Below are 215,000 nucleotides of genomic sequence, written 5' to 3'. Positions count from 1 at the left end.
TTTATGTACTTAAAGGTGAAGTGTGAAATTATTTTTAAGTTCAAATAAGTTTTCCTATTCCAGCTTATTATGCAAATAAAAGTACAAGTAAGCCATTCAAAAGTTGACAAAAGGTAATTCTGACTTTATATCTCACAATTCTGACTTTATTTAATGCAATTGTGAGATAAAAAAGAAACAATTGCATGATATAAACTCAATTGTGAGAAATAAAGTTGCGAGTGTCAGTTAAAATCTCGCAGTTGAGACTTTTTCATGCATCTGAGGATTAATATCTTGCAGTTGCAACTTTATTTCTTTACTTTTCGGAATTGCGAGATATAATCTCTCCAATTTAGTCTCTATCTCGCAACTGTGACTTTATTGCGAGTTATAAAGTCACAATTGCATGAGGTAAAGTCACAATGGTGAGATTTAAATTCAGAGTTACCTCTTTTATTTTTTTATATCATATATTATTATTTTTTTGCATAGCATTACCACCAGCCTGACATAAAACATTGGTTCAACCAATGGCGTGAGTTTGGGGCAGAACTATCTGTTCCATCGACCAATGGTAGCTAGTGGGAGTGTAAAGGAAACCTGTTTGAAAACAATCATTATAAAGTATTTTCTAATTCTGTTAGGTGACACAAGTGATCCAGAAATTGCACACTTCACTTTTAAGTTAAAACTAAAGTGATTTTTCACCAGGATAACATTTTGGTAGAACATCCATCATAGTGAAGGATGAAGACTATGCAGGTATCACACATATCATTGAAGAAGAACAAGTTGTTTTTATACACTGCAGGCAATAAGACTCAAAGAGGTATTTTATTTATTTTTTTTTATCGAGAAAAGATTGATTGTACATCAGCTTACTGGTGATGTAGTCTTTGAAATGAAGACGCTTTCCACGAGGGTGAACAATAGCACCTATTCTTCTTATGATGACTTTTGGAGTCAAAGAAAACCCATGAACGGTTGCGAATGAAGGAACACTCATACAAGCACAGTTTAGCATCTGTCATACACAACTGAACAGCAGGTGCCAGATAATCAGAACTTTTGAAAACTCACTCGCTCTTGGAAACGGAGGCGCGTTTTGCAGCAGCCAGAGATCTCACGTTGAATGGAATGAATCTTTTAGAACAAGTGTGTCACATCAAACCCGCATGAATTTTCTCTTTACTTTGTTTATTGCTTCAAGCGCAAAGTAGCTGAATAGCCACAGATACATAATATAACGTAACACTATTTTCCACTTCAGTCACAATATAATTAATTCCAAAATAAGGAGCTAAAGTAGCACCTGCTCAATTTGCCATGATCATGATTTCAAATCTTCAAAAGATATTCAGTTTTGTTTCAGGTGCATAGTAGAAAATATACTGAATAGGGGAGACCGAGGCTAGTTGTCACACGATAATGTCTCCGGTTACACATGTATCCTTGTTTGCCTGAGATGAAGGGAATAAGACAAGGGCTTCAACTAGGTCGTTGGGAAGGAATCCCCAAAGCAATGTCGAAGTGAATTGAATCGAAAGGGAACTATAAGATTTTGAGTCAAAAGTCCAATTACACAAACGTGCTGAACTAATAATTTTATTTGTAGTTAACCAGATTGCAAAATCGTAAGAAACTGTACAAGTTGGCTTGTGCAAAAACATATGACTTTAATTACCATAGAGAAAAATCAACCAACCAAAGATCATTGTCCAGAAATGTACCGTTTATGTAATCAATATGATTCGTGCACCATATTTCAAGCCCTCTAAAGTTCAATGGATGTGTTTGTGTTCCATGCGTAATGCTCCTGTTCTACCCGCTCTGTATGGGACTTGAACCGGCGTCTCCGGCATGGGAGGCGTGTGCGCTAAAAAGGAGGCTAAAGGCTGCAGCCTCTACCGTCAGTCGCTAGTGCACCTCTTGAGGTCAGGAGAGTGAGGTTTATACGCATTGCACAGCTATCTATCAGCTGGCCAGCATTACACTCACCCTCCTAAACCTCACTCCCATCTGGGTCACGGCACCATTGTAACACTCCTGTTCTACCCGTTCCATTCGGGACTTGAACTGGTGTCTCCAGCATGGCAGGCGGGTGTGCTAACAAGGAGGCTAAAGGCTCTAGCGTCAGTCACTAGTGCACCTCTTGAGGTCAGGAGAGTGAGATTTATACGCATTGCACAGCTATCTATCAGCTGGCCACCATTACACTCACCCCCCTAAACCTCACTCCCATCTGGGTCACGGCACCATTGTAACGCTCCTGTTCTACCCGTTCCATTCGGGACTTGAACTGGCGTCTCCAACATGGGAGGCGGGTGCGCTAACAAGGAGGCTAAAGGCTCTAGCGTCAGTCACTAGTGCACCTCTTGAGGTCAGGAGAGTGAGATTTATATGCATTGCATAGCTATCTATCAGCTGGCCACCGTTACACTCACCCCCCTAAACCTCACTTCCATCTGGGTCACGGCACCATTGTAACACTCCTGTTCTACCCATTCCATACGGGACTCGAACTGGCGTCTCCGGCATGGGAGGCGGGTGTGCTAACAAGGAGGCTAAAGGCTCTAGCGTCAGTCGCTAGTGCACCTCTTGAGGTCAGGAGAGTGAGGTTTTTACACATTGCACAGCTATCTATCAGCTGGCCACCATTACACTCACCCCCCTAAACCTCACTTCCGTCTGGGTCACGGCACCATTGTAACGCTCCTGTTCTACCCACTCCATACAGGACTCAAACTGGCGTCTCCAACATGGGAGGCGGGTGCACTAACAAGGAGGCTAAAGGCTCTAGCGTCAGTCGCTAGTGCACCTCTTGAGGTCAGGAGAGTGAGGTTTATACACATTGCACAGCTATCTATCAGCTGGCCACCATTACTCATGGAAGAAAGAAAAACTTTTGGAATGACACAAGGGAACCGTATTACTTATAGAATATTGACTTACTGTCATTTGCATTGAATAAATAAATATGTAACGATTAACCAAATTTGTTCACTGATGTTACCTTTCTTAAAATACAGTCTTGGAAAGGAAGCTACAGTACCTAAAATCTGAGGCCTGTATTGTATGAATTTGAAATTCAGATTTTTAATAAGTTTGTCTGAATGGGAATAAAAGTCGTATGTTTTCTCACATTTTTGTTTTTTTGGGATTTTGATCAAGTTAACTTATCCGAATTATAACGAGTTTGTCATGAGATTGTCTTGGTGTTTTCTCTAGCAGTGGTATTGTATATTGGTTTCAAACATCTTGTTCAATGGTGCGTTTACATCATGTCGGAATTTACATTAAGTATGAAATTCTGACATGTAAAAAACATTAATGTCGTCATAGAAATCAAAATTAATTGTGTAACTCGTGGCTGCTATAATTTGGATCTCGCTCTCGGTGGGGCACGTGGTGAGTTGTCCGTGGATGCCGCGGAGAATAGAGTGAAGCCTCTACATACGCTATGTCTCCGCAGTAACATGCTCAATAAGCCACGTAATAAGATGTGTGGATTGACGGTCTCAGATGCGGAGGCAACTGAGATTTGTCCTCCGCCACCCGGATTGAGATGAGTAACAATGCCACCACGAGGACTTAGAGCACATTGGGAATTGGGCATTCCAAACTGTGGAGAAAAGGGGAGAAAATCAACAACAAAAAACAAAAAAAGAAAAGAAATCGCACACGTTTGTCATTTGTAAACTGGATTTCAGTAGCACACAGTTTGAATCCGAGATGCTGTAGCCTGCTCTGAGACTTGTTATGGTGTTGGTTGAGACGTGCGTTCTGCTCACTGTAGATACTCTCTTGTAGAGCCTCATGGCTTAATTTTTCAGTGTGGCAAATCGATGTGGCTTTATAGCATGTGACATGACAAAGCCACAAGAAAACCCACACATGTAACACCACGACCTGTCATTTTACTGTTAAAATCATGACTTCCTGTGAAACAGCCGAGAGCGCAGTCAAGAAAATAACAGCTTTATCTAACGGAGTGATAGATAAGAATTGCTCTTTTGATGCCTGATGATTGAAACATCACTAGCAGGGTTTTAGATGCTTTGACTACCAAAAACTACTAAAAGTACCATGTTTTTTTTTGTTTGTTTTTTTTCTAACATGCACTATGGTAATAGCATTTCGCTTTGTATAAAACATTTCATAGCAGAGAAAAGTTCATCCAAATTATCAAAATTTCGTAGTGAAATGAGTTCACAAACCAAAGAGTAGCATAGTGTTACCATGTTTTCTTTACATGTTTCAATGAAAGTACCATGGTTTTACCTTTGTGTGTGTGTGTGTGTGTGTGTGTGTCTGAGAGAGAGAGAGAGAGAGAGAGAGAGAGAGAGAGAGAGCATCCCTATATTTCTGTAAGGTAAGCTGACTATCATCATGGCCGTAATCACCATAGACATTGAGGGGGACATAGCAACACCCCCCCCCCCCCCCCCCCACACACACACACACACACTATTCATAATATTGGTCTACTGTATCTACTGTAATGGATTTTTTCCATGGTTAATTATTACATTATTAAATTTGGTCCCCATCAATCCTGATTATGTGGTTACATCCTTGATTATGATACTCTACCAGACACTGTAGCCTTGATTTAGCGACCTGTTACATTCATAAATTAATTCCCACAAAGAACCCATGCATGATCTTGTTCACAATAAAAAACATAATCATTCACATTTTAGACACATGTTAATGTTTTGATTAGTAGTTAATTAGTAGTTATTTTAAATTAGCCCTAGTTTGTTAATAGTTCTCAATGAGGCAGATCAAATTCAGTAATTACTGATTACCTAACAGTGAACTACCTCAGTCATCAGTTCACTATTACTTACTGATTGGTTAATCATGTTTCCATATTAGTTAATAGTAGTAACTAAAGTGTTAATGTAGTACTACTCATTTGTCCTGCATTAATTCCTGCATAATTACCTGTTAACGATGGACCATTATTATAAAGTGTTACCGATATGTCTAATAAATTAAAGGCAAGATTTTTAAACAGCTGTGCATAACATTCATAGAAATCAATCATAATCCCTAATCTATGTCTATGTGGGATTAAATATTAAATTACAATTGCTCTGTTGTTAAATGAATATTTCATAATGCTCTTCTGAAGCTGGCATTATTTCCTAGAAATGTCTTCCCTAGAAATATTACTGATGCTCAGCAGACGGTCTGCTGTACCCTCGGCACGTCTGTTCAAACATGAGTTAAAGAAAATATCACTTTTCCCCTCCAACCTTGTTTCTTCTTGTGGAAGTCGGTCATGTCGTTGCTCAAGGTCTGTTTCCATCTCTGCCCATTACACTTCCTCTTCATTGCAGTAGTTTCCTGTCACAAATATTAGAACAGCTCACTGAACATTCTACTGCTGATCAAGTGAACTTGGAAAACCACACCGTCTCTGTGGCAATACATTTGACATTTGTGAAATGTATTCTATAAAAGCTGTTAAAAAGAGTTTGTTAATCAGATTACAACAAACTGAGCTGAAGTATTAACAAGGATATTAGCTATATGTGTTAGTAATGGGCTTTTTAAGCTCAAAGATAATGCATGAATAATGTTAAAAGATGTTGAAATCCTGAGACTCTTGCTGGAGGGGAAAAACATAATTGTGCAAATGACTCATTTAAGACAGTTATGAAACCTTTAGACTGCAAGAAGAACTCTCTCTCTTTTAAGAAAATTTCACAATTAAGAAATATCAAATATGCATGGACGACCTACTACATTTGCCAAAATGTGCAGTATACATCAAGGAATACTGTTTGCCACAACTCAGCTTGGCCTTCTATAATTGTCCTTTTAATACAAAATTGCATTTTAAAAAATGCAAAATAACCTATTTTTTTCTGATATGATCACTGGACACAGCTCCCTAAATTAAACAGTGTCCGCCCACTTTTTCAGCTGTCTCAGTTCCGGAAGTATTTTTCCCATAATTTTTTTTTTTTTTTTTTTTTCACTAGAGATTTTATAAAAACCCTTTATAAAAGAGTTCTTGTAACATCCGAGGTTGTAACTCCTCCTACCAACCACCAGAGGGAGCCCTTTCCCAAACTCTGTACCGTTTCTTCTTTGGTGACTTCCTGTTTTGAACTATATAAATGCTGTTCCATTGTTCATTGTGAAGTATTGCCAGTTTACCCTGCCTTACCAAACGTTTTTCCATGGCCATTGCTGATTGTTCTCTTGTTATGACCATTGCCCATTTTCCTGGATTTACTGCCTTTTGGATACCCTTTTGTTTTGTTTGCCTTGTTGGATTGTCTTTTTGGTTTATTGGATTATACCGCCTGCTTAACAACTACCTCTATTTGCTTGCCGATTTGGATTGTTTGCTTGTGTACTTTAATAAACTTCCTGCACATGGATCCTAACACCGACTTCATGGCCAGTTTGTTAACAGTTCTAAGTGACAAACCAAACCAACCAACTCCGATGTGAATCACAACATCGCACACTTTGAGTTGAAGCAAAAAAAAAAAAAAAGCTTTTGAAAATCACACAGAAAGACAAAGATTTAAGACTGTGTACTTCCATTCTTTAATGAGGGAATGAACTAGAATCTGATGAAGTATTGCGAATGACAAAATCCAATTAAAAAATGAGAAAAATCTAAAACTGTTGCATTTCTAGTCGCTGCAGAGCTCTTTCGGTGTGCTTTGTTTCCACAATTCTCTGATTGGTGGATCTTTCTCTGCAGGATTATGGGTAGTGTAGTTCTTCACCAGGAAACTTTCATTTTTTTAGGTTTGCAGAGTCCTCCCTTGTTCATATTACTCAACAATGCATGTAACCAAGTGAACTTAATTTAGTTGTTTCAATTAAAAAAGTTTGTGTTGGGACAACATTAAACAAAAAAGTAACTGAAACTGGGCATCATTTCTAGTTCCCGGCATGCTTTACATGGTACTCGATATGGATAGTAAATGTTCAAATTAAATGTTATTTTGTGTGTTTTTGTGCAAGATGATGATAAAGGGGGATACTCTTAGTGTTTAAGGTTGTGTTATGTTGAGACTTAGAAGAGTTTCTGTTCTGTTGGTGTTTTGGGAGTTACCATAAAGAGTGGAGCTTGAGCTTATGTTGAGGACATGTACAATAGGTACATGATAGTCATTGCTTTCTTCGTTGATTGCTTGCTATACTAACCACAGGGTTCCTGTAGCTCAACTGGTAGAGCATGGGTTTGAATCTCAGGGAACACACAAACTGATAATAAGTACACTGAATGCAATGTTGGTCAGGTTGGATAAAAGCATCTGCCAAATGCATAAATGTAAAAATGTAAACCATAGCATAGTCATCAATCTGAACTCTGCTTTACACCAGCATGGATTTAGCATGCAAACAGTCACTGTCACTAGCCAGAACATAAAGAAATAAATGAGATTTATTTGATGTACTTTAAAATGTCTAATTTTGTTGGGTTTACACAAAATATTTGAGCAAAGACAGCGTAGTAATTTTAAGTTAAGAAAACGTCCTGGTTACTTTCGTAACCTCCGTTCCCTGATGGAGGGAACGAGATGTTGTGTCGATGTAGTGACACTAGGGGTCACTCTTGGGAGCCCCAAACACCTCTGCTTTTTGAAAAAAGGCCAATGGGAATTGAATTTGAATTTGCATGCCACTCCCCCAGAGATATGGGTATAAAAGGAGCTGGTATGCAACCACTCATTCAGGTTTTGTGCTGAGGAGCCGAGACAAGGTCCCGGCCATTTCAGCGGGTAGTTCAGTGTTGTGGCAAGAGGGACACAACGTCTCGTTCCCTCCATCAGGGAACGGAGGTTACGAAAGTAACCAGGATGTTCCCTTTCTGTCACTCACTCGATGTTGTGTCGATGTAGTGACACTAGGGGTCCCTGTACAAAATGCCACAATTAGCTGAACTACGTTACGTGGACTGGCAGTGCGAGATGGGCAGACCGCTGTGTGCCTCGTAGCCAGCACACCATGCCATCCCGTAACCTCACCCAATGCTTTTATGAGCGTCAAACGGTCCTTCGGGAAAAAGTCAACTGCCTAAAAATCAGGGACAGGCTAGCCCAGCCATGGCCTCTTTTCCTAATTTTTCTCCCCAAAAAGAGTGAAATTTGTTAACCAACTGGGGGCCATAAATGTCTACGTCGGGGGGGTGTCACTCCCAAGGGGAAGACACCACGGAGACCACACCCCACCCAGAGAAGGGGGGGCATTTTCAGTGGAAATACGTCACATGGTCTTACCGAGTCTTGTCGGAAGTATGTCATGTGGAGAAGTCGCATGGTAGGTCCTACCCGAGGGGGGAGGAGTTTCTACAAACATGGTGACCGGGGGCAGAGGGAATGACCTGCTCCTCGTCCTCCCTGACCTTACACAGGGTCTGTGCAAGTAGGCTCACTGGGGGAAATGCGTATTTGCATAGTCCAGGGGGTCAGCTGTGTGCCAGCGTGTCTATACCGAGGGGTGCCTCGGTCAGGGCGTACCAAAGCGGGCAGTGGGAGGATTACCAGGAAGCAAACAGGTCTACCTGTGCTCGACCGAATCAACTCCAAATCAACTGGACCACCTGGGGGTGGAGTCTCCACTCTGCCCTGAGCATAACCTGTCGTGACAGCGCGTCCGCTGCGGTTTTGAAGTCGCCCGGGATGTGAGTGGCTTGTAGCGACTTGAGGCGCTGCTGACTCCAGAGGAGGAGGCAGCGGACGAGTTGTGACATGCAACGGGAGCGTAGACCGCCTTGACGGTTGATGTATGCTACCATCGCTGTGTTTTCCATCCGAACCAACATGTGCTTGCCCTGGATCAACGGCCGGAACCTCCGCAGGGCAAGCAGTACTGCCAACAACTCGAGGCAGTTGATGTGCCAACGCAGCCGCGGGCCAGTCCAGGAGCCGGCGGCTGTGTGCCCATTGCATACGGCGCCCCAGCCTGTCTTGGAGGCGTCTGTCATAACCGTGACGCGCCTGGAGACCTGCTCTAGGGGAACCCCTGCCCGTAGAAATGCTAGTTTGTTCCAAGGGCTGAAGAGGTGGCGACAGATCGGCGCGATGACCACGCGATGTGTCCCGTGGTGCCATGCCCATCTCGGGACTCGAGTCTGAAGCCAGTGCTGAAGCGGTCTCATATGCATCATCCCGAGCGGTGTGGCAACCGCAGAGGATGCCATATGCCCCAGGAGCCTCTGAAAAAGTTTCAGTGGAACCACTGTCTTCTGTCTGAACGCCTTCAGACAGTTCAGCACTGACTGTGCGCGCTCGTTTGTGAGGCGCGCCATCATCGAGACTGAGTCCAACTCCAAACCGAGAAAAGAGATGCTCTGAACCGGGGAGAGCTTTCTCTTTTCCCAGTTGACCCGAAGCCCTAGACGGCTGAGGTGCCTGAGCACCAGGTCCCTGTGTGCGCACAGTAACTCTCGAGAGTGAGCTAGGATCAGCCAGTCATCGAGGTAGTTGAGTATGTGGATGCCCACTTCCCTTAGTGGGGCAAGGGCTGCCTCTGCAACCTTCGTGAAGACGCGAGGGGACAAGGACCAGCCGAAGGGGAGGACCTTGTACTGGTATGCCCGGCCCTACCGCTACCGCTGCGAACCAATCTTGATGCCGAACACTCGCTAAAATGTGTTTTTGCATCAGCATCTTGAACAGGAGTCTGTGCAAGGCCCGGTTCAGAACTCAGAGAACTGGAACTCTAGGGGAACCCCTGCCCATAGAAATGTTAGGTCGTTCCAAGGGCTGAAGAGGCGGTGACAGAACTGGAGCGCCAAACCTGCCAAAATGGGACGGTGGACGGCTGTCGTGACGACGGCCGTTCGCACCTGACATGTATCTCAGGGAACAAGGAAACTACTCTTTTGTTGAAGTCATGTAAATGAATTGCAAATGGTGAACCTAATTTGCATAAATAACACATTGAAGTGTTTTTGTTTATTACATTTCAATTCTTGTAAATTGTGAGTAAAGTGCACAGATGATGTAATGAGTGTCACCGGAGATCAGGGTTAGATTGTTTTGATGCTGTGTTGTTTCTTGTTGAGTACATAGTATTTGAAATGTATGCACATTCATAGAACACCAGCAAGCATCCTTCATGAGATAAAGAATAATGCTTTTGCTTGATACTGCATTCTAAAACTCTTCTTAGTCATGCATTAATGTTGATTCTCTGACAAAATCAATAAATTACAGTCCAGTAGGTAATGAGCTGTACAGTGCACCTCTTAATAATGTGGAAATAGAATCTTGAAGGGCCTAATCATTCTAGAGAGAATGATTACAACACAGGCAAATAACCAGTGATTGAATATTGCTCGCCAGCTGCATCTCTAACATACTAAATTGGTAAAATTTGACACTACACTGGATTTTTTAAAAGTAATCCTATTGTGTTTAAGTGAATACATTTGATCTTGATTCAAAGCTAAACTACATAAAAGCAGCCTTTCTGTGATATTTTTTAAAATAAATGTATTAAACATTTTCAGGCACTTAGAAGCTTCATACTGTATGTACAGTAGAAAAAATCTCATAGCAAACACATTGAGCACCACTCAGAACACATTGGAAATCGCATAGCAACATCTTAGCATCACGGCGGCAAGTTTTGCATGGCCAAAACTCTTCTCACATTTGCTTTAGAAAATGTGAAAATCTATAATCTAAATGTATCTACTGTAGTTTGATATAAATAATGAATCATGACATTAGTCAACTCTTTGTCTTTCAGCTTCCTGTAATGAGCGGAGCTTTCATGGATGCGTCACCTGTGGATGACTACAGTACAGAACGTTCTCTCTTTAATTCATTGGCCAGTGTGAATGCAGCGCCCCCCGCATCAGCACCTGCGCAACAGGATGAGCAGCGCCGCGTGTCCAGCGATGCCGTCTGGCTGTGGATTGCCATCATCGCCACCATCGGCAACATCGTGGTGGTTGGAGTAGTTTACGCTTTTACTTTCTGACCCCTCGTTTCTTAAGAATCTCAATGAGGCTCAACAATCGCCTCTGTGGACTGTGGATGTGGTGTCCTAAATGACAAATGTCCCATACTGGTGGAGATACACTTTCAGTTTTTAACCAAGGAGCTATACTATATATATATATATATGTGGAGAGCGTTATAAGCTAGTATTCACATTCATCTCAATGGCAGTTGCTTGGCATGGTGCATGCATCCCTGGAAGTTCGTGATTAGGATTATAATCACAGAACTACACAGAGATAATCACCTGCGTCGTAAATGGCATTTTGATTCATCTCTTTGGAGCCTCAGGAAAAGGATGACAACATTAATTGGCTGATGGCACCGCAAGAACGCACACAGTCCCAAACCTTATCGATTATCCTAAGCTGTGACGTCAAAGGCAGCAGAAAGCGAAACGAAGAAGTCCATTTGACACTTTTAAGAACCCTCTATCAGTCACTGGTAAAACATCTACGAATAATATAAGTAATATATATATGTTGCGTGTATAAAGGTAGCCAGCTTGTAGGTAGCTGTGTGGTATGTGTAAACCTCACTCTTGTGGCCTCAAGAGGCGCACTAGCGACTGACACTATGGCCTTTAGCCTCCTTGTTAGCACACCCACCTCACATGCTGGAGACCCTGGTTCAAATCCCAGTTGGAGCATATCAAGCAGGACTGGTTACAGTAGTGCCATGACCTGGATGGGAGTGAGGTTTAGGGGGTTGAGTGTAAAGGTAGCCAGCTGGTAAGTAGCTGTGCATTGTGTAAACCTCACACCCCTGGCCTCAAGAAGCATGCTAGGGGCTGTAGCCTTTAGCCTCCTCTTTAGCGCGCCCGCCTCCCATGCTGGAAACCCCGGTTCAAATCCCGCTCGTAGCGTGTCGAGCAGAACCGGTTATAATTGCAAAAAAACTAATAAAAAAGATTGGTTCTTTCTGAATGACCATTGATGGAGAAAGTTTATTTTTGCCTCAACACCAGCAGGGGCTATCCAGGCCAAGCTAACCAGACAAAACCTTGTCTCCATGCTTAAATCCTTTTTTCCCCCTTATTACCATTTAGAGACCTCATGCAGGGGAAGTACAAATGGATTCATTAGTGATAAACATTCACTGAAAGAATTGGACCACCCTAAAAATCCCCTAGAGACTCCAAAAGCAGTTCTGGGAAGTGGAACTCAATTATTTGGATGCAGTGAGCGTGAATTCTGAAACATTTTTTTATTATTATTTAATCTTTGATACAAAGTGAGTATTCTACTTGTTTTAATGGATTTGTAAATGTATTGCTTGTTTTGTGATTTGTTATTAGAGAATGATAGCCTACTTTTGGATACTTTTATCACTAAGTTCTCAGTAGCACAGGTTGCCATGGCAAAGTTTTGTGAGTTACAACTTTAATTAAATATAAGGCTGAATCATAATTATCATTCTGTGAATTATTGTTCCGGAAATTGTGATGGTTGACAGTGCAACATGATCACATGGGAAGGCAGCATGTTGTTTCAGAGAGTTCAGTAAGGATCATTCATATTATGCTGACTCACCGGTAAGCTGAGACCGATTTAAGCTAAAGAAAAGTCAACATACTGTTTTTGATTTCACTGTGAGATCAGTCTGTACAGTGACAACATCTGGCAGACCTATTTAGACCTATTTTTGACAAAAGAAATATTTGGGACAACTGTTTTTGTGTCAGTGTGAACAAGGTCTTTATGATGAAAACAGATGTTTCATTATAATTCTTTATTGTTTTTTTCACAGCAGACATATTAACATCATCTTGATTATCAAGAAAAAGATCATTTAAATGTCTGATTCAGTTGCCATGGCGTTTCTCTCCTCCAGAATTGTATCAGCCACTGCAAGAGTCTCTTCCTAAACTTTTGAAACTATAAATTGGCTTTGATCCGCTGTGGTCCAGTGGCAGCTGTTGCCATGGTGATAAATCCTCTCTAATTAAGAACATTAATGAACTCTTCATTAGATGGACATACTGAAGGAGTATTGAGTCAGGCTTTCTCATTATTTAGTGCCATTTTCCTTTGTTTTAACAATGACAATATGGACTCAAGTAATTGCGAGCCGTTTTAGCATTTAATCACTTGCATCTATAATTTCATTTTCAAAAATTTCAAAATATAATTATATATATCTGTAATGGTTTATATAAAGAATCACAAGAAATTATTTAAGTTTATGACATACCTGCCAACACTCCCGATTTTACCTGGTTTCTCCTGTTTTTCTACCCCTCCTCCCTCTGTAATCCTGATTTAAGTTTTCTCCCAATAAACTCATGATTTTTATCCAACCACACTTTTCTCATGAGTGTTTATTAGACCTACAGGTGTGGGGTTGCCACCCATCCCGTAAAATTCGGGATTGTCAGGTATTTACTTTAGATATGAAATGATGCGTCCCGTAACGAATCAGTATAGGACGTGATTTGTCTGGACTGTCTGAAAAGTCCACACATTGTGCTAAAATTGTGGATTTTTTTATTGAAAAACAGAAGGTTCGATATAAATGTTCAATAATTATTATTATTTTTATTTTATTTTTATACTATAAAAAAAAAAAATATATAGATCCAACAATGTATGAATACTATCACTGAGTCATAAAGACAAGAATACAAAAGAAACAAAATACAAATAAACCAACACAGGTGTATACATAAAGAAGATAAGTAATCGAAGAAATAAAAATAATTATATTTTTTTAAAAGTCATGGGTCACAAAAGTTCTCAGCATATAAGATATACACTTTTTATTATTAATAACTCAAAAAGCATTTATTGCTAAAACTGTGAAGGATGTGGTAAGGGACCATCTGAATACATTTCTTGGTATTATGCATCATCAGTGTAGTATTACTGACCGACTGCCACTCCCTGTATGCATATTACGCAGTCTGCGTAGTGCACCTACGTCCTACAGGGCACCATCTTACCTTAGGGGGGCACCAGAAACTCCACTGCCGTTCCTCGCACATTCGAGGATGTATGTAACATCTCCCTATTTTTCACAATCTGATGTTGGCAGGTATGGTTTATGATATAAATTCCGATTACGAAAATGTGGTTGAAGTACGAGTGATTTATTCCAGATATATAGTATCAGAATAGAATGTGCATATTTACTGTACATTTGAAAGGACTTCAGTATGCAGCACAACAGTAGATGATGTCAAACATCTTATGGCATCTTATGTATTTCTTCATCTTAGAACCAATGGACTATTAACCCAAATGCTCCTGTTTTTTATACATATGAAAAAATAGCTGTATTGGTGATATGAAATGACTGAAGCTGTCAACATATATAATCTGATGATATAAAAATGTTTAAAAGAATTGTCTTTATTTTTCAAAAGTCATTTTTTTGGGAGAAAAATGTTATTTACTATTAAAATGTAAATAACCAATATCATTCGTTTCCCTGTCTTCAACTTTTCAATTAAGAAATGATGAAAAGATGATAACTTCACAGCAGACTGTTGAATTATCTGCATAAACTGATTGACCCAAAGCATGAGTCAGTGATGACATCATAATGGAGCTCAGCTGATATTGTTTTAATGAGCTAATATGAATATAACACATATATCAAACCAGTGTACTATGGAGGTTAAGCTTTAATTATACACAGATTAAAGGCAGCTCAATTAATGTCATTAACATGCTCGCTGGTGATACAGGGAATTACTCAGCTATCACTCATTGTTTGTCTATATTGTCCACTTGTATTATGGATTGTGTAGGTCAACGTCATCTACTAACTGGGAAGTCTCCCAGGATTATGATGTTAAATGTGTTGAAATGTGCCAGGACTTTCAGAACAGTTTTCTCATAATATGTAATAATCTTTTTGTCATAAACGTTTCTTTTGGAATACCTGAAGAAACAGATGAAAATGTTTACATTAGAAAGTAAAACAGCCAAGGGGGGAACTTCAAGATGGACATGTCAAATAGCATCTACATCAACAATGAAAGGTGTATATTTTATGTGCTGTAACTGGCCTATTCTCTGCCATCTGTTCCATTTATATATATATATATATATATATATATAATTTATGCATTTAAATTTCATAACAAAATTCCATTAAAATGAATGGAGTATTCTTTAACAAAAAAAAATAAATAAATAAATAAATGTATTACTTTAATTTTGTTTAACATTGCACAATTACATTTTATAGAAGTGCGTAGATCTTATAAATAGGCTAAAATAAATATATATTTTGTTAGTGATTCTATGATGGAAACATATCATTTGATTAATCTAAAACTCATAATACAGGTATGATACAACGACAGACAAATCTTTTATCATTTTTAGTCTTTTTTTTTTTTTTTTTTTTTGGTCATCAGTTTGTGCTAATGGCATACCCTAGAAATTCTGCTTATACTTGGTATGTCATTGTTGAGACAGACCTGAAAAAATACCATAAATCAATGTGTTCATCAACATGTCTCACACATCACAGCTGCTGTCAGATGAGTGGATATACCAGCTCCTCATGGAGACATGTTTTTTTTTAAACTGTCCATCTAAAACCTCTACTAGATTGTATTGTGCTGATGGAAGGATTTAATTTGCTGATGCACACACATGAAAAGTGTACAAGTTCATTTTAGTCCTTTGGGTTTAATTATATTCAGAAACAGAGTGAAAAACAAACATGTTTCCAGTGAGTAACTTTTTAAGTTGTGCTCATAATATTTGTTCTAAGGTTACAAACGAAATGTTTATTATTTTAAATTTTATGTGATTATTATTAGTATGCTAGTAACAATTAAAAAAAGTAAATAAGTAAAAGTGATTTATTAAAATGTATACACCCTCTTGTTGTTCCAAACCCATATGACTTTCTTTCTTCCATGGAACACAAAAGGAGACGTTATAGACAGAATTTTAGGGACTGACTGTCAGCCTCAGTCACCATTCACTGTCACTGTCAAAAACATACAGTGTGACCAGAGTAGTATGATTTTTTAAAACAAATTAATCTTATGAACCGGTTCTTTTTAGTGAATCAACGACATACAACGCAATCAGAGTAGTGTGATTCTAGAACAAATGACTCTTATGAACCAGTTCATTTTAGTGAATCAACGACATACAGCGCGACCAGAGTAGTGCGATTCTAGAACAAATGACTCTTATGAACCAGTTCATTTTAGTGAATCAACGACATACAACGCAATCAGAGTAGTGTGATTCTAGAACAAATGACTCTTATGAACCAGTTCATTTTAGTGAATCAACGACATACAGCGCGACCAGAGTAGTGTGATTCTAGAACAAATGACTCTTATGAACCAGTTCATTTTAGTGAATCAACGACATACAGCGCAACCAGAGTAGTGTGATTCTAGAACAAATGACTCTTATGAACCAGTTCATTTTAGTGAATCAACGACATACAGCGCAACCAGAGCAGTGTGATTCTAGAACAAATGACTCTTATGAACCAGTTCATTTTAGTGAATCAACGACATATAATGCAACCAGAGTAGTGCGATTCTACAACAAATGACTCTTATGAACCAGTTCATTTTAGTGAATCAATGACATACAGCGCAATCAGAATAGTGCGATTCTAGAACAAATGACTCTTATGAACCGGTTCATTTTAGTGAATCAACGATATACAGCGCAACCAGAGTAGTGCGATTCTAGAACAAATAACTCTTATGAACCAGTTCATTTTAGTAAATCAACGACATATAGCACAATCAGAATAGTGCGATTCTAGAACAAATTATTCTTAAGAACCAGTTCTTTTTACTGAATCAACGACATATAATGCAACCAAAGTAGTGCGATTCTACAATAAATGACTCTTATGAACCAGTTCTTTTTAGTGAATCAACGACATACAGCGCGACCAGAGTAGTGCGATTCTAGAACAAATGACTCTTATGAACCAGTTCATTTTAGTGAATCAACGACATACAACGCAATCAGAGTAGTGTGATTCTAGAACAAATGACTCTTATGAACCAGTTCATTTTAGTGAATCAACGACATACAGCGCGACCAGAGTAGTGTGATTCTAGAACAAATGACTCTTATGAACCAGTTCATTTTAGTGAATCAATGACATACAGCGCAACCAGAGTAGTGTGATTCTAGAACAAATGACTCTTATGAACCAGTTCATTTTAGTGAATCAACGACATACAGCGCAACCAGAGCAGTGTGATTCTAGAACAAATGACTCTTATGAACCAGTTCATTTTAGTGAATCAACGACATATAATGCAACCAGAGTAGTGCGATTCTGCAACAAATGATTCTTATGAAGCAGTTCATTTTAGTGAATCAATGACATACAGCGCAATCAGAATAGTGCGATTCTAGAACAAATGACTCTTATGAACCGGTTCATTTTAGTGAATCAACGATATACAGCGCAACCAGAGTAGTGCGATTCTAGAACAAATAACTCTTATGAACCAGTTCATTTTAGTAAATCAACGACATATAGCACAATCAGAATAGTGCGATTCTAGAACAAATTATTCTTAAGAACCAGTTCTTTTTACTGAATCAACGACATATAATGCAACCAAAGTAGTGCGATTCTACAATAAATGACTCTTATGAACCAGTTCTTTTTAGTGAGTCAATGATATACAGCACGACCAGAGTAGTGCGATTCTTCAACAAATGATTCTTATGAACCTGTTCTTTTTACTGAATCAACGACATATAATGCAACCAAAGTAGTGCGATTCTACAATAAATGACTCTTATGAACCAGTTCATTTTAGTGAATCAATGTCATACAGCGCAATCAGAATTGTGCGATTCTAGAACAAATTATTCTTATAAACCGGTTAATTTTAGTGAATCAATGATATACAGCATGACCAGAGTAGTGCAATTCTAGAACAAATGACTCTCATGAACCAGTTAATTTTAGTGAATCAATGACATACAGTGCAATCAGACTAGTGCAATTCTAGAACAAATGACTCTTATGAACCAGTTCATTTTAGTGAATCAACGACATACAGCGCAATCAGAATAGTGCAATTCTAGAACAAATGATTCTTATGAACCGGTTCTTTTTACCGAATCAACGACATATAATGCAACCAGAGTAGTGCGATTCTACAAAAAATGATTCTTATGAACTGGTTCTTTTTACTGAATCAACGACATATAATGCAACCAGAGTAGTGCGATTCTACAAAAAATGATTCTTATGAACTGGTTCTTTTTACTGAATCAACGACTTATAATGCAACCAGAGTAGTGCGATTCTAGAACAAATGACTCTCATGAACCAGTTAATTTTAGTGAATCAATGACATACAGTGCAATCAGAATAGTGCAATTCTAGAACAAATGACTCTTATGAACCAGTTCATTTTAGTGAATCAACGACATACAGCGCAATCAGAATAGTGCAATTCTAGAACAAATGATTCTTATGAACCGGTTCTTTTTACTGAATCAACGACATATAATGCAACCAGAGTAGTGCGATTCTACAACAAATGATTCTTATGAACTGGTTCTTTTTACTGAATCAACGACATATAATGCAAGCAGAGTAGTGCGATTCTACAACAAATGACTCTTATGAACCAGTTCATTTTAGTGAATCAACGACATACAGCGCAATCAGAATAGTGTGATTCTAGAACAAATGACTCTTATAAACTGGTTAATTTCAGTGAATCAATGATATACAGCACGACCAGAGTAGTGTGATTCTCGAAACAAATTAATCTCATGAACCGGTTCTTTTTAGTGAATCAACGACATACAGTGCAACCAGAGTAATGCGATTCTAGAACAAATTAATCTCATGAACCAGTTCTTTTTAGTGAATCAACGACATACAGTGTATTTCCTTTTTGATAGAGCACTTTATATGCTTGCAAGACTCTAGCCAAATGCTATTTAACACTAAAGCGTTACAATTCCACTGCCAGAACCAAACCAGCAGTGCCAGATGTAAGCCAGATTTGGCCCAATCTCTGTTGCTATCTGGGTTGTGTATGAAAAAACACAGATGTGATCTATTCGGACGGGATTAGAATCACAAAATACATTTGTGAAACATGATTTTCCCTAACGCACTTGGGGAGAAGCAGTCCCGTCAACATAGGCAAGGGCGAAACACCACATGACAGTCAACAAAATATTTAGACAATATATCAGAAACAGCGATGAACTGCATGTAGCAGCTTATCTTTTAAAATAATAACTTTTGGTCAGTTTCCAAAAGAGGCAAAGAGAGTGTATGGTTTCTCACAAGGAGGTAGAGGTGATGCATTTATTTTATGTCATCAGTGGAAAACTGGTTAAAATATGTAATAAGTTTACTGAGATAGTAATAACTGTAATAGTTAACTGATTTCATCTCAAACATAGTAGATAAACCAGAACATTAAATGGATCTTGCTTCACAACACTTGGTCAAATATATGCACATACTGTTAGCCAGCAGATGGTGTTGATGTTTAAGGATTTATCCAATGTAATAAATCACCCAGTATAAACTGACATGTGTTTGACATTTACTAATAATTGATAATGATAGTAACCATTGCACACACATGCTATATAAAGGTATGATTCTACTAATACCAGTGATGATGCATTAATGAAGTAACATGAAGCAATTAAAGGAAACGTTCACCAAAAATGAAAATTCTGTCAGAATTCATTCACCCTCAAGTTGTTCTAAACTTGTTTGCTGTTATTTTATTATTCAAACACTATATTCCAAGTCTTCTGTAGTCATATGATAGCTTTGTGTGAGGAACAGACAGGAATTTAGGTGGTTATTCAATGATAATCTTTCCTTCTGCCTTAGCTCACACAATTCATTTACATCTGCTTTGATGGTTCTTATGTGTCTTCAAACAATTCTCCTTTTGTGTTGCACAGAAAACAGCATATACAGTAGGTTTGGAATGACTTGAAGGTGAGTAAATGATAACATAATTTTCATTTTGTGCTGTACTATTTCTTTGATGAAGCATTAGATCATTTGTTTATATCCTCTTACATAACTGTGTGCATGTCTTTGTAAACTATTATGACGTTACGACCGTAAACACTTCTGGTGATGACTAAACATAAAATCAGCTGTGGAAAACTTTGATCACAACGTTTCTGAACAGCTTTGATAGAGACCGTAAAGAGTCAATTGCAATATGACATGCTTGAAAGAGCCTGAATGAGTTTGTGTAGAATGGTCAACTAAAGGCCACTTCCTTTACAAACAATACTGATGGTAACTCTTTAACACACCCATTGGTACTGAATCAATATTACATTTCTGTACCATGATATTTACATTATACTCCAAGGTACTTCAAAGATGACCATGGAACTACCATAGTAAAAAAAAAAAAAAGAAAAGAAAAAAAGAAATCTGTGGTATTAACATGGTACCATGTCCAAAATCCCTGGTAACACCATGGCACATGTCTAAACAAATTATATTACCATGCTGCTTGTCCAAAATACCTTACCTTGGTAATACCTTAGTACCATGTCAAAAAAAAAAAAAAAAAAAAAAAAACATGGTTTTACCATGTCCAAAGAGCATGATGTTACAATGGTACATTTCCAAAAAAACATGGTTACACCATGTCACATGTCCAAAAAACAATGGCTTTACCATGGTACCTCATCCTACAAAAAAAACAACAAAAAAACATGCTGATACAATGTCATGTCAAAAATATGGTTTAACTATAATATTTATTATATGATAATATCATGTTACCATGTCCAAAAAACATGATTTTACCATGGTACATGCTAAAACAAAACATGGTAATAATATGGTACTGTAGAGCCGAGGAGGGCGGGGCCGGGCTGGAATGACGCACGCCCGGTCCCCAATCAGTCTGATGGGGTGCGCGAGGGATAAAGGGGGCCGGGGACGACAGTTCGAGAGAGAGAGAATTACTGGCAGCCGTACTGTCTGTCTGTCTGTCTGTCTGTCTGTCTGTCTGTCTGTCGTGTGTGTGTGTGTGTGTGTGTGTGTGTGTGTGTGTGTGTTTACGGTTGTGTGTTTTTGTTTAAGTTGTTTATTAAATTATTATTTAAGTTGTCAAGCCGGTTCTCGCCTCCTCGTTTCCACAGAACCCCCTTACAGGTACATATCCAAAAACATGCCATTATCATGGTACATATACAAATAAAAAATTTAAAAAAAATAATAAAACATGGTATTACAATGGCACATGTCCAAAAAGCATGATTTTACCATGTTACCTATACAAAAACAGAAAAATATAGAATTACTGTAAAAAAACAACATGGTAATACCATTGTACATATCCCAAAAACATGGTATTACCATAAGACATGCCAAAACAGATTATTATTGTGGTACATGTCCAAATTAACATGGTAATACTATGGAACATGTTTAAAAACATTGTAATGCCATATTACCATGGTACCATGTCCAAAAAACATGGTGATACAATGGTGCCATGCAAAAATATGGTTTTACTATGAAATTTATATATATATGCTAATAAGAACCATGTCAAAAAAACTTGATTTTGAAACTAAAATGAAAACTTGATTTCCAAAAACAAAAAAAAACTTTTACCATGGTACCACGTCCAAAAAGCATGATTTTCTGTGATACATGTCCAAAAAACATGGCAAAACCATGGTATATTTTCAAAAAACAGTAGTACAGCGGTACATGTCTAAATAATGGTATTGCCATGGTTCATGTGCAAAAACAGTGAAATATGTAATCACTGTTAAAAAAACAAAAAAAAAAACAGTAATACCATGGTACATATCCAAAATACATGGTTGGCTATTACCATGGGACATGCCAAAAACATGGTTTTACCATGCTGCTTGTCCAAAACATGGTAATACCAGAATACATGTCCATAAAAATATGTTAAAGCATTTACACTTTGTCTTCTTTGTTGGTTTTTGTTATTACTGGCAGAAGAATGCATGTAGTGAGTTTTTCCTTCAGTGAACACTGGAAAACTTCTTTCTGTGTTCAGACATTATGGTGGCATAGTGGGTAAGGCCGTACCAGCTACCAGAGTTTTACTGTGTTAAAGTCGGTTCAGACAGATACAGCAGGCATTATAAATCATTATGTTGAAGAAACAATGCTGTCCAGACATGAGCACTTTCAATGGGCACACCCAGAATAATGAATTTCAGTCATGACTCTGGGTTATGTTGGGTTTGGGTGCTTGTTGAAATGTGGTTCTTTTCAGAAACTGTAGGAAAATGTGAACAGTTTAAGCTCCTGTTTCTTTTGTCTAGAATTTACATGAAATTATGGAGGTATATTAGTTCAAATTTTCCTTCCCCTGCCTGGATGTTGAAAACAAGTGGCTGCTTTTAAGTTGTATTTTCACTGTTTGAGTATGCCACCTGTTTAAGTGTACTATACTTGCTTTCCAGGCAGTGTTTGTTTAAGTGGAGGTCTTGGGCCTAAAGTGTCAACATTAAAGAGTTTTAAAAGTCATGGTGCACCATAAAACGTTCCACAGCTCGAGACCATTAATGTTTTTTTTTTTTCAGGACCACACTTTAAAAATATATTCATGAAGAAACCCAGTCAGATGAAATGGAAGCACAGTGCCAAAGATAACTGTGTGCAATTTTTCACTTGTTTGCTCAGGGTAAGTCAAGTGTTTCTCAAATTGATCATGATAGTCCTTCAGCATGATAGTGTGCCAAAACTCTCATTGAAGTTTCCAGAGTCAAATCTCCCGAGTGATGCAGTAGGATGTTTACCTAAAAGGAAAACATCTTGGAATGTGAAATATGTAATATTTATGCTGCATGTTGATTGTGGTCAGTGATTTGTGTTTTTAAGCTAAGCGAGGCACTGACACTCATCGGCCAACGGCAATTGCCGTTTTGGTCATTTTTTTTGTCTTGGGCACAGTTTAGTTTTTTTTTACATTTGGAACCGTCTCTGCCAGTGGCGAGCTCAGCAGGGACAGGGGCAAAAGGATAAAAAAGGCACTGATTTTTTTTTTTTTTTTTTTTTAAAGAGTAGAACTTATATATATATATACATATATATATACTTTATACTTTACTAATTATTTTTTCTTGTATTATAAACATCATTTTTTCAGACATGGTCTTTTTTTAATTTTATTTTTTAGGATTTTCTCCCCTTTTTCTCCCAATTTAGAATGCCCATTACCCAATGTACTTTTAAGTCCTCGTGGTCATGTAGTGATTCACCTCAGTCTGGGTGACGGAGGATGAATCCCAGTTGCCTCCGCGTCTAAGACCGTCAACCTGTGCATCTTATCACGTGGCTTGTTGAGTGCGTTGCCACGGAGACATAGCACGTGTGGAGGCTTCATGCGGAGCGCGGAAACCACGCTCAACTCACCACGTGCCCCACCGAGAACGAACCACATTATAGCAATCACGAGGAGGTTTCCCCATGTGACTCTACCCTCCCTAGCAACCAGGCCAATTTGGTTGCTTAGGAGGGCTGGCTGGAGTCACTCAGCACGCCCTGGGATTTGAACTAGTGAACTAGTGAACTACAGGGGTGGTAGCCAGCGTCTTTTACCACTGAGCTACTCAGGCCCCCTCAGACATGGTCTTTGATAATCCCATGTTTTTGACGTGTCATAGTAAAACCATGGTATTTTTTTAAGTATCTTTGAGTACTATGACAGTATCATGAATATAATCATTTAGTCAATAATACCATGGTATTTTTCTGATAGTGATTAGTCTGTTGGTTTAAACAAAAATCAAACTGGGTTTGCCTGAATCAGACAGCTCCTTCAGTTAATGGCAGTATTCTATAAAAGACTAATTAAATTTCTATCACTGAAAACGATGTGACCATTCCCATTATAATGAATAAAGCTGATGAATAATGCCAGACTCGGCCATCGAACCCGTGGGGTTCTCCGTGCACCGAACGGACAGGGCAAAAGACCTCTCAGGTAAAAACAGATGAGGTGGTGTATGTTTTATTTCCAAGCAGAAACTTAAACATGAAGCACCCGCCCACAGAAAGATCCAGTGCTGGTCGGACCAATCAGACTCTACACTACAAGACTGTTTTGATCACACGGACTGGGAGAAGTTCCGGTCCGCCTCTGATGGCGACATACCATAATGTGTTTAATGAAGAAGTGCATAGATGATGTGGTACCGACCATACGGATCTACCCGAACCAGAAACCGTGGATCAATAGCGATGTTCGTGCGTCACTTAATGCACGGACCTCCGCTTTTAATTCAGGGAACGCGGAGGAGCATAAACAAGCCAGTTATGCCCTCCGCAAAACTATCAGAGCAGCCAAACACCATTACAGGGACAAGATTAAAGGACAGTTCAACACCACTGACTCTAGAAGCATGTGGCAGGGAATTAATATCATCACGGATTTCAAAGGGAATAAAAACTTCGCCGTGAACACCGCTGCCTCTCTCCTAGATGAGCTTAATATTTTTTATGCTTGTTTTGAGGGAAATAACACCACCCTCACGGAACTACACAAGTTAGTTTACTCTCCGTCTCTGTAGTGGATGTAACCCGATCCTTCCGACAGATGAATATCCGTACGGCATCAGAATGCATTCCGGGCTGCGTCATCAGACCGTGCGCGAACCAACTGGCTGGTGCTTTTACGGACATTTTCAACCTTTCTCTCTCCTTGTCTGTGGTCACCACATTCTTTAAAACGTCCACCATTGTGCCTGTACCAAAGCAATCCAAAATCACTTGCTTAAATGACTGCCGTCCTGTTGCTCCGACCCCCATCATCAGCAAATGCTTTGAGAGACTAATCAGAGATTACATCTGCTCTGTGCTGCCTGCCTCACTGGACCCATTGCAGTTTGCTTACCGCAACAACCGCTCTACTGATGATGCCATTGCATCTACAATACACACTGCTCTCTCCCACCTGGAAAAAAGGAACACTTATGTTAGAATGTTGTTTGTAGACTACAGCTCAGCATTCAACACCATAGTGCCCTCCAATCTTGATGAGAAACTCCGGGCTCTGGGCTTAAACAGCTCTCTGTGCAGCTGGATCATGGACTTCCTGTCAAGCAGACACCAGGTGGTTAGAATGGGCAGCAACATCTCCTCATCACTGACCCTCAACACTGGAGCCCCGCAGGGCTGTGTTCTCAGCCCACTCCTGTATTCCCTGTACACACATGACTGTGTGGCAACACACAGCTCCAATGCCATCATTAAGTTTGCTGATGATGGATCAGCAAACACACTGGTGTCAGGAGCACAACCTCACTCTCAACGTCAGTAAGACAAAGGAGCTTGTGGTGGACTTCAGGAGAAAAGACAGAGAACACAGTCCCATCACCATCAATGGAGCACCAGTGGAGAGAGTCAGCAGCTTCAAGTTCCTGGGTGTCCACATCACTGAGGATCTCACATGGTCCGTCCACACTGAGGCTGTTGTGAAGAAGGCTCATCAGCGCCTCTTCTTCCTGAGACGGCTGAGGAAGTTTAGAATGAACCATGAACACATCTTCACACGGTTCTACACCAGCACTGTAGAGATCATCCTGACTGGCTGCATCTCTGCCTGGTACGGCAATAGCACCGCCCACAACCGCAAAACCCTGCAAAGGGTGGTGAGAACAGCCAGACACATCATCGGAGGTGAGCTTCCCTCCCTCCAGGACATATATAGCAGGCGGTGTGTGAAAAAAGCTCGGAGGATCATCAGAGGCTCCAGCCACCCGAGCCATGGGCTGTTCTCACTGCTACCATCAGGTAGGCGGTATCGCAGCATCAAGACCCGCACCAGCCGACTTCATGACAGCTTCTTCCCTCAAGCAATCAGACTTTTGAACTCTTGATCTCTCACGATCAAAATACATCAGCACTGCACTTTATTAATCTTATATCTCACACTGGACTGTCATAAATTATATTCTCTCTTAACAACACACTGGCAACTGACTATCAACCAACAGCCTGAATGTCAATACAGTACAATACAACCTACTGTACATTTTATATATAATATATATACTATTTTTATTGTATAATGTGTATTCTATATTGTGTGTATTGTATACTGTACATTGTATATTATTATTTGTATATTGTGTTGTAATTATGTGTATATTAGATATGTAAATTGTGTTGTGTAAATTTAATGTTTATTGTAAATTGGTATATGTCTCATCACTGTCATGACTGCTATGTTGCTCGGAACTTCACCCAAGACTTTCACCCACTGTTGCACTTGTGTATATGGTTGAGTGACAATAAAGGGATTTCACTGCAGGTGTGCCATGTGATGTCGGCAATGCGGAAGCAATCGAGTATTAATCTGTTGATGAACTTACAACACAAAACATAGAGTGGACATTTAATCTGACCTGTGTTGGTTTGCATTTATAGTTCTGTGTTGGTGTGTCAGCGTCGTTCTGTGAGTGAGTGAGTTAGTGAGTAAGTGTGTGTAATTTCTGGATTCTAAAGTATTTATTCAATTATTGTAGCATCAAAAATGAGTTCAAAGTGCATGCTGAAATGTAGGCTACATATTATTTATTATTCATGTTGCCTTTGCAAGGAGAAAATAAATGAGGAAATTACTGCATGCATGCTCTTGAGTCGCTTAAATAATAATACATAAACATGTTTTGGCATACTTTTGACGTTCTGTGCTGATAAAGAAATCATCAAAATAATGAATAACTATTCGCCTCAATAACTCAAAATCGGTGTCGTTTTAAAGACTTTACAATGCATACAGGCAACATAACCAACTCTTACCAGGTGATTTTTAATTGCTGACAAATTAGAAGTATTCTGTTTCCATAACTTATGAAATATGATTATTTACTCTACACAAACTGTCAAACATATGGTCAAATCATCATGCCGATCAGAAAGTTTGCGAGTAGAAAACAACACAATATTTCACTCACATATTCAATTAATATCAAGTAATGGCCTGGAGAAAAGCTTTTAGAGTGTATCTGCTGTAAACATATCTTCTGTGGCGTTTCACTTGTAACTTTATGAAACACAAACAGAATAAAAAAACAGCTGATGCTCCGTGATGCCATTTCGATGCTCCGGGGCGAATTCAAAACACCATTTTTGCTCCCTCAAAAGGCACTGCGGGAGGGGACACCACTCGAAAGCTGGTTCCAAATGAAAGTGAGAAAATGAATGGGCTCTTCCACAAGACAAAGGGTACATTAATGATGTCGTGTTCCTTTCAGAGTACCCACTTCAAGTGCTCTGCACCTCAGAGTGAGTAGGGCATAGGGAGGATCACTTGCGATTAGTATCCGCCCCCTGATGTGCTGTAGTGCGTGCTGTTAAAGGCACCTCCACTTAATTTTCTTTAATACGCCCACAATTTAGAAAGAAATCTTATAATAACATCATTATTAATTTAATTATTAAAATTTCAACTTTTTTTCTGGACTACCAGAAGGGCACCTTTAGATTTGTGAATGAAAGAGGCTTGCGCCCCTGCTGCCCCCGTTCTGTGCATGTCACAGGTCTCTGTACAACCGCAATACACAGGAGACTTAACATGTGCGCACACCACTGTATCCACTCCCCTCTGTTTTTGTATCCACGCACCTCCACTTTCAAACGTAGTTTTCAAAGTAAAATATCAGTATATGTGTGTGTGTGTGTGTGTGTGTGTGTGTGTGTGTGTGTGTGTATGTGTTCGAGTAAAATGAACATTTTTGTTTTATTCTATAAAGTACTGACAACATTTCTCCCAAATGCCAAATAAAAATATTGTCATTTAGAGCATTTATTTGCAGAAAATGACAACTGGTCAAAATAACAAAAAAGACGCAGTGTTTTCAGACCTCGAATAATGCAAAGAAAACAAGTTCATATTCATTTATAAACAACACAATACTAATGTTTAACTTAGAGTTCAGAAATCAATATTTGCTGGAATAACCCTGATTTTCAATCACAGCTTTCATGCATCTTGGCATGCTCTCTACCAGTCTTTCACACTGCTGTTGGGTGACTTTATGCCAGTCCTGGAGCAAAAAGTCAGCTTTGTTTGATGGCTTATGTCCATCCATCTTCCTCTTGATCACATTCCAGAGGTTTTAATGGGGTTCAGGTCTGGAGATTGGGCTGGCCATGACAGGGTCTTGATCCGGTGCTCCTCCATCCACACCTTGATTGACCTGGCTGTGTGGCATGGAGCATTGTCCTGCTGGAAAAACCAATCCTCAGAGTTGGGGAACATTGTCAGAGCAGAAGGAAGCAAGTTTTCTTCCAGGATATCCTTGTACATGACTTGATTCATGCATCCTTCACAAAGACGAATCTGCCCGATTCCAGCCTTGCTGAAGCACCCCAAGATCATCACCGATCCTCCACCTGGTCGTCTAATAGTTAGACAGAGACCTGTAGAGGCCTTCAAGCCACATTGTCTCGCACCCACTGTGAAGGATCCTTTGGTGGAGGATCAGTGATGACCTGGGGGTGCTTCAGCAAGGCTGGAATCAGGCAGATTCGTCTTTGTGAAGGACGCATGAATCAAGCCACATACAAGGATATCCTGGAAGCAAACTGTGATCAAGAGGAAGATGGATGGCAACAAGCCATCAAACAAAGCCGAGCTGCTTGAATTTTTGCTCCAGGACTGGCATAAAGTCACCCAACAGCAATGTGAAAGACTGGTAGAGAGCATGCCAAGATGCATGAAAGCTGTGATTGAAAATCAGGGTTATTCCAGCAAATATTGATTTCTGAACTCTAAGTTAAACATTAGTATTGTGTTGTTTATAAATGAATATGAACTTGTTTTCTTTGCATTATTCGAGGTCTGAAAACACTGCATCTTTTTTGTTATTTTGACCAGTTGACATTTTCTGCAAATAAATGCTCTAAATGACAATATTTTTACTTGGCATTTGGGAGAAATGTTGTCAGTACTTTATAGAATAAAACAAAAATGTTCATTTTACTCGAACACATACCTATAAAACATACATCCAGAGAAACTGATAATTTTGCAGTGGTCTCTTAGTTTTTTCCAGAGCTGTATATAATTATTATAATTATTATTTATTTATTTATTTATTTACAAAAATCATGATTCTTTTAAGTCTATAATTTCAGGAAATCTTCTCTTAGTTAATTCAAATGATCTGAACAATTTTTAAACCTCTAAATGTGTCATCTCTGTTTTATTTTATAAATGTTTTTGTACCTGCATGTTGGTTAAGCCACATAACTTCTAATTGATGGACGAAAGTTTTTCAAATATTAATTATATTATTAAACAAAATTGCTTCACTGCTTATTTTTTTAAGAAATAATAATAAAAGATTACTCTGCACTACTCATTGCATGCCAACATTTTGTTTTTTTTTTTTTTTTTTTTTTTTCTGTCTCCAGAGGGTTCCACCACATGACATTTCTTACTTTAAGCCACAGAAAAAAAAATATATCAAAATGACTTTGAAGTCAGTAATTGAAAACATGTTCATCATAGTAGAGCTGCATTCAAGTAATTATTTTGTGTGAATTGCATTTTTAATGTATTTTTGAATGATTAAATAGAAATGTACAACAACAACAACAACAACAACAACAACAACAAAATCAGTGTCATACCATTGACCTTTATAGTGTGTAAAGTAGAATAATATGTAAGATATTTGTATACAGGTACTCAGAACTGTCTAAAGCATTTTGATCTGGTCAGAGTTGGCAGACATGAATGGAATTTCCTGGTGCCTCTGCAGTTATTGTTTTTGATAAAACCGTGTAAATGTCATTGATATTGACTCAATTCTGCTAAATTTCTCTTTTAATATTGCAAGGAAGAAAGAAAGACATGAATTATTAAATTAATCCTGAATTATTATTTTTGGGTGAACTTTCCCTTTCATTTGTCTTTACTTACAGTAATTAGAAAGGGGTGTCCACATTTTTTTTGCCGTGTACTTAAATTTATATTTGCTGATTTAAATCAGTGAGCACTTGACAGATGCATCCGTACAATACATATCCACAAACAAATCAATAAAGCCACTGATGTACAGTACTAAGTGCTAAAACCATCCTCTCGTTTTTGGCCTGTAAGACACTTGTGTTGCATTGTGGGGTCCCACAGCTCTCAACCTCAATAATGGCTTTTTTGGCGTCCACTTTTTTTTATTTCCGGTATTTAAAAGAAAATGTCTTGGAACTGATTCAAATAAACAGTGAATCTCATTGTACTCATCATACCTTCAGCCATTCTGCTCATACTTATGGTTAGGGATTTGAAGGACTTTAAAAGCAAATATTAAGTTGATCAGTTGAAACAAGCTTGTCTTTATAATTTTATCATTAACAAACCTATTGTTTTTGTTAGTATTCTTCTTCTTATTATTATTATTCCTGTAGCTCTAAATTGCCCAGTAACTCAAGATCTCCTTGGTAAAAAGTTTTGAAATTTGGCACATTGATACTACATGCCACGAGTAAGTACCACACCAAAAATGGCCCACGTGAGCCTATAGGTGGCGCTACAGGCCACGCCCCAATTTGTCCATTTTCAAAGTGATGCCATTTCCACCCCATAAGTCCAAAGTTTCTGGTATATACTGTATGCCTCATTTCTCATGATGAACAAAAAAGCCTCTAGAACCCATAATGTCCGCCATGATGGATTTTCCTGTACAATACAAATTCAATTTATACATTTTTTAAAGAAAATGTGAGTGGTGTTTGCCCAGTGCAGAACTTACTTTCATGATGCTGGAGAGGGTCGTAGTTGCCTTTGTGCTTATGCTATGTGGTTGCACCGGGGTTCTGAGTGGTTTATAGTGTGTTGGTATGCGGTTCCAAGGGTGTTCTGCGTGGTTGCTTACTGGCTCAAGTCAAAAGAGTCCAAGTCTCAAGTCTCTATGATATTCTGGTCTTTAGATATGGCTGTGTGAAAAGAGTGTAAAATAAAAAGGCAAACTGAAAAACAACACAAAATCAACAAAAAGTTCAGCTTTTACACACATAAACATTTCATTCACAGAATGATGTAAACAAAGCTGTGATGCTGGTGGAAATCTAAACATACTTTCAGGAGGTCATGACACAATTTCTATGATTCAGAGTTGTAAAACCACAGATAAACATTGCAGGAAATGTGTGACCACAGAGACCTGCTTAGACCCTCTTATCTGGCGTAGAGCAAGTATGGAGAAATATAGTAGTACAATGGCCCCAGAAACTATTTGGAGACTTCAGGCACACTTAAAATGTCTAAATGTCATTGAATTAGATATTAAATTATTAAAGCAAGGGTCTTCTGCGCTCAGTTGTAGCTGGAACTTTTCTCAGAAATAATTTTTACTCAAAGACTTGATTTTTAGTGGATGTATGAAGTCAGTTCCCCTCAAATTCCCACAAGTGTCCTAATAGAGGAACCACAGGTGGACTTCAGCACATTAACATACAGTATATGCACCACTTTATTTTGTGTCTGTCCGACACTATATCCATTGCTATATCATTTCAAACCTAAAAAAATAAAACCCACTTGCTTTGATATTTTGTCATCTAATACAATTATAATTTAGACATTTTTAAGTGTATTTAAGTGTCCAAATACATTTAATGGCCACTGATTAAAATCCAGACAACTATTTCTGAGAATCCCATTTAAAAAAAAAAAAAAAAAAAAAAAAAAACAGGAGAAAAGCAGGAGGGTGGAGATCAGGGGAGAGCATCTCTCTTTGGAGTGGCATAATGTTGAGCTCCCACTCGTTTAAGAGTCAGGCTGTACTGGGCATTCACTAAAGCACAGTTGCAGAACAGCACATCCAGAGGACAAATCACACATCTGGGTTTGCTTTTTGGGAGTCCACAATAAGAGAGGTATGTACTGCACTGCTGTTTCAAATAGAAAACCATGTGCTGCTCTGATTTTGCAAAAAGTAAGAAATACAAAACAAAAATAAAACAATTACTTGCAAACAAAACATCAAAAGGGGTGTCTACCACTGTACTCCATTGTATATCTTAAACTGTTTTGCTTTGACTAAGATTATATAAAGTAATCAAAAGTTAACATTTTTGTAAGAATTTATATTTGTGAAACATGATGCATGTTTGCTCAAAGGAATGTCACGAAGCAACACAGTTCAACAACAAAATGCCTTGGCACTGCAGATGGTGAGTTAATAAATTATAGCTCATAAAAGTGTCCACAGTAATCCAAGAATCATCCTGCAAAAAGGGAAAAGCAAGAGATGTTGTAGAATTTTCTACTGATATCCAATTCTACACTATCTTTGGCAGGTTTTGCAAACATCCTAAATCTAGTTATCATGTTAGAAAGAATAGCACATAAATGTGAGTAAATACTATCATTGAAAGCATGTTTAAAGCTTTTTCATATTGATTTATGTTCAATTTTGAAATCTTCTATTTTATGATGGTGTTTCAGTCGGGATAATTTTGTTGCCAAGATATTTATATATTTTTATCTGTTCATTTTGCACATCTAAATTGTCCAGAAAACCAATTTGAAAGCAGTGATTGTTTTGCAATGTTGCACTTAAGCTACACTATGTACGATTTTTTTCTTAAAATGAACAAAATTTCAATGATGAGCGAGTACACCATCAACCCATCTTTCACACCATGTTTTTGCCGTACCTTGATTCACTATGGTAAATCTACAATAGAGATTTGTATTTAGAGCTGTCGGGATGGACTTGGAGCGAAATCGCAGCCATACGTCATTCGTCCTTGCATGTTTACATCATGTCTGTAAGCTCAGAAAGAATGTCCGGCTGTGGCGTGACTTGCGCGAGTGTCGGGGAAGCGAGTGGAACAGCTGTTCACTCTCCTCCTGAAATCACTCTCCTCATGGATTTAACTGTTTTTAACTGTTTGGTGAAGTTGTTTACCTGCTTTAATCAGTGGCAGATTTAGGTATGGGTGACATGGGCAGCCACCCGGGGCAGCATCTTGCCGGGGGGGTTCGCCCAGGGCGCCATACAAGATAGAACCGCCACTGGCTGTAATGTGTGAGTATATTTTCTGGTAGGGTTGTTATGCTTTAATGAATCGAATGTGTACCAATCACGATGTGTTTATAAGTTTTGTTTTTTTCTGTGAAGTTTCTGATACATGTTTACTAATATTCATGAGTATTTTATAACATTGCTGCAGTCTGAGATTCCCAAAATGTGTGTTTCCAAGTATGTGTGTGCTGCTGTTTTCTTAGGCTTTTTTTCTTTTCTTCTTTTTTACCTCAGTTAGAGAAACACAAAAGTTGAAAGAATATTATTATTAGGATTCCTCCGGTAGGCGGACACCTATTATTTTTGTTAGTATTCTTCTTCTTATTATTATTATTCCTGTAGCTCTAAATTGCCCAATAACTCAAGATCTCCTTGGTAAAAAGTTTTAAAATTTGGCACATTGATATTACATGCCACGAGTAACTACCACACCAAAAATGGCCCACGTGAGCCTATAGGTGGCGCTACAGGCCACGCCCAAATTTGTCCATTTTCAAAGTGATGTCATTTCCACCCCATAAGTCCAAAGTTTCTGAAACCTGGTATATATGCCTCATTTCTCATGAGGAACAAAAAAGCCTCTATAACCCATAAAGTCTGCCATGATGGATTTTCCTGTACAATACAAATTTGTCCAAAACTACAAAAATCTACTCCTCCTGAACCATAGCTCCAATTGACTTGAAAGTCAGTATGTATGTGTAGGATACGTGTCTTTCAATTTGATATTTAGCAAAAATTAATACAATACAAAATGGCTGAAAGGTGCGCATTTATGTAAATGTCCACACTGTCTCAATATCCATATGTCCAAAAAAATATATAATGCCATTTTGACTAATGTTTTTTCCAACCTAATAGGCTTCAAGATGACATCACTCTGAAGTACTGTGCAAAATTTCACCTTGATATGTCAAAAGATGACAGAATTACAGTTTACTATTATTTATCGCTAACGCTAAAATAATGCTTTACAAATCCGCTCGTCATAAAACTGATACTTTGATTCATGAATCACCAGTTCATATGAAGACTCTTTGAATGTTTAATAACAAATTAATGAAATGTTGTGTACATGTGTGAAGTACATGTCTCTACCATGTCAATTTTTACATCATTTGCAGTTTTGAGGAGGAATCTGCATTGCTGCTTGCAGCTTTAATTATTATTATTATTATTATTATTATTATTATTATTATTTATTTATTTTTTTTGCCTGACAAAGATCTAATGGTCTAAACGTTGCAAGCAAGTGTAAGCCAATAAAGTATTAAAAACTTTTTATTGTGATTGCATATTTCTGCTAATTATTTTCATGTTCAATAACATATTTCATCATTATTAAATCCTCATTTTACGTTTTTAATATTACAGTGTTATTGTTTGCAGTGCATAGACCTGCTATTGTAGTATTACGGTTCACTTGCATTCTCCACTGAGGCTGTAGATTGTAATATAAAAATATAGTGTCTTCAGTTGAACTCATATCAGCCATTTCACCTCTTAAAATGTGTGACGCGGAGGAGGGCGGGGCTGGGCCGTGACTACGCACGCCCAGCCCCCAATGGGAGTGGGATAAGTGCAGCGGAATGTGGCAGTTCGAGAGAGAGAGAGAGAGAGCCACATGCAGCTGCCGTGTGTGTATTTGTGTTTGTGTCTTTTTGTTTAAATTAAATATTACTTTGATTGTTCAGCCGGTTCCTGCCTCCTCCTTTCCCATTTTAACCCTACATTGGTGCCAAAACCCGGGAAGGAGGAGGGATGCGCTGTTGTGGAGTCCTCACCACTGCAATCCACCCAAAGGAGCAGCCGCGGCCATCCACCAGGGGATGGAGGAGTTGCTGCCTGCCGCCTGGAGGAACGGCTGCAGTCTGCAAGGGGAGGAGGGGCTCGCTGCTGGTCGCGTGGAGCAGTGGAGCCGCTGCCAGGGGCGGAGGAGTTCTCTACCGGCCGCCAAAACGAAGAGGGGCGTTCCATCCAGCAGGGGTCGGAGGACTGGCTCTGGTCTACCGGGGGAGGAGCGGCTGTCATCTGCCAGAGGGTGGAGGAGTGATTGAGGACCAGGTGACAACGTGTCTGGGAACCGGCGAGCAAGTTTTTTTTTCTCTCTCTCCTCTCTCTCTCACTATCGCTCCGCCTTGCCCTTTCCCTCTTCTCTTTTTTTTGTTTTGTTTTTCCCTCCCCTCGTCCCCCTCCCCAGCCCTAGAGAGGCGGGAAAAAGCCTGCCGGCAGACAGTTCAACGCAATGTTTTAGGTTGCTTTATAATTTCTTTCCCCTGCTATTTTCCACCTAATCAGCAGCCAGACAGACAGTATCTGTCAAACACACTCAAAATGTTCTCATATTGTGCAACTGCAAGCAACTTACCAACCTCGTTTTAAATTACACTGAATGACTTCTCTGTCTTCACAGATATTCGTGGAAATATGGAGCAAGACATCCAAGTAACGACAGCTTCAGGATTTCCTACAATTTCTACAGTGGTCTCCAGGAACAACCTCACCAATAACACCCAATGTCCCCATTGGGAAATATGGGACTGGTTGTACATTATGCAGCCGGCTTATATGTTTATCATATGTGTTTTGGGAATCATCGGAAATGTCTTCGTCCTCCTGGTGTTCTGGCTCCATAAGAAAGCTTGCACGGTGGCTGAAATTTACTTGGGAAATCTGGCAGCCGCTGACCTCTTATTGGTCTCATGTCTTCCATTCTGGGCCATCAACATAGCAAGTGGTTTTAATTGGCAGTTTGGCTCGCTAATGTGTCGTCTGGTCAACACAGGCATTAGAATGAACATGTTTTGCAGTATTTATTTACTCGTTCTGGTTAGTGCCGACCGCTACGTAGCCCTGGTGCACGCCGTGTCGAGCGGTCGAATGAGAAGACCACGGTATGCCAAGCTCAGTTGCATCATGGTCTGGTGTTTCGGTTTAGTCCTCAGTATCCCAACGCTTCATTTCCGAGATACCCAATACATTGCAGAACTCAACGTTACGGCTTGCATCTTAAACTACCCGAGTACTGAGATTGGACTTGGTTGTGACATTCTACTAATCCTGCTTGGCTTTATCATTCCACTATTGGTCATTTCTTATTGCACGTATCAGATAATTCGAGCACTGCATGAGCAGGTTATGGATCGATTCAATGCAGAGAACACTGAACGGAAGGCAACGATTCTGGTGCTAGTTGTTTTATCAGCGTTTCTACTGTGTTGGGTCCCATTCCACCTGGTAACCCTACTGGATATTCTGATGCGGTTTGGAGCCATCGGTGGATGTGATGTACAATCAGGTCTTGATGTTTCCAACCAGATATTTACCTACTTGGCTTTGAGCAACAGTGTGTTGAACCCGATTTTCTATGTGATTGTTGGTAAGAACTTCAGGAAGAAAGTTAGAGAATTAATTAAACAAGTTAAACAAGGGAGAAAAGACACAAGTGGTTCTACAAGGTCGCAACTGTCAACGTTGAAGACCCTCACAACATATTAAGACATGACGAGACAAGATGGTTGAAATGTTCATTGGCACATATTGAAATTATAATTGCAACATAGAAATTATGTCTTTGGTTTATGCTGGATGTGGATCCAAACACAATGTTATGGAATAGTTGTGTAACATGTCTGTTTATAGATGTTTTGTATTTGTACTATATTTGCATTCTCATAAAGATGGCTTCACTGTAGCGATGTTTTGCCTGCATTGGAAAAAAAGTGTTTGTGCTATATAAGTGCATATTATCACATATTATATATTACAAATATAGACTATCTGTCATCTGATAATGTTGCAAAACATATCCAATGTTTTGTTTACTTTTATTAAGATTAAATGAATATTTCAAAATCTTTATACAATGAAGCTTTTAGTGTGAACAGATCTTGAAAAACTGTGCGCCACCAGACAGACGCTCAAGACATGATGTCTGCAGATTGTTTCTTTCCAGAGCAAGAAAATTACCAGTTGGTCAAATGAATGAATGTGTCACAGACTTTCCAAGAGTAACTCTGTAGCCCATTGCCTTTGTGTGGTTATGAATTACAAACTCCTAAAATGTGTATTCCCAGTGATACCTCTATGCTTAGACTTATTTTTCATGAAGACAGTAGTCGGTAACACACAGACGGATGGCCAATAATTGGCACTTCTATGATTGTGTGTGGGCAGGGCTGTAACTACAATATACTTTGAGGGGGAAAAGTCCCCCCCAATAATCAGATATGGCCAGATTGTCCCCCCCTAATAATTGATATCCTTGTTGCTGTTCTGCTGCAGTCTATTATGCACCGCTGTCTAATTGTCATTAAGTTGTTGCAGGAACAACATAAAGGTTTAAAAAAAGTTAAATTTTTACCGTGCTCTGTAGTCTAACACCGCTTGTCAATTTCATATGAGATAGCCAATCAAATCGATGAAGGCGGGGCTCAAGTTTAAGAAGCTAAGCGGGAACCTCGTGGATTATTCCAGCACCACGCATCAGTGTCAGCAGTTCATTTTAAGAGTGTTTGTGTCATGTAAGATGTAAGTATCTAACTAAATATGCAATATTTGACCACTGTTTTATGATTGAAATGTTAAACCGACCGACATTCATTTCCAAGGGAGCAAACTATTCATCATTTGACCGTTTTAATTTTTAATTAAAAATACGTCACGTATAGTATATGATTTGTATGTCATGTGTTACGCTCCTGTTCTACTCGCTCCGTATGGGACTCGAACCTCTAACATCAGTCGCTAGTGCACCTCTTGAGGTCAGGAGAGTGAGGTTTATACACATTGCACAGCTATCTATCAGTTGGCCACCGTTACACTCACCCCCCTAAAGCTCACTCCCATCCGGGTCACGGCACCATTGTTACGCTCATGTTCTACCCACTCCGCTCCGTATTTTGAGTATGTCCTTGTCAGGTCTGTGCTCAAAAAATGAGCCACCAGTTAAAGGAGTAGTTCACCTAAAAATGGAAAATGTACTTTTTACTCACTCATTTACTCACCCTTACGTTGTTCAAAACCAAGGGCGTAGCAGCCACGGGGGACGTGGGGGACATGTCCCCTGCTCTCTTTAAAAAGGTGATTTTTGTCCCAAGCATTTTTCCAAGCTAAACACATACCGAGTCCAAAAGTTGGATTTATATACAGTATTCTTTGTGTTTTGTTACTTTGGGCTGATTGAGCGACCATCCAGCCAATCACAGGTGAGTTTCATGAGCCGAAACAACCCCTACGTAATAGGCTGTCAGTCAGACAGTCTAATCAACGTGGCTCCATTCATTTCTACAAAATTGCTTTCAACAGTGCTCATGTATCCATGTTTTTTATTGACATTGACGTTGACCTAAACTAATAATTTAGAGATGATTTCAGATCGGATGGGCACGATCTCGAACTGTGCATGTAACTGTGCATGTCTGGAGCTTATCAAGTGTAACATTAAGATACAGCATCATATACACTTTCCACTCCTTGAAATGTATATGTTAATGTATCACACAATTCACACGTGATTCCCATGTATTCATGTATAGCCTAAACCTGAGCGCAATGTTAAAAACCTGACCTGAAGTGATGATTTCATGTCGGAGCTCATCTATCCGTCTCTTAAAGTTGACCACATTTATATTCACATCAGCGATTCAGGTAATTATCTGGTTAAGACTTTATTCTGAAAAAAGTTAAAATGCTCCATAAAGGTTTAAATGCTCCATAGAGTATTCATCTATTAGGAATATTCCTGCTTATGTAAAACAAAGAAACTGAAACATGCTCTGTCTTTTTTTGTTTTTTCATCACCAGAAACGGTCACTGAATCATTAAATGGATCTGAACGAATTTTGGTGAATGTAATCAAAACACAAGCTACTTGGATACATTTAAATTCCACAATGCACAAGCACAGAGTAAAAAATAAAATTGTGCACATGCACAATTGTCATTACTGTAATAGATTCAATAATTTATTCAGGACCAGCTCATGTGTGAAACAGAAGCAAGTGCTCCACAAAATGCCCTTTAATTTTGCAGCTAATTTTGCTAAATTATGCAGTTATTTTGGAATACTTGAATCTTTAAAATACTACAAATATTAAAAGTAAATAATACGTATATATTAATATAATACTTATATATTAATATATACTGTAATATATTAATACTGCACTGTAAGTGTTGGGTCTGTGTGAGCCACCTACTGACAGCTGTGTCCCCCCACTTTTAAAATGACTGCTACGCCCCTGCTCAAAACCCATATGCAGCTCTATTCCATAGAATAACAGTTTATAGTGAGCAGGAGCTGTCGAGCTACAAAAAGGACAGATACTATAAAGCACTATTAAAGGTTCAGTATAAAGACATCATAACAGTAGTCCATATGACAAGTGCACTATGTTCCAAGCTTTCTGGGGCCAAAAAACAGTTATGTGTTGTATGGACTACTTTTATGGTATTTATATATTTTTTTATTTTATTTTATTTCTCTTTGGACCTTGACAGTAGTGCTCAATATGAAGCGCTTTTGTATGGAAAAGAGCAGCGTTAGGATTCTCGAAGTAAATATTGTGTTAAGATTCTACTGGGGGGAAAATAAGGCACAACTTGAAGGCAGTAAATAATTTTGTCTATTTTCTTTTTGGTAGCCAGCTGACACAGTCATGTCATTTTACAGATACATCAGTGATGAAAAGAAATTCAAATTATATTCATCTTTTCTTTGATACAGCACAAAAAAGAAATAAAAGATGACTGAAAAAGGCAAATTGCTAGCAATGTTCAAGACATGGTTACGGCCTTGTGTGTGGGTGGCTAACTTTAATCTTTCACTGTTCCCTCAAATAAAGCATATATATTCCCAAATGAGAAGTTAATGAAATATAATGTCTCTTGGCAGTATTTTCTGTGCTTGTAAGTATTTGTACATGTACAGTACATCAGCTAGGGCTGGAGTCCTAGCTTCATTTGCACTGTTGCTGGAGAATCAGAGGTTCGTTCGCACTAATACATTTTCAGTTAAAAATGCATTGATTTAGCTACATTTATGCCTCAAATCCACACTGGAACAACGTATTACTCCACCAAAAATGACTTTCTAGTACCTTGGAAAATGATAATGTTTGAAATGGAAAATAGAGTTTTCAACCAAAAATATGTTAGTATAGATATGGCCAGAGGGAGTGGCAGCATGTGAAACATTTGTGATTTATATGTTGCTTGCAAAAAATAAAAATAAAAAATTTGTCAGAATGCATGGCTACTTTTGAATGGCTTCCAGAGGAGACATTTTTATGCCCCCATACTGGTGTAGTTACAGCATCTACCAGTAGGAGCAAACTGGACCGTGCCAACCAGCCAAAACAACAAAGGTCTGTACTGTATATCATCTTAGATTGGCCAAGAATTGCCCACTTTGACAGAAATGACATATGGTGATCAGTCACCGTTGGTTTTGTCATTACATGCCATGTAGGGGCGGGCTTGCTTGAGATATTTTATACCATGATATTATGCATAATATGACTGTGGGTATGCCGTCTGAGGCTGAGACAAGCCAAATCCTGTCCTCATTGAACCCATTTCTGTATGTGATAGTTGGCAGACACTTCTGACAAACAGCTAAATGTGTATTTGAGAAGATTCAAAAGGAGCAGTATCTCTCCTGTGATGAAGTTCTACTGAAGTGATCAACGCTCAGTCCATTTGCTCAGATCGCCCTCTGTTGGTAAATGAGTCTCTATACAAGTGAAATTGTGTGTCTAGAAGTATAAACCTTTCATTATAGAATGAAATGCTACATTTCTCCTTTGCCCCATCAAGCTATCCTTTGCTGGACTGTGTTTATCCCTTTGTTTAGAAACTGTCAAATAAGGGTGATTTAGTTGTTTTAGAACATAAAGTGACCAACATATCCAACCACAGCTTTTGCATTCTCCATATGTACACTTACAAACATTCATACAATTAAAAACAATATGTCTTCAGTTCAAGTGTAACTGTGCCTTCACTGTTTATCTGAAGCTTAATCTAAACAGTGAATTACTTGTTTTGATATCACAATCAAACACTAAATGTTTAAAGTGAGTTGGAGGAAAATGCACTCAAAAAATATTTTACCCTATTTTTAAGATTTATGCATTTTAATTGGATAAAAAAATTCCTTCAAAATGTCAAGAAAACTGAACTGATACAACTTAAATGTATTCAATTTGATTGTGTGTGTGTGTGTGTGTATATATATATTTGTCAAGGACACAATGGTGGTGGCTGTGGGGATTGAACCAGCAACCTTCTGATTACCAGTTATGTGCTTTAACCCACTACACCACCACCATTATAAAGTTCCATTACCTTGTTACGCAGGTCTTTTGACAGTTCTTTTCTGCTCCCCATGGCTCAGTATCTAGCCTGCTCAGTGCATCCATGTGAGAGCTAACAAACTCATTGACTATTTATACACAGACACTAATTGCAATTTAAAAAGCCACAGGTGTGGGAAATTAACCTTTAATTGCCATTTAAACCTGTGCGTGTCACCTTGTGTGTCTGTAACAAGGCCAAACATTCAAGGGTATGTAAACTTTTGATCAGGGCCATTTGGGTGATTTCTGTTATCATTATGATTTAAAAAGGAGCCAAACAACTATGTGATAATAAATGGCTTCATATGATCACTATCCTTAAATAAAAGACTATCCTTAAATATTTTCAAAATCAATGCCAAAATTTCACAATTTCTGCCAGGGTGTGCAAACTTTTGAGCACAACTGTAATTTATGCCAACACAATTGAAATTCCTTATATTAATAAAGTTTTTAATATCTAAATTATGAGGTTTATAACACTTGTTTATTATTGTATTATAATAAGCAAGGAAATCTATCAAGCACAATATCTAGATTTACATTTTTGGCTCACTGGTGTAATGTTTGCATTACTCATGAAGTCTTCATTTATCTCTCTCCAGCTGTATAATCATGTTTGTGCATTCAGCTAGCAGAGAAAACGTCTGAAATGTAAACAAAACATACCTCACCGGCGGCTGGGCATTTGTGGAAGAATGTGGACAGAGCTGTTCACTGGTCTTACTGAAGATTCCTTGAAGAAGTACAAGAACATTTTGATTGGAGGAATTTCAGTCTTTCAGGTAAGCAATTGTTTTACTCTCTTTAGAATCAGCAGTAGTCAATAAAGTATAGTTACACTTAAAATGTCTGTATGTCATTGTGTCAGATAAATCATTGCTCAAATGCTGCTGGAGCTTTTCTCAGAACTAACTTCACTTTGAAGTAATGGAGTAATTTTGGAGTAATTTTAGCTTAATGACTTTGAATCAACTGGTGTCTTGGTGATTTTTAGTGGATGTTTGAAGTCTGTTTCTCTCAAGTAACCTCGAGTAACCACAGTTGGACTTCAGCACATTAACACAAAGTGTTTTCATTTTCAACACTAGATCAAATGTTTTAGCATTTGCTTGAAAAGTGTGCTTGTGCTATCTTTCTTTGTAATTAATGACACTTGCTTTAATATTTTGTTATCTAATGTTTGTTATTGCCATCTTATACAAATTATTACAGCTGTCATGCTGCATGCATGCATGTTGCACATTCAGACCTTTTTAATTGTTACTTAAAGGAATAGTCTGGGTTCACTACAAGTTAAGCTCATTCGACAGCATTTGTGGCATAATGTAGATTACCACAAAAATTAATTTCGACTAGTCCCTACTTTTCATTTAAAAAAGCAAAAGTAGAGGTTACAGTGAGGCACTTACAATGGAAGTCAATGAGGCCAATTTTTGGAGAGTTTCAAGATGCACTCAGTAATTTTATCCTCCATTAAAAAAGTTTTACTTCTAAAGACATGAATTGTAATTTTGCAATATATATATATATATATAATGAGCACACACATGAGATGAAGACTCCTGTCATATCAGTAACCTTATAAAAGCTGTTTTATTCTACAAGGAGAGGGTCCGCTCATGGGGGCTGCCATATTAGAATCACATGACCGGCTGAATACTACTCACTTAATCTCAGTAACCGTCCTGTTATTTGACACTTTCACTCATTGATTTAAGTAATCATGGCTGATTGCGAATACTAAATTTCTACAATGGCATCTGAAACTGAAAACATTTTAAATTATGCTGCATCCACACAGACAAAGGTTAATTCATCTTAAAGGCATTAATGTGAATAATTTAATAAAAGCACTTAGATTAATTCTTCTGTTAAAACTTGTGTATTATTTGAGCCGTAAAGTTGTTTTTACGGTTGTTTAAGGGTTTACGGTGTTACATCATCATGGTAATAGTTTTAAAATTGGCTATAACTTTACACAGAAAATGTTAGTAAGCGATTTTATCGATTTAAACGATTATATTATATACATATTGTTTACAACTTGTGGCTATACTTTTAAAACAGCGAGTATTTTAACGTTTCCAGATTGGCCCCCATTGACTTCCATTGTAAGTGCCTCACTGTAACACAGATTTGAGCTGTTTTTAAAGAAAAGGAGGGACGAGCTGAAATTAATTTTTTATGGTTATCAATAATTTGGGCTCTATTTTCGGGAGTGTGCAAAGCGCAGCGCTACACGCAGGGATGGACTGGGAAGAGAAATCGGCCTGGGATTTTACATAGAAACTGGCCCAAAAGTTGTTGAGGGGGGGGGGGGGGTCGCTGTCCTTTTCTGCATATCGCTGCCCCCTTCGGCATATCGCGGTGCGGTTTTGTGGCCCATTCTGCATAACGCAGTGGCTCATTTCAGATTATCGCAGCCCATTCTGCCCATTTCGCGGCCGGCCCACCAGCCCACCCGGTTCTCCCGATGGCTAGTCCGCCCCTGATCGGCCCCAAAGTGCGTCGGCCCACCGGGAAAATGCCCAGTGTACTAGATTACCAATCCAGCCCTGGCTACATGCAACGACCGTGAGCTATGTCTTATCCAGTTTTCGTGAATGCGCTAATTCTAAGTGCAATTTTCGTGTCAGCACAAAGTGCAAGTGGGGGTGGGTGGGAGTGTTTGCGCAAACTGGAGTGTATTGTATGTTAATGAAGTGGCACAAAGCACAGCTTGTTATTTGCCTGAGAAATTGCGCTAAGACATTTCAAAAGCACAGCTGTTTTCAGCGCAAAGTCTAAATTCAGTTCCTGCATTTGCAGTTTGGAGATTCCACCAGCAGGTGGTGATAAAGTTCATGTCCAAACTCTGAAAATATAGTGGAACATCAAATTATATCCCTGACGATCAGAGTTATAGGTGTTTTATTAAACAAAAATGTATGAGATTTATGTTAAACTATCTATTGGTCATGGTTTATTTTTCAATTATTATAATTAGGTTTATATTTACTGCTGTATGTATGATCTAATTTGTATTGGTATTTCACCTGTTGTCGTAGTATCATTTTTAAGTCACTACAAAAGGGTCCAGTAAAGAAGTTGTGGAGGAAAAAATGTTTGGACTTGGTATGATTCTTTTGACCACTTCGTTATTTTGATTACATTTTTGTTTCGTTTGAGTTGTAATTTGAACTTTAAAAAATGTTTGGTTTAATTTTTGCGTGTTTTTAATAAATACATTATTCGAAATCAAAACTGACCGGTAGAAGTGACGTGTGTGTTGATTCAATCAGTGTTAATACCAGCCATGATTTGTGTGTCAGTAGATGAAAATTATTAATAATACTTACATTTTCTTTCATCCTACCACAAATCCTGACAAGAATAAAAAAATGTATGCGTATAAAAGGAGCGTGTCACTGTCATAGAAATATTTATATTCTTCTACTTTATTGAATAGAGTCCATTTACACTACCAACTTCTTAAGAATGTGCTGTCTTTGTTTATATCGCTGGTGCTTGAGATGAAATGGACTATATAATAGGACGCAGATGCTGCAATAACCGGAGAAGAACCTCCGAATTAAATTGCACTTGACAGCCCATTTGAGCTTAGCTTGTGTCTAGACTTAGAGGATGCTTGCAAGAAAATACCAAAAGTTCACGGCCATGCCCACTGACTTTGAGCTATTTAAAGCATAGCACTGCGCTTAATGCTAGCACTCTTAAAATTTGTCACAAATCCTGTCGATTGAGCTTAACTCATATTGAACCCGGATTATTCCTTTAAATTTACAAATGCTTTTTGAGGCCACTTTATTCTGGAATGGACTACAACACCAGAAATAACTTAAGAGGGTCCTGGGTAGCTCAGCGAGTATTGATGCTGACTACCACCCCTGGAGTCGCGGGTTTGAATCCAGGGCATGCTAAGTGACTCTAGCCAGGTCTCCTAAGCAACCAAATTGGCCCGGTTGCTAGGGAAGGTATAGTCACATGGAGTAACCTCCTCGTGGTCGTGATTAGTGGTTCTCGCTCTCAATGGGGCGTGTGGTAAGTTGTGCGTGGATCGCGGAGAGTAGCATGAGCCTCCACATGCGGAGTCTCCGCTGTGTCATGTACAATGAGCCACGTGATAAGATGCGCGGATTGACGGTCTCAGAAGTGGAGGCAACTAAGGCTTGTCCTCCGCCACCCGGATTGAGGTAGGTAACCACGCCACCACGATGACCTAGTAAGTAGTGGGAATTGGGCATTCCAAATTAGGAGAAAATGGGATAAAAATGTAAAAAACAAAAAAATAACTTAAGATGTAAGTAATACAGACATGACTCAGAAGTATCGGAAGTAAAAAAAAAATTAAAGGTGCCAATTTGCTAAAAAACAGGATAATAGAATGTGTTATGCAACAGGTTAATGATGTTCTGCATTAAGGCTATGTCCACACTAATCCATTTAAATTTGGATCCTCCGTTTTCAGTTTCCTAATGTCATTGTTTTCCAAAGTATGTGGTGGTGAAGGAATCACTCAGTTTTAGTGAAGGAAAACACTGTCCTAGTGTAGACGAGAGGAATAAATGTGTAGAAATCAATGTTTTTCAAACTAAAATGTGCGAGTGTGAACGTGGCCTTATTCGTTTTAGTTTGAAAATACATTGATTTTGCTATGAATACACTTCTCATCCATACTGAAACAGTGTTTTCCTTCCCCATAAATTTAGCGTTTTGACAATGCTTTTCATTATCGCATACTTTTTCAAACAAAAACGGATTGATGTGGATGTGGTCAAACACTACCTCTTTTCTCTTGTAGGATGCAACTAGAAGATCTTGTGTCTTTGGCAACACTTCAGTCTCCAAATACGACCGTTGCTTCATCATACATGGATCATTTCAACTCATCCGACTGGCAGCTTGTATATTCCATTATTCCACCATACATCTTTATAGTATGTTTGATGGGAATTGTAGGCAACTCTTTTGTACTGCTAGTATTCACATTACAGGCAAGCCGATGGTCTGTACCAGAGATCTACCTGGGTAACCTGGCACTGGCAGACCTCATCCTACTAGTCTGTCTTCCATTCTGGGCCATGAATTTTCTTAACTACTTCATGTGGCCTTATGGAGAATTCATGTGCAAGGTTGTCAGTCGAAGCCAGGTTGTCAGTCGAAGCCATCTCGCCTTAATGGTCAACACAAGTGCGAGGAAGCGGTCTGCATTCAACATCACCAGCATCTATAGTGGATATACACACCACTGTTAAAACAGCAGGTTTTTGTGATGTAAAAAATGAAACAAAAGTAAATCATATCAGACTTTTTGCATCTTTAATGTAAAAATTACAACCTATGCAATGGCACTGAAAAACAAAGTGACCCATTTCAGAGAAAATAAATAAAAAACTTAGAATAACCTAACTGCATAAATGTGCACATCCCTGAACTAATACTTAGTTGAAGCACCCTTTGATTTTATTACCGCACTCAGTCTGTTTGGATAAGAGTCTATTAGCTTGGCACATCTTGACTTGGGAATATTTTCCCACTCTTCTTAGCAAAAACGTACCAGATCTGTCAAATTGCGAGGGCATCTCCTGTGCACAGCCCTCTTCAGGTCCCCCCACAGATTTTCTATTGGATTCAGGTCTGGGACCTGACTGGGCCATTCCAAAACATTAAACTTTTTTGCTGAAGCAATTCTTTTGTTGATTGTGGATGTGTGCTTTGGATCATTGTCATGCTGAAAGGTGAAAGATCTCTTCATTTTCAGCTTTCTAGCAGACGCCAGAAAGTTCTGTGCCAAGATTGACTGGTACTTGGAGCTATTCGTGATTTCCTCCACCTTCGCTAAAGCCCCAGTTCCAGCTGAACAAAAGCAACCCCAAAGCATGATGCTGCCACCACCATGCTTCACTGTGGGTATGGTGTTATTTTGCTGATGTGCTGTATTGTTTTTGCGCCAAACATACCTTTTGCAATTTTGGACAAAAAGTTAAATCTTGGTCTCATCAGACCATAACACATTTTTCCACATGGTTTTGGGAGACTGGATATAGGTTTTTGCCAGGCTTGGATGTTTTTTGACCATGAAGGCGAGATGGCTTCGGCGGAAACGATACACCAAAGTCATTCGCGTTTCTCTGTGGCTCTTTGGTTTTGGAATGGGTGTTCCAATGGCGGCTTCCCAAATGGTGCAAGATATTCCAGGCCATCAAGCTGTCGAATGCATCATTGATTATCCCAACAATTCCTGTAAACTGGCCCATCATATCCAACTAAACATGTTGGGTTTTGCTCTATCGCTCCTGGTTATCACATTCTGATATCACATTCACATTCTCAAAATGTTTGTGCACTAAAGAAAAAGCGAGACAACAGTTACTGGGAAGATAGAAACGACAGGAAGGCTACAGTCCTTGTGATCACTGTTACACTGTTGTTTTTAATCTGTTGGGGGCCATTACACATCTTCACTTTGCTGGACATACTCTGTGATATCATTGTTTTGGATGGGCACAAGTGGTCCCATGTCCTGAATACTGGAGATCAGTTTTCCACATATATGGCCTTTTCAAACAGCTGCCTGAATCCAGTGTTGTATGTTTGCTCAGGACACTATTTCAGGAGGAAAGTGAGTAGCATTTATAAAAGAAGAAAATGCTCCTCGGATGTGACGGCTCTACAGCGGATGACTTTAACATCCACTACCACCACCAATCAAATCAAGCCTGTTGTGTTATATGAGAAAGAATAGTGCTGTATTTTTAAAACAGCAGTAAAATTTCAGCAACAATCATGCTGCAATTATGCAAATTATAGCTGGCTACAATGTAAATTCTAGTGAAGGGTTGCATAGAAGAAAAATAGTATTCAAATTCAAACATTTATTATGAGGCAAGATTACAGTATCACAATGTATATTTTAAGTAAATGCATAGACAATAAAATTTTTGTGAGAAAAAAAGAAAACATTGAAATAAAAAAATTAAGCTACCAAAAATTAAGCACTTTCTTCAGCTGTCGGACCCTCTAAATCTCTTTTACTTAATGTCATAAGCTGCCTTGTTGTCTATTGTCTACATAGGCAGCTATCTTCTAAGGCATGGGGTTTTCAAAATGGGATCCGGGGACACCCAGGGGGTCACAAGGGGGTGTTTTAGAGGGTCCATGAAAAAAAAGTGTAAAAACTTTTAGAAATTTAGAAAAAAGTTTGACATTAATTAATTGCTTCATTCTGCATTCTAAAGACCGGTTGAAAATCATGAGATTAATCCTGATTAATTTATTCTATTGACAGACAGATTTTTATAGGTTTTTAGATTGGTTTGAAAAAATATTTCTTGAAATATTTGCTTGCTCACTGGGGGTTGTAAGGCCGTTTTTTTTTCAGTAAAGCTGCTTTTGGAACAATATTTATTGTGAAAGCACTGTACAAATACATTTTAATTTAATCTAACATTTTTATTTTCAGGTTTACATACAAACAATAATGGTGAAAATAACGGTATCTAGCAAGTTGCGTAATATCACTGTTAACCTTTTGAAACAGACGTCCACGCCTGTGATGCCTTAAAAAGGGATTTTCAAACCCATTTTTGATTCCACAGACTCCCAATTTATGATGATCCCTTTGCTAGGGACCCCATTTCCTAAAATATAAAGGCAGCTTTGTGTTTTCATGTATAAAGACCCATTTTTACTATGTGAGAAAATTGGATTTATAGTGTCATTGTACTAAAACCAAATTAAATGATTAATACATTATCTATGAAATATTATATTCACTTTATATGCAGTTTAAAATGAATATTTTTTCTTATCATTTTCACTAATAATTCAATGTTAGATGTATAAACCTGAAGAGAAACTTTTTCAATTCAATTAAAATGTATTTTTATAGCGCTTTTCACAATAATAAAAGGAGCCCCTTTTATTCAGGGCGGGAATTTTTGTTTAAGTTTTGCGTTCCCTCGCAATAAATTTACCATGGTTTAACTACAGTTCAACCATATTTTAACCATGGTATTCATAGTGAACCATAGTAATAATACAGGAAAATTATTACTATGGTAATAAAAATCATAAATGTGTGGATACTATGATTTTACTACAAATACCATAGTTTAACCATGGTATTTGTATTAAAACCATAGTAACCACAAGATTAACTATGCTTAAACTATAGTAAAACTGTGGCTACTATATGGATCCAGTACACTGTTAGTTATTTTTCATTGTAACTACAATATTACTATAGTAAAACCATGTTTTGTTTTGTTTTTTAAATGGAACTATTATGATAACTACAATAGTAAAAATGGTAACACTTTATAATAACAGTACATGAATAATCATGAATGAATACCTGAATTAATAGTTACTTCTGCATAAATTAATGATGAGTTAAGGAATGGATTAATCAGGAACTAATGAAGAGCTAACATTAACTACAACATGAGTCATGTTAGTAATGGTCACCATAATTCCATGTTAGTACATGTTTGATAGTTAATGTATTAATTAACATTAGGAAATAAACTAAATCAAACAGGCTTTATAAGAAAGAATGTGAAGTACTTCAACTTGAATTAAATGTGCATAATTTAAAATGGTCATGATTACAATTTTTTATAACTCTTGATGTCTTCAGGTTCGACACAAACATCACTGAATGACGCAGGATTATTCTGCATAATTTACATGGATCATCCTTATCAAATGTTGAACACATTAAATGAATAGTTCTCCCATCTTTTACTCACCCTCATGCCATTCCAGATGTGTATGACTTTGTTTTGTCTGCAGAACACAAATTAAGATTTTTAGAAATGGTAAATGGCACTTATAAAGCGCCTTTTTATAACCTTAGTGGTTCCAAAGTGCTTTACACTGTGACTCATTCACCCATTCACACACACACACACACACACTCACACACACACCAGTGACGGCAGACCTGCCATGCAAGGTGCTAGCCTGCCATTGGGAGCAACTTGGGGTTCAGTGGCTTGCCCAAGGACACTTTGGCATGTGGAGTCATGTGGGCCAGGAATCAAACCACAATCCCTGTGATTAGTGGCTAACCCACTCTACCACCTGAGCCACAGCACATGACTCCAGTTGACAAATAAAGTTCTTCTGAATGCAAGCGATTGATTATTTTGAGAAACAAAACAATACTTATATACTTTTTAACTACAAATGCTCCCTTCCGTACATCTCTGTGACGTGCGCTTATGAGAGGGATGACGTAAGCTCATTGGTGAGATCACCCGTCACGTGGAGTCAGGAAGTGCATCATTGTTTACATTGTTTTTTTGTTTTTTTTTATTTATTATTATTATTTGGAAATTATTTTTTATTTTATTTTATATTGTATTGAAATTGTTTTGGACTGTTTTGGTTTGTGAATGGCGCTTGGTCTGTGCTCTGTGCAAGTTTCTATTGTAAACAATGATGCGCTTCCTTCCTCCTCCTCCATGTGATGCATGACCTTACCAACAAGCTTACGTCATCCCTCTCATGAGCGTGCATCACAGAATTGTACGGAAGTGAACATTTGTAGTTAGAAAGTATATAAGTTTTGTTTTGTTTCCCAAAATAATCAATCGTTTCAGTCCAAAAAAAAAAGAATTCAATCTTGATATGTTTCTCACCGACACCTATCATATCACTTCTGAAGACATGGATTCTTCTGGATTACTTCTGTTTCCTTTATGTGATTTTTGGAGCTTACAAAGCTCTGGTCATCATTCACTTGTATTTTATGGACCTACAGAGCTGAGATATTCTTCTAAAAATCTTCATTTGTGTTCAGCAGAATAAAGAAATACATAGACATCTGGGATGGCATGAGGGTGAGTAAATGATGAGAGAATTTTAATTTTTGGGTGAACTATTCCTTTAAAGCATTTCCAGATGTTTCCGTGTGGATGAGCAACTTTTGGAAAACGTTTATAAAAAACACAGTTTTCAAATTTATTCAGATTAATGTGGACGTAGTCTTATATGAAATAATGTCTTATCAATAAGTGCATCTTTAAATGTATTACAAAAAAAAATAATTAAATATTTTGAAATATACAATTGGCCATCTAAAATCAATTTATAACAATGATTATAACAAAATGTCACTCTCCTGCATGCACACACTTTATTTTACAGTACTGTTCTACATTTACTGACTATATAATTACAACAACTACAGTAATTACTAGGTACTAACCCTAAACATAACCCCGACCCTAACCTGTAAGCATACTGAAAGTACTCATTCTGTAAAATAAAGTGCAACCAAAAGTTTTGATCTTTAGTCTTATGGAAAAATTATCAGAACAAAATAAGTATTTATTATCCAGTTACCAGCATTTTAAATAACGTTTTCACTATGGAACAATTGAAAGAGACTTAATCCCCACGTTTTGGACAAATTAATTTTCGGTTTTCATTCCTTGAACAGTTTTCAAGCTGCGCTGTCACATATCAGGCAGCACGGTGATTGTATGTAAATCAGTCGGTCTCATGAATAATGTAGATGGCTCTATGACAAATAAACAGTATGTCTTCCCCACCAATCGCATTTGAGACTGGCCAGTAATATACATGGTCGGGTCAAAGAGGGGCCCACTTATCTAAATACTGGGAATGGCCAACGAAAAACCCTCAGTGTCTATAATGAATCATGTCGAGAACTGTGACTGTGTCAATAAAAGTCAGACTCCAAATATTTATTGTCTTTTTGTTGTGTGCGCGTATAATGTACAAAAGAGTTTGAACACTAACAGTATTTTTTGTGATACAATATTCCCTTTGTTGTTGTTTTTTCCTTGAGATCAACAACCACACTAAACAAACTCAGTTTTTTTCTGGAACACCATTTGCATGAATTGATTTTACATAAAGGCAACACCAACACATCACACTATAAACATCCACACAAATCCTGTACTTTCAGGTTCTTCAGAAAAATGAGAACTTGGCATCTACGATGGCCCTCAACATATCTTTAAACTGGACTAATTTGTGCACACATGACAGCATGGTGGAGCGGTACATGTACCCAAATGCTTAATCACTGTCAAACTTGTTTCCCTATAAGTCTGGTGGTGTATCTGATCAGTTTGTCCATTGGATATGTTCTATATATCCTCATCCTACCTCACCCTGGGCAAACAGTGAACAACAGCCTGTGCAGCATTATTGCAGTCATGATGTACAACAGCTTCTATGTTGGTTCTGGGTTTCTCTGTTGCATCTCTATGGACCGATACTTAGCCATCGCATTTCCATTACATTTCGGGTGGGTGAAAGAGGTGAGAACTGCACTTCTGGTAAGCGTCGCCCAACATATAAGAAATTTGTACATCGTGTTTGTTGCATCAACAACTATTAATAGTGTTTTGTACTGCCTGTGAAGTGAAAGTGCCAAGATGAAAATACAAAAACTATTTTGAAGTGTGAGAAACAAATCAGCAGGATGTATTCATCTGTGGTGAAACCATGAGGTTATAGTAACAGTTCCAAAAATACATTCATGTTTCAGTTTGTTGTTATTAAGAATGTACATACATAATAGTCAAAAGTTTAATAACACTGAATGTATAGGGATGGACGGATCGATCCTAAAGTGGCAATCCTTCCGGTCCCACTTAATGTTAGGTGTCTTGAACTACTAAATACCTACATTAAAATACATACAATGCAATGTATATGTGTTACTACATGTAGTTCTGCACAATTCTCACAAGATTCACATTTGCTGCTATAATAAGGTTGAGGTACGGGTAGATTTATGGTTAGTGTTAGGGTTTAGGGTAAGGATTGGGGTTAGGGTTAGGTTTAGGACCTTAATCATTTTGCCCCCATAATGATTTCCTCTTTGTAGACATACATGTTATTGTATAAAGTAAGTTGATACTGATTGAATTCATGGGTAAGAGGTAATACATTCTCATTCAGGTTATTCATATTGGGAATTGATGTTAATTGATTGATTGACTGCAAGTATTTGACATGAAAGAATGACATAAAATATTATTATTTATTTTATTTTATTTATTTTTTTGGTTAGGGAAAAAAATGCCCTTTAAAGGTTTAAAATGCCCCCCAAAAAATGAATATCAAAACCAAGGGGCAAATTAAAGGAAAAGTTAATTTCTCACCCTGAATGGTATTGGCATTAATAGTACTTGGCTATGTGTGTGTTTATCTAAAAACCTTTCGATCTTAAGGCTAATTATATACATTTATATTTTATTTCACTTAAAGACTAATACATTGTATGTCTTTACAAAACTAAAATTCTAATAAAAACGTCAATTAAATAGCCAGCATACAAAAAAAGAGTGTTTGCATTTTTGTCTGTACATTTTTCCCATTATTTCATAATTTTTTAAGACTTTGCTAGTATTCTTAAAATGTGATACGTCATTGTAAGGGGGTTCGAGGAAAGGAGGAGGCGAGAACTGGTTTGATAACTTAAATAATAATTTAATGAATAAAGTTAAACAAAAACACACAACCATAAACACACACAGCACAGCTGCCTGTAATTCTCTCTCTCTCGAACTGTCGTCCCCGGCCGCCTTTATCCCTCGCGCGCCCCATCAGGCTGATTGGGGACCAGGTGTGTGTCAATCCAGCCCGGCCCTGTCCTCCTCGGCTCTACAGTCATTATAAAGAATGAGTAGGTGTTTAAACATTTGACTGGCTGTGTGTATTTGCTTACACAGCTGTAATAAGAGTTCCCAAAGATGAATTAATGATCTTATCTGTTGTGCTGTAACAAGCATGCAAATATGTTATCTTAGCATCGACTGTGGTTTTTGAGTGATGCAAAACATGAGTCAAAAATGCTACTGTGAATCACTTTATATAAAGAGTAAATGAAAGGGATAGTTCACCAAAAATATATATATATATATATATATATATAATAATAATAATAATTTTATCATTATCTCACCCTTATGTTGTTGCAAACCTGTATGACTTACATTCTTCAGTGCAACACAAAAGGAGATTGTGATGGCTTCTACCAAAAGGTTCCTCAATACTTTGTTCTTTACTTTACGAAGCCATACTGACAGATGTTGATTTGGCTAATGCAAGGGTGTAGATTTGTTTTGAACACTGGAGGGGTTGCAGCATGAAGCATTTACATATTTCCATTGTTCATGGTATAAATATTACACCACTGATTATTGGGGGGTTACAAGTTTTGTGTGTCTCTAACATTAAAGTGCACTCTACACACACAGATATCCTTAGAGCGGCATTGTGCCACTATGTGTGGTCTGTTTCACAAGTTATTCTTAAAACAGTTCAAGACAAAGGAAGTGATGTTTCTCTCTGTTGTTTCCTCTCATGTGGAGGAGTTAACCGTAATGAGCAGTTCCTTTATTTGCAGTCTTAAATTATTAAATCATAGTTTGGCATTTTGCATATAAACAGATTATTGAATCGTCTGCACTTATGGTGAGTTCAGATTTCCTTACATCCTCTTCATCTAATCTTTAGCACGTGGGCTTTTATGCAGTCAAATGTCGGCCTACATGTTTTTTTTGTTTTTTTTTTTCTGGCTGATTTCTTACCAATTTCAGAGCATAGCTTTTGAACAACTTCTCAGGTGATTTGATGTTGTTCTCACCACAGAAATTAATAAAGTTAATAAATCTGCTGAAAGTTCAACCAAAAATTACAATTCTGTCATCATTTACTTGCCATCTTGTCTGTTGTGTAAAACACAATAACAGTCAGAATATTGATGCTTCTCCATACAATGTGACCAGGTGCTCATCAAGCTTCAGAAATCACAATAAAGCACAGTTAAGATTGTTGTCAATTTGACTTGTGCGCTGCATTGACAGTTTTCTTAAAGGTGCACTCAGTAATGTTTTCCTTATTAAAATGTTTTACTCCTAAAGAAATACATGAGATGAGGACTCTAGTCATATCAGTATCCTTATAAAATCTGTTTTATTCTACATGGGGCAGGGGCACCCTCATGGGGGCTTCCATGTTAGAATCACATGACCAGCTGAATACTACTCGCTTAATCTCACTAACCGTCTTGTTATTGGACACTTTCACTCTTGGATTAAATTAATCAAGGCTGATTGTGAATAGTACATTTCTACAATGGCATCTTTAACTGAAAACTATTTTGAACTATGCTGCATCCACACCACTAGGTGTCACTAGTCCAAGATGACACAAACAAAAAGTTACGGAGTGCAACTTTGGCTGTGTCTCATTTGCAAGGCTGTGTCCTCCGGAGGTCGCATTTGTCGGCCGCGTACGTCATCGAGGCTGTTTCGTTTCAGAAAAGCGAGTAGGACACTTCGAATGCAGCCTTCAAATGCGACCTTCTCTCACGGGTATTCGGAGGATGCATGAGGTGTATCCTTCGTGGGCACTCACAACCCACAATTCTTTGCTTCAACGGAAATGTCTAAAAAAATGTGCCCGTAAATATGATGTTCAAACGCAAGTAATGTTAATTCCCAAGTTGAAGTACCTCAGTAGATGGGTGCAGAGAATATAATATGTATTATTATATTAATACATAATTAAAATAATGTATTAGACTAAAAGTACACCTGTAAAATCTATTTTCTTTTCTGTTTACATCATTATAACGCTCCTAAAATTACCTCATATATTCCCTTCCAAAGGGACTTTGTTACCTTCTCACTCAAATCGCTCTCACTTTTAAAGAGTGGTGTGCTGTCATAGCAACCGTTACGTTACATTTCTGTTTGTCCTACGAAGGCCGTCTCGTTTAAACGAGGCTTGTTTAAAGGAGGACGCTCGGTATACTGTAGCCTTCAAAGGATGCATCCTACCTAGTATGCAGCCTTCGAAACGAGACACAGCCTTTAAGCCACATTATAGCTTTGTGTGAGGAAAATTACACGTAAATTTGACATAAATTTAACCGCACACCCTTGGTTTGCATAAAACAACTGCAAAGCACCAAGTTTGAATGAGTGGAAATGTAAATGAGGTTTACGTGCAAACGTGTAAAGTAACAGTTGCAGTGAGTACAACTTAAATTGCGGCCTTTTCATCAAACAAAGCTATCGAATAACTTCAAATAACATTGAATATAGTGCACAAGTCAAATGGACTACTTCAATGCTGGATATTTTTCCATTTTGGAATTTGACAGCAATTGTTTACTTAGTTGAATGGGGGGGGGGGGGGGAGCAGTGTTCAGCATGCTAAACATCTTTTTTTGTGTTTCACAGTAAATAGAAAGTCACAGATTTGGATAATGATAAGTCTACTATTCCTTGTTCTCCTGTTATCAAATTTGAAAGGTAAAATTGGGTGAAGAATAGCATAAACGCTCTATAAACACTGATATTTATCCCCTCTTGTACAAACTAGCTGCCTCAAGATGAACGTAACTGTGGAATGGACGACTAACTCCAACATGAATGATTCCGCTGATTGCTATCCATCTGAACATCCAGAGAAGAAGTTTTTTATAGCCCTACACCTGGCAGTGATTCTGATCGGCACCCCATCCAACATTTTCTTCCTGTATGTGTCGTGCCAGCACATCCGTCAGAAGAATGAACTGGGCGTCTATTTGTTTAATTTGGCCCTCTCGGATCTCCTATTCATCATGTGTTTGCCCATGTGGATTCAGTTTACGCTTTACGATAAATGGCTTTACAGCAAGAACGTGTGCATTGCCTGTGTCTTCCTGCTTTTCACAAACTTCTACTCGAGTGCCATACTGTTGAGCTGCATCGCCGTGGATCGCTATTTCGCAGTGGTTCACCCACTCAAGTTTTGCGCCTTCAGGAAACGCCGGACGGCAGTCGCTATTAGCATTGCCACTTGGATTTTTATCATCATATTCAATGCAACCACTGTTATGTCAAGCAGGATTTACGATGTAGAAAATTTTATTTGCTTGGAGATATTTCCATTGCCCGAAACGCAACGCTGGGTTAATATTGCTCGGTTTGTTGTGGGTTTCTTCGTCCCTGCGGTGGTGGTGGGCTTCTGTTCCTGGCGAATCTATCTTGACGTGAGGAGAAATCAAGCTATTGGGTTGATGGAACGTCGCCGTGTGTTCAAACTTTTGGGAAGTCTTCTACTGACGCTCTACCTCTGTTTTGGCCCTGTGCATATCATGATGGTACTGAGAGTTTTTCTGGAGCAGTGTCCGTATCCAAACTGGCTCTTTATCAGCTATAAGCTCTGCGTCATGCTCTCGACGCTCAATTGTTTGGCCGATCCGCTCCTCTACTGCTTCACGAGCAGAACGGGTCAAGCTAGCGCCTCAAATGCATTACTCGTTCTCAGGAGAATGTGGAAGAAAGAAAATCAGGCAAAAATGGTAATGCAAAATGACCAAATCCTTGGGACTGCTGAATGTTAGGAGTTACAGACTTATACCACACAAAAGTGCTGACTTGACAAACCGAATTAATGCCATTAACGCCATTCGTAAACTGTAGTTTTATTTTTTACACAAGATTACAAAATTTAGGGCTAGACTGAAACTATGAAATGAAGGCTTGCAAAGTGGTGTTTGCGTAGTGGTTAATGGGTCAGTTCACCCAAATATTTAAATTTCGTCATCGTTTACTTGCCCTCATATTGTTCCCCGCATATGGTTTTCTTTCTTTTGTGAAAAACAAAAGGAGATATTGCAAGAATGTTCACATGCTCATGTTCAAACCTGGCACATCATATTCAGTTACGAGCCAAATAAAATTAACCAAAGTAAAAAAATTAAAAATAAATAAAAGATCCTAATACAAAATTAAGTGCGGGATGGATTCATCGATATTTTAATTGTTCACATGCACATATTCAAACCTGCCACATTGTGTTCAGAAATTAGATACTGTAAATAAAAAATTAGCCAAGTTTAAAAGAAATAATGCAATTAAAATAAGTTGAAAACACAATTTTCTTTAACTGGATGGAATTATAGTTTTTTAATTAATTTTATGGCTATGAGTAGGGATGCACCAATATGAACAATTTTTGGCCAGCCAATTTTAACCAAAAACTACAGACCAATATTTTGTCATTAGATCACTGTTTTGCTTAGGAATGATGCTTTAAAAATGTACAAAGAGATACAAAATCTATTTTGTTATAACAGTAAATAATTTCTACTGAACATGGATTGGATCTGTTAAACACACGACAGGCCAATGTTTTTTTAAGAGAGCCACAATGAAAGATAAAGACTATATTAAAAAGATAAGATACTGATGTGGTAAAAAGTGGTTATTCTGAACTTTAATATTTTTTCATATTATGCATATTCAACATGCTTTACTTTTTCAGATTTAATTTAGTTTGTTTGGGGGTTTCTTTATATTACACAAATAACAAAATGTTTATGAATTTTACACAATGCAACACGTTTACATAATTAATTATAAATAAACCATCAGTTTTTCTTATTTGAGTTTTCATACTTATGACAGATACTGTTTTAATTTGGTCAATAACTGGCTGATATCTGTGCCTGATAAAACGGTGCCCAGATTTAGTGAATCCATAACTATGTAACTTACACTTGCAAAAAGCCTGAATATGTTGTTTTTAGAAATGGGAACATATGTCATCAAAGTTTCCTGTCTTTGTCAAAAAAGAGAAACTACCTTTAAAGTTTTATTTTCACCCTTGCTGTCTGAACATTTTACACAAAATATTATATCTTTTAAAAGAGCAAATCTGTATTATGTGTTGTACCTGTTATACAAAAAAAAAAAAAAAAAAAGAAATTGCCTATTTTTTTTATTTCATTTATTTTTTTATTTATGCATGCCAATTACATAACAAAATTCCGGCAAAATGAATTTTGTAATTTTTAACTAAATTAAATTCATAGAACTTACAGTATATAGTTTTTTATTTTATTTTATTTAGTGAAAGATTACTCAATTCAATTTTATTGAAGTTTTTATATTGAAATTATTATTATTATTATTATTATTATTATTATTATTATTATTATTATTATTATTATTATTATTATTTGTTTTGAGTGTATTTAGTTATGTACAACTTTACAACTTTGCCTTGACCCTGGTCAAATTTTCATGTATTTTTATTTTTATGTAAATATAACATGTTTGAAAAACAAAATACATCTATATAAAATATACATTTATATCTTTAATAGCTGAGAAGAGTTTGTGCTGTTCTAAGTGATCATAGTGACAAAAACAGAAGCATGTGTCTTTTGTGAATTCAGGAAGCACCAAACCACAGTCTTAAATTATGGGCCTATGAGATTAAAAGGAAATAAATCTAAAAATGTAATTTCTTTTGTAAAGATAAAGCTCAGTTCTGTAAAATAAACTGTATCTTGAATTACGTTAGTGGTAAACAGTTTTTATTGATTTAATTATAAATCTAACACAAATAAAAAATAAATAAATAAATAGAAAAATAGAAAAGTAGAAAGTAGTGGTGACTAATATCAGTTACTTCAGTTTCATTGTAGTAACAAGAAACTTTAATTTGTCATTTACATTTGAAATTAACAACTACAATTTAAATATGTTGAAGCATGTAACTGGTTTGACAGTTGTAAAGGTCACAATTTCAACATTTATACGCAATAATACACAACATTTGCTCACTTGTCCTGGAAACCCAAGATAGTGTGGAAACATCCAAACACATCCTCTACCATTCCCAACAGCAAAAACCTGCTGGGAAACATGATTTAGAGATGGATGATATGGCCTTCCAGCTGATGTGGGCTGTAAACACGTCTGTGTGCACGAGCAGGGCATTTGTTGATGGATTTCAATTAAATTTCTAGTTCGTCAAGGATCAAACACTTCATCTGCCTGCTTCATAACATACTGTATAACATATGTAAAAATCATGTTTAGTGTATCAGGATGAGAATGGTATAAACAAAGACTGGGCAAGACTACATCAACACTAGCATTAGAAAATGAAGGTGCAAGTTGAGATGCAAAAAAATAGAGCGAAGTGCAACTAGATGCTCACGCTAGAAAGCAAGTTTGTTTATAGTTTGTTTAGCCTTGAAAGTGTGAAATTGTGTGACTCGTGTTCTACAGGTCGAGAAAGTGTTGACATGGAAAAGAGCTTAAAATAAAATGATAGTGGAATCGTCCTGGTTACTTTCGTAACCTCCGTTCCCTGATGGCGGGAACGAGATGTTGTGTCGATGTAGTGACACTAGGGGTCACTCTTGGGAGCCCCAAACACCTCTGCTTTTTGAAAAAAGGCCAATGGGAATTGGCAAGAGGAATTTGCATGCCACTCCCCCGGGCCTACGGGTATAAAAGGAGCTGGTATGCAACCACTCATTCAGGTTTTGTGCTGAGGAGCCATTTCAGTGGGTAGTTCAGTGTCGTGGCAAGAGGGACACAACATCTCATTCCCTCCATCAGGGAATGGAGGTTACGAAAGTAACCAGGACATTCCCTATCTGTCACTTACTCGACATTGTGTCGATGTAGTGACACTAGGGGTCCCTGTACAAAACGCCACAATTAGCTGAACTGTGTTACGTGGACTGGCAGTGCGAGATGGGCAGACCACTGTGTGCCTCGTAGCCAGTGCACCATGCCATCACGTAACCTCACCCAACGCTTTTATGAGCGTCAAATGGTCCTTCGGGAACAAGTCGACTGCCCAAAAAACAGGGACAGGCTAGCCCAGCCATGGCCTCTTTTCCTATTTTTTCTCCCCAAAAAGAGTGGAATTTGTTAACTGACGGGGGGGTGTCACTCCCAAGGGGAAGACACCACGGAGACCACACCCCGCCCAGAGAAGGGGGGGGGGGCATTTTGAGTGGAAATACATCACATGGTCTTACCGAGTCTTATCGGAAGTATGTCATGTGGAGAAGTCACATGGTAGGTCCTACCCGAGGGGGGAGGAGTTTCTACAAACATGGTGACCGGGGGCAGAGGGGCCTCTGCCCAAGGAAGACGCAGTTTACCGACAGGGAAATGATTTAGCGGAAGATATCACATGGGGTCACCTACGGGGAACCACCACATGTGGAGCACCTACCTCAGTACAGGGCCTAATTAGCACACATACTGGGCCGGCAGCGAGTTTCTCCGCAAACTTGTCTGCCACAGGGCTAAGGAGTAAGGCTAACTTGTGTTCACAACGCTAACTTGTGAACACGACTGGGAGTCAAAAGCGCACGTCTTCACCTCATGGGAGGGGAAAGGCGCTATGCGCAAGCGGTACACCTGGCCAGCTGTCCCGGAACTTACCTGTTCGGACCTGACAACACACGGGACGAAACCGGCTCAACCCGGAGATTATAGAACCTCGCAAAGGTGTTGGGTGTTGCCCAACCCTGTGCTCTGCAGATGTCTGCCAAAGTGGCGCCACTGGTCATGGCCCAGGAGGCCATTACACTCCTAATAGAGTGGGCTCATAGCCACACAGGGGCGGCACGTCCTGGGCGTGATATGCCATCACGATGGTGTCAACGACCCAGTGGGTGATCCTCTGTTTGTAGACAGCATTTCTTTTCCGCTTTCCACCAAAGCAGATAAAGAGCTGCTCGGAGCTTCTAAAGCTCTGCGTGCGATCCAAATAGATGCGTAAAGCATGCTCCTCCTGGGGCAGTGCTTGCAGTTTCACCACCTGATCTTTAAATTGGGTCATGGGAACCTTGGGCACATAGCCCGGTCGGGGTCTCAGGATCATGTGAGAGTAACCTGGACTGAACTCCAGGCATGATTCGCTGACAGAGAATGCCTGCAGATCCCCTACTCTCTTGATGGAAGTGAGCACAGTCAGGAGGGCAGTCTTCAAAGAGAGTGCCTTAAGCTCAACTGACTCCAGAGGCTCAAAGGGAGCACCCTGTAGACCCCGAAGGACTACAGAGAGGTCCCACGAGGGCATGAGGTGCTGTCTGGAGGGATTCAACCTCCTAGCGTCTCTCAGGAACCTGATGATCAAGTCGTGCTTCCCCAAATACTTACCATACACTGCCTCGTGATGTGCCAAAATGGCGGCTACATACACCTTCAAGGTGGAGGGGGACAGCCGCCCCTCCAGCCTCTCCTGCAGGAAGGAAAGCACCGATCCGACACCGATCCGATCTCATACGAGAGCCCGACTGGGGCAAGCGAGCATGCTGAGGAATGGGAGGTCTGTGGGGGGTTACCCGGTGGAGGTGGTCACATTGAATCCCCAAATCGCCCCCATTGCTAACTGACACAGACTCATACCCGTAGATAGAAGGACCGAGGCGGGAGCTGCTGGCAAAGCAAGCCGTGACCGCAACGTTGCCATGGTCATGTTCTCGCAATGAGGACAAGACCCATCCACGAATGAAGTCTCCACGTGGGCAGCACCCAGACACGTAAGTCAGCGATTGCGGCCATCAGAAGAGGAGAGATAATGACTGCAACCAGGAATAACACACAAATGAAAGGCATCTTTAAAAAGATGTTCCGTGTGTGCCGCTCTTTTAGAATTTAAAATATACTCTTTTATTCGAATATACTCTTTTCTTTGTTCTGCCAAAGCGCCCAGGGGTGTTCTCTGCACTCCACAGATGCAGAGGGGGAGAAGCTGCTGAAATGCGCTGTAAATCCAGCAGTTTGAGGTGAACGGTAGAGAGATTTGAATTCAGTGCACTGAATGCAACTGCTCGGCTCCGAAGAGAAAAGCTGAATGAATAGTTACATACCAGCTCCTTTTATACCCGTTTGTCCGGGGGAGTGGCATGCAAATTCCACTCGCCAATTCCCATTGGCCTTTTTTCAAAAAGCAGAGGTGTTTGGGGCTCCCAAGAGTGACCCTTAGTGTCACTACATCGACAAAACTTCGAGTGAGTGACAGATAGGGAAATGCAATTATGTGTCAAGTTCAACTGCCCGGGTAGACTACAAGTGCATTCAAGCTTTCATTCCAATGTCAATTTCAACAACAGATTTCCATGCATTGAGTATTTATGTAACATTAAAATAGAATAGATCAAAACATCAAATGTACTGTAGCACAGCAGACTGAAATTTTTTGCAAAACCTGACTGGGTCAATCTTGCATAACCTGTCAAGAACATGTACTGGTCATATTTCAATACAAAATCTAGAAGAAAAAAAGAAATTGCTTCAAGAAAATTTAGCAAAATTGAGCAAATAAATTTGCATTATCCCACTTGTTGCTTTGCATAAAAGCCTCTTATAAATGAATAAATGTAAATGACACTTTTTACTGTATTTTATTCATTCATGGCCTTAAAACTGATAGTATTCATGTGAATTAATCACATTAATCATTTGAGAAGTCTTCTTTCATTCCACACAAGAGTAAACATTTTGTAATTTCAAACTTTTCATAGTAAAAATGTATTTTGCAAATACACCGTGTGTGTGTGTGTGCGTGCGTGCATGTGCACATGTCCGAGGACTTTGTGTGTGCATACACGCATCCACATACTATACAGTACGTGCTCATCTAAAGGATTGAGATGCTCCTGAACACTTAATATTTCTGTATTTTGTAGTCTAATCAATTCATTTCCAATGGCCGGTCATTTTTGACCAGGAACACAAAAGTGTAACAAAGTGTGTGTGTGTGTGTTTTCAGATACCATGTGTGAACAAAGTCAATGAATTGTATTCCAATTGGATTAAAGTAACACAACATTAGGTAGGAGTTACAGGACCTAAAATATATACTTTCCCTTATACATTCATATAAAAATAATAATAATTATCTTGGTTTTGAAAAAATGGACAAGTTATGAATCAACTATCCATTTATGTAGCCAAGAACATTCAATAGTGTTTAAGAATGACTTGGCCCAGAAGGCGACCACCTACCCTGTTTTCATATCCAATTTTCCCTCTAAAGGCAATAAATCCACAATGCTATAATCATGAGCACTACTAAAGATTCCCATGTGATGTCACGGTTCAATGGCACCATATTTACTATCTTGACCGCCTAACTGAGGACATACACTGTAAATGAGCCAATGAGAACTCAACCATGACATGATTAAAGGTGGAGCCATGACCAGTCCACCACCACCCATCAGCTACAAAGTGGAGGTTACTTCAACTTTGGACACATCCACCATTTTCTTTAATTGTGCAGTTGACAGCTGCTCCCCAGTTCTGCTGACATGATTCGTTTTTCCATGATAGAGCAGATTACAGTCTTCTTAAGCACTCTAGCAGTATGTGTGTAAGTGAGCAACTGAATGTTCAATCCATCTCTAATTTATTGCAACACAGCCGACAAGAACTGAGTGTAAGACTTCACAAGTTTAACCCGCACAGTGAGACATCTCACCTGAAGATAACAAAATAAAATCAACGCTCCTCAAAAAGAGGCTAATGTCCTGACTCTCACACTTATGTCTTCACAAATAAGAGTGTAGATTCACAGCTTTGCTTCCTCTTGTTTACAGCAGTGCATCAATTTGACCATTTCATGTCCTGAAAATGTTAGAAGAATGCAAATGATGTTAGTGGAAACTATAGTGGTAGATCTCAGTATTGTATATAACTTTATAACTAACAATGCTTTGAGTATTTTATTTTAGCCCTATCTCGAATTTGCCTTTTGTTTCCAAAATTATGGAAAAAGTGGTTTTAACTCAGCTGCAAACCTTCTTAAACACAAATTCTGTCCTTGAACCTTTTCAGTCTGGTTTCAAAGCTCTCCATAGTACAGAATCTGCTTTATTAAAAGTACAAAATTACATCTTAATGACAACTGATTCTGGGAACACCATGGCTCTGGTGCTTTTAGATCTTAGTTCAGCATTTAATTTGGTTGACCACAATATTCTAATCTCACACTTAAAGCTTTATGTTGGTATGCGAGGAACAGTTCTGAATTGGTTTCGGTCCTATCTTTCCAACAGAAGCTTCTCTGTCACTGTGGGCCAGCACACCTCTTCTGTGGCGCACCTTTCCCGTGGTGTGCCTCAAGACTCGATTCTTGCCCCAGTTTTATTCTCCTTATACATGCTACCTGTGGGTTCTATTTTTAACAAATACGGAGTGTTGTATCATTGCTATGCGGATGACACTCAGGTCTATTTGCCTCTGAAGCACCTTGACAAATCCACCCATGACCCTCTTTTAGCTTGTCTGCAGGAATTAAAAACCTGGTTGACGAATACTTTCCTGCACCTAAATGAGAATGAAACTCATTTTGTTTGGAGCTAATGAGACTAAAAATGTAAATAACTTTGAACTTGGTAATCTCGCTCCATATTTCAGAAATTAGGACTTTTTTTTTTGACAGTAGGCTTAAGTTCGATAAACAAGTTAACAACCTGGTTAGATCGAGTTTTTTCCACCTACGTCGCTTAGCAAAAACTAAACCTTTTCTTTCGGGCAAACAATTTGAAATCGTGATTCATGCTTTTATTTCTTCGCGCCTAGACTACTGTAACTCCCTATGTTCTGGTGTGCACCAATCATCACTTTCTCACCTACAAATGGTCCAAAATGCTGCGGCTCGACTCTTACAGGGTAGTCATAAACATGAACATATTACTCCCATCTTGATCTCTTTGCACTTGTCAGATTCCGAGTCGATTTTAAGATTTTATTATTTGTATATAAATCTCTGAACAACCAGGCACCTCAATATCTCTCTGATTTGCTGCACCCGCATAATCCAATTAGATCCCTTAGATCTGGGGAACGTGACTTTCTGTCTGTTTCTAGAACCAGGCTGAAGCACAGAGGTGATCAAGCATTTTTGATTACTGGCCCAAAGCTTTGGAACAGCCTGCCGGCACCTATCATAACTGCTCCTTCCCTGTCAGCTTTTAAATCCATGCTTAAAACATATTTATTTTCCTTGGCGTATAATTTACCATAATTCTATAGGCCATGATGTGACTATGCTTTTATGCTTTATTATTATCTTTTTAAGATGCTATTGTACAGCACTTTGGTCAACCATTGTTGTTTTTAAATGCACTTTAGAAATAAACATGACTTGACTTGAACTCCAAAGCCATATATATATATATATATATATATATATATATATATATATATATATATATATATATATATATATATATATATATATCGTCTACTGAACCCCAGAGTTATTTTTTTAACCTACATCCTGAGATTTCAAGTACTGTTTTAAGCTTTCAGTAAATATAAAATAATAATAATAATAATAATAATAATAATATTCTGGGCTCAGATATGGCTCGGGTCCCTCCTCCAATCTGAGTCTAGTTTTATTGTTGTAAAAAATGTAGTGCAACATTTGTGAATTATAAGTAAATATATTCTGGAAAAAGTGCTAAAAGCACAAATGAAACATCTGGGTCATTAAGGGCTACATGGTGAAACGAAACCACATTTCATGATTTATTTTCCAAAAGGCACTCATTACATTTGATGTACTGTTTGTACAACTATTCATGTGATCACCATGATGACAGAGAGCATGACATTATCATAATGTTGTTGAGATGTAACAGGAAATGTGTTCAGATCACTGTGACGTTTACATCATTTTATCAACATGCTTTCTTTACTGAAATTTACATTTGTGTGCTCACATGTTTGCCTTTAAAATTGTGGTTCCGTGAGAAATGTTCTGTATTGTTTCGTAAGCCTCTCTATTAATAATGAAGAGTTCTGATGGAAGACATTCTGTGAACATAAAAATGATGTCGTTATTTAGAACTGTTTTACAGGCTATGCAATAACTGAGTTATGCGCTTGGGACAGAAATGCTCAATTACCTCAATATCTGTTAATGAGATTCATTAACTGTTGGCCGTTCAACAAACAGTATGGCTGCACCGATGTATCTGTCACTGAAAATTATTGGCCAATTATTAACCAAATTAAAACCATCAGCATAGGAGGGCCTGGGTAGCTCAGTGAGTAAAGACGCTGACTATAACCCCTGGAGTCGCGAGTTTGAATTCAGGTCTCCTAAGCAACCAAATTGGCCCGGGTGCTATGGAGGGTAGAGTCACATGGGGTAACCTCCTCGTGGTCACTATAATGTGGTTCTCGCTCTCGGTGGGGCACGTGGTGAGATGTGCGTGGATGCCGCGGAGAATAGCGTGAAGCCTCCACACACGCTACGTCTCCGCGGTAACGCGCTCAACAAGCTGCGTGATAAGATGCACGGACTGACGGTCTCAGACGCGGAGGCAACTGAGATTCATCCTCCGCCACCCGGATTGAGGCGAGTCACTACACCACCACAAGGGCTTAGAGCGCATTGGGAATTGAGCATTCAAATTGGGGAGAAAAGGGGAAAACAAAAAAAACAGTATATATATATTGGCATATCAGTTGAGTGAAAACATAGATATAAAAAAAACAATCATTTATTTATAATTATGTAAAGTTATTGCATGGTATAAAGTTTATAATATTTCTTTTACTGTGTTTAATATAAAAAAACTAACCGAAATAAATTAAATCCAAAAAAGTAAAGCTTGTCGAATATGCATAATATACATTTGTAATGTTCTATGTTAGAACCGCAAAAACAGATGTATTAAAATGTTTTAGAAGTGCAAAATAACCTTTTTTCCCCATTTCAATTGTCATGATATCTCTTTTTTATTTAATAAAATTTTTCATCTTTTTATCTTTTTGTATTTATCTTTCATTGTGGCTCCATGAAAATTTTGTCCTGTCGTGTGTTCAACTGATCCAATCCACATTCAATGGAAATTATATATTGTTAGAACAAAACAAAAAAAAAAAAAAAAAAAAAAAAGGCTTTTTAAAAATATTTTAAAGCATAATTCCGAACCCAAAACACACAAAAAGTGATCTGAATACAAAATAAAATGAGCAGGTGGCAAAGTATAGGGAACAGCCTGTAGTTTTTGGTTAAAATTGGTGTTGTATCATTCCTAATAGACATTTTTACAGATACTGAAGATAACAGATTTGATCAGAACAGTTCTGCAACATATTCTTCATTCATTGCAGTTTTTTTTGGCTTGTGATTCAATGGGAACACTGGTCTAAGATCAATATGGCTTTGAATCCAGTCATTTTGTGATCAAAAAATGCTTGACATGTTGATATGTGTATAGAGCTCCACACTTCTGCAGAAGGGTGAACGCAGCATTTAAATGACAGCTGTGAATGAATCGTTCACTCAAAATAAGAATTTTAAATTTTCGCATTTCCAACTTCATAACAAAATTCTGTCAAATAGAGTTGAATAATCTTTAATGAATTAAAATGGAAAACCCCAAATATTTTAATTCATTCATTCATTTTAAATAATAGTTTACTCATTTAACATTTCACAATTCAGTCTGATGGCAGTCTGTTATAAAATTGAAATTCGTCAATCTTGAAAATAGGATAAATGTTTTTTTTGTTTGTTTGTTTGTTTGTTTTGTTTTTTGAGTGCCGTTTAAGGAATGTTCTGGGTTCAATATATGCCAAACTCTATCAACTAGGGCTGCACAATTAATAATAATAATAATAATAAAAAAGAGATTATAATTACAGCTATCGCAATTATATAATCATGAAAAGTGTCAATTACAGCATTCCATTTATGTGTACTCCCATTGCACATAAATGTTTTCTATTTACAGCATATTTTTTGGGCCATTGTGTGCATGAATGCAGATGTCACCGGTCCTACTGGACCCGCCCAGAGGATTCGAACCGGCAATCTATGGCATTGGAGCTGGACATGCTAACAAGGAGGCTATAAAAGCCATGGCATCTAGCTTCGGTCGCTAGTGCATCTCTTAAGGCCAGGACAGTGAGGCTTACACAATGTACAGCTATCATGTACCAGCTGGCTATTACACAGAGGCAAATCTGACGCGTTTAAATTAGGCGTATCAGTAATGCTACTGTGTACAATTTATCAAAAAATGTGAATAACACTTTTTATTTTACATACAATTAAAATATTAAAGCAATTCAGGAACATAGTTCTCAAGTTGTTTAGATGCATAGCCTACATAAAAATATGGCATGCAACTGCCCCACACAAAATAAGTATTTTAATGTAAATTTTAATCGCAATTACAATATCAAAGGAAATAATCGGCAATTATGATTTTCGTCATAATCGTGCAGTCCTACTATCAACTGTGGCATAGATGTTCATACTGTGCATTAATGTAAACACGATTTTTGTTTGTTTTTTAAAAACTGAGCGGTATGTCAAAACGTGCCTCTGCGGAAAGAGCTTAACATATCGAACCCAGAACATTCCTACAAGAAACTTGTAGAATCCCTTAAATTCTTTCAACCAAATCTAAAACAGTTTCCAAAGAATTAATCGTGCTATCCCCCCTTGAACATTCTTCATAGATCACAGACTCTGAAATTTACTGTAAATCTGCTATGGAAAACAGCAAAAGCAGTCCAGAAAATCTCCACCTGTCATTTAAAGAGCAATCATTCCTCATGTTTTAAAAGTCTGTAATCCTTGACGTCTCTGTGTACCTTTCACATTTTTGGCAATTAGGAAATTGTCTTAATTTGGGCACAGTGAATATCAACAGCAGCCACAGCAGACTAAACAGAAAGGCACAATTTCTGACATCCAGTTCCCCCCCTTAGACCCGGCCATGCGGGTTCGGAACAACACAGGGGTGAGAAAATGTCAAAATTGTCATTTTCGGGCAAACTATTCCTTTAACACTTTGCCTTCCGATGTCTGATCTGATGATCTGATCCTACGGTTGATGTTCTTTCATCTCGAGTCTTTTGTTCCTCTCTTGTTCTTTGGTCTGAGCGGGTTCAAAACCGTTCTGCTGTTTGGGTTCCTCAGAATAGTGAGGTAAACATGTGAAGCTCGTGTTGGCCTCCTTTCCCATCTTCTCCTCCTCCACCTCCTCTTCCTCCTCCTCCTCTCTCCTCTCCTCGCCCAGCGTCACGTTACTGCTGTTACTGCTGAGAACGTCACCCGCTCTGCTCGCATCATCCGGAATATTCCTGCGGAGGTCTTTGCTCCTGTTGCGTTTGGCCAATTTGGTGAGCGAGCCGAAGCGGTTGAAGATGTTTTCCTCGGAGGTTGTCTGCTGGTCACTGCGCTCAACTTTGAGTCGGAGGTTGTTCAGTTTAGTGTCGATACTCTCCTGCGACGACGTCTTGAAGCGCCCGGTGTCCAGACTAGCGAAAACAGCTCGTTTTTCGGGCGACAGCATGTCCAGCGAGTGAGCGCGCTGCTCCAGACCCAAACGGCGGCGCTCCATGCTGCGGATGGTGGCAGCACGCTGCAGTTTGTCGTGGATCTCGCCGCTGAGACGACGCCGTGTCTCGCGCAACTCTGCACGAACGTTTGCCTTCCATTCAGCCGCATGTGCCTTAAACCCGCCAACCTGTGTGGGAGACGGAGAGTATTTACATCAATGAGATGTAATTATTGCGATGATTGTGCCGGCGATATAAAATGAGGCAATATCGCAAATATTTGAACTCTATCGTCCCCTTGAGTACTGACGTTTCTTACCGCCACAGTAACACAAGAATACAAGTTCTATATGTTCATTGGTAATATGTTGGCCAAGCCTTTGTATCTGCCCATGCATGCTTACATGACATATGTTTCTGGCCTAACATCTCCTTTTGTGTTCCACATACGAAAGACATTCAATTGGTTTTGGAACAAATTATGACAACATTTTCATTTCTGAGAGAACTATTCCTTTAACAAGGTGCATTAATGACTTGATGTGCTCACAGAGTTTTTATGAACATTGCATTGCTTAAACTGGGCCATGAAATCTAATGTTAGACCTTTTGAATTAGACAAGTCGTACCTCTTCTTTAGTTTTCTTGGATAGAACCCTGAGCCAGTCTCCGATCATGCTGAGAACTGCTGCAAAATACGCTAGACCCACCAAAATCCAGAACCAAACCAGAGGCTTGTACCATTTCATGTATTCGATTTTTCGATCCCCACCTACAAAAAAATGGTATTGCATTAAGAGTGTACAATTTATCATGTAAAAAGTGAGAAAAACCATTGGTGAACTATGACTTTTGGCTAATCTATTTTAATTGGTGCAAATCATTGCATGTACCTGCAACATAATCTCCAATGCCGACAGTCGTAAGAGTAATGACAACAAAGTAAATGGCTTCTAGAGTACTCCATCCCTCGATGTGTTTGAAGATCACCGCTGGAATGGTGACAAACACGATGCAACCAGCCAGAATGAAGAGAATTGTGGAGGTAACGCGGATTTTAGTCTGGCTGATTTGCTTGTGTTTTTGCTGCAGAGGATAAATAACAGAAGAACTTTTAGGATTAAACTTAAGGCATTTGATTTTTAAATTTGGAAGAAAATGTAAGTGGTGTTTGCCCAGCCTCATGGTCTCATAGAATGAACGTTACTTTAACTACATTTTGGCAAACTGATTTTTACGTGCTGCTTTCCATGTTTCGTAGCAGTTTCCTGGTGAAATTACCACTAGAGGCGCTACAACAACTGTGCGTTTTATTCACTTTCACAAAAATCATGAGTACAACGGCTCATTATGACTTTCTAAATACTTATTTTTCACACTATTTCTCACAAACTGCTATGTAATGATATTGAAACACTTTTACTCTAACGTATCATTTACTCTCAACGATACATTTTAACGCTTGTATTACAGACTCACCTACATTTACACACTTTTTCCAATGTGATTAGCTTCAGCAGTAGCTCACCTGATCGAAAGTTGAACTCGGCAGACTTCGGTTCGAACCCAGCCATGCACACATGCTGACACGTGAGAAGAAAGTGACACGAAATGACGTGGTTGTTTCAGAAAATTTCATTTTGATGTTGCATTTGCTTTTTTAACACTTTCAGTTCGATTTAGATGTTGGGTATGGGTAAGGATGTCTGTTTTGTTCACCTCTCATTTAATGTGAGAAAACTATTGCTTCCATTTAGGATACGGAGGTATGTTTTACTCTAATATTCCCTTTAAAAACCTCATCTGATTACAACACCATTTCACTCACTTTTGTCGCCCCCTACTGGACATTTAATCCCTGTTCACATTGTCAGCGAAAACGAATGGTCTCTTGTTGCATCCAGCGACAAAATTGCTGACAGTGTGAATGGGGCTTTACTGGGAAACTGCGGCCAAACATGTAATGAAGCATGCAATTTCGATTTGCAAAAATGTTTCCACTGTCACGTATTTTGATGAGATCAGGCTGTGTTTGCCAGTGCAAAGCTCGTCAACATCATCAGTTTTGTGGGTTGTTGCCAGAGCGTTGCTATGCAGTTGCTAAGGTGTTCTGAATATTTGTATTGTTTTGTTTTTTTAGTATTAGTTGCTAGGTGCCCTTACAAAACATCTAGAGTTCTGGCAAACTAGCCACAAACTTGCCACAAATTTGCAGCAGATTTGCCACTCATTATTTGTACATGCAAATGAGCTTGTGATTCACCGGAAATGTTTGCCAGAAGTTTGCAGCTCTTCACCAGTAGTGGTGAACCTGCCGCAAACCTTTGGCAACAATGGACAATTTACAGCAAGTTTGCCATAAAGCTCATTTGCATGTGAAAATGATCAGTGGTGAATTTGCGGCAAGTTTGTAGCAAATTTGCCATGAACTCTCAGTTTTTTAAAGGGTGGTTGCTTACCAGCCCAAGTCAAATATAGAGATATATTTTAATGTGCTTGTTTGACTGGATATAGACTGAATATCTCTTTGAATAAGCAATTGATTATTCCCAGTAGAATATTCCAAAAAATAATAATACAAAAATGTCAACTCACCCTGAAGATTTTTTCCACTTTTAGAATACTCTTCATAAACATGGTCCCGAGCTGATCACCAATTCCCGCCAATAGGAAGCCGAACAGAGGGATGCCAAATATGGCGTAGAGGATGCAGAAAATCTTTCCACCCTCGGTGCTGGGGGCAATGTTGCCATAGCCTGGAGATGTGGGCGGAAGGCAAGAGCTTATTTAATCGTTCTACAGCAAACACATAAGGCATCGCTCCCGTCCATCCCCACTATTAAAACAACATTCTCAGATAAAGAGTGAGAAAATTGTTAGGTTGCACTGAGAGAACATGGCAGTAATTATAGATTGTTAGACAAAGGATATTGTAAGTTAGGAGAACAGCAAACTAAATACACTCTTTCAGTATTGAATGTATTCTGCATTTATGTTCATGCAGTGCAGAACAAAATCATTGAGAGTACGGATGGCTTGTAATACTAGGCATCTACGTTTTAGTCGACTTGTTAGAAGTAAAACATGAACAAATCTCTGAACTTGAAAATGAAAGTTCATCAAGTCAAACTTTGTTGTGAATGTTGGTTTGACAAACCCTTTATCTTAAAGTTAAAAGCAGCATTTTTTAAAGGTCTTGGGCAGTTTGAACAGGAATTTGAAAGTCGGAATGGGTGTGTGGTTGCTAGGGAGTTCTGGTTGCTAGGTGGTTAGAGTAGAGCTGTCCCGAATTTGGCTCTTGGAAGATATACAGTTGAAAAATGTTGCATTATTGTACTTGATTCCATTACAAATGGCACCCACCAATGCATTGAACAATAATCTTAATGGTCAATTCTAGTGGATTCTTTGGGCACATTATCGTAATGATGATAATGTAGGTTATTTAATTTTACCTATTGTAGTGATGACGGTTCCAGCGAAGAAGAAAGCACTGCCGAGATCCCAGTGACTGGAGTTATAGGATGTGTCTCCAATGGGACTCACTCCTGCACTGACAGCATCTACTGCATACTGGGAAAAAAATTTGAAAAGAAGAAGAAAAACATTTAATCAACTATTTAAAAGCATAAAACAATCGCTAGAAAACAGTAACACCATAAAGGCTTCTAAGTATGTGAAGGAAGTCTGAACATCAAGAAATAATCATTCCGTTTCACAAAGTTTGTGAAGTTCATAACATCAAACCTTTGAAAGATATTCAGAGTATTAAATGAGAATAACGCTTTTATTTATTAACTATTTTCTGCTATTTTTTTTCTGTACAACCGTTTACGGAAACCTGTGTTATTATCGTTACCAAAAGTGAAAACTAAATGAAAAACATTTCGTTAACTGGAAAAAAAAACCAACAACAACGACAACTAACATAACAGGGAAAATCTGAAACTAAAATAAATTTCAGTGACTTAAAAACTAATTCAAATTAAATTAAAATGGCCACAAATAAATATTAGTTTTAGCTTTTGATACATGGTAAATTATAAAACTTGAAACCTTACCGCCCACTTGCATTAAACATGAAAATGCCACTAGATAGCAATAACTGTGCTGAGAAATGCAACGCTGTTACACATCATTGAATTATACTAGTCAACACATTAGCTTTGCAGATCTAAAATACTAAAACTAAAATATAAAAATGAATCAACTGAAACTATAAAACACTGAGAAAAGTAAATCTAACAATGACAGAGTGAAAACTAACAAAAACTACAATTAAAAGGACAAATTTAAACTAAAAACTAAACTGGGGGCCTGGGTAACTCAGCGAGTACTGATGCTGACTATCACTCCTGGAGTTGTGAGTTTGAATCCAGGGTGTGCTGAGGGACTCCAGCCAGGTCCCCTAAGCAACCAAATTGGCCTGGTTGCTAGGGAGGGTAGAGTCACATGGGGTAACCTCCTCGTGGTCGCGATTAGTGGTTCTCGCTCTCAATGGGGCGTGTGGTAAACTGTGCGTGGATCACAGAGAGTAGCATGAGCCTCCACATGCTGTGAGTCTCTGTGGTGTCATACACAACGAGTCACGTGATAAGATGCACGGATTGACGGTCTCAGAAGCAGAGGCAACTGAGACTTGTCCTCCGCCACCCGGATTGAGGTGAGTAACCATGCCATCATGTGAAGTGCAATACAAACATTAATAGTGTGTATTGTGTGGATAAAACATTTAATAATAACAATAATAAGGGGGCCTAGGTAGCTCAGCAAGTATTGACGCCGACTACCACCACTGGAGTCACGAGTTCGAATCCAGGGCAGGCTGAGTGACTCCAGCCAGGCCTCCTAAGCAACCAAATTGGCCCGGTTGCTAGGGAGGGTAAAGTCACATGGGGTAACCTCCTCATGGTCACTATAATGTGTGGTTCTCGCTCTCGGTTGGGCGTGTGGTGAGTTGTGCGTGAAGCCTCCACACGCTCTACATCTCCGCGGTAACGCGCTCAACAAGTCACGTGATAAGATGCGCGGATTGACGGTCTCAGATGTGGAGGCAACTGAGATTCGTCCTCCGCCACCCCGATTGAGGCAAGTCAATACACCACCACGAGGACTTAGAGCGCATTGGGAATTGGGCATTCCAAATTGGGGAGAAAAATAAAATAATAATAATAATGTTTCATTTATTATGCGCCTTTCTAAAACCCAAGGTCGCTTTACAGAACCAGAAAAAAAAAAAAAAAAAAAAAAACATCTCAAAATTACATAACAATAACATACAGCTCATAAAACAATCATACAAATACAACAACTCATGAACCTAAAGCTAGCAAGTAACACTGAGAACAAATATGAGTTTTTAGGTGATTTATGAAGGAAAGGAAGGAAGAGGCTTCGCGGATGTTCTGAGGGAGTGCATTGCATAGTCTGGGAGTGACAACACTGAAAGACCCAGCACCCATAGTGACTAATCTAAATTTAGGAACCATAAGTAATCCTGCATTAGAAGACCTCAAAGAGTGAACAGGGGAGTAGGGTTGGTGTACTTCAGATAAGTAATGAGGAGCAAGGTTGAACAATCAACTTAAATAATCATATTAAAACATGTAATTAAGAGTGTTGTTTATAATCCTCAAAGTAAGTAATATATTGGTTATAAATGTTTAAATGAATAACATAATATCAACATGAAAACAGCACATCATGACTCCGGCTCTGCAGATGAATATCTCTGAGTGATCACAGGCTAAGCAGGTAATCATGTGTTTAGTTTGGTAACGGCATCTAACTAACAAGGATCTACATCAAAACAACATTATAAGCCAAGCACATTTTTAAAAAGCTATTCCCTAACTGGGCATTGGATTAAATGGACAGAACCTGTTCTGATGTCATCCCAGCGCAATGTCAGCCAATCCTTGCACTAAAAGACACTCCATTCCACAAATTAATTTACAAAAAGCCTGCATGGACGTTTTGCTGTAGTTACTAAGTGCCTGAAACAAGCTGCCCGCTGTTCTGTGTTTTTAACACTTAAAAACCTGCACTGAAAATAAATGTACTCTCAGTCTGTCAATAATTAGATCAGGTTGTGTGACTCCTCGCAAACTAGTTAAATTAACAAAGCCGGGTAAATTCAGTCAATATGTCAGTAAACCACTTCAAAGCACAGGTAAGCAGACTAGTGTTTCACTGCAGTGTTTTTCAACCTGAGAAAGCATTAGTTGCAATTAATGGCCAACGATCACTCTGAAAAAAGTCCAAACTATCGCAATAAATAAGTCATATTGTATCAGAGAGAAAGGGAGTAATGCACTAGATTTATACACACAACTCCTCAACAAGCCACATGATTTAAGGTATCTTTTATGTCTGTAGCACAAATGGTGCAGGTCGAGTCACACACTGAACGTTTAATACTTTGTACGAGGGGATTTGTTCAGTTTGGTAACCCAAAGTATGAGGAATAGTCTTAGCAAGCAGCAGTAATAAAACAACATGGTGTCATCAAAAAAAGCAATTTTCTCTGAGTAATATTTCATCTGCTCCAGTAGGAGTAGCCAAGTGTTGTGGTGGGAAGATTTCTGAGTCAGGTCCGCTCACAGCCAAGAACAACAACAGCAGCCAGCTAGTCAACCTGACTGACACAACATGCAGTTAATTCTGGAGATATTAAATGTGTCATCGGCTTTTGAAGACACTTTTAAGAGCACTCTGTCTGAACCAAAACTGCAACATGAAGATGCTTTATTCGCCCCTCGTCCCAGCTGTTGTCGGCAAAAAAACGTTGTTTTGAAACAAGTTGCAGCATGAGAATGGGTTTGTTCAGGTGGCATTGGAAAGAAAAATCACAAATGAGATCTCGTTAATACTTCAGTTGTTTCTTCTAAACAGCAAACGGAGACTTTTGCTCATAAGTCTCATACTTTCAGAGATCTCAACAATATCTCAAACTGTGCTCAGATAAGCTAAATATTTTGATATGAACTCAAACATGTCTCCTACAGTAGTTATCTGAGCAATGATATCCACATTCATTTTGTAGCTCTTAGTGTATGTCAACAATTGGCTCATGTGTGTCTTTTTTATGCCTCCAAAGGATTTTTTGAAAGATGCTTGACTTTTAGTGTTGAAACCACCTTAAGGAATTTTTCATTTTATTTTATGACTTTTTGACTGGTCTTTGATTTTAAATTGGTCTTTAGTCATCCAACGACAACAGCAGTTCAACATATCAAAAAAGAAAAAGAAAACAGCTCTTTAAAATGCAGTGTGCTTTAAATATCAATCTATTTTGTGATTTGAAATGCTTCCCAATTAGATCAGGGTAGAGTTTTAATAGCAAGACTCCGCTTTCACAACCAACAAAACATTTTAAAGGTAAATCTCAATACTTAAAAAACATAAACGAGAAAACCTGTCAAGAACAAGTCATATTTCACCCCAAAATCAAAAGACAAATTATACTGTTATATAATTATTAAGGGTGGGTATTGATAGAGATTTTCTCATTTTTGTGATTCCAATTCACAAGCTCTCTATTCGATTCCGATTTCCCATTATAATGCCCATTTAGATAAAAGAAAATCATGTTGTAGCTAATGCTGTTAATTATACAGGGGACCGTCTAACTTGATACAATACGAAAATGTTAATTTTACTAATTTATTGTTACATTTTAGCCTTTTAAAAATGTACAAATTCCATGCATTCCATCAATAAGCATAATGTCTTGAAACTGCACATATTATATTGCATATTTCTATTTTTTGTCCAATTTTACATGCATAATTTGTACTGTTTACAAGTATTTACATTGATATGTAGAACAAGTGCTAAACCTGTACTGTCTCTTTAAGAATAGCGGCAGTTCAGCATGTGAAGCGTTTTAGTTGAGCGCAGATTAACGAGAGTGGAGTCGAACGTCTTTAGCACATCTGTGCTTAGTGTGATAAGAATTAAATGTTTCTTTTTTGTTGTTTTTGATCAACAACTGACTGTAAAAGAAGAGAACAGATATTAAAAAAGACAACGTTCAATGACAAATAGATTGCGTGGATCTCGTCTTGAGACACACATCACACAGAACAAGTCAAATCAAACGCAAACGCTGTTGTAACATAAACCATGTGGACTATGAGGAGGTCTGAGAGTCTTGAGCAGGGCTTTACTCTCTGGGGATCTGCATTTAGTGGGCCATACTATTAATAATTGATTTCCTTGTAGTCTATACCCTGAAATGCCTTATCGAGGGGGCCGTTCCCACACTCCTAGCTGGAAATAGACAATTGATTTTTTTTGGCAGATATGGGGCACACTTTGGGTAATTAAAGATGCTTGTGTGACTGAAAGGGGGAAGAGATGAAGACAGATGTGCACATGAGTCTATGGTAATACATATATGGCCACTCATTCATTTGTTATTGTCAGGTTAGTTAACTCCAGCAATGAAAGTGAACTCAGAGTAGACTGGGTCAAACATTAAGTCTTTGGCTCAGAAACAGAATAGCATACAACGATACTACTCTAATTATATTTGTTGCATGCAGTATTTATACTCTGTGTAGTATGCATACTTTCTGTATGCATGGAATATCTAAATGACCTACTACTAATGTGCATCATACAACCAGAGCATGAAATACTGTATCCCATATGCTTGACAGAACTTCTGTTTGCTAAAGTAACATCTGAAACAATTTTTAACATCTCTTCCTGACTCATTATTTGATTGCACTGTGAAAAGTTAAGACAACCGTACACAAATAATTGGATTAAAAGTGCAAAATAACCATTTTTATTTCAGAAATGACAACAGGAGATTGAGTTCGAAATTGCATACTAAAATACTACTGTTACTATTTTCGGCATATCTTATATTGGCATACTACCGTGCTACTATCACAATTATAGTAGAAATAGTATGGTGGTATGCCATTCCAAATGTAGCCAGTCCTACTCGACCCGCTCCGAGCGGGATTTGAACCGGGGTCTCCGGCACGGGAGGTGGGCACGCTCATAAGGAGGCTCGTTACCCATAACGCTATCATTACAGTTTGGAATAATGTACAGATTTTGATGTTTCGGAAGGAAATTGGTACTTTAATTCATTAAAGTGGCATTCAACTGATCACAAAGTATAGTCAGGACATTACTGATGTAAAAAACAGCACCATCACTATTTGAAATAAGTCATTTTTGATCAAATCTAGACAGCAGCCATCACTCCAACACCTTATCCTTGAGTAATCATGATAAATTGATCATTTGGTGCTAGAAAATCACTTGCCATTATATCAAACACAGTTGAAAGCTATTTAGTTCGTTAAATGAAGCTTAACATTGTCTTTGTGTTTGTTTTTGAGTTGCCACAGTATGCAATAGACTGGCATGTCTTAAGGTCAATATTAGGTCAAAAATGGCAAAAAAGAAACAGCTTTCTCTAGAAACTCATCAGTCAATCACTGTTTTGAGGAATGAAGGACAGAAAGAGATGTGGAAGGCCAGATGTACAACTAAACAAGAGGATAAGTACATCAGAGTCTCTAGTTTGAGAAATAGACGCCTCACATGTCCTCAGCTGACAGCTTCATTGAATTCTACCCGCTCAACACCAGTTTCATGTACAACAGTAAAGAGAAGACTCAGGGGTGCAGGCCTTATGGGAAGAATTGCAAAGAAAAAGCCACTTTTGAAACAGAAAAACAAAAAGAAAAGGTTCGAGTGGGCAAAGAAACACAGACATTGGACAACAGATAATTGGAAAAGAGTGTTATGGATCTTAACCCCATTGAGCTTTTGTGGGATCAGCTAGACTGTAAGGTGCGTGAGAAGTGCCCGACAAGACACATCTATGGCAAGTGCTACAGGAAGTGTGGGGTGAAATGTCACCTGAGTATCTGGACAAACTGACAGCTAGAATAACAAGGATCTGCAAAGCTGTCATTGCTGCACATGGAGGATTTTATGATGAGAACTCTTTGAAGTAGTTTAAGAAGTTCTGAACATTGTTTTCAAATTGTAATAGTAATTTATCACATTATTAATGTCCTGACTATACATTGTGATCAGTTGAATGCCACTCTGGTGAATAAAAGTGCCAATTTCTATCCATAAGAGCAAAATCTGTACATTACTCCAAACTTTTGGTCGCCAATGTATATATATAAGAATGTTTCCTCAGCGCCTTATTTAACAGAAATATCATCCACCCATCCAGTAATTTCCTAGTTGACTCTGTATGTAGGAAGCAAGGAATCAAGTTTTAATTGATTGAAGCATATTTTCTTCTGTTTATATGTGAGAGACTGTATGTGCTCTCTTTGCTGAGAGGTATAACTGTTATGTAAGAAAACTGCTGGTACATTTTCACGTTATCACAATTCTGCCTGAAGTCAGTTTATGTAAAGCGCCGGCACAAACCAGGGGTGATAATCCAGTGTGATGCCCAGAGGGGCCAAATGTCTGTCTTGGAATGACTGATCAATTAGAGCTCAGCGCTGGTGGGGCGAACAGCAGAGGAGATGTTTGTTTGAGGAGCTCACAGGAAGGTTGTTGCTGATTCCACCATCACTGGAAAAGCTTAATTGGTCTTTAGACATGAACTGATGTCAGCAGTTCCATGAAAAGCTTTTTAAAATGAAATGTGCTTTAAATATCAGTTTAATGATTTTGAATGCTTCCTAATCCTGAATAAGTATTTGTTGTATTACCTTTAAAGGAATGCTCCACGTTTGATACAAGTTAAGCTCAAACAACAGCATTTGTTGCATAATGATGATTACCAATATATATATATATATATATATATATATATATATATATATATATATATATATATATATATATATATTTAGACAAAAAACCTGGTTACAGTAAGACTTATAATGTAAGTGAATGGGGCCAGTCAATAAACATTAACATACACATTGTTTCAAGTATAGCCACACGACGTAAACATTATACATTAACATGATTTTAGTGAAATAAAATTGCTAACTAACCTTTTCTGTATAAAGTTATATCAGATATTTCAACTTCGTTGTCACAATGACGTAACTGTGGTGAAGCCTGTAGTAATTGCAGTAATGGTGGTAAATCCCTGATTTCATCACATAAAATCATGTTAACACATAATGTTTACATCTTGTGTCTATACTAGATTGACTTCCATTATGAGTGTCCCACAGCCACCACCATTGTGTCCTTGAGCAAGGCACTTAACTCCAGGTTGCTCCAGGGGTATTGTCCCTGTAATAAGGGCACTGTAAGTTGCTTTGGATAAAAGCATCTGCCAAATGCATAAATGTAAATGAGTGTCTTACTGTAACTGTGATTTTATAAAGCTTTACACAGGTTAGGATCATAAGCGATTTAACACTAAAGTCATGTTAACATACTGTATATATTGTTTACATCTTGTGGCTATACTTTTGAAACAGTATATTATTATTTTCACATTCACTTCTATTGTAAGTGTCTCACTGTAACTGGGGAAGTTTAAATCATTTTTTGTAATAGTAAACATTTTTCATAAATTCTGCTAATAGAGTTAAAATTGTTTTGAACATGTACATTCCTTTAATTTATGCTGATTTAAATAAAAAATATATATATATGTAATGTTTTCTGTTATGTAATAAAACCATTACAGTCATGAGAATCACCATTGGGAATAATGAGGATTACAAAAACTCTTAAAATCTGGAAAAGTATTTAAATTAAATAGTCTTAATTTTATTTATGCAAAATATGTTATTTCTTAATTTAAAAAAAAAAAAAAAACAGTATTTATTGTTTCTATAAGTATTATCTTTTTCTTAATTATGTAAAATTCTAACTGTTTAATTTATGTGCACAGAAATAATATTAATAATAATAATAATAATAATAATAATAATAATAAAAAATGTGTGATATCTGGCCAATGCTGTAATTGACTTTTTAAGCTATTATTTTAATTAAAAATCTCTCAGAAAAATGGTCTCACAAGCATTTGCCACTCATAAATGGAGCTGAATATCACTCATTTTGCGCCACAGAATATCTCTTACCTTAATAAGGGCCTCAAGCTCTGTTGGGGAAACACAGGGGTTCCTCTGCAGAAACAAGGCCTTCTCTTGTGTGATGGTGACTTTCTGGTTGCTCTCGAAGGGTTGCTCCAGTGCACGGAACGCCAGACCGCCACACACCAGGTACACCACTACCACCACAAACACGGCCAGAACCGTCTTCCACTTCATGACAGAGTGAAGAGCAGAACCATCCGCTCCAGAATCCAACCCGGTGACCATACTGGCTGAACGCGAGGAGATGGAGAGGCGCGGAACAACGCAGTGGCCGTTAGCTCTGCCGTCGCAGCCCATTGGGTTCTGCATGGTGGCTACGCTGGCTTGAACCACACAGGACTGAACCGCTCCGGCCTGGACCTTCTTTGGAGGGACTATGTTTGTCTGAACAGCCACTAAAAACAGGGACAGACAGATAGATCAAGAAGATACGTGAATTATTTGGAGGTATGGATGACTTGGCGGTTAGGTAATGGTAAGTACAATGAAACAACCCAGAGGAACATTTTATTGCTCAGATGTTGCTCTATCAAAGCTCAGGAGAATTACAGGAGATTGCAGTTAGCTTTAAATTCCTTTCTGGCATACAGTAAGACCATCTAGCCATAAAAAATAACGTGGAAAGCATAGCTCAGATTATTTGGTCTTGCAAGAATTTGATGAGAAATTTTTGAGCTCATATTGAGGTGTCTGACTTTTGATTGGAGACTCAAATCAGAGCACAGTTTGAGACATTGAGATCTCTTCTGAAACTCTAGAAAAGACACATGTGAGATTACTGGAGTCTTTTTCTTCATCATTTCTTCTCTCCATTTAGTCTAGGAGTAACAACTGAAATATTAAAGAGATCTCATTTATCTAGGGGGCCTGGGTATCTCAGCGAGTATTGACGCTGACTACCACACCTGGAGTCGTGAGTTCGAATCCAGGGCGTGCTGAGTGACTCCGGCCAGGTCTCCTAAGCAACCAAATTGGCCCGGTTGCTAGGGAGGGTAAAGTCACATGGGGCAACCTCCTCATGGTCGCTATAATGTGGTTCTTGCTCTCGGTGGGGCACGTGGTGAGTTGTGCGTGGATTGTGGAGAGTAGCATGAACCTCCACATGTGCTAGGTCTCCGCGGTAACGCGCTCAACAAGCCACATGATAAGATGCGCGGATTGACGGTCTCAGACGCAAAGGCAACTGAGATTCGTCCTCCGCCACCCGGATTGAGGAGAGTCACTACACCACCACAAGGACTTAGAGCGCATTGGGAATTGAGCATTGTAAATTGGGGAGAAAAGGAGAGAGAGAAAAAGAGATCTCATTTGTGGTATTTCTATCGGAATTTGCAACCTTTTGTGCATCCTGTTAAACTGACAGTAAAAAATAAAATAAAATAAAATAAAATAATAAATAAATAGCAGCTGCGGTTGCCAGAAATTCACCATAAAAAATACAGCGGCCATGTTATCGGTACAGATTTCATTTTGGTGCATGTATATTTTACAGTTCACTACTGTATATATAATTAAATGATGTAATGTTAATATATCAACCTACTGGAAATACAAAAATCTACTTTGCACTTTAAAATGTACCACCATAGTAACACAGATGGTAAAATAAAAGGCCAAATGATGACTTTTTGTTTTGCCAACATTTAACAGTAAAATTACTTGTACTGTCTTGTTAAATGAAATATGTGATTCTCATAAAACCTGTCAAGAAAATGTCCTGGTCCTATTTTACTCCTAAATCAAAAGACACAAAAAATACATTATATTTTCACACATAGAAAATGAAGCCTATGGCCATTAAGATGTTTTGCATTGTGGCATTATTTTCATCACAGTCACGCACATTTTACCACTCCTCATGACTGCAATGTTTAAAAATGATATACTATTTAAATTATTTAAAGTGTTTATACACTCCAGTAGTACTGCCTTTCATTTTCACTGATTTCAATTTTTAAAAATCAATGTTTTTTTTATTTATTTATTTTTATTACTATTATGGTAATGAGAATTATGGAGGTAAAATGTGTTCATTTTCTTTATGCAATAAATCATTCCATACCTTTTCTATATTAATTTAGAGTTAAAAATGACCAGGACATTTTATGAGCAAGTTCCATGAGAATCACATCAATTTTTCGCCGAATTTGCTACCAGCTAACCAATTAGCAGTTTTTACAGTAGCATTTGTATATTCTTTTTCCATTGAAATTACAAACATGCTTACAGTGTATTCTATTCAGTTTATCTACAACCCAGTAACAACATAGTAAGATTTCACGAAGTTAAACAATGCAAAATGCACTTCAAATGAAATCAAATAAATTAGTTCACGGTTCATGGGAGACGTGCATACGTGAAAGCAGTATTATAATACAGGCCATTAGTGGTATGAGTTATAGACTCTTAAGTGTTCTCTAGTTACGTTCGGAGAAACATTTAATCTAATTGTCTCGTTAAGCACCAGGGTGCCCTGAGAGAATCATTCTCAGGTTATGACTTCACCGCTGTTCAGCGCTTTTATTCTTGTTATTTATTTTTGGGTTAATCATGCTTACTTAAAGTATTTCAAAGTGTGGTCTTATGTATCTCTGATAAATTCCATCATATCTCACCAGATTCCACAGGTTTTATTTAATGCATCTCTTTCGCATTCTTTCCCAATTAATGCAAAACATTTGAATACAGTTTAAGTTATCATCATAGCATTTTCACTGGAAATGTAATTATTATTATTTTTTTAATCTCAGATTTTCATTGTGGTCTCAGACTTTTGGACCCCACTGAATATCCTGTGTAAATAATAAATAATTTTACTATTTACAATACAAACTATTGAATGTACTGTTCATTTATGGAAATAAATTCTGATTCTAAATGTGGTGAATGTGATGCAATCATTTTAAAATTCACATCAAGTCCATTTAAGAAATGGTTATGCTGACACATTAATTGACAAATGGATTGTACAATATAATGTGATGAGCACCGTGTCAGTTCAGCGTGAGGATAAAGCCAAGGAGGTGTCTGTATTGAGAATCATGAATGTACGTGAGCGCAGCTGTGTGCCGTCAGCATGTTAAAAGAGAAAGAGTGCTGCTTTGTGGGGGCAAAGAGGGCGGGGCCTGTGAGTCATAATGATGTAATGCTGAAACCACCCCATTATTTATGCAGACTCCACCCCTCACCATGCTTCAGTGCAAGGGTCCACAGCCTCTTTGTAAAAATAGAAAAGAAAATGTTGCTATTTTTTTATTATTTATTTATTTTTTCCAAAGAGCATTACTCTCTTAGACGAAATGGCTCAAAAATGGTTCTACCGCTTGCTTCATATTTAGTGCCCATAAAAGGTTTTTATACAACTATTTATAAAGGTTCAGTTGAAAGAAACATATGGGTTCTTTGTAACCAGATCAAAAGTGTAGAGAACGCAGGATGCAGAGGTAACATAGCATTCAAAAGCACTTACAAATAAAACATATATGAGAATAAGGAATATTTTAAAAACCTTTTATGCTAAAATGACTCTTTTTAAAGCTTTTTCATGATTCAATAAATGTAACATGTAGCCTATGTTTGTTAGTATGTCATATGTCATTTATTAAGTTATGTGTGCATATGCCTGTGTGTGTGTGTGTGTGTGTGTGTGTGTGTGTGCACGTGTTTTTCAACATTGCCTGATAATCAATACATGCACTTGGACAACCGTGATTTTTTTCCTTGGAGTGACTCAAGGACATCCCAAGATGAATTCACGATAACTCAGAGATATGAAACCTGTCAGCCCTGCACACGTGAGTCAATATCCAGTAAAGCAGCTGCAAAATGATTTAAGAATGCTTACCATGAATATTTATCAAGAAGAAGTCAATATATGTATACAATCACCCTTGTTTGTTTTTGCTGATACATAAGCCACACCAACTGCAATAATGCAAACAGTATTTCTTTAGACTTTCATGAGCATGGAGAGTTTATGAAATGCCACCATGGTTATCAGACGAGTGTTTTAAGAAGAAAAGAAAAAAATATAACAGGTTTCTAGCTACTTTTCATTGATTGCATAATTGCCATATCTCCCCTAAAGCAAGAGAAGCACTTGCATGTTTCCATCAGACCTAATTATTGTCTCATTGTGTGACTAAACTAATGCTCTTAATAGTTTTGAACACAAACCAAACAATAAAAGTTGATGATTATGAGGTTAGATCATTTTATGACAATAATAAGACAATAAGTCAGCACAGAAATAGCCTGCATCATACCTAACTCTGCACTGATTAAATGCATTATTCACTTTCATTAAACGAGTGGGACGAACTGTTAATATTCTGTATGAATAAGCAAAACTGAAGAAGAAAAAACTGGCGCAACTAACCTTGATCCGGGTCCCAGTTCACCTGTTTCCTTGGATTTTCTAAAGGGAATTTCATGATGTTCCCGTCGCCCCAGAAGGGTGTTTCGGTATTAATGTGAAATTCAGCCTTTCCAAACAATACCCTAATGGACCTAATTAGTTTACATTTTCGCTTCTCTTTTGGTTTTCGCCTATTTAAAAAAGCGCAAAGGGTTCACGCATAAGCCAAGCGCGCATTGTGTGCCGTGGTACCCAATGATGCTGAGGGACGCGCGAGCACGCCTTACTCTCTCTCTCTCCCTCTCCCTCTCTCTCTCTACACTGCCCATCAATATGGACCACCCAACCCTTCACACACTCTTCACTTTCACACCGTCAGCACTTTGAAGAAAGCAAATAAACCAAGACCACCTTGAAATCATGATAAAAACTGGGAGCGCGTGATATCATTGCGCGTAAATCAGTTTGTTCGCCCACTTTCCTTTGTTTCAATATCTCATCCTTTTGTGTCTTGTCTCCATGCATCTACTCATAAAATAGCAGTTCAGTTATTATACTTGCGTTACAATTAAGGATATGTAGGCTAATCGTGTAATATTCAATGAGGCCGATGCATTAAAAGTAAATACTCACTGATTTTCGCGTTTATCCGGTGGCACAGCAGCGTTGGAGGACCGGTTGGCACATGGAGAGCAGGTGCATGGAGAGGGCGGGCGCACGAGCAGAACATCAAATCAACGATTGCAGGCCAGTCATGAATTATTTATGTCAAGTGTCATTTTTATTGAGCCTGTGTTTGCTGTTCAATCCAAAACCACATTGTCATAATAATCTAAGTAATCATATTTGGGGATATTATATGAAATAAAATTATATAATATAAAAATATAAGCTTAATATTGTCATTATAACATTAGGCCTCTAAGTAATATTGTATTCAATATTACAATTGATGATGAATAATATAAAATGATTTAAATGTAGGTATTTTGTATAAATATAATTATGTTTTCACTGATTATTGATACATGGGATTATAGCTGAACTTGAATTTCTTCTGGTAGGTTAGGGTATTCATCAATATTTAAGCCTAAACAAATATATTAATCTTGTTGCAAACCTAAAAGTTATTTTTATATAATTAAACATCTTTACAAAAGAAATAAACAAACTGGACTGTCCTTGGTCAGACTAATGAGATATGAGTATACTGTTTAATCATGTTAAATGCAGTTATAGTCATGTAGTATCTCAAATTTAAAACTCAAGTTAATTGTGTATCCTAAATCATATTCTGCACAGTCATACGAATCTATTGATGTAGATTTGCGAAATTTCAGTCTAAATATGAGCATTTTATTGTGAATTCACATTGTGACAGGCAGTGTTGGGTGTAATCTGATTACAAAGTAATTACTTTGCACATGACGTTATCAGAAAAGTAATCTGATTGCAGTTTTAGAGAAGAAATCAGTAATATGTAGTGGAATAATTCTTAGAGTAACTTACACAACACTGACAGGATATTTTAATTTCAATAAATGTACAGTAATATCATCTGATTAAGGAACTGTGGCTAGCAGTTGGAACGATCCAGCCCTCCTTGCCACGTACCAACAGTGGTTAAATACGGCTCTACAGTGACAGCTTGCTGGTGAGGACGACGCTCTGGGGCTGGAGTGGTTTATCCAACTCACCATTCATGTGGATAATGGTCTGAGATCATGTCCAACCAGGTACAGCTCAGTTCACCCTTCAGTTCCCAGAGCAGGCCACCCTCTTCGCTGCAGTCCATCCCTCAAACACATCCCTCGTATGAGGAACCGATGCAGTTTAGGAGACATGAACAACAATTTTGCTTATACTGTAGAGCGGCTGATCACCTTGTCCTCCTAGGCTGATGGTGAGCTCCCGTCATTGTACTACCATACACAACCAGCCATACACCCTGAAAGTCATCATATCCAGCCCAGTCACTCCTCTCTAAACTTCATGTTCAGATGAGCCCATGCCCCACTTCACTCCCTATCCATTCCATGGTCGGAACACCCATTGGTTCGGGGTTCATTACCCATCAAACAGAGCCACTCACCCTCCAAACCGGTGCTCTCCTCACACAGACCATCTCCTTCCTCATCCTTGTTAACTCCACTGCAGACATCATCCTGTGACTACCATGGCTCATCCATTACGACCCGGTTCTCTCCTGGTCCACCGGTGATGTGTGCAGTTGGGGTGAGCGATGTTTCAAAGATTGCCTGTCACTTCCATGCCACGCCACCGCAGTCGAAAGTCCTTCCATCTCTCCAAACCTCGACATTCCCTCGGAGTATCATGCATTCCTCGATGTGTTCAGTCCCCAGAAGTCTTCCAAGCTTCCTCCACACCGACATTGGGACTGTGCCATTGAGCTGCTGCCTGGTGCTCCGCTACCACAGGGTACCCACTATCTATCCAAGAACAGCTTGCCATGGATGAGTATGTGAATGAGGCACTGCGTCAGGGATACATTTGCCCCTCCACATCACTGGCAGCATCAAGTATATTCTTTGTGGCCATGAAAGATGGACGACTTCGACCATGCATCGATTACCCTTTACTCAATGACATCACCATCAAGTTTAAGTAACTGTTACCTCTAGTCCCAGCAGTACTTGAACTACTACATGGCACCACCATCTACTCGAAACTGAATCTGCGGAGAGCATACAACCTCATCTGCATCCATAAGTGAGAGGAGTGAAAAACTGCTTTTATCACATCTAGCAGCCACAACGAATATCTGGTCATGCCTTATGGATTGGTCAACACCCCCTCCATTTTCCAGTCATATATGAATGAGGTGCTGCAGGACTTTCTCCACCAGTTCAAGGCTCAAAACCACCTTCACCAGTGCCCCAATCCTCAAGCACCCGGATCTAGAGTTTCCCTTTTTTGTGGAGGTCAACGCCTCCGTCACCGGCATCGGTGCCATTATCTCCCAGTGGCAAGGAACTCCTCCCAAGCTCCACCCCTGTGCTTTCTTCTTGAAGAAGTTGTCCCCAGCAGAGCAGAACTATGACATTGGTAACTGCGAGCTCTTGGTGATCAAGATGGCATTAGAGGAATGACAGCATTGGTTAGAGGGGGCCCGGCACCCCGTTCAATTTATCACTGTCCATTGCAACCTCAAATACCTCCACTCTGCCAAGAGGCTGAACCCTCGCCAGGCTCGCTGGGCTCTATTCTTCACACGATTTCACTTCACTGTCACATACAGACTCGGATCCAAAAACATTAAAGCAGACGCTCTCTCTCGTCTGTATTCACCTGACTTTCCCTATTCATCTCCTGAGCCCATCCTTCCTCCTTCCATGCTCTTGAGTCCCATTCTGTGGACTATTGATCAGGAGATTGCCTGGGCCACTGAGATCAACCCTGCTCCAGCAAACTGTCCACCCAACCACACTTACATGCCTGGGCCACTTCACCACTCCCTCTTGGAATGGCTGCACTCAGCTCCTTGTCCTGGCCACCCAGGAGTCACACAGATGCAGGCACTGACCCGTAACCATTACCCGGGTACATTACCCGTACCCAGGACATTACCGACTATGTTCTTGCCTGTCCAGAGTGCGCCATCTCCAAGGTCCATCGACATCTTACTGCCGGGAAACTGGAATCTCTACCTATTCCCCACAGACCCTGGTCTCATCTGGGGGTGGATTTTGCCACAACCTTCCCTCTTCCAGGGGCTTTACATGCATTCTGGTTGCAGTCGATAATTTTTCCAAAGCATACAAAGAAGCTCTCTTCCACCAGATCTTTTGAAATTTCGGGCTTCCAGAAGATATAGTGTCGGACCGGGGACCACAGTTCACATCCAGTGTGTGGAGAGCCTTCTTCTGCCTACTTTGAGTTTCTTTCAGCCTATCTTCTGGGTACCATCTTTAGACTAATGGCCAGACAGAGAGTCAAATCCAGGAGATAGGCAGATTCCTCAGGACCTACTGCAACCAGAAACAGCATGAGTGGAGTAGCTTCCTCCCATGGGCAGAGTATGCCCAGAACTCCCTGCGCCATGCCTCCCTGTGCCATACCTCCTTCCAGTGCATTCTGGGCTACCAACCTCCACTGTTTCCGTGGATGGGTGGATCATCTAAGTTGCCAGCTGTAGACTACTGGTTTAAGACTAGTGATGGGTTCTGGAACATGGCTCACATCTGCCTTCAGCAAGCCATCAGGAGGTAGAAAACTCACGCCGATGCCTGGCAATTGGAGACACCTAACTTTGGTCTCGGCATGAATGTGTGGCTCTCCACCTGATACATCAAACTCCAAAAACCATCAAAAAAGCTAAGTCCCTGTTACATACTGTAGGTCCCATCACAATCACACACCAAATTAACCCGGTGACTTACCGTTTCCAATCCCTTCTGCACTGTTATATTGCACCCACCTTCCTTGTCTCATTATTAAACCCTTACCGGCCCTCTCCATCTCCTTCATCCCCATATTCCAATAAGGAGCATGCCCCTCCTCCACCGGTGCTCTTGGAGGATGGTCTAGGGTATGCAGTCCAGACCCTTGTGGACTCTTGGCGTTGATAAGGTTGGTTGCAGTACCTCATGTACTGGGAAGGGTACAGTCCTGAGGAACGGTTGTGGGTTCCCCGAGATGACATCCGCGACCAGGCCCTCTTCACTGAATTCCACCTGAACCACCTGGATCAACCTGCTCCTCGTCAGTGGGGTAGATCATGGTGCTGTAGCGGCCCGTGGAGGGGGGAGTACTGTCACGCTGTCATCTGTCTTTCCTCTCCCTATCACCACCCGCTCCTATTCCCCTGACTATTGATGAACGGTTTCCCTCCACACCAGTTCCCTATTCACTAATCAGCACTCCACACCTGTTCTGTATTCTTTAATCAGCACAAACACTACATGTACACACACATTCCCTATGTGTGGAGATATCCAGACTCTACCCTGCTCATCTTCATCCTACAACTGAATATTGGAGTTATTTCTGTTTGTTTTTCATCATTGTTTTGGCTTGTGCCTTTTTCATCAGTTATCCCTTTGGATTATTTTTTACTGTTTTTAATTGTGGAATAAAGTCCCAGCAATTGGGTTCACCTTACCCTCTGTGTCATCGTCTTCATGAGAGTTTAGTTAAAAAAAAAAATTAGGAAACAAATTCTACTCAGAAATTGCTAGTAAATTTAACAGACCATATTTTCAAGTATTTCAAGACCATTTTTTTCATTTTTGAGTAACTTTGAGAAGAAATTATCATCAGGCTCCACAAAACAAGAAAATACCAAAAGTAACAACAAAATCAACAATAAATACATTGTAACTTGCAAACAGTGAAACCATTAAAGCTCTTTAATTATTAAATCCTGTTGCATGCTGGGAACACCAGCTTCGAAATGTTCAGTAAAAATAACTTGTTTTATTTACTTCTGAAATTTACTCAAATTAGCAAATTTATATTACAAGGTTTTCTATTTTAGGATTGATACATGATCATATAATAATATTTACTTATAAGCTAGAGCATTCATTTTTACATGTTTGAATTTAGTACACATGTAGAATTTACTTAATATTTTCAAGTTCACACTTAAACTTAATCTTATTAAATGTATATATATATATATATATATATATATATATATATATATATATATATATATATATATATATCTACATTTAATAAGATTAAATAAAAAAATATATATATATATATATATATATATATATATATATATATATATATATATATATATATTTTTTTTTTTTAATTTATTTATTTATTTTATTTTTGCAATTTAGAGATACTGGCAATTCTTCATTCTAGATCTCAGTGTGCAGTTTGTCCTATTTCTTTCCCACAAACATAACAACATTTCTGCATGCTTAAATATTAAATTAATAATTAAATAATAAAAAGGTTTATATTAATGTATGGCAGTCAGTGTGAAAAATCATATTGCATTTATTATTATAACTATCTGTTATGGAATGCTATGTTAAATCACATTTACAGGAAAGTAAGATCTTTATCACTCATAATATGTGTAGATTATTGAGCAAAAACCATCCAGAGATTCCTTATCAATTATGGATGAAACTGTACAGCCCCTCCTTAAGACTAAACAACTATAAGTAATGACAAGGGTGTGTGGAATTAAATCATAACCAAATGTGTCATTTCCAATGTCAAATATTAATTATCAGGTGTGTACATTCATAATGCTGTTTATTCCGGAATGCTGTCTACACAGCTGTGTTTTCGTAAATAATTTAAAGAGAAGTTACTGTACCATTAACCCACAATGCACACTTAGTGCTTACACACTTACATCATTTCAGAGTATCAGTCACATTTAGACAGGAAATAGGCTCTATGTAAAGGGTCATGTGAGATGGCTGATGTGAACAGTGGAACTCAATGGGGACTGTGAACTTTAAGTCACTTTGATTATAAGTATCTGCACTAGTATATTTCTTAAGTCCTGTAGTTAATTTTTATAGTCTCTATTTTTGTATACAGTAGGCTATGCATCATTCTGCATTGATTGCACAGCAATTTCTGAATATTTACATATTCTATACATATGATCAGATGAAGGGCAAAATAGCAGTAAAAATGTACAAAAAAAGTTAATAAATAATTAACTCATTGTGAATCTGACACTCATTTGCAGGTTTAGTTGTTTCTAGAACAATGTTTAAGACCTTGACCGAAGAATTGTGTCAGATTTTATAGTAGAAAACAACATAGATTTATGTGATAAAAATATTCACAATTCAATCTGAATAATAATATATCATGTTCAGGGTCATGGATAGGTCCTTAAAACATTTTAAATATACTCTTCATACATGTCTTAAATCATTCAGTTGCACATGCAATTTTCTATTTAAAATATATTTTTATTTACATTTTATTGTATTTTATTTTATTTTAAATATAAATGTTATTGTATTATATTCAAATATAAATTTGTAGTTTATTCTATTTTATTTTATTTTTCCTTGGCCTAAAAAGGACCCTTGAAAAAAAAAAAAGTTACTCAGAGGTCCTTAGAGGACAAAAATGTCTGTGTCAACACAGATTTAAAAATAAATTAATTAATTAATAATAATAATACAAAAAAACTCACTCAAGACCTTGAAGGACAAAAATGTCCGATCAAAAAACGTCCATAAAAATATTATATAATAATATTATTTTCCACTTTCACTGACTTAGATTTTTAACCAACATCAGTCCTGATCATAACTATCAAATATTCATTCATTTTCAGGACTTAACCTTTTAAATGCCAGTTTGTTTACATGATGCCGCAGTTGTTTTTAACACACACACACACACTTACACACACACACACACACACACACACACACACACACGTTGGTGCAGCTATCATTATGAGGACTCTCCATAGACATAATGATTTTTATACTGTATGAACTATAGATTCTATCCCCTAACCCTAACCCTACCCCTAAACCTAACCCTCACAAAAAACTTTCTGCATTTTTACATTTTCAATTAAACATCATTTAGTATGATTTTTAAGCGATTTGAATTATGGGGACACTAGAAATGTCCTCATAAACCACATTTATAGCATAATACCCTTGTAATTACCACTTTGTAACCTAAAAAGGTCCTCGTAAACCACTTAAACCTGCCCCCCTACACACACACACACACACACACACACACATTTCTCAACACACACATACAAAACACACTCTGACACACCCACACAATTTTAGCTGCATCATTTATTCAATTGGCCTGCAGTGCTCTATAATACAGAAAACAGGAAACAGGAAAAAAGCATGTATTTGCTCCATAGGCTAAACATGAGAAAAATGGCGCCATCTGGTGGAAAATATGAAAAATATACATTCTGAAGCCAGGGCTCAGGAATGAAATCACAATATCATAGAATTCATGATTTTATGCTTTAATGGCACTGGGATCAAATATTGCAGTTGTAATGGGTTTCAATGGGGACATTTTTGTCCTGAAGGTCCTGAGTGTGACTATTTTGTGTACACAGTGTATTATAGATATATTATAGGAACTGACGTTGAAATTCCAAAATTCCCCCAAAAATACACACCTTTGGCTAAATTTATGCCATTGGCATTAACACAGCCAAAATGATCGAAAAATGTTTTTTTTATAAATGAATAAATGAAAAAGACAAACATGCCCCGAAGGTCGCAAAAGGGTTAATTTGAAGCAGCGTGCGTGATTGCGTTGCAGCGATACGATGACGTCAGACGCAGACATAGCAACCTTCATGGGCCGGTGAAGCTTCGCAGTAGCGAGGACAGATAGCAGGCAGCTAGCAACAAAGCTGTAAAAGATGAAATAATAAAGGCAATATTTATTTATAAAGTATTATTTTAACTAATATACTACCTCACATTCATATAAATGCTCAAAATGACGATTTCCAGTGAAACGCGAGTATACTGAGTATGGGATTCCGGACAGTTTCTCAACATGGATCACAAACCAGGTACATGATATGAGGCAAATAACATGATATTAACCAGACGATAATTAACTTTTTATTCATTATTGTTAAATCATGTACATTACAGTACCATGCAATTACCGTGGTGTTTCCATGATTTTTTGACATTTTTGTAATTACTATTTTAATTAATTAATTATTTATTTATTTTTATGATTTTTGGACATGTATCAGTACCGTCGTTTATTTATGACGTCATTGTATTATTGCAGTAGTACAGCCACAGTAGAGATTACTGTATTATCTCTAAGTGATGGAAATGTTAGTATGTTAATCTAATTTTAGATTTATTTATTAATATAACTATTGTATATTACAATTTAATATATTGTTTATATACAATTATTATTGTTTAGGCCTAAATATGAATGTTATATGTGCATTAATATAAAAATTGCATCTCTTATGATTTGTTAATGGATTTTATGTGCTGTAATACAGGGTACCTCTCTGGCTCATCTGGCAAACTGATGAATCAATACATGATTAAAGACCATATGGTGTCACATTACAGAAAGCTTTATTCAGCCAAAGGTAATTCCCAAAAGTAATATGACAGTTTCTTTAATTTCTATGTATCACACAGGAAATGGGTTTGCTTTCATTCTACATGTTCTTTATCTGTCTATTTTTTATAAATGTAATGGCTTGATTTCTTCCAGCTGCTGTTGACTGCTCGGTACCTAAAAGTATGCATAGTAACGTCAAATGTGAGTGAATATACCATAGTACAAGTCCACCTCATGTGCATATGTTTTGCAATTTAAGACGTACTCAATTCAGATTTATCTCTATGATTTTTCCTTTCTTTGTAGATGTTGATCAAAAGCGTCGCGAGCATTCAAGGAAAGACACGAGGAGTCAAACGGGAAGATCTGATTCACAGAGGAACTCCAGGATCAACTCAAGGGCCTCCTGTTCTTCTATGAATGTGAGATCTAAGGCCATGTCCACACTAATACATTTGATTTTGCTGAGTTTACACCTCTCATCCGCACTGGAACAATGTCATCCTCTACCGAAAACAGACTTTCAAAACTGTTTTGTTTTTTTAGGAAAATGTCAGAGAATGAATCTGGATAAAAATCTAAATAATAAAAAATATACAGGAATATTCTGGGTTCAATACAAGTTTAGCTCAATCGACAGCATTTGTGGAATAATGGCAATTACCACAAAAAAAGTCTTTCGAACCCTCCTTTTCTTTAAAAAAAAAAAAAAAAAAAAAGAGGAAAAAAATCGTTTTACAGCAAGGCACTTACGATACAAGACAATGGGGCCAATTTTTGCAAGGTTTAAAGGCAGAAATGTGAAGATTATAATTTTATAAAAGCACTTACATTAATTCTTCTGTCAAAACTAGTGTATTTTATGAGCTGTAAAGTTGTTTTGGCATTACATCGCCATGGTAAGGAAGTTTTAAAATTGGTTATAACTTCACACAGAAGCGATTTTATCACACTAAAATCATGTTAACACACATATTGTTTACGTCTTGTGGCTATACTTAACTTCACTGAAACTGAGTATTTTAACATTTATGGATTGGCCCCAATGACTTCCATTGTAAGTGCCTCGATTTTTTTTTCTCCACAGTTTGGAATGGCCAATTCCCAATGCGCTCTAAGTCCTCGTGGTGGCATAGTGACTCGCCTCAATCCGGGCGGCGGAGGACGAAACTCAGTTGCCTCCGCGTCTGAGACCGTCAATCCGCGCATCTTATCACGTGGCTTATTGAGCGCGTTACCGTGGAGACATAGCGCGTGGGAGGCTTCACGCTATTCTCCGCAGCATCCACGCACAACTCACCACGCGCCCCACCGAGAGCGAGAACCACATTATAGCGACCACGAGGAGGTTACCCCATGTGACTACCCACCCTAGCAACCGGGCCAATTTGGTTGCTTAGGAGACCTGGCTGGAGTCACTCAGCATGCCCTGGATTCAAACTTGTGACTCCAGGTGTAACATTATGCCTCAAATGCTGTCGATTGAGCTTAACTTGTATTGAACCCGGCATATTACTTTAAATTTGAGTCCTGAATATTTTTAAAATGAAATAATCGTTTTATAAAAGCAAGAAGGCACTTGAGGCTGTGATATTTTGTGAATACCACATCCTTTAGTTGTGACTATATTCACAATATTACATGGCCTCTTGTACAATATTGCTTAAGTAAATTAAATGATGCTGTTCAAAACTTGATTGTGTTCAGAACTGAAGTTCATTCCTTCTTTATAACCATTTTATTTCCAGAGTAGACCGTCCGTTCAAGGAGATGACAGTGGCTATCATTACCTGAACCAATCAATGATGTCATCACCCAGAATCAGCACCTCGTTCCATTCCAAACAAATCGTGTATCCACCCCAGACAGTTAGTACATCTGCAAATCATCCTCGATCTGCCTCAGAGTTGAGTTTCAGAAGCCCAAACCCTCAATGGCATCATACAGGACACTCTTGTGCAACATCTACCGGTCAGAGAAGATACAAAAGCTTCCAGGATCCCACACAGAAGACCTACAGCGGAGACGTGCTGCTGAAACACGCTCATCACTTCACTCAGGAGAAACCATTCACACCGAGAACTCTCAAATCAGACCATAAGTCCACACTGTTACAGTATCGCTATTACACTCCCCCGAAGAGGAAAAGTGAAGAGAAGAATTCATCGTCCAGGATTGTACGACAGGAGACGTACCATGGGAGGTATAGCCACATTACAGCTGTTTTAGGATGTAAAAGTTGTTGATATATGGATATTTTGGGGCATCTGATGGTATAACGATGCAATTATTGTGTTGTCCGTAGCACACTGTCCAAGCGAGGCTTTTCACCACAGCTCGACTCACCACAGGCAAGTTTATTAGACGGGCTAATAATACAATGTACTCTACCAGTCAAATATTTGGACATACTTAACTGAATTTATGTTTTTCATGATCTTATGATGAAGCTTATACTTAAATGCTTGGAAGTACTTTTTTTCTTAGACAAATATAAATTGTGCATACAGAGCAATTTATCCAAGAGAGCTTTCATTTGAATACAATTGTTTTGACACTACATAATTCCCATATTTCTATTTATGTTATTTCAAAGGTTTGATGACTACTACTATTTTATAATGTGAAAATTAGGAGTAATAAATAATTAATAGGTGTGTCTAAACTTTTGATGGTATTATAAATGTAAGGGACAATGTACAGTCAGCCGGTTGTTAATGCAAAATAAACCTGTTCGCAAATACATTTTTATTTGTATAGCGCTTTTCACAACACACATCGTTTCAAAGCAGCTTTACAGAAAATCTTGCATTAACAGAAAATGAAGCTGTAATATAATTAAGACCCCGACGCAAAGCGGAAGACTCTTGTATCATTTATATGCTTCCTCTGGGGCAAATTATTAGGAATTATGGCTTTGGGTACCACTTTTATGCTGATGATACTCAGATCTATATCAGCTCTAAGTCTGATATTAATGTTACCTCTAAAAACATTTTCTGAGTGTGTGCAGGAAATAAAAATGTGGATGCACCATAATTGTTTTAAATTGAATTGTTCAAAGAAAGAGGTTCTTCTCATTGGCACACCAGCAGCTATTCACAAAGGTAGCAATTTCAGTTTGATTATGGATGATAGTATTGTAGTTCCATCTACTCATGCTCGTAACCTTGGTGTAATTTTTGATGCTCATTTGACATTAGATTCACACATTAAGTGTATCAGAAAATCTGTATTCCATCACCTTAGAAACATTGCTAGAATTAGGCCTTTCCTTACATTGCCTGATGCTGAAAGGTTTATTTGTTACGCATTTGTTACTTCCAGGATTGATTATTGTAACGCACTATTTGTTGGTCTACCTGCTAAATCTATCAAACGGTTACAGTATATTCAGAATTCAGCAGCACGTGTTCTCACTTCTACTCCATCACATCAGCACATCACAGGCGTGCTTTATAGTTTGCATTGGCTTCTTGTTCAGTCGCGTATTGATTTTAAATCTCTCACGCTAACTTACAACGCTGTGCATGGAACGGCCCCTTCTTATATCTGTGACTTAGTTACCCTTTACATGCCCTCTCGTTCTCTTCGTTCTGCTGATTCTTTTACTCTTCAGCAGCCTCTTTGTAGACTAAAATCTATGGGTGAGAGAGCTTTTTCAGTTGCTGGACCTAGATTATGGAATGCACTTCCTCTTGCTGTTAGAGATGCTTCCACATTAGACAGTTTTAAGAAGTTGTTATAAACCCATCTTTTTAAAATTGCTTATATAGATTGAGATCACTAGTATTTTATTGTATTGATTAGTTCTTTTGTATTGTTTAGAATGATTTATTGTTTTGTACTGTATTACAGAACTTTTGTATTTTATTTGTCTTATTTGCATCTGTTTGTAGCGCTTTGGGTACTAGAAAAGCGCATTATAAATCAAATGTATTATTATTATTATTATTATTATCACCCTGAAGGGGTTTATTTTGCGATAACATCCGGCTGACTGTACATTATCCCACTTATTACATGGCCATTAACCAAATAAATAAATACAAGGGCATTTTGCATTGAAATTATTTCATTAAGTGACAAGACAGTAAATCACCGAACAGCTGAAATCAACCTCCGGACTTCTGTTGGTGTTTATTTTGAAATTAATGACTGTCTGACTCCTCATTATCCAGCTTATTACAAGACTACTTGCCAAATAAATAAATAAATGCACATGAAACATTGATTTGAGTTTAAATTATTTTATTAGCTTAATTGTAGAGATCGCACAGTGATCTACGAAGCAGGAAAGATCATTTTAAAAACTCGGATGAGTGGTCTGATATGTGAATGTGCGGTTGTTATACAAAAATATCAGACCACTAGATGGCGCCAGCGACCAATCAGAATCGGAGTAGGAGTGGTGGTGGCGGCGTAAGCACAGAACTAGTAAGCATAAGGTTGCTGGTTTGATCCCCACAGCCACCACCATTGTGTCCTTGAGCAAGGCACTTAACTCCAGGTTGCTCCAGGGGAATTGTCCCTGTAATAAGTGCACTGTAAGTCACTTTGGATAAAAGCGTCTGCCAAATGCATAAATGTAAATGTAAATGAATTGAGTATTCCAGAGCGTTGTGTAATATATATATATATATATATATACACACATACATAATTATATATACTGTAAGCATGCAGATCTCTTGTTAAATCTTTGTCTTTTTTTTTGTTTTGTTTTTACAGCCTTTTAGTCTTGATCACGAGTGGTCGGATGAAGAATCAGATTCATTTAGACATCACAGCAGGATAAACAGGTTTAGAGAACACTTTATTCTCTCATCCTCCAGGTAAAGAGCTTAAACCCTGTCTACACCGGACACGAGCATCGCATCACGTCCCGTCACGTCAAAAGCAAATAGATGCCGTTATTATCAATGATGCGACTCCAGCCACTTTATTGTCCCGTCCGTCTTAAATAAAAGGATTTTACTTACCAAATATGATACGTATGAATCTTTTTGCCAAGATTTATATTCGTTATAAATTTAAATATCTTCAGACTGTTAAATTAAAGCCAGCTCAATACATTTCTGCTCTCTGGTCTTCAAATTTTTTACAATCTTTTGTTTCTAACCTCATATATACACAGTTTTAGCAACAATAATGTTAGAATGGCTATTAAATAATAAGTATAATAATAAATGTGGATTTCCATTGAAAATAAAGTAGAATACTGGTTATTCACACATTTAACCATCGCTGAAGTCTACTCGAGCTCACAGCTGATTGGTGATTGATCATTTTGAATGTTCACTTCGATGCATCCAGTGCAGTCAGGGTGTTTGACTTCTACAATACTTTGTACAGTATGTTGCAAAGATTGTCACTTTTTTGGCTTAATTTACAAAACAGTACACTGTGGCTTTTGTTTCAGGGTTTCACCAGAGGGCATGAGGTCGCCCATAATGAGAAAAGTAACAGCAGAGTGAGTGTTCTGTCATTTTATTCTGTGTATTAATGATAAAGGGCAGGGTGATATCAAACTCTACAGTAATTTAAAAAATACATAGTAACATGGCACTTAGATTGCAAATGTTTTCCTAATGTTGCTACAGTAACTATAGAGAGAATCATAGAGATGATAATGAGCTATAGATTGAAAAATTTCACGTATAACAACCATTTGTAATTTGGCTCTGTTAGATTTCTGTTCATGTGTCATTCAGTGGTATCTCTCTGACCTTGTTCTTGTTACTAGGGAAGAAGAATTGATGTACCTGGAGTTTATTGCAGATGTGACCAATGAGATCTTGGCACAGAGCCTCTACTCTGACAGGTTTGTGAGTTTCCTTACATTGAGTTACAGTATATGCTGTGTTCATATTAAATATGTTTTAAGTCAAGTTAAGTGTTTCTTCTTACAGGGTTCTGAAGCGGGTATTTGAACGTCACATTCACATGAACAGACATCGATTGGATGAGGTGAGGATTTGGGATTTATAAAATACAATGTCATCAAAAAATCTACATGAGAAATACTGTATGTATATAATGAGAGTGCCAAGCTTTCTCATTTAATTTCTACTGTTTTATTTCATTCAAATCAATAAATTAAAATGTAGTTTGATTCACAAGCGTGCAAGTGATAGATTGAAAGAATGAAAGAAAGACAGACAGATAGACAGACAGACAGACACAGACGGATGGGCAGACGGATAGATAGAATGGAATGACTGATGGATGGATGGACGGATGGATGGATGGACAGATAGATTGGATGGATGGATGGATGGACAGATGGATGGATGGATGGATGGATGAATGGATGGACAGATATATTGGATGGATGGATGGATGGATGAATGAACAGATAGATTGGATGGATGAATGGTGGATGGATAGATGGATTAATGGAAGGATGGATGGATGAATGGATGGACAGATAGATTGGATGGATGGATGGATGAACAGATAGATTGGATGGATGGATGGTGGATGGATAGATGGATGGACAGACTTATAGATTGGATGGATTAATGGAAGGATGAATGGATGAATGGATGGACAGATATATTGGATGGATGGATGGATGGATGGATGAATGAACAGATAGATTGGATGGATGGATGGATGAACAGATAGATTGGATGGATGGATGAACAGATAGATAGGATGGATAGATGGACAGATAGATTGGATGGGTGGATGGATGGATGGATGGATGAACAGATAGATTGGATGGATGGATGGTGGATGGATAGATGGATGGACAGATTTATAGATTGGATGGATTAATGGAAGGATGGATGGATGAATGGATGAATGGATGGACAGATATATTGGATGGATGGATGGACAGATGGATGGACAGACTTATAGATTGGATGGATTAATGGATGGACAGATAAATTGGACGGATGGAAGGATGGATGGATGGATGAATGGATGGATAGGCGGATGGACAAATGGATGGATGAACATATAGATTGTATGGATGAATGGATGGATAGGCGGATGGACAAATGGATGGATGAACATATAGATTGTATGGATGAATGGATGGACAGATATATTGGATGATGGATGGATGGATGAACAGATAGATTGGATGGATGGATGAACAGATAGATTGGATGGATGGATGGTGGATGGATAGATGGATAGATGGATGGACAGACTTATAGATTGGATGGATTAATGGATGGATAGATAAATTGGATGGATGGAAGGATGGATGGTTGAATGGATGGATAGGCAGATGGACAAATGGATGGATGAACATATAGATTGTATGGATGAAAGGATGGACAGATATATTGGATGATGGATGGATGGATGAACAGATAGATTGGATGGATGGATGAACAGATAGATTGGATGGATGAATGAACAGATAGATTGGATGGATGGATGGTGGATGGATAGATGGACAGATGGATGGACGGACTTATAGATTGGATGGATTAATGGATGGACAGATAAACTGCATGGATGGATGGATGGATGGGTGGATGGATGGATAGGTGTTAAGGAACTGTTTGTCGCTTGGAATATTTGAAATGAAATAAAAACTGATCTTATTTGTTCTCTAGTAGAATCATCAAACCCACACTCATGTGTTTTGTAGCACCACTTCCTTCCGTTGACTCAGTTGTCAGTGTTTCCAATATTTCCAATAGAATAAAATGCGTCACCTTCTGGACAACCTGCAGAATGACCTGCAGAGTCCCTCTGCAGCCTCCATCACATCCCTGTGTGCAAAAGAATCTAACAATCCTTCGAAACTTGCGCTAGAGCTGCCATCAGTGACCACAGACGGCCATTTCCTTCTTCATATGGTGTTTGATGAGGTCAAAGTCCAGAGAGATGATGTGACACCTGCTTTAGTGTCCACACCTGTAAACAGCAGCCTGTTGGAAAGCTCCAGTCAAACTGATCTGGAGGAAGATGAAAAGTTGCAGTTAAATGTGGAGTTTAATCATAACACAGGCAGTGAAATCTCTCTGAATGTTAATGAACATCTCACCTGTGCTGAGGAACATCCCAGGAACACTGAAGATGATAATGAACTGTTAGAACAGATTGATGAACTTGGGAAAACTGTGACGGAGTCTTTAAAAGTGTCAGAGACACAGAAGAATCTACAAGACGTGTTTGAAGAGGAGCAGACGAGAGGCGACATCAGCGATGATGAGTTTTAATTCACTTTGTTTAAAGTTCAGTGAAACTTTTGCATAAACACAATGATATACATGTGTAGTATTACAGTGAAGTTTCCATATGAGACTAAATTATTTTTCTAAATTTTGCTGCTCCTAATTTGGGCGTTTAATTGTTATCAGGTTAAGACCAAACACCATTTATTTTAGGAGGTCAGACAAATTGTCATGTGATTTTTTTTTTAAACATACAAATGCAGTTTATGTTTTTGACTTAGTACTTTACTTACTATTTTAGTGTTTAGTTTTAGTTTGTTTAACATTTAACATGAACAGTTGCAGTATACACGGAGTGATATAAAACAAGACGCAGTTCATTTTATTTAGAAAACGGAAGAAAGCTGTCTTTACAGTTGTGTAAGTCGACTTTTTTATTATTAGCATTTGTTGTTACGTTGAGGTTTAAGCAGTAATATTTCCTTTTACACCTGCAGATTTAATCATCCACTGAGTGTACTTACATATGAAAGAAACTTACTTTAAATGTGTAATGCTGTGTATGTTTCTTTTCTTTTTCTTTTTCAATTTAAGGGCAACTGTAAATGTAATAATAAACGCCCAAATTAGAAGCTCTTTCAAAACCACAAATGTGGCTCTAACTGAGAGGTCAAGTCATATAATATATATATATATATATATATATATATATATATATATATATATATATATATATTTAGCACAATAATATACACTGCAGTATTCATACACTCAAAAAACGTGTAAATTTTTAAATGTGTAAATTTTGAGATTTACACATTTAAATTGCATAACAAAATTCCATCAAATTAAATTGAGTAATCTTTAACAAAATACAGTAGAAAAAAGTAATATTTTAAGTTTTATTAATTTAATTTAGTTAAAATTACACAACTCAATTTGATCTAATTTTGTTAAGAAATTGAAATGCGTAGCCTAAATCTTAAAAAAATATATTTTTATTTTTTAGTGTAGTATAATAGTGATATAGACAGTGGATTTTATTAAAAAAATAAAATCTATTTTTTTTAAAGCTTTTTTTAAGTGCAGCTATAAGTGTCTTACACACAGTTGTTTACACTGACATGTTCATGCTGAGCTTTTGTAGTTACTCTGAAATATTCAATATGATTATGTTCTGTTCACAAAACTGTTCATTCCTGTCACACCTGCTGATTTAATCATCCATTGAGTGTTTGTCTTTAATAACTACTGAGAAATGAAAGAAACTTTACTTTTAAGAGAGTTATGTTTATATATATTTGTAAATGACTTGACAACTGTATTTTTATTTAATAATATTGAATATAGATTATAGAAATGCTACAGCAAACACATTTGGTGATGTTTTATTTCCTTTATTGTTTTATGTCCTTTGGAATATTCCAGCTCAATACAAGTTAAATTCAATCAACAGCATTTGTGGCATAATATTGATTACCATAAACATTCATTTAGACTCGTCCCTCATTTTCTTTAAAACAAAGCAATAATTGTTTAAAACAAAAATTGAGGTTACAGTGACGCACTTACAATGGAAGTCAATGGGGTCAATAATCTGTAAACATTAAAATACTCACTGTTTCAAAAGTATAGACACAAGACATAAACAATATGTGTGTTAACATTTTATCACATTTACTGTGATAAAATCACTTACTAACCACATCTGTGTGAAGTTATAGACAATTTTAAAACTTCCTTGCATGACGATGTAACCCTGTAAACCCTAAAATGACGATTTAAACAACTTTACATCTTAATAAATACACAAGTGTTTTTATCAAATTATAAGATTCACATTTCTGCCTTTGGCCCCATTGACTTCCATTGTAAGTGCCTCACTGTAACCTCCATTTTTGATTTTTTTTTTTTTTAAAGAAAAGGAGAGACGAGTTGAGATAATTTTTTTTTTTTTTTTTTTTTTGTGGTAATCAACATTATGCCACAAATGTTGTGTAACTTCATTTAAAAACTCCCAAACAAGTTTTATATTAATGCAAAAATATTTCAAAATATTATTAACAGTGTTGGGTAAGTTACTCTAAAAAAAGTAATTAATTACTAACTACTAATTACATCTTCTACAGTGTAATTAGATTACTGTACTAATTACTCTTTCTGAAAAGTAATTGCATTACTTATTACTTTCTAAAACCCTTATCAACCTCGACCAGATGAAAAATACTAGGATAGACATGAAACTGTTCTTTTAATTCTTTCAAATAAATTATATAAAATCTAATAAATGATTCATGAACTGGCCAAAAATTTAAGGGGGCAGCCTGAAATTAGAAAACATATATTTAGACATTAAATCTCGATTTTAAATTCACTAATGTTTTATATAGAATTGCTCTATAGTCTATACAGTATTTAAAGCAATTACATCAGAAGTAACTGTAATTAAATTACTGAAAAATTAAGAGTAATCTCTTACTTTACTTTTTAATGAAAAAGTAATTTAATTACAGTAATTAATTACTTGGTAATGCATTACATCAACACTGATTATTACATGATAGAGACTCACAAATCATCATAGTAAGCACCCAGTTTTACTGCGGTAATGTGCAGATCTGACGTCACAGCTGCTCTCATTCCAGACATTCCATACCGCTGACGTCATGCGCTCACGAACGCGCAGCAGAATTGTTTATTTCGTTCATTTAGTTTCGATCTGAATTCAAACATAATCATGTTTTGCTTCTTTAAAAAACAAACACACTTTCATTTACTCTCCTCTCTGGTTTAAAAAAGCAGATCTCGTGACTCGATGAAACGGAAAATAGACCCGCGCATGGATATGATTAAAACGGACGGATCCCCTTTCCTTTGGTATTCCGAGCGGAAGTGACGCAGCAGCTGGAGTGCGACCAGAGAAACCTCAAACATGCGTCAATCCCGAAAAAACAAACTTAACCAAATATCGGATTATAATCATCATAAACCATAACTTCTGCTTCAGAATCACCAGTGCTGTAGATTAAATGCGCAATACATCGAAGAACCCAGCAGGTGAGCAAAAAATGACACTTTTTCGTAGTTTTTCCTCAGAAGTGTTAGCAATGTTAGCCAGCGCGCGCTCTTAAAATGTTATTTATCATCAAAAATCACTTCAGTCTCTTTAAATGTACTTTTATTTCTACACTGAATTGTGTATTTAACGAGTTCAGCATCTTATGTAATCATAAATATCGCGTGTGCGGTTTTTGTGGGCGTTTGTGGTCACTTGTTGCTCCGGAAGTCACTTTTAGTGTTTGTTTATGTTTTGTAAAACATGATTTGGTAAAATGAAGCATATTTAAGAGTTTTGATTTACTTTAACATGCTTTAGCCTGCTTCGAGTCGCACTTCTAAACAATCTGTGCTCTCGTTTTGATTTGCATTAAGTGCTTTACGTTTAGTTTACGTACTCTTAGTTTTTTATTTTATTAAAATAGTAATAATACTATGCCATATAACCCATCAACAGAGTACAGAAATCAAATGTGCATTAGTATGCATTGCATTATAATCTATACTGCAAATATACTGTGTTTGATTAATTTATCGTGTATAAACTGGTGTAAGAGTGCCTAATATTAGTAGTTCAGTGTGTTTACTCGGAGTACGCCGCTGTTTTTAATTACACTGAATAATTTTAATGTTTTATTATTATTATTATTATTGAGAACACATTAAGATATCACTATTTAACAGATAATCAGTTAAGGTAGGCTGATCTGACAGCTGGTGCATGGATGTAAATTTTACTGTTCATGTTTAGTATAATTAATCTGCTGTTTTTGTTTTATGAGTGATTGATGCAAAATAATATTAATTGTACTTTTGATCTGTTTTAATGGATTTTGAGACGAGCAAACTGATTGCTGTCTGACGGCTTGTGTGTGTGTCATGTTGTGTTAACTTAAACTCTGGGGCATTTTTAGGCTGCCACCTGCAATTTTTCACACTCAAATTTAAAAGCTCACCATTCACACACACTGTGAAGTAATTGCAAAAAGTCTAATTTTATTCCACTAGGTGGCAGAAAGCTCTAGAAAATGTTTTTTTTTTTTTTTTTTTTTTCTCCAGCACATTCCATGACAATATACAGACCTGAAATGTAGGTGGCGCTCTAACGCATTTTAACCCTCACAGATGTGCTCGTCCATAGACATTCAGTCTAATTTTCAGTTCAAGCACCATCCTCATTGTTTCATTAAATATCTCGGCCTCTGAGTGGACTAGAAGCTCAATCTAGCAGTCATTCAAAAGCTGCGATCATCCCCTTTGCGATGATATAAAATGTTTTATCATCAGTAGTCGAAAACATATTTTTCTGATGATTTGTTTAGCATGCTTTTTCTTCTGGATGGCGTATTTTGTTCTGGACAGCCAAGATATAACATTAGATTATTCACACAGTCAAGCTCACAGACACGTAAAGAATGGCTAATTTTTTTAGAGAACTTCCTAAGGTAAAAACAGCTGGTGATTTAGGTATTTGGGGCTTACAGCAGCAGTTATCAGAGCCTAAAATGAGACGTTTGTATTTGATTTGTCTTACAGAAATCATCACTTTGTGATTCTTTTGAAAATCTTTTGAACTGTGGTATTAGGGCAACATAATTTAGTGTAAAGTCACATTCCTGATAGTGAGCGCTTTGATTTGATACATGACTTGTCCATTTATGTGCTATGTGAAGGACTTTTAATTTTATATAAATATTTCTACCCCATTACCTCTGGGGGGGGGGGCAAATTTTCAATGAGATTTTTTTTGAGGCCGTATTTTGTTAAAGTAACAAATGCAGAGCTGATGGTTATCTCTGAAAAGTTCAGATTCTAGGCTTTTCAGTGATACCTCACATGACTTATGTATACAGAGACTTTAACATTTTAAGCTTAAACTTTTCGTGATATAGCACCCCCCCCCGGGACCTGTCGGCAGGTCCATAGAGTTTAAGGGGTTAAAGAAATGCACAACATTATTTCCATTAAGTGTTTAAAACGGCTTGTAATTTTATCAGAAAGAGAAGATAAGATAGTGGCTTGTTTGTGTGTGTTATTTTCATTTCTAATCCATTTTGCTTCTAATTTGTCTTCATCCAGGGGCACATGTGTTTGTGTGGTGGAGCCCTGTATAATCCTGCACCTCTCGATGGATTAAATATAAAGAAAAGCTGAATCAAATCATTCTACTCAAGGAAGGTCGAGGCACCGGTCAAACATGCCCCTTCCGTTCGGATTAAAACTCAAGAGAACCAGAAGATACACAGTCTCCAACAAGAGCTGCTTGGTGACCCGCATACAGCTGCTGAATGGTGAATATGTGGAGTTTACACTGTCGGTGGAGAGTACGGGCCAGGAATGCTTGGAAGCAGTTGCTCAGAGACTCGAGTTACGAGAGGTAGGCCGGCCGGCCGTTGTTTTCCACTCTTCAGACATAAACGTGCACTAATCTGTTAGAAATCACCTTAACTCACCATGGGCGTGTGTTTATTTTAGCTCCGTCTGGACTCTCCGCTATTCTAGGACTGCCACCAAAATGCTGTCAAACACCATAAATGTATGTGTGCCAAGAATCTAGCCTGGAGCCCTGGACTGTGTGCAGTTCATTTGAATGCAGCCAGTTGCTCAAGTCTGAGGATTTTCCGCCCCAAATCAGAGTTTCTCACCATTAGGATCTAGTTATCATTCCTCAGCCTCAAACCTCAAAGGTTCATAGAGTTCAAACATCTCCGAATCGCAATCTCTAGACCAAACACATTGTGCGACAGGAGTATAAAGCAGCTGGAGCGTTTTCTTTTTGTCAACTCTGACTTGAAAATGTGACCAAATTTACAGTGGTTTTCAGAAAACTGTGTGTAGGAAAGCTCACTAATGTCTGATTTAATTAGCAGGGACAAATAGTGTGCTTTTAGGAATAATGCATTTCTGATTTCAAATTTGAAATGATTATGCTTCATTTATACAGTATGTAGGGGTGGCTGAAAATACCGATTTTCTGATGCATCGCAATCTTCATCTCTAGATCGATATTTTACTCTATGCGAAACCCTCCACTACAATGCGAGGAAATCACTCGCATTTGCAACCAAATTTTGCGCTATGCGGCTAAAATGTATATATTTGGCAACTGGCGGGTAAATGTTCAGATTTCACTCACCAGTGATTGATTAGTTTAGTGGTGGAGGATTCAGCCATGAGACACTTTGGCTGCATGTTGAGAGTAAAAGTTGTTCCGTGTAATGTGTCCAAAGACGAGATTCACACAACCCATTTGTCATTAAATAATGTCTCTCTATTTTTATATTTTTTTATCCCCTTTTCTCACAGTTTGGAATGCCCAATTCCCACTACTTAGTAGGTCCTTGTGGTGGCGCGGTTACTCACCACAATCCGGGTGGCAGAGGACAAGTCTCAGTTGCCGCCGCTTCTGAGACCGTCAGTCTGCGCATCTTATCACGTGACTCCTTGTGCATGACACCGCGGAGACTCACAGCATGTGGAGGCTCATGCTACTCTCCACGATCCACACACAACTTACCACACGCCCCATTGAGAGCGAGAACCACTAATCATGACCACGAGGAGGTTACCCCATGTGACTCTACCCTCCCTAGCAACCGGGCCAATTTGGTTGCTTAGGAGACCTGGCTGGAGTCACTCAGCACGCCCTGGATTCGAACTCGCGACTCCAGGGGTGATAGTCAGCGTCAATACTCGCTGAGATACCCAGGCCCCAAATAATGTCTTTTTAATATCCTTTCTGTTCTTTACAGTTAGTTGTTGAATAAAAACAACAAAAAATAAACATTTAATTCTAATCATGCCTAACACATATGAGATAAAGCCATTCGAGTCTCTCTCTTAACATGCACTCATTTACAGACGCTCTTTACAGAAATGCTGGTTTTCTTAAAGAGACAGTACCAGTTTTAGCACGTGTTCAACAAATCAATGTAAATATTGGAAATGGTGCAAATTATGCAATTAAACAATAAATATGTAGCAAAAAAAAATTATGAAATATGTTTATTGGTTGAGTAAATGGATTTGTTCATTTTTAAAAAGCCAAAATGTGACAAATGATGAAAAATGAATAAAATATAATTACTAAAATTAATATTTTTATAATGTACCTAGTTAGAAGGTCCCCTGTATATTTAACAGCTTTAACTGGAAAATCATTTCTTTCATATGTAAGCAAAAGGGACATTATAACTGAAATAAACCCATATGAATCGATCTCGAATTGAATCAAATCGAGAGCTTGTGAATTGGAATCGGATCGAATTGGAAAATCTGTATCAGTACCCAGCCCTATTTATATGGATATCAAGGTTTTGGTTAAAAGTTAAGGGAAAGAGTGTTTTTTATTTAATGCCGTTACTGGCCAACATTTCTTTGTTTTTCAAGCCTTGAAACTTTTTAACAAAGACAGTCCAGGGGGGGCGTAGGTAGCTCAGCAAGTTCAAATCCAGGGCATGCTGAGTGACTCCAGCCAGGTCTCCTAAGCAACCAATTGGCTCGGTTGCTAGGGTGGGTAGAGTCACATGGGGTAACCTCCTCGTAATCACTATAATTTGGTTCTCGCTCTCGGTGGGGCACGTGGTGAATTGCGCGTGGATGCCACGGAGAATAGCGTGAAGCCTACACATGTGCTACGTCTCCGCGGTAACACTCTCAACAAGCCATGTGATGAGATGCGCGGATTGACGGTCTCAGACGCAGAGGCAACTGAGATTCGTCCTCCGCCACCCGGACTGAGGCGAGTCACTACGCCACCACGAGTACTTAGAGCGCATTGGGAATTCCAAATTAGGGAGAAAAAAGAAACAAGTCAGTCCAGAATCAGTTTGAGGTTTTATTAAAAATAAAAATGTATCTTAATATCTTATATAGGCTTTTAGTAGTTTTAATTGGTTCTTATATTTTAACTTGGGTTTTGCCATTAAAAATAGCCATAGAAGCTGTCATGGCATTAAAAACAAATAAACAAACAAACAAACAAACAAAAGTATTTTATGTTTTTCAGCATTTTTAATCACATTTAATCACATTCTTTAAGTCATGTAGTACAAAAAAAAAAAATACAAAGTTTATTTAGTCTCTCTATTAATATGAGGTAATACAAACTGTCTGCATGTATATTTATAGAAAAAGTAGAAAACTAAAATGTTTAGAATAGTTTTAGATGAAGTTACAAGCATGTCACACTAATTACTTGAAATGCAATGTATTTCCAAGCAGTTTTTTTAATTTACACTGACAATGTTGAGCTTTCTTGGATAATAAAATAAAATGTTGACAATATACAGACAATATAATATGTAGGAAAAGTGGTCTTAAGTTAAACACTCACATGTTCCACGTACTGCTCTGTTGTTTCTCACAAGTGAAAAGAGTGACCAGTGAAATTCTGCTCATTCTCCAGATAACATATTTCAGTGTCTGGTACTACAACAAACAAAACCAGCCAAGATGGATTGATTTGGAGAAGCCGCTGAAGAAACAGCTCGACAAGTATGGACTGGAGCCGACCGTTTACTTTGGAGTGGTGTTCTATGTGTCGTCTGTTACCCAGTTACAACAAGAGATAACCAGGTGAATGACAAAAAACATGTCGGAAATGATCGCATCTGTTGTGTGCTAAAGGTGCTTGTTTGAATTCACTTATTTATTTAATGTTTTTCAAACAGATATCAGTATTATCTCCAGCTGAAGAAAGATGTTCTGGAGGGGAAGATTCCTTGCTCAATTGAACAGGCCATCCATCTGGCCAGTTTGGCGGTGCAGGGTATTTTGACATTATGTTTGGCAGTTAAATTGGCTGTGCTGCAGTGGTGCCCTTGTTTGTAATATTGGAATACAGGTGCATTTGTAATTTAATTTTTCCTTTTACTTGGTTTCATTCAATCGGACATTGCCAAACCCCTCTTGACCGGAATAGTTCACACAAAAATGAAAATTCATCATTTACTCATTTTCATTTCCCTCATGTCTTTCCAAACCTGTATGTTGTACTTTCTTCCATGGAACACAACAAGGAGTTTTTCTCCCAATTTGGAATGCGCAATTCCCACTACTTAGTAGGACCTCGTGGTGGCGCGGTTACTCACCACAATCCGGGTGGTGGAGGACAAGTCTCAGTTGCCTCCGCTTCTGAGACCGTCAGTCTGCGCATCTTATCACGTGACTCGTTGTGCATGACACCGCGGAGACTCACAGCATGTGGAGGCTCATGCTACTCTCCGTGATCCATGCACAACTTACCACACGCCCCAATGAGAGCGAGAACCACTAATCATGACCACGAGGAGGTTACCCCATGTGACTCTACCCTCCCTAGCAACCGGGCCAATTTGGTTGCTTAGGAGACCTGGCTGGAGTCACTCAGCACGCCCTGGGATTTGAACTCGTGACACCAGGGGTGGTAGTCAGCGTCAATACTCGCTGAGATACCCAGACCCCCTAAGAGGAGGTTTTTTGAAAAATCTCCATGCTAATTGTTTTCATACAATGTAATGTGTTAAAACAGCAGCTGTCAAGCTCCAAAATGGACAAAAAAACACAGTGTTTTAAGTTATTGACACCACATGGCATTGGTTCTTGCATTTTTCATAACTGATCCTCAAGAAACTTGTCAAGAAAATGTCCTGGATCTATTTTACTCCAAACTCAAAAGGAACAAATAGGAAATTATATTTTGCCTAAAGAAAATGAAGGACCATTACGTTTTTTTTTTCATTGTGACTTTTTCATGACAGTTACATACACAAAAAATACAGTCGTTTTAATATTCACATTACCGCAATGTGAACAAAATGATGTGTTATTTAAATTGTAAAGTATTTATGCATCATAGTAGTACTCCCTTAGTATTGTCTTTAATTTTCACTAATATTTATATAGTGAATTTCAGATATATGCAACACAAAAAAATTACTGTTACGGGAATGTGAATCATCATTGAAAATGGTGAAAGGGAATAGTGAAAGTAAATCGTCCGAACGGGTTATGGTTAGGAATGTGATGATATAATTATCTCATGATTTGGTTTGATATATGATAGATTTATGATCTCGATTCGATATAATAACACTGAAATGACGATGACAGAAAATTGTTTATTTTTTGAAAAATGTTTTCACAATAATTATAATTTCTCAGCAAAATAAAGTTCTTTAATACACAGTATGAATGCTCAAAGTTTAAATAATAAGAGTTTCTTGTTTACTTTTCACTCTAAGAAAAGATCATATTGGGCTACATTCAGGCTGATCAGATGCACAACAATCAATGGAACTCAACAGAACCTGTCCTGAAAAAGGATGTGGAAGTGTAAATTTAAATTTTTATAATTTGTCATCGTTATCACACTTTTTAAAAATATAAAAATTCTACATTCTATCAATTAATATTATTTCTTGAAATTGTATATATAATAATGACATGAGCTGTCAATGTTTGAAATAATGTTTACAATTTACAAGTAATAACATTGAGTTTAAATTAATTTGTATAACAGGCGCTAAAATGGTACTGTCACTTTAAGAGTACAACAAGCAACTCGCATGTGATTAAAATTAAGATTTTTTTTTCCTTTTTTATCTGACTGTAAAGAACAGAAAGGACATTAAAAGACACATTAATCAATAAAAGTGGAGTGTACTCATCTTCGATGGACACACATTACACGGAAGAAATGGTCTGTTTAAATCTCAAGCGCTTTTCAACAAATCAGCTAAATTCAAGCATTTTAAGCACTTCAGGGACCTTGTGCTTACCCTATAAACGGTGTTGAAAATAGCTCTGTAGGGGTAAAATCAAGCGATGGAGAGATTATGATGTTTGATGGGTCATTTCATTTATGATCACATGGACTGAAAACAATGTTGCAAATTTCAAAATAACGAGTTTTGCCGATATTTGGTTCGTAGTTTTTTGGTTTGCTTCATCATCCCTAGTTACGGTAATGAGTGGGGGGTAACATTTCATGAAAATAATGTCACAATGCAAAATATCTTAATTTGATATGTATTAAATATGAACAGGATGTTTTCTTGACAGGTTGTGTGATTGAGATTTGAGCGTAATGGCAGAAGGGAGGATTTTCAGTGAATAACGACTTAAATTTGAGTCTCACATAAAGTTATCATGTGACTTCAGAAGACTTGAAATATAGTGCACAAGTCTTTTGGATGGCATTTGTCCTTTTTTGGAGCTTGACAACCTGTTAATTATTATTTGCTTTCATTGTATGGGGAAAAAAAAGCAACATAAACATTCTTAAAAGCATCTCTTTGTTCAACGGAAGAAATGAAGTCATACGTGCTTGGGATGACATCAGGATGAGTAAATGAGGACAGAATTTTTGGGTGCATTATTCCATTAACATTCCTAAGATAACACAGAGATTTGCGTGTTTGTTGCTTGAGTTCAGTAATTTCATCATGGTGTTTACGTCCAGAAAATTAGAGTGCTATTAATCAAGCTTGACTTGTCCAGCGTTAGCTTTTACCCAAGGGAAGAATCTCATGCACTGCTGACAAAGATATATCTGGCAGCACCGGTTACTGGGCTGCTGTTAACGTCGCAGAAGAACTGACATCAATCACTGTCGCAACCAACTCTTAACTCTGTCACCCATTATGAAATAGTGTCAGCTGCCCGATTTTGCGCTGTCAGAGGGCCCTCATCTTGATTTGAGTCATTTCGACAATGCTAGACGTTCAACACGAGTTATTTTAGTGTACCTGCATTGCTGTGTAAGTAAGCTTCACATGTGATGGTAATGCTTGGGATTGTCGACATAGCTGTGAACATTTCTAACGGGCTTGTCTGGAATGCTGTTAATGTTGAAATGCTACAGTTACAAAAGCGAAATCGATTCCTTCTATCACAAAACGTGTCTCAGGTTTTCTAAAATTAGCCGAGCTGTTTCTCTAAATGCTTTACAAAGTGTCATCTCACACTTTATATTTAAACCACGTTATGTTCTTCCGAAAATGTCAAAATCGTATTTCTTTATTTTTGTATCAGAATTCTTAGTGCATGAAATTGCTGCTTCAAGGTGCTTTCTTTAAAAAATTGTTTTGATATTATTCTTGTTTTATTTGAATGAACTTAATGAGCTTAAAATAAAAATGAATAACTTAAAATTTTGCTGTTGGTTACAGCTGACCTCGGAGACTTCAATCGATATGATTCTCAGGAATTCCTTCAAAAAATTTTGCTTTTCCCAATGGTAAGTAAACTTCAAACCTTTTGCAACCTCTATGTTCCCAAATTCACTCCAGTATGTTTGTGAGGTCCTTCATATCCTTCTTTTCCTAGCCCTGGATTCAAGACGAGAGGGTTGTGGAGGAGGCCATGCAGAAGGTTACCATGCTCTATCAGAACTACCGGTGAGAGTCCATACCTGTAGTCATTGGTGTATTTGCTTCTTTTGTTTAAATTGACCCTTCACTAAGCTCCGCCCCCTTTGGTTATGGTTGCTCGCTCTGACAAGCTCCACAGAACTCCCCATTGGAGTGAATGGGAGATTGCTGTGAAGGACGTGGTTTTTGGCCATATATTCTCATAAATGGAATGGTTAATATTTTTACATGGGCTTGTATGAAGACTGACATTGATTGCTGTTGTTTGAATGAGCTTCAGTGAAGATGCTTTTCAGTTAGAGGCCTCATCTCAAGAGCCGCTGTCAAGCCACGACTTGACTTACTACCAGACTGAAAGTAAATTCAGTGTTTTTGGCAAAGAGAGCTCCATAAAATGCCCTTGTCTTTCATGTCAGAAGGTCTGTTGGTTTGCACGAGCTCTCCTCTCATTACCTTATGTGCTCGGTACTCAGGTTAGGGCCGAGCAATATATTGAATATTTACAATACATCGTCAATGTGTTGATAATTGTAATGCACTTTTTATTTAGCATGGCATTACACAAGTCTTTGAGTATGAAAGCATAAAGATAGATTAGGGTTGCACGATTTGGAGAAAAAGTCATATTGCGATTATTTTGAAAAATACTGTGATTCTGATTTGAACTGGGAGATGGTAAATAAAAAAAAAATAAAAAAACGAGCAAGTATTTCCTTTTGACCAAAATTTGGTAATGTTGCTGTCAAGAAAAAGACTTGGACTATATACTGTAACGGTTCATACTTGAGTCTTCTTAGGGTGTGTTCACACTTGGCAGGTTTGGTTCGATTAAAACGAACTCTGGTGTGATTGCTCTGTTAGTGCGGTTCATTTGAAAAAGTGTGAACGCTGCCATCCGAACCTTGGTGCGCACCAAACAAGCAGACCAAGACTCCCTGAATAGTGGGTCTCAGTCCGCTTCCAAACAAACTCTGGTGCGTTTCGACTGATATATGAACGCAGCATGGACCAAAGACGTCTAAACAGACCTAAACGGACCAATAACAGGAAGTAATTTGCCTTTATTACTGACCTCAAGCATACCTGGTTCTTCTCATCATAGGAGCTATGTTGCCCATTACAGTTCGGTACAGGCATCGGAACCGCCGTCAGCCGTCCTTGCAGCATATCTTCGTTTGTGTGTGCAACGGAGGAATTCCTGCTGCTGTTTTGACTCCTTTACACATTTGATTAGCTCTTCGTTTGTTCTCAGCTGGTAAAAATACCACCATATATACATAAATCCAATGAGCGCATTTAGCCCTGCAGCCAGCATTGTTTTGGATGTTCGGCAAGTTCTGTCGCAAAATATACGCCATAAAACCTGTCCAGTCAGATTGTGACCTTATCCTTATGCCTTTTGTTTTGTATCTTTAGGTTCGGTGTTAAAAATGCCAGTTTGAACGCTGAGCAAACCAGGACTAAATGTGTCGTTTTCTTTTTTGGTCCGGACCGAGAGAACCAAGAGAACCGAACTACAAGTATGAACACACCCTTAAAAAGAGCCAAACTCCAAACGCCTTTTTCACTTAAGCCACAAACAAATAAATAAATAAAACAGTGAAACAAAGAGAGAGAAAACACTTTTTTTTGTATTCACATTGTACCTGATTGGAATTAAGCAAAAGTGAAATTAAAGTGAATATGGAGCGCTTTAAATACAGTGGACTTCTGAGATGTTCACGAGTCAAGTCTCGAGTCTTTAAGCTGGAGTCCGAGTCAAGTCTTGAGTCTTTCATCACGAGTCCGAGTGGAGTCTCAAGTCACTAAACGTTACATGCTCTACTTAAAAATGAGAAATGTATGATCTTTGAAAAAATCTGGGGTACTAATAGGATTCTACCTGAACTTGTACATTTTTATTTTATGATTTCACAGACTTATTCTGTACTGTTTTTTTTGTTTTGTTTTTTGTTTTGTAATAAAGGTGCCGCAGTTTTTCTCAAGGTCAGTTCAACAAGGATGCAATATGACATATGCAATGTAATGCGATATCATTAGGTGTAATTTTGACAAACTTCCCAGCTGTTTTAAGTCCACCAAAAAACTGTACGTGTGCTGAAAACTAGGGATGGTAGCATCATCGTGACAACCGGCCCACCGCGGTGACACAGTGCCACCGGCGGTTATGCATGTGACGTATATCAACTTACATAAATGACCTTACAAAAACTTGAAATACATTTCTGAAATAATGTCATTTAATGAGTATAATAAAGTATTAGATCTTTAGTATCAGTGTTGTGGATTATTTATCATAGAGACGTATAAGTTTCAGGTTTTTAGAGACTTATTGATCCTCATTGTTCTAGTCAGGCCCGGTTCCAGATCAGAATCACTGAGGGTGCTTCTGAAAATAGTGGGCGTGCTCTGTATAAAGTGGAGATGTATCGTAATTACACAATGTTTTAAATAATGTTTAAATGCTACTAAAACAACGTAAATAACAGTTTACGTACAAAACATTTATTGCTTCCTTTTTTTCACATGATCTGTCACTGAAAATGACAGCAAAATCCTGCTCCTGCAGATTAGGACATACTGATTTGCACAGTCATACACGTTCATACGTTTTGATGCAGCAATTGTGTGTTCACAAACTGCAGGGATTTTTGTGTGTTTGATGGGATTCAAGGAAATCTGCTTGCCAATTTACAGTATTGGACTTACATATTCAATTGAGCAGAGGTGTGCAATTGTTTTGGTACAGGGGCATGGTACAGTAAATGATTAATGCCATAGTAACATTCATTTTCTTTGAGCAGAATATTGCACTATTGAGCACTTAAAGGTTTTTTTACGAAGAGCAGAGAGCGTGCACACTCACATGCAGGGTTGCCAGTTTGCATAAATTAAGTATGACATAAGGTGAAATATTTCCTATTTGTGCATGTATAAATCTCTGATTGGGGTGTTGCATCTACAGGTGCATCTCAATAAATTAGAATGTCATGGAAAAGTTCATTTATTTCAGTAATTCAATTCAAATTGTGAAACTCGTGTATTAAATAAATTCAATGCACACAGACTGAAGTAGTTTAAGTCTTTGGTTCTTTTAATTGTGATGATTTTGGCTCACATTAACAAAAACCCACCAATTCACTATCTCAAAAAATTAGAATATGGTGACATGCCAATCAGCTAATCAACGCAAAACACCTGCAAAGGTTTCCTGAGCCTTCAAAATGGTCTCTCAGTTTGGTTCACTAGGCTACACAATCATGGGGAAGACTGCTGATCTGACAGTTGTCCAGAAGACAATCATTGACACCCTTCACAAGGAGGGTAAGCCACAAACATTCATTGGCAAAGAAGCTGGCTGTTCACAGAGTGCTGTATCCAAGCATGTTAACAGAAAGTTGAGTGGAAGGAAAAAGTGTGGAAGAAAAAGATGCACAACCAACCGAGAGAACCGCAGCCTTATGATTGTCAAGCAAAATCGATTCAAGAATTTGGGTGAACTTCACAAGGAATGGACTGAGGCTGGGGTCAAGGCATCAAGAGCCACCACACACAGACGTGTCAAGGAATTTGGCTACAGTTGTCGTATTCCTCTTGTTAAGCCACTCCTGAACCACTGACAACGTCAGAGGCGTCTTACCTGGGCTAAGGAGAAGAAGAACTGGACTGTTGCCCAGTGGTCCAAAGTCCTCTTCAGATGAGAGCAAGTTTTGTATTTCATTTGGAAACCAAGGTCCTAGAGTCTGGAGGAAGGGTGGAGAAGCTCATAGCCCAAGTTCCTTGAAGTCCAGTGTTAAGTTTCCACAGTCTGTGATGATTTGGGGTGCAATGTCATCTGCTGGTGTTGGTCCATTGTGTTTTTTGAAAACCAAAGTCACTGCACCCATTTACCAAGACATTTTGGAGCACTTCATGCTTCCTTCTGCTGACCAGCTTTTTAAAGATGCTGATTTCATTTTCCAGCAGGATTTGGCACCTGCCCACACTGCCAAAAGCACCAAAAGTTGGTTAAATGACCATGGTGTTGGTGTGCTTCACTGGCCAGCAAACTCACCAGACCTGAACCCCATAGAGAATCTATGGGGTATTGTCAAGAGGAAAATGAGAAACAAGAGACCAAAAAATGCAGATGAGCTGAAGGCCACTGTCAAAGAAACCTGGGCTTCCATACCACCTCAGCAGTGCCACAAACTGATCACCTCCATGCCACACCGAATTGAGGCAGTAATTAAAGCAAAAGGAGCCCCTACCAAGTAATGAGTACATATACAGTCAATGAACATACTTTCCAGAAGGCCAACAATTCACTAAAAATGTTTTATTTTATTGGTCTTATGATGTATTCTAATTTTTTGAGATAGTGAATTGGTGGGTTTTTGTTAAATGTGAGCCAAAATCATCACAATTAAAAGAACCAAAGACTTAAACTACTTCAGTCTGTGTGCATTGAATTTATTTAATACACGAGTTTCACAATTTGAGTTGAATTACTGAAATAAATGAACTTTTCCACGACATTCTAATTTATTGAGATGCACCTGTATTATCTGGCAACCCTGAGCATATTAAAAGCTTGTGGATGCACGATAGGTCCCAATGCCAGATAAATGAAAGATCTAATAAAAAACGTTCATGATAAATCGACCCCCGGGCAGCAGTTTGCCCTGGTCTGCAATTGAGGGTGCTCTAAGGTTCATTTGAGGGTGCTTAGAACCCCCGTAGAACCGGGCCTGGTTCTAGTAACGGTGCGTGATCACAATACTCATAGCGCTACTCAAGACAAACGCACACCACTGATAGGTGTATCAACTACATGTCCATTCATCCCTGACTGAAGTTACATTAAATTCCTTCCCAAACTCACACACAGGAGAGTTTATTCGTGATAACGTCTCAACAAACAACATTAAAAGAAAGGGCTCTAACCTGTTAATGTGCTCTATCTAGAACTCAAGCCTCGTTGTGCATTCGCTGCCTTAATTGATTCACTGATTTGTTATATTAGATTAATGCTGTTGATTTATAGGCTATATACAGTATATAAGAAGCTTTTGAAAATAGGTTATTAAAAAGCTCTTCAGTTTACCGGGGGCTCACACACGGGCAGTCCTCAGTACTCTCTCTACAACTTCATCTGTACAAGCTCCTTTGTGTATTCGCTTAATGCAGATGATAGTGGTATTATTGTATTTATTCTGTTGGTGGCTTGTTTATCTCACATATATAGGCTATATATAATACGTTTGAAAATAGGTGATTATGAAAGCACATCCACTGGAATCAGCTCTTTCATCTCTCAACACCCAACAATACGAGTGGATCATTTGAATAAACAAGGTTTTATTCAACAAGATTTTTCTTATAAAACACTGTTAGTGCATTGGTAATATCTTGCATTGTTTTTTATTTCTCGTCATATTTCCGTCAATGTTTGAATTAAAATTGTTAAAATTATCCTCATTATGCCGTCTTTGTAAATGGAATCAAATAACAAACATTTGTGTTTAATTTCGTTGACCAGATTAACACCACGTTCTGGACGTGTATTGAGTGCGGCTGGAAACATGAGACACAGCCAATATGTAAGCACTGTAAGAGAATGGTGCCGTACACCGCGGCTAACACAAGCACTATGCAAAGACACCAACAGAACCACCGCAGCTCTCAACTAAAATCAACCAGGTTTGAAGTGACTCATGTGAAATCATACAGGAGAGAAACCAGTCAGTTGAATTTGTGGCAAAACCTTTTACAGTGCTTGCATAATTCATACTCAGAAAGTAGAACTGAAGTGACATTCATTACAAGATTAGTTAAAACATTTCAAAATGCACCTGCATTGTTTTGCATTTTGTGACTTTCAGTCGAATAAAAGTCTATTTTTCCAGTCGTATACACTACTGGTCAAAAGTTCTGAAACACTTGACTGAAATGTTTCTCATGATCTTTAAAATCTTTTGATTTGAAGGCGTATGCTTAAATGTTTGAAATTAGTTTTGTAGACACAAATATAATTGTGCCACCATATTAATTTCATTACAAAACTAACATTTATTTCAAAAAAAAGTTTTTGAAATGGATGACTTGGACCAAATAATAAAGAAAAGCAGCCAATAAGTGCCCAATATAGATGGGAACTCCTTCAATACTGTTTAAAAAGCATCCCAGGGTGATACCTCAAGAAGCTGGATGAGAAAATGTCAAGACTAAATTCTAGGCAAAGGGTGACTACTTTGAAGATGCTAAAATATGGGGGCCTGGGTAGCTCAGTGGTAAAGATGCTGGCTATCACCCCTGGAGTTCGCTAGTTCGAATCCCAGGGCGTGCTGAGTGACTCCAGCCAGGTCTCCTAAGCAACCAAATTGGCCCGGTTGCTAGGGAGGGTAGAGTCACATGGGGTAACCTCCTTGTGATCGCTATAATGTGGTTCGTTCTCAGTGGGGCACGTGGTGAGTTGAGCGTGGTTGGCGTGAAGCCTCCACACGCGCTATGTCTCCGTGGCAACACGCTCAACAAGCCATGTGATAAGATGCGCGGGTTGACAATCTCAGACGCGGAGGCAACTGGGATTCGTCCTCCGCCACCCGGACTGAGGCGAATCACTAAGCGACCACGAGGACATAAAGCACATTGGGAATTGGGCATTCCAAATTGGGAGAAAGAAAAAAAAAAAAACAGTTTTGGATTTTGTTTAGTCACAACATAATTCCCATAGTTCCATTTATGTTATTCCATAGTTTTGATGACTTTACTATTATTCTAAAATGTGAAAAATTATAATAAAGAATGAGTGTTTCAAAACATTTGACCGGTGTATATAGTGTTAAAATACCGTCTCGTTCTCGCGAACCCAGTATCGTGTATCTTCTCGTGAGCTAAGTGTATCGTCACACCCCTAATATAGTGTGTGGATATATATATATATCTCCGATCAGCAACAACATTAAAACCACCTGCCTAATATCATGTAGGTCCCCCTCGTACTGCCAAAACAGCTCTGTCCCGTTGAAGCATGGACTCCACAAGACCTCTGAAGGTGTCCTGTGGTATCTGGCACTAAGACGTTAGCAGCAGATCCTTTAAGTCCTGTAAGTTGCGAGGTGGGGCCTCCATGGATCGGACTTGTTGGTCCTGCACATCCCATAGATGTTCAGTCAGATTGAGATCTGGGGAATTTGGAGGCCAAGTCAACACCTTGAACCCTTCATCATGTTCCTCAAACCATTCCTGAACAATTTTTGCAGTGTGGCAGAGCGCATTATCCTGCTGAGAGCGGACACTGCCATCAGGGAATACCGTTGCCATGAAGAGGTGTCCGTGGTCTGCAACAATCTTTAGGTAGGTGGTACGTGTCAAATTAACATCCACATGAATGCCAGGACCCAAGGTGTCCCAGCAGAACATTGCCCAGAGCATCACACTGCCTCCGCCGGCCTGCCTTCTTCCCATAGTGCATCCTGCTGGCATCTCTTCCCCAGGTAAATGACACACACGCACCCAGCCGTCCACATGATCTAAAAGAAAATGTGATTCATCAGATCAGGCCACCTTCTTCCATTGCTCCATGGTCCAGTCCTGACCTTCACGTGCCCATTGTAGGCGCTTTCGGCGGTGGACAGTGGTCAGCATGGGCACTCGTGACCGGTCTGCGGCTACACAGCCCCATATGCAGCAAGCTGTGATGCACTGTGTGTTCTGACACCTTTCTATCATGGCCAGCATTACGTTTTTCAGCAATTTGTGCTACAGTAGTTCTTCCGTGGGATCGGACCAGACAGGCTAGCCTTCGCCTTGGGGGACCATGACCCTGTCACCGGTTCACCTGTTGTCCTTCCTTGGACCACTTTTGGTAGGTACTAACCACTGTAAACTGGGAACACTCCACAAGACCTGCCAGTTTTGGAGATGCTCTGACCCAGTCGTCTAGCCATCACAATTTGGTCCTTGTCAAAGTCACTCAGCGGGGTATTTAAAAAAAACAAAAACAAAAATAATTTTTTTCTTATGGATTATTTCCTTTGTTTCATTGCTTTCAGATGTCAAGTTTAATGAGGAAAGTTTTATAATAATAATACTAGTCAACAACATTAGACTGAAATGTGAAATTTAGCATTGTGGTAAGGTTGATTACCACTTTTTGATTACCAACAATTATTATTTTATTTTTTTACTCTATGTTTGTCAAGTTCCAAATAAAAAGAAAATGATATTAGAGGAAGTAGTTTTAATTTATAAAATACTTAATTCAATTACTGGATTTTTCAAAAATAGGCATTACAGTATGATTATTTAATATATATATACACTGTACACCAATTTTATATGATACCCTGACGTTTTTAAAAGGATCGGGTATCGGTCCGACGAGCCCGATCCAAATCGGATACTGTGTGTTAGTCATGTTCGTTACTGTCAAGCTCAAAAAAATGACATAAAAGAACCATTGAAACAATGAAAGTAGTTCATATGACTCGTGCATTTCATTCAAAGCCACTTGAAGATGTGCAATAGCTCTGTGAATCACAAAAGGCTGTGTTTAATAAGTAAATGCACACACAGCTCCAGTGCGTTATTGAATGGTGCTGCTCTGTCTACACACACACTCGCGGCTGTTTTTAGCCTTCACGCGATGCGCAATATTTGAGCGCTACTCACGAACAACATCTCAGATGTAGATGCTCAATAGTTCAGTTCACTTATAATCAGGGGTGTAAAGTAATTGAGTAAAAATACTTAAGTATTATGCTTAAGTATTATAATTTGGGATTTTACTCAAGTGCAAATTGAACTGAATACTTTTACTTAATTATATTTCCAATGGAAATAATAGTACTTTTTACTCCTTACAATTTTATTTAAACTTGAAAAGTACTCATTACATTTTTGCGTATAATTTTTCTTCATCTCACTGGACTGAAGCCGATCTTTTACTGCATTCGACAAATAACACGACAGACCAGAGTTCAGTCATTTCAAATGCTGTGTCACACAGCAGCTGTGTGGAGTTCCAACCATCTGCAGAGGTGGAATTTAGGATCTACTTTGCGCTTCGGATACGTTGAAATATTTGTGACTTTTGGTTCACGTGTCGACTCGCGTGCTCAGGACTCGTACTTTGTATCGCATATGCAACACTATCAGTTGAGCTACCGTGCATTTTGATCACACTTAAACTTGTAAATGAGTTGGTTATGTAATGCAAACATTAAAATGAGTCATGCGCTATAGTATGAATGAATGATACATTTATATAGCGCTTTTCTGACACTACACTCAAAGTGCTTTACACAGTGAACAGGGGACTCTCGTCAACCATCACCAGTGTGCAGCATCCACCTGGATGATGCGACGGCAGCCATAGTGCGCTCACCACACACCAGCTGTTGGTAGAGAGGAGAGCGATAGAGCCAATTATTGGATGGGGATAATTAGGAGGCCATGATAGATAAGGGCCAATGGCCAGGACACCAGGGTTACACCCCTACTCTTTGAGAAGTGTCCTGAGATTTTTAATGACCACAAACAGTTTAAAGTCTCATCCGAAGGACAGTGCCAATTTTTTACACTATAGTGTCCCCCATTACTATACTGGGGCATTAGGACCCACACAAACCGCAGGGTGAGCACCCCCTGCTGGCCTCCCTAATACCTCTTCCAACAGCAGCCTTAGTTTTCCCCAGGAGGTCTCCCATCCAGGTACTGACCAGGCTCAACCCTGCTTAGCTTCAGTGGACAAACGGTCTTGAGCTACAGGGTGATATGGTTGCTAACAGTGCCGATAGTAAAGGCATTTATATGTCATTAGAAAGCATTGTGTGAGGAACAGAGCGAAAAGTAAGTTTATGAACTGATAATCTGCAGTTTTACTCGTTATTTGAGTGAAAGGGGATAGAAGTCATTGTTTCAGTGCCTCGTGTTCATTCCACCAGGAAATTGCTGTGTTACATACAGTACAACAGACCACATAGAAATCTTTTTGCAAAAATTGTTATTGTAAGATGACCAGGCTTTAAATACCACTAGGGGAAAAATGACAGTCGGAGACATTAAAAAGGCGAATTAACAAAACAGTCGAATTTAACATCATCTCACACAATCTTCTCTCTTGATTTTATTCTAGCTAGGAAAAGTTACTTTTTACTTTAATACTTAAGTACAATTTAATGTGAATACTTTTTTTTACTTTCACTCAAATATGTTTTTGGCTAGACACTTGGACTTTGAATTGAGTAAAAATTTCACTCAGTATCCAGATTTTCACTTAAGTATAATTTCTGAGTACTTTTTACACCCCTGCTTATATGCATTTAGAGTGGCACTGGAGGTGCTTTTTTTTTTTTAACCAGAATTTGAATAAGTGAATTAAACTACTGTGAACTTGCCTACAAACAGACACATACAGGACTTCCTGGAGAGTTCAGAATGTCAAAATAAAAGCGTGAGGGATTTAAAAGTTAAAAGGTGTCACGGAGAGACTCACGGAGGCAGAGATATTAACTCAGTAGCAGGGTTTATTGAACAGATGATTGAAACAGTGATGTAAACATTGTTAGTAAATCCAGTTGAGCAGAGTGGCAAACAGCAGGTGAGTAATATCCAGACAGGGTATAGATACGATGAACAGATAACTCACAACAGTCTTGTGATACTTGCAGGCAATAATAAAGACAGGTATGTTTGACATAGTAGAAAGGTCTGGAGTCTCAGAGATACTATCATTGAGAACAGACAAAGAGTGTGTGTGAAAGCGGGGTATATATGCAGTCCTTGATTAGCCACTAATGATATGCAGGTGTGTGTAATCATAACTCAGGGGAGAGTGAGCTTTGACAGCAGTGAAGAAGAAAGAGAGAGAGAGAGATCGGTGGATCTGTGACAAAAGGTGCACGATTGAGATATTACTATTATAATATATTATTATTATTATTTGTTTACAAATTATAATAATATTTAAGTTGAATGGGTTCCAAAAAATAACTGTGTGAATGAAAAGTGATATCTTACAACTAAATTGAACAAAAAAGAAATCTGAATCCTTTAAAGTCCAGATATTAGTTGAGAAAAAAAAAAAACAGCTTCTTTTCTACTGAGGAATTACTGTTAATTTTGCTGCTATATTATCCACTATACTAGTTAATAAAGTGTTTCTTAATAAGCTATACATTTATATTGAAATAATGTGTAGCTGGAGGTTTGTGTTTCTTTACATATTAAAGAAACAAAGTTCCACAAAATAATGTAAAGATATTCTAAACTGATTATGCAAATAAAACAACACTGGTATCGGCCGATACTGAGATTTCCGATATCGGAATCGGATCGGAAGAGAAAAAGTGGTATCGGTGCATCCCTAATGATTATGTGTAAAGCATGATAACTTCACTTTCTAAGGGACTGTTGTTTAATATCTTCCCATCACCACAATATTAATGTGGTGAAATGTAAATAATAATATCGATATTTTGCGTGCAAATATCGATACAATATCACGAGGAAAAATATCATGATACTTTAACATATTATTTTTTCCCATCTCTAATTAATATTCAACTTTAAAACCTCATCTGATTACGACATAATTTCACTCGCTTGTGGCGCCCCCCACTGGACATTTCACTGGGAAACTGCAGCCAAACGCGTAATAAGGCACGTAATTTCATTTTACAAAATTTTTTGCCACGGTCATGTAAAGTTCATGAGACCAGGCTGTAAATATCAATCTTCCTTTTGTTCATTTAGTGAAAGATATTGGAAAATATAGTTTTCTATATTGGATTATTTTAAATACGACTAACTTTTTTGGCATTTCAGAGCAAATACAGCAATAAACCAAGCGATAAATATTGAATATCAAAATATTGAGATGCAAGTTCATTTATTTATTTTTACAGCTACTGCAAAGCCTAACGTAGGTTATTTCTTTCTTTTTTTTTTCATGTCATGGCATGCAGTTGAATTTGTTTTTTGGAAGGAAGATGTGTCTCGATCCTAAATCCCTGATGTCATTTAATTGTAATGTTCAGTAAGAATGAGGAAGAATCAGCAGAGATGAGACTGATACTGAAGATCACAAGATAAACACATTGTTGAATGTGACCTTTAATCTGTGCTTGTTTGCCAGAGGTCTGTCCGCACCGGAGGCCGAGTTACTCTACATGCAGACGGTGGAAAAGATGGAGGGCTACGGTGAGGAGAGTGTCCAGGCAAAGGTACACCATCCACAAACAAGAGCTTGATCTGCGAAATTCAAGTTTCTTTTCATGGTGGTTAATATGGGTGTGAAATATATAACAATTCACAGGAATATCACTGTGATTAATTTATTTATAAAATATCTAGTTTACACCATAACCTGCATCATATATTCCACTGACACAATTTGCATTATACCATGAAAATGTTTTTAAATAAAAATAAATATCTTGAAGGGGAATGTATATTAATAAAAAATAGTAGTGATTAAATATGTTCAGTACACACACAATATAATGGAGAAAGACCTTCAGTGTTGCAAATTAATAAGTGGTTGTTGCTAAGGCACTATTACAGTTTCGCATATTTAAGTTTAGTGATTTGGAAAAAAACTTTGACAGAACTCGTCTTGCACCGTTTGTGCTACAGACAGGAATGACCCCGTTTACACCTGGTTTTAAGATGCGTTTAGGTGATCCGATCACATGTGGTCAGCTCTAAATACAGGTCAAAACGGGGTCTAAAACGTTTTGCAATCAGATCACAAAAACCTCATACGAACGTGGTGAGAAACGCATGTGAGGTGTATACGTTAATTCGTCCTGTTTGCGTCCTGGACAGTAGTGAAGCACCACCCCTCACCTGTCAATCAACCGCTGCGCTAAAACAGTGTGAACTTCGCCGGTTTCGAGCGGCTTTAAAAGGAAATAATCGTCCGATCGGAAATGTAAAAAAAGTGGATATATAAACACGAGAACTTCATGGATCTTCTTCGGTGTGTCTGAAATCAACATCTGAAGCTCCTTTAATATAGGCAGTCCACTAAAATAAAGGGATAATTCTGCTCGAAATGTTGCGTTTGTGCTTCGATTAAATTTCGGATGCATCAGGGAGAAATAGTTCACCGTTTCTTTCGTGCTTTCTTTGTCTTTTATGACTAATGCGCTTTAATGTCATTCAGTAACACACTGACTTTGTGATTGATGTACTGTATTTCGTCATGAAACAGAGACCCTCCCCTTGAAATCCGAACATGTGATCACAGGAGACACATTTAAGCGACCAGGTGTAAAGAGCGATGTGTCTCGCCTGACCACATGTGATCAGATCACCTGAGACGCATCTTAACATTAAATACACACATCTAGACACATAAGACACATCTTTCCTTAAAAGAGGCACTGAATTAATGAATGAATGCATTACATTTTGAAAGGAATAGTGTATTCTAAATAGATAGTGTCTATATATTTATAAATAAAAGGGCTGTCAATCACATTTTTTTTTTAATTGAATTGATTAAATGACCTGCCAATTAATTAATCGAATTAATCTCATATATCTTTATTTGCTGAGAGAGACCCCCAAGTAAGGATAATTATTAACCCATATAATAACACATAATAATTCAAATAAACAGTCAGATTGAAAAATATTGCATTATTGTGGCAGACGAGTAAAGCATTGATTTGACAAACCAAAAAGTGGCTTTAGAAGTCAGTATATTGTTTGTTTATATTCCCATATTATTGAACATAAGCCTACAGTCGACATCAATCCATCGTAATCGAGTTCCTCAACCTGTCCTGTTCACACACGGTGCTTTCTTGTGTTCTGTCTGCACTGTTTTTAATTATATTGTTAATCTATGTACATATGCATCTGACTGACGCTTTTGAAGCATCTGATCGGATTTCAAAGTCATAAACAACATGTTTAGGACACTATCAAGAACGCAACCTCATTTTGTGGCTGCACTGCTTGTAAGGTTTGTTGAGGTGCGAAAATGATTTGTAATTTTGAAACGTACAAAATAATGACCACACACATGAGATCATATCAGTAACTATAAAAGCTGTTTTATTCTACATGGGACAGGGTCGCCCTCACGGGGGCTGCCATTTAAGAATCACATGACCAGCTGAATTCTACTCGCTTAATCACAGTAACTGTCCTTTTATTGGACACTTTCACTCTTGGATTAATTTAATCATGGCTGATTGTGAATAGTACATTTCTACAAAGGCGTCTGTAACTGAAAACTATTCTGAATGATTGAGTGCACCTATAAATAATTATAGTCATATTTAAATTATTTTATATATATATATATATATATATACACACATACATACAGTTGTGCTCAAAAATTTGCATACCCTAGCAGAAATTTTGGCATTGATTTTGAAAATATGACTGATCATTCAAAACAAATTGTCTTTTATTTAAGGATAGTGATCATATGAAGCCATTTATTATCACATAGTTGTTTGGCTTCTTTTTAAATCATAATGATAACAGAAATCACCCAAATGGCCCTGATGAAAAGTTTACACACCCTTGAATGTTTGGCCTTGTTACAGGCACACAAGGTGACATACACAGGTTTAAATGGCAATTGAAGGTTAATTTCCCACACCTGTGGCTTTTTAAATTGCAATTAGTGCCTGTGTATAAATAGTCAATGAGTTTGTTAGCTCTCACGTGGATGCACTGAGCAGGCTAGATACTGAGCCATGGGGAGCAGAAAAGAACTGTCAAAAGACCTGCGTAACAAGGTAATGGAACTTTATAAAGATGGAAAAGGATATAAAAAGATATCCAAAGCCTTGAAAATGCCAGTCAATACTGTTCAGTCACTTATTAAGAAGTGGAAAATTCGGGGATCTCTTGATACCAAGCCAAGGTGAGGTAGACCAAGAAAGATTTCAGCCACAACTGCCAGAAGAATTGTTCGGGATACAAAGAAAAACCCACAGGTAACCTCAGGAGAAATACAGGCTGCTCTGGAAAAAGACGGTGTGGTTGTTTCAAGGAGCACAATACGACGATACTTGAATAAAAATGAGCTGCATGGTCGAGTTGCCAGAAAGAAGCCTTTACTGCGCCAATGCCACAAAAAAGCCCGGTTACAATATGCCCGACAACACCTTGACACGCCTCACAGCTTCTGGCACACTGTAATTTGGAGTGATGAGACCAAAATAGAGCTTTATGGTCACAACCATAAGCGCTATGTTTGGAGAGGGGTCAACAAGGTCTATAGTGAAAAGAATACCATCCCCACTGTGAAGCATGGTGGTGGCTCACTGATGTTTTGGGGGTGTGTGAGCTCTAAAGGCACAGGGAATCTTGTGAAAATTGATGGCAAGATGAATGCAGCATGTTATCAGAAAATACTGGCAGACAATTTGCATTCCTCTGCACGAAAGCTGCGCATGGGACGCTCTTGGACTTTCCAGCATGACATTGACCCTAAGCACAAGGCCAAGTTGACCCTCCAGTGGTTACAGCAGAAAAAGGTGAAGGTTCTGGAGTGGCCATCACAGTCTCCTGACCTTAATATCATCGAGCCACTCTGGGGAGATCTCAAACGTGCGGTTCATGCAAGACGAACAAAGACTTTGCATGACCTGGAGGCATTTTGCCAAGATGAATGGGCAGCTATACCACCTGCAAGAATGTGGGGCCTCATAGACAACTATTACAAAAGACTGCATGCTGTCATTGATGCTAAAGGGGGCAATACACAGTATTAAGAACTAAGGGTATGCAGACTTTTGAACAGGGGTCATTTGTGTATATATATATATATATATATATCAACCTAAATAGATGAGTCTTTTGGTCTAGACTTAAACTGAGTGAGTGTGTCTGCATCCCGAACAGTGCTAGGGAGATTATATATATTCAGATAATTAAAATGCATAACATTATTGTGACTTACAAGTAAAGCATTGATAAGACAATACAAAAATTGTCTTTAGAATCCAATATATTGTTTATTCCCATATTATTTAACATAAGCCAATCAATAGCCCACAGTTCATAGCAGTCCATTTTCCAATTGAATTCTGTTTACTATAAGGGTTTGTCTAAGGACGCATCAATATACACCTGCGTCAGACAGACATTTTGAGCGTCCCACTTTGGTTGCGTCATGTCAAACACAGCATTTTAAGGTCTCTGTGTCAAGTTAAACATAGTTAGAAACTTAGAAAAACACATCTTGAGATCCCTGCGTTCGGATTCGTGCAACATCAAGCTGTGTTTGGACACAGAATTAATTCTCATCTTGTGCTGTCTGCTGTCGGTAAGTGTGGTTTGTTCTCTGAATAAGCTGCTCATTTCCTATACAGCTGGAGTTTCACTTACTGCCCCCTGCTGAAAACAGGTGTATCGCACATATAGTATTTCAAGCTTGAATTGCTCCGATGGTAGGAATATTCCTTATTTCAGTCCGGTGACATGATTAATTTAGTTGATTTTTTTCCATTCCGTTATTTTTTTTTATATACAGTAATTAATCGCACTGAATTAACATGTTAAATCGACAGCCCTATTATATACATTTATATATTAGAAATATTAGTTCATCTGATTTAAAGATATTAACTACAAACGGAATGATGAGATTAATCGCTGTTAATGATTTTCATCTTCTAACGGCCATAAAAATTAATACTCATTAATTCACACTACTTTATTAAACTGTTGTTATTTCCCTTGCATGTGTCTAAACAGGACAGCCAAAGCACAGATGTGATTATCGGCTCCTGTCTGGATGGAATATTTGTCAAGCACAAAAATGGGAAAGCACCTCTCTTGTTTCGGTATGTACGTGGCTCGCATAGTGATGACTGAGACTGTGCATGCTTTCATGTTCATTTGTTGATTCCTGCATGTTTCGTCTGTCATGTGTCTGACTCGAGCTCTTCATTGTTTCTCTAGGTGGAATGACATTAATAATATGACTCACAATAAGTCGTTCTTCGCCCTGGAGCTTGCCAACAAAGAGGACACTATCCAGTTCCAGACCGTAAGTCCACAGGCCAACGGCGCTCCACCTCGCCTCGGATAGTTTCATGCTTTTCTTTGCTTTAAAAATAGCTCAAACACTAAATTAGCGTTGAGTCATCACAGTATTCACGCATGTATATCGATTTATATGCATACAGGGTTCGAACAGTCAAGGAAAACCTGGAAATATTGCATTCTAAAATAGTGCTTTCCACGCTTAGGAGTATCATGCAAATAAATAAAATCTTAAAAGGCATGGAAAGTGTAGTCAAATGTTTTTTTATTCTCCGCTGTAATATTAAATTGGCTGGAAATTGTCCTGATGCAGAGTAAACCTTTTTTTTTTTTTTTTAAGGCCTTTATGTCTTATTAGTTAATGATTTTTCAGTCAGTTCTTTTGAATGAGTTTTTCACAACTGGTTCACAATTCACGATTTTTGAAAATCTCTAACCTGTAATAACAAACGACTGGAAATGTTGTTAATGCATTGGTCAAGAAGGATTTGGATTTGCAACAGACATTTAAGGAATGCAAAAATGTTTGCTAAAACACACAAGCCAGTGTTATAGACTGATTTGATTTTGTTAAAATGTTCTTTCTCTGTTTCAGGAGGATATGGAGACGTCCAAGTATGTGTGCAGAATGTGGCTGGCGCGGCACAAGTTTTACAAAATTAACAACAGCAGTCTGTAAGTTTGTGTGTGTGGTGTCTTTTGTGTGTCTGTTTCTCTCTGTGTCTTCACCGCTGTCCTTTTACTGTCTCCAGAGAGCCGTCCGATGGCCCTGATTCCTCTGACAGTCCCCAGAGGTCCATTCTCACTCTCTCATTTCCTCGCTTTCCGACGCTCTTGCGTCCCTCTGTGCCAGCTGATAAAGGGTGAGCTCATCACAGGCAGCACTGACCAGAGCTTTCATATCAGCTACAGGAAACTCCCCATAACTCCCTGTAGGGTTAATCTCACCAGAACATGTCCAGATCACATTTCACCCCAAATTCAAAAGGAAATAAAAGAAAATATATTTTGTAAAAAAAAAAAGACAACTTTTTAATGAACATTATGATTTATTTGCATTGTGACGTTATTATTATGATAGTTAAGCACAAGCTCAACACTTCGGATTGATCACTGGCCTGCTAGTCTTCGTAGCGTCATGGTTTGAAAATTACAAACCAATCAGTAATGTTCTGCATTGTGAGCCATCTTTTTCCAGCATAAATATAAAAAAATAAATAAAAAAAATTGAATATCCTGGGTTCAATACAAGTTAAGCTCAATCGACAGCATTTGTGGCGTAATGTTGATTACCGCAAAATGTAATTTCGACTCGACTCTGTGGGTTACAATGAGGCACTTACAATGGAAGTGAATAGGGCCAATCCTAAACATTAAAATACTCACTGTTTCAAAAGTATAGACACAAGATGTAAACAATATGATTTTAGTGTCATAAAAACGCATACTAACCTTTTCTGTTTTAAGTTGTATCCAATTTTACAACTTCGTTACCATGACGATGTGCCATAAACCCTAAACCGACTGTAAAATGACGATTAAAACAAATTTACAGCTCAAGTTTTAACAGAAGATTTAATGTAAGTGCTTTTATAAAATTATAAACTTCACATTTCTGCCTTAACGCTCCAAAAATTGGCCCCATTGACTTCCATTGTAAGTGACTTTTTTTTTCTTCTTTTTTTTCTGCCCAATTCCCAATGCGCTCTAAGTCCTCATGATGGCGTAGTGACTCGCCTCAATCCGGGTGGCGGAGGACAAATCTCAGTTGCCTCCGTGTCTGAGACCGTCAATCCGCGCATCTTATCACGTGACTTGTTGAGTGCTATTCACGCTATTCTCCGCGTCATCCACGCACAACCCAACCCCGCGCCCCACCGAGAGCGAGAGCCACATTATAGCGATTACGAGGAGGTTACCCCATGTGACTCTACCCTCCCTAGCAACCAGGCCAATTGGTTTCTTAGGAGACCTGGCTGGAGTCACTCAGCATGCCCTGGATTCGACAAATTTCCAGGTTTGATTAGATTCAGAAGCTCTCAGATTGATTCAGATTCTATTTGACTCTTGATTCATTTGTGTATATTTAATATAATGTTGCTTACATAAAGTATTTTAGCTAAAGCTGTAAATTATACAAGTAACCATCTATCTTGTTACATTACGAAAATATAAATTAAAAAGTAACAGCAGGACCCAAACTATGCAGTTTGAAATGCTATTCATTGAACAGATAAAAAAAATCAACACAACCAAAACTGAAGTAAACTTTAAAGTAGAGGTCGACCGATAACTAAGGTGGTGTGAAAGGCCTATAACTGATTAATCGGCTGATATTTTATTATTTTTTTTTACATTGATTTATAGAATGTAAAAAAATAAAAATAATAATCTTATTGTTTCATTAATATGACGGCTGACGGACACAGACAAAGATTCCTAAATGAATAAAATCCCAGATACAGTTTATTGTTCAACCACAATCCCCAAAATAACCAAAAGATTTGGTGCATAGCGCAGGACTTTTAAGTGTAAACAAGCCTGAAACACTTATTTTGAACTATCTGTACTATCTGTAACTATCGCCATAGATTTTTGCCGATAATGATAGTTCCAAAAAGCAACTATCGGCACCGATTGATCGGTAAAACCGATATATCGGTCTACCTGTACTTTAAAGTAAATGTAAAGATTGATCTTGTGATTTTAAGAATTGGTATCTGGATTACAATAATTCTGAAAATATATGTTTACCCAGCCCTAGCTAAAAATAACATTTTTATAATTTTTCTTAATGGGGTCAGTGGAAATATTGGCAGGGCAAGTCAACTGGTCCAGCCGGGCTAGCGTAAAACAAATCTTACCGTATAGCACTGCCGTAATGACTCGATGCTCTTGTGTGTTTTGTATTTAAATCAGCATGAAGGCAGTTCAACAAATTCTGTCATGACATAGAAATACTTTTTAAAAATGTCTCATTTTTCCATTACATTAACGAGAGCGAGGTAATGGAAATGTCACAATGTAACAATTGAGCTCTCTTGAACGTTGAAATCTGATTTCTTATTTCTTTTCATTTTTGGGGGATATGTGACTCTTGACATATTCTTGACAGGTTTCGTGAGATTCACGCTAAAACTTCGGCTTGTAACCTACGTACAATGCCCCATGTGGAAACTGCCAGAATGTTGGATTAAGTTTGTGATACTCAAAATGAAAGCAGAAAAATCATCTACAGTAGCAAAAAGCTTCTTTATACATTCCTGAACACCAGTCTCCACATGGAGAGGATTGGTGGACATCGAGTCATGCCAACTTTAATAACTTGTCGTTTATATTTTACTTTTCAATGTCAGTGTAATCACAAACAGCTTTAGTTGTTCCTGGAACTCCCTCCATTCTTTTCCACTGTCAGAAATCATGAGTTGACGGCTTAGTGCTCTGGTTTATTTCAAATGCGTCTTTTTTTGTTTTATTTCAGTCAAACTCAGCCAGCGCCAGTGAACCCAGTGAGGCGGCGGTCTTCCACAAGATTGTCTCTGGTGAGTGTAATACCATTCAGTCGTCTATAGAACAGCTTTGAACTGGAGTTTGTTCTATAGGACACTTCTGGATTCAAGATTTTTGGTTCTGCAAGGTCTCAGTTTATTGGCAACAGTTGTGTTTCTATGATGGAATAACAGCTCTTTTTCAAAACCTAACAAGCCGCCTTGCCATTTGCTGTTTGCATAGCGAGCTGCCTTCTAAGGCAACATCCTAAGTAACTAATTTAGAGTGCTCTACATACAGTAGGCATCATCTTGGCATGCCACACAATCAAAAATGCATTAAAATACTAGTGCTGCTGCAATAAATTGATAAAATTACTAATATTTGATCATGGAAATAATGGTCAACAAATTTTATTATCGATTAGTCGGATTTGCAGTTGTGAAAAATGTGCTGCATGATGAAACTCATTTGAAAAATGGAGACAAGCTTGAAGTGGAAAAAACACAAAGCAGCACTTTGTGAAACACTTCAAAGATATTAAGCAAACACTTAAACGTGGGCCGGAGGACGCATCAGGTGCGTTGACTGCTTGTGCTGTTTGATGCACTTGTGAGTAGTTTCTCTCCAGTGCATAACTGACATTTTACTGTTAATTTCTATATTTAAAAATGTATAAATGTTATGAATTCAAAATCAGGCGTGCAATTCCATTTTGCAAAACTGTCTTTACCTCAAGCGATTGTCCTTTAAACTTCACTGAGCACAAATGTCAAACAAACCAATCACAACAGAGCGCGTTTGATTAAACTGCGCCGTTGATACATTGGTCTTGGACATCATTTTTTTTTTATTTAAATGTAACTAATTGAAATCCTACATGTAATGCAAGAAGTAATACAGTAACTGTAGTGTCCCTTTTATTTATAGAATAAAGACATTACAGTATTCTGCCTCTTACCAGTTAAAAATTGTGTACAAATTTGTACGCAGTTGTGTAGTCGTTGATCTCATTTAACGGAACATGAGATTGTATGAAGCCTGGCATTATATCTTATATATCTTTATATATGCATCCCTTAAATGTTTAAAATTAAAGTTCAAATATTAAGGAAACGGGTCAACTACAATAAATAAGCGCAAACTCCGAAACTGACATTTCTCTGTGCGGTAAGAAGCCACTTCCATGAGTCGCTTGAAGTGACTCAATCTGAGCGAGAGAGATTGAGACTGATCTCGCATGGAAACGCTCGTCTCTCACCAGCTTTGCCTCAGCTTCAGATGATAATGTATTCAGATGATAATACTGAACTGGTAAGCAGAAGGTTGCTGGTTCGATCCCCACAGCCACCACCATTGTGTCCTTGAGCAAGGCACTTAACTCCAGGTTGCTCCAGCGGGATTGTCCCTGTAATAAGTGCACTGTAAGTCACTTTGGATAAAATCGTCTGCCAAATGCATAAATGTAAATGTAAATAATGTGATAGCTCGTGATGTATTGAATCGTAATATATGTGACGCATTGTGTGTTGTTAAGAAATCGGTGATACGCAGCTCTATTAAGAAGAGAGAGTTTGTTTTTTTGGGAGTTAAAGATGAATCAAAATCAAGTGAGAGAGGGTAGTCATAGCCCATTAAACACTGCAACAAAAGTTTTTTAATTAGTCTTTTTTTTTTTTTTTTTGGCTTGTTTTCCAGTATAAATATCTGATAAAAGGTACTTTTACCTGAGGAGCATTTATTTACAATTTTGTTTTCCAAAAATGTTGAATATAATCTTGAATAAAAGTGGGTTTTGTCTTACTGCACTGGCAGGACTATAAAATTGTGGGAAAATAAGTGGAAAAATACACTTATATTCAAGATATATGCTCTGAAAACAAGTCTAAATATGGTAAATGTTGCTTCTCAGATAAATGTGTCTTAAGGATTTATTAAATATCTTTAATGGAAAATAAGACGAAAACACTCAATAAGAATAGCCTCTTTTGTATGTTTTTGCAGGTTTTTTTAATATATATACTGAATTAAGCTTAACAAAAAATCCTCAAGTATTTTTCCTGTAATTCAGTGAACGTCACTTAGACAGGGTTCGTACAAGGTGCTTGAAGAATTTAAGTCCTGGAAAACCCTTGAAAATAGCAGTTTTTACCAAGAGGTGCGTAAAAGGTTCTTGAATCTTAAAATACGTTGCTTAAATCATTTAATAAATTAAATGTATTTATTTATTTTCGGAAAAACACGACGACAGACCACTAGACCGCTGCTGAAGCAGGCAGCGCATAGACGGTACTGTCACGTGACAGCTGTGACTTTTGGCAGTGCTTTTCAGAATGGGCCAATCACAATCAAGTGTTACTTCTTATTCAAAAGATTGTATTTTAGAAGGTACTATATCTAGTACCTTTTGGAACAGCTTTTGCGTTGGGAGCACACGTATGTTGCCTTAAAATGCTGTCTAGGTAGGCACCTTACTAGTTTTTGGGACCAATCTAATGTGTCCGACTGCCGAATAATGCTGCTGTCATTTTGTCTTGTTTTGTTGTAGCCAAAACCTCAGACCTACATGATGCCACCCCAGATGCACTTTAATGGCCATTATACAGAACCGTACACGTCTTCACAAGGTAGAATGTGTTCCATGAACTCCTTCACAGTTTTTACAACACACCAAATCTGCCCAACTGCTGTCACACACATTGTTTTGTCTTATTTCAGTTGATGTTTGTTTGACTCCCCACAGATAACCTTTACATCAACAATCAGAATGGTTTTTACTACCATTCCCAGACCAGTCTCGACCGCTCTCCACACGAGTATAACGGAAGGATCCGCAATGGCAGCGTGTACAGCGCGCAAAGCACCAGCTCCCTTAACAACCCGCAGCACTACCTGCAACCATCGCCCATGTCCTCCAACCCCAGCATCACAGGAAGTGATCTTATGCGGCCAGACTACGTGCCTTCCCACCGCCACAGCGCACTGATTCCACCGTCCTACCGCGCCACACCAGACTACGAGACGGTTATGAGGCAGAAGAACCTCAGTATGATACCGCCCACTGAACGCCAGAGCCACTCCATGAGGAACTTAAACATTGGAAACTCTTATGCGTACAGCCGACCCGATCCGCTCGTTTACAGCCAACCGGAGATCCGCGAGCACGGCGCGGGACAATACCCGTTCCACCTCAACTACAGCTTCCACAGTCCCTCTCCATACCCATACCCCACCGAGAGACGACCCGTAGTGGGTGCCGTTAGTGTCCCCGAGCTCACAAACGTCCAGCTCCAGCAGGCCCAGGAGTACCCACCGCCCAACATTATAAGGAATCAAGTTTACTGGCCACCACCCCCTTATCCGTACCCTCATCCTCGACCAGCCAATAGCACGCCGGACCTGTCCCGTCACCTCTACGTCAGCAGCAGTAACCCCGACCTCATAACACGCCGCGTCCATCACTCGGTACAAACCTTCCAGGAGGACAGTCTGCCTGTGGCGCACTCACTGCAGGAAGTGAGCGAGCCTCTCGTCATGACACGCCGGCCGCACATGCACAAGCGGAACTCCATTGAGATTGCTGGTCTTGCGTACGGCCTAGAAAACATGAGGCTGAAAGAGAGGAAGGTGGGTGTTGACATGAAATCATTTTTGGAAAGGTGAAATGTCCTGCGATGTGACATGCTACACTTCATCTGAAACTATTTTAAAGTGCTTTTTGATAAGTGTTGCGTATTAACTATGCATGCAGCTTTTATGACCTCATAATAATTGAAAGGCTACATTAAATACTTTTAAAATTGCAGCAATTAAATTAAGTAGTAAAGGCAAAAAGGTGATTAAAACGGTAAAAAAACATAAAAGTACAGTCTAGTGCTGCAACAACTAATTGCTAAAATTGATAATAGATATTAAAAATCAACATCGGAATTTCGGAAACCTTTTTTTGAGCACAATATATAGCATAAAACATTTATATTTCCAATAAATTAAATTGAAAGTGGAAATAAAAAATACAGGATATAAAATTTGGCTTTTTTTTTATTTGATTAATGATTGAAAATGTTAAAACGCAAAAAATTGTCATAACATGCTTTTTTCGTTTTTCATTGGTTACTTACAATGATAAAAATATAGTCATAATATAGTATTACATTACTTTTTTCCACCCTGTACCTGGCACTCTTTCTGAAACGCTTGGTTTCTGTGTATTTCACCTTATAGACAAGCCCACTGTTATGATTGGCTAACATTTCTGCAGTTGTGTCAATTTCAGCCAAAACATGGGACGTCCTGGCTAATATGAGACAATTGAGTCAGATGGCAGCCTTACTATCATATACTTAACGTCTTTCGTTGCACTTCATGCTATGTTTTCTTCTTGTATAATAAAATAATTTAAGCTATTGTGCATTTCTTTAAGTAACAGTGTAATAAGCACAACCAGGAACACAACATAATTTGGGATCTTTTTCTTGGTTAAAGTGGTGCTGTCCGTCGATTAATATTGTTAATCGCAATTTATCTTTATTAATTGCAGATTTTGAAAAGTGCTGAAATGTTGTTCTGTATATACAGTATGTCTTTTCCAGTCAAAATGTACTTTTTCTTTCTTTAAAAAAACAAAACAATATGTAACCATTATGTTTTATTAACAGTTTCCAAACAAAGCCTTCCACAGAATAAAGAAGGGAATGTACTAAATAGCACCAATTCAAGTTAAACGTTTCCCAATGTATAAGTGGGAGGTTGACTAAATGAAAGAACAAGTGCCCCATAGGTTGCATATTCATTGCAATAAGAGTATGTGAGTGGAGTGGAGCGACTACAATTTCCCCTCCGTGCTCAAAGCATTCACTTCGGGTTGTCCATTTCCCGCTCCTCGCTCCTGGAATAGAGAAACCTCGCTCCGTGTTCGCTCCATGGCAAAATTAGTGCCTAACTACCTCTTTACTGTATTTCAAGTTATTTCAGTATGCTTTTAAGTATCACACCCTTCCATGAAGATGTATTAAATGAAAAATAAATACACAATACTAGAAGAAAAGCTACAATGTGCTTTACTGGGACACTTAACATTAGCCCAAGACTAAATAAAATTATTTTTTATAGCTTTTGAAACATGTTGGCAGCATTCTCTGGGTTTGATCAATTAAATAAATTACTAGACGAATAAAACATTACATTAAAAATATTAATTACAAATAAAAAAAATTTAAAAATCCAGAATGAAAACAAAAAATTAAATCAAATTAATAAATTACCAAAAAAATTAAATAAATATTTATTTATTAGGCCTATGTATTATTGCCTAATTATTTCCTATTATTTTTTGTTATAGCACTTTTTTTTAATTAACCTTGCCCTATAATTTTGTGAATGGAAAAAATTACATTCTGAGAATGTTCTACACTATTTTTTAATCAACTAGAATAGACCATCAAAACTATATGTCTAATGCAGAGTTCACTTTTAGAAATACTAACTTCTGAATTTTTTAAAGATTTTATATCTACATTTTATATCTCTGTTTGTGTTTGCTGAGCTTCTTTATCTGCAAATGTATAATGCATAAATTAGCCTACGGCACTAAAATACATTTAGATGGCAATAGATTAAAGTCAAACTATGCAATATTAACATGTTGATTAGTTCAGTTGGTGTTTTACATCATTAAAAGTTCAATTATATTTAATGCGGGACATAATAGCCTGCAGTTAAGATTGCGATGCAATAGATTAAAATGATGATATGATTATTCAAAATATTTAATAGGGGAAATATATATATATATATATGTATTACTGACCTTTAGATTTTCTCTCCACATATGAACGGATTATCATCGTGTTTTCTGGACACATCTTTAGGATTTCAAAATAAACCTTTGATCGTGGCAGTCACCTCTCCGCTCATGTTCTCCTTCGCCGTCCCGTCATTCATTTTCAATATATGCCAGTTGATGTAGGAATAGAGAGACACAAGCATGTAGTTAAGTCAAGCTTTACTCAAGAATAGGGAGTGTGAACACAAAGCGAAAGTAACCTTTGCGCTGGAGGTCAAACATTACCATGTGCCGCTAGATTTTAAATTGGAATTTATTTCTTTCTGGTTATATCAGAAATTCCATCTTTCCTTCATGCCAATAGTGTTTAACACTGCTTAACCCATGGTGAAGTATTGCATTAAGGGCCATTAACAGGTGTTGTGCCCGTGATGGATCATTAGTGGAGCGCTCTTGAAGCGAGAGAAAACAATGGCGCTCCAATTTTTTTAAAAACCCGCTCCTCACTCCAGGCAAAATCATGCCGCTCCACCCCTCGCTCTGCTTCCACTCCGCTCACATACTCTGATTGCAATGCGCATTAAATCTCAAACTTTTTTTATGCTTTTATTTTGAACATAGAGACAGTACAAGGGATGTACAGCATGGAGCAAGCCTAATATAGCAAAGTAAATAAATAATGAAGAATAAGTGGCTATCCGCTTTGCTACAGCAATAATGAAAGCAACATTCACGCTTCGTGTCAGGGCGTCGGTGTCCAGCACGTCTCATTCTGCATTTTTATGATAGTTAAGACTTGACATGCTTCTGTGCTCATTAAATTGTGCCTAACATAGGCTGCAAAGTACTTCATTTCTATCAAAAGTCCCATCCAGGCTTGTTTTGTACAACAAATAGCGTTAAGAGGTCCTTTCCTCATCACTGAATGTGTGATGTGGTGTGCTGACGGACACATCGCAAAGGTTCCGCCCTACTCCGACCAGTGTTTATGCTGGTTTATGCTTTGTTAATGGTGAATGCATTTATCGCGATTCAAGAAAAACTTTTACAGCTCTATTTAAAAGCAAATTACAGTAACAATAGTAACACTCAGCGTTAGAGCATCTCAGCTACTCTCTCTTTCACCGCAACGATTACGTATGTTGTGGAGGTGGGGCTATTCAAATTACACTACACTGTGACATCACTATATGGCCGATGAGTCATTTTTGTAGAGTGGAAACAATAAGTTATCTTTTTGGGCTGGAGAGGAAGTTTTGAGTTCTGAAACTTACAGTATGTTATTTAAAGCACAGTGACCTCTTACATGTTAGAATATCAAGGAAAACCTGATTCCACATGACATGAGTAAAAAGAATATTTCCTGTTTCTTTATTTTGATTTTGGCATGTTAGGACCAATTACAGGACCTAAGACATTCACTTAGGGCTGCACGATACTGACAAAAGTCCTAATTGTCCATTATTGCCCTTTATTTTCTAATTGCGATTAATTTTGATATAATTTACATTAATATACCAACTGCATGCTGTGTTCTTTTTGTCGGCCACACATCCAAAACAAGCTCAGAACTGTGCCCCTGAATTACTTTATTGGAGGATTAGTTAATCTAAATGGTCAACTTTACATTGGCCCTCATAGAAGCATAAAAAAAACAAAACTATTATTCAACTTTTCAAGAAATTATACACAGAAGCGTGCAATGGACATGTCTCAACAGCTGCCAAAATCCATTAAATCTCTCAATTATTGTTTTCGATTAATTGTGCAGCAATTCTTGATGTTGGTGAAGTTCATGGACATATTATGCATCAACTACACAGGTATCTGCATCTGCGGCTGAAACCCCTCCCCCGCTCTCCCAACCAAAGCTGCCCACGCCTTCCAGCTCCGAAATCAACGCCGTCCTGGAAGTGACGAAACCCGAGGATGCGGTCATTAAAGAGGACGTGTGCTACGGGCACAAAAAATCCCTGTCTGACGCCACGATGTTGGTGCACAGTAGTGGTGAGGAAGAGGAGTTTGAAGACGACAGTGGCCGACACACACCACAGTCTCAGGACGCCGTGTGCGGACCTGAGCATAACCTGACGCCGCTGGGACGGCCCCTCGTTGATCCTCCCGCTTATCCGTTTAGCCACAGTATGGAAACCGTCCTGACTAGCAGTCAAGCATACCAAGCCCACCCGCTTATCCACAAGCAGGATGAGTTGGATCAGTTACGGACTTTTCGAGAGCCCGGACACATAGCGCCGTCAGTGTCAGAAGGAGATTTGAGTGGACAGGGGCGGATGAAGCACAAGAGAGACGTCTCTAAGAGACCCGTCTCAGATGTGCCCACTGCGAGAAGGAATATCGATGGACTTCCACCACCCGTAAGTTCACTTCACTTCAGTGTGAGAGTCAAAACAACTTTGCTTCTTGTCTGTCACTTAGGCTTTGTAAAGTCTTGCCAGTAGTTGTTGTAGTAATTTTATTTAATTAAAGCAGGGACGCACTGATATGAACATTTTTGGCTGATACCGATTTTAACCAAAAAACTATTGGACGATACCGATATTTAGCCAGTTATATGCTTTAAAAATGTACAAAATGGAACGAAGGCTTTTTACTGTTCTAAACATAAATAATTTCTATTGAACATGGATTGGATCTGTTGAAAACATGACAGGCCAAATTTTAAAGAGAGTCACAATAAAGGATAAATAGAAGATAAACTTATTTAAAAAGATACAAAAATGTAACTAAAATGATAACATGAGGATTCATAAAAAAGGGTTGTTTTGCATTTCTAAAACATTTTTGCACTTATGTTTTTGCAGTTCAAATCAACATAACTCAATTTTACACATGTATATTAAGGCGCTAGAGAGCGCTTGCTCGCACAGCGCTGACTGAAGCACTGAATGCAGACTATATTTTGAAACCGCTTTAGGTTTAGTAATCGCATTAGATCATATTGCGATTTTCATTCTTCTATCAATCATGCAGCATTAATGGATATTATACCGATGTCTCAGAAGTCAAAGTCTGCTGGTTTTTAAAGTGTTTTGAATGGTTTCCCTCATTATGTAGACTATGGCAAAGTGCCGCTTTCACAACTGTCACGTCCGTTTATAGCGGTTTTTCCACATTGATGTGAGAACGAGAAAGAATAAAGATTAAATATTTTTACAAAGTGTGTTACTAAATATTGATAAATAAATCATCTGTGCTTTATATCAGAGATTTCATGCTTACAACTGATATCCCAGTGATTTTAATTTGGTCAATAATTGGCCGATACATTTTGGCTGCCGATACATCGGTACATCCCTAAAATAAAGGTTACGACTGTTATAGCAAATAACAATATAAAAAGGAGGCCTATTTACTAGAGGCCGACCGATAGTGGACTTTGCAAATACAGATAACTAAGGTGGTGGGAAAGGCTGATAACCGATTAATCGGCCGATAGTTTAAAAATGTATTTATAGAATGTCAAAAAATAAAAACTCTTCTTTCCTTACTATGATGGGCACAGACAAAGAGTCCTTAATAAATAAAATGCCAGATACAGTTTATTGTTCAACCAAAATCCCCAAAATAACCAGAAAACAATGAAGATTTTGTGCATAAAGCATGACTTTAAAGTATAAGTGTGTGTTCACACTTGGCAGGTTTGGTTCGATTAAAACGAACTCTGGTGTGATTGCTCTGTTAGTGCGGTTCATTTGAACAAGTGTGAACGCTGCCATCCGAACCTTGGTGCGCACCAAACAAGCAGACCAAAACTCCCTGAATAGTGGGTCTCAGTCCGCTTCCAAACAAACTCTGGTGCGTTTCGACTGATCGCAGCATGGACCAAAGACGTCTAAACGGACCTAAACGGACCAATAATAAGAAGTAATTTGCCTTTATTACTGACCTCAAGCATACCTGGTTCTTCTCATCATAGGAGCTATGTTGCCCATTACAGTTCGGTACAGGCATCGGAACCGCCGTCAGCCGTCCTTGCAGCATATCTTCGTTTGTGTGTGCAACGGAGGAATTCCTGCCGCTGTTTTGACTCCTTTACACATTTGATTAGCTCTTCGTTTGTTCTCAGCTGGTAAAAATACCACCATATATACATAAATCCAATGAGCGCATTTAGCCCTGCAGCCAGCATTGTTTTGGATGTTCGGCAAGTTCCGTCGCAAAATATACGCCATAAAACCTGTCCAATCAGATTGTGACCTTATCCTTGTGCCTTTTGTTTTGTATCTTTAGGTTCGGTGTTAAAAATGCCAGTTTGAACGCTAAGCAAACCAGGACTAAATGTGTCGTTTTCTTTTTTGGTCCGGACCAAGAGAACCAAACTACAAGTGTGAACACACCCTAAAACAAGCCCGAAACACACAAGGGGCTCTTATTTTGAAATGATGAAAAAACTATCGCCATAGATTTTTGCTGATAATGATAGTTCCAAAAAGCAACTATCAGCACCGATTAATCGGTAAAACCGATATATTGTTCTACCTCTACTATTTACGTTTTGCATTTAGACATATTGCTTGGAATGAGAGAGATATTTGTGTTAAAAAGCTCTCTAAAGATTTAAAGACAAGATGAGCACAGTCGAGTCATTGTTTTGTGTAGCCGACCAGATAAGTGTTATGACATAACAGTCATTATGTAAGTATTTTCTTAGAGGCACCCTGAAGAGAGGCGCACCAAAATTAGCTGCACTAATGCGTTTAAACCAAGAACTAAATGGTGGTTCCTCATTCTGATAATACTTTTTTTATTAACTTTACAGAGCCTAGTCAGCTATATGTAATATTCTTTATTTTGATGTATGCACAGCTCTGAATGTCAGTAATCATGACTAATCACTTCTATAGAAGTTCACCAGAAAATTAATTCTCTCATAATTTACTCGCCCTCATGTGCTTCTTCTGTGGAACACCAAACTAGATGTTTAGCAGAATACTTGTGCTGCTGTTTTACATACCGTGGAACCATATAGTGACTAGAAACTCTGAAAGTCCATAAATGAAGAAAAGCACAATAGTACCATAAGTGCGAGTATGCGAACATGGAGACTCGGGATTAGTGCTGGGCGATATATTGAATATTCACAATATAATCGCAACGTTTTTGCTGGCGATATAAAACTAAGCAATATCGTGATTTTAGTGTGCTTTTTGTTTAGCCGTAAAGAGTGCATACGTAGACAAATTTCACGGTTCTTCAGGGCTGCACAATTAAATTAAAATGACATCAAAATGGATAAATGGTCATACTGGATGTGATCAATAAACTGCCAAAGGCTGCGGTTAAAGACTAAAGGCTTCAGAATAATAGGGTGACGTGCTGCACGCGCGGGGCTCATGGGTTCATGTTTTAAATGCTTTTAAAGCAGGTCACAGGCATTGTAAATGAAAATAATTATACAAATCTACAAAAGCACGCAGTATAGCAGAAAAGGAGGGGATGACAGCGTTTCACCAGATGCAGAACATTGTAAACTGTCAAATACACGCTGTACTTCCAGTGTCAAAATAAAAGCTCCAGGTGAAGTAAATAGGACTGAAATATATTATATTTTATATAAAACAAATCTAATCCTCAAAATAATAATAATGATGATGATTCAGTATTATATTACAGTAATCTAGTATTATGTAATCCAAAATTTAAGTGGTTGTTTTTGCAAAAAAAAAAAAAAATGTAAGTAAAGCTTTATGAAGGTAAATGCTTTTTATCAAGATACTTTGTATCTTTGTTTAAAAAATAGAAATATTAAAGTGCACATCAATGAAAATGATTAAATCTCATTCTCCCTGGTCTTCGTTTAGTGAAAAACTGTGGAAAAACATGCCTTTTTTATTTTTAAATATTTTGTTCAGTGCTTTTAAAATATAGAATCTACTTGGCTACAATGGCTGTTTGGATAAAATGATGGTTCCTCTGATTTAAAAATAAATAAATAAATAAAACACACTTTTGAGCCATTTTAGAGCAAACACATAGATATACATCGAATATCGTCAATAGGCTGAAAAATCTCAAGATTACATTTTTGTAGCCATATCGCCCAGCCGTACTTGGAAATTGAGCTTGAGTCGTTTGGACTACTTTTATGGTGCTAATTCGTCTTTATGGAGCTGGACAGCATTCACATTTATTGTATGGAAAAGAACAGCTTGAACATTCTACCGAATGTCTACTTTTGCATCTGATCAGGGGCAGATTTTACAAGACAATCCAAACTGGTTTGAAATTGCACATGATGCAGCCAGTGTGACATGAATTAACACAGCATTGCCTTCTGCTGTTAGTGGCTTTAATTTTGTATTTAATCTGACAGCGGAATAGGTGTTTTTTACTCTGGGGTGTGGCTGATCACTTGACTTTTACCTGCGCTGTGAAGAATGCCACCCAACAGGCCATTTGACACCTATGGAAGGATTCCAGTAAAGAGTGTCTTTTCTCAGAGTCTCAACTGATCTTTACACAGTCTCTGTTTCCTTCTTTTTCTCTGTCCGTCGCTGTCGTCTCACATCAGGGTATGAAGAAGGGTCGCTCCGAGGTCAAGAAAATTGGTCCGCTGAAGCTGGCGGCTCTGAATGGCCTGACCCTGTCCAGAATGCCTTTGCCCGATGAAGGCAAGGATGACCCGGAGAACGGTTCTAATGATGAGAGGGTGAGATTTGCTTTCAGTTTGGGTTTTGGATCAGTAGTTTACTGATATGGGGCTTTTAATTGTTAATATGAACATTGAGATACACTGGCACCAAAATGCAACATTGAAAATCTGGGATTTTGTATTTGTTTGATGTTTTTTATTATTTAAACATGGAAATAAACAAAGTTTTAGGATTTGAATAATGTAAAAAGGTTATGAGGTAAAATCAGGAAAAAATATTGGATGTCATTTTTTTATAAATATATTAGAATCGAAAATAATGCAAAATAAAAGCATTTTTCAAAAGCAAGTCTCAGACTTTTAGACACCATTGAACATTGGATCAATGACGTGATGCTCACTTTTTTGTCCGGATCTTTTAAGTTATTCAGAAGTACGTTTAAAAATGCAATACACACAAAACAATTACTTGAATACACCTCTAATGTGATGAACATGTTGTCAATTATTGAGAGCAGTCATTTTGCAAGTATTTTATCACCTTTTACTTGATGGTTAAACCATCAGTTTTTTGTAGACATTGCATGATTTATTTTTTTAATGTGTGAAACCAACATGGACACAAAGATTACATTTCTATGTACTTGACGTGTGTTTTAAACTAGATTTTTTTTTTTTTTTTTTTTGAAAGACCTCTGATTTCTATCATCTTGGACAACCTTATTTGTAGGCTTGGGATCGATGCCTTTTTCACGCAGTGATAATCAGAAAGTTTTCCCAATGGTTATCGAACTATATCACCATTTTTTTTTTTTTTTTTTTTTTTTTTTAGATATAAATAGGGCTACTCGTTGCACAGTAGTCTTTAGGGGGTTGCACACCAGACGCGTCTGCCGAACGACATGATGCATTCTGAAATTCAAAACAGTTATTATCTATGTCGACAGCACCCAGCTACAACTCCAAAGGCTGCGTAAATGTTACAGTAAATGTTATATCACCCCCTTGTGGTCTCCCAAAGCTATTACGCCAGACTACATTTAAAGGAAGGCCAACTGACAGTGAATTGGAAAGCACACAAATTAGGCTTCTAATGTAAATGTCAGCTTATGTAAATACTGTATATTAGGGGCAGTGGTAGCTCAGCGGTTAAGGCTCTGGGTTACTGATCAGAAGGTTGGGGGTTCAAGCCCCAGCACCGCCAAGATGCCAATGTTGGGCCCTTGAGCAAGGCCCTTGACCCTATCTGCTCCAGGGGTGCTGTATCATGGCTGACCCTGCACTCTGACCCCAGCCTAGCTGGGATATGTGGAAAAAGAAGAATTTCACTGTATATGTGCAAATGTATAATGTGATAAATAAAGAAAATTAAAAAAAAAAATTAATTAAAAATTAATTAATTAAAAAAATTATATCGATGCCTCAAAAACTTGAGAATATAATGTGCCGAACAATAATCGATCTATCGAGATTTTATGACATTCCTACTTATTTGTTAATGACCCTGTTGTCAAAAGGTTGAAAATATTGAGATACATTGCGATTTATATTAAATTTTTAGAGATACGGTGCATCCGGAAAGTATTCACAGCGCTTCACTTTTTCCACATTTTGTTATGTTACAGCCTTATTCCAAAATGGATTAAATTCATTATTTTCCTCAAAATTCTACAAACAATACCCCATAATGACAACGTGAAAGAAGTTTGTTTGAAATCTTTGCAAATTTATTAAAAATAAAAAACAAAAAAAATCACATGTACATAAGTATTCACAGCCTTTGCTCAATACTTTGTTGAAGCACCTTTGGCACCAATTACAGCCTCAAGTCTTTTTGAGTATGATGCTACAAGCTTGGCACACCTATTTTTGGGCAGTTTCTCCCATTCTTCTTTGCAGGACCTCTCAAGCTCCATCAGGTTGGATGGGGAGCGTCGGTGCACAGCCATTTTCAGATCTCTCCAGAGATGTTCAATCGGGTTCAAGTCTGGGCTCTGGCTGGGCTACTCAAGGACATTCACAGAGTTGTCCCGTAGCCACTCCTTTGTTATCTTGGCTGTGTGCTTAGGGTCGTTGTCCTGTTGGAAGATGAACCTTCACCCCAGTCTGATGTCCAGAGCGCTCTGGAGCAGGTTTTCATCAAGGATGTCTCTGTACATTGCTGCATTCATCTTTCCCTCAATCCTGACTAGTCTCCCAGTTCCTGCCGCTGAAAAACATCCCCACAGCATGATGCTGCCACCACCATGCTTCACTGTAGGGATGGTATTGGCCAGGTGATGAGCGGTGCCTGGTTTCCTCCAGGCATGACGCTTGCCATTCAGGCCAAAGAGTTCAATCTTTGTTTCTCATGGTCTGAGAGTCCTTCAGGTGCCTTTTGGCAAACTCCAGGCGGGCTGTCATGTGCCTTTTACTGAGGAGTGGCTTCCGTCCGGCCACTCTACCATCCAGGCCTGATTGGTGGAGTGCTGCGGAGATGGTTGTTCTTCTGGAAGGTTCTCCTCTCTCCACAGAGAAATGCTGGAGCTCTGTCAGAGTGACCATCGGGTTCTTGGTCACCTCCCTGACTAAGGCCCTTCTCCCCCGATCGCTCAGTTTGGCTGGGCGGCCAGCTCTAGGAAGAGTCCTTGTGGTTCCAAACTTCTTCCATTTACAGATGATGGAGGCCACTGTGCTGATTGGGACCTTCAATGCTGCAGACATTTTTCTGTACCCTTCCCCAGATCTGAGCCTCGATACAATCCTGTCTCAGAGGTCTACAGACAATTCCTTGGACTTCATGGCTTGGTTTGTGCTCTGACATACACTGTTAACTGTGGGACCTTATATAGACAGGTGTGTGCCTTTCCAAATCATGTCCAGTCTACTGAATTTACCACAGGTGGACTCCAATCAAGTTGTAGAAACATCTCAAGGATGATCAGTGGAAACAGGATGCACCTGAGCTCAATTTTGAGTGTCATGGCAAAGGCTGTGAATACTTATGTACATGTGATTTTTTTTGGGGGGGGGGGGATTTTTTTTATTTTTTTATACATTTGCAAAGATTTCAAACAAACTTCTTTCACGTTGTCATTATGGGGTATTGTTTGTAGAATTTTAAGGAAAATAATGAATTTAATCCATTTTGGAATAAGGCTGTAACATAACAAAATGTGGAAAAAGTGAAGCGCTGTGAATACTTTCCAGATGCACTGTATCACCCAGCCTTAAACTGTACTCAGTCACAAGCTTAGATTCTGTTTATAGCATGCTGTAGTTGGCAATAAGGTCAATGTGTTGTGAACAGACCCTCATATCCTGTGCGTTCACTGTGCAGTGTAAGGTACTGGAGCAGCGTGTGGATCAGGGGATGGTCTTCACAGAGTACGAGCAGGTGGCCAAAAGACGGCCCAACTGCGAGTGCACCATCGCTCAAATGCCCGAGAACGGCGACAGGAACCGCTTCCAAGACGTCCTGCCCTATGATGACACGCGTGTGGAGCTGGTGCCCACCAAAGAGAACAACACGGGTTACATCAATGCCTCGCACATCAGGGTGAGCTACAGTACCTGTCATACATGTTTAGGTGTGCCACAGGATGATGATTCAGTTCATTGTAAGGATAATGCACTGAAGTTATGAGCAGAACTGAAGTATGACTGAAATGCTTTTGGTTTTCTTTCTGTCTTTAAGTTTGGCATAGCACGACAGATTATTTGTTTCATTATTAGTTTGTTTGCTATTTAGCATCTGTTCAAACACAAAAAGTTGTATTTTACACAGTTGGTTTACACGATAGTTTATACAGCATTTGAAGGGATTAATTCACCCAAAAATTTAAATTGTCATCACTCTCTATGGCATTCCATATCTGCATAACATACTCTCTTTCTTCCATGGAACACAAAAATATAAATTTTGAAGAAAGTCTGAGCTGCTCTTTTCCATACAATGTAATTGAATGGGGATGGACACTGTTGATCTCCAAAACTGACAAAAAAGCGCAATAAAAGTGTAAGTTTTTTCTTAAGCTCAACAGAAGCTCAGAGTTAAGTGTCTGTTCCTCAGACAGTTCTATCGTATGACTTAAGAAGACATGGAATATAGCACGAGTCATATAGACTATTTTTATAGTTCGTTTTTGTCATTTTTTGAGCTTGACAGCCCCTGTCCCCAATGTATGGAAAATGGTAGCATGAAAATAAATTATAAAAAAAGCCGTACAGGTTTTGAACAACATGAGAGTGAGTAAATGATGACAGAATTTTTTTTTTTTTTTTTTTTTTTTTTTTTTAATATTCCTTTAACAGACATGACTTTAAAATGTCAATGTATTCACCAGGTTACAGTAAGCGGTAAGGAATGGTCTTATATCGCGTCTCAAGGTCCCCTCTCAAACACCTGCCAAGACTTCTGGCAAATGGTTTGGGAACAAGGAGTTGCCATCATCGCCATGGTTACAGCAGAGGAGGTGAATATGGAAACATGTCTCTTAGCACATTGAACTCATTGTGCACAATGACACTCATTGGCTAGTTTTTCCAGTCGTGCTTGAATCTGAAAAGTTTCACTTTTGTTACATTGTTTCATTATTAAACCGTTTGTTTTGTGACTTGACCTGTAGGAGGGGGGTCGCGAAAAGAGCTTCCGCTATTGGCCTCGACTTGGCTCGCGCCACAACACTGTTACGTACGGGCGGTTTAAGATAACCACACGCTTCCGTACAGACTCTGGCTGTTACGCCACGACAGGACTGAAGATCAAACATCTTCTGACGGGTCAAGAGCGAACCGTCTGGCATCTACAGTACACAGACTGGCCCGACCACGGCTGCCCAGAAGACTTCAAAGGGTTCCTCTGTAAGTACGACATTAACCAGCCTTGCTTTTGACTCTCAACTAAATTATCCCAGAAAATGGGCATTGAATTAAGCACTATAGGGTTTCCTTACAAATAATTACCCCATAAATGAAAATGTAGTTAATCATTTACTCATTTTGAACCTGTGTGACGACATGTTATCATGATATGTTTAAGTCTGTGATGGTATTTCATGCACCACTTAAAGCTAAACATTTTTTTTTTTTGTGCAGAGTGCCGCAAGGCTCTGTAATCGGCTCTTCTGCATTGTTCAGTTTATGTGTTATTAGACTGGTGTGGCTCTTTTAACTGCTTTATTCCTGTCTCAGCCTACTTGGAGGAGATCCAGTCCGTGCGGCGACACACAAACAGCTCGAGCGATCCAAAGAACACAAACCTGCCGGTTCTGGTGCACTGTAGCGCAGGGGTGGGGCGCACGGGTGTGGTCATTCTCTCTGAAATCATGATTGCGTGTCTGGAACATAATGAGGTACAGATGTCCTGCGCTCACAGTGGCATAAATACATGACAGAATTAGTCACTCACTAGCTTTTCGAGGGTAAATGGTCAGTTACCAGGGTAAACGTTATGCACGCCTTATTGTTGGCAGAGGAGATGGTTGCTAGGAATAGATATGACATCACTCTCCGCAGATGTGAGCATGTGACTGTTGGAAAGGTTTATACATCACTTAACTATAGACCTAAGAGTAGACCCCATAATAAATTTAATGTAAATGTCAAATTGTTAATCATTCAGCTGATGAAACATATTAAAAACATCTTTATTTTTTACAAATTTGCAGTAGATAAAAAAAAAAGAAAGAAAAAAGGAAAACGTTTTTATTTTTTTCAAATCCTTGTTTTTTTTTGTTTGCTTGAAATTATAAAATGTCACATACTAAATACACAAAATTGTATGAAATATAAAAATAGTATAATATTAACTGAACTAAAATGCACAATATGGTAACAGCTATGTCTGAGTCATATTTCAACCAAATGTTTTTATTTTTTTTTTAATTCTCAATTATTATTTTCAGTTGTGATATTGTGATTAGGTTCTCGCTACTAGGTATACTACTCAAAGTATATATATATATATTTATTTTTATTTTTATTTTTTAATTTAAATATTTAAAGTAGCACAATTTAAATAAATGCAATGATGTATTTAATTATTTAAATAAGCATAAATTAAAGGCAGTTCAACCAATACTACCATGATGTACAAAAACATTCGAATTGTTTTTCTCCATTACAGTAAATTACATATTTTTGCATTATACAGTAATAAGATTTTTTGAGGGAAATGTGCTTAATTGTCTTGATGAATGTCATAATGTCTCAATACAAAACTAAATTCTCAGTAAATAGGTTTAATTTCCTGTAGATGAGAAAAAAAAAAACATTTGTTATTAAAATGAGACATAACTTAAGACCTCAAGACAGTACAACATATTGGGCCTCATTCATGAAACGCGAGCAGAGCAAAACAAATGTTAAGAGTGCATTTAGACACAAGTTTGTTCTGCTCATATTTCATGAAAAAGGCCTGTTTAATGGACTGTATTTCTAGACTTCATAGCTGTTATAAAACAGATAGTTGCGGTCCTGAATGCTGATTGGTCAATACAGTCGTTATCCGACTAGAATCGAGTATTCCAAAGTGCTGTATAGTAAATTGTGAAAATATTGAGTTCTACTCTCTCTCAAGTCTTATTGATGTGATTAGAATTTGAAATGGCTTCATCAGATTTTGTTATCATGGTTTTCTGACGGTCAGTGATGTGTGCTTTTACAGATGCTGGACGTCCCGACTGTTCTGAAGTTACTGCGACAGCAGCGTATGATGATGGTACAGACACTTTCACAGTACACCTTCATTTACAAAGTCCTCATTCAGTTCCTGAAGAACTCCAGACTGATCTGAGTCCAGAGCTGGCACGGGGGAGACGGCCTCTGTCCGTTAACGTGATCACTCAGATCGGCGACGTGTCCTCGGCTTCGCTCCCTAAAAAGTGGTGAAGGGGCGGGACTCGAGTCAGGGCAAGAATGAAGGATGCTGCGTGCCAGTTAATGGAGCGTGCTGTATTTAACCAGTATTAAAACACAGATTTCACTGTGGGCTTTTTAAACGCCTTTACGGATGTCAGTCCCAGCACTTTTATTTTGCTGTACATAGCAAATGCTGCAGCTCTATTATTTAATATAAAATACTGAACTGCCGTGGTTGTTTTCTACTGGCTTCCTTGTGGATTTTAATCCTTTTTGCATGAAGGTTTATCAAGCCAAAATGAAAATAGTGGATACCATGTTTAAAAGACAGGAGTTTTTTTTGGGTGAATATCATGGAAACATGTCCAGGTCAGATTTCTCCCCGAATTTAGAAGAAAAAAATAAAATAAGAAATTATGTTTCGCTCACAGACAAGGAAACCTGATTTTAGGACCACTTTTATTTTTGCATTTAATATGCATATATTTTTTGTAATTCTTGTTATTCTCAACTGTAATTCTCATTACTGTAATACAGTATTTGTACTGTAGTGATGCTGCAAAAAATACTTAAATCTGCATAAATGAAAGGCATTGCAACAAATACTAAAGTTATGTATTACAATTTTACAATTTAAGTGATTGTATGATTTTTTTCGCATTACAATAACTGTTTGGAGGGAAAGCATGCTTAATTGTCATGAAAGCAATTATAAAAGGCTTCATTTTTGTGTATGCAAAACAGTTTCTTATTTATTTCAATTGATTTTGGTGTGAAATATGACCTGGACATGTTTATTTTCTGAGATGCACTCTTGTCGTGCATCATAAGATAGATCTGACAGCATTTAAGAGGACTCTGGAAATGAAGTATCAAAGTCAGTGTTACGCGGCATGCTAAATCCATGCTGTTTTTTGAGGTTTTACTCTAAAAGTGTAATTCTACATTAGTTTTGTAGGTTTTACTGATGTAAGCATCTCAAGTTACAACACAGCCAAAGAAAGGAGTGTTTATTTTGTGATAGCAAACACACAACTTTTAAATACATTTACAATATTATGTATTAAAATTGTATATGAAAACTAAAATGTATTCTGCATACAATCTGAAAAGCTTTCTTGTTGCGTTAGGGATATTTGTGTATGTTTCTCAGCTCTCACTACGATTCCACCAGCATTCTAGAACCCAAGACACCAAAGAGCATCACAGACTCTTAAAATTGACTCGAACTATAGTGTGAGTATATTAATGGTTTGTGGCCTCATTTCCTTAAACACAGCAGCTATGATGGTCTACAGTACCAAAGAATTTTCAGCCAATCAAGTTTATTTACTTATATCTTGAGTCTTAAAACACTGATAAACCTTATAAATCGATGTATGTTGGTAGAAGAATTGAATTTTGAAGGAGCACATTCATTTTAAAGGTGCTATATAGAATAATTTTGTGTGTTTTTATTCACACGTGTAAAACTGATTGAAATGCTTGTCAGGTTTTATCCACTTGTGGTAAATCAATACCAATTTAAGATGCATTCCCTCTTCGTGGTGTGGCCATAGGTTCTTGTCTCGCACTGAGGAACCCATTCAAACAAAGGCACAGTTTTATTTTAGGTTTCTAAATTAAGATTCATTGTGGTGATGAAGAATCAATTTAAACTTGTGTAGAGCTAAAATGTAACCATATTGAGCAAAGGTTGACTCTCACGAAAACTGTCAAGAAATATCCAGGTCATATTTCACCTCAAGATCTAAAGAAAGAAATGTGCAAAAAATAAGACTATTTAAGTGTAGTATAATTGTAAGGATACGTCATGTAGTATTTGTTGTAGTGAATTTAATTTAGCAGATTTTAATTGAAAATATTAATTGTTCTGTCCAAATAGGATGGTTTTGCTTACTCTGTTATAGTAATAAGATGATGTGTGCGTGTGTGTGTGAATTGTTGATGGGGAGTGATTAATTGTTATTTAAAATGACACAATGAAGAATATCTTCAAAAATAGGCTTGGTCCTACAAATAAGCTTAGTCTTATTTATGCAAAATATACAGGTTTATGATATTGTGAGTTTGGAGTGAAATAATAACCTGGACATTTCTTTGTGAGATTCAACCCCACTTAACCTCAAATATTCAAATCTCAGTATTGCCTTAGAAGATATAATAAATGCGACCATGGTGGGTTAAATGGTACGATGAAAAACATGATTGTCCCTCACAGAAAAATCACTTTGTTTCATACTGTATGGTGCATCTGAATTCTGCATATCATGAAACTTTTTAATTCCAAAAATTGACCTAAACATATTTGCTGTAAGGGCTGTTCACATCCATCAGTGTGATAGCTTGACTTAGCATATATACTTCACTACTATGAGGCAAAAGTCAATTTATTTTAAAGGATTTTGGAAAGGTTTGTAAAAGCACAATCCTAAAAACCGTTTCTTAATATTTGGTGAATTGGGTTGGTTTTTAGTTTGAACTGGAGGATGGAATTTCAAGACATTTATGAACAAACTGGACTATAAAAGCCCTTCCTTCTATAATGAGCTACTTATATAAAGTATTATATAAAGAATGCATAATAATAGAAAATACTGTTTATATTGCTGATTTTGAGTGTTATTAATTTTTAACCACATTAATTTGAAGGTAATAAAACTAGCAAACTGTTTGCTCCTGATGGAATATCTTGTGATTTGGTTGTGTACAGTGCAAAATATCAGCCGCCATGAATGCGTTTTCTGATAATGTACAGCTATCAGTGCTAAATTATATCCCATTGTAAACAACTATATTTTTCATTCAGAAAATAAATATTTTAAATTGTTAAAGCAATGCATTGTCTCTTTCTTTTTGTTGTTTTTCTTGAAAGAATGCAATTGTGTTGTCCAAACGGATGCATTGACAAACATGCCAGTACTTTGTAAAAGTGTGTTTTCATACAATTTTTATTTTATTTTTTTAGCCCATTTTATCTTCTTAAAATTTGTAGTTATTTAGACTTTTATATCCATATGATGTTATATTGCATGTATAATAATGATACGACTTGTCAGTGCTAGAATTTCCATGTCAGCTACACATTTTAACACTAAATTCACAACAATGGAAGCTAAAATTTGAAATTGGATTCCACATATAAGTGACACCACTATGCAAAAAGTGCAGTGTGTCTGTCTTAGCTGTTTGAGAAAATCTAAGGGGGGCAATGTCCTCCCCAACACCATGAATCATATATGTGCCATGGTATTAACATGGTACTCCAAGACACTTCAAAGAATACAATGCTATATGTCAAAAATATATGGTAACAAGATGTTGTGTGTTTGACTTTTGTATTACTTATAATTTAAATGTACACACACAGAGCCACAGAGGGTTAGAACTGACACTATTCTGGGAATGATCATTTTTTGTTGTGGATCATTTAATATGAAAATCATTCATTTCAAATGTTATGAAACTGACAGTTCCACTGCATCATAACTTTATTGCACATTTAATTAAAAATACAAGAATTGTAAGATTTATGACTTAGTACCTGACCAAGTAGAGACAGTTTCTGGACTGCTAAGCTCCACACATTTTCAGCATCCTGATTTATATTAATTGTTATGGTTTAACCTGCTTACTCTCTTTCTATTGTAATCCAAATAAAGCCTCTCATACTAAATTTATAAAGCTCTGAAACAGTTAATATGCCAGCTGCATATATGTAGCTTCATCTCCAGCCTGATTGGGATATAGGTTATGGCCTTTCTATATTGTCATTTGTTAACGCTTGAACTCTGCAGGTCCAGGGTAGAATTAAGTTAATGAATTAAGCTGAAAGGGGAGGAGACACCTTAATTCAAAGCTGTATTTAATGGCCCAACCTAGCAGTGGTGTGTACTGTGGCATTGTGTGTATGTTTGTCAAAATGGTGCTTAGTCAGGGTACAGTTGTGGTTCTCATGTGTGCTGTTTTTGGTCTGTGTAGGGCATGGGAGAATTTGGGACGATTTAAAGCTCCCAAATCAGATTTGGCTTCTGCAGTTTCTTCATCCAGAGGTCCTGTCTTTTCACCTGCTGGTCTTTGGAATCATCAACAGATGGCTGCTCCATATCAGAGTGCTTTGGGTGGTGATTCCAGAGGGCTTGTGCAAGAGCCCCTTGGTGTTCAGACCAAGCAGCTACTGCAAGGTCCAGTGAAGCCATTGGACTGGAGATACCCCATTGTTCCTGAAGTACTGAGCAAGTTGGCAGTGGATTTTCAGTTGAGGCAGCCTGTTACTCCTAGCAGTGTAGCTGTTCAATGTGGAGAGAAAGCAGTACTTGTAGAAGCAAAGCAAGACTTGTTTGGTAATGGTCTCTTGGTCCAGCCATCTGGCCTTACTTTGGGAGGCTGTTCTGCAGTTGGTGAGGACTCTGATTCGAAGGTTCTCATCTTTGAATGAGCTACAGGACTGCAACAGTGTGCTGATGGTGATAACTCCATACACTACTCTTGTTTGCTGTAGTTGAGTAGGAGTGTCTGTAACCACCTGTCCTTTTTACAGCTGACTGAAGATGAGCTCGTCTACATCTTTGCCCTTACATACACCCCTGAGCCATTTGCTGGAACTCCCATTCACAGGGCTAATAGTGCCAACATTGGCATTCAGTGCCATTATTCAAGGCAAGGGTTTTTCTTCTCTCTTACACTAAGCTGGGGTCAGTGCAGGGTCAGCCATGATGCAGCGCCCCTGCCTACAAGCTAACTGCAAGTAGCCTTTGAGTTGCCCTTTAAAACATTTGGCTTCACTAGTTGCTAATCTGTAGCTGTCTACATTGACATTAAGAGAATATTTAGAACAGTCACTTTCATTGAGACAAAGTGAAACTTTGACCTATATTTTACTTGATAACGTGCAGAGGCTCAAGTAAATTCATTTCTTTGAAATGGGCCATTAGCCATGCTTGCATGTTAACTTTAAACTGACTACTACCCAACATTTGGCAGCCATATTGGTTAATCCCTGGGACTCTTTCAGTCATTATTACAGCTTTAATTTGAACAAAGGCAAAAATAAATATCTGCTAGAATTTGAATCAGCAGTTAACAATGCTCCAGCATAGGTTTGTGCCTTGGCTTGCTGTAAGTTGCACAAGCTCTTGCCAACCATATGGCAATGCCCTGACAACCACCCTAAACATTTGGCAGTTTTTGCCTGAAGCACTGCTCTCCTTGTCAAACTGCAGGTTTCAGAATGTGAGCAGTAATGTCTTGATGCCTGCGTGGGTCCCTTTTGCTTCAATGGCGGCTGGGGAAGAAGTCTTGGTTTTCTCCTTGAAGCTCATGACTGGTTTGTATTTAATCCAAATTCAGCTTTGTGACTGGCTGTATCTGAAATGTGGTTTCTCTTGCAGATGACTGGTCCTTCCAGAGGCCTTCCAACTTGTATTTCCTGGGTGACATTATTAAATTTGAAGCCTCTGTGAATCTGTTCAATCATGGTCCCCTACGTGTTCTTGTGGACAGTTGTGTGGCCACTCCATTGCCTGATGTGCAAGCTCAGCCCAGATATTCCTTTATTGAGAATCATGGGTAAGATTCATTCTGCAATAGTTGCCCTCCAGCTAGGTCCAGGAGGTAATGCCTGGCAGCCAGACATTTTTAGGTTAAATGTTTGGTGTAGGGTTGCGTCAAGTTGGTTTAGGTGAGTGTCTTTCTGTTAGACTCCAAACAAACCTAATTAATGCAGTGACTGCCACAACTGGTGGTTGTCTTGTGGACTAGATACCAAAAGCCATTTGTAAGGGTAATGTCACCCTTTTGTCTTTTAGATGCTTTGTGGATGGCAAGTCTACAGGTTCCAGCTCCTACTTCCTGCCTCAAACTCGGACTGACCAACTGCAGTTCCAGCTTGAAGCCTTCCTGTTCCAGCAAGGAGACCATCCCTCTGTATGTAGAAATGTGGATCATGAGTTGATTCACTCTTGCAATCAGTTTTGTGACTTCTGTTGCTCTTGCAGATCTACATCACATGCATTCTGAAGGCCACTCTTGCCTCCACACCCACTGATGCCCAGCACAAGTCTTGTTCCTTCTATTCCAATGGGTAAGCTTGCCATGTTGAGTGTGCTTAAGCTGAAGGTGCAGTGTCTGATCATCTAAATTGCAGGTGGTTTGCTGCTGATGGCAATGACCAAGTCTGTGGCTGTTGTGACTTGACATGTGGAGCAGACAGTTTGAGTGCCCTTGCTGGCTATGGAGGTTGGTAGAATGCATTTCTAAGGTGTCCCTAAAAGAGGAGTTTCTTAACCTTGTTCTTTTCTAGGTCCTCAGTGGGAAGGGAAGACCACCTTTGGTCCCATCATGGTTCAAGGGCAGAAAAAGACTGGATTTCAATAAAAACTGGCAAAATGGGCCATATTCCTTTTACTCTGTTTGGCTTTGTGTTTTTCATGTGACTCTGAACTCTTAGCTTTCTAGTAAAGCTGATTGAGTAGGTAATTGGTCCCATTGGTAGACCAATTTGCCTGTTAATTTTATACAAATCAAACCTATGAGTATTTAACCAGGGCTGTTAACTTAAATTCATTTGGTTGTCAACCTAAGTCTGTAGTGTCTTGGTCACTCAAATGTCTGCCAGGCAAATTGCCTGAGTGACCAGTGTTTCTTAATAAATTGATACTCTTGCAAGCTAGGTTTTTGGCTTGTCTGATGCACCACTTGCTAGCTTCATGTGAGGTTGGTAGCTCAGTGGTATTAATTTGAAAAATGCATTTGGTGTTACATCTGTAAGGGTGCCTGGGTTTGGTCCTGGCAGGCAGCAGATGCCCTTACCCATCCTTAACCTTTGCAAGACAAAGGTGTAAATCCTGTTTGGTGCAGATTATGCTTAAGTGTCAAGATTCTTGCGTGAGTTCTGTCAATGGAAACATGACACTTTACATCTGACTCTTGTCCTTTAGTTTATTGACATCTAACTTTCTAAAGTGTCAGATTTTATTGCTATAGAACTTTTCCTAAAGTTCTCAAATAGAAAGCCAGTTTAAATTGTTTCTTGGGTTATACTGTAGCCAACACCACACTTAAGATTAAACCCTTATTTGGCTGGTTTAATGTCATGTAGGGTATGTACCACATTTCTCAGACTTCCATTTCTGCACTGCAATTTTCAAAAAGAAGCCCCCTTTTCAGGACACTAGAGTTTATTAATCCAAAACTTCAGATCTCTTGTAAAGGGTTTAAGTGTTTTGCATGCTTGTTCAATGGACCACTAACATGCACCTGTGGAATGGTTTAAGACACAAACTTGGGTCACTTTAGTGTCCTTTCTACTGATTAGGAAAAACAGCTGTGCAGGGATGCTGCTCCTCTGCGTGAATGTGCCTTGAGGCATGATGACTGCAGATGTGGCCAGGGCAATAAATTGCAATGTCCATACTGTGAGACGCCTAAAACAGCGCTACAGGGAGACGGGAAGGACGGCTGATCATCCTCACAATGGCAGACCACGTGTAACAACACCTGGCCAAGATTGGTACATCTGAATATCACCTGCAGAACAGGTACAGGATGGCAACAACAGCCCAAGTTACACCAGGAATGCGCAATTCCTCCAGTGCTCGGACTGTCAGCAATAGGCTGAGAGAGGCTGGACTGAGGGCTTGTAGGCCTGTTGTAAGGCAAGTCCGTACCCAGCAGCAACACCGCCTATGGGTACAGACCCACCTTCACTGGACCAGTCGCAGTATTGTCTCACCAGGGGTGATTGTTGGACTTGTGTTTATCGTCGAAGGCATGAGTGTTACACCAAGGCCTGTACTTGAGTGGGATTGAGTTGGAGGGTCTGTCATGGTCTGGGGTGGTGTCACAGCATCATCAGACCAAGCTTGTCATTGCAGGCAATCTCGACACTGTGCATTACAGGGAAGACATCCTCTTCCTCCATGTGGTACCCTTCCTGCAGGCTCATCCTGACATGACCCTCCAGCATGACAATGCCACCAGCCATACTGCTTATTCTGTGCATGACTTCCTGCAAGACAGGAATGTCAGTGTTCTGCCATGGTCAGCGAAGAGCCCATATCTCAATCCCATTGAGCATGTCTGGGACCTGTTGGACCAGAGGGTGAGGGCTAGAGCCAATCCACAGCAACATCTCACAGCAAGAACTGGCTAATCTGGTGCAGTCCATGAGGATGAGATGCACTGCAGTACTTAATGCAGCTTGTGGCCACACCAGATACTGACTTATTTTTATGACCCCCACTACCCCTCCTTTATTCAGGGACACATTATTCCATTTCTGTTAGTAACATATCTGTGAAACTTGCTCAGTTTATGTCTTAGTTGTTGAATCTTTTCATGTTCATACAAATATTTACACGTTAACTTTGCTGAAAATAAAAGCAGTTGAAAATGAGAGGACGTTTCTGAGTTTACTTCTGTCTTTTAGTACAATTTACTTTGATTATTGTACTTTCACTGTCTCCTGTTTTTTTGGTGATTTACATTCTGTGCATTATGCCCCCTACTGGGCAGGGAGGATAATTTATGATTAAAAAAAGGACTTAAATATTGATCTGTTTCTCTCCACCTATCATACCACTTCTGAAGATATCAGTTTAACCACTGGATTACTTTTATGCTCTTTTTGTGGATTTTGGATCTTCAAAATGTTGGCACCCTTCACTTGCATTGTATGGACCTAAAGAGCTGAGATTTATTAATTTTTTTCTCCCCAATTTGGAATGCCCAATTCCCAATGCGCTCTAAGTCCTCGTGGTTGTGTAGTGACTCTCCTCAATCCGGGTGGCGGATGACTAATCTCAGTTGCTTCCGTGTCTGAGACCGTCAATCCGTGCATTTTATCACGTGGCTTGTTGAGCACATTACTGCAGAGACGTAGCTCGTGTGAAGGCTCACGCTATTCCCTGCGGCATCCACACACAACTCACCACGTGCCCCACCGAGAGCAAGAACCACATTATAGCGACCACGAGGAGGTTACCCCATGTGACTCTACCCTCTCTCGCAACCGGGCCAATTTGGTTGCTTAGGAGACCTGGCTGTAGTCACTCTGCATGCCCGGGATTCGAACTCGCGACTCCAGGGGTGGTAGTCAGCGTCAATACTTGCTGAGCTACCCAGGACCCCTAGAGTGGAGATATTCTTAAAATCTTCATTTGTGTTCTGCAGAAGAAAGTCATACACATCTGGGATGCCAGGAGGATGAGTAAATCATGAGAATTTTCATTTTTGGGTGAACTATTCCTTTAAGTGTTTTTAAAATTATTAGCTTCACATTTCTGCCTTTAAACCCTACAAAAATTGCCCCCATTCACTTCCGTTACAAGTACCTCACTGTAAACCTTGATATTTACTTTTAAAATAAAAGTGGAGAGGAGTCGAAATAAAAATAAATGATAATCAACATGACACAAATTCTGTCGGTAGTCATTCTGACTACTCATTCCACTCTTTTAATGTCTGAGGTGTTATAAAATGGAAAAAACAAAAATGTTGACCGACCAAAACACAGAAACCTCGAACAAACTTGATGTTTTATCTGTGATTGTAAAGTAAAAAAAGAAAAGTTTCAGATGTTCAAGAAAGAAGCACTTCATAATACTAATAAAAATACAGTGATATTTTGTAGAACGGTAGATGTATGAACCGTACACTACACGTGTAGTAGTTAGTCTACTACATAAAGAATGTACCCACTGTTTTAGTCAGGTTTATGCAAGGTTAGTGCTGGTTTAGTGATTTTTATGTCGGTTAGATGTTGGTTAATACTGATTTGGTGCCGTTTTGAGGCTGGTTACTGCTGATTTATGCTGGTTGGTACTGATTTGATGTTGAAGCATAGAAATGCCATTTTATTAAATATTGTTTGTGTGTTTTCAACATTTCTAACAGCTGAGAGACACGCGCTGCCAATGAGAAATCATCATGTAGTATGAGGAACATCTCATCACACTCATGAACTTCCATGAGGAGAAAGACTATCTGCCAGAATAGAGTATGTTCTGTTTATCTTGACTCAGTGTGTCTACATAGAGTTATATTGTGAAGACATACTAGGTCTCAACATCTCAAAGCCAGACTTTTGACAATCAGAATAAAGTCTGGTCCACATTACAGCTTATTCTGAACAAGAACCACCCACGCTATGTTCACACAAGCAGGAAATAATTTTATTTTTTTTCCTACATTTTTTTTAGACTGACTTAAAACCAGCAGCTTAGCTAGACCATGGCTGATAGAGCTGAAGCCCCTGGATCTTTTGTTAATAGCCCCAAATTATTTTTTGTGATGAGAAAAAAAAAGAGGAAAAAAGTAAGGCTTAATGTTAATTACATCAGGGTACAAAAGCAACAAGGCAGCCTTCAATTCTGGCTTCAAATGTAAATTAATTCCAATCAGTGAGTTCAATTTGCATTAATTGACAGTTCGCACTTTGACTTTCGTGCTCAAGTTCATCAGACTAAACGTTACGCCTCGTGTTGGAGATTTCTGTTTTCTCTCACGGGGTGCAGCTTTTGTGTATTAGAGGCACTGAGGTTATATTATGCAAGCCTTATTTCTAAATATATAATCTTTAAAAACCTAATTTGTAATCTTCATTTGTTTTTAACAATCCACACACCAAGTAGATTTTACTCTATGCGCCAGTCAACTTGTTCGGTTATTCGGGTTTAGTCGGGAGTCGGTATGCGGGAATAAAGAATGTTTATTGCAATGCAAACGCAACTCAAAATAGCAGCACATTGAGCTATAAGCGTAAATAGCATAATACATGGGTCTTAAAATGATAAAATCTTACAATAAGTCAAACAAAAATGACTGCCTGTATATGCGCTCTGCCCGGGCTGATTCACATTTCCATGTCATGTGCGTGGCGTTAAATTGCTGCATTTAAATGGCCTCTTTGGGGTGCCTTGATTTTTAAATGGTTTATAATCAAATGACATTTAACTTATCTAATTTTGGTACTTAAGTCTGCACACCAGAGCAAAAGGGAAAGGGTCTTACTGTTAATCAAGCTTTGAAACTGTGCTTTGTTAAAAACAGCCTGGAATCATGTTTAATAGCAGTCATGAAACCCAACGCAGGTGTTTCGAGATGTGTTTATAAAAAATGACGTTATTTTTAACTTTACTCGGTGATCCCACGATGCCGTTTTATTGCCATGTTAAATATTTACGATTTTGATAAAGTCGTAATATTTTGTGAATAAAGTAAAAATTACAAGAATATAGTTGTAGCATTTTTAGATTATAGTAATAATATTTTGAAAGTACAAATTATTAGAATAAAGTTGTAGCATTGAGAGAATAAAGTAGAAATATTAGAAAAAATATCTCAATATTAGTCTAAACAGAGCGTCATTTTCACAATGATAGAATGGACACCGAGCCGGCAGCTTCGTTAATGTAAGAGATGGATGTGGAGGACGTAGTTAAATCATACTTTAGGATTGGATTTTGCAATAAAGAAATCCTTGATCTTTTGGCTCATCAGCACAGAGTTATTAGTATCCGGACACTGCAGCGGTTATGTAGGAAATTTAATTTATTCAGGAGAAAGAACCAGACAGATTCAAGCAGTCCCGCTCTGCGTTGTTATTGGGGTTTTCGTCTCTAAACAACACTGTAACTGAGGGGACGTTACCACATACAATGTCTTGATATGGACTTATATAATTCACAGCAGTTCCAATTATTCTTCGCTTCACTTGAGTGCGAGCCTATATCTCGCGCCTCCCTTAACAGGCGCCCACATGTGGAAAACTCATGTACTAATGCACACCTCATTCATGATGAACAGAGAGCTTGCAAAAACTTCCCACAAATTCAGCTCGGTTGTGTAGCCAAGTTATCTCGCTGGTGTTGTATGTAATGACCCAGATGCTCCACTTTGCTCTTGTCCACCACATCACTTTGATGTTACTTTCCTTTTGATTTATTCTCAAAATATTATGACTTTAATCTCATAATGCTTTGACTTTCTTATTATTTTTACTTTATTCTCAAAATATTATGAAAAATGACAATTGCAAATTTAAATTGTTAAATTACTTTGATTTTATTGTTAGCGTTAATTTCTGCACAATGAACAATGAACCGACAAGTTGTAATTCCAAATAGGATGATTTTACTTACTCTATTATAGTAATAAGATGTTTTCTGATAATGTACAGCTATCAGTGCTAAATTATATCCCATTGTAAACAACTTTATTTTTCATTCAGAAAATAAATATTTTAAATTGTTAAAGCAATGCATTGTCTCTTTCTTTTTGTTGTTTTGCTTGAAAGAATGCAATTGTGTTGTCCAAACGGATGCATTGACAAACATGCCTTAAAAAACAGGACCGTGGCGGTACTTTGTAAAAGTGTTTTTATATAATTCTTTATTTTTCAATTTTAGCCCATTTTATCTTCTTAAAATTTGTAGTTATTTAGACTTTTGTATCCATATGATGTCATATTGCATGCATAATAATGATACGACTTGTCAGTGCTAGAATTTCCATGTCAGCTACACATTTTAACACTAAATTCACAACAATGGAAGCTAAAATTTGAAATTGGATTCCACATATAAGTGACACCACTATGCAGTAAGTGCAGTGTGTCTGTCTAAGCTGTTTGAGAAAATCTAAGGGGGGCAATGCCCTCCCCAACACCATGAATCATATACAGGTGCATCTCAATAAATTAGAATGTCGTGGAAAAGTTCATTTATTTCAGTAATTCAACTCAAATCGTGAAACTCGTGTATTAAATAAATTCAATGCACACAGACTGAAGTAGTTTAAGTCTTTGGTTCTTTTAATTGTGATGATTTTGGCTCACATTTAACAAAAACCCACCAATTCACTATCTCAAAAAATTAGAATATGGTGACATGCCAATCAGCTAATCAACACAAAACAACTGCAAAGGTTTCCTGAGCCTTCAAAATGGTCTCTCAGTTTGGTTCACTAGGCTACACAATCATGGGGAAGACTGCTGATCTGACAGTTGTCCAGAAGACAATCATTGACACCCTTCACAAGGAGGGTAAGCCACAAACATTCATTGCCAAAGAAGCTGGCTGTTCACAGAGTGCTGTATCCAAGCATGTTAACAGAAAGTTGAGTGGAAGGAAAAAGTGTGGAAGAAAAAGATGCACAACCAACCGAGAGAACCGCAGCCTTATGATTGTCAAGCAAAATCAATACAAGAATTTGGGTGAACTTCACAAGGAATGGACTGAGGCTGGGGTCAAGGCATCAAGACACAGACATGTCAAGGAATTTGGCTACAGTTGTCGTATTCCTCTTGTTAAGCCACTCCTGAACCACAGACAACGTCAGAGGCGTCCTACCTGGGCTAAGGAGAAGAAAAACTGGACTGTTGCCCAGTGGTCCAAAGTCCTCTTTTCAGATGAGAGCAAGTTTTGTATTTCATTTGGAAACCAAGGTCCAAGAGTCTGGAGGAAGGGTGGAGAAGCTCATAGCCCAAGTTGCTTGAAGTCCAGTGTTAAGTTTCCACAGTCTGTGATGATTTGGGGTGCAATGTCATCTGCTGGTGTTGGTCCATTGTGTTTTTTGAAAACCAAAGTCACTGCACCTGTTTACCAAGAAATTTTGGAGCACTTCATGCTTCCTTCTGCTGACCAGCTTTTTAAAGATGCTGATTTCATTTTCCAGCAGGATTTGGCACCTGCCCACACTGCCAAAAGCACCAAAAGTTGGTTGAATGACCATGGTGTTGGTGTGCTTGACTGGCCAGCAAACTCACCAGACCTGAACCCCATAGAGAATCTATGGGGTATTGTCAAGAGGAAAATGAGAAACAAGAGACCAAAAAATGCAGATGAGCTGAAGGCCACTGCCAAAGAAACCTGGGCTTCCATACCACCTCAGCAGTGCCACAAACTGATCACCTCCATGCCACGCCGAATTGAGGCAGTAATTAAAGCAAAAGGAGCCCCTACCAAGTATTGAGTACATATACAGTAAATGAACATACTTTCCAGAAGGCTAACAATTCACTAAAAATGTTTTTTTTTTTTTATGGGTCTTATGATGTATTCTAATTTTTTGAGATAGTGAATTGGTGGGTTTTTGTTAAATGTGAGCCAAAATCATCACAATTAAAAGAACCAAAGACTTAAACTACTTCAGTCTGTGTGCATTGAATTTATTTAATACACGAGTTTCACTGAAATAAATGAACTTTTCCACGACATTCTAATTTATTGAGATGCACCTGTATGTGCCATGGTATTAACATGGTACTCCAAGACACTTCAAAGAATACAATGCTATATGTCAAAAATATATGGTAACAAGATGTTGTGTGTTTGACTTTTGTATTACTTATAATTTAAATGTACACACACAGAGCCACAGAGGGTTAGAACTGACACTATTCTGGGAATTATCATTTTTTGTTGTGGATCATTTAATATGAAAATCATTCATTTCAAATGTTATGAAACTGACAGTTCCACTGCATCATAACTTTATTGCACATTTAATTGAAAATACAAGAATTGTAAGATTTATGACTTAGTACCTGACCAAGTAGAGACAGTTTCTGGACTGCTAAGCTCCACACATTTTCAGCATCCTGATTTATAATAATTGTTATGGTTTAACCTGCTTACTCTCTTTCTATTTTAATCCAAATAAAGCCTCTCATACTAAATTTATAAAGCTCTCAAACAGTTAATATGCCAGCTGCATATATGTAGCTTCATCTCCAGCCTGATTGGGATATAGGTTATGGCCTCTCTATATTGTCATTTGTTAACGCTTGAATTCTGCAGGTCCAGGGTAGAATTAAGTTAATGAATTAAGCTGAAAGGGGAGGAGACACCTTAATTCAAAGCTGTATTTAATGGCCCAAGCTAGCAGTGGTGTGTACTGTGGCATTGTGTGTATGTTTGTCAAAATGGAGCTTAGTCAAGGTACAGTGGTGGTTCTCGTGTGTGCTGTTTTTGGGCTCTGTGGAGCATGGGAGAATTTGGGACGATTTAAAGATCCCAAATCAGATTTGGCTTCTGCGGCTTCTTCATCCAGAGGTCCTGTCTTTTCACCTGCTGGTCTTTGGAATCATAAACAGATGGCTGCTCCATATCAGAGTGCTTTGAGTGGTGATTCCAGAGGGCTTGTGCAAGAGCCTCTTGGTGTTCAGACCAAGCAGCTACTGCAAGGTCCAGTGAAGCCATTGGACTGGAGATACCCCATTGTTCCTGAAGTACTGAGCAAGTTGGCAGTGGATTTTCAGTTGCGGCAGCCTGTTACTCCTAGCAGTGTAGCTGTTCAATGTGGAGAGAGAGCAGTACTTGTAGAAGCAAAGCGAGACTTGTTTGGTAATGGTCTCTTGATCCAGCCATCTGGCCTTACTTTGGGAGGCTGTTCTGCAGTTGGTGAGGACTCCGATTCGAAGGTTCTCATCTTTGAATATGAGCTACAGGACTGCAACAGTGTGCTGATGGTGAGAATTCCGTACACCACTCTTTGCTGTAGCTGAGTATGAACATCTGTAACCATCAGTCGTTTTTACAGCTGACTGAAGATGAGCTCGTCTACATCTTTGCCCTTACATACACCCCTGAGCCATTTGCTGGAACTCCGATTCACAGGGCTAATAGTGCCAACATTGGCATTCAGTGCCATTATTCAAGGCAAGTGATCTTGTAACATTCAGCTCCAAGTCATGGTGATTTCTAAGGGGAGTATTACTATAGCTTGTACTTCTAGGCTTTGTTAGACCCATCATTAAGCATGGAACTTGGTGTAAAACCTGTTCCTTGACTACTATCCTTCAATGCAAGTGTTCATTTGGCAGCAGAGCTGGCAACACTCTTGCAATGTAACTTTGAAGCCTACAAGCTAACAGCAAGTAGCCTTCCTATGAGTTGCACTGAAGATATTTGGCTTCACTACTAGCTGCTAACTGAATGTAGACTGTCTCCTTGAGACTGAAAGTGAACCATTGACCATTTTACTTTATAAATGCAGAGGCTCAAGTAAACGAGTTATTTCTCTGAAGTGGCTAATCCACATGCAAGCATGGCTACTTTTTAGCTGAGTACACCAACACCATTTGGCAGCCATTTTATCCCTTGGGACTCTTTCAGTCATGAGTACAGCTTTAACTTGACTGAGGAAAGGTAAACTGAAGATGTTTGCTGGAATTTTTAAATCTGCAGTTTCAGTAATTTCTCGCATAAGTTTGTGCCTTAGCTTGCTGGAAATTGCACAAGCTTTTATCACCTTAACCCCATGGCATGCCCTGGCAACCACCCTAAACATTTTGGCAGTTTTTGCCTGAAGCACTGCTCTCCTTGTCAAACTGCAGGTTTCAGAATGTGAGCAGTAATGTCTTGATTCCCGCATGGGTCCCTTTCGCTTCGGTGGCGGCTGGGGAAGAAGTCTTGGTTTTCTCCTTGAAGCTCATGACTGGTTTGTATTTAATCCAAATTCAGCTTTGTGACTGGCTGTATCTGAAATGCGGTTTCTCTTGCAGATGACTGGTCCTTCCAGAGGCCTTCCAACTTGTTTTTCCTGGGTGACATTATTAAATTTGAAGCCTCCGTGAATCTGTTCAATCATGGTCCTCTACGTGTTGTTGTGGACAGTTGTGTGGCCACTCCATTGCCTGATGTGCAAGCTCAGCCAAGATATTCCTTTATTGAGAATCATGGGTAAGATTTGTTCTGCAATAGTTGACCTCCAGCTAGGTCCAGGAGGTAATGCCTGGCAGCCAAGAGTTTTTGGATTATTGAATGTTTGGTGTAGGGTTGCATCAAGTGTTGGGGTTTAGGTGACCGTCTTTCTGTGGGACTCCAAACAAACCCAATTAATGCAGTGACTGCCACAACTGGTGGGTGTCTTGTGGACTACTTGATACCCCTACAAATTGCTCTTGGTAATGCCACCATCTGTTTTCAGGTGCTTTGTGGATGGCAAGTCTACAGGTTCCAGCTCATACTTCCTGCCTCAAACTCGGACTGACCAACTACAGTTCCAGCTCGAAGCCTTCCTGTTCCAGCAAGGAGACCATCCCTCTGTATGTAGAAATGTGGATCATGAGTTGATTCACTCTTGCAATCAGTTCTGTGACTTCTGTTGCTCTTGCAGATCTACATCACATGCATTCTGAAGGCCACTCTTGCCTCCACACCCACTGATGCCCAGCACAAGTCTTGTTCCTTCTATTCCAATGGGTAAGCTTGCCATGTTGAGTGTGCTTAAGCTGAAGGTGCAGTGTCTGATCATCTAAATTGCAGGTGGTTTGCTGCTGATGGCAATGACCAAGTCTGTGGCTGTTGTGACTTGACGTGTGGAGCAGACAGTTTGAGTGCCCCTGCTGGCTATGGAGGTTGGTAGAATGCATTTCTAAGGTGTCCCTAAAAGAGGAGTTTCTTAACCTTGTTCTTTTCTAGGTCCTCAGTGGGAAGGGAAGACCACCTTTGGTCCCATCATGGTTCAAGGGCAGAAAAAGACTGGATTTCAATAAAACTGGCAAAATGGGCCATATTCCTTTTACTCTGTTTGGCTTTGTGTTTTTCATGTGACTCTGAACTACTCCTAGGAGAACTGGTTTGAGTAGGTAATTGGTGATTCCCATTGGCGTTATCAATATCCCATGTACCATCAGCCCAATTATGCCTGTTTAGTCTTTGCTCTGTATTAAATCAACCTATAACTGTTAGGTCATAAAAGGATTTGTGACTGTTTTCCAGCATCAATTAAGCTGATGGAAACTCAAGTCATCGCTAAACTTTCACATGTTGACAATATTCCTCCACTTTAACTCCAGTGCATTATCTCAGATACTTCAAATGATGCGGGGAAAAACTGGTTTGGAAACCCTTTGTGAATTTACACTAACCTACTGTAGTGTCCCATGGTTTCTTTCATTTTCCCCCTTCCCTGTATGAAGTTTACCAAGTGAAATTCTCGGGCCTTTCCTTTACACAAGCTTAAGGTAGCTCTACTCCGTTCCTGTAGACAAAGTTGGCTGAATGACGTTCTCAATGTTCTACACTTCTGACTGAACTTTGACCAATGCCAGTTCTTTCAGAAGACTTCAGAATATTAAGTTAAATATCTTATATCTAACCCTTTTTACCTCCCATAGCATTTGCTGAGCTCCAGAAAATGTGACTTGCTTTATGATGCTGACACTTTAGATGGCAATCAAGTTCAGTTGGTGGTTAAAAGTTGCTGGACATAATGCAGTTATGATGGTGACAATAGTTTAAAATAGCCTCCTGAATATCAGGAATGTATCCTACAGTATATAAACCCTGATATTATACCAGTGTTTCTTTAATAGCTGTGCACCCTGCATATACACATGGATGGCCCTCTTATACTAAGGGTACATTTACATGACAATGTACTAAAAACTGAGATGTTTTTTTTTCCTTTGACATTTTTGAAAAGTGTCACATACAGACAGTTGTCAATGATCCCAGTTCAAACAGATTTGCAAAAAACGACTAAACACTATGCACGCCAGGCAAGTAGTTGTAAAACCAGTAGTTGATTTTGTAAAGAAATACATGTCTGCCCAAGCGTTCTTCCACAGAGCACTGAATACAAACGATGAAGATGGTGACCGCATCGAACAATTGACTGGATGGACAATGAGGTTGCTTTATTACTTTGCTGGAGACGCGTCAAACACAGTCCTTTAGTCCACCATCGTAGCTTTGAATGTCTCGCAAGTTGTTGAAGTACTTGCATGCATGCCTATAGACTGAACCCATAATACGTGTGCGCATGATGGCATAATTTTCAATAACTTGCCCTTTGAAACTCGTTTTAAGAAGTTTGCGTTTTCAGGCCCCAAAACTCCTTGTGTAAAACAGCCAAAATGCATAGTTTTTCTGGTTTTAGTTGAAAATGTCATGTAACCCTAAGACCGAATGTTTCCCCCACTACTTGGTGCAGGTTTCCAGCTTGAACAGGGCCATGACGATTCGCTTTTGGGTCAGAACCGGTGACAACCTGTGATAGGCGAAACATCAGGACCAATATTACAGTCCTATCAGAAGGATAACTGCTCTCTTTTGATTGCAATTCCTCTTCTGATTGCTTTTATTTGTGAAATTAAAATGACAGTAAGCTGGCTAATTTCAATGAATCTCCCCATTTTACCAGAACTTCGGAGGAAAAAAATAGGGACATCTGGAAGGCGAATTAGTGATAAACACACATTTCTGCATGGAAACGGCTTAAGGACAGATTTATTTTGCACTAAACCAAAACTTATGCGACTTTTTTTTTTTTAGGCATGTCATCACACGTGCCATTTGAATGGAAGCACGCAGAAGATGGCAAATTTCGCAAAATTTGTTTTACGCATTTTCACATTGTTGATAACAAAATAGCACGAAAAGTGGATGGAAACTAGGCTAGTGTCTCTGCATATTAAGATGGACTAACAGTGTTGAACTAGGGCTGTCAACTGATTAAAAATGTAATCAAATTCATTTGGTTATGTCACATCAAACTGTTAAAGCTTGCAATGTTTTGGTCACAACCTTTGGCAGGCAAAATGCGTGACAAAGGTTGAGTGACCAATGTTGCTTAATAAATTGATACTCTTTGCAAGCCAGGATTGTGTGTGGGATATGTTTTATTGACTTTGCTAGAGCTTGTGTCTGACGCACCTACAAATAACGTCTCAAGTGTGCGAGGTTAGTTCATTGTCTTTTAATGTAGTTTGAGTCTTTGAAAAATGCATTAAGATCCTGGCATTTGGAATCACATCTGCCCATTGTAAAGGTGTCTGGGTTTGTTCCTGGCAGGCAGCAGATGCCGTAACCCATCCCTAATCCTAACCAATGCAAGGGAAAGGTGTTAATTTTGCAATTCCATTTGGTGGTGCAGATATTATGCTTAAGTGTGCAAGCAAGAATCTTGACTCATAAGTTCTGTCAATGGAAAACATGACATTTTACATCTCTGACTTGTCCTTTAGTTTATTGATGTCAAACTTTCCTACACAAGTGTCAGGTTTTTTATCATTGCTTCAAGTCTTTCCAAAAGGTCTCCTTTTTTATACCTGAAACATGTTTAAAATGGTCTGTTGGGTTATAGTGTAGCCAAAGACCACACTTCAGGTCAAACCCTTATTTGGCTGGTTTAATGTCATGTAGGGTGTGTCTGTACCATATTTCTCAGAGACTTCCATTCCTGCACTGCAGTTTCACCATGTAAAATCAGCAAAAAAGAAACGTCCCTTTTTCAGGACACTGTATTTTAAAGAAATTTGTGAAAGTCCAAATAATTTTACAGATCTTTATTGTACAGGGTTTAAACAATGTTTTCCATGCTTGTTCAATGAACCATAAACAATAAATGAACATGCACCTGTGGAACAGTCGTTAAGACACTAACAGCTTACAGACGGAAGGCAATTAAGGTCACAGTCCTAAAAACTTAGGACACTAAAGAGACCTTTCTACTGACTCTGAAAAACACCAAAATAAAGATGCCCAGGGCCCCTGCTCATCTGCGTGAACGTGCCTTAGACATGCTGCATGGAGGCATGAGGACTGCAGATGTGGCCAAGGCAATAAATTGCAATGTCCATACTGTGAGATGCCTAAAACAGCGCTACAGGGAGACAGGAAGGACAGCTGATCGTCCTCGCAGTGGCAGACCACGTGTAACAACACCTGCGCAAGATCGGTACATCTGAATATCACACCTGTGCGACAGCCCAAGATACACCAGGAATGCACAATCCCTCCAGTTCTCGGACTGTCCGCAATAGGCTGAGAGAGGCTGGACTGAGGGCTTGTATGCCTGTTGTTAGGCAGGTCCTTACCAGACATCACTGGCAACAACTTTGCCTATGGGCACAGACCCACCTTAGCTGGACCAGACAGGACTGGCAAAAAGTGCTCTTCACTGACGAGTCATGGTTTTGTCTCGCCAGGGGTGATGGTCGGACTAACGGAATGAGCGTTACACCAAGGCCTGTACTCTGGAGAGGGATTGGTTTGGAGGTGGAGGGTCTGTCATGGTCTGGGGCGGTGTGACACAGCATCATTGGACTAAGCTTGTTGTCATTGCAGGCAATCTCAACACTGTGCATTACAGGGAAGACATCCTCCTCCCTCATGTGGTACCCTTCCTGCAGGCTCATCCTGACATGACCCTCCAGCATGACAATGCCACCAGCCATACTGCTCGTTCTGTGCATGATTTCCTGCAAGACAGGAATGTCAGTGTTCTGCCATGGCCAGCAAAGAGCCAGGACCTCAATCCCATTGAGCACGTCTGGGACCTGTTGGATCGGAGGGTGAGGGCTAGGGCCAATCCCCCCAGAAATGTCCGGGAACTTGCAAGTGCCTTGGTGGAAGATTAACATCTCACAACAAGAACTGGCAAATCTGGTGCAGTCCATGAGGAGGAGATGCACTGCAGTACTTAATGCAGCTGGTGGCCACACCAGATACTGACTGTTACTTTTCACATGTCTGTGAAACTTGTTCAGTTTATGTCTTAGCTGTTGAATCTTTTTATATTCATACAAATATTTACACATGTTAAGTTTGCTGAAAATAAAAGCAGTTGAAAATGAGAGGACGTTTCTGAGTTTATTTCTGTCTTTGTTTAGTACAGTTTATTTGATTATTGTACTTTCACTGACTCCTGTTTTTTGGTGATTTACATTCTGTGCATTATGCCCCCTACTGGGCAGGGAGGATAATTTATGATTAAAAAAAGGACTTAAATATTGATCTGTTTCTCTCCACCTATCATACCACTTCTGAAGATATCAGTTTAACCACTGGATTACTTTTATGCTCTTTTTGTGGATTTTGGATCTTCAAAATGTTGGCACCCTTCACTTGCATTGTATGGATCTAAAGAGCTGAGATTTATTAATTTTTTTCTTCCCAATTTGGAATGCCCAATTCCCAATGCGCTCTAAGTCCTCGTGGTTGTGTAGTGACTCTCCTCAATCCGGGTGGCAGATGACTAATCTCAGTTGCTTCCGTGTCTGAGACCGTCAATCCGTGCATTTTATCACGTGGCTTGTTGAGCACATTACTGCAGAGACGTAGCTCGTGTGAAGGCTCACGCTATTCCCTGCGGCATCCACACACAACTCACCATGTGCCCCACCGAGAGCAAGAACCACATTATAGCGACCACGAGGAGGTTACCCCATGTGACTCTACCCTCTCTCGCAACTGGGCCAATTTGGTTGCTTAGGAGACCTGGCTGTAGTCACTCTGCATGCCCGGGATTTGAACTTGCGACTCCAGGGGTGGTAGTCAGCGTCAATACTTGCTGAGCTACCCAGGACTCCTAGAGTGGAGATATTCTTAAAATCTTCATTTGTGTTCTGCAGAAGAAAGTCATACACATCTGGGATGCCAGGAGGATGAGTAAATCATGAGAATTTTCATTTTTGGGTGAACTATTCCTTTAAGTGTTTTTAAAATTATTAGCTTCACATTTCTGCCTTTAAACCCTACAAAAATTGCCCCCATTCACTTCCGTTACAAGTACCTCACTGTAAACCTTGATATTTACTTTTAAAATAAAAGTGGAGAGGAGTCGAAATAAAAATAAATGATAATCAACATGACACAAATTCTGTCGGTAGTCATTCTGACTACTCATTCCACTCTTTTAATGTCTGAGGTGTTATAAAATGGAAAAAACAAAAATGTTGACCGACCAAAACACAGAAACCTCGAACAAACTTGATGTTTTATCTGTGATTGTAAAGTAAAAAAAGAAAAGTTTCAGATGTTCAAGAAGGAAGCACTTCATAATACTAATAAAAATACAGTGATATTTTGTAGAACGGTAGATGTATGAACCGTACACTACACGTGTAGTAGTTAGTCTACTACATAAAGAATGTACCCACTGTTTTAGTCAGGTTTATGCAAGGTTAGTGCTGGTTTAGTGATTTTTATGTCGGTTAGATGTTGGTTAATACTGATTTGGTGCCGTTTTGAGGCTGGTTACTGCTGATTTATGCTGGTTGGTACTGATTTGATGTTGAAGCATAGAAATGCCATTTTATTAAATATTGTTTGTGTGTTTTCAACATTTCTAACAGCTGAGAGACACGCGCTGCCAATGAGAAATCATCATGTAGTATGAGGAACATCTCATCACACTCGTGAACTTCCATGAGGAGAAAGACTATCTGCCAGAATAGAGTATGTTCTGTTTATCTTGACTCAGTGTGTCTACATAGAGTTATATTGTGAAGACATACTAGGTCTCAACATCTCAAAGCCAGACTTTTGACAATCAGAATAAAGTCTGGTCCACATTACAGCTTATTCTGAACAAGAACCACCCACGCTATGTTCACACAAGCAGGAAATAATTTTATTTTTTTCCTACATTTTTTTTAGACTGACTTAAAACCAGCAGCTTAGCTAGACCATGGCTGATAGAGCTGAAGCCCCTGGATCTTTTGTTAATAGCCCCAAATTATTTTTTGTGATGAGAAAAAAAAAAAAAAAAAAGAGGAAAAAAGTAAGGCTTAATGTTAATTACATCAGGGTACAAAAGCAACAAGGCAGCCTTCAATTCTGGCTTCAAATGTAAATTAATTCCAATCAGTGAGTTCAATTTGCATTAATTGACAGTTCGCACTTTGACTTTCGTGCTCAAGTTCATCAGACTAAACGTTACGCCTCGTGTTGGAGATTTCTGTTTTCTCTCACGGGGTGCAGCTTTTGTGTATTAGAGGCACTGAGGTTATATTATGCAAGACTTATTTCTAAATATATAATCTTTAAAAACCTAATTTGTAATCTTCATTTGTTTTTAACAATCCACACACCAAGTAGATTTTACTCTATGCGCCAGTCAACTTGTTCGGTTATTCGGGTTTAGTCGGGAGTCGGTATGCGGGAATAAAGAATGTTTATTGCAATGCAAACGCAACTCAAAATAGCAGCACAGTGAGCTATAAGCGTAAATAGCATAATACATGGGTCTTAAAATGATAAAATCTTACAATAAGTCAAACAAAAATGACTGCCTGTATATGCGCTCTGCCCGGGCTGATTCACATTTCCATGTCATGTGCGTGGCGTTAAATTGCTGCATTTAAATGGCCTCTTTGGGGTGCCTTGATTTTTAAATGGTTTATAATCAAATGACATTTAACTTATCTAATTTTGGTACTTAAGTCTGCACACCAGAGCAAAAGGGAAAGGGTCTTACTGTTAATCAAGCTTTGAAACTGTGCTTTGTTAAAAACAGCCTGGAATCATGTTTAATAGCAGTCATGAAACCCAACGCAGGTGTTTCGAGATGTGTTTATAAAAAATGACGTTATTTTTAACTTTACTCGGTGATCCCACGATGCCGTTTTATTGCCATGTTAAATATTTACGATTTTGATAAAGTCGTAATATTTTGTGAATAAAGTAAAAATTACAAGAATATAGTTGTAGCATTTTTAGATTATAGTAATAATATTTTGAGAGTAAAGTACAAATTATTAGAATAAAGTTGTAGCATTGAGAGAATAAAGTAGAAATATTAGAAAAAATATCTCAATATTAGTCTAAACAGAGCGTCATTTTCACAATGATAGAATGGACACCGAGCCGGCAGCTTCGTTAATGTAAGAGATGGATGTGGAGGACGTAGTTAAATCATACTTTAGGATTGGATTTTGCAATAAAGAAATCCTTGATCTTTTGGCTCATCAGCACAGAGTTATTAGTATCCGGACACTGCAGCGGTTATGTAGGAAATTTAATTTATTCAGGAGAAAGAACCAGACAGATTCAAGCAGTCCCGCTCTGCGTTGTTATTGGGGTTTTCGTCTCTAAACAACACTGTAACTGAGGGGACGTTACCACATACAATGTCTTGATATGGACTTATATAATTCACAGCAGTTCCAATTATTCTTCGCTTCACTTGAGTGCGAGCCTATATCTCGCGCCTCCCTTAACAGGCGCCCACATGTGGAAAACTCATGTACTAATGCACACCTCATTCATGATGAACAGAGAGCTTGCAAAAACTTCCCACAAATTCAGCTCGGTTGTGTAGCCAAGTTATCTCGCTGGTGTTGTATGTAATGACCCAGATGCTCCACTTTGCTCTTGTCCACCACATCACTTTGATGTTACTTTCCTTTTGATTTATTCTCAAAATATTATGACTTTAATCTCATAATGCTTTGACTTTCTTATTATTTTTACTTTATTCTCAAAATATTATGAAAAATGACAATTGCAAATTTAAATTGTTAAATTACTTTGATTTTATTGTTAGCGTTAATTTCTGCACAATGAACAATGAACCGACAAGTTGTAATTCCAAATAGGATGATTTTACTTACTCTATTATAGTAATAAGATGTTTTCTGATAATGTACAGCTATCAGTGCTAAATTATATCCCATTGTAAACAACTTTATTTTTCATTCAGAAAATAAATATTTTAAATTGCTAAAGCAATGCATTGTCTCTTTCTTTTTGTTGTTTTTCTTGAAAGAATGCAATTGTGTTGTCCAAACGGATGCATTGACAAACATGCCTTAAAAAACAGGACCGTGGCAGTACTTTGTAAAAGTGTGTTTTCATATAATCTATTTATTTTTATTTTTTTCAATTTTAGCTCATTTTATCTTCTTAAAATTTGTAGTTATTTAGACTTTTGTATCCATATGATGTTATATTGCATGCATAATAATGATACGACTTGTCAGTGCTAGAATTTTCATGTCAGCTACACATTTTATCACTAAATTCACAACAATGGAAGCTAAAATTTGAAATTGGATTCCACATATAAGTGACACCACTATGCAATAAGTGCAGTGTGTCTGTCTAAGCTGTTTGAGAAAATCTAAGGGGGTAATGCCCTCCCCAACACCATGAATCATATATGTGCCATGGTATTAACATGGTACTCCAAGACACTTCAAAGAATACAATGCCAGATGTCAAAAACATATGGTAACAAGATGTATAAATTATAATTTAAATGTACACACACAGAGCCACAGAGGGTTAGAACTGACACTATTCTGGAAACTATCATTTTTTGTTGTGGATCATTTAATATGAAAATCATTCATTTTAAATGTTATGAAACTGACAGTTCCACTGCATCATAACTTTATTGCACATTTAATGAAAAATACAAGAATTTTAAGATTTATGACTTAGTACCTGACCAAGTAGAGACAGTTTCTGGACTGCTAAGCTCCACACATTTTCAGCATCCTGATTTATATTAATTGTTATGGTTTAACCTGCTTACTCTCTTTCTATTTTAATCCAAATAAAGCCTCTCATACTAAATTTATAAAGCTCTCAAACAGTTAATATGCCAGCTGCATATATGTAGCTTCATCTCCAGCCTGATTGGGATATAGGTTATGGCCTCTCTATATTGTCATTTGTTAACACTTGAATTCTGCAGGTCCAGGGTAGAATTAAGTTAATGAATTAAGCTGAAAGGGGAGGAGACACCTTAATTCAAAGCTGTATTTAATGGCCCAAGCTAGCAGTGGTGTGTACTGTGGCATTGTGTGTATGTTTGTCAAAATGGAGCTTAGTCAAGGTACAGTGGTGGTTCTCGTGTGTGCTGTTTTTGGGCTCTGTGGAGCATGGGAGAATTTGGGACGATTTAAAGATCCCAAATCAGATTTGGCTTCTGCGGCTTCTTCATCCAGAGGTCCTGTCTTTTCACCTGCTGGTCTTTGGAATCATAAACAGATGGCTGCTCCATATCAGAGTGCTTTGAGTGGTGATTCCAGAGGGCTTGTGCAAGAGCCTCTTGGTGTTCAGACCAAGCAGCTACTGCAAGGTCCAGTGAAGCCATTGGACTGGAGATACCCCATTGTTCCTGAAGTACTGAGCAAGTTGGCAGTGGATTTTCAGTTGCGGCAGCCTGTTACTCCTAGCAGTGTAGCTGTTCAATGTGGAGAGAGAGCAGTACTTGTAGAAGCAAAGCGAGACTTGTTTGGTAATGGTCTCTTGATCCAGCCATCTGGCCTTACTTTGGGAGGCTGTTCTGCAGTTGGTGAGGACTCCGATTCGAAGGTTCTCATCTTTGAATATGAGCTACAGGACTGCAACAGTGTGCTGATGGTGAGAATTCCGTACACCACTCTTTGCTGTAGCTGAGTATGAACATCTGTAACCATCAGTCGTTTTTACAGCTGACTGAAGATGAGCTCGTCTACATCTTTGCCCTTACATACACCCCTGAGCCATTTGCTGGAACTCCGATTCACAGGGCTAATAGTGCCAACATTGGCATTCAGTGCCATTATTCAAGGCAAGTGATCTTGTAACATTCAGCTCCAAGTCATGGTGATTTCTAAGGGGAGTATTACTATAGCTTGTACTTCTAGGCTTTGTTAGACCCATCATTAAGCATGGAACTTGGTGTAAAACCTGTTCCTTGACGACTATCCTTCAATGCAAGTGTTCATTTGGCAGCAGAGCTGGCAACACTCTTGCAATGTAACTTTGAAGCCTACAAGCTAACAGCAAGTAGCCTTCCTATGAGTTGCACTTAAGATATTTGGCTTCACTACTAGCTGCTAACTGAATGTAGACTGTCTCCTTGAGACTGAAAGTGAACCATTGACCATTTTACTTTATAAATGCAGAGGCTCAAGTAAACGAGTTATTTCTCTGAAGTGGCTAATCCACATGCAAGCATGGCTACTTTTTAGCTGAGTACACCAACACCATTTGGCAGCCATTTTATCCCTTGGGACTCTTTCAGTCATGAGTACAGCTTTAACTTGACTGAGGAAAGGTAAACTGAAGATGTTTGCTGGAATTTTTAAATCTGCAGTTTCAGTAATTTCTCGCATAAGTTTGTGCCTTAGCTTGCTGGAAATTGCACAAGCTTTTATCACCTTAACCCCATGGCATGCCCTGGCAACCACCCTAAACATTTTGGCAGTTTTTGCCTGAAGCACTGCTCTCCTTGTCAAACTGCAGGTTTCAGAATGTGAGCAGTAATGTCTTGATTCCCGCATGGGTCCCTTTCGCTTCGGTGGCGGCTGGGGAAGAAGTCTTGGTTTTCTCCTTGAAGCTCATGACTGGTTTGTATTTAATCCAAATTCAGCTTTGTGACTGGCTGTATCTGAAATGCGGTTTCTCTTGCAGATGACTGGTCCTTCCAGAGGCCTTCCAACTTGTTTTTCCTGGGTGACATTATTAAATTTGAAGCCTCCGTGAATCTGTTCAATCATGGTCCTCTACGTGTTGTTGTGGACAGTTGTGTGGCCACTCCATTGCCTGATGTGCAAGCTCAGCCAAGATATTCCTTTATTGAGAATCATGGGTAAGATTTGTTCTGCAATAGTTGACCTCCAGCTAGGTCCAGGAGGTAATGCCTGGCAGCCAAGAGTTTTTGGATTATTGAATGTTTGGTGTAGGGTTGCATCAAGTGTTGGGGTTTAGGTGACCGTCTTTCTGTGGGACTCCAAACAAACCCAATTAATGCAGTGACTGCCACAACTGGTGGGTGTCTTGTGGACTACTTGATACCCCTACAAATTGCTCTTGGTAATGCCACCATCTGTTTTCAGGTGCTTTGTGGATGGCAAGTCTACAGGTTCCAGCTCATACTTCCTGCCTCAAACTCGGACTGACCAACTACAGTTCCAGCTCGAAGCCTTCCTGTTCCAGCAAGGAGACCATCCCTCTGTATGTAGAAATGTGGATCATGAGTTGATTCACTCTTGCAATCAGTTCTGTGACTTCTGTTGCTCTTGCAGATCTACATCACATGCATTCTGAAGGCCACTCTTGCCTCCACACCCACTGATGCCCAGCACAAGTCTTGTTCCTTCTATTCCAATGGGTAAGCTTGCCATGTTGAGTGTGCTTAAGCTGAAGGTGCAGTGTCTGATCATCTAAATTGCAGGTGGTTTGCTGCTGATGGCAATGACCAAGTCTGTGGCTGTTGTGACTTGACGTGTGGAGCAGACAGTTTGAGTGCCCCTGCTGGCTATGGAGGTTGGTAGAATGCATTTCTAAGGTGTCCCTAAAAGAGGAGTTTCTTAACTTTGTTCTTTTCTAGGTCCTCAGTGGGAAGGGAAGACCACCTTTGGTCCCATCATGGTTCAAGGGCAGAAAAAGACTGGATTTCAATAAAACTGGCAAAATGGGCCATATTCCTTTTACTCTGTTTGGCTTTGTGTTTTTCATGTGACTCTGAACTACTCCTAGGAGAACTGGTTTGAGTAGGTAATTGGTGATTCCCATTGGCGTTATCAATATCCCATGTACCATCAGCCCAATTATGCCTGTTTAGTCTTTGCTCTGTATTAAATCAACCTATAACTGTTAGGTCATAAAAGGATTTGTGACTGTTTTCCAGCATCAATTAAGCTGATGGAAACTCAAGTCATCGCTAAACTTTCACATGTTGACAATATTCCTCCACTTTAACTCCAGTGCATTATCTCAGATACTTCAAATGATGCGGGGAAAAACTGGTTTGGAAACCCTTTGTGAATTTACACTAACCTACTGTAGTGTCCCATGGTTTCTTTCATTTTCCCCCTTCCCTGTATGAAGTTTACCAAGTGAAATTCTCGGGCCTTTCCTTTACACAAGCTTAAGGTAGCTCTACTCCGTTCCTGTAGACAAAGTTGGCTGAATGACGTTCTCAATGTTCTACACTTCTGACTGAACTTTGACCAATGCCAGTTCTTTCAGAAGACTTCAGAATATTAAGTTAAATATCTTATATCTAACCCTTTTTACCTCCCATAGCATTTGCTGAGCTCCAGAAAATGTGACTTGCTTTATGATGCTGACACTTTAGATGGCAATCAAGTTCAGTTGGTGGTTAAAAGTTGCTGGACATAATGCAGTTATGATGGTGACAATAGTTTAAAATAGCCTCCTGAATATCAGGAATGTATCCTACAGTATATAAACCCTGATATTATACCAGTGTTTCTTTAATAGCTGTGCACCCTGCATATACACATGGATGGCCCTCTTATACTAAGGGTACATTTACATGACAATGTACTAAAAACTGAGATGTTTTTTTTTCCTTTGACATTTTTGAAAAGTGTCACATACAGACAGTTGTCAATGATCCCAGTTCAAACAGATTTGCAAAAAACGACTAAACACTATGCACGCCAGGCAAGTAGTTGTAAAACCAGTAGTTGATTTTGTAAAGAAATACATGTCTGCCCAAGCGTTCTTCCACAGAGCACTGAATACAAACGATGAAGATGGTGACCGCATCGAACAATTGACTGGATGGACAATGAGGTTGCTTTATTACTTTGCTGGAGACGCGTCAAACACAGTCCTTTAGTCCACCATCGTAGCTTTGAATGTCTCGCAAGTTGTTGAAGTACTTGCATGCATGCCTATAGACTGAACCCATAATACGTGTGCGCATGATGGCATAATTTTCAATAACTTGCCCTTTGAAACTCGTTTTAAGAAGTTTGCGTTTTCAGGCCCCAAAACTCCTTGTGTAAAACAGCCAAAATGCATAGTTTTTCTGGTTTTAGTTGAAAATGTCATGTAACCCTAAGACCGAATGTTTCCCCCACTACTTGGTGCAGGTTTCCAGCTTGAACAGGGCCATGACGATTCGCTTTTGGGTCAGAACCGGTGACAACCTGTGATAGGCGAAACATCAGGACCAATATTACAGTCCTATCAGAAGGATAACTGCTCTCTTTTGATTGCAATTCCTCTTCTGATTGCTTTTATTTGTGAAATTAAAATGACAGTAAGCTGGCTAATTTCAATGAATCTCCCCATTTTACCAGAACTTCGGAGGAAAAAAAATAGGGACATCTGGAAGGCGAATTAGTGATAAACACACATTTCTGCATGGAAACGGCTTAAGGACAGATTTATTTTGCACTAAACCAAAACTTATGTGACTTTTTTTTTTTTTAGGCATGTCATCACACGTGCCATTTGAATGGAAGCACGCAGAAGATGGCAAATTTCGCAAAATTTGTTTTACGCATTTTCACATTGTTGATAACAAAATAGCACGAAAAGTGGATGGAAACTAGGCTAGTGTCTCTGCATATTAAGATGGACTAACAGTGTTGAACTAGGGCTGTCAACTGATTAAAAATGTAATCAAATTCATTTGGTTATGTCACATCAAACTGTTAAAGCTTGCAATGTTTTGGTCACAACCTTTGGCAGGCAAAATGCGTGACAAAGGTTGAGTGACCAATGTTGCTTAATAAATTGATACTCTTTGCAAGCCAGGATTGTGTGTGGGATATGTTTTATTGACTTTGCTAGAGCTTGTGTCTGACGCACCTACAAATAACGTCTCAAGTGTGCGAGGTTAGTTCATTGTCTTTTAATGTAGTTTGAGTCTTTGAAAAATGCATTAAGATCCTGGCATTTGGAATCACATCTGCCCATTGTAAAGGTGTCTGGGTTTGTTCCTGGCAGGCAGCAGATGCCGTAACCCATCCCTAATCCTAACCAATGCAAGGGAAAGGTGTTAATTTTGCAATTCCATTTGGTGGTGCAGATATTATGCTTAAGTGTGCAAGCAAGAATCTTGACTCATAAGTTCTGTCAATGGAAAACATGACATTTTACATCTCTGACTTGTCCTTTAGTTTATTGATGTCAAACTTTCCTACACAAGTGTCAGGTTTTTTATCATTGCTTCAAGTCTTTCCAAAAGGTCTCCTTTTTTATACCTGAAACATGTTTAAAATGGTCTGTTGGGTTATAGTGTAGCCAAAGACCACACTTCAGGTCAAACCCTTATTTGGCTGGTTTAATGTCATGTAGGGTGTGTCTGTACCATATTTCTCAGAGACTTCCATTCCTGCACTGCAGTTTCACCATGTAAAATCAGCAAAAAAGAAACGTCCCTTTTTCAGGACACTGTATTTTAAAGAAATTTGTGAAAGTCCAAATAATTTTACAGATCTTTATTGTACAGGGTTTAAACAATGTTTTCCATGCTTGTTCAATGAACCATAAACAATAAATGAACATGCACCTGTGGAACAGTCGTTAAGACACTAACAGCTTACAGACGGAAGGCAATTAAGGTCACAGTCCTAAAAACTTAGGACACTAAAGAGACCTTTCTACTGACTCTGAAAAACACCAAAATAAAGATGCCCAGGGCCCCTGCTCATCTGCGTGAACGTGCCTTAGACATGCTGCATGGAGGCATGAGGACTGCAGATGTGGCCAAGGCAATAAATTGCAATGTCCATACTGTGAGATGCCTAAAACAGCGCTACAGGGAGACAGGAAGGACAGCTGATCGTCCTCGCAGTGGCAGACCACGTGTAACAACACCTGCGCAAGATCGGTACATCTGAATATCACACCTGTGCGACAGCCCAAGATACACCAGGAATGCACAATCCCTCCAGTTCTCGGACTGTCCGCAATAGGCTGAGAGAGGCTGGACTGAGGGCTTGTATGCCTGTTGTTAGGCAGGTCCTTACCAGACATCACTGGCAACAACTTTGCCTATGGGCACAGACCCACCTTAGCTGGACCAGACAGGACTGGCAAAAAGTGCTCTTCACTGACGAGTCATGGTTTTGTCTCGCCAGGGGTGATGGTCGGACTAACGGAATGAGCGTTACACCAAGGCCTGTACTCTGGAGAGGGATTGGTTTGGAGGTGGAGGGTCTGTCATGGTCTGGGGCGGTGTGACACAGCATCATTGGACTAAGCTTGTTGTCATTGCAGGCAATCTCAACACTGTGCATTACAGGGAAGACATCCTCCTCCCTCATGTGGTACCCTTCCTGCAGGCTCATCCTGACATGACCCTCCAGCATGACAATGCCACCAGCCATACTGCTCGTTCTGTGCATGATTTCCTGCAAGACAGGAATGTCAGTGTTCTGCCATGGCCAGCAAAGAGCCAGGACCTCAATCCCATTGAGCACGTCTGGGACCTGTTGGATCGGAGGGTGAGGGCTAGGGCCAATCCCCCCAGAAATGTCCGGGAACTTGCAAGTGCCTTGGTGGAAGATTAACATCTCACAACAAGAACTGGCAAATCTGGTGCAGTCCATGAGGAGGAGATGCACTGCAGTACTTAATGCAGCTGGTGGCCACACCAGATACTGACTGTTACTTTTCACATGTCTGTGAAACTTGTTCAGTTTATGTCTTAGCTGTTGAATCTTTTTATATTCATACAAATATTTACACATGTTAAGTTTGCTGAAAATAAAAGCAGTTGAAAATGAGAGGACGTTTCTGAGTTTATTTCTGTCTTTGTTTAGTACAGTTTATTTGATTATTGTACTTTCACTGACTCCTGTTTTTTGGTGATTTACATTCTGTGCATTATGCCCCCTACTGGGCAGGGAGGATAATTTATGATTAAAAAAAGGACTTAAATATTGATCTGTTTCTCTCCACCTATCATACCACTTCTGAAGATATCAGTTTAACCACTGGATTACTTTTATGCTCTTTTTGTGGATTTTGGATCTTCAAAATGTTGGCACCCTTCACTTGCATTGTATGGATCTAAAGAGCTGAGATTTATTAATTTTTTTCTTCCCAATTTGGAATGCCCAATTCCCAATGCGCTCTAAGTCCTCGTGGTTGTGTAGTGACTCTCCTCAATCCGGGTGGCAGATGACTAATCTCAGTTGCTTCCGTGTCTGAGACCGTCAATCCGTGCATTTTATCACGTGGCTTGTTGAGCACATTACTGCAGAGACGTAGCTCGTGTGAAGGCTCACGCTATTCCCTGCGGCATCCACACACAACTCACCATGTGCCCCACCGAGAGCAAGAACCACATTATAGCGACCACGAGGAGGTTACCCCATGTGACTCTACCCTCTCTCGCAACTGGGCCAATTTGGTTGCTTAGGAGACCTGGCTGTAGTCACTCTGCATGCCCGGGATTTGAACTTGCGACTCCAGGGGTGGTAGTCAGCGTCAATACTTGCTGAGCTACCCAGGACTCCTAGAGTGGAGATATTCTTAAAATCTTCATTTGTGTTCTGCAGAAGAAAGTCATACACATCTGGGATGCCAGGAGGATGAGTAAATCATGAGAATTTTCATTTTTGGGTGAACTATTCCTTTAAGTGTTTTTAAAATTATTAGCTTCACATTTCTGCCTTTAAACCCTACAAAAATTGCCCCCATTCACTTCCGTTACAAGTACCTCACTGTAAACCTTGATATTTACTTTTAAAATAAAAGTGGAGAGGAGTCGAAATAAAAATAAATGATAATCAACATGACACAAATTCTGTCGGTAGTCATTCTGACTACTCATTCCACTCTTTTAATGTCTGAGGTGTTATAAAATGGAAAAAACAAAAATGTTGACCGACCAAAACACAGAAACCTCGAACAAACTTGATGTTTTATCTGTGATTGTAAAGTAAAAAAAGAAAAGTTTCAGATGTTCAAGAAGGAAGCACTTCATAATACTAATAAAAATACAGTGATATTTTGTAGAACGGTAGATGTATGAACCGTACACTACACGTGTAGTAGTTAGTCTACTACATAAAGAATGTACCCACTGTTTTAGTCAGGTTTATGCAAGGTTAGTGCTGGTTTAGTGATTTTTATGTCGGTTAGATGTTGGTTAATACTGATTTGGTGCCGTTTTGAGGCTGGTTACTGCTGATTTATGCTGGTTGGTACTGATTTGATGTTGAAGCATAGAAATGCCATTTTATTAAATATTGTTTGTGTGTTTTCAACATTTCTAACAGCTGAGAGACACGCGCTGCCAATGAGAAATCATCATGTAGTATGAGGAACATCTCATCACACTCATGAACTTCCATGAGGAGAAAGACTATCTGCCAGAATAGAGTATGTTCTGTTTATCTTGACTCAGTGTGTCTACATAGAGTTATATTGTGAAGACATACTAGGTCTCAACATCTCAAAGCCAGACTTTTGACAATCAGAATAAAGTCTGGTCCACATTACAGCTTATTCTGAACAAGAACCACCCACGCTATGTTCACACAAGCAGGAAATAATTTTATTTTTTTTCCTACATTTTTTTTAGACTGACTTAAAACCAGCAGCTTAGCTAGACCATGGCTGATAGAGCTGAAGCCCCTGGATCTTTTGTTAATAGCCCCAAATTATTTTTTGTGATGAGAAAAAAAAAAAAAAAAAGAGGAAAAAAGTAAGGCTTAATGTTAATTACATCAGGGTACAAAAGCAACAAGGCAGCCTTCAATTCTGGCTTCAAATGTAAATTAATTCCAATCAGTGAGTTCAATTTGCATTAATTGACAGTTCGCACTTTGACTTTCGTGCTCAAGTTCATCAGACTAAACGTTACGCCTCGTGTTGGAGATTTCTGTTTTCTCTCACGGGGTGCAGCTTTTGTGTATTAGAGGCACTGAGGTTATATTATGCAAGACTTATTTCTAAATATATAATCTTTAAAAACCTAATTTGTAATCTTCATTTGTTTTTAACAATCCACACACCAAGTAGATTTTACTCTATGCGCCAGTCAACTTGTTCGGTTATTCGGGTTTAGTCGGGAGTCGGTATGCGGGAATAAAGAATGTTTATTGCAATGCAAACGCAACTCAAAATAGCAGCACATTGAGCTATAAGCGTAAATAGCATAATACATGGGTCTTAAAATGATAAAATCTTACAATAAGTCAAACAAAAATGACTGCCTGTATATGCGCTCTGCCCGGGCTGATTCACATTTCCATGTCATGTGCGTGGCGTTAAATTGCTGCATTTAAATGGCCTCTTTGGGGTGCCTTGATTTTTAAATGGTTTATAATCAAATGACATTTAACTTATCTAATTTTGGTACTTAAGTCTGCACACCAGAGCAAAAGGGAAAGGGTCTTACTGTTAATCAAGCTTTGAAACTGTGCTTTGTTAAAAACAGCCTGGAATCATGTTTAATAGCAGTCATGAAACCCAACGCAGGTGTTTCGAGATGTGTTTATAAAAAATGACGTTATTTTTAACTTTACTCGGTGATCCCACGATGCCGTTTTATTGCCATGTTAAATATTTACGATTTTGATAAAGTCGTAATATTTTGTGAATAAAGTAAAAATTACAAGAATATAGTTGTAGCATTTTTAGATTATAGTAATAATATTTTGAGAGTAAAGTACAAATTATTAGAATAAAGTTGTAGCATTGAGAGAATAAAGTAGAAATATTAGAAAAAATATCTCAATATTAGTCTAAACAGAGCGTCATTTTCACAATGATAGAATGGACACCGAGCCGGCAGCTTCGTTAATGTAAGAGATGGATGTGGAGGACGTAGTTAAATCATACTTTAGGATTGGATTTTGCAATAAAGAAATCCTTGATCTTTTGGCTCATCAGCACAGAGTTATTAGTATCCGGACACTGCAGCGGTTATGTAGGAAATTTAATTTATTCAGGAGAAAGAACCAGACAGATTCAAGCAGTCCCGCTCTGCGTTGTTATTGGGGTTTTCGTCTCTAAACAACACTGTAACTGAGGGGACGTTACCACATACAATGTCTTGATATGGACTTATATAATTCACAGCAGTTCCAATTATTCTTCGCTTCACTTGAGTGCGAGCCTATATCTCGCGCCTCCCTTAACAGGCGCCCACATGTGGAAAACTCATGTACTAATGCACACCTCATTCATGATGAACAGAGAGCTTGCAAAAACTTCCCACAAATTCAGCTCGGTTGTGTAGCCAAGTTATCTCGCTGGTGTTGTATGTAATGACCCAGATGCTCCACTTTGCTCTTGTCCACCACATCACTTTGATGTTACTTTCCTTTTGATTTATTCTCAAAATATTATGACTTTAATCTCATAATGCTTTGACTTTCTTATTATTTTTACTTTATTCTCAAAATATTATGAAAAATGACAATTGCAAATTTAAATTGTTAAATTACTTTGATTTTATTGTTAGCGTTAATTTCTGCACAATGAACAATGAACCGACAAGTTGTAATTCCAAATAGGATGATTTTACTTACTCTATTATAGTAATAAGATGTTTTCTGATAATGTACAGCTATCAGTGCTAAATTATATCCCATTGTAAACAACTTTATTTTTCATTCAGAAAAAAAATATTTTAAATTGCTAAAGCAATGCATTGTCTCTTTCTTTTTGTTGTTTTTCTTGAAAGAATGCAATTGTGTTGTCCAAACGGATGCATTGACAAACATGCCTTAAAAAACAGGACCGTGGCAGTACTTTGTAAAAGTGTGTTTTCATATAATCTATTTATTTTTATTTTTTTCAATTTTAGCTCATTTTATCTTCTTAAAATTTGTAGTTATTTAGACTTTTGTATCCATATGATGTCAAATTGCATGCATAATAATGATACAACTTGTCAGTGCTAGAATTTCCATGTCAGCTACACATTTTATCACTAAATTCACAACAATGGAAGCTAAAATTTGAAATTGGATTCCACATATAAGTGACACCACTATGCAAAAAGTGCAGTGTGTCTGTCTAAGCTGTTTGAGAAAATCTAAGGGGGGCAATGCCCTCCCCAACACCATGAATCATATACAGGTGCATCTCAATAAATTAGAATGTCGTGGAAAAGTTCATTTATTTCAGTGAAACTCGTGTATTAAATCAATTCAATGCACACAGACTGAAGTAGTTTAAGTCTTTGGTTCTTTTAATTGTGATGATTTTGGCTCACATTTAACAAAAACCCACCAATTCACCATCTCAAAAAATTAGAATATGGTGACATGCCAATCAGCTAATCAACTCAAAACAACTGCAAAGGTTTCCTGAGCCTTCAAAATGGTCTCTCAGTTTGGTTCACTAGGCTACACAATCATGGGGAAGACTGCTGATCTGACAGTTGTCCAGAAGACAATCATTGACACCCTTCACAAGGAGGGTAAGCCACAAACATTCATTGCCAAAGAAGTTGGCTGTTCACAGAGTGCTGTATCCAAGCATGTTAACAGAAAGTTGAGTGGAAGGAAAAAGTGTGGAAGAAAAAGATGCACAACCAACCGAGAGAACCGCAGCCTTATGATTGTCAAGCAAAATCAATACAAGAATTTGGGTGAACTTCACAAGGAATGGACTGAGGCTGGGGTCAAGGCATCAAGACACAGACATGTCAAGGAATTTGGCTACAGTTGTCGTATTCCTCTTGTTAAGCCACTCCTGAACCACAGACAACGTCAGAGGCGTCTTACCTGGGCTAAGGAGAAGAAAAACTGGACTGTTGCCCAGTGGTCCAAAGTCCTCTTTTCAGATGAGAGCAAGTTTTGTATTTCATTTGGAAACCAAGGTCCAAGAGTCTGGAGGAAGGGTGGAGAAGCTCATAGCCCAAGTTGCTTGAAGTCCAGTGTTAAGTTTCCACAGTCTGTGATGATTTGTGGTGCAATGTCATCTGCTGGTGTTGGTCCATTGTGTTTTTTGAAAACCAAAGTCACTGCACCTGTTTACCAAGAAATTTTGGAGCACTTCATGCTTCCTTCTGCTGACCAGCTTTTTAAAGATGCTGATTTCATTTTCCAGCAGGATTTGGCACCTGCCCACACTGCCAAAAGCACCAAAAGTTGGTTGAATGACCATGGTGTTGGTGTGCTTGACTGGCCAGCAAACTCACCAGACCTGAACCCCATAGAGAATCTATGGGGTATTGTCAAGAGGAAAATGAGAAACAAGAGACCAAAAAATGCAGATGAGCTGAAGGCCACTGCCAAAGAAACCTGGGCTTCCATACCACCTCAGCAGTGCCACAAACTGATCACCTCCATGCCACGCCGAATTGAGGCAGTAATTAAAGCAAAAGGAGCCCCTACCAAGTATTGAGTACATATACAGTAAATGAACATACTTTCCAGAAGGCCAACAATTCACTAAAAATGTTTTTTTTTTTTTTTATGGGTCTTATGATGTATTCTAATTTTTTGAGATAGTGAATTGGTGGGTTTTTGTTAAATGTGAGCCAAAATCATCACAATTAAAAGAACCAAAGACTTAAACTACTTCAGTCTGTGTGCATTGAATTTATTTAATACACGAGTTTCACTGAAATAAATGAACTTTTCCACGACATTCTAATTTATTGAGATGCACCTGTATGTGCCATGGTATTAACATGGTACTCCAAGACACTTCAAAGAATACAATGCTATATGTCAAAAATATATGGTAACAAGATGTTGTGTGTTTGACTTTTGTATTACTTATAATTTAAATGTACACACACAGAGCCACAGAGGGTTAGAACTGACACTATTCTGGGAATTATCATTTTTTGTTGTGGATCATTTAATATGAAAATCATTCATTTCAAATGTTATGAAACTGACAGTTCCACTGCATCATAACTTTATTGCACATTTAATTGAAAATACAAGAATTGTAAGATTTATGACTTAGTACCTGACCAAGTAGAGACAGTTTCTGGACTGCTAAGCTCCACACATTTTCAGCATCCTGATTTATAATAATTGTTATGGTTTAACCTGCTTACTCTCTTTCTATTTTAATCCAAATAAAGCCTCTCATACTAAATTTATAAAGCTCTCAAACAGTTAATATGCCAGCTGCATATATGTAGCTTCATCTCCAGCCTGATTGGGATATAGGTTATGGCCTCTCTATATTGTCATTTGTTAACACTTGAACTCTGCAGGTCCAGGGTAGAATTAAGTTAATGAATTAAGCTGAAAGGGGAGGAGACACCTTAATTCAAAGCTGTATTTAATGGCCCAAGCTAGCAGTGGTGTGTACTGTGGCATTGTGTGTATGTTTGTCAAAATGGAGCTTAGTCAATGTACAGTGGTGGTTCTCATGTGTGCTGTTTTTGGGCTCTGTGGAGCATGGGAGAATTTGGGACGATTTAAAGATCCCAAATCAGATTTGGCTTCTGTGGTGTCTTCATCCAGAGGTCCTGTCTTTTCACCTGCTGGTCTTTGGAATCATCAACAGATGGCTGCTCCATATCAGAGTGCTTTGAGTGGTGATTCCAGAGGGCTTGTGCAAGAGCCCCTTGGTGTCCAGACCAAGCAGCTACTGCAAGGTCCAGTGAAGCCATTGGACTGGAGATACCCCATTGTTCCTGAAGTACTGAGTGAGTTGGCAGTGGATTTTCAGTTGAGGCAGCCCATTACTCCTAGCAGTGTAGCTGTTCGATGTGGGGAGAGAGCAGTACTTGTAGAAGCAAAGCGAGACTTGTTTGGTAATGGTCTCTTGATCCAGCCATCCGGCCTTACTTTGGGAGGCTGTTCTGCAGTTGGTGAGGATTCCGATTCGAAGGTTCTCATCTTTGAATATGAGCTACAGGACTGCAACAGTGTGCTGATGGTGAGAACTCCGTACACTTGTCTGCTGTAGCTGAGTGTGAACATCTGTAACCACCAGTCGTTTTTACAGCTGACTGAAGATGAGCTCGTCTACATCTTTGCCCTTACATACACCCCTGAGCCATTTGCTGGAACTCCGATTCACAGGGCTAATAGTGCCAACATTGGCATTCAGTGCCATTATTCAAGGCAAGTGATCTTGTAACATTCAGCTCCAAGTCATGGTGATTTCTAAGGGGAGTATTACTATAGCTTGTACTTCTTGGCTTTGTTAGACCCATCATTAAGCATGGAACTTGGTGTAAAACCTGTTCCTTGACTACTTGCCTTCAATGCAAGTCTGTTCATTTGGCAGCAGAGCTGGTGACACTTGCAATGTAACTTTGAAGCCTACAAGCTAACAGCAAGTAGCCTTCCTATGAGTTGCCCTTAAAATATTTGGCTTCACTACTAGCTGCTAACCAAATGTAGATGGTAACTCTCATTGAGACTGAGAGTGAACCATTGACCATTTCTTTATAAATGCAGAGGCTCAAGTCAGTTATTTCTCTGAAGTGGCTAATCCACATGCAAGCATGGCTACTTTTTAGCTGAGTACACAACACCATTTGGCAGCCATGTTATCCCTGGGACTCTTTCAGTCATGAGTACAGCTTTAACTTGACTGAGGAAAGGTAAACTGAATGTTTGCTGGAATTGTTTTAAATCTGCAGTTTTGCAATAATTCTAGCATAGGTTTGTGCCTTAGCTTGCTGGAAATTGCACAAGCTTATCACCTTAACCACATGGCATGCCCTGGCAACCACCCTAAACATTTGGCAGTTTTTGCCTGAAGCACTGCTCTCCTTATCTTAAACTGCAGGTTTCAGAATGTGAGCAGTAATGTCTTGATGCCTGCGTGGGTCCCTTTTGCTTCAGTGGCGGCTGGGGAAGAAGTCTTGGTTTTCTCCTTGAAGCTCATGACTGGTTTGTATTGAATCCAAATTCAGTTTTGTGACTGGCTGTATCTGACATGTGGTTTCTCTTGCAGATGACTGGTCCTTCCAGAGGCCTTCCAACTTGTATTTCCTGGGTGACATTATTAAATTTGAAGCCTCCGTGAATCTGTTCAATCATGGTCCTCTATGTGTTGTTGTGGACAGTTGTGTGGCCACTCCATTGCCTGATGTGCAAGCTCAGCCCAGATATTCCTTTATTGAGAATCATGGGTAAGATTTGTTCTGCAATAGTTGACCTCCAGCTAGGTCCAGGAGGTAATGCCTGGCAGCAAGAGTTTTTGGATTATTGAATGTTTGGTGTAGGGTTGCATCAAGTGTTGGGGTTTAGGTGACTGTCTTTCTGTGGGACTCCAAACAAACCCAATTAATGCAGTGACGTCCAAGACAACCACCAGTTGTGGACTACTTGATACCCCTACAAATTGCTCTTGGTAATGCCACCATCTGTTTTCAGGTGCTTTGTGGATGGCAAGTCTACAGGTTCCAGCTCCTACTTCCTGCCTCAAACTCAGACTGACCAACTGCAGTTCCAGCTTGAAGCCTTCCTGTTCCAGCAAGGAGACCATCCCTCTGTATGTAGAAATGTGGATCATGAGTTGATTCACTCTTGCAATCAGTTTTGTGACTTCTGTTGCCCTTGCAGATCTACATCACATGCATTCTGAAGGCCACTCTTGCCTCCACACCCACTGATGCCCAGCACAAGTCTTGTTCCTTCTATTCCAATGGGTAAGCTTGCCATGTTGAGTGTGCTTAAGCTGAAGGTGCAGTGTCTGACCATCTAAATTGCAGGTGGTTTGCTGCTGATGGCAATGACCAAGTCTGTGGCTGTTGTGACTTGACGTGTGGAGCAGACAGTTTGAGTGCCCCTGCTGGCTATGGAGGTTGGTAGAATGCATTTCTAAGGTCCCTAAAAGGAGTTTCTTAACTTTGTTCTTTTCTAGGTCCTCAGTGGGAAGGGAAGACCACCTTTGGTCCCATCATGGTTCAAGGGCAGAAAAAGACTGGATTTCAATAAAACGGGCCATTCCTTTACTCTGTTTGGCTTCGTGTTTTTCATGTGACTGTTCTCCATTACTAGAAAGACTAGGAGAACTGGTTTGAGTAGGTAATTGGTTTTTTTTTTTTTTTTTTTTTTGTTTCCCCATTGGTGTTATCAATATCCCATGTACCATCAGCACAATTATGCCTGTTTAGTCTTTGCTTTGTATTAAATCAACCTATGACTGTTTAACTTTCCATAAAAGGATTTGTGACTTTGTTTTCCAGTATCAATTAAGCTGATGGAAACCCAAATCATCACTAAACTTTCAAGCGTTGACAATATTCTTCCACTTTAACTCCAGCGCATGATCCCCAATACTTCAAATGATGTGGGGAAAAACCAGTTTGGAAACCCTTTGTGAAAATTTACATTAACCAAATGTAGTGTCCCATGACTTTTTTTTTTTTTTACCTGATTATGGCTTGATCCTATCTGCTTATAGATCTGATGCTGCAATCATGACACTCAGACATGCAAACACTTCTGGTATCATGCATGGAGAACAAATTAATTGCCACTGTTCACAAATTTAATTGCTGTAGACCTCTATTTACTAAGCTGCTCTCCACACCCATCATAATAGAGGGTGGTGAAGGAATTGGTCCAATACAAAAAGTTTGTGTACAAACATTTATAATTAAAACTAAATAAACAATACAAGGTTCCCCCCCCCATGTATGAAGTTTACCAAACAAAAAAGTCAGGCCTCTTTACACACTTAAGGTAATTTTACTGTTCCTGTAGACAAAATTAGCTGAATGACATTCTGTCTTCTACACTTGAGACTAAACTCAGAACTATTTGACCATTGCCAGTTCTCTTTCAGAAAACTAACTTTTGAACATTAAGACTAAAATATTTTATCTAACCCTTTTTTACCTCTGATAGCATTTGCTGAGCTTCAGAAAATGTGACTAGTCATCTCAAATTTCAGTGTCAAAGCAACGAAGTTCAGTTGGTCATTAAAAGTTGCTGGCCATAATGTAGTTGTGATTAGTGACAATAGTTTAAAATGGCCTCCTGAATATCAGGAATGTATCTTATAGTATGTAAACACTATTATACCACATCAGTGTTTCTTTAATAGCTGTACATCCTGCATATACACATGGATGGCCCTTATACTAAGGGTGCGTTTACACAATGTACTGAAAATGGAAGAGTTTTTCCTTTGCATTTATGAAGTTTCACATACAGACAACATTGTCAAAACTATTCCAGTTCACACATCTGCAAAAATGACAACACTGTATTATGCATGCCAGGCAAGTAGTTGTAAAACCAGTAGTAGTTGATCTTTGTAAAGAAACGCTACATGCCTGCACAAGCATTCTTCCACAGCAGTGAATACAATGAAGATGGCAAATGCATCGAGCAATTTTGTCTGGACGGACATTGAGGTTGCTTTACTACAATTACTTTGGAGACGTGTCAAACAATCTTGAGCAGCACAAACACAGTCCTTCATTCCGCCATTGTAGTTTTGTATGTCTCACATGTTGTTTTGAAGTACTTTCATGCATGCTTATAGACTGATCATTTTTGATCATTTTCAAAAACTTGCACTTTGAAACCCATTTTCAAAAGTTTGTGTTTTCAGGCCCCAAAACGCATAATTTTCCATTTTTAGTTGAAAATGTCGTGTAAACCTACCCTAAGACTGAAAGTTTCCCCCACTACTTGGTGCAGGTTTCCAGCTTGAACAGGGCCATGACGATTCGCTTTTGGGTCAGAACCGGTGACGACCTGTGATAGGCGAAACATCAGGACCAATATTACAGTCCTATCAGAAGGGTAACTGCTCTCTTTTGATTGCAATTCCTCTTCTGATTGCTTTTATTTGTGAAATTAAAATGACAGTAAGCTGGCTAATTTCAATGAATCTCCCCATTTTACCAAAACTTCGGAGGAAAAAATTAGGGACATCTGGGAGGCGAATTAGCGATAAACACACATTTCTGCATGGAAACGGCTTAAGGGCAGATTTATTTTGCGATAAACCAAAACTTATGCGACAAAGTGTTTTTTTTTTTTTTTTTAGGTATGACGTCATCACGCACACCATTTTTAATGATAAAAGGCCATTTGAATGGAAACACGCAGAAGATGGCAAATTTCGCAAAATTTGTTTTACGCATTTTCACTTTGTCGATAACAAAATAGCACGAAAAGTGGATGGAAACTAGGCTAGTGTCTCTGCATATTAAGATGGACTACCAGAGTATTTAACTAGGGCTGTCAACTGATTTAAAAATGTCAAATTCATTTGGTTATGTCACATCAAACTTTTGTCTGTTAAAGTTTGAAATGTTTTGGTCACTCAATCTTTGTAAGGCAAAATGTGTGACAAAGGTTGAGTGACCAATGTTGCTTAATAAATTGATACTCTTTGCAAGCCAGGATTGTGTGTGGAATTTTTTTATTGACTTTGCTAGAGCTTGTGTCTGACGCACCTATCAATAACGTCTCAAGTGTGCGAGGTTAGTTCATTGTCTTTTAATGTAGTTTGAGTCTTTGAAAAATGCATTAAGATCCTGGCATTTGGAATCACATCTGCCCATTGTAAAGGTGTCTGGGTTTGTTCCTGGCAGGCTGCAGATGCCGTAACCCATCCCTAATCCTAACTAATGCACGGGAAAGGTGTTAATTTTGCAATTCCATTTGGTGGTGCAGATATTATGCTTAAGTGTGCAAGCAAGAATCTTGACTCATAAGTTCTGTCAATGAAAACACATGACATTTTACATCTCTGACTTGTCCTTTAGTTTATTGATGTCAAACTTTCCTACACAAGTGTCAGGTTTTTTATCATTGCTTCAAGTCTTTCCAAAAGGTCTCCTTTTTTATACCTGAAACATGTTTAAAATGGTCTGTTGGGTTATAGTGTAGCCAAAGACCACACTTCAGGTCAAACCCTTATTTGGCTGGTTTAATGTCATGTAGGGTGTGTCTGTACCATATTTCTCAGAGACTTCCATTCCTGCACTGCAGTTTCACCATGTAAAATCAGCAAAAAAGAAACGTCCCTTTTTCAGGACACTGTATTTTAAAGAAATTTGTGAAAGTCCAAATAATTTTACAGATCTTTATTGTACAGGGTTTAAACAATGTTTTCCATGCTTGTTCAATGAACCATAAACAATAAATGAACATGCACCTGTGGAACAGTCGTTAAGACACTAACAGCTTACAGACGGAAGGCAATTAAGGTCACAGTCCTAAAAACTTAGGACACTAAAGAGACCTTTCTACTGACTCTGAAAAACACCAAAATAAAGATGCCCAGGGCCCCTGCTCATCTGCGTGAACGTGCCTTAGACATGCTGCATGGAGGCATGAGGACTGCAGATGTGGCCAAGGCAATAAATTGCAATGTCCATACTGTGAGATGCCTAAAACAGCGCTACAGGGAGACAGGAAGGACAGCTGATCGTCCTCGCAGTGGCAGACCACGTGTAACAACACCTGCGCAAGATCGGTACATCTGAATATCACACCTGTGCGACAGCCCAAGATACACCAGGAATGCACAATCCCTCCAGTTCTCGGACTGTCCGCAATAGGCTGAGAGAGGCTGGACTGAGGGCTTGTATGCCTGTTGTTAGGCAGGTCCTTACCAGACATCACTGGCAACAACTTTGCCTATGGGCACAGACCCACCTTAGCTGGACCAGACAGGACTGGCAAAAAGTGCTCTTCACTGACGAGTCATGGTTTTGTCTCGCCAGGGGTGATGGTCGGACTAACGGAATGAGCGTTACACCAAGGCCTGTACTCTGGAGAGGGAATGGTTTGGAGGTGGAGGGTCTGTCATGGTCTGGGGCGGTGTGACACAGCATCATTGGACTAAGCTTGTTGTCATTGCAGGCAATCTCAACACTGTGCATTACAGGGAAGACATCCTCCTCCCTCATGTGGTACCCTTCCTGCAGGCTCATCCTGACATGACCCTCCAGCATGACAATGCCACCAGCCATACTGCTCGTTCTGTGCATGATTTCCTGCAAGACAGGAATGTCAGTGTTCTGCCATGGCCAGCAAAGAGCCAGGACCTCAATCCCATTGAGCACGTCTGGGACCTGTTGGATCGGAGGGTGAGGGCTAGGGCCAATCCCCCCAGAAATGTCCGGGAACTTGCAAGTGCCTTGGTGGAAGATTAACATCTCACAACAAGAACTGGCAAATCTGGTGCAGTCCATGAGGAGGAGATGCACTGCAGTACTTAATGCAGCTGGTGGCCACACCAGATACTGACTGTTACTTTTCACATGTCTGTGAAACTTGTTCAGTTTATGTCTTAACTGTTGAATCTTTTTATATTCATACAAATATTTACACATGTTAAGTTTGCTGAAAATAAAAGCAGTTGAAAATGAGAGGACGTTTCTGAGTTTATTTCTGTCTTTGTTTAGTACAGTTTATTTGATTATTGTACTTTCACTGACTCCTGTTTTTTGGTGATTTACATTCTGTGCATTATGCCCCCTACTGGGCAGGGAGGATCATTTATGATTAAAAAAAGGACTTAAATATTGATCTGTTTCTCTCCACCTATCATACCACTTCTGAAGATATCAGTTTAACCACTGGATTACTTTTATGCTCTTTTTGTGGATTTTGGATCTTCAAAATGTTGGCACCCTTCACTTGCATTGTATGGACCTAAAGAGCTGAGATTTATTAATTTTTTTCTCCCCAATTTGGAATGCCCAATTCCCAATGCGCTCTAAGTCCTCGTGGTTGTGTAGTGACTCTCCTCAATCCGGGTGGCGGATGACTAATCTCAGTTGCTTCCGTGTCTGAGACCGTCAATCCGTGCATTTTATCACGTGGCTTGTTGAGCACATTACTGCAGAGACGTAGCTCGTGTGAAGGCTCACGCTATTCCCTGCGGCATCCACACACAACTCACCACGTGCCCCACCGAGAGCAAGAACCACATTATAGCGACCATGAGGAGGTTACCCCATGTGACTCTACCCTCTCTCGCAACCGGGCCAATTTGGTTGCTTAGGAGACCTGGCTGTAGTCACTCTGCATGCCCGGGATTTGAACTTGCGACTCCAGGGGTGGTAGTCAGCGTCAATACTTGCTGAGCTACCCAGGACCCCTAGAGTGGAGATATTCTTAAAATCTTCATTTGTGTTCTGCAGAAGAAAGTCATACACATCTGGGATGCCAGGAGGATGAGTAAATCATGAGAATTTTCATTTTTGGGTGAACTATTCCTTTAAGTGTTTTTAAAATTATTAGCTTCACATTTCTGCCTTTAAACCCTACAAAAATTGCCCCCATTCAATTCTGTTACAAGTACCTCACTGTAAACCTTGATATTTACTTTTAAAATAAAAGTGGAGAGGAGTCCAAATAAAAATAAATGATAATCAACATGACACAAATTCTGTCGGTAGTCATTCTGACTACTCATTCCACTCTTTTAATGTCTGAGGTGTTATAAAATGGAAAAAACAAAAATGTTGACCGACCAAAACACAGAAACCTCAAACAAACTTCGATGTTTTATCTGTGATTGTAAAGTAAAAAAGAAAAGTTTCAGATGTTCAAGAAGGAAGCACTTCATAATACTAATAAAAATACAGTGATATTTTGTAGAACGGTAGATGTATGAATCGTACACTACACATGTAGTAGTTAGTCTACAACATGAAGAATGTACCCACTGTTTTAGTCAGGTTTATGCAAGGTTAGTTCTGGTTTAGTGATTTTTATGTCGGTTAGATGTTGGTTAATACTGATTTGGTGCCGTTTTGAGGCTGGTTACTGCTGATTTATGCTGGTTGGTACTGATTTGATGTTGAAGCATAGAAATGCCATTTTATTAAATATTGTTTGTGTGTTTTCAACATTTCTAACAGCTGAGAGACACGCGCTGCGAATGAGAAATCATCATGTAGTATGAGGAACATCTCATCACACTCATGAACTTCCATGAGGAGAAAGACTATCTGCCAGAATAGAGTATGTTCTGTTTATCTTGACTCAGTGTGTCTACATAGAGTTATATTGTGAAGACATACTAGGTCTCAACATCTCAAAGCCAGACTTTTGACAATCAGAATAAAGTCTGGTCCACATTACAGCTTATTCTGAACAAGAACCACCCACGCTATGTTCACACAAGCAGGAAATAATTTTATTTTTTTTCCTACATTTTTTTTAGACTGACTTAAAACCAGCAGCTTAGCTAGACCATGGCTGATAGAGCTGAAGCCCCTGGATCTTTTGTTAATAGCCCCAAATTATTTTTTGTGATGAGAAAAAAAAAAAAAAAAAAGAGGAAAAAAGTAAGGCTTAATGTTAATTATATCAGGGTAAAAAAGCAACAAGGCAGCCTTCAATTCTGGCTTCAAATGTAAATTAATTCCAATCAGTGAGTTCAATTTGCATTAATTGACAGTTCGCACTTTGACTTTCGTGCTCAAGTTCATCAGACTAAACGTTACGCCTCGTGTTGGAGATTTCTGTTTTCTCTCACGGGGTGCAGCTTTTGTGTATTAGAGGCACTGAGGTTATATTATGCAAGACTTATTTCTAAATATATAATCTTTAAAAACCTAATTTGTAATCTTCATTTGTTTTTAACAATCCACACACCAAGTAGATTTTACTCTATGCGCCAGTCAACTTGTTCGGTTATTCGGGTTTAGTCGGGAGTCGGTATGCGGGAATAAAGAATGTTTATTGCAATGCAAACGCAACTCAAAATAGCAGCACATTGAGCTATAAGCGTAAATAGCATAATACATGGGTCTTAAAATGATAAAATCTTACAATAAGTCAAACAAAAATGACTGCCTGTATATGCGCTCTGCCCGGGCTGATTCACATTTCCATGTCATGTGCGTGGCGTTAAACTGCTGCATTTAAATGGCCTCTTTGGGGTGCCTTGATTTTTAAATGGTTTATAATCAAATGACATTTAACTTATCTAATTTTGGTACTTAAGTCTGCACACCAGAGCAAAAGGGAAAGGGTCTTACTGTTAATCAAGCTTTGAAACTGTGCTTTGTTAAAAACAGCCTGGAATCATGTTTAATAGCAGTCATGAAACCCAACGCAGGTGTTTCGAGATGTGTTTATAAAAAATGACGTTATTTTTAACTTTACTCGGTGATCCCACGATGCCGTTTTATTGCCATGTTAAATATTTACGATTTTGATAAAGTCGTAATATTTTGTGAATAAAGTAAAAATTACAAGAATATAGTTGTAGCATTTTTAGATTATAGTAATAATATTTTGAGAGTAAAGTACAAATTATTAGAATAAAGTTGTAGCATTGAGAGAATAAATAGAAATATTAGAAAAAATATCTCAATATTAGTCTAAACAGAGCGTCATTTTCACAATGATAGAATGGACACCGAGCCGGCAGCTTCGTTAATGTAAGAGATGGATGTGGAGGATGTAGTTAAATCATACTTTAGGATTGGATTTTGCAATAAAGAAATCCTTGATCTTTTGGCTCATCAGCACAGAGTTATTAGTATCCGGACACTGCAGTGGTTATGTAGGAAATTTAATTTATTCAGGAGAAAGAACCAGACAGATACAAGCAGTCCCGCTCTGCGTTGTTATTGGGGTTTTCGTCTCTAAACAACACTGTAACTGAGGGGACGTTACCACATACAATGTCTTGATATAGACTTATATAATTCACAGCAGTTCCAATTATTTTTCGCTTCACTTGAGTGCGAGCCTATATCTCGCGCCTCCCTTAACAGGCGCCCACATGTGGAAAACTCATGTACTAATGCACACCTCATTCATGATGAACAGAGAGCTTGCAAAAACTTCCCACAAATTCAGCTCGGTTGTGTAGCCAAGTTATCTCGCTGGTGTTGTATGTAATGACCCAGATGCTCCACTTTGCTCTTGTCCACCACATCACTTTGATGTTACTTTCCTTTTGATTTATTCTCAAAATATTATGACTTTAATCTCATAATGCTTTGACTTTCTTATTATTTTTACTTTATTCTCAAAATATTATGAAAAATGACAATTGCAAATTTAAATTGTTAAATTACTTTGATTTTATTGTTAGCGTTAATTTCTGCACAATGAACAATGAACCGACAAGTTGTAATTCCAAATAGGATGATTTTACTTACTCTATTATAGTAATAAGATGTTTTCTGATAATGTACAGCTATCAGTGCTAAATTATATCCCATTGTAAACAACTTTATTTTTCATTCAGAAAAAAAATATTTTAAATTGTTAAAGCAATGCATTGTCTCTTTCTTTTTGTTGTTTTTCTTGAAAGAATGCAATTGTGTTGTCCAAACGGATGCATTGACAAACATGCCTTAAAAAACAGGACCGTGGCAGTACTTTGTAAAAGTGTGTTTTCATATAATCTATTTATTTTTATTTTTTTCAATTTTAGCTCATTTTATCTTCTTAAAATTTGTAGTAATTTAGACTTTTGTATCCATATGATGTCATATTGCATGCATAATAATGATACGACTTGTCAGTGCTAGAATTTTCATGTCAGCTACACATTTTAACACTAAATTCACAACAATGGAAGCTAAAATTTGAAATTGGATTCCACATATAAGTGACACCACTATGCAAAAAGTGCAGTGTGTCTGTCTTAGCTGTTTGAGAAAATCTAAGGGGGGCATTGCCCTCCCCAACACCATGAATCACACTTAATGATCAAAATATATTTGTGCCATGGTATTAACATGGTACTCCAAGACACTTCAAAGAATACAATGCTATATGTCAAAAATATATGGTAACAAGATGTTGTGTGTTTGACTTTTGTATTACTTATAATTTAAATGTACACGCACAGAGCCACAGAGGGTTAGAACTGACACTATTCTGGGAATTATCATTTTTTGTTGTGGATCATTTAATATGAAAATCATTCATTTCAAATGTTATGAAACTGACAGTTCCACTGCATCATAACTTTATTGCACATTTAATTAAAAATACAAGAATTTTAAGATTTATGACTTATTACCTGACCAAGCAGAGACAGTTTCTGGACTGCTAAGCTCCACACATTTTCAGCATCCTGATTTATATTAATTGTTATGGTTTAACCTGCTTACTCTCTTTCTATTGTAATCCAAATAAAGCCTCTCATACTAAATTTATAAAGCTCTCAAACAGTTAATATGCCAGCTGCATATATGTAGCTTCATCTCCAGCCTGATTGGGATATAGGTTATGGCCTTTCTATATTGTCATTTGTTAACGCTTGAACTCTGCTGGTCCAGAGTAGAATTAAGTTAATGAATTAAGCTGAAAGGGGAGGAGACACCTTAATTCAAAGCTGTATTTAATGGCCCAACCTAGCAGTGGTGTGTATTGTGGCATTGTGTGTATGTTTGTCAAAATGGTGCTTAGTCAAGGTACAGTTGTGGTTCTCATGTGTGCTGTTTTTGGTCTGTGTAGGGCATGGGAGAATTTGGGACAATTTAAAGATCCCAAATCAGATTTGGCTTCTGCGGCTTCTTCATCCAGAGGTCCTGTCTTTTCACCTGCTGGTCTTTGGAATCATAAACAGATGGCTGCTCCAGATCAGAGTGCTTTGAGTGGTGATTCCAGAGGGCTTGTGCAAGAGCCCCTTGGTGTTCAGACCAAGCAGCTACTGCAAGGTCCAGTGAAGCCATTGGACTGGAGATACCCCATTGTTCCTGAAGTACTGAGCAAGTTGGCAGTGGATTTTCAGTTGCGGCAGCCTGTTACTCCTAGCAGTGTAGCTGTTCAATGTGGAGAGAGAGCAGTACTCGTAGAAGCAAAGCGAGACTTGTTTGGTAATGGTCTCTTGATCCAGCCATCTGGCCTTACTTTGGGAGGCTGTTCTGCAGTTGGTGAGGACTCCGATTCGAAGGTTCTCATCTTTGAATATGAGCTACAGGACTGCAACAGTGTGCTGATGGTGAGAACTCTGTACACCACTCTTGTTTGCTATAGCTGAGTATGAACATCTGTAACCACCAGTTGTTTTTACAGCTGACTGAAGATGAGCTCGTCTACATCTTTGCCCTTACCTACACCCCTGAGCCATTTGCTGGAACTCCGATTCACAGGGCTAATAGTGCCAACATTGGCATTCAGTGCCATTATTCAAGGCAAGTGATCTTGTAACATTCAGCTCCAAGTCATGGTGATTTCTAAGGGGAGTATTACTATAGCTTGTACTTCTAGGCTTTGTTAGACCCATCATTAAGCATGGAACTTGGTGTAAAACCTGTTCCTTGACTACTTGCCTTCAATGCAAGTCTTTTCATTTGGCAGCAGAGCTGGCAACACTCTTGCAATGTAACTTTGAAGCCTACAAGCTAACAGCAAGTAGCCTTCCTATGAGTTGCACTTAAAATATTTGGCTTCACTACTAGCTGCTAACTGAATGTAGACTCAGTCTCTCCTTGAGACTGAAAGTGAACCATTTACTTTATAAATGCAGAGGCTCAAGTAAATGAGTTATTTCTCTGAAGTGGCTAATCCACATGCAAGCATGGCTACGTTTTAGCTGAGTACACCAACACCATTTGGCAGCTATTATCCCTTGGACTCTTTCAGTCATGAGTACAGCTTTAACTTGACTGAGGAAAGGTAAACTGAAGATGTTTGCTGGAATTTAAATCTGCAGTTTTTCAGTGCTTCTAGCATAAGTTTGTGCCTTAGCTTGCTGGAAATTGCATAAGCTTATCACCTTAACCACATGGCATGCCCTGGCAACCACCCTAAACACTTGGCAGTTTTTGCCTGAAGCACTGCTCTCCTTATCTTAAACTGCAGGTTTCAGAACGTGAGCAGTAATGTCTTGATGCCTGCGTGGATCCCTTTTGCTTCAGTGGCGGCTGGGGAAGAAGTCTTGGTTTTCTCCTTGAAGCTCATGACTGGTTTGTATTGAATCCAAATTCAGCTTTGTGACTGGCTGTATCTGACATGCGGTTTCTCTTGCAGATGACTGGTCCTTCCAGAGGCCTTCCAACTTGTATTTCCTGGGTGACATTATTAAATTTGAAGCCTCCGTGAAGATGTTCAATCATGGTCCCCTACGTGTTCTTGTGGACAGTTGTGTGGCCACTCCATTGCCTGATGTGCAAGCTCAGCCAAGATATTCCTTTATTGAGAATCATGGGTAAGATTTATGCAATAGTTGACCTCCAGCTAGGTCCAGGAGGTAATGCCTGGCAGCCAAGAGTTTTTGGATTATTGAATGTTTGGTGTAGGGTTGCATCAAGTGTTGGGTGTAGGTGACTGTCTTTCTGTGGGACTCCAAACAAACCCAATTAATGCAGTGACTGCCACAACTGGTGGTTGTCTTGTGGACTACTTGATACCCCTACAAATTGCTCTTGGTAATGCCACCATCTGTTTTCAGGTGCTTTGTGGATGGCAAGTCTACAGGTTCCAGCTCCTACTTCCTGCCTCAAACTCAGACTGACCAACTGCAGTTCCAGCTTGAAGCCTTCCTGTTCCAGCAAGGAGACCATCCCTCTGTATGTAGAAATGTGGATCATGAGTTGATTCACTCTTGCAATCAGTTTTGTGACTTCTGTTGCTCTTGCAGATCTACATCACATGCATTCTGAAGGCCACTCTTGCCTCCACACCCACTGATGCCCAGCACAAGTCTTGTTCCTTCTATTCCAATGGGTAAGCTTGCCATGTTGAGTGTGCTTAAGCTGAAGGTGCAGTGTCTGATCATCTAAATTGCAGGTGGTTTGCTGCTGATGGCAATGACCAAGTCTGTGGCTGTTGTGACTTGACGTGTGGAGCAGACAGTTTGAGTGCCCCTGCTGGCTATGGAGGTTGGTAGAATGCATTTCTAAGGTGTCCCTAAAAGAGGAGTTTCTTAACTTTGTTCTTTTCTAGGTCCTCGGTGGGAAGGGAAGACCACCTTTGGTCCCATCATGGTTCAAGGGCAGAAAAAGACTGGACTTCAATAAAACTGGCAAAATGGGCCTTATTCCTTTTACTCTGTTTGGCTTTGTGTTTTTCATGTGACTCTGAACTATTACTAGGAGAACTGGTTTGAGTAGGTAATTGGTGATTCCCAGTGGTGTTCTCAATATCCCATGTACCATCAGCCCAATTATGCCTGTTTAGTCTTTGCTTTGTATTAAATCAACCTATAACTGTTTCCATGAAAGGATTTGTGACTTGTTTTCCAGTATCAATTAAGCTGATAGAAACTCAAATCACTAAACTTTCACGTGTTGACAATATTCTTCCACTAACTCCAGCACATGAGCTCAGATACTTCAAATGATGTGGAAAAACTGGTTTGGAAACCCTTTGAGTTTACATTAACCTACTGTAGTGTCCCATAACTTTTTTTTTTTTTTTCCCCCTGTTTGACATTTTACCAAGTGAGAAATATTTTCAGGCCTTTCTTTTACACATGCTTAAGGTAGCTTTACTCTCAGCCAACTTTGTCTACAGGAACAATGACATTCTCTGTTCTACACTTCTGAACTGTTTGACCAATGCCAGTTCTTTCAGAATATTAAGTTAAATATTTTATCTAACCCTTTTTACCTCATAGCATTTGCTGAGCTTCAGAAAATGTGACTTGCTTTATGATGCTGAAATTTGAGATGGCAATCAAGTTCAGTTGGTTGTTAAAAGTTGCTGGACATAATGCAGTTATGATGGTGACAATTTTTTTTAAAATAGCCTCCTGAATATCAGGAATGTATCCTGCAGTGTATATAAACCCTGCTATTACACTGCAGTGTCTTTAATGGCTGTGTGCCCTGCATATACACATGGATGGCCCTTTTATACTAGGGGTACACATACATGACAATGTACTAAAAACCGAGACATTTTTCCTTTTGCATTTTTGAAAAGTTTAACATACAGATAGTTGTCAATGATCCCAGTTCACAGATCTGCAAAAACTAAACACTGTATGCTTGCCAGGCAAGTAGTTGTAAAACCAGTAGTAGTTGATTTTGTAAAGAAACATGTCTGCACAAGCGTTCTTCCACAGAGCAGTGAATACAATGAAGATGGTGACCACAGCGAGCAATTGACTGGATGGACAATGAGGTTGCTTTATTTCTTTGGAGAAGTGTCAAACTCAATCGTGAGCAGCACAAACAGTCCTTTAGTCCACCATTGTAGTTTTGAATGTCTCGCAAGTTGTTTTGAAGTACTCGCATGCATGCCTATAGACTGAACCCATAATACGTGTGTGCATGATGGCAATTTTCAATAACTTCCCCTTTGAAACTCATTAAGTTTGCGTTTTCAGGCCCCAAAACACCGTTGTGTAAACAAACAGCCAAAATGCATAAAGTTTTAGTTGAAAATGTTTACGTGTAAACCTACCGCAAGACTGAAAGTTTCCCCCACTACTTGGTGCAGGTTTCCAGCTTGAACAGGGCCATGACAATTCGCTTTTGGGTCAGAACCGGTGACAACCTGTGATAGGTGAAACATCAGGACCAATATTACAGTCCTATCAGAAGGGTAACTGCTCTCTTTTGATTGCAATTCCTCTTCTGATTGCTTTTATATGTGAAATTAAAATGACAGTAAGCTGGCTAATTTCAATGAATCTCCCCATTTTACCAAAACTTCGGAGGAAAAAATTAGGGACATCTGGGAGGCGAATTAGTGATAAACACACATTTCTGCATGGAAGTGGCTTAAGGGCAGATTTATTTTGCGATAAACCAAAACTTATGCGACAGTGTTTTTTTGTTTTTTTTTAGGCATGTCATCACGCGCACCATTTTTAACGATAAAAGGCCATTTGAATGGAAACACGCAGAAGATGGCAAATTTCGCAAAATTTGTTTTACGCATTTTCACTTTGTCTAACAAAATGGCACAAAAATGGATGGAAACTAGGTTAGTGTCTCTGCATATTAAGATGGACTACCAGAGTGTTGAACTAGGGCTGTCAACTGATTTAAAAATGTCAAATTCATTTGGTTATGTCACATCATACTTTTGTCTGTTAAAGCTTGCAATGTTTTGGTCACTCAACCTTTGTCAGGCAAAATGCCTGACAAAGGTTGAGTGACCAATGTTGCTTAATAAATTGATACTCTTTGCAAGCCAGGATTGTGTGTGGGATTTTTTTTTTATTGACTTTGCTAGAGCTTGTGTCTGACGCACCTATCAATAACGTCTCAAGTGTGCGAGGTTAGTTCATTGTCTTTTAATGTAGTTTGAGTCTTTGAAAAATTCATTAAGATCCTGGCATTTGGAAGCACATCTGCCCATTGTAAAGGTGTCTGGGTTTGTTCCTGGCAAGCTGCAGATACCGTAACCCATCCCTAATCCTAACCAATGCAAGGGAAAGGTGTTAATTTTGCAATTCCATTTGGTGGTGCAGATATTATGCTTAAGTGTGCAAGCAAGAATCTTGACTCATAAGTTCTGTCAATGAAAACACATGACATTTTACATCTCTGACTTGTCCTTTAGTTTATTGATGTCAAACTTTCCTACACAAGTGTCAGGTTTATCATTGCTTCAAGTCTTTCCAAAAGGTCTCTTTTTATACCTGAAACATGTTTAAAATGGTCTTTTGGGTTATAGTGTAGCCAAAGACCACACTTCAGGTCAAACCCTTATTTGGCTGGTTTAATGTCATGTAGGATGTGTCTGTACCATATTTCTCAGAGACTTCCATTCTTGCACTGCAGTTTCACCATGTAAAATCAGCAAAAAAAAGAAATGTCCATTTTTCAGGACACTGTATTTTAAAGAATTTTTTTTTAAATCCAAATAACTTTACAGATCTTTATTGTAAAGGGTTTAAACAATATTTTCCATGCTTGTTCAATGAATCAAACAATTAATGAACATGCACCTGTGGAACAGTCGTTAAGACACTAACAGCTTACAGACAGTAGGCAATTAAGGTCACAGTCCTAAAAACTTAGGACACTAAAGAGACCTTTCTACTGACTCTGAAAAACACCAAAAGAAAGACGCCCAGGGTCTCTGCTCATCTGTGTGAACGTGCCTTAGACATGCTGTATGATTGCATGAGGACTGCAGATGTGGCCAGGGCAATAAATTGCAATGTACCTACTGTGAGACGCCTAAAACAGCGCTACAGGGAGACAGGAAGGACGGCTGATCATCCTCACAATGGCAGACCACGTGTAACAACACCTGCGCAAGATCGGTACATCTGAATATCACACCTGTGCGACAGGTACAGGATGGCAACAACAGCCCAAGATACACCAGGAATGCACAATCCCTCCAGTTCTCGGACTGTCCGCAATAGGCTGAGGGAGGCTGGACTGAGGGCTTGTATGCCTGTTATTAGGCAGGTCCTTACCAGACATCACCGGCAACAACTTCGCCTATAGGCACAGACCCACCTTAGCTGGACCAGACAGGACTGGCAAAAAGTGCTCTTCACTGACGAGTCATGGTTTTGTCTCGCCAGGGGTGATGGTTGGACTAACGGAATGAGCGTTACACCAAGGCCTGTACTCTGGAGCGGGATTGGTTTGGAGGTGGAGGGTCCGTCATGGTCTGGGGCGGTGTGACACAGCATCATCGGACTAAGCTTGTTGTCATTGCAGGCAATCTCAATGCTGTGCGTTACAGGGAAGGCATCCTCCTCCCTCATGTGGTACTCTTCCTGCAGGCTCATCCTGACATGACCCTCCAGCATGACAATTCCACCAGCCATACTGCTCATTCTGTGCATGATTTCCTGGGCCAACCCCCCCGCCAGAAATGTCCAGGAACTTGCAAGTGCCTTGGTGGAATAGTAAGGTAACATCTCGCAGCAAGAACTGGCTAATCTGGTGCAGTCCATGAGGATGAGATGCACTGCAGTACTTAATGCAGCTGGTGGCTACACCAGATACTGACAGGTACTTTTGATTATGACCCCCCCTTTGTTCAGGGACACTTTATTCCATTTCTGTTAGTCACATGTCTGTGAAACTTGTTCAGTTTATGTCTTAGTTGTTGAATCTTTATATGTTCATACAAATATTTACACATGTTAAGTTTGCTGAAAATAAAAGCAGTTGAAAGTGAGAGGATGTTTCTGAGTTTATTTCTGTCTTTGTTTAGTACAATTTATTTGATTATTGTACTTTCACTGTCTCCTGTTTTTTGGTGATTTACATTCTGTGCATATAGCCCCCTACTGGGCAGGGAGGATAATTTATTATTTAAAAAAAGGACTTAAATATTGATCTGTTTCTCTCCACCTATCATACCACTTCTGAAGATATCAGTTTAACCACTGGATTTCTTTTATGCTCTTTTTGTGGATTTTGGAGCTTCAAAATGTTGGCACCCTTCACTTGCATTGTATGGACCTAAAGAGCTGAGATTTATTTTTTTTCTCTCCAATTTTGAATGCCCAATTCCCAATGCGCTCTAAGTCCTCGTGGTTGTGTAGTGACTCTCCT

The 215,000-nt window shown here is 38.5% G+C and overlaps 9 protein-coding genes and 1 pseudogene across 23 annotated transcripts in view; 9 read left to right on the top strand and 1 right to left on the bottom strand.

The window, feature by feature from the left end:
- Positions 1 to 15,093, top strand: part of LOC127410751 (uncharacterized protein C14orf132-like) — an 18,458-nt gene extending 3,365 nt beyond the window's left edge. The window contains exon 2 of the mRNA XM_051645972.1: positions 10,720 to 15,093. Coding sequence (XP_051501932.1) covers positions 10,720 to 10,953 — 234 coding nt within the window. The 3' untranslated portion in view covers positions 10,954 to 15,093. The remainder of the gene's footprint in view (positions 1 to 10,719) is intronic.
- A 16,658-nt stretch (positions 15,094 to 31,751) lies between these two features.
- bdkrb2 (bradykinin receptor B2) lies at positions 31,752 to 36,970 on the top strand. 5 transcript variants are annotated; one of them, XM_051645934.1, is made up of 3 exons: positions 31,754 to 31,829; positions 34,678 to 35,047; positions 35,397 to 36,970. In XM_051645934.1, the coding sequence occupies exon 3, from the start codon at positions 35,411 to 35,413 to the stop codon at positions 36,479 to 36,481; it is 1,071 nt and encodes a 356-aa protein (XP_051501894.1). In that variant the 5' UTR covers positions 31,754 to 31,829; positions 34,678 to 35,047; positions 35,397 to 35,410; the 3' UTR covers positions 36,482 to 36,970. The 5 variants fall into 5 exon arrangements, with proteins under 5 accessions (XP_051501897.1, XP_051501894.1, XP_051501896.1 ...); XM_051645933.1 differs by lacking the exon at positions 31,754 to 31,829 and adding an exon at positions 32,595 to 32,986; XM_051645937.1 differs by lacking the exon at positions 34,678 to 35,047 and having other exon boundaries at positions 31,752 to 31,829.
- A 5,113-nt stretch (positions 36,971 to 42,083) lies between these two features.
- Positions 42,084 to 48,091, top strand: LOC127410731 (B1 bradykinin receptor-like; annotated as a pseudogene).
- Positions 48,092 to 54,670: 6,579 nt separating this feature from the next.
- Positions 54,671 to 59,322, top strand: LOC127410733 (psychosine receptor-like). The gene is made up of 2 exons (XM_051645940.1): positions 54,671 to 54,813; positions 56,731 to 59,322. Exon 2 carries the CDS (start codon positions 56,741 to 56,743, stop codon positions 57,734 to 57,736), a length of 996 nt encoding a protein of 331 aa, XP_051501900.1. The 5' UTR covers positions 54,671 to 54,813; positions 56,731 to 56,740; the 3' UTR covers positions 57,737 to 59,322.
- Positions 59,323 to 63,133: 3,811 nt separating this feature from the next.
- kcnk10b (potassium channel, subfamily K, member 10b) lies at positions 63,134 to 82,888 on the bottom strand. Its single transcript, XM_051645974.1, has 6 exons — positions 82,526 to 82,888; positions 73,928 to 74,045; positions 73,068 to 73,228; positions 71,366 to 71,558; positions 71,093 to 71,244; positions 63,134 to 70,660 (listed from the first exon to the last, which is right to left on the bottom strand). Exons 1-6 carry the CDS (start codon positions 82,847 to 82,849, stop codon positions 70,016 to 70,018), a joined length of 1,593 nt encoding a protein of 530 aa, XP_051501934.1. The 5' UTR covers positions 82,850 to 82,888; the 3' UTR covers positions 63,134 to 70,015.
- Positions 82,889 to 95,144: 12,256 nt separating this feature from the next.
- spata7 (spermatogenesis associated 7) lies at positions 95,145 to 105,467 on the top strand. Its single transcript, XM_051645901.1, has 11 exons — positions 95,145 to 95,430; positions 95,890 to 95,982; positions 96,111 to 96,158; positions 96,264 to 96,379; positions 97,706 to 98,160; positions 98,263 to 98,308; positions 100,689 to 100,759; positions 101,380 to 101,430; positions 101,704 to 101,781; positions 101,870 to 101,927; positions 103,625 to 105,467. The coding sequence occupies exons 1-11, from the start codon at positions 95,415 to 95,417 to the stop codon at positions 104,144 to 104,146; spliced, it is 1,554 nt and encodes a 517-aa protein (XP_051501861.1). The 5' UTR covers positions 95,145 to 95,414; the 3' UTR covers positions 104,147 to 105,467.
- A 1,505-nt stretch (positions 105,468 to 106,972) lies between these two features.
- On the top strand, positions 106,973 to 159,079 carry LOC127410689 (tyrosine-protein phosphatase non-receptor type 21-like). 2 transcript variants are annotated; one of them, XM_051645854.1, is made up of 21 exons: positions 106,973 to 107,158; positions 109,238 to 109,535; positions 112,566 to 112,735; positions 112,831 to 112,928; positions 116,311 to 116,378; positions 116,468 to 116,538; positions 128,633 to 128,720; positions 133,228 to 133,316; positions 133,435 to 133,522; positions 134,114 to 134,193; positions 134,271 to 134,381; positions 137,000 to 137,060; positions 139,556 to 139,634; positions 139,751 to 140,634; positions 144,616 to 145,167; positions 149,325 to 149,462; positions 152,725 to 152,943; positions 153,731 to 153,859; positions 154,013 to 154,247; positions 154,578 to 154,738; positions 156,052 to 159,079. In XM_051645854.1, exons 2-21 carry the CDS (start codon positions 109,356 to 109,358, stop codon positions 156,178 to 156,180), a joined length of 3,630 nt encoding a protein of 1,209 aa, XP_051501814.1. In that variant the 5' UTR covers positions 106,973 to 107,158; positions 109,238 to 109,355; the 3' UTR covers positions 156,181 to 159,079. The 2 variants fall into 2 exon arrangements, with proteins under 2 accessions (XP_051501814.1, XP_051501815.1); XM_051645855.1 differs by lacking the exon at positions 134,271 to 134,381.
- Positions 157,321 to 198,561, top strand: LOC127410768 (zona pellucida sperm-binding protein 3-like). Its single transcript, XM_051645983.1, has 10 exons — positions 157,321 to 157,481; positions 160,227 to 160,665; positions 196,499 to 196,546; positions 196,616 to 196,734; positions 197,408 to 197,511; positions 197,576 to 197,753; positions 197,998 to 198,115; positions 198,187 to 198,272; positions 198,336 to 198,427; positions 198,488 to 198,561. Exons 1-10 carry the CDS (start codon positions 157,321 to 157,323, stop codon positions 198,559 to 198,561), a joined length of 1,419 nt encoding a protein of 472 aa, XP_051501943.1.
- On the top strand, positions 161,682 to 185,451 carry LOC127410742 (zona pellucida sperm-binding protein 3-like). Of its 10 annotated transcripts, none has more exons than XM_051645952.1 (8): positions 161,682 to 161,925; positions 162,053 to 162,170; positions 173,364 to 173,449; positions 184,382 to 184,559; positions 184,807 to 184,924; positions 184,996 to 185,081; positions 185,145 to 185,236; positions 185,301 to 185,451. In XM_051645952.1, the coding sequence occupies exons 3-8, from the start codon at positions 173,413 to 173,415 to the stop codon at positions 185,372 to 185,374; spliced, it is 585 nt and encodes a 194-aa protein (XP_051501912.1). In that variant the 5' UTR covers positions 161,682 to 161,925; positions 162,053 to 162,170; positions 173,364 to 173,412; the 3' UTR covers positions 185,375 to 185,451. The 10 variants fall into 10 exon arrangements, with proteins under 10 accessions (XP_051501912.1, XP_051501915.1, XP_051501914.1 ...); XM_051645955.1 differs by lacking the exons at positions 184,382 to 184,559; positions 184,807 to 184,924; positions 184,996 to 185,081 and adding exons at positions 162,242 to 162,327; positions 172,750 to 172,927; positions 173,175 to 173,292; XM_051645954.1 differs by lacking the exons at positions 184,382 to 184,559; positions 184,807 to 184,924; positions 184,996 to 185,081; positions 185,145 to 185,236 and adding exons at positions 162,242 to 162,327; positions 172,750 to 172,927; positions 173,175 to 173,292; positions 173,513 to 173,604.
- Positions 198,562 to 207,973: 9,412 nt separating the features above from the next.
- Positions 207,974 to 215,000, top strand: part of LOC127410766 (zona pellucida sperm-binding protein 3-like) — an 11,362-nt gene continuing 4,335 nt past the window's right edge. Inside the window, exons 1-7 of the mRNA XM_051645982.1 lie at positions 207,974 to 208,519; positions 208,594 to 208,712; positions 209,383 to 209,486; positions 209,551 to 209,728; positions 209,972 to 210,089; positions 210,161 to 210,246; positions 210,310 to 210,401. Of these exons, the coding sequence (XP_051501942.1) occupies positions 207,974 to 208,519; positions 208,594 to 208,712; positions 209,383 to 209,486; positions 209,551 to 209,728; positions 209,972 to 210,089; positions 210,161 to 210,246; positions 210,310 to 210,401 (1,243 nt within the window). The remainder of the gene's footprint in view (positions 208,520 to 208,593; positions 208,713 to 209,382; positions 209,487 to 209,550; positions 209,729 to 209,971; positions 210,090 to 210,160; positions 210,247 to 210,309; positions 210,402 to 215,000) is intronic.

Source organism: Myxocyprinus asiaticus, chromosome 20 (genome assembly GCF_019703515.2).
Source record: "Myxocyprinus asiaticus isolate MX2 ecotype Aquarium Trade chromosome 20, UBuf_Myxa_2, whole genome shotgun sequence".
NCBI lineage: Eukaryota > Metazoa > Chordata > Actinopteri > Cypriniformes > Catostomidae > Myxocyprinus > Myxocyprinus asiaticus.
Note: the sequence above shows the minus strand (reverse complement) of the source record. Positions and strands in the feature narration are given on the sequence as shown.

Coding starts and splice junctions, on each gene's coding strand:
- LOC127410689 (XM_051645854.1), top strand. CDS start 109,356: ATGCCCCTTCCGTTCGGATTAAAACTCAAGAGAACCAGAAGATACACA. Junction 116,379..116,467: donor AAATTTTGCTTTTCCCAATG/GTAAGTAAACTT, acceptor TTCTTTTCCTAG/CCCTGGATTCAAGACGAGAG. Junction 139,635..139,750: donor ACCGTACACGTCTTCACAAG/GTAGAATGTGTT, acceptor GACTCCCCACAG/ATAACCTTTACATCAACAAT.
- LOC127410742 (XM_051645952.1), top strand. CDS start 173,413: ATGCCCAGCACAAGTCTTGTTCCTTCTATTCCAATGG. Junction 184,925..184,995: donor AGCAAGGAGACCATCCCTCT/GTATGTAGAAAT, acceptor TTGCTCTTGCAG/ATCTACATCACATGCATTCT. Junction 185,237..185,300: donor TGCCCCTGCTGGCTATGGAG/GTTGGTAGAATG, acceptor GTTCTTTTCTAG/GTCCTCAGTGGGAAGGGAAG.
- kcnk10b (XM_051645974.1), bottom strand. CDS start 82,849: ATGCAGAACCCAATGGGCTGCGACGGCAGAGCTAACGGCCACTGCGTT. Junction 71,245..71,365: donor CATTGGAGATTATGTTGCAG/GTACATGCAATG, acceptor ATTTTTTTGTAG/GTGGGGATCGAAAAATCGAA. Junction 70,661..71,092: donor CTAAAGAAGAGGTACGACTT/GTCTAATTCAAA, acceptor TCTCCCACACAG/GTTGGCGGGTTTAAGGCACA.
- spata7 (XM_051645901.1), top strand. Junction 96,159..96,263: donor TATGCATAGTAACGTCAAAT/GTGAGTGAATAT, acceptor CTTTCTTTGTAG/ATGTTGATCAAAAGCGTCGC. Junction 101,782..101,869: donor CAGAGCCTCTACTCTGACAG/GTTTGTGAGTTT, acceptor TTCTTCTTACAG/GGTTCTGAAGCGGGTATTTG.
- LOC127410768 (XM_051645983.1), top strand. CDS start 157,321: ATGAAAACTAAAATGTATTCTGCATACAATCTGAAAAGCTTTCTTGTT. Junction 196,547..196,615: donor ACTGCAACAGTGTGCTGATG/GTGAGAACTCCG, acceptor TCGTTTTTACAG/CTGACTGAAGATGAGCTCGT. Junction 198,273..198,335: donor TGTTCCTTCTATTCCAATGG/GTAAGCTTGCCA, acceptor TCTAAATTGCAG/GTGGTTTGCTGCTGATGGCA.
- LOC127410733 (XM_051645940.1), top strand. CDS start 56,741: ATGAACGTAACTGTGGAATGGACGACTAACTCCAACATGAATGATTCC.